The sequence below is a fragment of the Rhipicephalus sanguineus genome, chromosome 6 (assembly GCF_013339695.2).
Source record: "Rhipicephalus sanguineus isolate Rsan-2018 chromosome 6, BIME_Rsan_1.4, whole genome shotgun sequence".
Classification (NCBI taxonomy): Eukaryota; Metazoa; Arthropoda; class Arachnida; order Ixodida; family Ixodidae; genus Rhipicephalus; species Rhipicephalus sanguineus.
In genome coordinates, this window is record NC_051181.1 from 25,414,563 (window position 1) to 25,702,920 (window position 288,358).

General features: G+C 47.6%; 1 protein-coding gene across 1 annotated transcript; it reads left to right on the forward strand.

Annotated features, from left to right (window-relative positions):
- The first annotated feature begins 53,183 nt into the window (after positions 1-53,183).
- On the forward strand, positions 53,184-147,851 carry LOC119397137 (UPF0462 protein C4orf33 homolog). The gene is made up of 6 exons (XM_037664576.2): positions 53,184-53,358; positions 64,356-64,413; positions 99,431-99,482; positions 116,604-116,800; positions 120,878-120,975; positions 147,740-147,851. The coding sequence occupies exons 1-6, from the start codon at positions 53,247-53,249 to the stop codon at positions 147,829-147,831; spliced, it is 609 nt and encodes a 202-aa protein (XP_037520504.2). The 5' UTR covers positions 53,184-53,246; the 3' UTR covers positions 147,832-147,851.
- The last annotated feature ends 140,507 nt before the right edge of the window (positions 147,852-288,358 follow it).

A 288,358-nucleotide genomic window follows, 5' to 3' on the forward strand; every position in this document is an offset into this window, starting at 1 on the left:
TGCTTACCAGTGAAAGAGAGAGAAAATGTATTATAAGGCAGAGAGGGTGGCCTCAGCTAGTACGCCCCTGCCTGCTACTCTGCACCGGGGAAAACGCAACGGGGCAAAAAGAGTGATGAAGTACGATCATGGGGAGATGATAAGGTAATCCGTATATGTATAATAAGATACGTTTGCTAGCGTAAAGAGGACAACGATGCTAGTAGCCATCTTTTATTATGCTGTATACCAACTAGCCCAACTGTCCGTCTTATAGGGTATATATACCATTTTCATAATTGTTGAGCTAACTTTCCTACGATGCAGTTAGCCCAATTAACGGCAGCTAGTGACTTCTTCAAACAGAGTGTTCAAGCGCGGTTTGCTTGCGCTGGGACGCGGAAAATGTAGACTCGGCTATCTTGACACGAACACGCAGAATAGGCAAACGGTAGCACGTGCAACTACGACCTCGTCTTCTCTTGAAACACGAACGTTGCTTCCATTAGTTGAGAGAAAGTGTAGTGCAGGAATGCGCACTCGCGAATTGTGAAAAGGCCCTTATAGACCATTTATTTAATTTATGTAACTTTACGCGTCGGTTTACCGAACGTCTAGCATCCAGTGCATTACTATTGAAGAAGTGACCTTGTAGCATTTAGCAATACTGTATGGGCGCATATTTAGGGAGAAATACAGCTTTCAGCTAGAGGCCCCGGTCTTCTGCTGTGACAAGAATGACAGTCGCGAAATTTATGTTGTAATGTCCGGTACACTAGATAGCGCTCACAGTTCAGGATGTACGCACGATTTAAAAGGTGTGAGTGGCGCCGTGTTACGGCAAAGATAAGGTGAAACCTGCGGAGTATACGGCGCACCTGCTCTTTGTCTAGCCGGGAGGCAGAAACTTGTGTCACTCTATTTCGCGCAATATTAATTAGAACTAAGAGACAACAATGCCAAGGAAAGTATAGGGGATGTTATTTGTAATAATTAGGATATCAATGTGAAGAAAGTAAAGTGGACGAAAAGATAAATTGCCGCCGGCAGGGACCGAACTTGCGACCTTCGAATAACGCGTCCGATGCTCTACCACTGAGCTACAGCGGCGGTCATCCCTCCGTCCACTTCATAGGGTACACATGTGCATTTAAACCCATGAGTGTTAGCGCCGATCACAGCCATGCCGGCGAGTGTGGAACACTCTTTTTCTGCCTTTTGGCGTCACGTAGCGAGTGACCTTTTTTTACGAGCTGGCAGCTGACCAACAATCCCTCGCATACTACCGAAGGCACCAAGTCTGCCAGAACTAGACCCTCGCTATGAATGAAGGAAAGAAGTGGAAATTTTAAGGGCTAGTTTTTCTTTGTCATACACCCTTAACATCCCCTATACTTTTCTTGGCATTACTGTCTGTTGGGTCTAATTATTATTGTGTCTGACAAAGAAAAACGAGCCCCTAAATGTCATCTTCTTTCCTGTACGGATGGTCTGTTTGAGGCCAGTATATTTCTGTGTAATCTCTGCATAGGTGACCTCAAGAAAAAGATCGCGTCAGTCCGCAATTATAGTATTATGTACGGCTTCCACAATATCTAACCGACAAACCGACAAAAGATGACTTGCTTACTAGAGCGCGCGTCTTATTTAATTTCTCCTCGTCTCTGTTTTACCTTTCTCGGGATTTCCTCACCCTACACCACTCTGCATGTTTCAGCTGCGACTTTGCATCCAGTGTGGTCCCCGAACGCGCCTCGGGTTTCGATGAGCTCGAGCAGGCAGGCTTCGAGAAAGTGCGACCTGCTGCCGAATAGTCCAGGGATGATAGCCACAGATGCTTGAATCCGCGACATCAACCAACGACGACGGGCCCCTTGTGTCGAGTGTGCGAAAGTGTGAATTTTCGCACACTGGACACAAGGGGCCCGTCATCGACACTTTCAAAAGTGGGAATTTGGGATCGTCAGCGCGTCTAATGAAAAGATTTGGGCCCATATTAAACACGAACGATGCCTCTCAAACAAAGAGATATCGGCTTTTAAGCACCCATTAAAAATGTCGATTAATCGATTAATCGTATAAAGGCTAAATCGATTAACGATTAATCGATTAAAAATTTTAATCGACCATCCCTAAGTGAACCTTTACACAAGAAAGGCACACGAAGACATGGCACTACTGTATGTGTGTTCGTGTGCCTTTCTTGCGCCCTCGTTTATTTGCGCTACCATGTAATTGAGAAATTCCATATCAGCAAGCCCGCGTTGCAACTTTATTACTTAACGGAAAGGAGCGTGCTGTCGTGACATTGCTAAACATTTCTGTACCTACTGCAACACGATATAATGCGCTCTGTACGGTCGTGCTTTTATTGACACGGAGTGTATTGACACGACGCCGTGAATGTCGTTAATACTCTTTTAATTGACCGCCTTTCGTAAGCTTCATCACGTCGCCCTCTTTCCCTCTCCCCCTCTCATCAGACCCTTCGTCTCCACGCTGGTCACGTGAATTGTCTTAGAGTGGCCATGCCAACATTGCCAACGGCAAAAAGTCCGCATAAACAGCTGCACTGTAAAAAAAAAAAAAACAGCAGTCGTATCAAGCCCCCCACTCAAGAAGCATCGTCCCGATGCTGTCATCAGAAAACTAAAACGAATAACTAATTGTGCTGAGTGCACATGGGGAAAACGCCGAAAGGAAGTAAAGTTTAAGAGTGTGCGAATACTCGAAACTTGGAAGATTGTATTCGAAGAGTGTGGTCATTCGCTTCGATTCGAAAGACACTTTTACAGTCCCAATATTTAAACAGCCCAGAAATTCAGAACATATTCAAGAAGTTTAGTGAATTCGGCCCCACAAGTGACGCGCATCGGCCTCCATAGGCACCTTGGCCGGCGTGATAAAGGAGGTCGATGCGGACATCGGGTACCTGCGGCTCATGATTTCGCATGTCGGCACGTCAGTCTGCACGACGAAGGACGTCGTAAGTGGTCTGTTCGGAACCGCAGCTAGGAACTTCGCGCATCGTCTCTAACTGTACGGCCAATCGCATCGCACGCCGGCATCTCGAACCCCGCCACCAAGAATCCACGTGGCTACTCCTCAAGCACGTAACTAAGCATCCCGCGAAGAGATGAAGCGCCGTGAAGTCCTGGTGGTACAATTCTGGCGCACATGTAACCATGCTCGGTAACGCTGAGAGGTAATAGTGCAACAGAATTTTGAAATGATATCAACGTCAAAATTGATTGAGCCTCCGCTGAGGAATGACTCCTGGTGATCTGAATTTTCAGCATTGCCAGCAATTTTACCGAATTTTACTGAATTTAGCTAAGCAGCCCGTTTTCTGAGCTTGTGTTCTCGTGCAGATTCAGTCATTCCTCCCCCCCTTACCCGAAATAAATAATGATGGAAGGGTTCTGTTTGTTGAATGTAAAGTACTTGACTTCAAAAAAAAAAATGGCACTTGTGCGCTATTCAGGAGTGCAACGAAGATATTAATGTTTTGGTTTCCTGCTTGAATTATTTAACAATTAGGAATGTTTGTAAAATGGCTTGCAATTTAATCTCATGCAAAGCTCTCTCCACATTTTTTTTTCCTGCGCAGTGTGGCGTACGAAAGAATTACGCAGTAGACTTACAGCACAGGAGAGATATTTGGAACATATATATTAACTGAAAATCAAGTGAAATATGACAGCATGTTCTAAATGCGGTCCCTCAAAACAATACCATACAGTGTTTTTTTTTTACATAATGAAAGAATTTTTATAAACGTCCCATGATATTCAGGCTCCTGTCGTTTTCACACAGGAAATCTACGTCGAGACGGAAATAATTTGCTGCAGCTGAAATCCCAATGTCGCGGGTAAATAACAAAAGCTTTTTAATTGACTTTATGATGATTGAATTAAGGGTAGTTGTTCATATTAGAATGTTGTAGTGCATGCCAATTCATGGTTTACCCATATTTTTGAAGTCACGAAAGTTGCACCTAATTCGACATAGTCAAAATAGAATCTTAGAAATGATATCTGGGAGATTAAAGGCGATTCTGGGTGAGCTGGTGCTTAGATTGCTTAGGTATGCTTGACTGTGGAACAAACTACATTTCTTGAAAATGTGTATAGAAGAGAGAACAAAAGGAAGCGTCAAACGTGCTTGGAATGTCGCTCTCACGATGTTCCGCGACACATGCTGCCTTATTTTTTATGTACATTTTTAAATATTTTACTCCTACTTCGCCACTGTTTGCTGACCGATGAACTGATCCACTGCTTACTGTTTGTTAGAAGTCCCCCCTGACAATCCTTACTTGTCAGGGGGGACTAAAAATGTATACATCACCAGACATATCCATAAACTTCACTTCACCTTGTTCGCACCTGGAAGACTTGAGAAAGACGAAGAATTACCGGGACAAATAGACTAGGAGCCCACTGTACAAGATAGATATTCCAATCCAAAAGAACTTCATTCTGGGTGAGTTGGTGCTTAGATTGCTCAGGTATGCTTGGCTGAGGCGCAACAAGAGAACAAAGCAAAGCGCCACTTTCTCGTCACTTCCTTTTGTTGTCTATGCACCCTTTTTACGAAATGTATTCAGCGCCAGGATTAAGCGTACCTAAGCAGTCCGTCAAAGGTCACTTGGGTGAACGTTCGAAGGATATCGATGTCCAGACTTATCTCATGTGTGCTTCTTGGAAGCATTGTGAGTTCTGTCGCACTCTTGATCACTCAACCGCACTTCCACGGTACAAACACGAATGAGACACAGCGACTTGCCACCTACGCCACAGAATGTCGCCGCCTTCTTCCACGAAAACATTATTTTGCGTCCCACACCATGCTTAAATGTAACACTAATTATCGAAACAGTAGCAACAGTGTGCACCAATGCCATTGTGTCCACACCATCAACGAATACTTACACTTTGCAAACATCAACACCCACGGAGGCACCTCTTTTTGGATGTGTCCGGCGACCTCACCCTCGGGGATTTAGCCCACCTTAGCGCTTAAGGCCTCATGGAAATGTTTCGTGTTTTCATGCGCCACCGACCAACACAACCACATGCACCAGATATCACCCTGGATTTTTTTTTCAGAATTCCTTTTCATACTCGAAAAGACAGTTTGGCGCGAACGTGGATGACTCGGGCTGGCTGTAGTCGCCCCGCACATGCAGCCGTAGCCATTAAACCTACATAGCCACATCAGACTAAGCACATTTGCATAGCGCTTCTATGGCGAGCGCGCACGTCGCAGCTGCTCGTGGCGGCTCTGTATGTGGCTGTACAGCGCATGATGGTCAAAAGAACATCGACGAGGCTGCTAACAAGGACACTATAAGTGCACTAACCATGCGAATTTGCCAAGATTGCTTCCGCCTACCAATGGCGATGCCAGGCTTCGGAAGGATCCCCCACGTGACTTGCCAAGGCGCCACCACGCATTTGGGCATGGAACTAAAATCCGCTTTCTGCTTCGCAGCTCCCTCTCCTCCCCAGCCGGCGCCGCCAGCGTTGAAGTGTGTTACGGTTCGTATAGACCAGAACACAGCGAATTCCACGCGCATCGCCATATTTGCATCGCGCGTCGCGCCATCTATCGCACACGCGACGAAACAACACGCGCGGGCTGCCACGCCAGCAGACGCTACACAGAGCAAACGTGAAACTTCCGAAACTCAGCCCATCGGAGAGAGTGTTTCGCGTCTTTTCTAGGCTGGACATTTTCGCTGATTCTATTGAAACACCAAGAACACCTTCCTCATGCAAGTCCACAATGTATACAGTACGTGCTGAGTGGGCTGCGGAAGCAACCTCGTCAGCTACGTACGCTGTTACATTTGTAAAAAAAAAACGTTCTTGCTGTAGTACGCGTGAATCGTAATTGCAGTGCAGCTCGCGAAAGAGTGAAACGATGTTTTGTTGCCCCATATTACAAGTTGTGCACAAAGTTTTGTGAAAGCTCATCATTTCAGCATGCATCGCGTAATAATTAGAGCACGCTTTACGGGTAGTTTCGCGGAACGTAATTTTTGTTTCACGGGCGCTCTTACAATAATGCGCCTTGCTCACAAAAGCGTGCTATCAGAGAGTATAACCTGAAGTATCGTTCAGCGATCCCTTTTGGAAGCTACCTGCGCTATTCTATTCTGGTAACGATGGTGTTTTACAAGCGAAACTGTGCTACTCTTAGTTAAGCCGGTTAGCTACGCCTGTGACGTAAAGGACACTGGCGCGAGTACTGTTTACTTACGTGCCAATATATGTATTATGTGCAGCTGGATGCCTCGTGTCCAAATAAATTTGGGGACATCAAACACTGAAATGAAAGCACGAAATTCTGGCCAGCTGTTGGGGAGCACCTTGCCATTTATTACCTTTTGCAGACGAAATCTCGAAGGCGTGGATGTCATCAAAAGCACTAAAGCTTAAAACTACGTTGAAAGTGGCAAAGCATGCTGATTGCTTGTGCTTGAAAGCACTACCTTGCACTAGATTTTCGTCAAAGGAAACGCTCAAAGGTATGAAGTGCACCCCCACACAAAGCTCACGCCTGCCTTCAACCCAGCTGCGTGTCACGCAAATTAGGTTCGCAAAATGAAATAGGTGGGCATCACACTGCAGAATACACGCTGTTAGTGTACTTACTTGCGCATTTTCACTCGGCTCCTAGTTTATTTGCTTGAATCACAGTTATCCACTCGCGACGAAGCTGAAAACACCGCACCGGCACTATTTCCGTGGCGCGTCGTAATCGTCGCAGACAACGCTAATATCCTCTTGTTGCACAGCTTGTTTTGGCATCCAAAGACGACGCAGTAGTGCCCAGACGAGCTCTTATACGCTGAAGCGGCGTGAACGGGCACTTGCTAGCACTTTAAAGCCTCAGAACTGCAGCTTGCCCTGTTTACTTGGTGCAGCCCGCGCGCGCCTTGGCAGCCCCGGTCAGACCGGCGTCTGGGTGCGAGAGTATCCGCTCTGCTCGCCAGCAGCCTGGGTGCGAGACAGGCGTGCTCTGGTGTATAGTCTGCCATTGTGGGAAGAGAGTCGTTGGCCGGCATCGACTGTTTCGTGTGCTGTCTTACCATGTGCTTGTGCGCCCCAACGATTCACGACTCGCGCCGTTCGCGCATCGTGCTAAGGCGCACGCGTGCTTGCGCAATTAACAACCTTGGATGTGCCCGTATACAAGATGGGACGCCACCTTGTATACCAGATGGCGTCCTCATGCGCTCTGTTTTCGTCCCAAAACATTGCTTGTACCCTTTTCGAGTGCGAATCCCGGTGCTAACTCTCTCGTCGTTCTTATTTTCTTGCCTGCCCTGCGTGTGCTCGAAGCGCACTCTCGTCTCTCACCCTGTTCTTTGACTCCGCCCCTTGTCGCGTTCAACCGATTTGTGGGAGTGTGTGCATCTGTCTATGTATTACGAGAATACTACGAAGACGAAAACACTTTATTATAACACACACTACAATCCACACTATCTACGTTAGCGCCTTTATAAAATGTTTGAGTTATGGAACCTGGTTTATTGCCTATGTATATGATTGCTTCTAGAGACGCAAAGATGCACAGTTGTATCACAGCAAATAGTTGTCTCCGTACAGAACAGAACGCGCTCCGCAGTGACTTCAAAAAAAAAAAAATATGTAAGATAAGCGCAAATTTTCACATTAGATTGTGAACGCTACTGCGCACAGTGTTCACTGACAGCGTGACAAATTAGGGCTACGTAATGCACGTACTTTCGTTGCTACCGTCTTCAGTTCATGTCATGTCGACTTGATGTTGACTCAAACACTTACATCAGAGGTTACATTGCCCTACTCGAATAGATTAGTAGTGACATGACGCGGTTATGTAGAGCAATTACGCACACGAGTTGTTATACAAAATGTTCCATGTGGCGTTTCATTCGGTGAGCGTGGTAAATTTGCAAAGGAGACATCGACAATTGATCAGCTGGAAATTTGCCTTGCCTTGCGTGGACGTCGTTTGTGTGAAGTATGACCAGACTGAAGTTCCCTTCTCCAGAGACGACGCTGCAGAGGAAGCAGCCATATACATACAATAGAACGGCGAACTTCATTAGGTGGATGATTGATTTCCTCCTGAAAGTTGTAATAAAAGATGTCACACAATAGCTTGTAGCAATAACTTTGCTCAATGTGACTTTTTACAAAGTGAGTAGCATCTACTAACTCTGAACTGGCTGGATGCTGTGGTGAGTGCCAACAGTAGTGACAATGTAACTCCGAGCCACATTGCAGTAGAACGATTGATTAAAAAAAACTTGGAGGACGCTTCAGCGAAGCTTCGCATTCAAGAGTGGCCTGGTCGGGTCCTGTTCGCATTGCCTCATAAATCGCTTTTCCCTGCACTGCCCGATTTCCCTGCATAACTGTGAAGTCAGATACTTGCCAAAAACGTGACAGCCTGTTTTGCCGATGCATCTGTTATGATATCGTCTTGTCTCTGTCTGCGCAAATGCTGTGTTTTTTTTAACACGAAAGTGTTTTATGCCGGGGTCCACCAAGTACATCCGTCACGGATATGACGTTGATAAAATGGACACCAACGGGTGAGAAGAAAAAAAAACCAAGAAAAAGATACCCCGCTGGGAATCGAACCCACGACGTTGCGGCCGCGACGGCAAGCGCCCGACGCGCTACCCACTAAGCCATCTCGGGAGATGCTAGACACGGCGCGAACGCGCGTTATATCTTTCACACATTCTCTTTCGCGGCGGGCGGAGCGGGGCAGTGCCGCCGTCTGTGAGAGGTGAAAAGAAGTAATACTTCACGATCGACACTTACTAGCGCTTGCTCCGAGATTGCACGCGATATCTGAGGTCATGGTTAAAGCGTCTCGATACCAGAGAGGTAGAGTCGTAGAGTGGCCGCGCTGGCGTCGCCGAGGCACCCTTGACGCAGTTACGTTCTTTGCCTTTGGCTTCGTGTTAGCGTGCGTCGGCTCATCGGAGTAGTGTATCTTCCACGTGCACCAACGGGATTTCTCAGCCGCCGACTGCTTCATTTGCGAGAGCACCGACTAACAAAACTGCTGCAATATGCGTTGCAGAAAGGACGCGATTTCGACGGGCGAATGTCGTGCCTTGGTGGAGCGGGAGCAGCGCCAGCGAGACAGAGGCCAGCGGGACGCACGCGTTTGCGGCTCAGGCTACGAACCTCTACCTCCCGTGTTGCTAAAGCGCAGTGCGTGTTATGTATGCATGAGCACAGGCGTCGGCTACCCATTACTAGAAAGCGCACACCGTGCCGTTTCTCTCCTTAATTGACGACGCTTTGAAGAAGTGCATACCGGGTACCAGTGTTGATTATGAGCTTGTTGATATCATCCTTACGCGGGATTCACGATTCGCTGTGTCCAAATATATGTTCACACCGTCAGCTACCACAACAGTTTAATCATGATCATGGGCGTTAGTCGTCGCGATAGAGACATGCTGTCAACATGGGTGCATCCACGTCAAACGGTGCTATAGCTGCCAAACACGAATAGACGTTGTACAAGCTCCGATATATCATTACACAATAAGCACTACTTCTGTGAAGACACGTTTCACTTTCGTGTTATACCGATTCCTATGACGGAGGGATCAGCCATGTTTTTTTGTTCTTCCGCGCAAAACTTCTGTACATATTGCAACTCCCAGCAATAAACTAGTGATGGTTCAGTGCCCTTGTCTGTCGTTCCTTCACCGTCCCGTGTCGAGCGCTGTTTGTTCCCGTCTTAATGATAATTAAGTATGGCTGGGTGCTGCGTAATAGGTGCGTGCTCAAATCACCTACTCGTTGCGCAATTCACAAAGTGTTTTGACGGCTGGCGCGATTCTGCGCCTCTGCCCCGAAATATTACATGCATTAACGCGACTCCACGCTCTACATGAGCCTGTATGGGGTGTTTTTCCGAAACCGTTTCGAGCACTGGCATGCCTCTGCGGAAGAACGCCTGACTGCCGCGCAGAACGGCTGAGTTAGATTCCGATTACAATACCTAATTTTTATGAATTACAACCAACGTAACTTTTAGTTTAGGGCGACGCCGAAACCTGTGGTCATGCGACATGTGCTATCTAAGGCTATCGTGCAAATGTAATGGTGCTGGACGAGCCGACCCGATATGGGGCGTTTCAATGGCGTTTCCTCGTGGTTTATCTGCCAGCATCACTGGTCGCCGGTAAGTATGCTGGCGTATGCCGAAAGCAGAAGCGTGATGACATGCTAGATTTCGGCACCGCTCGACATCGAAGATCACGCGGAAAGACTCAGCGGCAGGAGATGCCGGTAGAAACGCTGAATGTTCTGCGGCCGTAATAAGAAGACTAGATTAAAATCTCATTATAAACAAACTGGGACCGCAACTGCAGCATGAACACGATATGCAGTAACTGAAGGCGTTCATACTATGACATACCTCGAAATGCATTACATTGATGATACGTGAAGGGTTCCAACAAGTTTCAAACGCGAGCACAAGAGGGAAGGCAAAGCACATGACAAGGCTGGTCAGCTGCCTTGTCCTGTGCGTTTCCTTTATTCTTGTGCTCGCGTTTGAAACTTGCTGGAACCGTTCACTTGTCATCATGCACCAACTGGCCCAGGAAACAATACTGCTAAATTGCATTACATTGTAATGACTGTCATTCGTGTTATGTCATACATGATTATTATCAGAGCGTGCCATTTATTTTCACCTATGCATGTAGTTACGTATCGTTGCATAACATGACGACACTAACCGAGACGACCACACTGCTTTACAAAAAGACCTCGACAGTATTTCTACTTGGTGCGATCAATGGCAAATGAAAATTAACACTTCTAAAACAAAAGTTATAAAGTTTACGAATACTACCAACCCCCCGCTGAATTCCTATCTAATTAACGCAATGCCAATAGAACACGTTTCATCAATAAAGTACTTAGGCGTTCACCTTTCCACCGACCTGACATGGAATGCTCACATTGACGCAATAACATCTAAAGCATCTAAAACACTTGGATTCATTAGACGCCACTTACATCAAGCTAATGGGACGACAAAACTTACAGCATACACCTCACTGGTTCGATCTAAAATAGAATATGTCTCATTCATTTGGAATCCACACCAGATATACTTAATTAACAAACTTGAATCTCTCCAAAATAAAGCTGCCCGATTCATAACGAGAAACTACTTACGTCATTCGAGCATCACTAATATCAAAGCATCACTGAACCTCCCATTACTAGAGAAAAGAAGACTTCTAGCACTGCTATCTCATTTTCACAAGCTTTATCATAATCATTCGTCATTTGCTACCACTTACATATTGCCTGCCCATCGCTATTTTCCGCGCCTAGATCACCCTATCAAAGTTTTAGCACCATATGCGCGCACTAACATATTATATAACTCGCCCCTGTTGTGTGACATCCGTTATTGGAATGATCTACCACACTATGTTGTGTCCATAAACAACCACGACGCGTTTGTAGAAATGTTAAAAAAATCGATTAATATTGTATAAAAAAGCAAGAAAAAAATGTTTTTTATCATTTATTATTTTTAAAGACCTGTATGTCGACCTTGTAAATTATTTTGTGTGCGATAGTGTTCATTATTTTTTGCCTCGCTTATGCTGGTGTTAACATGTGTATTTCTATTCAAATGTAACCTCACCCCCACCCCGTTTACTGTAACCCCCCCTATGTAATGCCCGGCAATGGCCTTTAGGGTATGTGAATAAAAAAAAAAAACATGCCATAACATTTTTGCTACGTAAAGAATGTGTATGATCAAACTGATATCCGAAAAAGGAAGAACCACTCAGATGCCCGCGTGTGTAAAGAACGCCAGGTGGTGGAAATTTGCGCAGAGCCCCCCTATATGTTATTCATAAACATATTGCAGGTTCGGCACGCGGAAGCCTGTAATTTAGCATAACAACATGCCGTGGCGTATCATTTACCTCTTGCAATGCACGTAAGTACGCTATCGTGTTGCGTAGTGCCTTTAACACGGCTAGCATTTGTGTCATTCATATCATGGGACACAATATTACTTAGAACTAACAGACAAGAAAGCCAAGGAAGGTATAGGGGATGCTCTTTGCAGTAATTAACTATCATGTAAGTGTGGAGAAAGTAAAGTGGACGAAAAGATAGCTTGCCACCGGCAGGGACCTAGCCGGTCTCAAGTTATCTGTTCGTCCACTTTACTTTATTCACACTTACACAATAACTGCTACAAATAACATCCCTTATGCTTTCCTTGGCTTTATCGTCTGTCAGTTCTAATATTGTTGTGTCTAGCAAACAAAAACGTGCCCTTCAAATTCCCCGTCATTCGTTCATTCATAATATTGGACGTCATTTATATTGGCCTCGAGGAGTTACGGAGTCGCACTCTATCGGACGCGCCGTGATTGCGTGCTAGGCAGGATACCGCCGGCGCGCTCCCCATAGGTTTTGCTGTCGGCGCTCTACAAAAACACCTCGCGGAAGCCCTCCAGGGCATTTCTGTAAGTACTTTCGAAATGAACTATGTTCTTTACTGTCAAAATAATCATTTTCGACGAACTGAAAGCACAAGATAGCCTATAGTCGCTGTCTCTTTGCAGAAAACCGAGCACCCGCTTCACGCTCTCACCGCGTTGGAGACCCCTGAACCGGCTTCTTGCGTGAAAGGTAGTAACTCGCTGAGTGCAAACTATATGAAATATCTCGTTAGAGTAGACTGCCTGTATAACCAAACGGAGCATAACAGAAAGAAGCCTCAAGCCACCGATCGCACGGGTTCGCGACGACTGACGGTGCCTCTGCATGTATGTTCGTACTGATGGTTTCGCTTTTGCTACGAGCGCGTTTTGGCACCACGCTGCGAACTTTAGGCAGCAAAATATGAGAGTTTGTGAGTAAACAAACAACTACTGTTGCGCGGACGCTATCAGAGCAGTTTAAAAACAATTTCCTTACAACTGCGGCTTCGGTGCGCATGGCAACTTTGTGATCTGCCGTCCCGACGATTCAATGCTTTTTTTAAATGCGAAGCATTTCTTAGCGAACTTCTGCGACTTTGAGCGTATCTATCTATCTATCTATCTATCTATCTATCTATCTATCTATCTATCTATCTAGCCGCCTACGACTTTGTGCTCTCCTGGTCGCTTGGTTCATCGAATGTGCACCAAAATTGGTATGGCGTAACATGACTGTATGACAAACATAAATGACAAGTCATAACATGAAAGTCATGACATGCATGTCATGTACAGCATGATTTACATCCTACGCTCATGGTGCGCTGGCAGCCGTTTCGCTAGTTTGATATACACCAAAAGTGGTATCTTGCGACGTGACTGTGTGACGAACATAAATAACACGAGTTAACATGAAAATCATGACACGCATGTCATGTACAGCATGACTTCCGTGCCACGCTCATGGAGCGCTGGCGGCCGTTTCGCTAGCTTGATCTACCACGAAATTGGTATTGCGCGACGTGACTGTGTGGCGAACATAAAAACACGAGTTAACATGACAATCATGACACGCATGTCATGTACAGCATGACTTACGTGCCACGCTTATGGGGCGCTGGTGGCGGTTTCGCTAGATTTATATACACCAAAATTGGTATTTGTGACGTGACTGTGTGACGAACATAAAAACACGAGTTAACATGACAATCATGACTCGCATGTCATGCACAGCATGACTTACGTGCCACGCTCATGGGGCGCTGGCGACGGCTTCGCTAGCTTGATCTACCCCGAAATTGGTATTGCGCGACGTGACTGTGTAAAGAACATAAATAACACGAGTTAACATGAAAATCATGACACGCATGTCATGTACAGCATGACTTACGTGCCACGCTCATGGAGCGCTGGCGGCCATTTCTCTAGCTTACTCTACCCCGAAATTGGTATTGCGCGACGTGACTATGTGACGAACATAATAACACGAGTTAACATGAAAATAATGACACGCATGTCATGTACAGCATGACTTACGTGCCACGCTCATGGGGCGCTGGCGGCCGTTTCGCTAGCTTGATCGACCCCGAAGTTGGTATTGAGCGACGTTACTGTGTGACGAACATAAATAATAGGAGTTAACATGAAAATAATGACACGCATGTCATGTACAGCATGACTTACGTGCCACGATCATGGCGCGCTGGCGGCCGTTTCGCTAGCTTGATCTACCCCGAAATTGGTATTGCGCGACGTGACTATGTGACGAACATAATAACACGAGTTAACATGAAAATAATGACACGCATGTCATGTACAGCATGACTTACGTGCCACGATCATGGCGCGCTGGCGGCCGTTTCGCTAGCTTGATCTACCCGGGAATTGGTTTTGCGCGACGTGACTGTGTTACGAACATAAATAACACGAGTTAACATCAAAGTCATGACACGTATGTCATGTACAGCATGACTTGCGTGCCACGCTCATGGGGCGCTGGCGGCCGTTTCGCTAGCTTGATCTACCCCGAAATTGGTATTGCGCGACGTGACCATGTGACGAACATAATAACACGAGTTAACATGAAAATCATGACACGCGTGTCACGTACAGCATGACTTACGTGCCACGCTCATGGGGCGCTGGCGGCCGTTTCGCTAGCTTGATCTACCCCGAAATTGGTATTGCGCGACGTGACTATGTGACGAACATAATAACACGAGTTAACATGAAAATAATGACACGCATGTCATGTACAGCATGACTTACGTGCCACGATCATGGCGCGCTGGCGGCCGTTTCGCTAGCTTGATCTACACGGGAATTGGTTTTGCGCGACGTGACTGTGTTACGAACATAAATAACACGAGTTAACATGAAAGTCATGACACGTATGTCATGTACAGCATGACTTGCGTGCCACGCTCATGGGGCGCTGGCGGCCGTTTCTCTAGCTTGATCGACCCCGAAGTTGTTATTGCGCGACGTTACTGGGTGACGAACATAAATAATAGGAGTTAACATGAAAACCATGACACAGATTTTCCTCAATGACATACAAGACGATGTATGCAGCTCTTTGCTGGCTGCTTCGCATTACATCGATTCCCACAATGCGTGGGATCTGCCGACTTTTTTTTTTCTTTTTCGGTCTAAATTCGGGTACGTTTCAATGTCATTTGACAAGTTGTCTCGCACTGCGTATTGATCGGTCTTCTCAGCGGGCAAATGCCGCTGCTTCTGTTTCTTTATCAGCGCATTCGTTTCGTTTGGTGCTCACACAAAACGTGAGCAAATGCGACGCTTTTTTTTAATGCTCCTTAATTATCGTTCCGTTTGCATTCCAGTGAACTTGCCGCTCTCTGTCATCAACATATTCATAGACCAAAGCTTCACCACTTCGAGGTTGCTGGTGGAAGGAGAACCAGTCTACGAGACCGAGCATGTAGTAGCATGCGACGCCTAGGAAAAGAAAGAAAATACAGTAACGTTTGCCGGACTTGTTCTGCAAACGTCGGCTGTGAACTAGGACCCGCATGAACTTGAAATAGCGGTGAATAAAATAGAAGGTATTGCAGCGACCAGCAGCCGCAAAACAGGATAGTAATTATTTGGCGTGTACCCCAGCAATTTTGGCAGCAGTCGTGTCTAACGCCAACAGGGTGGCATCTTTCCCACGTAAATAAACGAGGCTCAAAGAAAACACATGGGGTTGGCCGGTGGGCCGATCACGGAGGCAATGCAAAATTTATGTAGCTTATGAAGCAATGCATGCCTCATCAAATGGGAAGGTTGCCCGTCGGCATCCCGCGTCGGCGGCGTCAACACGAGTGATGCAAAAAATAATCGTCACGTGATGGTGTCACCATATGACGTCATCATGACGTCACAGATCGCCAAAATATGTAGCGCCATTATGACGTCACATGATGACGTAATCACACGTCATCGTCGCTTTGCTCCGTGATCGGTCACGGAGGCCGTGCAAAACCGCGTTAGGTGCAGAACGCTTTCGGAGGGGGGCGCGGGAGAATCAGTACATCAACTGACAAGAAGATGGCTTTCGCCTTCTAGTCATCTTTAAGGAATGCATAAGGGACCCTGTGTGTTTTTTAATTCAGCGTATCTAAACAATGACTTGCACATCTGCAGCCGATTTTGTGGACGCTGAGCACGGGGCCGACGATCAAGAGGTCGCATTGGAGGGTTCCGAGATGGCATCGCACGTGGTAAAAGGTAGCGCTTTTACCATTCTGTGGCAGATAAGCATGATTTGCCGGCGGGAAGCGCGCGCGAGCCATCGTCTCCGTGCGCACTGTCTGCTACTCACCGAACATCGCAGGCCCGACACAGTAACAAAAGTCTTCGTCGCGGAAGTGCTTGTTGCACACAAGACTCGTACCATATTGCTACTTGATGGTTCTTAGCTTTAAGACCCATGCTTCACGCTGTTTCTTGTCCCGCGGTAACCAGTGCAGGCTGACAGTGGGCTCCTTTGCCTAAGCGCGGCACTGCGGCACCGAGCGGTAGAGCCCCATGTTCGTCGCCTTCGGAGGCAGCCACTCTATTACAATGGTTTCACTTGAGTAGAAAATGAGATAAAAGTTCCGAATTTGAACAGACCGCAGCGCATGTAGGACTTGAAACTCGTTTTCAAAGCACGCGGAAGTGCGCCACAAGCAGCCGACGCGGCCGCTGAGACCACGTGATCCTGCCAACCACGTCACGCCGACGGTGGCGCCGGCGTTTCCAGTGGTGGGCCTCGATGCCAATAGCTTTATGCATGCACATTATCAATATTCTTCCCATGTCGCGTTTGTCGGGAGCACTTGCAAGTTTGATGTAATTGAGAAAGACGGGAGACCGTGGTCATACAACAAACGCCCTTTATATTGAACAACACGGTAAAATAAACAAACACTCAACATTCACACGAAAGAGAAACTTGCATACAAAATTCCGCTAGAAAGTGAAACCAGAACCAATTGAAATCCAAGGTAGGTTCGACTCATCAGCCCTTAGCCAATCTCGCCACTTTAATTGCTCTGCGGCTATTCTCATGCGGTCGCGCTCTAATCGAACGTCTTACTGTTCGTGGCGTCGCCTCGTTGTCGAGGACTCAGTGTCCCGTCGTTGTAGTTCTTGAAGCGCTCATCCGGTCGTCGTCGCTCAGCATCCGTTAGACGAGCCGCTTTGTTCCTCCGTCACCCGTATCCCGGTCGTCGCTGGTCTTGACAAGTTAGGCCTAACTGAGTCTTCGGCACCTGCTAAGTGCTGCCCGGCCGAATCAATGACGTGGCGCTCCGGAGACTGTCGGGTGGGTCACCGCCGTACTGTCAAGAAGGTGAAGTGCCGCCGGTGCTCCGGGAACTGCTGTGACGAGGTGCTGCAGGTCCGGAGAGCCTCGCTCGGTGTTGTTAGATACGAACTGCGCACCATTTCAGCCTCCAGCTTTTCAGCGCATAAGTGCGGCATTCCCTCAGAGGCATGGGAGTATGAGTCATCCTGTGAGCGACGCCTTCGCGCTGGAGCCGAGGTGGTTCATGTTACACGTTCATCGACCAGGGGACGATGGCCTCACCGTAATGCAACATGATGCAAGGACGCATTGCATCTCCAGGCGCGCGCTTTCACAACATTGGATCAACGCCGCAAGGAGAGCAGTCTCCCGGCAACACGGCTCTGGGCCTTCCATTGGCCGAAAACGACGCCACCTCTTTGGGACTGACGATTGGACAAACATGACATCACTCGCACCAGTTCTTGATTGGCTGGAAGTGACGTGCTGTAAAGCTTTATAAGAAGCAGAAGCATCGAAGGACGGGTCTTCTTCTCCTGGCCGTGGTCCGCAGCGTACGATATGCTGCTGGCCGAAACTATGTGTATCTGCAGTCTTTTCGCCATATTCTCTTAATGCACCTAATGTAAATAAACCCATGTTTTTCATCGTATGTCAGCATCAATCACAGCCAACTCCCGCACCTCAGCGGCGAGATGCAATAGTGTCTACCAAGGTCGACGGGTCGCGTGCCCTTCACCGAACAACCCATGGAGACGTGGCCGATTTCCTTCAGCGTGCCGAGGAAGCCCGCCAGCTCACCCGAATGCGTATCAAAGAGCAGCAACACACGGACAGCCGACTCTACAACCTACGACGGCGTGACCAGCAGTACGCACCCGGTGACCGCGTTATGGTGTGGACTCTGATTCGCTGCCGGGACCTCAGCGAGAAACTCCGACGCCGCTATTTTGGACCGTACAAGATAACGCGACGACTCGGGCCCCTTGTCTACGAAGTTCTGCCTGATGCAGTGACACAATCACAGTGGTGACGCTCGCGACCTGAAGTAGTCCACGTTGCGCGTCTCAAGAAGTTTTTGAACGATAGCAGACTGAGAGAGATTTTCATCACTGTGTTCTTATTAGGTTCTAACAATTTCCTTTCTTTGTAACTAGTGTGTTCTTTTATCATCGGGGCGATGCTCTGCCTCCCGGAGGAGCAGTGCCACGGGTGTTTAGAAAAAGAAGTGGGCTTGATCTAATCTCTTTCTTTATCCGCGTTTTGTATGTGTTGGAGTGTATCCGCAAGCGAGCTTAATGCCCGGATGTGCTGCAACATAACAGATTGATAAGGGGATCATCACACCCACCGGCGGGCATTCAGTCAGCCGCCGTTCGGGCACGATGGCCTTTTGTAGCGTTAGGTACACTTGCCTAGCCGAAGTCGATTTCGCGTTGTTCCTCATGAGCCGTGCTGCACATGCGCGAGGATCAGTGTGGGGACGGCATCTCACGCGCCCTCCGCCACCGCCGCGCGCGGCTCGCCGCTGCTGGTGGCGGAGAGCGCGAGGAGTGGCGTGGTTAGGGTGGCTAGAATGGGGAGGTGTGAAAAGCGGCCGCGAAAACCGGTCCCCAAATCGCGCCGATGCCGCAAGGGGCGCTGTACGCAGAGGTGCGGGGAGTCGAGCAGACGACGTGCCGCGTAGCGCCGCTTATGTACGGCAAACCTGTCTCGCGCTATTAGCTTGCAACAGTTTGCTGCGTTAATCGTCTTTTTCCTTTTCTCTTTCAGCGGGTGCAGTAAAAAAGGGCACACGGTAACATCTTCCTCTCCTAGTAAAAAAACAGCGCGAAAACTACGAAGACGAGACAGATGAAACAGGACTAGCGCTGTCTTGTCCTTGTAGTTTTCGCGCTGTTTTTTACTATGAATGTGTACCAACAAGCTCAAGTTCGTACGCTTCTCATCTTCCTCTCCTTCTTCACTGATTTTCGTGAAGGAATGCACGCGAGAAAGAATATATCGGAGTGACATGCGGTGCGCACCAACCAGCAAATGTCGATTGGTGTTACTTCCTTGACAGAAAAAAATTCGTTACACACAATATGGATAATTTAAAAAAAAAACACATGAAGCCAAGGGTAACTAGAAAGTTAGAATAAAAAGTAAACATCGAGTAAATGAAGATGATAAATGAGCACGCGGTCATACTATCAGATAGAATTTATGAAAAAGATAACCCTCGCGGTAGTAAATATCTAGATCTGAAGTAATGCAAAATATCGATCTAGACAAAATGGATTTGGAACAAAGAAAAGGGAAAGAAAAATAAACCATCGCGGTAATCTTTTAGTCATATTTATATAACCGAATACAGCATAACAGACATCCCTCTGAATATAAGAACAGTAACTTATTGTTAATCATATCTTCTGAAGTGGAGCTACGAGGTACCTTTTTTTTTATAATTGTAATATCGGCGACAGAATAAAAGGAAGTGGTCCGTTGTTTCAATTGATTGCAAAATTTGTACAACGGCCGGGGACGCCATGAGACCAGCATTATATAAATAAAAATTCACTCGTGGAATTTGACCGCATAATCTGCTGTAAGAAACTTCTATTGCCACGATGCACACCGCTGTTTATTCCAGCAGTACCTTACAATCAGAGCTCCACATAGAGATACTGAGGCTCATGAATCCACCATTTCATTTAGATACAATCCGCGGTGGCCCAGTACCCTCAGCAACCAAATATTTTGTAAGTTTGCAGGTATTAGATAACGAAACATGCTCAGGAGTTTTGAATTCGCTGCCGTATATAGGAAGTGCTGAACATACCGAAGGATAATCTGTAACTATAACTGCTGTTGATTCATTTGACGGGAGCTCGCTAAAACAACAGCCAGTATTTCTGGAATTAATATAGGTGTATATATACGATGATAAGAGGAAGGTAGAAAAAAATTCGGCAGATCCCACGTACCGTGGGAGTCGATGTTATGCGAAGCATGCGGCGGGTAGGTGACTGTGGCGTAACTTTTTTTTACTGAGCGACACGTTACAAAATGACGCTAAAGATTTTTATAAATTTTATACGCACACATATATATGGTCAAGAGCCGCATATGTGTTACATAACCAGCTGTTTACGGTTGGGTAACGCTGGCAATGGCAACGTGGGTATTGCCAACACCAGAAGCGGTAAGTCGATATGTAGTCGTTATACGTGTCCCGAGAACGCATGCACGTTTCACAAACCCGTTTGCATGTGTGCCAGAAGTTCCTGACAGTTCTTGAACAAGGGCACCATCACCGTGATCAGTGAGCACCAGCAGCTGGTCATGACTTCGTATAGGATCCGGTCGTAATCGTGGTGACGAGGGGTCCATGTGTAGTGAAGTATGTCGTAAAGTAGAGCTGTTGGAATTCGTGGATGCCTCGTTCATTTCGTCGACAAATTGTTTGTCGACAGAGCCGGCGAGATGTCGGAATCTGAAGTCACCCTTCGCGTTGGTGAGGTATAGGCCGTCGAGGCTGGTAGACCTGGATAGTGCTACATAGACCAACATCAGTGGATGGTGTTTGTCGTATTCGTAGACTACCTGGGCGTATGTAGCCTACGTAGCCTAGTCTACAAAGCGGCTGTCAATCAATCTGGCATCATTCTCGGTCAGCATGAGGCCATCGCTCAGCCTCGTAAGAAATGAAGAGGACACTGCGTCGTTCCGGTGGACGAAGTGCAGTTTACGGTGCGGTGATGTGGATATCATATGTAACTTAACTTTCGTTAATGTATTCCTCCGGGGTCGAGCAATGCTTCAATATAGCTTGCTGAATCATAGGAATACAAACGAATGTTTATTACACTGCTATAAAAGCGGAGCCAACACTGGAACTACAGACGTTAATCTCATATGACGCCTGTATCGTAGGAGTACACATCGTAGCAGTATCATGTAGTGTTTATTGCTTTCTTGTAAAATTACATAGCCAGCACCACAACCACAATTGACGTTGCACCGATATTACGTCTGCGTAGGCTGTTTTTCCAAACCAGTTTATAGACCTGGCGTGGCTCAGTGGTAGAATACCCGATTGCCACGCAGAATGCTTGGGTTCGATTCCTGCTGCGATCCTAATTTTCATTCTTTCCATCCGTTGAGTCAACGCTGCCGATGTTGGCTTTCCTTAACGCTCAAGCATTTAAGTTACCAATGTCTGTTCTCGCCGTTCCTGGGTAGATATAAACTGTCAATCACCTGTGGCGCATACCCGTACACCGCGGCCCGTGGTAAACGGGTATGTGCCACACGTGTCTAGTGGAAAGGGTTTGATGACGTACGCGACAAGATTTTAAAGTTATTCATGTCACGACCTGGCAATCATATTCGTCAAATCCTCTTACCCCCCCATGCAAATTTTGGTCTACACCAAGTTAAGGAGGCCATCATGAGAGCACCCAGACGTAGGCGGCTATATAGATAGATAGATAGATAGATAGATAGATAGATAGATATGTAGATAGAAACGCTCAAAGTGCCAGAGGTTCGCTAAGAAATGCTTCGCATTTAAAAAAAGCGCTAATTTCTGCAACCCAATAGGGAGCACGGCTAAGCGCCTTAGGTGTATGATTGGGAAGTCGAATTGAAAAAGACCACTGAAAAGAGCGAGAGATGATGCCTAACCCAACGTTACTAGACTAGGTTAGCAACCTAGTCTAGTGACGTTGCCCTAACCTTACCCTCTACCGATGCATAGGTCGCGGTTTTTTTATTGACATAATAAGTTGTATTGCTAATTCTCATGTGAGCAAGGTAATTGTGTACTGGTAACTTAAATACAGAATGGCATTTGTTTAGCATTAGGAGAAAAAAAAATATCACGACATTGTGTGCGAAGAATCGAATTGAGCTTACTTGAAGAGCCAATATGCTATATTTTTACATTGAGTAGTTCTAGCAGCGCTAATGCGAATCTGAGGGGTGTTCACTCACGACCAATGTGCTTCAAAGAATAAACTAGGTTTTTAAATGAAAACATATAATGATTGTCTCAGATGCGAACTGTATATCTTTAAAAATGTACGTTTTAACTGTTGGTGTCTCTGATCTAATTACCGACCATGGTAATCGCGCTTCCATATCTAACACGTTGTTTGCAACGAACATTAGAAGTCCAAGGCACAAGCGCAAATCATTCCTTTCTAATAGTATTTGAGGTTTCATTTTTTAAGCTGCGTTGCCAGAGAAAAAGAACAACAACAATAAAACGGCGCCCCATACCGGGATAGGGCGAACATACATTTTGTTCATCATTATCGTATTTCTTCGCAATTCAGTTCTTTGGTTTCAGAGTTTTCGTAGCAGCCAGGGACGAAGCACCAGCGTTCAGTTCTCTTCGTTTTATATGGCATTTTCACCACAGCTCACTAATGCATGACTCGTGTACAACAAAGAACGCGTAAATGGTGAAAATAAAAAATTACACCATCTCCCGCTAAAGGGGACCATGAGGCGATGCGAAGCCGGAGCACTTGCACGATCGCGTTCCGTTGGCGTTCTTTGGGAATGCTACCGACCTCGCGTCGTGGACCGCGAGGAGGGACGCTACGCGCGTCGTATCTTCCATCTAGCCTGGCCGTTAATTCTCACAGGGCGAGCGGGGAACGCGGTCGACAGGCGGGCGAGAGGGGGGCAGCGTAGGAGAGGAGAGAGAAGGGGAGGGGACGCGCATGCGCTCGAGCTCATCGCGGCGTTGCGCAGGAGAGAATTTCGGCATGTCTAGCCCGCGTTTTAGAGAAAGAGTGGAAAGGGGGAGGGGAGAGGGTATGGGAGAGGGGGAGGGGAGAGGGAAAGTGGAAGGGGGAGAGGGAAAGTGGAGAGAGGGAGGGGAGAGGGAAAGTGGAGAGGGGAAGGTGAGAGGGAATGTGGAGAGGGGAAGGGGGAGGGAAAAGTGGAGAGGGAAAGGGGAGAGGGTGAGTGGAGAGGAGGTGTGTGGAGAGGGTATGCGCATGCGCAGTAAGGGTGGTCACGCCGCACACCACCACCACCACCACCGCCGGATTGAGCTCGACCTTAAGATACTTCGCATCTAAAAAAAAAGTCGGCAGATCCCACGCATTGTGGGAATCGATGTAATGCGAAGCAGCCAGCAAAGAGCTGCATACATCGTCTTGTATGTCATTGAGGAAAATGTGTGTCATGGTTTTCATGTTAACTCCTATTATTTATGTTTCGTCACACAGTAACGTCGCGCAATACCAACTTCGGGTCGATCAAGCTAGAGAAACGGCCGCCAGCGCCCATGAGCGTGGCACGCAAGTCATGCTGTACATGACATACGTGTCATGACTTTCATGTTAACTCGTGTTATTTATGTTCGTAACACAGTCACGTCGCGCAAAACCAATTCCCGTGTAGATCAAGCTAGCGAAACGGCCGCCAGCGCGCCATGATCGTGGCACGTAAGTCATGCTGTACATGACATGCGTGTCATTATTTTCATGTTAACTCGTGTTATTATGTTCGTCACATAGTCACGTCGCGCAATACCAATTTCGGGGTAGATCAAGCTAGCGAAACGGCCGCCAGCGCCCCATGAGCGTGGCACGTAAGTCATGCTGTACGTGACACGCGTGTCATGATTTTCATGTTAACTCGTGTTATTATATTCGTCACATGGTCACGTCGCGCAATACCAATTTCGGGGTAGATCAAGCTAGCGAAACGGCCGCCAGCGCCCCATGAGCGTGGCACGCAAGTCATGCTGTACATGACATACGTGTCATGACTTTGATGTTAACTCGTGTTATTTATGTTCGTAACACAGTCACGTCGCGCAAAACCAATTCCCGGGTAGATCAAGCTAGCGAAACGGCCGCCAGCGCGCCATGATCGTGGCACGTAAGTCATGCTGTACATGACATGCGTGTCATTATTTTCATGTTAACTCGTGTTATTATGTTCGTCACATAGTCACGTCGCGCAATACCAATTTCGGGGTAGATCAAGCTAGCGAAACGGCCGCCAGCGCGCCATGATCGTGGCACGTAAGTCATGCTGTACATGACATGCGTGTCATTATTTTCATGTTAACTCCTATTATTTATGTTCGTCACACAGTAACGTCGCCTCAATACCAACTTCGGGGTCGATCAAGCTAGCGAAACGGCCGCCAGCGCCCCATGAGCGTGGCACGTAGGTCATGCTGTACATGACATGCGTGTCATTATTTTCATGTTAACTCGTGTTATTATGTTCGTCACATAGTCACGTCGCGCAATACCAATTTCGGGGTAGAGTAAGCTAGAGAAATGGCCGCCAGCGCTCCATGAGCGTGGCACGTAAGTCATGCTGTACATGACATGCGTGTCATGATTTTCATGTTAACTCGTGTTATTTATGTTCTTTACCACAGTCACGTCGCGCAATACCAATTTCGGGGTAGATCAAGCTAGCGAAGCCGTCGCCAGCGCCCCATGAGCGTGGCACGTAAGTCATGCTGTGCATGACATGCGAGTCATGATTGTCATGTTAACTCGTGTTTTTATGTTCGTCACACAGTCACGTCACAAATGCCAATTTTGGTGTATATAAATCTAGCGAAACCGCCACCAGCGCCCCATAAGCGTGGCACGTAAGTCATGCTGTACATGACATGCGTGTCATGATTGTCATGTTAACTCGTGTTTTTATGTTCGCCACACAGTACGTCGCGCAATACCAATTTCGTGGTAGATCAAGCTAGTGAAACGGCCGCCAGCGCTCCATGAGCGTGGCACGGAAGTCATGCTGTACATGACATGCGTGTCATGATTTTCATGTTAACTCGTGTTATTTATGTTCGTCACACAGTCACGTCGCAAGATACCACTTTTGGTGTATATCAAACTAGCGAAACGGCTGCCAGCGCACCATGAGCGTAGGATGTAAATCATGCTGTACATGACATGCATGTCATGATTTTCATGTTATGACTTGTCATTTATGTTTGTCATACAGTCATGTTACGCCATACCAATTTTGGTGCACATTCGATGAACCAAGCGACCAGGAGAGCACAAAGTCGTAGGCGGCTAGATAGATAGATAGATAGATAGATACGCTCAAAGTCGCAGAAGTTCGCTAAGAAATGCTTCGCATTTAAAAAATCACGCCGCGTTTCCTTGTGGTAGCCTTCCAACGGGCAATCTGCGACAGCGGCGGCTGTACCCGCGCCCCCTGCAGCAGCGCCCTGGCGGCATCGGCGCGCGGAGGGACCCTCTCTGGCAAAGGAAACGCGTGGCGCTCAGCACACCTCCCCATTCTAGGCACCTTTGCGTGGTAGCCGGGCGGCCGGGCCGCCGGGCAGACAGACTGACGCCAGCGTGCGCGACTCGTCGCTGCTGCTCTGCGCATTCGAGAGGGGTGACATCGTAGACATGGCGCGCGCAGCTATTCGCCTTCGATGTGCAGTCGCCGTCTGACAATGCACTGGTGCCACTTGATAGCGCCTATGACTGGCGTTTGCAGGTGGGTGACGCCATGGAGAAGGAGAGCGCAAATGCTGCTCAACGGCGCAGAAGAGCCGAGAAGCTTAGGTCATCGGATCCCGAAGTAGTTGCCTGGCAATTAGCGGTTCAGCGTACGAAGAATGAAGAAGCAACCTGACGTTGAGCAAAAATAAATATGCATGTGCCACATAATACGTATACCGTGTGTGTGTCATTGGAGCAGCAGTAAGCATGACAATTAAGCTAATGCTAGACAATCTCGAAAGCTCAGAATAATCAGCTGAACCTTTGCTAACGCTACGTATATCCTGGAATAACCGAGCTAAGCCACTGCAATTTTTTTTCTTTTCGCTGTCGCCGAGCGGTGTGTTTTAGCTTGCTTCCGGGCGCTAGTCAGCCCCAATAAATTATCCTTAGTTTTATTGCCATCGGGGTCTGCCTTTCTGCTCGTCTGTGCACTGGCCAGCTCAATGTCACCTACGTGACAATATTGTTCCTAGTGCACTGGAGTTGCCACTGCTTATTTTCCCGTTAATGAGGTTTAATTAATTAGTCATAATTATATTTGTAACTCAACAAATACTCACCTAATTGTTAAAATGTCAATGACGCGTATCTAGGCATGTTCAAATGGCATCTAACTACGCTATTTTCAACGACATGCTAATTGCACGCTCATTCTTTCGGGTTGATCAAGAAAGCCCGCGAAATATGAAAAGTGACGCATGACTAGGTCGCTGCGCGCATCGGAAACCAGCGCCCTCAAACAAGCTCGCTATGAGGTAGCCGGTATCAAGGAAAAAAATGCAGAAAGAAAAAATATTTGGCTTGCCTTATCTAACACTCCTTGGCCGAAGAAACGCATCGCATTGTTTTACAGAGTCAGGCCGTAATCAGAACAGCGCTCCTACCGCGTTATCAATGAGATCAGTCGGCCGTAAGGTATGGATAATTATAGTGGCGTACTATCAAACGGAATGAATCCCAGCGAAACTACGACGCATATTGTTGGCACCCGACGTGTACCCTTGCCAAAATGCGGAACGCTGTCTCTGGCAACGGACAACAGGCAAATCGGTTGTTTGCAGTAAGGTTATTTTAGGGCGCTGGTTTCCTTCGCAAGTGAGAGCGTTGTCACGTGCTAGTTTTCATATTTCGAGGGCTTTCTTTATCAGCTGGAAAAAATGAGCACGTAATTAATGCGTTGTTGAAAATAGCGCAGTTAGATGCTCTTTGAGCATGCCTAGATACAACTCATTGGCATTTTGGCAATTAGGTGAGTACTTGTCAAGTTACAAATATAAATATGGATAGTTAATTAAACCTCGTCAACGAAAAAAATAGCAGTGGCTACTCCAGTGTACTAGGAACAATATGCAGTAGGTGTGCTTCGCGTAACGCCGTTCCTCTTTTTTGAAATCGTGTTGCGTGATAGCTGGGACACCCTCTATATACGACACATGTTTCCCATTCATCTTAAGACTCGTCATTCAGGCTTGCCATCCACGCACATTCTCTCAAATACCAAGTTTGTAAAGCGACCACCAAGGCACAAACACAGTTTCTTGCTCTATGTTCATTTATTTCATGACATGTGACATCGCGCTCGGAATACACTGATCTGACGCCATCCACAATATGTTATATTATTGTTACATCGTAAGGTCTCACCCAGCGCGCGCTCCGATCCCCGAATGAAACGAGTCCAGTGGAAGCATAAGAAAGAAGCGTTTATTGATCGTGGAATCTGGCTTTTATAGCCAGGAGGGGAGAGGGGGAGTGAGCACTGCTTGTGTCCACGTGCGACTAGCTTTGTCGTGATAAGCAGCGATGGCAGCCAGATAGGTTCCGTTGCTACATTTCTCGTCCCTCAAGATTGTAGAGACGCTGTGGTGGTTCCCGCTGACGCTTTGAACGACGTAGCGGTACTTCGCCAGCATCTGTAGGTGGGGTGTTTTGCGTCGGCCCCGGGACAGGTGGTCGTACTGGGGACACTACCTGCTTCTTGGATGGTCCTGTCTCTTCCTTGTTTTCGGGAACAGGTTCACACTGCCCCAGGCTTGACTGGGCCGAGCGCACCTGATCAACGTGCCGCCGTACGGGTCCCTCCGGTGTATCAATGGGGACCATTCGAGCGCCGAATACGGATGCGGTTCTTCCCGGAGTCCACGTATCTCCCTGCCCGTTATTACGAACATGAAGGGCGACGTCCGCTGGCACCGTCCACTCGTCAGTTTTTGTGGATCCTGCATGAATGGGGGGGGGGGGGGGGGATAATGCGTCCAAGCGGGAGCGGATGCGGTAGCCTAAGAGAAGTTCAGAAGGGCATTTTTCAGAACAGAGGGGAGTCCGTCTGTAATTAAAAAGAAGACGATCCAGGTTATCCCCTATGCTACCGTTGCCCATCTTTCTGAGGCCGTCTTTAATGGTGCGAACAGCCCTTCCCTTAACCCGTTTGATTGCGGGTGGTACACAGGCGTGCGCACGTGAGTTATATTATTCCGCTTCGTGAATGTCGCCAACACCTCGCTGGTGAATTGTGTGTCATTATCTGTTACGATGGTACGGGGAATACCGAATCGACAGAATATATTCCTCAAGCAGCTCACAGTAGCAGATGTGCTTGCTCTCTTCATGGGAACAGCCTCTATCCACTTGCTGTGGGCGTCTACAAGCACGAGGATGATTGTACCCGCGACCGGCCCAGCAAAGTCAGCGTGTACTCTTTCCCAGCTCTCATCTGTCTTAGGCCAGTTCCTTGCTGGTGTAGCTGCCGGCATAGGCAGGTTTTGAATGCATCTTTTACAGGAAGCGGATAGCCGTTCGATATCGCTATCGAGACCTGGCCACCAGAAAGAGGACCTGGCGATTGCCTTCATGGCAGAGGAACCCTGATGAGTTTCATGCAAGTCTTCCAACACTCGTGCGCGCAGTTTTTCTGGAATCACAACTCTCCGGCTCTAGTAAAATAAATCATGTGCTATGGACAGCTCCCATCTCCGGTCAGAAAATGCTTTCCTGTCCGCTTCCACAGCCTTACTTGCCGGCCAGCCCTGCAGTACATATCTTACGACTTTTGATAAGATGTGGTCGATTGCCGTTTGTCGTTTTAACTCCGTCAGTAAAATAATCCCATCTGAGAAGGTTTCCAACGCTAGGAGATAATCAGCAGGCTCACCTCCGGCCTCCGACTCGTTAGTCTCTTGGGGCAAGCGGCTCAGGGCATCTGAATTGATGAGCAGTTTGCCAGGACAGTATTGTAGCCTATAGCCGAATCCTCCGAGATACAACTCCCACCGCTGGATACGAGCAGCAGCCAGTGGTGGTGTAGGCCTGTCAGACTTCAGGAGGCCCAGGAGCGGCTGGTGGTCGGTGACCAAGGTGAACTCGTGGCCTGTAAGATAGTTCCGAAATTTAGATACACCAAACACGAGAGCCAGGGCCTCTCGCTCGAGCTGCGAATAATTTCGCTCGGCTTTGGTCAGCGTTCGGGAACGAAACCCGATGGGTCTGTTGACACTCCCATCAGTGTGAAACAATACGGCTCCAATAACATGCGGTGACGCATCACATTCTAGTTTCAGTGTTTCTTAGGATCGAAGTGTACGAGCACTCCTGCCTCCCGCAGACTGCGCTTTGCCGTTAGAAACGCTGCTTTCTGCACGTTTTCCCACTTCCACCGCGAGGGTTTCTCGAGCAACTGGTACAGTGGTGCGAGCAGAGACGACATGTTAGGGAGAAACTTGGAATAGTATGTGAGCATGCCCAAAAACGAACGCAATTCGCCGACATTCCGTGGTTCTGCAGCCTCTAAGATTGCTTCCACATTTTTCTCCATCGGGTGCAGACCTTGATCTATTCTGTGCCCTAGATACGTGACAGACTGTTCACGGAACTTGCATCTGTCAAGCCGCAGTTTTACTCCACACTCTCTGAATCGTTGCAGCACGAGCCTTAAATCCTGGCCACCTTCATCTTTTTCCGATACCAAAACATCATCCAGATAAGCCTGAACACATGATAAGCCCTGCAAAACAGTCTCAATTTTCCGCTGGAAGATAGCTGGTGCCGAAGCAGTACCAAACGGCAATCTGTTGTACGCAAATAGCCCGCGGTGCGCGTTGATAACGCAAAGCTTCCGCGAGTCTTCATCCAAGAGAATTTGATTATACGCATCACGTATGTCGAGCGTGCTGAAATACTTGCCTCCGTTCAGGCTAGCGAACATATAATCGATCAGAGGCAAGGGGTATTGCTCCAACTCGCAGCGTTCAAGAAGGATCCGTTGATGGGCGAGTTGGTACATGTCTTGAAATATACTGAGTATGTGCAGCGCAATGGTACGAAGACAAGAGAAGACACACAAACGACATAGACTGGCGCTGTCTATGCGCCAGTCTATGTCGTTTGTGTGTCTTCTCTTGTCTTCGTACCATTGCGCTGAACATACTCAGTATATTTCGCAGCGTTGGTTTAAAGTGACTTTAAAATCACCGCAAATTCTCACCGTGCCATCCTTTTTCAAAACCGGCACAATGGACGTAGCCCACTCCGATTGTGTGACGGGTGACAGCGCTCCCTGTGACTCAAGCCTGCCCAATTCTTGCGTTACCTTATCGCGTAAAACGAACGGAAGAGAACGAGCCTTACAAAATTTTGGTGTGGCTCCCTCCTTTAGCAGTCGGCGCGCCGGGGGCCCATCAATCACTCCAACTTCTGGCTGGAACACGTCTTGAAACTCGGCAAGGATGTCCTCTACGGCAGACGTGGTCGTTCCCGAATGGGTGTCCGGCTGGGCCCTCATGTTGAAGATTGGAATTCCTTACTTTGAAATCTGGGCGATCAAGTCACGTCCGCGTAGACTAAGACCTGTACAGTCTAGGATGATCAAGGGACAGTCAAAGGATACGCCATTATACGACACCGCGCACGCAATTCCCCCATCACTGGAATTTTTCCGAGGTAGTATGATAGCTTGATGTTTGTGGGCTTCGGAATTGGCCATTGTTGGTGTTTCTCGAAAAGTTGCCTTGGTACGACACACACTGGGGAGCCAGTATCTACGTGCATTAACACGTCCACACCACCCCAAGTGAAAGTGCGTTTGATAGGCGGCTCCAACTGAGCAATACGTGCCGAGCTTAATGTCCATACATGCGTAGCATCATCAAAGTCTTCGTCATTTGAGTCAGCATTTACTGCAAGAGCTCGACCGCGTACGTCCCCAGGGGCTCGCCTGCTTGACCTAGGCGTTAGGCCGTGGGCGTCGCTCAAGCAATTCTTAGCAATATGCCCTAGCTTACCGCAGCGGTAGCACCGTGCCCTCAACCAACCACAAGCATTGCTGCTATGCCTGCTGCTGCCACACCGGCTGCATTCTGACACCACCTGGTTTCCCGTTCTCTGTCGCGCATCAACCTTAAGCACTGAAAGCTCTGAGCTTATTTTCTCCGCCCCTTTTTCCGCCGCTTCGGCTGCGAGCGCCATGATTTCCGCTTCCTGCACTGTTAAATTGTCCTTTGCCAGCAAATGCTTCTGCGACGCGCTGGACCGTACACCGCATACGATACGGTCTCCAAGCATTCGATCGAGCATTGTGCCAAAATTACAATTGTCGGCAATGCGTTGTAGTTCCAGAATAAACTCATGAACAGGCTCACCTTCCTTTTGAGAGCGGTTGAAAAACCGGAAACTTTCCGTAGTTTCTTGGCGCTTTGGGTCGAAGTAATCATCCAGTGTTTTGACTACTTTGTCATAGGTGAGCGCGTTGGGCTTCCTTGGTGCCACCCTTCCTGCGAGCACTTGCATGGTTCCTGTGTTCAGCGCGGCGATAAGCGATGCCCTCTGCTTGGCCTGGTCGCTGATACCCGTCGCTTCGAAGTAAGCCTCTGCTTTGATGATGTATGCTTTCCAGTTGTCCCTTTCGTCATCATAATCCGGTAGCTGTTGATGCGCCATTGGAACAATTCTTTCCGCAGCCGCTGCTTGGTCTCCGTTGTCTGGCTCGTTCTTGATTCCGAGGGTTTTTTCCGCCTTCGTCGCCACTGTTACATCGTAAGGTCTCACCCAGCGCGCGCTCCGATCCCCGAATGAGACGAGTCCAGTGCAAGCATAAGAAAGAAGCGTTTATTGATCGTGGAATCGGGCTTTTATAGCCAGGAGGGGAGAGGGGGAAGTGAGTACTGCTTGTGCCCACGTGCGACTAGCTTTGTCGTGATAAGCGGCGATGGCAGCCAGATATGTTCCGTTACTAAAATTATAGAGAGGGTTTCAAGGAAAGCGCCTGCAAATACTCACAGATACGTGAAATGCGTAATTTGCTCGCTGCCTACATACTTTTTAGATGGTGGCAGACTAGAGACTTCAATTACGGCAAGAAGATGACTTTCAAGGGCTCGTTTTTCTTTGTTATGCACAATATTAATGAGAACTAACAGACAATAATGCCAAGAAGAGCCAACAGTGCCAATAATCCTTGGCATTATTGTCTGTTAGTTCTCATTAATATCGTGTCATTCAATGACGGCAGTAACTTATGAAGGTGAAAGCCTTGGATGCCCCATCAAACGCGAAAATTGATCGTCGGCGTCCCGTGTCGGCGGCTTTAACACGGGTCATGCAAAAAACCGTCATCACGTAACGACGTCGCCATATGACGCCATCATGACGTCACAGGCGCCCAGAAGTGGAGGAGGAGGAAAAGAAAAAACGGAAGGACAGGGAGGTTAGTCAGTTCTAGGACCAGCTGGCTACCCTGCGCTGTGGGAAGGAAGGCGTCTTAGCGACGCCATTAGTCGAATAAATGTAACGTCACATAACATCATCACATGACATCGCCGTTTGGTAAAAATCAGGCCGATCACGGAGGCAGTGCAAAATCAGGTGAGTTGCAGAAAGATTGAAATGTCCCCGATCTTGGAGGCCGCGAGAAACCACGTTAGATGCAGAAAACTTTCGGAGGAGCGCGGGGGGAAGGTAAATACATCGATTCAAAATAATAATAATATCTGGGGTTTAACGTCCCAAAACCACGATATGATTATGAGAGACGCCGTAGTGGAGGGCTCCGGAAATTTCGACCACCTGGGGTTCTTTAACGTGCACCTAAATCTAAGTACACGGCCTCAAACATTTTCGCCTCCATCGAAAATGCAGCCGCCGCGGCCGGGATTTGATCCCGCGGCCTTCGGGTCAGCAGTCGAGCGCCATAACCACTAGACCACCGTGGCGGGGCATCGACTCAGAAGGCAAAGAAGGAGATGGCTTATACCTGCGAGTCGTCTTATGCGAATGTATAAGGGACCCTGTGACTTTTTCAATAGAGGAGGCAGGTGGTCGGGTCAGATGGGAGAATCGGGGTCCTTCCTGCGAGCAGCCCAATGCAGATTTGAGATTTTCAAAAAGCTACCGCTGGTAATTTTAGCACAGCGATAAAATATCTGACAAGTTCTTCCGGCGAAACGGAAACCTAAACTCGGAAGAGTGCAACTGACATATTCTTACGAACATAAGCGAGTGTCCTTATATGGACCATCCATTGACATCGCTTTGTGGGTGTACGGGCTGCGCTTGCCATTTCAACACCCATGACGCAAATACGTCATTCAATGCAGAACTAGCATCATTGCAGTCGTTGTCAGCAGTGACGTCGTTTTGGTCGTTTGCTAATTGCGCTCATCGGCGCGTTCAGTTTTGCTTTCGGCGGTGAATTTAGTTGAATGAAAAGAGAGGCAGCTTTTCCGCAATGTAGAAGCAGCAATGGGCTCTTTTGTATGAAGGACCGAAAATCTCCGATTTGACCCTGCCGCCTGTGTGCACCAATTAAGCAACGTCAATAAACGTTGCTTAGTTAATTACTTCTCTAGTTCGTGTCTGTAGTCAGTTTAAGCTATTTGCCGCTACACGAAATGTCATGATGAAGACAGCGAGCAAACAATCCATCTCCCTTTTATAAGGATTTCCGGACACATTTCTTCAAACACCGGGTATACCGATTTAAGAGGCTAACGCAAGATAGATGCATATTATATATATAAATATATATATATATATATATATATATATATATATATATATATATATATATATATATATATATATATATATATATATATATATATATATATATATATATATACACACAAGTAAACAAGCGGGTACACGTACAAGGAAACAACAATACTTTATGTCCTATTGTATTGACATAATGTATTGCTTTCTCGTACGTGCGCCCGCTTGATGTCTTATACGTACCGGACCCACTGAATATATATATATATATATATATATATATATATATATATATATATATATATATATATATTAGTATACACAGGGTGTCCCAGCTATCTTTAGCCAAGGGTTTAAAAATACGATATTAGAAGCAGGCGAGTGGAATCACTTGCAAATTACAGACAGTCACCTTGCGCACTACAGACAATTTTTTGTTTGGTAATTAACTAATTTGTTAATTAGGATTATTTCATTAAATTGCTAAATATTCACTGTAGGCAAGAAATGCGGCTTGCAATGTTCGAGAGCGTCTTCAGAAGCCCCAATTCCATTATTTGCGATAAAGAAAGTTTCACGTATACCATTTTTTCCAAGCTGCAAAGAAAGCCCGCGCGCGAACGCGCGCGGGCTTTCTTTGCAGCTTGGAAAAAATATATATTTGTTTCAAGCGCGCGAACGCGCTAGTCACGTGGTTCTTTTTGTATTTCGTGGGCTTTCTTTGCAGCTTGGAAAAAATGGTATACGTGAGACTTTCTTCATCGCAAATAATAGAATTGGGGTTTCTGAAGACGCTCTCGAACATTGCAAGCCGCATTTCTTGCCTACAGTCAACATTTAGCAATTTAACTAAATAATTATAATTAACAATTCAGTTAATTACCAAACAAAGAATTGTCTGTAGTGCGCAAGGTGACTGTCAGTAATTTCCAAGTGATTTCACTCACCTGCTTCTAATTTTGTATTTTTAAACCCTTGGCTAAAGATAGCTGGGACACCCGGTATATATATATATATATATATATATATATATATATATATATATATATATATATATATATATATATATATATATATATATATATATATATATATATATATATTTGTTTCAAGCGCTTAGAAGCGGCACCCACTCCCAATAAAAATATGTGGGGTTTTACCTCTCAGAAGCACAGTATGGTTTCGAGGGACGCCGTATTGATGGGCTCCGAAAATTTCGGCCATCTGGTGGTCCTTAATGTGCACTGACATCGCACTGTACACGGCCTTCTACCAATTCGCCTCCACCGAAACGCGACCGCCGCGGCCAGGATCGAAACGGATGATTTTTGTGCATTTTTGGATGTTTTCTTAACATATGTAAATCAACATCAATACACTGTTATATTAGGTGGTGATTTCAATGTTGACATGGGGCATGAAAGCACAAAAAAGTGTGATTTTGAAACTATTATTGCATGCAACGGTTGCGAAAACATTATAAATAGATCCACTAGAATTACTCTGTCTTCGGAGACCACCATAGACTTATTTATCACAAACTGTGATCTGTCGTGTGTGACCTGTGCTGTCCTTACGTATCCTATTAGTGATCACATGGCGATATGTTGTTCTGTAAAAACAGGTGCACCTCCGTTAATTCAGAATGACATTCCGTATAGTTATCAGCATATCTCGCCAGCTGCTTTAGATGCCTTCCGTTCAGAGATTGGCACTATGCATTGGGACACTGTTTTTAACTCAAATGATGCGAATGTAGCCTATGACGCGTTTTTAGAATCCTTTACCTGTATATACAAAAAACACTTCCCTTATAAACAGCGCAAAAAACCTAAAGGTTGTCGGAAACCTTGGATGACACGCGAACTCTTACGTAAATTAGACAAAAAAGACAGATTATTTCGGAAATTCATGCGTACGCGCGACGAGGCGGACCTAATTGCTTTCAAGCAGTTCCGAAATGCCTTAAGTAAAGAAATGAAGAAATCAAAGCAGCTGTATCACATACAAGCATTTACTGTGTGCTCAAAACGAGCAGATGTTTTATGGAATAGAATAAACTCTTTGATGGGCCGCAATCCGAAAACAGAAGAAATTAAGGAGGTACTCCATGATGGAAACTTTGTCAGTGGAGAGGCTATGGCCAATGTTTTTAATGATTACTTCGTTTACAGAGACTTTAACGACAGATCACCCGCTGCTTGCCGAACTATGGGTCCAGAAACTACAAACACGTTTTTTCTTAGCAGGTACTATTGAACCAGAAGTCCGCACAGTATTTCTCGGCTTAAAAAACAGTCGTAGCTGCGACGCCGATGGCATGCAAATAAAACCAGTGAAATATGTTATCGATCTGATCAGTCCAGCACTAACACACATATTCAATCTCTGTATTTCGACAGGGGTTTTTCCTTCGAAAATGCAAACGGCACGCGTAATAGCTCTCTACAAAAGGGGAACAAGCATAACGTTGCAAATTATCGACCGATATCTATTCTCCCCGTATTTTCTAAAGGTTTAGAAAAAATTATTTTTAGTCGCTTATCCTGTTTTTGCACCAAATACGTCCTGACAAAATCGCAATATGGCTTCCAAAAACACAAGTCTACAGAACTCGCCCTACTGGATCAAAAAGAATATATTCTACAACAGTTCGAACAAAAAAATAAGTGGTCGGAATTTTTGTGGATTTCACACAAGCATTTGACTACATTCACCACGGTATTTTATTTGAAAAATTAAACCATTATGGCATTCGCGGGCTCCCACTCATGTTACTTAAAAGCTATCTGGCGCACAGATGTCAATTTGTTTCGATAAACGATTTAGTATCAGATAAGAAAAATATAATTTCAGGGGTACCACAGGGGAGCATTCTTGGCCCTTTATTGTTCACTTTATATATTAATGACATTGTGCATATCTCCCCAGAAGTTAAGTTTATTATCTATGCAGATGACACGAGTATATTTGTCCCGTCAGCATCAGATGCTATCCTTTCTAATAAAGCTAATGACGTCTTACAGAAGTTAGACAACTGGACAAGTAACAATAAGTTAAAAATAAATGCAACTAAAACAAAAGCCGTAGTTTTTCATTCGAAAGGTCAACAAGTTACTTTGGAGAATAACATTGTATTTAGAGGCTTAGATATAGAAATAGTGACGTCAGTGAAAGTACTTGGGGTACATTTCTCCAGTTCTTTGCAATGGGATGACCACGTCAATTATATTCAATTAAAATTAAGCCGGATAACTGGAATATTCAGCCGTATCCGGTACCTCATCCCCAACTCGGTGAAGTTATTGATATACAAATCACTGTTTAGTTCTTATCTTAGTTATTGCTATTTGGTTTGGGGAACAACTACAGAAACAAACTTAACAAAATTACTGAGGATACAGAAGAAAATACTGAGGCTGATAGACAACGCTATAGTTTCAGCACCTAGCGACCCACTGTTTAAAAAATATAAGATAATCAAGTGAATGACCTATATCAATACAGACTACTACGAGAGTACTGTCTTAGCTGCAAACGCTCAAACTCTTTGTTTACAGATATGGCGAATCTTTGCTTAAAGGAAAAGGCTTATGAAACTCGAAATACAGAAATGTGGAACGTTCCTTACTTTCGTACTAATTATGGTTTTCAGATGCTTCGATGTACTCTTCCGCGAATTCTAAATAATTACATTAGCAAAGGTATAGATGTGTCTCATTTAAGTGTCGCTGAATTAACGGCTCTTTTTGCTGTATAAGCAATGTAGCAATTATTTGGGTGCAGAAGATTGCAGCAGGTTTCTTTGTTGTATAAGCTATGTATAAAAAGTGTATGATACTGTGATGTCCTTTCAGCTGCTGCCATTGTTCACAAAGGGGGCGGAGGATCCCTCAAGCCGTCATTACGGCTTTTCCCTCCGCCTCCTGTTACACTGTACTGTGACGAAATAAAGCAATCAATCAAACCGCCACCTTCGGGTCAGCAGCCGAGCACCGTAATCACTGATCCACCGTGATGGATGACACCCAATCGCAAGCACTGGTCACGTGCGAGCCCAATTTTCGTTTCTTTTGTATCATATAATGGCTATATACACTTTCGCCGATTTTATGACCATGTGAAAAGGCTACGCCTATACCTATCTAAGTGAATGCGTGCGTTCGTGTGGGTATTTTCTACATCGTAAGGCGAAAAATCACAAAGGACGCTGAAAAAAGATATTTTAAGTAGTTGCACACTGATTGGACTAGGTATCAGCCAAGTCAAGAAATCTAACTGCAGAATGGTTTTAATGTAGTAGCACGGCAAATTGGGCGGCTAGTTGGTACTGCTTCATGTTTTAACTTGAATCATAATGGTTTTAATGTTTTCAGCATAACGATTTTATGACATCGAATGGCTCCTTGGGGGCATTGCTGGAGATGCGGTACATGAAGTACCGGTGCATTTGCTGGCATGGCCACCAACCTTTTTTGAAAGCGCTGAATGTACGCTGGTGCGCTGCACTGATAGCAAAGGTTTCGTGAAAAATGGCTCAGCAAAAGAGACAAAGATGCTCACACTCACCGCTTCAGCGAAACAATATTCTTCTGGCATCGTCTTCTTCTCCTTCGAAGGTATTCCAACATGGCTTTCGGATAGTATCGAACAAAACCACCAAATTGACATAATATGAAATAAAAGAAAGAGGCGTAAAAATTCTGCGTTAGAAAAGTAGCCTATAAAAGACAAGGAATGCATATTGGACATTGTTCGCAGTTTTTACATGCAGCGCTGTCGTTATGGCATAAAGAGAAATGACTTCAATGGACGAGAAACAACTGGTCGTAGCTAGGGACCGAATGCACAAACTTTGGATAACGCGCCCGATGATGCACCCAATAATCTATGACGGTTGTCGTTACACCGGCCACGTTCTTGGGTTTAGCTGTTGACGTAATCCTGGAAGTATTAGACAGCGCCACTCGCAGCCACGGCGGCGAGTGTGGAAGACTCCTTTTTAAGTGCGGAGCACTTTAGGGGCCCGGGCAGTCGTATGCTATCGTATGCCACACTCTACTCTCACCGCTTGGCGTAATGCATGCAAAGCCATACATGAAAATAGAAAAAAAGCGAAGCAAGCGAGGCGTAGTAAGAGAGACAAGGAAAGGGAAAAAAATAGGATGACAAATAGAAATAGCTAGAAATAAAGAGAGAAAAAAGACACAAAAAACCGGGAAAGACAAAAAGAAAGACAAAACCAAAGAGAAAAAAAAAGAAGGCTGCCCAGCTCCGCACTTCCTTCAGGCTCGGCACCACTAGTGAGAAGCTCATGGGCGTGCGCACAGGAAGGGGGGGGGGTGGCAAGCGGGGGAGGCCGCCTCCCGAATCACCTAAGAGGGGGGCGCAGAATCGTCCCCGTACATTGACCCCCCCTAGTCACCTAAGAGGGGGGGAATCTGCCTCGTACATTGACTTAGTAAGGGGGAGGGGCGCTGCGATCAGCCTTCGCCCCCCCCCCTTATGGGGAACCCTGCGCACGCCTGTGGAGAAACTGCCTTAATTTTTCTCAGCTGGCTTCACGTTGCACGTGACCTCTTTACGAGCTTGGCTTCTTTCGTTCCTACAAATGTCGCCTGACTTTTAAATATGTGCAGGGCTTACAAAAGGTTTTACTTATGCAAGAACAGTTTAGGTAGACCATTTCTGTCCTAGTTCGTAACTTCCAATAACTTACACCGTATAACTTGGAATACACCGGCAACATTTCCATGGCATCCATTGCATTTATGCGTGTCATGAACATTTATGCGTGTTGCTGATCTTGCCCCCTTTATACGATGATTGCTTTTTAGATGTTACTGAATTAACAGATGTTCATGAAAAGATGTTTCTGCCACTGTTTTTTTTGTGTTGTTGTTTCCTTCTGTGCGTGTGCGCGGAAGAGCTTATGCATTGTATAAGTGCTGGCGTTTCCGTTTGATGCACTAGTTCTCGATGGTGAAGTGCTGCGTTATATATATATATATATATATATATATATATATATATATATATATATATATATATATATATATATATATATTTTTTTCTGTTGCATTTAGATATGGTATTTCCATATCGGTTTCCTGTTATGTATTACCCACTCCTGCCTAAGGCCTGACATGAGAGGCCGGCTGTACTTCTGAAGTAAATATATAAATGAATGAATGAATAAATAAATAAATAAATAAACCAACGAATGCTTTGCGCCATTTGTGGCCACAGTGAGATCACAAGTATGGTTAACAGACTACAGCTAATAAAATTGAAATACCAAAACAACAAACAAAACACACACACACACACACACACACACACACACACACACACACACACACACACACACACACACACACACACACACACACACACACACACACACACACACACACACGCCACCATACACCATACACCAGCGTTTCTCATACACCATATACAGCGTTTCTCATATACCACCACCACACACCACCATTCACCATATACACCAGCGTTTCTCATACATATTCTCATACACCAGCGTTTTGAAGAAAACGCTGGTGTAAGAGAATACTACCGCTCCAGGGAGAGATGCTCTCAGCATAGTCACTTCGCGCTGAGAGCGCAGCACGTAGCACGGTATACGAGGTGCCCGCTGTAATGGCTGTCGAGATAGCGCGCGCGCCAGCAATCGCAATCGCGATTCAAAGTTCAAAGTTGCTACTCGTGCGACGACAAAAACATACGCGCGCGCACGTGCACACATTGAGTGTATGAGTTTAAATCGCATTTATTGTCCGGTTACTGTGACAGCAGGCACCGGTAAAGGAAAGCGCAGGCATGGAATATAAATACGAATGCATCTGCGAATTACCAAATTTTTTGCGCACAGAAGCTAGACACGCGAACTATACTTTGAAAGAAAAAACAGACGCAGGCAAGTAGTTGTACTTTCTAATTTCATTCGCATGCGGTGTTTTATAATCGATATTCTAATTTTATCTATAGCAAAATGTAAAGAGCGAAAAAAAAAACAGTCATTGAGATTATCAGAGCTCCTCCGCAATAAAGACAGTGGGGCTCTACGAAAATGTGCGACATAAAATATTGCCTTGAACACGTTTCGACTAGCATACAAAAAGCTGCACCGATCAACAAATGTTTGTGCAGCTATTCAGCAACCCACAGACCGTAGCAAGCGCGCATTAAAACGCGTTTACCGCTGCGCGCTCGCGAGCAGCGTTAAACGGCAACGCCTCAGAGTATACGCTCGCCAGCATATTAACGGCGAGCTATTTATATACACCATTTACCGCTGGCGGTACGCAGATCTTGGGGGCATTTCAGCGTGTTCCCTGGATTGTTAGCGAGATGGCGCGAAGGGCGCACTTTAAAGGTCGTCGCCCCGCTCGTTCCGATGCGCGCGCTCCACTAACAGCTGTACTTTGCCGTATACAGGGCGTAGTCACCCGCGCGCGCACAGTTATCTTGTGATGGGGGCGGTTTGTTCATCTTGTGCTTTTACCGGAAAGGTTGCGTTGAAGTCACAGAGTGTACGCACACCACTTTGCTCGCTGCAGCGACCGCGTTTGCGAAAGGAGCGTGCTGCTCAAACACAAAGAAGTAAATGTGACAGCTGTTTGTTCACACTGGTCTTGTGTATACCTGTGCGTTCGTTTCGTGTGTCCTTGCTTGTGTTTGAGCACCGCGCTTTAAATGTCGAGCTGTGACAGTTGGTAGCTCGCGCTCGTCCTGTGTGTGCTCTTTTCGCGCTCGCGCTCGTCCTGTGTGTGCGCAAAGCTCAGCTCGAAAAGTTTCGAGCTGCGTTTCGCGCGTGGTATTTTGGTGAGCGAGATGGCTTTCGGAAGTGAGTTAAAGTTCAAGTACTTTAGTAAAACTTTTGTTGGGCCTAGTTGCTACATAGCATTTAGGAACAGAACTTCAGCGCAAATGAAGACAAACCACAAAGACTAGAAAGACAAGCACTGCCGCTTACTAACAACTGCTTTATTCTTCTCTAAGCATCGCATATATATGCCACAACCACAATCATTGCATGCGCACGCGTAGCTTCGTATTGCATACGTAATAACATAGATATTTAACCAAGATGTGACGCACCCACAATCTTTGCATGCGCACGCGTAGCGTCGCGTTGCACATGTAAAAACACAAATGTCTAACCAAAATGCGCACGCATAAATTCATATTCTGAAGGGTACAAAGAAATAGACATGTCACTGATACCATCAGTTCCCCTTTTCCTGATGTGATATGCATCCAAAGCAAGCCGCGCATGTTCATTATTGCTTCTGCCGAGAATCACCGTATCGCGAAATCGCGGAGCACAGTTGTGGCAGGAATTAAGATGAGCATAGAGATGTGCTCCTTTGTCAACATTGTTAGTTACTTTTTGTGCATGTTCCCTAAGTCGCTCGTTTATGCAGCGCCCAGTTTGCTCGACGTAGGTCTTGTCACAAACCAGATGTATGGCATATACCACACAGGTGCTGCAAGGGAGATAGCAGACACCGTGTTTGATTTGGCACCCATGTTTGCTACCACCGCAGGTGCGGGAGCACAGCTTAGAGAGCTTGTTGGGCGTACGAGGGGTAACCTCGTGCATCTGTGATCGTTTCATTTCATCGCCATGCTAGAAGACTCGACCACGCATGCTCGGACCGTAGCTCATTCCGCTTTCTTTTCTGAGCGCACGCCAAAGGACTGCAACGCTCTTCCTGGCAGCACCGTGCACCGCCCCAGCTCGATACTTTTCAAAGGAGATGTTGTCAAACATATGCTATGTTAAATTGTTGCCCACCCCACTTGCAAAACGCCTAAACAGGGGCCTTTGAGGTATTACGAATATAGAAAAAAATAAAATAAATAAATTTATGGTAAACTAAGGTGTGGATACGCTGTACGCTGTTTTCTGAAGCAGTTTTCAGAATTGAACTCTTAATACCGGCAGCTTTTACCTCCCTCAGACCTACCACCCACTACGCCGTTCTATTTAAGTTCGAGTGTTCCCCAAAAACGAACACGTGCGTGCCTCATGTGCCTTAAAAAGATGTGTCAGACAAATAATATGCCACACAAAGAGCCCCTCTTTCGTTCCGAATGCTAGTGAAAATCCTGAACCACTGAGACTCCTGCGATGCTGCCAATTTCATTTTTCATGCCATCTGCGAATGAAACTAAAACAGCTGGCGCCAGCTTTCGGCTACACACCACACTTCCGCTTTCAGACACGAGCTCAATTTATAGTCGCCAAAGTTGTTGCACACAAGTGTCGTCTAGTTTTACCCTGTATTTCTCCGCAATGGGTGCTCTGACGCAGCGCAAGGTATGAGTACATTGACCTATCTTCCATGATTGTCTCGAGTGAACATTTAACAATCTATTCAAAGAACGGCTGAAAGAGACACATATCGGCTCATTATCACGACAGGTTGCACGAATGGTTTACTGCGTGATATATTTATTTTTAAAGTCATATTTGCAATTGCTTTTCGCGCAGATTAAGGGGGCAGATGCGGTGTGCGAAGTGCTATGGAAGATTTTAAGATTTTACACGAAGAAAGCAGAAAGTTATTCGCCTTGTTCCAAGAAAGCCTACTTCTGCGCAAGTGACATAGGTGTAACCACGAAGGGGTAAATGCGGCTTACTAGCCTTCAGCCTTCTCCATTCCTCAGATGCTTTCTCGCGCTTTCATACACCGCCGACAAAGGTAAACACATCCGCAGATAAGAATGCTCGGATATTGCCATAATGCTTTTATGCTCGAAAAAACTGAAACTTCAGCGCAGAGATGCCGGAATCCTCTACCAATGTTTCTTTTGCATAACCTCCAAACATAGCTGGCTTTTTGAAAAAAAAAAAAAACATCAATACCTTTATATTATTATTTATCTACGGTGGTTTACCGTAGTTCAAGAGTCCGTCGTATTATGCCGCACTTTTTTATTACTGCTATAATAAATGGTAAGGCCATGCCTGCTAGCTAGCAGAGTGGTACAGCAGAGTTCGTCGATGGTATGTCACTGTCACTAGGAAGGGATCACTGATGTCTGTGCGCCTATACTGTAGCCACTCTCACAGCAACGTAAGTTGGTTCCGCAAAAAGTATGCACTGAATATTTATGTGCTTGGGCGCAAGATGCATGTTTCAGGGTTCGTTCGTCCTCGACCGCAATCACGCTCTGTCTTTCTATAGTACCAGTGCAAAATTATTTACCTATTTATCTGCATGGTCATTCATTGTGCATATAAAAAATGAACCCGTGGGGTGCTATCGCGGAACGATTCTATTTTAACGCGGTAGCGTTAGAGAGCTCGTGTCGCAGAAATTTCGCTGTCGGCGTCGGCACCGTTGGTTGTGAGCGAAAAATCATCCGTGAGCGAAAAATCGAGAAAGTAGCAAATAAAATAAACGATAAAATCTTCGGTCCCAAAGAGGATCGAACCCGGGCCGTTCGCGTGGCAAGCAGGTGTCTCACCGCAAAGCCACGATGTTGCTTGCAGCTGCTTCGGACAAAAACACTACATAAATGTCATGTAGTGAAAGGAGTCTCGACGCATTCTGTTCGGCAGGTGTCACGACGAAAACGAGCCCATACGGTAGGCGCTTTCGCGAGGCCATCAAACTACGTCGAAAAACGCCGGGATAGTGCAGCCATCGCCGCTAAATACACACACGAACTTTCAAACAGCTCTAGAAATGGACAACTATGTCCATCTAGAGGAAAACATATCAAGCCAACGCAGCAAACACTAGATAATGTGCTGCCATCTCTGAGGCATTGTGAGAAATATGTCTCGACTTTTCATGGCATCCGAGAGGGCCGGCGCGCGGCGTATATCTTGGAGGCCATGCGACTCTTGCTTTAGATCGAAAGCCTGTAAAATTCGCGCGCGTGCGTGCGTGTGTGTGTAACAATACACATTAATAAGTATGCACTTAGTGGTTGAAGTGCGCACTAGGGGCCGGATTTCGCTATCGCGTTCAACTCTTAAAGGCGAAGCTTAAGGGTCCCCCAATTTTTTTATTCCAATGCTTTTCGTGCTTTTCGCGCTTGGCCATTGGTCAGAACGACGGTCCGTCCGCGTTATCAACGCGATCAGCCAGCCGAGAGTGGTGGATGATAAGAATACCATAGAATATAGCATTGAAATCAGAAATAGCATCGTTCCGCGATTGCACCCTTGGTTGTTACATTGCGGGTATTTGTGGGTATTTTTTTTTAGCTACTGGGATAGGGGTGGGGTGTTCATGTCCTGAGACTCTCGCTCTCGCTTCACCTATAATACGATAATGTAGACCGGCCAACCATTCTTGGCAAATAAGAATAACCGCTAAGTTGTCTCTTCTCTTCCCATATATCCTTCTTCCTCTCTCTACCTGTCAAATCACCAGCATGTCCTGTCCTATGTATGTATGTATGTATGTATGTATGTATGTATGTATGTATGTATGTATGTATGTATGTATGTATGTATGTATGTATGTATGTATGTATGTATGTATGTATGTATGTGCGTAATCTCCAGTATTGGACAGTAACTGGTTACTAGTAACGCGTTACCGGTAACTAGTTAAATTTTTCAGTAACTTGTAACTGCAACTAGTTACTTTTAGGTCAGAGGAACTTGTAACTGTCACGCCGTTGCTTTTTACTGGTAACGTGCCCGTGACTGGTAATCTCATATAAATATTATGCGTAGCGGTGATTCCGCACACACGGATAATACGGGTCAAGTACTTATAAATTTTAGATAACATGGGTCAAGTGGTGTGCTCATGATAACAACGGGCCAATAAATCATACCTGCATGATATCCCACCTACATTTTTTGGACGCTATCTGACAGACAAATTGCACGTAGATGGTGCTTCCGACAAGCATCCAGCTTTTTTTCTTTCTTTTTTCGCAAAAAAGACACATATACCTGAAGTGATACTGGCGTGGGTTCCAGATGTGTGACGTTGCGATAAATAATGGGCTTTGAATAGACGTTTTTCGCTCACTGGCTGTGCTTTCCGAAACGAAGTTCGGTTACGGGCTAGTTGGTATTCGATTTCAAATGTGACTGCAGCGCACATAAAGACAATAGAGAGAGACCGACGAAGACGAGCGCTGTGCTTTCCAAACGCAGCGAGGCGGAAACAGCGCACATTTCACGAGGACGGAAAGAGGGAACACAGGGCACAGGCGCTGACTAACAAGTGGAGTATTATGGCTCATACGTCACGATAAATATACAGCGCGTATCAACAACAACAAAAAGGCTCAGCAAAATGAGCAAAGCCTGATACATACACACTAAAACCAGTTTAAAGAGAGGGAATATTGATCATTATAAGGCTAACTCTTTATCTAAAAGGGCTACGGAAGGAGTACTGACGCAGCTGTCTTTTAGGTTCACGATTTTCTGAGCCTCTACAATTTCTAGGGTCATTTTTTCACCCGACCTGCGCCGTACGCTCGTGCTGCTGAATCGAGGCGAGCATTCACAATCTCAAGGGTGTTTTTCCGAAGACCCATGATTACGTCATTTACCACGGCCAGTGTCCTCCTGTTACGTGAAATACGACTGGTACCACGAGGCGTTGCGTGGTCGTCGACGTTACTCGCCCGAACCGGGGAGATGTGGCATTCAGAGAAAACGCCGGTGCATCAACATCAAAGGCCGCAATGAAAGCCGAATAGCAATGCACACTGTGCAAATTTCAGCTCTGCGTTCAAGAAAGCTGCAAGTGTTTTTACGAGGAAACCTTTTACTCTCTTGAAATTGCAAAAAAAAAGGATGAAAGGCAGGTGGGGCGTCACTTTCTTTCCTAAGTTTTTTCTAATAGTGCAACTAGAGCAACACAATATTGCACGCTGCTATAGTTTCGTTCCGGGACGTTTTCCTGTCACGCCGATGAACACGCGCATTTCCTCTTACGTGCCGAGCATAGAAGCCCGAATGTCGCTAGTGGAAACGAGCCACCGGAATGCGATCATGCTAATAGAGCTAGAGAGGGGAAAAAGACGCCTGCGATGAGTTAGCGTTTGCTTCTGTTGAGCGTGAGGACAAAAATTATTCGAGACGTAGTGTGAAGCGACGAACGGACAGCGGACGTCCGCGTCGATCAACCCCGATACGCAGCGGCGCCGCGATGGCTTGTCATACAGAGCGACACGGTTCGCTTGTATCATTTAGCGTAGGGAGTAGCGATCCCTGCGCGCATTGGTGTCGCCCGCTGCTGTCGACCTGCGAACGTCTGACTGACATGCAGGCGCCTTCGGCTGGGCCCACGGTGGTGGCCGGCGCCCTCCTGCTCTTCGCGATGTCTCATGAAGTACGTGGAAGCGGAAACGAGCCAGAGTGAGTGTTGTTTAACGAAGCCTTTTAATCGGCGTAGGGGTGAACAGAGATCTTTACGAATACGCAGGGCTAAGTGCACTCCTACATAGCTGTATCGTTAATGGGAAACGCCCATATAAAATATTCGTATGTTTTTGTATAACAACCACAGCATTGTTGTGAAATTGAAGCACCCGGTTGCCTCAATATTGTAAAATATATATGTAGGAATTCCTTGATTGAAAATTTCTCGGTGACTGCTGCATATATATATCCATGTTTTCGGAATCCTATAACCTCCAGCGTACCTGTAATGTCACCGTGTTCTCACTCGAGCTGCCTCTAAATTAAATTATAGTAGCAGTAGCCTCATAACATATATATATATATATATATATATATATATATATATATATATATATATATATATATATATATATATATATATATATATAATTACTGAATAAACTTGCAGACAGTAGCACATTTTGAAAAGGACAAATGCCTTTACTAACGTTTCGGCCGACGGCATTCGTCAGAGTAAGTAGGTCTGTTACAATGCAGCCGCTTCTATGGGCTCACGTGTTGAACTATCGGTACAGCAGTTAGAACAATCGAAATAAAAATAAAAAAGACAATTGGTAATCTGTCAAAATCATTGTGTTAACATGACTGAAATGCGGGGTACATGGATACACAAGTTTCAAGTTTTCCTTGCGCATCAACACGTGGGACACAGTGTGGTCGGCAGTACATGTAAAAAGAGCTCTGAAGTAAAGAAACCACGAATTACTAATATATACATTAAAACATTTTACGAATCTAAGAAGTCGTGTTGTTATAGTGCGGGACAGGTGAGCTTTCCTACGTTTTCATTGACACCTGAACGATTGGTGTTAAATTTATGGATCAAGAAGGCGTCCGTGAACTGCTCACTTTTGACTAAGCTATGATTTCATGTGATGACGGCATCATGTGACGTCACGTCACACCATGATGACGTCATATGGTGACGTCATCACGTGATGTTTTTTTTGCATCACTCGTGTTCCCCGACGCCGCTGGATGCCGACGCCGACGGTCAATTTTCGCGCTCGATGAGGCATCTAAGGCTTTCGCCTTAAAAATTCGGCAGATCTCACGCATCGTGAGATTCGGTTTGATGCGAAGCATTCAAAGAGTCAGTCTGTTTATGCTGCATTCTTTTTTAATTTTATCCAAGCGCTAAGAAGTGGATCGACTTGTTTTTTGTAAATTTCGTAGTTGAGTACACGTCATGGGCTTAACAGGTACGTCAACTGGCGTTCAAGGTGTAACCTATGGTGTGACGTAACGTCAGCGCCGACGTTAGAGCACAGACGTCAGTTTTATCGAAACGAAGTGCACGCTACGGTGCGACGACATGAATATGATACGCAAAATTTTTAGCCTATTCCTTCTGGGTCGCCAAACGTGTCAATATAGATGGCTGGGTCACAGGAGTACATATGTAATGTTTATTTGACTGTTATAAGAGCGGGCCAACCAACACTGGAACCCCTATTGACGTTAACCCGAAATGACGCTTGTATCATACGAGTACGTCTGTAATTTTAAAGGGATACTTGTTAGCGCGAAACACAAGAAAAGAAAAGGCAAGAAAAAAAAGTAGGAGGAAGCAGAAAGGTCGGGCGCTAAACATTAACTGTTTATTCCAAAGGCGAAGCCTAGCGAATACAGCAATTTGCGTATGCGTGCGTCAGTATTGGCAAAATGCAATCGCACAGACATATCAAAAAGCTGCATCTTCTTTTGGAAAAGACAAACAGTCGTATTACAGATACAAGTCGAGGCTATCGTCTTCATGTAATGCTTATTACCTTGTTATAAAGTTCGATAGCCAGCACTGGAACCACAGTGATCGTTGCACCCAGTGGACGCCTGCATGGGGTATTTTTTATAAGCAGATTCAAAACCGGGCGTGACTCTGCGGTAGAATACTTGATTTTCACACAGAATGCCTTACTTCGATTCCTACTGGGGCCGTGATTTTTATTCTTTGCATTCGTCGGGTCAAGGCTGAGATACCGGATTTTTTAACGCTCTCGCGTTCAAACTACAAATGTCTGTTCTCGCCGTCTCTGGAGCGTATCTTTGCACCAGGGGCGCAAGGAGGTTCTCTTCCAAAGAAAAAAAAATGGACTTTGAGGACGCTTGAGCTTCGCCTTCAAGAGTAGAACGCGATAGCGTGATCACGCCTCGTGCGCATCGCCTTCAACCGAGCCGCAAGCAAGGGAACGTTTGCGCGCGTAACACTGGCCGTTTCAAACTATTCTGCAATGTCTACTGAATGTACGGTTGCTAAGTGCCCGCTACGCCATACGTCTTCTTGCAAATTGGAGGAGTACCCACTAAGCATCCGTGAGGCGCCACGTGCACCTGCCAGCTGCACACAATGGGCGGGCAGCTTTAAACCACGAACTCTTTGCTCAATCCACTAGTCTTGACGCCTGGTGCGATTCTACGTTTTCTGCAACGAAATATGCATACGCTCCACGCATTATGTGACATTCCTATGGCGTTTTTTTACGAAGTTTCAAGCACCGGCGTCGCCCCGTGGTAGAACACCTACTTGCCACGCAAAAGGCCCGAGTTCGATTCCCACCCGGACCAAGCACTCTTATTATTCATTTATTTGCATCTATCTCGAATTTTCGCTCACGAGACACGCCGGTTTGTCGCTCACAACCAACGACGCTGAAACCAACGCCGGCACTGACACCGGAATCTCTGTGAAACGAGCTCTTTAACGCTATCGCGTTAATATGCACCTGAGGCGCATACCCACACACCGCGGCCCGTGGTGTACGGGTACGTGCCACACGTGGCTAGGGGGATAGGGCTTCACGACTTCCCTGACAGGATTGTCGTGTTATCATGTCATGACACTCATGTTCGTTATACCCTGATGCCCTGCTATGTCGATTTTGGTCTATACCATGTTAAAGAGATGACCACGAGAGCATGCAGACGTAGGTGGTTCGACAGATAGACAGATAGACTGAAACGCTCAAGATGACTCTGGTTCACTAAGAAATGCTTCGCATGTAGTATAACGTACGGCTAAGCAGTGGTGTACAATTGGTGGTAAAGAGACAGGGCGTTGAAACGCGGACACAAGAGAGTGTAGCACTCTGAAGAACGCTTGAGAAAAAAACAGAGTAGTTCATGGTAATACTGGTGACCCCGACTACGAACGCACGCGACCTTCCATGGAGCCGCGTGAGAATCCAGACGACCTTAGTTCTGGCACTCCTACCATGGCACCCGGCCATGTACCCTGTTCGAGTGTTTTAGAGCTACTACCACCACGACGCTATACCGCAGCTATGGCTTGCCGATCCCTCGTTATGGTTCATTCAAGCCGACAACAAGTTCTGCCTTCATCGCGTCCGGGTCGCCAGTAACTGTAGCACTCTGAAGAACGGTTCAGAAAAACACACAGTGATTTATTTACACTTCTACGCTATTGTTCGAACTACTTCTTCCTCCTCTTCAGCAGACCACCCACTACCGGGTCATGTCCCAAGTGGTAGTGCCAGAAGAAGAAGTAGAGTCTGCCACAAGAGAAATCAAGACAAAACCTACAAAATCAAGACAAAACAAACGCCGACTAACAACTGAAAAAGCGCGCACAGTGGCGGAAAAGAAGGCAGGCACAAAATTTTACCTGCGCATGCCCAGGCAAGAGGTTAACCTATCAATTCTGCTCACGTGATAGCCTATGTGAGAGATAAGTGTTCAGATACTTGATTTTTTCTTTATGAAAAGACACTTGGCTCACGCATACGCTCTCACTACTATCGCTATGCAAGGTCTCAACCATCGGACGCGCTTCTTCATTCCTGTGACTGCAAGTCTACGCAGTCATAGAATTTTGGCGCGTACTTACACTCTCGACAATGTAAAGATAGCGTGGAGAGTTGGGCGAGTTGGTAGAGTTCATTCTGCATTTCTTCGTGTCCCGTCCTATTGCGCAGTTTCGACCAGATTGTAAAGATACATTAGCTGGGGAGCCCCCGTTTAGTGATCTCTTATGTTACATTAGTAGCTGGTTTACACAGAGACCCGTCTACGTAGAAGCACCCGCAGCTAAACGGAATTCTATGCATTACACACGTACGGCGGTCAGTAAATTTGTTCGTATGTTTTGCGAAACAAATGTTGGTCCGCTTCTTGTCTATTACCCGCTCGTTCTTTCTCTGCACGGCGGCACACATCTCGCCTTGTTTATTGGTAGCCGTAAAAACAGCAATAACCCCGAACCACACTCCCACTTTCTAGACAGTTGGAGGTAGATACGGACTGCTTGGATGTATAGAATTGCGTTTGCCTACGAGAATCACGTAACAGCTTTTATAGATGTGTAATAGAGAAAGATAAGTGTACACAGTGCTCTGACGTTCGATTTTCCTGTGTCTTTCAACCATCTAGGAGAAGTCTCGACAGGGTAGAACTGTAAGTACATGATTTTCATGTCACAGGACTTTGCAAAAGATAACCATGCAAATAGTAATATTTGTTTTTAAAATATTGTTGAAACGCAAAAAGGTTCTCTGCCCAGCTATGCCTATTCTATAAACTAGTGGATGGATTGTCGCTTTTGGCACATAATCATTAAAAGTATCGCTTTTTCTCACAAAGTTCATTATCGAACAATAGTTGTTGTCAAGTACTAGAAGAAAACGAGCTTACTGTTTTGTCAAAGAACTCATTAAGAACAGCCACTATTTTTTGCAAACAAATAGAAGGAATTGCGTGACGGTTACAGAAAGCCTACTTACTATAATAAAGTAACACTCGTCATAGCTCGCTGCCACAGTGGCGGTCAGATACGGAATTTAAAGAAGTAAAATTACTACGGCTGTTTCTCTGAGACATTGAAACTCTCTAGCCGAACTATTAGGCATACCTTGCCGTTTTACACGCATGTTGGTGTGATTCTATTACTACTACGATTCCTTATAATAGAAACATTTCCTTAATGAAGCTGCACTTGCTCGTATATTTAAGCAATGTAGTGTGCTTTTATATAACGCTTTCAGGTGAAGCAGTCCACTCGTTAGTTTTTTTTTGTAATTTTTTACGATGACAAGGCTTTTACGTGACATCATAGAGTGCTGCTGCTTGAATGGGTGGTTATGTGCATTGTGAATGCACTTTCTGACCGAAGGCTACAAAAATACACAGTATCGCCGAAAACAAAAGGCGTTACGTTTATATCATTGTGTTGCGGGCAAACGCTACTCATATGCTATATTAACTACATAGAGTACACATTTTCAGCATCAAGGCCGTGTCCCGGTGCTTTATACCAGTGGTACAACGCTTACTGCTCATATATCAGGCGCGTGAGGGCAGCAGCGACCAGTGATTTTTTCTTGGCGATACGGGAGGCTCGAATTTATCGGTAATAGCTCACTAATGGCATGGCAAAACAGCTGCATAGCGTGTACGCCACGCTAAATGACGCAATGCTTTTATTGCAAGGTACGTTAGAACTTCAAAAACCTTTTCGAGTGCTATGATGATAGATTTGGATAAACTGTCTATGATTTTTACCTCATTTTGCTGTAGATTCTGTCTTTCTACGAGACGATTATTTGCTTATAGTCATACATAAATAAGCTCGTTTTTGAAGCTCGCGTGATTCAATATGATGATTCCAGCCGATTGGTCACGGACAGATAAAAATGTTATACATCAGTAATGATGCGCGTCTTGAAAAGAGAATATAAAACGATATTTTCGTTTCCTACTTGCAGGGTGAAACTAATCCTATCCAATATGCACTTAATAACCATGCGAACTCTCGTTGAATAGAAAGCTCGCATAAATCGGGATAAAAAAGCCCGCATAGTATCATGTGCACGAAGGCTGTGTCTGAAGTGGTTGGCTGGAAGCGTATTAAGCCTTAAACTCCGCGCGAAGCTTAAGATTTTCATGCTTAAGACTGAGCGGGCACTCAAAGTGTTTGCTTTCGAGATGGATAAGCGGCTGTCGACTAACTATTGCAGCCTATACTTCAAGATTTCCAAAAGTTGCAACGGCAGCGAAGTTCTTGGCCAGCCCTACCTCTTTCAGCTGGCCATGGCTGAAGGAGACGAGATCCCAATGGAAATGAAGGGCGCCTTCTTCGATGACACCTGCCAACCTCCCGGACCAGCTGGAGGATCATCTGTTTACCTTCGCGAATACGAAGGTAGCACAATTCATTTTTTCTGAAACTAACGCTCAGACATCCTGGAGTGTATCGTATAATTTCTAGTTGTGCTAAAGCTCTGGAATATTTGATAACTTCGAAAAATTTTAGACGCCTAACTTGTACAGCATACGTAATTTAGAACGTGATGTCATTTTTTGTTTTGTTTCAAAAAATACCTTCGTAGGTACTTCATAAAAAACACATCTAAAAGGAACTACCCTCATGAACTGCTGTGAAAAGGCCACTTCGTTACAGATGTATTTTAAAATACGTGAAATAGAATTTACATAATTAACAAAGCGGCATAAAAACCTGCATGGAACTTGCTGTTATATCTCTACTGCCTCACACATCGAGCCACAAGAGCACTGACTAAGAGTTCGGGTAGTGTCTATGCACATCAGCAACAAAATGAAGCACACAATAAATTTAAAAGAAAATATACATATAAATCAATACGAACTTTTCTGTGCAGAACTGTGTTCCACTGTTTTTATTTTGAGCAGGCATCGTCAAGAAAGAGTGCGGTTGATAGAGGAAACTGGCTATTTACAAGAAATATTCATGTGTCAGCATGGCGTTTGTATTTCTAAGAAAAAAAGGAGACCACGTACCTAGAAGGCGCTTCTTAGGCTTGCTATCAGAAAGGTCTTAATCACGACTAAAAAGATGCTTTCATCATCTTTGTTTAGATTTGATTTTGTGGTGTCGGGCATGCGCAGCAGGCTATTTTTGCTTCTATATATCTCCTTGGTGCAATAAAGAAAAACGTTGTTAGTCAGCGCTCGTGTCGTCATTCTCTCTCCGTCCTCTTTGTACGAGCTGTTCTTTCACTTCAAATTATTTTTCAAGTTTGACGCAAAGCCAGTCACAGAGAAAAATTGTTTCAGGTCTGCTTTTTTGATTACGTGTCTCCAGGTGAGAAGAGCCAGAACAGTTCCCGAGAATTTAATGACATCAGTGACGTTTTCTGAGATATTGTAAAGTCCCTGCGCACATAACACGTTTACTTCTTCTATTGGCGCAGGCCACCCGCAGGTTGCGGGATCGAATCCCGGCTGCGGAGGCCTCATTTTCATGGAAGCAAAATGCTAGAGGCCCGTGTGCTTAGATTTAGTTTCTCGGTAAAGAACTAGAGGGGGTCAAAATTTCCAGTGCCCTCCACTACGGCGTCTCTATAATCACATCGTGGGCTTGGCAAGTTAAAACCCTAAAAATTACTATTATTTTTTTATCAGTGCAGGTCATTGTATAAGTACAAAACGAAAATCAAGGCGCGAAATTCGGCGAACACTGTTGCTCACAAATCCGACTTTGAAAAATTCTACGAAAATGCACACAATTGTTCAACTCATTCACACTTTTTACGATCACTTGTAATAACTTCTCTCTTGGATATAAACAAGGCTCAAGAATCTATTACAAAAAAAGAGGCGTTAAAAGGGTAACTTTGATCCAAAGGCTCGAAAATCGAGCATTTATGATAATTTGGCCTTCTTCTAGTCTCACAAAGTGGCATTTTTAATTTTGGTGACAAGTTTTGAAAGAAGATGGAACGTTGACAATTCCTCATATTTTATGCGACGATTGACAATCTCTAAATTATTCCCAAAGTTTGGAACGCTAATTGGCAGCATGTTGCATAGTTTTGTTCTGAATACAAAAGCATGCATTGAATGCTAATGTGTAGGTTGAATTCTTCAGCTCTTGTTGATCTAGGTTTTAGCCCTTTGTGTACGAGTATTTCCTGTAGGCAACAAACGAGACATTTTTTGTTATGAGAGTTACGGTCTCAGGACTTCTTTATTACACAACTGTCTGGCAGCAACTTTGTGTGCTTGATTGGTGCCACCATCCAGCATTATTATAATAAATGGTCAAGAGGGAAATTATTGGCAAGAGGGAAACAATTGGCGAGGAATCCACCGTTTGTTGACCGCGGTTTTCTTCGAGCTCCTCTGTAATCGAGAACAAGCATATTTCGGGATGCTTCTCGTCATAGTTTTTTCTTTTGCTTCTTAATTTGCTTCATATACTTTGGCAAAGCAGTGCGCAAAATGCTGCTGGTCGCACAAATATCAAATAAACGCGCAACTGGTTTTACGGCAATGAATTTTCACTTTGTCATTTACAAGAAACGACGGGCACCAGGCGGTGTTCGCTTGAGTGATTAGTGCGCCGCTCTACTGGCATACTTTAAACCATCTGCGGCACTTACCTAACTACTGTGCTTCTGTGGCTACTTGACTACTCGCATGGCTTTCCGGCGCAGAAAGAACAAAAGATCTGCGCTCTTTTTGGAGGCACGAAATCGCAAAAAGGCAACATGAGTACAGTGGCGAGTGCGACCTGGAGATTAATAACGTTGAACTGGAACACGCATACGCGAGTTAATCAATGCGAGCTCGTTGGCAAAATGTCTTGAGCAAAATATAAGCACAAGATGACACGTACAAAAACATTATTTTGAGGTCTGTTCTCTTTATTTCTATTGCTATTTTTATGTATTTTTGTTGGGAGTCTCATCCGTATTTATGACGAAACCGACGCCGGCTTCAGCAGCCGGAAGGAAACATTTACAGATGGCGTCATGCTAGACGAAGCGCCCACAACGGCGATAAATCCACCGACATTGCTCTGGGCTGTTTACAACCGAAGTGATAAAGGACACCTTTCTCGGGATAATGTACCCTATCCACTTGCTATTGAAGTGACCACTTGCTACTTTCTACGGTTCTTTCGCGGAACGTTTTAACAGCGAAGCTGTTCTAGCTATCGGTAACTTGTGCTCCGTCGTGCAAAACTCCACAGCTGGGTATGCGCCACGGGAGTTGGGCACGCCCCACTACTGCGTACCGCAGGTGCGAGCGTTAAACGAAAAGACTCCTCGGCGAAGTGGAGCACGGGAAACACGTGAGAGAGAGAAAAAGAGAAAAATATAGAGACAAAAAGAAAGCGATAGAAAGAAAGAGAAAACTCGAGAGAAATAAAAGGCATAAAAAGACAGAGAGACAGAGAAAGACATAAAGAGAGAGAGAAAGAGATAAAGAAACAGGCACAAAAAAGAAATAGAAAAAACAGAGAACAAGACCGAAAGAGAAGGAAAGAGGGAAATAGGAAGAAAGAGAGAGAAAGAAAGAATGAGGAAGCTAGAAACAGCGATAAAACGAAAGAAATAGGTAGAGAGGGAAAGAGAGAACTAGAAAGGAAGAAATAGAAAAAGAGATACAAGAAAGAAGGAGAAGAAATGAAAGGAAAAGAGGAAAGCCACCCAGCTCCGCTCTTCCTTCCGGCTTGATACCAATAGTGCGAAGATGACATAATCTTTGTTGCGTTAGCTACACTGGCCCAACCGAGCCAGTTGCGCGTGGATCCTCAAAAGCCGTGTTGCGCATGTTTGAGGATCAGTGATGTCACACACAGGTGCCGGCAACTCCCGCGCACACCGCCGCCGGTCTGCGCTTTCCAGAGGAGTGACGTCGTAGCCTTGGCAGACGTATTGGCGCCGGCGCGCGAGCAGCTATTCGCCTTCGCTGTGCGATCGCCGTCTGACACTGCGCCGGAGCCGCTTTATAGCGCCTCTGACTGGCGTTTGCCAGTGTGGTATAGCCATGGAGAACGAGAGCGCAAATGCTGCTCAACGGCGCAGAAGAGCGGCGAAGCTTAACTCATCGGATCCCGAAGTAGGTGCCTGGCAAAATAAATATACATGTGCCACATAATACGTTACCGTATGTGTGTCATTGGAGCAGCAGTAAGCATGATAATCAAGCTAATCCTAGACAATCAGGAAAGCTAAGAATAATTGGCTGAACCTTTGCTAACGCTACGTTATCCTGGCATAGACGAGCTAAGCCACTGCAACATTTTTTTTTTCAAATTTTGATAACGCTGTTGTTCCTTTGTGAAAGGTAGGTCAATGTCTACGACATCGAATTTTGCACCGAAATGATTTTTCCGCATACCTAATGTGGGTCGAAGTGGCAACATTGTTGTCTGTATGTTTTACCAACCTAAATGTGCTTGTTTGCCAACGACGACTAAATTATGGTCGCCTGTCTCCTGCGGATGACTAATGCAGCACGAAAGCGTTCTAAAGGAAAGGTCGTAGCTCGTATACCGGTAAAGCGATAACTGTCGAGCAAGCCAAACTAAAAGGAACAGGATTACAAGGCTTGAAGGGCACAGATGAATTTATTTCCTATTTTACGCCCTCAAGGTAGAGATTCACTTTGCAAAAGGAGCATTGTGCAATGCGACACTGTTATCAATACTTTTCATAATCGTAGCAATGGCAGTGAACCGCTGCGATAGGAAGAGCAAGACGAGCGTATGTGTGCCTATGGCATTCATTGTATAAGTGTACAATGGGGGACGGGGGGTCATTAGGCCTTTCAGAGATTCTGGTCACTCGTTACCGCTACCGCATGGCTATAAGCACTCAAAAGTGGAAGGGAGATCGTAGTGGTCAACTTCTGGCTTCTCTATATACGTGACGATCAGAGGCCGACTGTGTACCAAGGCGAAACGACGAGGTGGCAATACTCACAAGAGCACCACAATTATCTTCTCTGCTTATATAGAAGAGCCCAATAGTCGGCAACCGGCACGAAAAAAGCGATATCTAGCGCAAAGTACCACAAACACGAGAAGGGAGGGCACAAGAAGAGCGCCAACATTCAACAAAAGGGCTCGTATTGTGCCCTCCCTTCTTGTCCTTGTGGTACTTTGCGCTAAATGTCGCTTCATGTCTTACCAACAAGGCCGAAATTGTCCCCTTGGGCACGAACGAGTGGCAAACTTGTCATGCGATTTTTTACATGATTTGACGCAGTCGGCCAAAGCTTAAGTTTCTCACCTAAGACAGGGTGCTGTAAGTGCCCAGCATGTTCTGGCCTTGCACGTATGATTCGCACAAAGTTAAATGTGAACTTGACATTTACGATTACGCACCACGGTAGCCTAGTGGTTATATGTGCTCGACTGCTGACCCGAATGTTCCGTGACCGAATCCCGGCTTCAGTGGCCGCATTTTTGATGGTGTCGAAAAGGCTTGAGGCTCGTGTACTTAGATTCAGGTGCGCGTTAAGGAACCCAGGCGGTCAAAATTTCCGGAGCCCTCTACTAGGGCGTCTCTCATAATAATATGATGGTTTTGGGATGTTAAACCCCAATTATTATTATTATAGAAAAGAATTGGTGGTTGATGTAGCATATCTGTGAATAACAGAGAGGAGGTCAGTGACAGTTATGCATGGAGGCCTCCTCACGGCGTTTTGCTCAGTGCTCCTTACAGGCTACAAGCCCGTATAATAAAAAAAGCTACTCAGCTGTTCTTTCTTACCTTAGGTGAGATGCACTACGAATACATTTGAAAGTTTATTTCTGTCCTGTCAATAACGCTGTGCAATGTAAAGCATATCTGGCACCCGTTTGTGCCATAAACTAATAAGCAGCCTCAGGAGATGCCCGCCAACCAAAGGCATACATTTCATTGAAACTACAAAGGAGACTTTGGTCATGTGTAGCATTTCAACACAATGTGCGGGCTTCATATTGCGGCCACGGTGATACGTGCTCTATTGTATGAAACAGTCTGATACTAAGCTTGCGTAAGCAGGAAGATAATCGGTGACCGTTAAAGATAGCATCGCCGTCCATTTGAGACAGTAATTAAATTTTTGGTCAATCGAACACAATATCCAACTATTAGTGAAATCAAATCATTCTTATTATAAAATAATGTACTACAATTACTGGATATGTCGGACATCGCAAATGCAACGCTTCACAGTATGCGAAACGTGGGGTGAGACGTTGCGGACATCTTCAGAAATGTTACTTTGCGTCAGGGGCATTGGTGAAGCATGAAAGCTCTGCGTTTTGTGATGGGTGCTATTTAGTGTATTCGCTATGGAACCTGAAGTGTTGCAAAAAGGTAGCAACGCGATTTAAGAATATGTGAATGTAAAGGTAGCGCAAACAGTCTTCAAGCTGTGCCTCGGAGGCATGCGCGCGCTTACTGAGGGCGCTCGCTTTCCCCAATGCGAAAAGTGGAAGGATAAGGCCCTCCCTCTCACGAACCCGCGCGCACACCCTTTTGAGAGCGGTCATTGTCGGCAACACAAACCAGCAACTGTGGCAAAGCTTGCTCTCAACATAAGAATAAAGGTACATTCACACCGAAGGCGGGGCGGCAAAGCGGCCAAGAGGGCTTTTCAAGGCGGCGAGGCGGCGAGCGCGCGTACCTGTTCAGACCGCATGGCTCTCTTGGCTGCCCGCGCGGCCGAGGAGGCGGGGCCTCTCGCGCGTTAGCGCACGTGTCGCTATCACGTGGCACGGCTTCTCCCAAAGAGACACCCGCACCACCACCGCGCCACCGCCGCAACGCGTTCTGATTGGCTGCGGCAAAGCGGCGAGTAGCGGCGAGCGGCAAAAAATTGGTCCGAGAGCGATCGGACCTGCCGCCTCGTTTTCCGCCCCGCTTTCGCCGCCTGGAGAGGAGGTTTTCCCGCTTTCCGCCTCACCGCTTTGCCGCTTTGGCCGCCCCGCCTTCGGTGTGAATGGGCCTTAACGTTTACTTACGCAGGCCTAATTACAAGGTAGGTTTTTATGACCTAGCTCTCCTCTACTTCCACTCTTCAAATTATCCACCGTGCCCGAACACGCCCGGGCAAGAGGACACAATGTCCCCGTTATTCAGGCCAGGTAGACGATCACGTTAAGCTGTGGCAGTCTGCCAATATGTCTAGTGGTTATCGCGCTCGACTGCTGACCCGAAGGTCACGGAATCGAATCCCCGCCGCGGCGGCTGCATTTTAGATGAAGGCGAAAATGTTTGAGGCCCATGAAATTAGATATAGGTGCAGGTTAAAGAACCCCAGGTGGTCGAAATTCCGGAGACCTCCACTACAGCGTCCCTGATAATCATATCGTGGTTTTGGGACGTCAAACCCCAGATATTATTATATTATCAGTTTCCCAATATACCAAGTCGCGGAAAATGAATACAGTGATTGTGTGAGTAGGCCGAGCCTGAAAGTTGCAAAGAATCCATCAGTGCAACCTGTCGCATAATCCATAAAACAACGAAAGGAAGCACAGACTTTCGTAGCATTATCCCGCACCTAAGAGCGCTAGCGATTGCCGAACCCACTGTTCCCTTCATGCATGGGCGCGGCGTTCAGCATCGTGAGAATAACTCACAGGGACGCTAATGCATTTGCCCAAGACGTCTGAAGGCGAAAGCCATCTTCCTCTTCTTTGTCTTAGTCGATATACTAATCCCTCCTGTGGCATCGCAGGCTACCATCATCATCACCAGCAAGCAGCGCGGCTCGCCGGCTGCGTGTTCGGCTCGTGACGCTTGCGCTACGAGTGAACTCGGGTTTGCTTTGTTCCATGCTGATGTGGAATAAAATGCCACAGATGTATCGTTAATTGAGTGGCGTGCTTTATAACAGTGGCTGGACGGTGAGATCGAGCGATTGGTGCGGGAGTGTCCTGCTTGCGTACAGGCTGCAGCGATGCCTCCAGCGCAAACACCTGTACCATGGCCCACGACGGGAGAGAAATGGAGCCGGCTGCACGTTGACTATGCAGGTCCTATTGAAGGACACATGATACTGGTAGTCGTGGATTCCGAAACGAAGTGGATAGAAGCAGTCGCAACGAAATCTGCAACAGCGGAAGTGACAGTGGAGGCTCTCAGGGCGATGTTTGCTAGGTTCGGTCTACCTCGTACTCTTGTGACGGATAACGGACCTCAGTTCACGGGCTTCCACTTCCGCAATTTCCTGGCTCAGAACCAAGTAAAACACTTGACTACAGCGCCCTATCATCCACAATCAAATGGTTTAGCGGTGCGGGCCGTAAGAACGTTGAAGGAAGGCTTGAAGAAAAACTATGAAATTCCGCTACAAACTCGAATATCAAGACTTCTGTTCCGTTATCGCCGCACGCCAGTGAAGGAGGGCAAGTCACCAGCGGAGCTCTTGCTGGGATATCAAATAACAACAAAACTCGACTGCATTATGCCGACCACCGAGGCTGTGAAAGCAAAGCCGTGCAATGAACGTGAACAGCGATGGCAGGCTGGACAGCGTGTTTGGACTCGAACGTTTCAGCCACGGAAAAAGTGGATACCAGGTATCGTGCGTGACCAGCAGGGAAAGCGCATGGTCACAGTGGACACGACTCAGGGAACGGAACGGCGGCACTTTGACCAAGTGCGACGGCGGGACGTTTCGGTCGACGAATCGTGCGACACCGACACGCTATCGCCCCGTCAAGAGCCTTCGGGCGAAAGCGCAAGCGATTCGCTGACTCCGGCAACTCAACCTTTGCGGCGCTCAACGCGACAGCGCCGTCCTCCAGATCGTTTGAACTTTTAAGGGAAGAAGCTGTGGCATCGGAGACTACCATCATCATCACCAGCAAGCAGCGCGGCTCGCCGGCTGCGTGTTCGGCTCGTGACGCTCGCGCTACGAGTGAATTCGGGTTTGCTTTGTTCCATGCTGATGTGGAATAAAGTGCCACAGATGTTTCGTTAATTGAGTGGCGTGCTTTATAACACCTCCCCCCTATCCCCCTCCCCGGCCTCTGAAAGCTTTGGGCACCTCATCTGCTTTTGCACTGGCTCCGGGATGGGCCCACCTTTCACCAAGCGATGATTTCATGTGGTTACGTCATCATTTGAGAGGACTTTATGTGACGTCATGGCGACGTCACGAATTTTGGCTATCTGTGACGCCACGATGACGTCATCGCGTGGGGATAATTTTTTGGATCACTCTTGCTGACGCCGTTGACGCCAACGGTCAATGTTCGCGTTCAGTGAGGCTAGGGCTGTGAGTATGGTTTCCAGACGTTTTAAAGCTATACCGTCAGAGCACGCGCTAGAAGGAAAACCCGTGTTAGTCATAATTGGAAGTACATATCTGCTTATTTACTCGGATACTGCAGGAAAAACTTAATTTAATCGGGTTTGGTGGCCAAGATAGTTCGTTAATTCGGGTTGATGATAACACTGAGCTCTGCGAGTATTTTCTGCGAGTTCGAAATTTCATCGTTAAATCGAGAACTTCGTAAAATTGGGTTTTGATAGATCAAGCTTTAACAGTATTTTATGATCGTCGTTACAAAAATAATTCACTTTCGGCGTTTAACTACGGTGCTTGTATCTAATAAGCAGAAATTATAGAGATCACGTACCATTGATCATGCGGAATTTAGACGAGATAATAAATATGACAGCTCATAATTGAAGTATCGGCGTTGAATATCATGCATATCTTGTTCTTAAGGAGTCCCTGTGAGGCGACCAGCTGTTTACACTCTTTCCACCAGCACTCATTGCTTATTTACTCTGAACAGAATTGTACACACCTCCATAACAGATGTGATCATGATATAATACGTCACTTGGCCTATGGTTGTTGGCACTGTGGGACCGGCGTTTACGCGCCGAGTATCGCCGAGAGCATGTCGGGCTATGGATGTCTATTCGGTACGTGCGATCTTACCTTCAATCAAGCCCTGTTGGTTTACTCAATGTTTCTCGATACATTCAAAAGCTGGGCGATGTTCGGAGTGAATCTCTAAACCACTCGTTCGTGCGTTTCTTGTAGTTGTCTTCTGCGTAACCCGGTGAACATTTAAAACACTGGATGATGGATGACATCGATAGCAAAGACAAAGCAAAGAGGAACGCGTTGGATGAAAGCATGGTGAGGAGATGAGCACCAAGGTGTAATGCCGGGCGATGTATGCTCCACAGAGGCGACTGGCTACGAGATGTTGCCTTAGTAGCGCGTACTGGGACCCATTCACCTATGACCTGACCACTAAGGCATGCGCGAGAGCGTCCACCGGTGCCAAACAAAGCCCTCTAGTCGGCCTTAGACCAACCGCGCCTGCGCCACCTGGACCACGCCACCAACTCTAGAGAATGCTCTCAAAGCGTCAACGTGTTTCCGTGTTCACGCTGTTAGTTTGCACAATGAGCGAAACAGCAATTGTAATTGTCTCGGCTCACGCTGTGCTAAAATTGCTTATTCGGAAGTGGTGTCATTGCCGGTGACAGTTTTTTATTTTTATTAGGATTGTTTAAGCAGGAAAAATACAGGAGCGCCTCTTCATTTCAGTGCATCACAGGAGCGCCATTGTATTCAGGCGATGGTGTTTGTTCTATCTCAGTCATCTACTGTGCTACAATTCCCCGTGAGAGAGCCTGTCTTCTCTGTGCAACAGTGCTGCAGCGTTCCCGAAGATACTAGAATGTAGGAAAAGCGTAGACTTCCTCACACTTCGTCAACTCGTAAAACAATAATTAAACTGCTGAAGCAGGTTGTTGTAATATCACGCGCACGTGCTTTTCTTGCTCTTTTCTCTGAGCTGCTTATTAACACTTCAGGCATGGCGCACGCTGCCTTTTTGGCATGCTATACTATGGGCGTACCAAAAGCGCTCAATGATTGACCCACGTTGTCATCAGACATGTCGAGTGACAGAGAATAATATGCTGTAGGTATATCGACTGATCTTCATTTAATACTAAACGGATACTCGGATTTAATACTAAGACAAATATTCGAAATAAGCGGAGCGTATCAAAACCAAGGTTTGTATCCCTAGCCACAACTGCATACTGATACCGCCATTAGTTCATGACAAAATTCAAGGTGCACAGTAATTACAGCTTGCGTAGAACAGTGCGTCGTTCGCATGCATCCATGATTGTAACGAACGCAGACCTCACTGGCAGCGACTATCTGAAATACGCAAATCGTACCAGTTGCCTCCAAATCTTTACTTTTTCACACAACTTATCTGTTTTTAGCAGCGTATACACGACATGTCTATGCCCTTACATACGGCAGGAAAGTTTTCGGAAAAGCAAGAGGTTTTTCAATTTCTCGTAGTGGGGATGTTGAACTACGTGCAGGTTTCCCATGTGGCAGCTGTTTCCATTCACTGAACCTCAGTATGCACAGTTTTTCAGATTGCTTTCGTGGGGAGTGATGGCTATTACACTCAAGTCGACATCGGACCGTAAGTGGCAGCTCCTTCATATCTTAATATTATTGTTTATTTGCTCTGCAACAGAATGCGTTTTGTTCAGAAAAAATGAAATGTACATATTCATGAAGAGTTTGACGAGGCTTGAGAAAGATTTAGCCAAGCGCATTTGTGATAACCGCGCTATCAGACGCTATCTCCTTTTGTTGCTTTGTTTTCTTTTGCGCTCATGAAGAAAACACTGGGCATTTCGGCAACTATTATATAGCCCGTCTTTAGGAGCACTTTTTGTTTGTTGAAGTTGATGAAGTTGCTTAATGGCCGATTTTCAAAATTTATTCCTTCTCCGGCTACAGTCGATTCCTCCTGCTGACTACAGGGCTGGGCAAAGATACTTTAAAAGAAAAGTGTATCGCGATACGGTACAAGATACTCCCACAGTTACTGCATCCGATTCGACACTTGCCAGTTGCATCTTAAGATACTTCGGTACATTCGCAAATTCGTTATCATAGATTTATAGAATGTTGGAACAAACGCCGATGCACAAACATATTTTTTTGAAAACTTCTTAACTGTGACCAACCTAGCTTCATTGGAATGAAATGTCTGTTTGTATGGTATGGTACGGAAGAACTTTATTTAGGTCCGTCGGGGCGTGAACTAGCACGTATATAAAAGAACTTGTTGTTGGGCTAGTTGGTAGATCATTTTCAAAAGTTAATTAAGAAGTGTGGCTGTGACGCAGGATTCTCTGAGACAAAGATTCTGGGCAGAAGCACAAGAAAAACTGCACGTGAAGTGTTAGAGGCATTTTACATAGAAAAAGACAAGGACCGCTGTGTAAGCACCCCGTCGCTATCTCTGTTTCCCAGTGAATTTCACTTCATCAGTTCTAGACTATAAGATGGAAGGAGCAGGAAGGAAATGTATGTCTTGATTGTGTGTGTGCTGGCCTTATCTGATGTTAATGCGCGCATGTGCCACATGTATATATTCAAGCCCGTGCGATCAATAAATCAGTTGGAAGTGAGCGCTGTGCGTGGTTGATGTCTGGGTTGTGGGTGTGTGGGTGTGTGGGTGTGTGGGTGTGTGAATGTGTCGTGTGGTTGCGCTCTAATTAACTTTTGAAAATAGCACGTATATCTTAAATGTTTTCTATTTCTTGCTCAAAGAATACTAACGGAACAACATATGGGCTTGCTTTAGCTACTTAACATGACAGCTTTTTATACACTGCGCTGTCAGAGGTTTTTAGAGCGAAAGTTCTACTGCTTCATGCCTCGCAAGGTCGTTCATCGCGTCGCAATGACCTTGAGTAGCCGGACCGCAAGAACGCACTGTGCGTCCGACCGCCCTTGATAGAAGAGCCGCATGGCTCGAGGTGCGAAACAGAGGAATGGGAAACTGCGGTTGGCTCTGGCACAGCTCGGGTGCTACAGCCGCAGCTGCTGCTCTTTTGTCCCTCTGTCGCTCTCGCTTGAACTGACGCCACTCAGCAGCGCTCGCTCGAAGCCTCGCCACTGTGGTACCATGTGACCACGCGAAGGTTTAACGGCTGCTTAGCCGCCGCTTGGTCGTTTAGTCTCGCCATGGATGGGGTATCGGCTGGGCGGCCTGTGCGTGCGCTTCGGCTCAAGTGACAGGCTCAATATAATCATCCAGTAGGCTTAGCTCCACGGCAGGCTACGATATATCAAGCAAACGGAAAGTTGCCGACTCAAACACCGGAGCAAATGGAGGCCAGATTAGCGCATTATAGAGAAGCCTACCAAGCGCGGATGCTTCTCAGGATAAAAGCTACGATAGAAGACAATAGAAAATTCAATGACTATAGAAAATATTATGAAACGGCGCATTTCGTACAATAATGTTTCTTGAATCTCCTTGCCAAAATCTCTGAGGTGATTCCACTTATCTCCATTATTGCAATGCAAATTCAGGCAAGCCCAGATTATTACACATTTGTCCTCCACATCACGTTCACATAACAGTAAACTTAAGTGGAATGCAAATAGATAAACAGCAGTAAAAAGGACGCAGCCAATTCAAATAACAGTTAAACAGTGAGCTTACTTTGTCAGCACATTACAAAAGACATATTGCAGTAAATATTGTCACGTGGTGGTAAAGGACACAAAACACAAGTCGGTACAACTGAACAGCTCTTTATTGGGCTAATTTGGGCCGACTAACAGATAAACTCAATGTACCAGCAATACTTGCTGTACGGGGATAGCGTCGGGCACAGACGTCCGGCGTCGACTAATCTGCTCGTCAGTGAAATGTGTCGGCTTTTACTCATGCCTTATTGAGCCTTCCAACATCATCGCTGGTGCTTGCAACCCTGGCTGTAGAATAAACTAGAGTACTCGTGTCCTGCGTGTAATCTTAACAGAATAATCTGAAATAATAGCGAAGCTTCCCAAACATTGCGGCGTGACCTGCACCGAGCGGGACTAACAGTGTTTGTTGCTCAAATCTATCAAATCAAAATAAATAAAAGCGCGTGGCAATGCCCCCCTCTGAAAGAGCATCGTCCCGATGTTGTAATAGAACGCGAAAGCGAAGAAAGAAATGAATACATGCATATAGGGAAAACACAAGTATAGAAGTTCTCAGATTGCGCTAGCAGGCACAGAACAGCTTAAGCCGCACCGCGTGCACGACTTAGGGGCGTGCCCGGCATCGCTGAAATTTCGTGATGTCGCTGGGGACAGTGTCGTAGTCCAGTGCACCGAGACGTCGAAGTACCTTGTATGGTCCGAAGTATGGCGGAAGTATTGCTCTGAGTGCACGTCGGCGTATCGGCATCCAGACCCAGACACGGTCGCCGGCCGGGTATTCTTTGTGGCGTCGTCGAAGGTTGTAACGGCGGCTGTCGGTCATCTGTTGGTTCCAGATGTGCAGACGGACGAGTTGTCCGGCTTCGTCTACGCGCTGAAGGTGGACTGCAACGTCCACATTGTCATCGTCCCTGACGGTCGGCAGCATAGCCTCTGGCATCGTTGTCGGGATCTTTCCGTACACTAGCTTGAACGGTGTCATGTGTGATGTTTCTTACAATGCCATGTTGTAGGCGAATGTAATCTACGGAAGCACACCATCCCAGTTCTTGAGTTTGACGTCTGCGTATATTGTACTATGTGTGCTAGTTTTATACAAAAGTTCGGTAAGGCCCTTCGTCTGAGGGTGGTAGACAGTCGTCCTTCGCTGGCTGAAGATCGCCTGCTTTTGGTATGCCGTACAAACTGTACCCGGGTCGGTGATCTGGACTTCAGGAGTACCGTGTAGTGATGCAGAACTATCGATGGTACTATCGATACTATCGATAGCTGAGTCACTATCGAGCTATCGATGGTGAAAGATACTATCGATAGCGCTATCGATAGTAAAAAATTCGATGGTACTATCGAGAGTATAAAATAAACAGCGCGGACTCACTGCAGAATAAAGTTGGTTCCCCGCGCGCGTGGTACATAGTGGATCCGGAGGAGCAGGCTGAAGGGCAAGAAAGTTGACGTGTTTGTGTTCTTCACCAGAGTGCTTTGCTGACACATGATCTTAAAGACAAACTGTTCAGCTGTAGCGGAAAGGAAGCCTGTACATGTGGCGGGACTGCGAGGGTACAAATTGATATTGCTTTTTATGATTTCAAAATAAAAAAAAAGTTAATTGTAAGGTGTAACCGGTTGCTTTTGGATACGAATTTATTGATGGATATATTGCGCCATATACACTGCAGAAATAGTTTATTTATCAGCCGAAAATTGCTCATAAATTAAGCGAAGCTGGTAGTAAGTTATCGGAAATATTTAGGCAATATGGCCGGCCAGCAACCGCGTCATTATTCACACCACTATCGATAGTATTGTCACGTGGTTGTGTCGGTGAAGAATGCTGCAGCAAGAATGGGAAATATGGAGCTCTTTATTTGGGCGAACTTGTGCCCAGAAAATCAAAACTGCAAATACAAGCGATACATGCTACGCACTGATAGCGGCGGGAGCAGTCGTCAGCCGTTGGATAATTTGATCATCGGTGGAACGCGTCGTCCTTTATTCATCAGCCTTCAAACCTTCCAGCGTTATCGCTGGTGCTCGCGTAAGCTCTCGAATGAACTTGACTATTCGCGTCCGGTGCCTAATCTTAACAGAATGATCTCAAACAATTCTAAAGCTTCTGAAACATTACGGCGCGGGCTGCATGAAACGTTGCTAACAGTCTCTGTGGGTGAAACCGTAATACGTCAGAACAAAGCAATAAACACGCGTGGTAGTAATAGCGCTCCGGTAATATTAATGATAGTACTGCCGATTGCACTTTCGATAGTTTGTTTACACTATCGATAGTTGCAAAAAAACTATCGATACTATCGATAGTCAGTTTACCGATAGTTCTGCATCACTAGTGCCGTGACGTGGCAATATGTTCTCGTCGAAGAACTTTGCAACCTCGGTGGCACTACATTTAGGCAGGGCCCTGGTTTCGGTGTAGCGTGTGAAGTAGTCCGTAGCTACGACATTCCGCTTATTGCCTGATGTTGATGTCAGGAATGGCCCCACCAAGTTCATCCCGATCTGCTGAAACGGTCGACGAGGTAGCTGGACGGGCTGCAGGAATTCCGTTGGCCTTGTCGGAAAGTGTCTTGCGTCACTGACAGTCTCAGCGTTGTTTGACGTAATTGGCGACGTCGGTGTTGAGGCGACGTCACCTATTTGGGATAGATTTCTACGGAATCCAGGAGAATTCCGTAGATATTTCTCCTGAATTCTTGCGAGAGAACGCGTGAAGCCGAGGGTCCAGCGCTCGCGTCGTCATGCAGGTCCGAAAGAATCTGCGGACGCACTGCCGAGGGCACAACGAGGAGGGAGTCGGCGTGGTGTGTTTAGAAGTTATTTACGAGTACGCCGTGTCGCAAGAAGAACAAACACAATTCACACTTCAATGCTGTCGGGACGACATCGTTCTTACCTTCTGGGTTCTACACAAAGCTTCGTATTTGTAGATCAGTCCGCTGTTCGGCGAAGTCGTCTGCGCTTACTGTTCGGGAAAGCCGTCTTCATCCTCATCATCTTGCGGCGGCGCATCAATGGCGGCGCGAGATAAAGAGTCGGTGTTGAGTGTTTCCGTCCGCACTAGCACACGACCATGATGTGGAATCCTTGAGGCCTGAGACTCTACCGTGCGAGGGCGCCGGAAGGTCCTCTAAATTTGCCAGCCAACACAAGACGTGATGGCCGCCCACCACTTTGAAATGTCTGCCGTAAAGTTAGGGGAGACACTTTGGAGTGGCCGAAATTATGGCAAGGCATTCTTTTTCCGTCGTTCAATAGTTGGCTTCGGCTTTTGGTAGCGACCGACTGGCATAGAAAATGACCCTTTCCAGAACGTCGCTTTTGTGTACAAGCACAGCGCCCAGTTTTACGCTGCTTGCGTTGGTGCGAATTTAGGTTTCGGCTTGCTCGTGGAAGTGAGCAAGAACGGGCGGCGACTGAAGGTCTCGTTTGAGCGCCTCAAATGCTTCGATCTGTGGGGTTTCCCACTTCACAAGTCGACGTCATATTTTGTCGCAAGTGCCAATGGTGTCGCTATGCGAGAGAATTTCTTCACGAAGCGTCCATAATAGGCAACAGACTAAGAAAGCGGCGCCCTGCCATCATGTCGACGGGCTGAGCGAAGTTCGCGATTTTCTGCAGTCTACTGAGGGTCTGGGTGAACTCGAGACTGGCTGATGTCGTGTCCCAGGAGCAGTAGATCGTCGTGCGCGAAATGACAAATTTCCGGTTTCAGGGTGAGTCCGGGTGACTTGTTGTCTCGTAACACCGCCTCAAACCGCTTAAGGTGATTCACGAAAGTCTATGAGGAAAAGAGGACAACATCTAAGTAGGCTAGACATGACTGCCACTTTAGGCCTGCCAGTGCTGTGTCCCTTATGCGATGGAAAGTTCCAGGTGCCGACCAAAGACCGAACGGCGTGACCTTAACCTCAAACACGCCATCTCGCGTGATGTCTTCTTTAAATCCATCTAGTCGATTTCAAATTACCAGTAGCCAGTCTCCAATTCCGTCGGCGAGAAACACCTTGCGTTGTACAGCCGGTCCAAGGTGTGTATATCCGTGGGATGGGGTACACGTCATTCTTCGCGATTTTGTTCAAACGCCGATAATGAACGCAGAGCGGCAGCGATCCACGTTTTTTTTTCACTAGTACTACGGGAGGTGCTACGGACCCTTCGACTTCTGTATGATGTCGTCGCGCAGCATTTTGTCGACTTGGTTTATGGCATCACGTTCACGTGCAGAAACTCGTTACGGGCACTGACGGAGCGGACGGGCATATTGTTAGGTCTCAATGCGGTGTTTAGCAACAGCGCTTAGTCGAATTCGCGATGATGACGAGAAGCAGTCCTTGTATTCTCGGAGCAGGCTCTTGAACTGTTCTTGCCTATACGGAGGAAGACTCGGGTTGACTTCAAAAGGGAGTTCAGGAACTTGGATCTTCGGAGTAGGTTCAGTAGGATATGTGAGGGGGAAAGCGTTGGTGGCTTCCACAATTTCTTCTATGTAGGCTACCGAGATACCCTTGTGACAGTGCTTGTATTAGTAGCTGCAATTTTTGAGCATGACCATTGCTTTCCCTCCACGCAGCTCGGCTATTCCTCTTGCGACGCATATCTCCCAGTTGACCAACAGCTGCTGGCGCCCTCAATGACGCCTTCTATGTCTGCGGATTTCTCAGTGTCGACGGAAATGATGACGATGAAGCGAGTGGAAGGTGACTGGGTGTTCGAACATATTGAAGGCGTCGTTCTCTTGCGTCGTCTGCGGCGGTAGCGCTTTTTCTAAGGATAGAGTTACCGACTCAGTCGTGGTGCCTTAGGAAGTCCATACCGAGAATGACATCTCTCGAGCAGCACCGCAGGACTACGAAGCTCGCAGGATAATTGTCCAGTCGTGAACAGAGACTCTTACCGTGCCCGCTCCTGTCGGCGTTAGTAAGTGTCCTACAGCCGTTCGGATTTGGAGGCAATCCCATGCAGTCCTTACTTTCAACTTGGCGGCGGAGGATTCGCTCATTACGGAGTCATCATCTCCGGCAACAACTAAGGTGGTAACGTTGCGGCCGTCGATGAGGACCTCGAGGTCGCTAGTTCGCTGTCTTCCGCTGCGGTTAACTCGCGGTGTCGGATCACGGCTGCGTCCGGCTGTTCTGCTGCTGCTGCATCGCGTCGTCAGGCCTTTCGGCAGCGAAGTTTCGTCTTTAGGGCTCCGCTGGGCTGGCCGCGTGTTCTGAAGAATTCGTCGCAGCGTCGTCTTTGTCGGTGGAGGATCTTCGGCGTTGCGACGAACAGCCGCCGCATCTCCATTGGTTGCTGCATTTAGTTTTCGGAATACGGGCTAAGTGACCGGCCCCGATTTTGGCCAGTGTGTTGACAGGTGGAGACAGGTGATGGGGAACACGATGACCATCGAGGTCTCCACTCAGGTGCTGAGAGATAGTCGAGGGTGTCACGTGGCCGTTCACCTCACTCTGGACGTCGGGCGTTGATGGCGAAGCCACGCAGGTCCATCTCGCGGTACCGTCAGCAGCGGTAGGTGTAGCCAGCTTTTCCGCAATTGTAGCAGAGTGGGCAGTAGTCGGGGCCTTTCAAACATTGGTTTTTCGTGGGGCGCGGCGTTGACTCACAGGCGGGCAGGACCACGTCGGAGAAAGCAGCGGTGTCCGACGACAGAACTGTCGTGGTGCGGCGTATTGACGCTGGCCCGGAAGGAGAGCGGAATGGTGGAGTGCGCCAGCGTACGTCATGATCGTCGGTTGAGGCTGGCTGTGCTACTTCAGGAACCCTCAGTGGCTGCTGGATTTCTTCGCTTACCATGTCGGCTACTGAATCCAGTTGAGGTTGCGATCCTGGGAACATCTTCCGCAGATCCTCACGCACGACCGCTCTGATCGTCTCACGCTGATTGGCGGTGCCTAGAGCTTGAGCACGGCGTAGTTTGTAGCCAAGGAACTCCGTTTGTCGTTCCGTGTCTACATCTCGAGTGTTTTCTCAATTGTAGAAGCCCTCAAAGTAAATTCAGCGACCGTGTTCAGTGGCTTCCTTATCAGTCCAGTGAACAGTTGTTTTACACCACGCATGAGGAAGCGAATCATCTCTCTTATCCGTTCAGCTCGCAATATATTCGTTGGGAAGGTGAGCACATATCACCATCATATCTGCGGTCCTATTCTCGTGGAGAACACTCGTGAAGGTGCTTATGAACGTTGTTGAAAAGACATGCCGTGTTTGAAGTGTGGATTCGCGGTTCTTGAACGACGTCCTCGCGGCGTCTTCTAGGTAGAAGTAGACGTGACGCAGTTTCTCTTCGGAGTCCCTGTTGTTGAAGGTGGCAGCTTGGTCATACGTCTGTAGCCAGCTTTCTGGGCCTTGAAACGATGATCCATGGAAAGTCGGTGGCTCTCTGTGTTGCTGCATTACGACTGTCGAGGCGTAACAGCTTCCGACATCGTGGCCGTTGTATTCGTCACCGTGGTTTTAGGCTTTTCTGGTTGGGGGCCGTATTCGGGCGGTAGGCCTTGCTGCCTTCGGCTAGCCCGACGATCCGGGAGGGCTTTGGCGACTTCGTCACGGCTTCCTTCAGAGGAAATGCCCTCGAGCTTGCCCAGTCTGGCCTTGTTCCTATTTGTAATTGTTTGCGGAAGGAATGAGAGTGCGCACATTATTTCCGGCAAAATAACCAGTTAAAGAAAGCGTGACGAGTGGCCCGGGATGCAAGTGGAGATAAGTATGGTGCTAGGTCGAGCCCAAGCTTCTGATTCAGAAGAAAGATAAACCTTAAACGCTGGTCCTCGTGCCGCTATTACAATGAAATATATATATATATATATATATATATATATATATATATATATATATATAGATATATACATATATATATATAATATATATATATGTTATATACATATATATATATATGTATATATATATATATATATATATATATATATATATATATATATATATATATATATATATATATATATATATATATATATATATATATATATATATGTTATATACATATATATATATATGTGTATATATATATATATATATACCTTCACAATATATATATATATATATATATATATGTGTATATATTGTGACGGTGGTTATTTGACAACACTCAAAGACAATGCGCAATAGCGACAGTCAAGGCAAAGCACGGACTCTCAGTACGAGCGGCATCCTTTTAGGAGAAGCCAAAGAGGGCGACTCATTAGGAGACGCTGGAAAGCGCAACCCATTACTCATTTCCAAGGCTTCGCTACAATATGTAGTCCTTTGCATAGGTCGGCAAGCTCACTCATGAGTCGACTCACTTTAAGATTCAGATCAAGCCGTGAGTCTGAGTGGATCAGGTTGAGTAATATTTTCACGAGTCTGAGTCCGAGTGAGTCCGGTTGAGAAATATTTCAGTGAGTCTGAGTCCCAGTGAGTCGGAAGGAGGAAAATTTTGGTCATTCTTAGTCTGAGTGAGCCCTAAGCGCAAAATATATCTCATGAGTGAGTCTGAGTGAGCTCCACATTTTTTTGCCGAGCTATGGTCCTATCTACTCCACTTCAGCATTACTATCAGCCTTTTAATGACTCAAGTTTATACTCACGTCTACTCACTTCAAAGCACTAGCGTTCATACGCCATCTCAATAGTTATTGATCAGAGCCGTGAGTTACGGAAGGGGGCGAGAGGAAGGGGGTTTGACCTTCTTTTTATGGAAAGGTCTGGATCATGCGGGTCATCTCTTTCGATAAAAATGTCTTACTGCATTGTAACCATTGGTGACTCATATTTGAAGGTACGAGATGAAGACGTGCCATGTAGAACACGAGTTGTAGGAAATATTGATGTTAAAGAGCATTAACACTATGGACGAAAAAGTTAATTATACGCTATTGGACTCATGAGTTCACTCACTCAGACTCAGATCACGCCGTGAGTCTGAGTCAGAGTGAGCCCGAGCGAGCAATATTTTTGTGAGTTTGAGTTCGAGTGGGTCCTGTTGAGAAACGTTTCAGTGAGTCTGAGTCCGAGTGAGCCCGAATGAGGCAAATTTTGGTGAATCTGAGTTCGAGTGAGTCCTAAAGGCAAGATATGTTTCATGAGTGAGTCTGAGTGAGCTCCACATTTTTTGCCGACCTGTGGTCCTTTGTAATATACAATGCATTTTAGGCTTTTAAGGACCCAACAAAAAATGTCAACGATCGCTTACGAAATTATTAAATGAAAAAGACTTAACGGCAACAACAACGGTGGAGCGAGAATGCTTGCGAATTGCTAGTGAAAGTACAAGTACACATAGATAAAAACACGTAATATGGTATGTTGGCAAAGTGACTGCTTTCTAAGTATATAAACATAAATGACGGAATAATTCGATGAAATTTATAAAAAAAGAGTTCATTAGGCATTATATATCTATAGGTTCGGAAGCAGTGAGCAGATGTATAGATATTGGCTGCAAATTATTATGGACGGATTTTAAACAAAAAACCCCGGACAAGAAAGGAGTTTTCTTCAACCAAAAGCTTTCTTTCTGAAAAATCCGTATGGATTTCCTTGTGGCTTCCTGCTTCAAATGGGTGGTTGTCTATTTTCCTTTTGTTAAGTTGTGCCAAGAAAGAGTGAGGAGATGGCACTATCTCGAGTTAGTAGTGAGGCCATTCCAAATTATTGTTCCTCACAAATGCAAAGATGTATAACGATCGTAATTAGTATTTATTTCGGGTAGTAAAAGCCGGTGAATCCACTTTAGCGCACTGATTGTGCGTGGCTGGGAGCATATTGCGCATTACTACGCTGGTGCTTTTTTTATTGATTCTATAATGACGCTACAATCTTCAGTGTTCGTTTTTTCATCAACATTTAGTGGCGACAATTAGAATTTCTTCACCAGGCAGCTCGCGTGTGTTCCATGCCGGGTGGAATATATCGAAGAACGTCGGCGACAAGCTGTCGCTTCACACTTCGCATCGGCTGCTTCGCTTTTATGCGTGGATAGCAGTGCGGTCGAACAAAAACGGAACGAACTCCAGTCGAAAAAAATTTGTCATTCAAACGTAAATTGCGCAATCAAAATATGGAATCGCGTTATCTGTGTTTTACCACAACCACAAATTATTATGAGGTATAATGCTCTCTTTACTGTCCGTTTGCGCTACACATTTAGGTAACGGGACCAAGAAATAATGTTTTTGCATAATCGTATTGAGGAAGAAACTTCTTTGGTTGCATCTCAGGTGTACCATACAATGCACATACATCCGGATTACTCACAAAGTTTCGACTTTTCGAAGTGGAAGCTTTCTACGCTACGTTTAATTGACGTTTGCATCAAACCTGACGCACAATAGTCGCCATACGCACATTAGCAGAGTTAGCTGCAATCCCTCTGCACGTACTTGGATACCTCCTGTTCACCGGCACAGTGTGAAGGCGCGTACGAACTACGGATCACCACGGCTACAGTATTGGCTGCAAGAGCGGCTGAAGTAAGAGCGGCTTGCGATTTCACGTTGTTGTGTATGCCCTTGAGCAATCACTGAAAATAAGTCTGTTTTTTAGATAGGAGCTCTTAAAAGCTCCACACATAAAAACCGAGGTATTTCAGTGATTTCAGAGCTTTTCGTTGGGCCAGGAAGTGCGACCAGAAACTATCATCATCGTGAATCGGCACGTGCTCTCTTCGTCATCGTAGCCCTGGTCTTCATCTTCTGCTTCTCTCCCAAAACACGTGCGCCGATTTCTCCTGCGTGGCCTGCAATAACCCTGATGGGTGAGGGGAGAGAACCAGTACAGAGAGAGAGAAAGGAAGAAATAGACAAAGAAACAGAGCTACAGAAAAGATAAAGATATAAAGAAAGAGAAAATCATGGTGAACAAAATTCCTTACGAAGCGGCGGGATTCGAACCAGCGTACCCACGATCCGAACACGAGCGTCTTAAGTTGGCTATCCAGGCACAATTACAGAACGTAACGTAGCCTTGTATAGTATTGTATGGCAAGAGGATAGAAAAGGGGAGGGACAGTGAGGAGGAGGGGAGACTAAATAATTGCATATATAGGATGAGAAATACAGAAATAGAGAGAAAAAAATGCAGAAGGAGAAAGAAAGACAGATTGAGAGAGAATCGAAGAAATATAAAGAAAGAAATAGAGTATGAGATAGAGAGAAAGAAAGGGATGAATAGGAGAAAAAAGAGAGGAAGAGGAAGCAAGCGAGAAAGAGAGAGAGAGAGTCAGACAGAGATTGAAAGACAGAGAAAGAAAAAAAAGGCAGAAAGAGAAAGACAAAGAAACAGAAAGATAAAGAGAGAGAGAAAGAAAGAAATATAAAAAACAGACAGAAAGAACAGCGAGATGAGAAAAAAATTCGGCAGATCCCACACACTGTGGGAATCGATGTAATGCGAAGCAGCCAGCAAAGAGCTGCATACATCGCTTTGTTTATTTTTGAGCCGAATGAAATCATTCATGCCATGGCATCAAGTCCACCATATATCGCATGTTTGCCATGCACGCATGCATTCGCAATCTAGTATACACCATGCTAATGAAACGCATATTCTGGTATATACAATGCATGACCTGTAGCTTATGTTCATCACGCACTCGTGTCGTGCCATACCAATTTTGGTATATATCCAGTTAACAAAACGGCCGGAAGCACACGATGACAGTGGCATGTAAATCATACCGTACATGACATGCATAACATGATTCGCATGTTAAGACCTCTCATTTATGTTCGTCATACAGTCACATCGGGCAATATCAATTTTGGTGTATATCAAACGAGCGAAATGGCCGCGAGTGCACCACGAGTATACCATGTAAATCATGCCATACATGACATGCATTTCAAGATTTTCATGTTAACACCTTTCATTTACATTCGTCATACAGTTGCTTCGCGCAATAGCAATTTTGGTGTATATCAAGATAGCGAAACTATTGCCCTACATGATAGCGAGGTTAGGTTTCTAGATAGCACGATATCTTAACTTCTCTGATGCTGGAGAGTACACGTGGTCTGCGTGAGGCTCTTTATTGTTCAGGATGTCAGCTGACTTGCCGTTTCATTGGTTTTGTGTGTCACATGGGTGTAGGGTTGAAGAGCCCCCCTTTTTTCGTTCTTGTCTTCTAATAAAATATTCATTTGCGAGTCAGCGCTGTGGTTTGTCTCCTCTTCTCTTGTGTCCTCGTCGTCGTTGCGCTCTGTTAAACATGTTCAAGTATTATCACCGACTGGCCCAGCTATCAGTTCTTCTATAGCGAAACGGCCGCGAATGCACCATGAGCGCGGCATGTAAGTCATGACATACACGACATCATGTCATGGTTTTCATGTTACCACCTGTTATTCATGTTCTTCATACAGTCGCGTCGCGCAATACCAATTTTGGTATATATCAAGCTAGGAAAACGGCCGCGAATGTATGATGAGTGTGGCTTGCAAATCATGTCGTGCATGACCTGCATGTCATGTTTCCATGTTACCACCTCTCATTTACGTTCGTCATACAGTCGCGGCGCGCAATACCAATTTTGGTGTACATCAAGCTAGCGAAGCGCCCGCGAATGCATCATGAGCGTGGCATGTAAATCATGACATACATGACACGCATGTCATGGTTTTCATCTTACCAACTGTTATTCATGTTCTTCATACAGTCACTTCGCGCAATACCAATTTTGGTGTATATCAATCTACTGAAACGGCGGCTAGCGCACCATGAGCGTGGCATGTAAATCAGGTTGTACATGACTTGCACGTAATGATTTTCATGTTACCACCTCTCACTTACGTTCGTCATACGGTCGTGTCACGCAATACCAATTTTGGTGTATTTCATGCAAGCGAAACGGCCGCAATTGCACTATGAGCGTGGCATGTAAATCATGACATACATGTCATGGATGTCATGGTTTTCATGCTACGACCTGTTATTCATGTTCTTCATACAGTCACATAGCACAATACCAATTTTGGTGTATATCAATCTAGCGAAACGACCGCGAGTGCGCTATGAGCGTGGCATGTAAATCGTGTCTCACATGACATGCATGTCATGATTTTCATGTTACCACGTGTCAGTTATGTTCGTCATACAGAAATGCCTCGTCATACCAGTTTTCGTATATATCCCTTCATTTAAACGGCCGCGAGCGCCCAGAGACCATGTGATGTAAATCATGCTGCACATGACATGCGCCTCATGATTTGCACGTTAGGACCAGTCATTATGTTCGTCATGAATTCTTGTCACGCCGTACCAATTTCGGTGTATATGAAATTAACGGAACGGCCGCAAGAGCCTAAGGTCGTGGAATGGAAATCATGCTGTTCATGACATGCGTGTGATGATTTTCATGATATGACCTGTCGTTTATGTTCGTAATAAGGCCATGTTATGACACACCAATTTTGGTATACATCCGATTAACGAAACGGCCAGGAGAGCACAAAGTCGTAGGCGGCTAGATAGATAGATAGATAGATAGATAGATAGATAGATAGATAGATAGATAGATAGATAGATAGATAGATTTTCTCTTTTTTTATATCTTTCTTTCTCTCGCTCTGTACTCGTTCTCTCAACCATCGGGATTATTACAGGCCACGCTGGAGAAGTCAGCGCACGTGTTTGGGAGCGAAGATGAAGAAGTGGACGATAGTTTGCGATAGCATAACTGGCTACAATAACGAGCAGGCACACAGGAATGCCCTGGCCAAGGTGGCCGAGATTAACGAAAGCGACTTGGCTGCCAGCCTCAATGTGCCTGATTGTCGCCAAGCCTGCATAATCGCGGCCAACACCGATGTAAGCGACGGCCTCGTTAATGGAACCATGAGCACCTTGTGGTGCATTGAGCGTTACGAACACGGCAACCCCGTGCGACTGTGGCTTGTATTTCCGACGTCCACAGTAGGCACTGTCGACCCAGCCAGGACGAAACACATCACTACCGCACACCCCTCAGTACAATTGCAGTGGGTGCCAGTAGGACTGCGACGCACCACAACCACGATATACGACAGAAAAAAATCGCACCGGCAAACACTAGAGATATACAGATGAAAAAAATCACAGCATATCCACGGAGTGAATGATGATGAGTGGGCGAAGCTGCGGAGGCTCATCGGTAAACCGTGAATCTTCCGTGAATTCTGCCCAGTACATCATCACCGACGTGAGATCGGGCGCGTTTATACTAAAGGTTCGATGAGTTATGACGACTTGCAGCGCACTTTAATTTTACATGTACGCTGTGAATTTTCATTGTTTAGGAAACCATTGCTTACAAAACATCTGGCGTCTTTCGTTAAGCAGCTGGCGTCTTTTCGTTTTGCTTTAGAAACATCTGGCGTTCTTTCGTTTTGCTTTTACAAAACATCTGGCGTCTTTTGTTGGTTTATTTCATCAATCAACGGCGTTTTGAACAAAATTTTTATTGTTTAATCACGCACAGGAGAAATCTCACCAGGCACTACCTTGGAGGTAAAGAATCGCTGCTAATGGGAATGAGAGACAGAAGAAGTCGGCTTTTAGCGAACGCTGCGAATTTTTTATTGTTCAACAACGCACAGGAAAAATCTCCCACCGGCACCACCTTGCAGGTCAAAGCGTAAGACTGGTTACATACTACGCTACGAGGGACGAACGGGTGCCGCTATAAGGAGCTTCGCCCCTAAAAATCCGCAAAACAGGGGGTGGATGCTCGAGCCAACGTTTCGACAAGTGGACTTGTCTTCTTCAAGGCTGGAACTGATTTCCTTAGCTATCGTGTGTATATGCTTCGTGCGCTCTCCAAAAGAGGGGAGAAGGGGTGGGGAGGGGGGGGGAGAGGCCACCGCGACGACTGGGTGAGTCATAAGAAACGAGAAAAAAAAAGGCGGGGGGGGGGGGGGACGGGAGGGTGTACGTTTCACTGAATGTTTGTCAATGGAAGCACGTGGCATTTTAACAATAGTAGGTTCGAAATGCCTAGAAGAAGGGATTAACTCTCATTCGTTTTCGTTGTGTATGTACCATATCGAATAGATTCGAGAGCCCCCTTAGAAACGTTAACGCCTGCTGGCTGGAGTGTATTGAACTTGTGAATAAGGTATGACTCTGTATATTTTCTGTCTCTTGGGGACCGGAAGTTTGACTGAAGTATGTAAAGTTTGAGATCTTCGAAGTTGTGACCTGCTACATTAAAATGCTGTGCCACTGCTTTGGGTAACTTTTCCGCTGTGTCCGCGCGATGCCCGTTTAATCTAACATTAACAGGTTGTCCCGTTTCGCCAATGTACCGTTTTTGACAATATGAACATTCGATCATGTAGATAACGTTTGAACTAGTGCAGGTGAAACTAGATTTTATATGATGGACGTAATCACTTCCGGTGCTTTTAACTATAACGTCATCTTGAAGGTGCTTACAAGTCTTACATCTTGGACGAGAACACGGTGTTATGTGGGCAGTAGAATGAGGGTTTACTTTTGCGTGCACTAACATGTCCTTAAAATTTTTATTGCGGCGATACACGACCTTTGGAACTCCGGGAAACGCTTTTCTAAGGCGCTCGTTGCTTGCCAGTATTGGGTAATACTTACGGAGGATATTATTTATGTTTGGTAGCGCATTTGAGTATTTGGTTATAAATGCTGGCGGCTGGTTAGGCTGTGCTACGGGGGCCCTTTGAGCTAGTGATGATTTCCTATCTAGTTGACATGCTTCGTTGAAGACCTTGTTTAGAGCATCATGCGGGTAATTTCTTTTAACTAATGTTTCCTTTAGGTTGCTTAAGTGGTGAACGTAGTCGTTGTCATCGCTACAGATCCTTATACGCCTCGCCTGTCCTACAAATATCCCTTGTTTGCAGTGTCGCGGGTGATGACTAGTGTAATCTAGGTATTGCTGGCTGTCTGTTGGTTTTCTGTAAAGTGTCGTCTTTAATTTTCCTCCTTCAATAGATACCGTCGTGTCTAGGAAGTTAATTTCACTGGAAGAATGGTGCATGGTGAATTTGATACGAGAGTGAAACTTGTTACAGTGGTCAATGAATGCGTTTAGTGTACTTACGCCATGTTCCCATATGATAAATATGTCGTCTATGTAACGGAGATAGATGGAAGGCTTCACTGGACATGACTCCAACAGCTCCGATTCTAAGTGTCCCATAAAAATGTTGGCGTATGTTGGCGCAAAAGGGGTTCCCATGCTAGTGCCGAAAGTTTGCAGGTAGTAGGACGAATGAAATTCAAAATAATTTAGCGTCAGGACTAGTTTAAGTAACGATAGGTAAACTTCAGCATTATGTGCTTGCTTGCTTTCTATGAGTGATTTTGAGACCGCTTCAATCCCTTCAGCGATAGGTATATTCGTATACAAGGAGCAGACATCTAATGTTACCAGAATGCACTGATCCGAGAGTCTTTGTGTTTCGTTAATAGACTCTATTATTCGAAGGAAATGAGGTGTATCTTGAACAAAAGACGGTAGGTTAGATGGTATTTTAGATAAATGATGATTTAGAAATGTTGATAGCGACTCAGTAGGTGTATTGTTGTTAGATAATATAGGCCTGCCCGGGATTTGCCCGATAAGCAGTTCATCTATGGATACCTTATGGATCTTCGGAAGAAGGTAGAAGCGGCCTGCTTGCTTGTTTTTAGGCATCAGGAAGCGGTGCTCAGAGTGCGTGATTAATTCCCTAGCTAGAAAATCCGTGATCGTATGTTGTATGCTATTACTATATTCTTGAGTCGGGTGCGTGGCTAATTTTCGATAGTGCGTGTTGTTGCTGAGTTGTCTGATAGCTTCGTTTTTATATTTTTCTATAGGCCAGATTACTATACTACCTCCTTTATCCGCTGGTTTTATGACAATGTCTTTTCTGTTTGAAAGTAGTTTGAAGACCTCGTGTTCTGCGTAAGTTAAGTTCTTCGGCTTTCGACTCCGTTTAGTGTTTCAGCAAAAAAGCACCAAGTAGTAAAAAAAATAAACATAGTTGCTACGCATCTCCAATTAGTGCAGTATTGTTCTGAGCCATATAGAGCACGTCAGTATAATTTTTCTAATCCTCCAAGCTCGGTAATTAACAAAGAATGTTTGATGAACTTTTTAAATAGGAACTCTAGAGAAAAGTTTTCACTACAAAAGATGTAGCGCTTGTTCAGAAACATCGAATTTTTTATTCGATGCTAAGATAACTCCCCTGCTTAATCTTTTACGGCCTTTCTTTAAAGCGCACGAATTTTAAAAATTAGCACGTGACTGCCGCCTAACGCGCGGCGCTTTTAGTGCCCTCAAGTGTAAGTTGAACGAATTATCAAAGGCTGCTCCGCGCACGAAGGTCGATTGAGCAGGCTGCCGGTGACTGCGATGGGCGCTAAATGATGATAGAGGTCGAGTGTACTGGAACAGGGGAGTGCCCGGAACGAGCTTCGAAAAGTGAAGCCCAAACAGGGTCAATCCACTTGTAGCGCTGCGATCGGTAGTCTGCAATGTGTCGACGTTTAAGAGATGCGCGCGGCTCCGCCGAAATAGTGCAGGGGTAGAATGCCCGCTTCCCACTCAAAAGGCCTGGCAGTTGCAGATGGTCGGTTTTTATTCTTAGTGTCACCTTCTGTAGCTGTATTGGTTTTCCTTTGTTTCTTAAAACTAGCTTAAGTTGCTACGTGTTGGTTCAAAAAGTAACGCAAAATGTGACGTAATACAGAATAAATTTGAGAGCGAGCGCAGTTATTTGCAGCGCCACCGCCCGGGATTGAACAAAAACGTAAAGTATGGCGTCCGAGGTTTTCGCGAAGACGAGGCTCGAAACAAGATTTCACATTTTGCGTTACTTTTTGTAGCAATACGGAGTAACAGAAGCTAGTTTAAGAAAGAAAGTAAAAAACCAACACAGCTATAAAAGGTGACACTAAGAATAAAAACCCTCCATCTACAGCTGCGATTCCAACCCGGGCTTTTTGAGTGGGAAGCGGGCATTCTACCTCTGCACTACTTTGCCGGAGCCGCGCGCCATTCTTAAACGACGACACATTGCAGACTACCCATCGCAGCGCTGCAGGTGGATTGACCCTGTTTGGGCTTCACTTTTTGTACATTGGTGCTACGGCCGTTCCGAGCACTCGCCTGTTCTGGTACACTCTAATAGAGTGTACTATCCAAAAAAAAAAAAAAAAGATATGCGAAAGAGCGGCCGTCACGTGTGAGCGCATCTTTTATCTCGGTCCTGCACCACGCTGTCACCCTCGCCCCTTCCTATGTGTTTCTTTATTGGTGCGAAGTAAGAGAGAAAATGCCTACCCTACATCAAATGCTACCTACGGTCTCATGAGCATTTGCTCCGTAGCTGCCGCTTTTTTGTTGAAGAATTGTTATTGATTGTTGTTAAAACGGTATGCTCATTCTGTCGCTTAACGTCCATCGCAGTCACCGATAACCTGTTACACCGATCTTCGTGCACGAAGCAGCCTTTGATAATTCGTTGAACTTACATTTGAGGGCACTGAAAGCGCCGCGCATTTGGCGGCAGTCACGTGCTATTTTTATAAAATTCGCGCGCTTTAAAGAAAGGCCGGGAAAAAATTAAGCAGGGGAGTTATCTTAATACAGATTGAAGAATTCGATGTTTCTGAACGAGCGCTACAACTTTTGTATTGAAAACTGCTCACTAGAGTTATTTAAAAAGTTCATTAAGTAATCTTTGGTAATTGGCGAGCTTGGCGGATTGAAAAAAAAAAATATTCTGACGTGCTCTATATGGCTCAGAACAATACTGCGCTAATTGCAGACGCGTAGCACCTATGCTTGATTTTTATTACTTGGTGCTTTTTAGGTGAAATACCCTGTACATCAGTCACAAAGGGCCACATACACCCAGGTAGTCTTCGAATATGATCAGCGATATTGCGCCGCAGTCACGTTCCCGCCGTATGCTTCGCGTAACATTGATTCCCACGGTACGTGGGATCTGCAGCATTTTTTGTGCTTGGAAATGTCTTTTTGTGCGTTAGTGTGCTTTCGGTAGGTTGTACGATCCCATTGGTCTGTGCATGATAGGCGGTGGCATGGAGGAATTGACAGGCAGGCAGACAGAGGGTCTCTTCAACGACGTCGGCAATGAACTGACGTCCCGGCCCTTGTCGCTAATGACGACGCGTGGAGGACCATGGTGCAGGATTATACGGCGAAACGATTCTTAAATAATACCACTGGCTAGCAAGCATCTAGCTAACTTGCTCTGAAATAACTCTGCGCTCCGACGCGTGAACTCGATACGGTTTTTGTCGGAGACGATGCGCGTATCCAGTGTCGATCTTTTGACGAGTGCGCACGCTCGGTACCTGAGCTCTATGCACCTTCTGTGCAAAATCAAATACTTAAGCATGGCTCGCCGGCAGTACAACTAGAGCGTTGCGCTTCTGCGAGGGAATGGACTTGCTAACTACCAAGAATTCAGATTCCGTACTGCAGATATCGTCGGGGTCCGCCTTTGCGAGATCTTTTAGGGCTCCAATGGAGATACCATTCTGCTTTTCAAGCAGGACAAGGCTCATACCCGCCGGGAGTACAATCGACTCGGGTGAGCAGTTCAGCACCTGAGTTTTGTGTACCACCCGAATTGACCACCTGTGAGATACAAGGCAGCATGGTATAAAGACGTTTTTCTTGACATAAGGCATGAGCAATCGCTCAATCACAATATCGCGTGAATATGAACTCGAGTTGCCTTCCGAAGCCTTACCTACTCAACTGGTCGAGGACCGCGCCGGAGGAAGGGTATCTTTAGCTACAATGACGTTGTCTTTCCTACAGCAAGACTGCTGAGCGAGAGCGGACAAACCTCGCCTGCTCCGCAGTCCATGGTCGCACCGCACTCTTGCAAACAGTCAATGCCAGGATTACGTAGTACGTATAACGAGCAAAAGCTGTGAATTCCGCCTTGAACGTCTTACCGGCAACACGTTCAGACATGGTGCAGACGCCGACTGGAAACAAGGATGCACCGCTCACTGGCCAAAAGGTAGAAGGTTTGTCCTAAAGAAACATAACCTTGCGGTCAAGTCTTTCCTTAAAAACTAAGCTGATCACAGAAACACTTGCACCAGTATCTACCAAAGCCATCTTTGGAACGTGATCAACAAGTAGATGAACCTTATTTTGAAGCATAAAAGTGGTGGAGGGATAATTTTGTGAAAACCGGTACGTCCAGCGATTTCGCCTCCGTCGGCTGCGCCGGATAGTTTCCCGGTGGTGGAGATGAAAGACGGGTTCGGAGCCGTGGGTATGGTGACCGTCGCTAACGCGTAGTAGGCGGCGTCAAATTCCGCACAGACACGTGCGAGTCACTCCGGATATTCGGCCGGTGGGCGTGCCGCTCGGCAGTTGGGTTCTTAGGCCAGTAAGTGTATTCGGTCCATTGACTTCGCCGTGCAAACGTGGCGGATCACTCAGGAAATGGCAGATAGGGCGACATCGCATAGGGCGAAACCGGATGATGTGTCCGCGAACACCGCACTGGTAGCACCCGGGGCGTTCACGAGGCATAATGAACGTCGCGGCATGTTGAGGGTACTCGGCACGCTGCTCCTGCGCAGAAACAAAAGGTCGGCTGTTGTAGCTGTCGCTGCCGCGGGAGGCATAAGGTGACTCGACATAAGAAGCCATTGGTGGTGGAGTCCTAAGCTGTGGAGCACGGTTGTAATAGCTGCGCTCGTCGAAACTCGCTGCATTACTACTTGTTGATGGTGTATTTCACTGTGGGTGTCGGGCGTTCACGGGTACAGAAACATGGCGAAGAAGTTCCTCGCGTACAATAAGACGAATGGTTGAAGAAAAGTAGGCAGGTCTTCGCAAACATCGATAGTGGCGACCACGATGGTGGCATTGGCCAGGCTTCCACACTTCGGAAGTGATGCGACGACTTTTTAGAGTCTCATAGTTTCGACACTGTTTATCCACGTCGGCCACGGAATCCAGACTCTCCTTGCCGATAAGGAAGTGATAGTGGTCTTCCGCTATTCCTTTGAGAATGTGGCCTACCTTGTTTTCTTCCGTCATGTGGGCATGAACAGACTTGCATAATTTTAGTACCTTATCAATGTATGTTCTGCAACTCTCACCAGAGACTTGGGCTCTCTGCAACAACATTAGCTCTGCGCGTGTCTTTTTTGTCGCTGGGCCTCCAAAGCATTTCCTTATTTCCTCCCCGAATTGTTCCCAGGTTGTGAAAATGTCCTCATGATTCTCGAACCGTACCAACGCCGCCAAATCAAGAAATAACTCCACGTGAGACAGCTGGCTAGCGGAAATCCAAACATTGGCTCGGCTCACCCGTTGATAGTGGGTGAGTCAATCATCCCCGCCATTGCCGGGTTTTCCTGTGAGGGTGCGCGGCTCCCTGTTGACGTAAGGCGACGCCCTCGCGGACGGCTGCTGAATTTCTCCGTCCGACCTCAATTCATGAGGTAGTGGTGTCAAGCCCTCTAGTCCATGACTGCGGAGAAGCTCGTACTGTTGCGGTTCTCCTGTTAGAGGACGGTTGCCCTCCGGTAACAGTTGACAGTAGCTGGCTTACCTCGCACCTAGAATTTAGGAACAGAACTTCAGCGCAAATGAAGACAGACCTTGTCTTTCTTGTCTTCGTGGTCTGTCTTCATTTGCGCTGAAGTTCTATTCCTAAATGCTATGTACCAACTAGGCCCAACAAAAGTTTTACTGCGCACCTTCCACTAAAATTGTGATGATGCGATGCGTTTACTTACAGGATGGGCGAATGTATGCAGAGGTACAGCTTAAAGCGAAAAGCAGTTCCCCGCGCCGCTGGCGAGCCAGTCTAGCCTCGTTCTCCTCCTCTTACTCTACTTTCCGACAGCATGTTTCAAGGTGGTCTTCCTGGCTAAACAAGAATTGTTTGCACACCCAGAATCTCATCAAAACGAGTTCGGCTGGGCTCAGTCTGTTTACAGCAAAAGAGAAGGATTTGAAAGTTTTTTGTTGGTGCAGATAAACAACGTGACGTTGACATGAAAAGTTAAACCTAGTATTTGTATAACAGTCACGTCTTTGATTTCCCTTACAAGAAAGCAGTTTACCTTAACAAGGACTTCCGCTAGGGGGCCAAGCAGGGATGCTGTGCCTCGCATGGGCTCCGCGTTCAACGAAGTTTATCTTGAAATAAGACTGCTTTTTTGGTGCCAACAGCGGTCTTTACTGAACTTCAGCAAGTTGCCGACACTGCTGGTGAGTGCCACGAACCTCTTCGTTCTTGCGGAACTTTACAAACTTCGACTCCTGCTGAGCGGGGGAACGCTGCCTCGTTAACCCTAACGCCGCAGGCACCGGCGTCGGGCTCGCGCTTCGTCGCGCGTGCACAAGTCTATTCGGCAGCGCAATAGCGTACAAGGTGAGCGGCATGGATCTACCTGCCACAGAATTCAACCCAGAAGAATGGAGTGCAGTCCTGAATGCCCGGACACGCTCGCCTCGACAGCAGTCGAACGAAACCGAAAGAACGCAGTCAAGTAAGCGGCGTCAGCTGATGGAACGCAAGCAAGCAAAACGGAGTCAGCACTAAGCATTCCCTCAACGCTCGGTGACACAGCTGTGGCGCGTCTTCGCTTAAAACGCCTGCGACGGTTGCCAGTCGATGATTTCAAGATCGTCCTTCGCCCGAGTCCTGGCGTCAATCTGGCCCAATACAACCATGGAGAGTTACGGGCGGCTGTAGTCGCCAACAGCGGACTACACTGTGCGGTTGCCGAGGAGGATATTGTGTGCACGAACCTGCCCAAGAATATTTTCACAGTGTCCATTCTTGCGCAGACCGAGTTGCCAACTATGCCAAAATACGAGAACTCATGCTGCGCGGCAAAAAACTGGCATTTCATGCATACATACCACCCCGGACGGGGCACGCCCAGGAATCATCTACCGCGCTTGGAATGGTTAATCGCCTGAGGACATGCTCCGAGAATTACGTCGGGCGAATCCCCTCCTGCCAATAGTCCAAGCAAGGGACATGGGGCGTACCTCACGCTCAGTACTCATTCATTTCATGGCCAAGGAGCTTCCTCCCTCAATGAAAATGTTTGGCATCTTTGACGCCGTCTTCAACTCCCTCCCGAAGGTGGAAGCGTGCCTCAATTGCAGACAAGTCGGCCACAGACGAGATGTATGTCCTTTGCCGTATCGCCTCACTTGCTCAAGCTGTGGTTAGAAGCACCCGGAAGACCACCCCTGCACTCCGCAGTGCGTCATCTGTGGGGACGCTCACATGACGGGCGACGGGACATGCAAGCAATGCTTCCAACGTGGCTACTGCCGTCCCTCTTGATCACGACAGAGGCCACAACAGGAGCAACAGCAACAGCAGGACGAGTTCGGGCTCGAGAAGGCGTCTTTCCCAAGCATCCAAGACGGAATTCAGGGAAGCAGAAGAAAAAGTCCTGGACGAAACATTGGCAGCAAAAGCAAAAGCCCTGGACAAAGTTCGTCACAAAGCCGCGACCTCGACACCAAATCCGGAAAGGTGAGCTGGGTAGAGCAAACCTCCTGCTCCTGTGGCACAAGCCTCGATTCTAAAGAAAGGTCTAAAACTCAGGAGACTATCAAATGTATAATTCGAGAATCAAGGGTTGAAGCAACAGTTGGTTCTGGTGCTGGCTCTGGTGGTACACTTGCAACGGTCCCGCCTGCGTCCTCTCCGCCCCTATAGATCTCCCCCTCTATCACGGAGCCTGATATGGCAGCCCAATCAGGGACCGATTTGAGAGATTCCCCCCACCACCCCGCAAAAAAGAAAAGGACGGAACAGCCCGAATCATCGGAAGATGATCTTAAGTGCACAAGTAAAAAAATTTGGAAAGAACACCGGGTACTCAGTCACAAGGTTGCATTAGGCTTCACCCAAATCGCAGAACGCTTCACTTGGCAGAACGCTTCGATATTCTAGACATGTTAGTTGCTCGGCTCCCCTCTTTGGAAGCTCTAGCACAATCCCTCCCCTCTCAAGTGCCTTCGCAACCATATTCCCCTCCTGCACCCTTGCCTCATCCCCGCCCTCTTGACTGCATATAGCAACGAAACTGCAGTGGATTAAAAAAAAAGAGAGGCAATCTCGCACTTTACACACACCAGTCTGTACCCGCCCCTGATGTCATCTCCGTACAGGAGCCTTTAAAATCCTGCAAACTTGTAGGCTGTTAGGCTGTAAACTTGCATCCTATTTCCCGTGGGCCACCAAATACATACACAGGAATATCTCGTTTATAGCACACGATCTCTCCGATCTTTACTCTGACTGCATTCTTCTTGAACTTCTCCCGCGTGCGTCGTACAGGACAAGATACATATTTTATCTTACATATTTATTCTCATCCTAGAGGTGGCCTCACTTCGGTATTCCAAGCAATCGACAGGGCCATCCAAATAGCAAGCTCCGCTCCCATCCTTGTAACGTGTGATTGTAATGCCCCGCACGTAGATTGGGTTTACAGGAGAAACACTCGGAAAAGCACCAGCCTACTTCAGTACATTTAGCGAAACAGGTGCACCCTAGTCATTGATTACATGCTCTCCACAAGCATTGGTAACAGTGTGAGCAGAAATACAACCCCGGACCTTACTTTCACTAAAAACGTGCGACAAGCTAACTGGACACAAACTGGAGTCAAAAAAAAAAAAACTTCGGGCAGTGATCATTACATCTTAACAAATACACTTCCCAGTGCCAATTTCCGTCCGCAGTTTCATTTCAAACCTATTGTCGACTGGGATAAATTCCGCGAAATCCGAGACCGAAACGCGGCAAAAAAAAAAAACAAAAAAACTCAGGACTACAAAGAATGGGCGTCTAAGGCCAACCGGGACGTAGCTCTTAGCGAAAAAGTAGCCCGACAGAACATATCCGCGATCGAGTAGACAGCAGGCTGCTCCACCTATGGGAGGCCTATCAAAATTTGGAGAAGCGATGGCTCAGGCGAAAATATAATATGATATTAAAACGGAAAATGGCACAGACGCTCCAGCTGGTAACTGAACACGCGGCCAAGCTTTAATCACAGCAGTGGAACGAGATATGCAACCGACATGACGGCAATCTACATATTAAGAACTCGTGGTCCCTGCTTCGTGATATATGTTAGATCCATGCTCCTCGCGCTGTGAAAGTTCTAGGCAAATTACGAATCTCTTGTTCGAGGTAGAGAAATAAGGGCAAGACCTTGAAGCTGCTCTTAAAACCACGTATTTTCCTGACCTAAAGCGAGAATCTTTACCTACTTATACAAGGGCTCCCAATCCTGACTCGGATGCAGGGACGGAAGTGTGGGCCGCGCTAAGCAAACGTCGCACCACATCCGCTCCAGGACTAGATGGAGTTACAAACAAAACAATCCGAAATTTAGACTCCCAATCACTGGGTGCTCTTATCAGTTACATGAATCAACAATGGGAGCAGGGCACGCTGCCGCAAGAATGGAAATCGGCTAAGGCGACTTCCGTTCCCAAAAATAATAAGCCGTTAGACCTTAAGAATATGAGACCGATCTCTCTTACCTCATGTACAGGAAAGGTGATGGAGCATGTAATCCTAAATCGCCTTAACCGCTACATGGAGAAGAAAAACCGTCGGCACGAGTGTTTCGAGGTTTTTGGACTTAGTTTCCCTGTACCTCAGCTCGACCGTCATCAAACAAGATGACCACTTGTTTGTGCAGAACGAAGGCGTCTGCATCGGGTCGTGTATCGCCCCGATTCTGGGCGACCTGCTTATGGCCCGTTATGACAGACAACTGCAAAATTCAGTCGGCGCGACGACTTGGGCGAAAGTCTATCGGTATGTCGACGACTTCTTGATTTTTTATCGTGAGAACTCGGCAGAGAGCCGTAGCAAGGTTGACGAGATCTTCGAGTGCTTTGGTGCTAACTTTCCTGGACTTTCGTTTACGAGGGAGCTTCCCGAGGACGGTCAACTACGCTTCTTGGACCTCAAGATGAAGTTTAGTGCAGAGCACACGTGTTGGGAGTATTCACCTCGTTCAAAAAAAGACTCCCTTCCATTTTCATCTCATCATTCTATGTTGTCAAAAGGGCTATCGCGCTCTCCGCTATGAAGAATGCCCTTGTTAGGTCATGTCAGCATCAAATCGCCTCAAGCTTCACCAATCAAGTGTGCAGGTTGAAGAAGGTTGGCTTCTCTGACCAATTCCTGTCGAGGTTGGCCGAAGTCATCCTGAAGGAGCACCGTAAGCCGGCGAAGCCTCGGGCTGTAGATAACTGGGCAAGAGTGGCGGTCATACCCTATCTGCACGGTGTTTCGCAAAAAATCAAGAAGGCTGTCGCACGTGCCAGCATAAGGGTGGTGTTCTCGGCGCCAATCAAACTAGGATCACTGTGCAACAAAGTTAACGCCCCTCGGCCAAATCCTTCCACTTGCAAGAAGCAACATGGGACGCGGTTTGTGCCCTGCAAGGCTCAGGTCGTCTATGAGATACCAACGTCCTTCGGTGGCCGCTACGTTGGGCAAACAGGGCGTTGCGTTAATGATCGGCTGCGAGAGCACAAGAACAATCTCAAGGACCAGACTGCAAGCAATCTGGCAATCCACTGTGCTGAGCGCGGTTGCACTCCGAGTTTCGAACAGACGCGTATCTTACGCAGATATCGTGACTGCCACGCCCGGGAAATATATGAAGCGTTCACGATTCATTCCATTGGGCCATCATGTGTAAGTGCTCCGTCCATCGCACTAACCAACAAGGAGATTAATTACCTCCGTGATTGATCTTTGCTTTTTCATGCACTAGTCACGGCGCAGGCATAGGGCTTCCCCTTTCCCTAATTCTTTCTTTTTTATCTATTTCCAAGGAAGCGTATATATGTGTTCGCACGAAATAAACGCTCATCTTGTTAGCCAGCGCAAAGTCCTGTCTCTCTTTCTAGTTCCGTGTGCTCGCGCTGTTTCCGACGAGGAAACTTCTCCTTATTGCAACTTGTGTCCTAGCACAGAGCCGGCTTCGATCGCGTCTTGGTGAATTGGCCAAACAAATCCAAGCCCCCGTGGCAAGGGTCAGAACACCAGGAGCGATGGGAGGCTGCTCTGCGCATCTCGCAACCGGAGTTACAGCTCCGGACAGTGGGCTGGGCCAGAGGAGTCGCCGAAGCACAGAAGTGTCCGGCCACGTATAGCGGCCCGGAGTGCCCATCGTCGTCCTGTTTCCACTTCCGCACACACACCCCCCTCACATGATTCTTTCAGGAATCAATAAAATTGTTTACCTACCTACCTACCTGCCTTAACAAGCTATCAAAACGGTTGGGAGGTGCATCCTTAATAATATTTGAACATAAAGCTTGTGATATACTTGCTACTTATTGGCATTGAACGGATGCTTACGAGGTACTCTGTGTTCATTCAGCGGAATGTATCTTCGCCGTATGTTAGCGGTAAAGGACCCTTTGGTAAATGCTTTTAATGGTTGCTTCGTACACAAAAATGTTAGCCTCGATATCACAGTATGTCGGATAACATATGTATTAAAAGGACACTAAAAGGAAAAAAAAAACGGCGAAGCTTGCACTAAGTGGCGCAAGGCTTTAAGCATCGATACTGGACGATTCTCAAGTCAAATCTGGTTGCTTCTAGGTTTTCGCTAGCCTTTAGCAAGGTTAGTAGCGACAAGGATGTCCAAACTCCAGGACCGAGCATTCGCACCTCTCATATATCTAAGGGCACGTCATCGTTGGCGTCGGCCTTCCATCGCTTCTAGCTCTTCTCGCAGCCGCCTTTCCCGTTCCCTAACATGGCAGCTTCGCGCTAGTCGTGCCACCTTTCCATCTTTACATGTCTTTATTCCCGTTATTTATCTCTATTTTTTCTCTCTCGTTCTTTCTGTTGCTTTCTCTCGCCCTCTTAGTCAACCAGTGGTGAGTAGTGGGATTTCCTCCTCTTCACCATCACATCTCTCCTCCTCACGCTCACTTCCCTTTCCCACCCTTTTGCTACACTATACTATACAAGGCTATGCTCTCATAGCTTGCCTGTATAGCCACTGCGACAGAACGGTTCAGGATAAAGTGTCGCAATGTCATTACTAAGGATATGGTCATAGGTTTCAGTTATGGCACATCATCCGTAAAGGTCCTTGCTTATGCCCATGACGTTGCATTCATACTGTCACGTGGTCATGACGTCGATGAAGACAGCAGTCGGCGTGTCGAGATGAAACTGTTTATTTGGCCGAACTTGCGGCCGGGAAACGAAAACTCAAACTACAGCAATGCACGCTGTACACTGATAGCGGCGAACTGGGCGTCGGCCGTAGATCAACTGCTCATGGCTGGGACGCGCCGTCTTTTATACATCACGCATCGAACTTTCCAGTCTTATCACTGGTGGTCGCGCAAGCTCCGGAATATTCTAGACTGTTCGCGTCCTGCGCGCAACCTTAACAAAATGATCTATTACGATCGCGAAGCTTCTCGAACACTGCGGCACGGCCAGCGCCGAGCGTTGCTCACCGTCCATGCTGGTTAAACCCGAATACATCAAAACATGAAGCGGGCGTGGCAATATGTTCAGGTAAGAAAAGTGTCAAGTAAGTAATGTGTCTAACGCAATCATTTTGTGCAGTTACTGGTGCATCCGTTAATTGTGATAAGTCCCGAGGATTTTGGTTTGGTTATTGGGCAGTCACTCCATCGCAGTATGCCGGTATTAGTTGGGCCGCGGGTACGTTACGTTATCTTGGTGTTCCCCTTGATCAATTCCGCAACAGTAACGCACATTGGTCTGATTGTGGCATGAAACTTCGGAATGCATCTGAGGCTTGGGTTGGAACAGAACTGTCCATCTTTGCAAGGGCCAAGGTCTGCAATGTATTTTTTAGCTCACAAACTAATTCATATGCTTCAAGTCCTTCATTGTGCCAGAAAAAGTATACAGCAATTACACAAGTTATTCGCCCGCTTCGTCTGGCGCTATGCTTGGGAGCCGATAAGGAGAGATAACTTGTTCCTTCCGCTTGAAAGGGGTGGTGTTGCCTTGCGCATTCGTTTATATGGCAATTAGTAGCACGCTTTATTTACTTTCGCTATGTGACACATCCGCTACTACGAGAGGTGATCCAACGTCGTCTCTCGCTTCTTTTACCATCTCTTATTGTGTCATCATTTGTAGACAATTCTTCGCTCTATGGATGTCAAAAAGAAATTGTGGATGCCGTACTATTTCTGCAAAGAAGATTTTCAACAACATATTTATTTAGTTCAAGCCGAAAGGAGTTGGTGAAGAGTGTTACTAATGTATGCTTTCCGGTCCCACTATATTGGGCTACATTTGGAAATCGTCAGTTTTCTAATGTACTAACTCGAGTTAACAAAATGTGCGTGTCTCCGGGAACAAAGAGTTTCTTTTTTAAAATGCACACAGGTACTCTTCCTGTGAAGACATGGCAAAGCACTGAAGGACTCTTTGTTCCCCGGGACATAAATTGCGGACTGTGCAAAAAGCGGGAGACTATTGATCATTGTTTTATTTATTGTTGTGATGCAGTGTTCTTTTGGGATGTTCTGCAGCGAACACTGAAAAAAGACTTTAAAAGGAACCCTGTTAACATTAGGTACCTTGGTGAGACAAAGGACAGGAATATACCCTATGACCTAAACTTTCGTATTCGTCTACATAGTTTCTGGAGAGCAAGACTAATTGGCAGATATGATGAGCCTTCGTGATCAAGATAAACATATTCCAGGAACATGTGATTAAATACGCGGTATATATGAACGTTCTAGTGACGCTCTAGACTGGTTTTCTGTGTTTGATTTGCGTTTAAATATGCTTCATTATTAATTTACATATATCACTCTAAGTGCAACGGGTTCTTTCCCTGTAATAAAGAAAAAAAAGTGCCTGGATAGCCGAGTGGTTAGGACGCTCGCCTTCGGATCGAGGATACGCGGGTTCGAATTCCGCCTCGTGAAGACTTTTTTTCGCAACATTTTAGCTTTCTCTCCACACACCGCCTCAGTACATGTGATTGTGACTTGAATAAGTGCAAACCCTACGAAACTGTGAATATTAGTACAGTTTGAAAGTCCCGCTTATCCCCTCAGAGGCCATGCGCCTCCCTCTTTTGCAATAGAGGACTTTCCATCCATCAATCTTGCTTTATATCTTTCTTTGCTTCTCTCTCTTTCTTTCTCTTTCTCTCCCTCTGTACTCGTTCTCAGGGTTAATACTGGCCGCGCCGTTACGGTAAGTAGTGGGAACTTCCCAAATTTTGTGGCACATGCCCGTTGGTGATGGTGACAGCCTTCTGATCAACCGCACATTCCGGCTAGCTTACAGCTTCGTTGTGAAAAACAATTTTTCTCGTATTAGTCAATTGTTCTTTCAGAATTCCAACATCATTTAACAAATTGAACAAATTATTATTCCAACATTGGAGATTTCGGCACGAAATTTAAAGAATACTTTGACGTTGATGTTCTCCTCTGTTAATGAACTTATATTGGTGAAATTTATGACATTAGAGTTGCCAGAGCCGAATTTGTCAATCTAAACCAATTCATTGTTTTGTTTTAGTGTCCCTTTAACCGAAATGAGAGTACAATGTTCTTTCCGTCGGTCACTCCTATGCGCCGAAGTTCCATGCATTTAGGAATAAAAAAATCACAACATATTCACGAAGTAAATGATGATGACGGAGCTTGCTCCAGAGGTTAAATCCGGTAAACCGTGAATCCTCTGTACATCTGCTCAATCATCATCATATAAAGAAGTGACACGAGAATTGTTGTAGTGTGATTGTATATAAACATTATATACACAATGTTTAGAATTTACACATCGATGCACTCTATACACAAATTTGCATATTGATGCAGGATATAGCCTACATTTTGTTCAAGAGCTCATTTACGAATCACATAAGCTCGGGGGAACGTTTTCCTTTTAGCATAATGGCTTTGTGTAATGGCGGCGACAGCAGCGAGCCCTCGCTGCTGCCGCTGCCTTGGCGCTGGTAGTGGCTTGTGCTTGTTGTCGGCGCTGGCGTCTCCCTTCGGCCTCACGAGCTCTCACCGCCGGGTCTTGGCGGCGAGCCCGCGATGCTGCTGCATTGCGAGCCCTCCCCGCTGCTGCCTTGGCTTCTTCGGTGTTCATGTTGGGTAGTGGTAGCGAAGTGCACTGAATGATGTCCGGCGAAAGAGAAAGGAAGCGCGCCAAGAGCGAGCGCTATCTAAGGCGCGACCCTCTGGCGGTCTTTTCTCACACTAGAGCACGCGCCGAGAGTGGAGCGCTGCCTAAGCGGCGGCGCGCCATCTAGTGAGCGCTCTCGAATCAACGGAGAGCACAGCAGCGCCTCTAGACGGAGCGATGAAAACTAGCGCGCAAGCAGGAGGGACGAGAGACTACCCCCCAGCAAAAGGAGCGTGCTCCTAAAACGATCTTTTTGCCTGCAGAAATCGAATCACAGCTCGCACTTTAGAAATGGCGGGAGCAACGATTTTTGCAGACATTGTCGTTTGCATTCCCTTACTTTCTGACTATCGCTTGTATTTCAGGGACACCTTTGTTATATCGTGTTTGGTGCCAAGTTAATTTTGTTATTTCAAGTAGATTACAACCCTATGGATATGTGCCGGGAAGCGGAGATTTTTTCATTAGATCAGCAGCTTCATAAATTAGGGTGTCCTTAGATCGAGTCCTAGCTACATAACACTCCTACACTTTATGTACGGAGGGTTCCGCATATTAGAACTAACCATGTTGCTCAAATGCTAAGTCATAACGTACGAAGACAACAAAACACATACGAGATAATAGCTTGTTCTCTACATGATCTATCACTGTCAGAAATAAATCTTTGTTGATTTCGGTTGTTCAGAAGTTACGCATAATATACATGCTTATAATGCTACATGTGAATTTATATATATTATGAACTTTTATGTACTTTTTCTTATTGTCGCATCGTCTATAACTTTGTTAAGCAAAACCACTTCTCGTTTCACTTTTCATTAACTGTAATGTTTCCATGGCGACCGTGTCAGTATACTGGCACGCGGCTTTATTGCTGCATTTTGAGGTATTCGGGTTTCACCCACGAAAACTGTTAGCAACGCGCGGCACAGACCGCGTCGCAATGTTTGGGAAGCTTCGCGATTGTTTGAGATCATTCAGTTAAAATTACATGCAAGACGCGAATAGTCAAGTTTATTCGAGAACTTACGCGAGCACCACTGATAACGCTGCGATGTTGGAATACTTATGCATAAAAGACCGCGCGTTTAATTATTTATTTACTTATTTACCTATTTATTTATTTTATTTTATTTTTTGTGTATGCGTAGTACCCCCAGGGTATAAATACATTGCAGAGGGGGGTATACATATAAAAAAAAGCATAAACATTAACAACAGTAAAATGGAAGCACTGTACATAATAAATACGAACATCACGTAAATTACAGAGCAGAAAAAATGTGTAATGCTACAGCAGGTTTGATAGAACATTTTTAAATGCAGTTGGTTGAGTTATATCAGTTATGAAAGCAGGTAAGTGATTTAAATCTCCTACTTTCCTGGGAAAAAATGTAACGTTTTACCGATGATCAGATTCCTCGACGGCTGACGACCATTCTCGCCGCTATCACTGTACAGCGAGAAGTGCTTGTGCCTTGACTTATCATATTCTGGACACAAGTTCACCCACTAAAGAGTGCCGTATTTCCCAGTCTTGCTGCAGCCTTCTTCGCTGTCACAACCACGTGACAATATTGTACAGTGTGTTTTGCATTCAAAACCAGGTAACCGTGTTTACAAAAAGCGTCAGGGTCCCTCAAGCCGCTTTACTGCGGCTTCTTATTTTAACCTCCTCCATTTACTAATCGCTGAGTATACGTGTTTGTACATGTGCACCTCTCCAAGCAGACACCAGTAAATCAAATCAAGTGAAATTCAAACTAGCGCATGACAGTTTACGTGCAATGTCGAAAAATTTATTTTAATTATGATGTCAATGAATGTTGAGCTTTTTTTAATGTAAATGTGCTACGTTGTGTGTTTTACAGTAAAGCTGTCGAGCTTTTCGTTATGCCGTGTAGCATCAATCGAAAATGAACGACCACGCACTAACTTCGTCTTCCTCCTTATCTTCGCCCTCTTCGTCTTCTGCTTCGCTCGTAAAACGCGTGCTGCCCTTTGTTCGGCATGGAATGCAAAAACTTTGATGGCTGAGATAACGAATAAGAGAGAGAGAAGGATACAAAAAGAGAAAGAGCGAAATTCTTGGCGGAAAAAAATTCTTGAGAAGGCGGCATTCGAACCCGTGTTGCCACGATCCGAAGGCGAGCATCGTAACCACTCGGCTTTCCAAGCACGCTAGCAGGGCGTAACATAGCCTTGCAAGTGTAGTAGAGCAACGTGGTGGGAAAGGGAAGTGAGGGTCAGGAGGAAAGACGTGAGGGTGAGGAGTAAATCATGGCATAGAAAGAAATAGAAAGAGAGAAATGAGAGAAGGAAAGGAAAGCAAAACAGAAAGACAAAGACAGAAAGAGGGTGAATCAAGGAAAGCGGGAAATTGTAGACAGAAATAGAGAAGAGAGAAATAAGAAAGAGATGAAGAAAGAAAGAGAAAAATAAAGAGCAACAAAAATAGCCACCCTGCTCCGCACTTCCTTCAGGTTTGGCACCACTTATGCGAAGGTGCCTTAATTTGTTTGTGTACGATATTTTAGTTGTCATATCAAAATGTGCGTTGGGCTCATTTTAGGCATGGTATGCTTACTGCCTTTGTAACAAAGAAGTAGTGAGGTTAGTCAACCTATCCCACCATAAAATTATGTTCTGTTGTGCCGTAATGCACTGATGTGATGAAAATACGCTGCATCTGAAAAATAAAACATTGCCCTTATCGCACCTTCAAGCATAAATGAATCTGTTGTATTCAAAGTGCACTGATGACAGTGTTTCACTCAGGTATGGCCATTACTTGGTGACTCTTGGAAACATCGCTGGAAGTACATTGAAGGTAATGAGCACTCTGCTATGAAATATTTGAACACCTAAAAAACTTCAAAAGTTTCACGATTCCTTGCACATTTTGTGAAAATTTTCCGTGTCACAAAAAGCAGTGCCTACACAAAAAACTTTAATTCGTTGTCGTGTTTTTTCATTGCTTATCATTCGGTTTCATGGCCGGCCCGCGATGAAGCTAATACAACATAAAATTATGCTTTATTTGCATACAATGTCCCGTTCCCAAGGGCAGTATCGGCTTCTAGAACTGTGTATCGAAGTAAAAGTGTAGAAATTTGTTGCTCGACTTTTAAGTTCCGAAAGAATAAAAGAACGGCATGAGACATGAAGATGCGTCCAATGGAAGCTGCGCAAAATTTTATTCTAGTTTAGGAAAAAACAGTCGCTATATTTTGTTTTTGTTTATAACAGACATAGCTCCTTAGTTCTTGAGCATTCTGTATCTGTTAGTCGAAAGTATTACAAGTGCGGTGTACAGGCGCCCATATCTTAAGCCTGTGCACGCGACCGTCGACCGCTGAGTGGGTGAGCGCCGTATAACGGAACACAGCGGTGAAATGATGAAGAATACGCACATGCGCGCAATGGGCAGTCCTGTGCAGCAGTCTTCTGATAGGCTGTTCCGGGAACCGGACACAACCTCCGTTTTTTGAGCACCGTTATCGTCATCCTTTCTTCTTTTCTGAACGCTGCCACCAAGTTGTAAAGAAAAGATGAAATCATCGTGCGTGAGTTCAGTGCGATGTGATACACACCAGAGGGCTGATTATAGACGGTTTGGCTGTTTACAAACAGAGACCCCGGATGGCTTCCGGCTTCGTACACTGACGTAGCATTGGAGAGGAACAAAAGCCTTGGCGGGTAGCCCGCAGATTTTCGACACCTCTCACCCTGTGTCTAGCCAAATATTCCAAATAAATATGCTTCTAATCTATACCCAAAGTTATAAGAGTTAGTCCTTAACTTATGCGTCTTCCTTTTATCTGAAGGCGGAAAAGAGGTCTTTCCTTACTCTGACATGGCTTAAAAACACGCTTTCCGCTTCGGTGTTAGAGAGTGATAAATGAAGAACCGGAAGTTTTTTGGTGCAGAACACGTGCTGCTACTATCGCAGTCTTGAAACCCTCTATACAAGTTGCGTATCAGCATCTTTTACCCCTGTGGTGCAGGCATAACTTTCCAGAAGCAAAAAAGATGTGTCGCGGAAAAAAAAAACAGGACAATAAGTAGGTGGGGTTGGGTACGTTTCGATAAGAGCCTGGCATACGAAAGCTTCAACCGGAATGTTCACTGCACGCACGCACGTATTCTCGTTCATTTCGCCGTTGCCCTCTGTCATACGGCGCTTAACGACTCGGCGATCGATGCTCGCGCATTCAGATAAAATAAAATGGGCGGCTGTACCATGGTGTAAGTTAATTAGTAAACATTTTTTCCTGTACTTTTTTGCATTCTTGGGTATCTTAAGCGGTCATTATCTTGCTTGTATCGCGGTGAGATATAACAGAGTGCATATGAAGGGTCTGATGTAACGCTCGTCCACGATTTTCCTGATGATTCCCTATTGAATACTGCGCAAGCCCCAGACTATTGTTCAATGAGGCATGAATAAAGAGCCGGAAATATTTAATTTATTTTTATGCTGAAGATAGAAGCAATTCTATCCTGCTGCTATGTGACCCATTTATTTCATGGTATGGTATTATTGACGTTAGTAGAGTCACTAATAGAAAACTTAGCTCCAGGTCGTCAGTGGTTTTTCCTTTCGAATACATCAAATAGGCCGAAATTGTGTCATTAGGTAAGTGCTTGTAACAGAAATAAACGAAGTTTGTAGCATTTCACGGAGGATGTTACGCTCTTGGAGCTGCAGCAAGCTGTACTGTTCACCGACAACTACGTAATATGAAGGAAGGTAAAGACACTTGAGTTAAGAAATTCGAGTATTAGATCTGCACAATATTAGATCTGCATTAAGAGATATCGCAACGCGTAATAACAATGTGTACTTATATATTCGGATTTCAGCTCCTGTTAAGTAGATTTTGCTGTCCTTGCTAGTTTCCCTGAAGCGCTACCGAAAATTGCTTTGTTGAAACATCGTCCGTAGTAGCGGCGACGGGCCCCTGCTTCGCTCTGCCAAGGTTTGTGCGACTTAGTGCAAACTTCCCGCATTTTTTTTTTGTTTGCAAGCATTTGTCAATTATCTTGGTTGCAATATACACTTTCAAGTTGTGATTTTCGCTTCCTCTAAGGCATCTGTTGCAGTCACCAATGCAATAGTCGTGCATTAAAAATTATGTCAACCTTAAAAATTATGGTGATATTCATTCCACGCAGAAGCCAAAATGTATTTACATGCCTCAAATGTGCTATAAGAACTTTTGATGTTGGCTATGAAGAAAGTCAAACAGCTTGCATTAAAGTCATAAACCAAGAAAATAAGCACCGATTACTTACATACAGCTTACATCAAGATTTGAAGGTAAAGTTATCGACCTCGCACCATGTTTCAACGAAGCAATAATTTTTCAGTGGTCTTTCAGGGAAACTGGCAAGCACAGTAAAAATCCTATATAACAGGAGTTGAAATCGGAACTGCAAAGTACGCATTGGTATTTTGTGTTCCGATATCTCTTCATGCAGACCTTATACTGTGTAAACGTCGTACTCGAACTTCTTAACTCAACTGTGATGAAAAAATCCGTAAACAGTAGGTGGGTGCTCGAACTGACGTTTCGACAAATGGACTTGTCTTCTTCAAGGCTGGAACTGAAGAGTTCCAGCCTTGAAGTTCCAGCCTTGAAGAAGACAAGTCCACTTGTCGAAACGTCGGCTCGAGCACCCACCCCCTGTTTATGGATTTTTTTCATCGCAAGCATCCATCTTCCACTTATTGCCGTTTTTTTAGATTAACTCAACTGTGTTGTGCGTCCTTGAATATTGTTGTCGGTGAACCGCAGAACCAGCTGCAGCTTCTGCAGATTCTTTCTGAAGTGCTACAAACTTCGTTTATTTTTGCCACTACGCTTATCTAATGACATAATTTTGCTTCTCTATAGAGCGGGGTGGCCTTATTTGTTTCTCTTTAGTTTTCCTTCTTTCTCTCTTCTCGCTGTTTCTTTCTGTCTTTTTTGTCTCTGTTTATTTCTACTTGTTTCTTTTTCTCTTTCTTTAACAGCGAAAGCTGTTATGAGATCACAAGGGCCGTTTTATGGCGCCCTAGTGGTCCGCCGCCGCCGGTGTCCGTAATCACTATTGCTCGAAATAAGAAAAAAAAATGAAGTTAGAAAAAATTTCCAGGATGGAACGAGGTTCGAACCTGGGACCTCTGCGTGGGAGCTCAGTATTCTACCTCAGAGACATTCCGGCTTTTTTTTCTTTATTACCGGTTTCATAACACGGCACAAGAATCAACAGCAGACACTTAATACAATAACAGACACATCTGCAGCAATGTCAAAGCAGTACACACCTATGAGTATTTACATTCCTAAAATTTCTTTAGGCAAGCCAGGAGCTCAACCCAGGAAAGTCAGTCACGAACAAAGTCTTATTTTTTTAGTACATCAACGTACTGACCTATGCTTTCGCGAAAAAACACGCGTGCCGCACTCCTGTCAGGGTCGCAGTGCAAACCGGCCATTCTAGCCCGCCATAGACAATGGAGGCCAATAAGCATTATTAGATCGAAAGGCAGTCCATCCTCATTTTCTATTGGTGAAAAGATTATTCAAAGTGAGTGCAAGAGAACTGTCGTCAGTCTAACAAGCTGTCTTCAAGGAAGCTTACACAGCCAAAGCTTCACCTTCGTCATTCGCTGAGACGCACACTATTCTAATACCAAAGACCGACGAAAAAGGAAAATTAAAATTAGTTACTTCATATAGGCCCATATCGCTAACCAACACTGACTATAAAATACTAATGAAAGTATTGGCAGGCAGATTACAGTCAGTCATTACAGAATTAGTTGGTGATCACCGAACATGTGATGAACATGGCATCAAGGGGCGCTCAATATTAATTAACACACACACGATGCGCGGTGTCCTTGATTGTTGTGATGCTTTTCGTTCTGCTGTTGCGATCCTCCAGCTTGATTTAGAGAAGGCTTTTGACTGTGTATACCGCACGATTAAGAAGTTGAAATACCTCCAGCCACAAATTCTTGGAGGAAACCCGACGTTTCGAAACCGGCTTGGTCTCTTCTTCAGGGGTGACTGTGCTGATCAGGGGGGCTTCGTCGCAGCTTGTTTTTGGCTCCGCCTTACTCTTTCCCTCACATTCCGGAGGCCGTGCACGTAGATCGGAGGCATTGTTCCGAGGGACCGGTTCACATTCGCAGGTGTGTTCTGGATGTGCCACGACTCGAGGAAGAGCCTCCTTCCCAGATTCCTTTCCGTTTCTATGATGGAAGCGCCCTCGAAGTCAATTTTGTGGTCGTGCTTCTCGCAATGCTCTGCAAGGGCACTGCGTTGTATTTCCTTCTTTCTGACGTCGTTTTTGTGTTGGCGCATTCTTTCCGGGAAGCACTTACTCTCGCCTATGTAGCTCGCTGGACAGTCAGCACATGACACTTTGTATACCACGCCCTGGTGTTGCTCCCGGGATGGTCGATCTTTCGGCCGCGGTAGTAAGCGAGCGAGCGTTGAGGCCGGCTTGTGAACCACGGTGACCCCAGGTTTTCCGAGAACGCTGGCGAGCTGTTCGCTAGTTCCCGGAACATACGGGATGACGACTCGTTGGGCTGGTTTCTTCGATACCATTGTATCCGGTGGGGTGGCCAGCGTGGGAGGAGGGTCACGTGTGTCGTTCGCAGATGCGTCTCCGCGGTGGGGAAGCTGATCTCTCGGCATGCGGCGTGCCACACGGCGGATGAAAGCTGTCGTGTATCCGTTCTTTCTTAACTCGGCCACGACCCTCTCTTCTTCTCTCTTTCTCTCTCCTTCTGATGTGCAAATGGCTCTTGCTCGTGAAAAGAGTGCCGACACCACGGAAGCTTTGTGGGCAGTGGGGTGACTCGAGGTGAAATGCAAATACCTGCCGGTGTGCGTTGGTTTTCTGTACACCGAGAAGGTCATGCGTTCGCCTTGTCGTCGTACTAAAACATCGAGGAACGGTAGCGCTCCGTCTTGTTCTCTTTCCACCGTAAACTGGATTGCTTGGTCGACGGAGTTAAGATGTTCGAGGAAGCTGTCTACCGCTGTTCTCTACCGCACGATGTGCTATTCGCCTTAATAGCACATCTACCGCACGATGTGCTATTCGCCTTACTCGAACATACTTTGTTGGATCGGTGATTAAAGAAGGAGTAGTCCTGGCGTATAAGAACTGTAATACGCGGGTAATTATTATCAAGATCCCGGGGTCTCCGATTAAGCTGGAACGTTCTGTACACCAGGGCTGCCCAGCAAGCCCACTCTTGTTTACACTGTACATTCAGCGCTAATGCTTGGCCATAATACATAACAATACCATTCGCGGTTTTAGACTGCTTGATACAGAAGTAAAAGTTCTGGCATATGCTGACGATGTAACAGTGTGTTGTACTACCAGAGAAAGTGTACAAGATACAGTTGCCGTTGTTAAAAACTTTGGAGAAATTACAGGAAGCCGGGTGAATTGGGGAAAAAGTCTCGGACTATGGCACGGAGAATGGTCATCAAACCCATATACTTATGCTAATGTTCGGTGGTTTAAATATCCGGTAAAGTACCTAGGTGTGCTTTTCGAACACTACAAGGACACCAATGAATACTGGACTGAACAAATAAAACAAACGCGTGAAAAAACAGCGCAATGGAACGGCACCTGTCTCTCAATGTTTGCTAGAGCCACTGTGAGCAATATATTTTTCATGAGCAAATTATGGTATGTGATGCAGATGTTGTGTTGTACACGAGTGAATGTGGAAAAGCTTCATAGGATATTCGCTGTGTTTGTGGGGCTCTACTTGGGAAAGATGTAGTGGGACGAATGTGTTCAGAAAAGTAAAAGAGGGGGGACTCAGCCTGTCGCATCTATTTGTGCGGCAACTTGTTAATCGCTTTATTTTCTTTCGGGATCTTCGAGACCCCTTCTTGAGAACAGTATGCCAGTTGCGCCTTTGTCGTGTGTTGCCTAACTTTGTTGTTAGCACCGCAAGCGTGCCTGGAGTCACGCGAGGTGTCTTTAAAGAAATTGTGGACACTGCCCGCTTTTTGCCAGTTACGTTTCAAAATGAATACCTGTTTTCAGTCGGTCGAAAGAAACTGCATAAAGACACATGAGACATAATTTTTCCGGTACCTATGTGTAAGGTAATAAATAGTGGGGGCGAAGGCAACGATGTTCTCAAACGTGTTAAGAAAATGCAAATTCAGCCAAGCGCAAAAACCTTTTTCTTCAAGATACATTCGGCCACCCTACCGGTTCGGATCTTTTTAGAAGACCGAGGTGTTTATATGCCGTGGGGTTCTCATTGTTTTATCTGCAGAAAGCCAGGGACAATAGACCATGTATTTTTGCATTGTTGGAAAGGGGTTTATTTCTGGGACGTTTTACAGAGAACCCTCAGAGCCATTCTGGTGCTAGAAACTGCTTTGCAAAAGGGCCCTATACAGGCTTCATGTCGGGAAAGAACGACATTAACATATTTAATGTAGCGTGGTAGAAGAGTAAAACAAGAACCAAGCGTCACACAACGCGAATTCTGTAACCAGGTGTCACACAATGCTAATTGCGCAACGAGTGGGTTGTTGAATGCTCCCAACCCATTACAGAGGCCTCTGCTATAATTCTTCATCGCCACCAGCCACAGCATCAACAAAGTGCACATACAATCACATTAGCATGTGTAATGTAGCGTGGTAGAAGAGTAAAGTAACAACCAAGCGTCACATAACGCGAATTCTGTAAGCAGGCGTCACACAATGCTAATTGCGAACTGAGTGGGTTGTTGAATGCTTCAAACCCATTACAAAGGGCTCTGCCATAATTCTTCATCGTCATCAGTCACAGCATCAAGAAAGTGCACATAACGCCTTACAGGTGCTTGGCGGGTACCAAGGTTCTCCGCAGAATTATGTAAAATCGCATAGTGGCTGCTTCCCTACTTCACAAAAGTTGTGATGATTCATAGCGTAGTGTGTTCCTCGCAAGTGCACTTCTATTGGTTGCCAAGGAAGCCCATACGGCCCCTATGATCCATTTTCTTAGGTTCAAGTTATTTCCTTCTCTCTCTTTCTCGCGTTAACGTATGAAATATAGAGTGGTAGGAGAGTGAAATAACGACCGGGCGTCACACAATTGGAATTACTTAACTAGTGGGTCCATTAAAGCTTCCAACCCATTACTAAAGGCTGAGCCTTATTTCTCCATCATCATCAACCGTCGGATCAACAAAGTGCACATAATGCCTTAGAGATGGTACCTCGCTTCTCCGCAGAATGACGAATAATGCCGTGGTGGGTGATTACCAACTTCACAAAAATGCCCCCACCTCCCCGGAGGGAATCGTGAGGAAATGCGAATGCATTTCTTGCGCCGAGAGTACACGGCGTAGTAATTTCAATTGCGTAAAGCTGGCCACATCGACGCGCTCTAGTGTCTCCCTTTTGGGCGCCTCTTTCAACGAACGCTTCCTACGTGCGTTCGTAATCACCTTAGGGATGTTGCCACCGCCTTCAATGCAGCACAACGCGTTTAGAACGCGCTGTTTTCAGGCTGTGCCAAGGCAGCACAAACGCTACAAACGCGTTTCAAACGCACTGCATTGAGGCGGTGGCGCAGGCAGGAGAGAAAGCGAACGGCGAGAGAAGGAGCGGCGAAGCACTGCACCTACCCTCTCCTACACTCTCTTCACACACGCGAGAGCTCCGCCGAGCTCCCGCGTGTGTGAAGAGAGTGTAGAGAGCGTGTGTGAAGAGAGTGTGTGTGTGTGTGTGTGTGTGTGATGCGAGCGCCCTCACACGCCAGAGCACGCTCCTCCTCTCCACTCACTCTCCGCTACTCCGCCCGCACCACCTGCTCCGATTGCTAGGGGTGAGGATAAGCGCGCGCGCCCGCAGCTGTTGCTATGCGAGAGGGAGTGAGAGCGGAGGGGCGCGCGGACAACGCCGGATGCCTTACATAGCCCGACTAAGAAATGCATTCGCATTTAATATTATTTGTGGCGTAGTGTGTACGTTGCTAGTGTACTTGTTTTAGTAGCCACGAGAGTGTTTATAACGGACTCTAGAAATGCCACTCTTCTTGCTTTCGCTGTTACTGTGCTGTGCGGAAAGCGCAGCACACTCACATAAAGAGCAGATAGATAAAGAATTATGGCACAGACCTTTGTAATGGGTTTGAACCATTCAACAACCCACTCGGTCCGCAATTCGGATTGTGTGATGCCTGGTTACAGAATTCGCGTTGTGTTACGCTTGGTTGTTATTATACTCTTCTACCACTCTACATTACATATGTTAATGTGGTTCTATGTGCACTTTCTTGATGCTATGGCTGTTGACGATGTAGAATTATGGCAGAGGCCTTTGTAACAGGTTGGAAGCATGCAACAACCCACTCGTTGCGCAATTCGCATTTTGTGACACCTGGTTAGAGAATTCGCGTTGTGTGACGCTTGGTTGTTACTTTACTCTTCTACCACGCTACATTACATATGTTAATGTCCTTCCTTCCCGACATGAAGCCTGTGTAGGGTCTTTTTGCAAAGCAGTTTCGCGCACCGGAATGGCCCTGAGGTAGAATACTGGGCTCCCACGCAGAGGGCCATGCTTCGAACCTCGTTCCATCCTGGAAATATTTTCTTACTTCATCCTTTTTATTATTTCGAGCGATAGTGGTTACGGACACCGGCAGCGGCGGCGGCGGACAACCAAGGCGCCAAAAACGGCCCTTGTTGTGATCTCATAACAAATTTCGCTGTGAAAACCTTCAGTTATGTTTTTCTTTTGTTCGTTTTCTCCTTGATGTGGATTGAAGTCCCGTCAAGGAGATGATCGACGTCGATGAAGCAGGAGGCAGGTTGGAGGTAATGAAAACTTGAAGGTATATTGCAGCGAAATATTTACAGTCATATGTACATCTTGCCGAAGCACACTGATGATAACATAGACATCAACAGCATCTTACTCTTCTACTTAACTTTTCTTAAGTTAGAGCCTAGACCACTGTTACTACATACGAAGAACCGCGTCTCACTGTTCGACCACCAAGTGGTTACGGCCCAGACAGAAGTTGCATCGTACGGAGTCTTACTGATCTATCAGTTAAGTGATTACAGCCTAGACTGAAGGGAAACGAATTCCGTCCAGTCTTAAGTACCTTGCGGTAACAAAGAAAAGGGGAGGTGGCCACTGGTGGTCCGCCTCGACATTCCCTTATCCAATCCGTTCATTCTCAGATTAAGCCACTCCCTACCGGGCTGTCCTTAATCTCGACAGCAGTGTCTTTACAGCGCAGACAGGCGTTTTGGCACTCTTTCCCATCATGGCTCTCCCTCTCCTTCCCACGCTCTCAGGGATTCTCACGGTCGAAATACATCTGTATTTTAGCCCTGGTGCATTCACGCCATTTTCCCATACACATCGAGTTGAACTCGCGGAGCCAGTCGTTAAACCGTTCCGGGAAAGAAAAGGCGTCTGCGTGACCCTGCCTCCCACGCATTCGACCTTGCATTGTTGCAAAAGCACATCTTGGTCCGTGTTGGGGTCACGCATACTGTCGCCTCCAGCGACTGCTTAGAGCGGGGGATGTCCTCCTCATTTTCCCACACATTCAGGCCGCCGACCTCTGAGAACGGTCGCCTGACCGCAACCCATGCTGGCCATCGGGGCAGACAAGCTTGCTCAAAGGAAGCCGTTTGCTTTCTCTTGATAATTGCCCAGCGAAAAGACCAGGCAGGGGGAGAGCCGAGAAAGAAGCTTTGTACGACGTACCGTGCCGCGCCGTCCTGTCTGCAGGATCGACTTATGAGCGGCAAACATAACACCTTCTTTAATGATGGTGGTCACACAGGAACGCGCATCACTGTACTCTACATGGGTGCCTGTAGTGGGCCGCTTACTTGGAGTCAATATAATGCGCACTGGAACTGAAATAAAACTAACTGCTAGTGTACGAGAAAGAGAACTGTTAAAATCGACACTAAGGTAAAAACTTAGGCAGATTAGGCGCCTTGCGGGAATCGGTTTTATGCGAAGCTCTCAGTGAATATCTGTCCATACTGCATTTTTTGGCTTTGAGCAAAATGTTACGAGGTAGATCCACGCATTTTTGTAAGCGAAGTAGTTGTGTGCACATCGTGCGTTTACCAGCCACGTCGAGAACACGGGCGTTTAAAGCGCAACTTATGGTTTGACGTAACGTCAGCGCTCACGTTAGGGTAGAGACGTCAGTTTTATCGCAACAAAGTGCACTTTGCGTTGCGATGATGTCAATATCGTATATGACTTTCATTAGCGTGTTCCTCCGGGTTCGAGTAACGCTTGAATAAAGCTTGCTGAATCATAAGAACACATATGCAGTTTTAGACTGTTCTAAAAGAGGAGCCAGCATTGGAACCACAATTGACATTAACCCGACATGACGCCCGTACCATAGGAGTACATAAGTAATGTTTATTAACGTGTTCAGAAAATAGATAGCGAGCACTGCAACCACAATTCACGTTGCAGTGACATTACGCCTGCATAGGGTCTTTTTACGAAGCAGTTTCAAGACCTGGGGTGCTATGCAGGATGGCCCGAGTTTGGTGAAACTCGGGATCTTTCCGAGCTCTGGCGACACCCCCTTTTGAACGAGCTAAGAGTACGAGAAGGTGAAATCCATCCCTCAGCGCGCGCTCCATTTTATTGGCTACGATGGAACGCGGCGTCACGTCAAGGACAGTCGAGAAGGTTGGGTGGTGTCGTCAAACTAGAGGCACCTTCTTTCATTTGTTTGCCGTTCCACTGAGTGCAGAAGTGCACCCATGCAGGAAAAGTGGCAGAAAGCTCTACTAACTATATTTTTTATGTGTGCGCGGGCCGTTTGAGTTCATTTCCAAGCGTTTAATGTCTGCAGCAAGTATCCTTTAGAATAATCAGCACCGTGGACTCTGAGATGAGTTCCGACCGAGCGCCTTACAACACCGCGGCTAGAGCTAATCGCCGAGGCCACGTGTATTATAACCATGGTCGGCCTGTACGGTCTAGCGCGTTGCTCGGCCGGTGCGCGCCCTCTTCGTTCTCTTCTTCATCGTCTGCTCGCTCCCAGAGCACGTCCGCCCGGCTGATTAGCTAATTCGCTGGGCGATATACCTAGCTAAGTCAGGACGTGCATTGACGAAGCTGACTAGGCCAAATCATGTTAAGGCCGAGCTAACTAAGCCACGTCTTACTAAGACCATGCGAATGAAGTCGTGTAAAGCCAAGAACAAGGTAATTGAGATCATGCTAAATAACACGACGCTAATTAGGAGCATGTAATTAAAACCAAGATAACCAAGACCTCACTCACCGATATCGCGTTAATTAGGACCGTGTTAATTAGGATCGTGTTAATTAGATATGTACTATTCAGCACCTCGCGATTTAAAGCTGAGTAATTAATGCCGTGGTAATTAAGACATCAACTAATGTTAATTAGCACGACGCTAATTAGGAGCATGCGCATTAGGAACGTGCTCATTAGTACTATGCTAATTACCTCTGTACTGTTCAGGACCTTGCGAATTAAGCCTGTGTAATAATGTCGTCGTAATTAAAACATTAACAATTAAGAAAGGACTATTCAATATCATGTTAGCTAAGGCATTCCTAATCAATAGCATCAATATTGAGACCGAACTGGCACGGTCATTACTCTGAAGCAGGCCAAGCATACTGAGTAGACGAGCCACGTAAAAAGCTGGAAGAAGCTAGGTGATCACAAGCTCCTCCGATGGCCCCAGCCTTGCAGAAGTAGTGCAAGCTGGCGAAATTATTTTATATGCAAGGAAGCTGCTGAGTAGCGTCCACCGCATGAAACACTTGACAGGCACATCGGCACTATGACAGTCACGAGTTGAACTGGGGCCTTTTCATAATCAACGAGTTTGTGCCCGAGTTAGCGCGTCGATCAATGTGATTGACAGACGGCCGCGGCGAAGAGCGGGTCCGCCCACCGCGTTTCCCCTTGCCGAGGAGCAGCGCTGACGCCGCAACGCCAGCGAGCGGCGCGATTCATCTATGAGCTTAATCGCACAGACTATGCACACACGCACGAAGAACTAAAGGTTATATCATCACGTGGCTACGATTGTCTTGCATTGAATTTCACTGCTCTCACGACGTACCACTCACAGATATGAAGCAAGCGCCCCTAGTGGGATTTGCGGCGAGAAATGTTACTATTTACTTGTTTGTGGAGACGTTGTTTCTACCGATTCGCTACTTCAGAAAAATATTCAGACGCGTAATGTATGTATAGCAGTAACCTATCCATTTATTTATGTGTACTATTCCAGAGAAACAGAACGAGCTGCACCAAAGTGCTGCATGTGCGCCCTCGTTGCCTTCGAGAGTAGAAATTTCCTTGCTGCAGGTGGAATGAAAGAATTTTCCGAAAAAGGACAAACGCCCTCGAACACGCCCGTGGGAGGCGCGATGATCAGTTGGCAAAAAGATAGCGTGACAATTACGCTGACGTCGCTGCACTGTCAAAATGTTGAGTGAGTGGCGGCGCTGATGCGTTCACACGCGGTGTTCCTTTGAAAACCGCCACAAATCCCGCGCATGCGTTTGTGACGCCATTCTTGTTCTTGTAGCCGTTTTTATCAACGCTGCTATCGCGTGCTCCGCACTGTCTTCCTGTCATGACCACCGTAATGCTCGGAGCAAACTCGTGTGCCCGAGAAGCTCGGGCCATCCTGCATAGCAACCTTGGCATGGCTTTGTGGTAGAGCACCTGACTGCTACACAGAGTGTTGGGGCTCGCTTCCTGCTGGGATCCTGATTTTTATTTTAAATCCACGAAGTGCTTCAGTTACCGGATATAACGTTCATAAAATGGACGCCAACGGGTGAGAAAGAAAAACCAAGACAAGGATCAGCAGCTGGGAATCGAACCCACAACGCTGTAGCAACAACGGTAAGCGCCCGATGCTAACCCAACTAAGCTAGCTTGGCAGACGCTGGACACCTCACGAACGCGCCTGACACTGGCCGCGCTGGCGTCGCCGAGGCACCCTAGACGCAGTTACGTTCTTTGCCTTTCGCTTCGTGTTAGCGTGCGCCGGCTCATCGGAGTAGTGCAGCTTCCACATGCACCAACGGGATTTCTCCGCCACCGACTACTTCCATTGCGAGAGCACCGACTAACAAAACTGCTGCACTGCGTGTTGCAGAAAGGAGACGATTTCGACGGGGGAATGTCGTGCCTTGGTGGAGCGAGACAGAGGGACACAGGCCAGCGGGGCGCACGCGTTTGCGGCTCAAGCTAAAACCTCAACGAACTAGGCGTCAACAAGGGTGCATCCACGCCAATCGGAGCTATAGCTGCCAAGCACGAATAGACATTGTACCAGCTCTCATATATCACCACAGAATAAGCACTACTTCTGTGCAGACACGTTTCACTTTCGTGTTTTACCGATTCCTATGACGGAGGGATCAGCCATGTTTTTTTTTTGCATTCTTCTGGTCAACGCTGCCAATGTCGATCTTTCTTTACGCTCTCGCATTTCTATTTGCCAACGTCTGTTTTCATCCTTCCTGGGTAGACATAAACTGTCAATAACCTTTGGCGCAAGCCATTCCACGGCTTGTGGTATACAGGCATCTGCCACACGCGTCTGACGCAGAGGGTTTGATGAATTACGCGACATCATTTTCACGATGATATTCATATTTTAGACAATGACCAATAACAATATGTATGTGCGGTTTTCCTGTCTAGGAGGGTGACAGAAGGCAGGAATGCCTGACTGAGTGTCACACCCCTTTCTAGACACACATTACTCAAACAACAGAGGCCGTTACATGAGTGAGAATATTACATACACAAGATTACATGTTCTATACACATGTGGTAATATGCATACACGATTCATACGATTATACAAGTGTAGTACAGACATATAATAGCACAACAGAAATGCAAAAAACTGTAGGATATTGGAGCGAAGAAAAAAACGCACAATACAGACTACAGCAGGAAAAGTAAAAAAAAGAATTATTCCCGTATTGACAGAAGGTATGCAGCTAACTTTTTTTTGAAGCATTTCATGTGAGTAGTTTCTTGTACAATATTGCCACGTGCGTTTATGTTGGCGGCCGCTTCTTTGCGCAGCGCCGTTTTCAGCTTACCTACAGCGTGATGTCGTTAGCGCATCGCTCCGTCGCTCGCACGCTGGGCATGCCATTGATCAAAGTTGATAAAGAGTGGGGGCACATATTGATTGACGCGCGCTGAGGGGCGTTCGTGTCTGAGTGAGTTTGGCGTCGCGGTTATGAAAAAGACTGCATCTGCGAGAGCACGGGCATTCTTTCCGCCGACGCTTGACCGCACATGTCGCCGAACAGTTTTTTTACAGTTCTCTTATGGGCACAAGTTCGCCGAAATAAAGTTTTTTTGAGAATGTGATGTATTGTTTATATATTGTTCACTTTGAAAAGTGGCGCGGAAAGAGTTATATAAGGCGGATTTTCAATAACTTGCCAAATACGTTTTTGCGAGATATCCAGCTTATTAATATTTGTTTTTGTTGTTGTTCCCCGTACAAGAAGGCATTATTGTACGTGGGAGTGAAATAGTGCGTAGTATAGCTGGCTTTTCAACAACCGCGGCAAAAGCTGTTTTATTCTGCTTATAAATTATAACATCTATTGAATGTGAAATGCGTTTTGTAAGGTTATCAATATGAGGGGACTAGGTGAGATTTTCTTCGAAAAGAACACCGAGAAAGTTATGTATTCTTACACGCCCGATAATCTCACCATGGAATTTCAAGTGTACGTCATTCCTGATAGACTTATTTCGGGAGCGAAAAATTAGATACTTAATATTTAATATTTGGTATTTAGTTGTACTTAATTTACAATATGCCACTCAGACAAATATTGAGCTATTTATTAGCCTGCAACTGAAGAATATCTAATTTCTCACCTGAAAAAATATACATTCGTGTCACCGGCATAAAGAAGTATATCTGGCGTGAACGGAATATTTCCTATATCGCTTATACACAATAAGAAAAAGAAGTGGTCAAGAATGAAACTCTGAGGAACACCACATTTAATTTCCCCCAAATCTGATTTTGAATGATGGGTGTCTGTGTACTGGTAGCGATTTGTGAAATAACTGTATTTGGTCAAGAGAAGGTCCCCTAATGCCAAATTCGCTGAACTTTTTTAAAAAGAGGTCATGCTTAATACAGTCAAATGACTTTTAAATCAAGAAGTATCCCTAGAGAGTTTTCAAAATTCTCAATGTTTTTTTTTCTGATAGTTATAAGCGCCATTTCACTTGACTTCTTTATCTGAAAGCCATATTTGTTATCTTTAAGTATATCATTGTCAGTGCAGAATTTCATAAATCTTACATTAATCATTCGTCCACAAACTTTTGAAAATGTCGTAATACCGAGATTGGTCTGTAGTTCATGTCATTTCTATCGCCTCCTTTAAATATAACTGTTACTCTAGGGATTTTTGTTTATCAGAGAACACACCTGAAGACAAAATGAGGTTACATATGTGTGATATTGACTCTACGGTCGGCATTCTAACTCATGAATCGCAGCCGGTGATGTTGACAGTCTTATACTAGTATAAATCCCGACCATAAAACCTGGTCTCAAATATACTCTTTTAAATATTGAATTAAGTGTTGTAGCGAGATTTGATATTGAAAGGATAAATGTGACTTTTCAAGGTAAGCGGAACACTTGTGCAATTTCGTTCATGTTTGGCGGCACCTATTTAGAGAATAATGCTGCTTCCGAATTTGGTCTCTGATGGATGTGCCTTGTGAAATGAGAGGTTTCCATTTCATGGTCATCCTAGTATTTGCCAAGTCGCTGAAACTGCTGCACAGAAATGGCTATTTGACCACATTCGGCTAACTTCAAGTGGTAAACGAACTATTAGTGTTCCTCATATCTGGGTTGGGAGAGCGAAGGCTTGAAAGGAAGGACAGGACGACACAGAAGAACAGACGCTGTGTCGTCCTGTCCTTCCTTCCAAGCCTTCTCTCTTTCAACCCAGATATGTTGAACCAACTAGCCCAACAATTAATTATTTTGAAGTATTATTGTTCGCCTCTGCCGTTCCGAATTTGACCAATATCGCCAGACTCTCCAGTGTGCCTTGAGCACACTTAATGGTCGGCCTTTTTGTAAAGGAAAGAACATGGGAGCGTGGGCTCAAAGCAACTAAGCCCAAAAAGCCACGCGGGCCTTCTGAAGTCAAGAGCAGATGCCAAGTCATCACCTTAAGCTGCGCTGCACTCCGCCTACTTATTGTGAATTTTCTGCACTAACGCTTTCACCCTCTCTTTTTACTACCCCATCCGTTGCGGTGTAACAAACAAAATAAGTGTAATTGAAATCCATATATTTCCTGCAGGCTCTCCTCTCACTCTCTCGCTCTCGCCATGTATGGTAAAGAGAGGTAGGTGTACACCTTATTGTTGTACTCCTACCTCTCTTTACCACAGATGGCTTACTTACGTTTAGCGTAGAATGGAGCAAGAAACTCTTAGGTAAGCAGCGGTGCCATACCTTCGATTTGTATTTGCATAGTTCGTCCTCTTGCTTCTGTTCGTACTTGTGGGATCAGGGTGAGTGGTCAGCCGCCGCCCTCAGAGATGACGCCGAGACAAGAACACGAGGGAGAGACTTTACTGTTGCCCGATCCTGGCTCTACTGCTAGCTTTTCTGCCGGAACTGTGCGACCCCCCAGCGTAAGCGCGCACCAATCACTCGTCTGCTTTGTCCATGCGGACTGGCGCCCCCCCCCCCCCCCCCCCATGCTTTAGCGATGGACGCAGCTTACCACATTTGATTTTACTGACTTTTGCAGTGCGTCAATAGTATCGAGCCATAGCAAAAGATATAGTAGGAGGCGCAGAAATATACTGACTATTCCTGGGTGTTGTTTGGCAGATGGACCTGACGCTTTCGTACGCGACGAACGTGGACCGTTACCGGAGCGTATGGCGTGCGTCGGTGCGCATCCCGGTCTCTTTCCTGCCGCCCGGTGTGACCTCCATGAATGCCTGGGCGCGCCATGGTCGACCCAACGCACGCCATGAACTCGCCTTGTACCCACCCCCGCCTGGGTCGCCGTGCAAGATGGACTCGTGTTGGTTGCATCCATTCTGCTAGAAATACTGAGATTGCCATAGCATTGCTTTATATATAAAACTTTAATAGTATGGCAATTCAAAAACTAGAACTTGTAACCTTTGATGTTGCAAAGCTTTGAAAAAGCATGCGCGTGCACACCTGCTTTCCGGCAGCTGAAAATGCAACGACGACAGCCAATTATTTACTACGTTGAATAGGGCTGTTTGAAATAATGTAAGATGTTCAAAAGCTGCATTTAAAGCGGACAGGTTTTTGCCTTATAAGGATTAACATATTGTAGTATAACATGCTTCAGAAATGATTTAAAGAGTACCACCTTATTCGCGAATCATCAAAGTCAGGATGAATACGGATATGAACGAAAGGAAGGCGGATGCGCAATGCTACAGTCTAGTTTGGTTAACCGAAATAACATGTTTTCATCTTTGTGGCGCCAGAGCTATCGTTGTAATGTCAGAGTTTGCGTCTACCTGTTGATATATGAAGGTGAAGGGAAGAAAGAGTGAATGAGTGTTCCTTGTCACAAGTCCCGGTAACTTCGGAGTGGATCAGTAGGTGACTGGTTCTACGACACTGCTTAACCTCCGACATTCTCCAACCATTCAAATTACCCGAAGTAATTAAAGAAAGCTGTCGCTATTAAAGTTGGCCGTGAGAGCTAAACTCACATACAGCGCGTGACACTTGACAAGATTCTACGCACAATACTGACTCGCTTAGGTTTTACTGAAGGGCGTAGTGCATAAACAACGTTCGAGGTTCACTATCCTCGATCTGTAGTGTTAATTAAGCGACTAACGTGTTCTGCTGTTAAGCCCGGGGTTCCTAAACATCATATAGATGTATCGGCCCGTAAGAGCTCAGTATTTAAAATATTAAAAAAAAAACCGCCACGATAAGGGGACTGGCAAACAATTCTAAGGTTATACATTTAACGATGCTTCTAAAAAATGCAGATATTTATAAAAATCCTATGAGATTAAGGCACATGCCATATTCGCACGCGAACTATACAAGAAGGCCAAAATACCTTGCCGCTTCTAAAGCGGCGTTGAAAAGACCACTTAACAAAATATTGCTAGCTGTTTTTTTAATATCGAATCGAAGGTAGTCCTTTATAGGAGGAAATTGGAGTGCGTCACTGTTTATGGAAGTGCTATATTTGAAGAAATGAAAGCATCCCGCATAGCATGAGATATTCATCATGGTATTTTAAGACAACGCTGTCGCAAGGCGTGCAGAAACGGCGGCCGCTTGCTGCTCCGTTACTTGCAAACCTGAACTGAGAATAAAGTGACGAATTTGAATTGCGGATCACATCAGAGTTTGGTAGAGAAAAATGCGAACTTGCGAAAGATACGCAAGTGGTCCTCCAATTACTTGCGTGTGACGTGTAATGCTTCCTATTCCTTCCTTTAACCATTTGTAGCTTTGCCTACATTTTTGAGACGGTGGTATAAAAATCAGCTGTGGTATATTGATATAAACTACAAAGAAATAGTATAAAACAAATTTCATCAAAACGAAGTTAGTAGTTTACCGATAAAAAGTGGGAGATATATGTTCCACTGATTCATGAGAGTGTTTTCCAAAAGTGGGAATACATTGTCCCACTGTCTCATGAACAGGCCATCACGCGTTTGCATCAACGGGTATTTGGGATGAAACAGCCGAAGCAAGCAGCACATTCTATCACTTCTCAAGTTGTGCTGAGGAAAGTTGTGCGGACCTGATTTCCAGCAGTAGAACACCACCTACACCTGTACCTCTTGTGAGCCTTCATAGCGCTGTGGTCTGTTCCTGTAAAGCTTACTTCACCACATGCACCAACAGTTTTTCTCCATTTGCCTGTCCTGACTTTGGCTGTCGAAATCGTCGAGTACGGCTGTTGCCCCTGAATATGCGCCTCCTTTTCAGGAGGTATATATCAAGAAATATATTTCCACGCAACAACATCCGCAATTACGCTGAGGGATGAGCGTGGCAATTTCGCTGGGCATTGCGTTTTGATGGACTTCTCAGCTAAGTGATGTCGCAAACTTACAAAAACACGTGTTGACTGGCAGGAAAAATGGCCTCTCTGAAAAACCAGAAAAATAGGAAATCATTCGGCATTTTAATTGGTAGGTTCCTTCTCTCCGAAGAAGAGGAAAATTCAGAAGCTATTAAAAACATTTATCGAAATTCAACGCCACCGTAACACTGATTCCGCCCATCGAAAGCGTGGTAAAAGTATTTTACTCGAGATTACGAAGCCTTGGGTGAGATAGAAGTGACTTAGCATTGCGCTCATTGCAACGGGTGATGTGTGAGAAAAATTTTTCTCCAGACGGAAAAGTGGGACGTATGTGTCCCGCTGTCGCACGAAGGGTTTTAACTTGATAAGGCGCGGATCATTCTTTCTCCTCTCCGACTGTCCGCAGAAACAGCGTTGTGGCTGCTTCCGTGTTTTACATCGTACGCAATTAAAAAAACTGTGTGAATTGCGGTTTTCTTGCGCTCAAAGCAAAAAAAAAGAAAGAAACTTGTAAGCACCGAACATCCCAAGCAAACGTAAGGCAATCAGGAGGTGAAATTCAGATGGCTTGCCGCTTTCCGCGACAAGCTACTGCCGCGACGAGCCTACATGGAAGTTCGTCACTTCTTCGCCACAGGATGTTGCAGTCTGACGCAAAGCAGCAACCGTTCTTCCTTCGAGTCTGGCGCGCTCAATTTTCATGTCAAGGCCTGGAATCGATGAAGAACATTCACTTTAATTGCTTTTTTGTCCCGGCTGGAATAGTGTAATGCAAAAGGACACATGCGTCACTATGGTATGTTTGTCTTAATTTCAGATTGCCTTTGTGCGGTTTTCACTAACCCCTACAAAATGATTATATAAAAATGCGGGAAATCATATCTAAGCTTCTCACCGAGGGTGTAAGTCCGTAAGACATTCTCATTAAAATTGTAGTGTCACTCTTCACGTGATTGTTTTATGGGTCACGCGTTATTTAGGCCTTCGAATTTTTTTCTGCGGGAGTGATTCTTCCGCCTAATTAGGTTCTAAGCGCTCAATTTGACTTCTATCAAAAATTTTTTCTTCCAATTCACATTATTTTAGCAGAATATTGGTGTTAGCGAGTTGATAAACGGTCGAACATTCGGGAGAGCCGCGCTAAAATACGCTGAGAATGACGCAAGGGCATAGAAAACACTATGCCCGTTTCCTTTGTCAACTTTTGTCTTGCTTGGCCCCATTTTTGTATTTTGGACCCATTTTTGGACCCATTTTGACTGAGTGCCTGAATGTTGTTTTATGTGCCTTTGTATATAGCCTTATTATTTGGAACTAACAGAGCAGAAGCCCAAGGAATGTATAGGGTGTGCTATTTCGCAGCAATTATAATGTTAATGGGAAGAAAGTAAAGTAGACGAAAAGATAACTTGCTGATTGTAGGGACCAAGCCTGCGACCTTCTAATAACGCATCCGAACTACAAAATAACATCCTCTATTCTTTCCTTCGGTTTCTTGTCTATTAGTTCCAATTAATGTTGTGTCTAGAAAAGAAAAGCGAGCCCTTAAAATTGTCCTTCCTTCGTTCACTGCATAGTCTTGTGCTTTATTCTTTGTGACAATTATTGTTTAAGAGAAAAGGAGTAGCCGGCGCCACGTATTGGCTCTTATGTACTTTAAATAAAAAAACACCTTGTGTTTCCTATGTGTCTCTCTTGGTTTATGCTGTTTTCCCAAACGTTACTTCATCACCGGTACCTGTTGCGGCCTATATCTCACAAAAGCTCATCTTCAAACATTTTCAGGTAGATGATGTTGTAGGAAGTGATATTTTGTTTTTATTATTGGCGTCTGTGCCCAAAGAACGTTAACATATTTTGTTGAAGGTAAACGTCGCAGTCCGAGCGTGAGAAACTTTTGTCTTCATTTCAATGCCCTGAAAATTGTCCAGTTCAGTGAATTGAAATCTCGAAAGGTGGCGAGCGCCAGTTTTTCTATGCTACCTGTCTTGAATTTATTTTTGTCTTTTCTGAAATTAACATTGCTGGCGTTTTGTCATTTTTTCCTTAACAGCAATTCTGTGAAGACGTTCGGCGAGCTCGAGATCAAGCGTATATGCACAAAGTATGAACCCAAGAGGCTTTCTCACACATGGAAAAGGGCCTTTGAAGGTGAGTAGCTGAAATTCACGCGGCTCCTTTATACTATTGCCTAAGTAGCCGTAATGGCGGAAGCTATAAGCAGCTTATGCATCGTTATTCCAATTAACGTTATCCAGTACTCAGGTGCTACCATATGGCTTGTAACGGCGTGCCATCTCGCTGAGACGAAGTGAATTGCGAAAGCTACGCCAAAGATGGATGCATGGATGGATGGATGCCATGAGCGTCCCCTTTATAACGGGGCGGTGACATGTCTGCCACCATGCTCGAAGAAAAAAGGAAAAAAACTTCCTTGTTTCATGCTGGCCTAATACCTTACCTACATTCAGTGCTGGGCAGTATCGAAGATGCATGTATCTTAGATACTATCTTAGATACTCTATGTGTATCTTGTATCTGTATCGCGATACTTCTCGAAGAACGAGTATCTGTGTCTGTATTTGCGATACATTTGATAATGTATCGTGTATCTTAAGATACAAGATACTTCTTCGCTACACAACCGTGCGAAACAATGATCGCTGGCCAAGCTCCGCTTCTCAAGCTGGTACTGGTGCCACTAAGCCATCTCAGAGCCGTATATTCCCTTTGGGAGAGTTCGGCGCTCTTTTGATCTCGCCGCCAGTCTGGCAACAGCGCGCTTCCGCGCCGCCGACGCCATTTCGTGCCGAGGTTTCTCGTGATGCTGTACCCGTGACGTCGCTGTCGGCATTTATGCTTCCTCTGTGACCGACCTGGTGTGTCTTTGCTGCTGATCGTGCACGTGTCGGCTGCGTGGAACATCGTGGACCTGCACGGACGTCGCAATGGGGGCTTGCAGCGCGGTCGCTGAAGAAAGGGTTCGCCAGAGACGGAGCGTTGCGGGCGCACGCCAACGCGAGATTACAGTGCCGCGGCACAAAATGGCGGACAGCGCCGCGCCGCCGCTAAATTTGGATGGTTGTTGGCTCCGCCCCTCCGCCGAACTCTCCGAAGGAATATACGGCTCTGAGCCATCTGAATGAGTCATAGGGCAGTGACGCAATTTTATTTTTCCGCCAGAGTACCCCAGTGAGGGCAGAAGATGAGGAAGACAAGCGCGCGGACGTCTACGCCCAGCCCACGTACCTTTTGTTTGCTCGATTTCTTTTCTTTTTAGTTGCGCCAATGCCGCGACACTTACTCTTAGCCACTGTCCTGCGCCGCGTCTATCGCGCAAATTCTGATGTTGCTACAGTGTCGTTATTGAAGATTCTCTCGCGTCTTGCGTCTTGCTCCGTAACTAAATGTGATGCGTGCAAAAATGGGGTTCCTCTGCGTCGCGTGTGTTTTACATATTGTTACGGGGATTATTTATTCGGCAAGCACTGGTCGAGCTAACACTGCACACAGTGCACAGGAACGCAGGTCAAAAGCAGCTCCAGACTCTGCCCCACAGCAGCAACGTTGTCGTCGTCGTCTTCATCCATCCGGTATCAATGCGGCGCCCGTGCCAGAGTGACCTTTCCATACCCGTTACATTACCCCGGTCGGCAAAGCACCGTCCCGGTGCCTGTTATGGTTAGAAGGGCGTGTCACCATTGTAGGGCTTCAGGCGAGAAACATGCACGATGTCAGTTCTGGGTGTAGCAGTCGATGAGTTAGTGGCCGGGGAAATCTCATAGGTGACAGGTGTCACCTGGCGCAAGACTCGGTAGGGCCCAACGTATCGCGACAGAAGCTTCTCGCAAAGGCCAACACGACGAGATGGGAGCCAGAGTAGAACGAGAGAGCCCGGAGGAAAATCGGCATCCCTATGTCGACTGTCATAGAGGGACTTCTGTGCAGTCTGGGATGACGAGAACCGAGCGCGGGCTACTGTACGTGCGATGAGAGCACGGGTGATGGCATCTTGAGCGTATGAAGTGGCGGATGGAGGGTCAGGCGCAAGCAGGGTGTCGAAAGGTAGTAAGGGATCACGACCAAAGAGAAGATAAAAGGGTGAGTAGCCGGCAGTTTCATGACGCGACGAGTTGTAGGCGAAGGTGACGAACGGGAGGGCAGTGTCCCAATCGCTGTGGTCGTCAGAAACGTACATGGAAAGCATGTCCGTCAGTGTGCGGTTGAGGCGTTTGGTCAGCCCGTTAGTCTGAGGATGGTAAGAAGTCGCAAAGTTGTGTCGAGTAGCACAAGATCGAAGTAAGTGGTCAACCACACGAGACAGGAAGCAGCGACCACGATCTGTGAGTAAGTGACGAGGAGCGCCATGCTGGAGAATGATGTCGTAAAGAAGGAAATCTGCAACGTCCGTCGCGCAGCTGGTCGGTAGCGCTCGAGTGATAGCATACCGAGTAGCATAATCCGTAGCTACTGCGATCCACTTATTACCTGTTGTTGAAGTTGGGAAGGGACCTAGCAAGTCCAACCCCACTCGATAAAACGGCTCGGCTGGGACTTCAATAGGTTGAAGGCGTCCGGCAGGGAGAGTTGTAGGCTTTTTTCGGCGCTGGCACAGGTCACACGCAGCGACGTAGCGGCGGACTGAACGATAAAGACCCTTCCAAAATACCCGTCGTCGAACGCGGTCATAGGTTCTGGATACGCCTAAATGTCGAGAAGTTGGCGCGTCGTGAAGTTCTTGCAGGATGTCCTTGCGCAGATGACGCGGGACGACGAGTAAAAGTTCCGCGCCATCGGGGTGTAAGTTGCGGCGGTACAAAACGTTGTCTTGAAGCAAGAACGTGCTCAGTGAAGGGTCGGTATCGCCGGACTGAAGGCGGTCAGTGATGGAGCGCAGCGATGGGTCGCGGCGTTGTTCATCCGCCACCTGCAGAAAGTCAGTGATGGCTAAGATGCAGTCATCAGCTTCCACCTCAGTGGAGTTGGGTGGGTCAACAGGGTGTCGTGATAAGCAGTCGGCATCGCTGTGCAACTTGCCAGATTTGTACACTACCGAGAACGTGTACTCCTGCAATCGTAATGCCCATCGGCCTAGTCTTCCTGTGGGATCCTTAAGTGTTGACAGCCAGCAGAGGGCATGATGGTCTGTGATAACTTAGAATGGGCGTCCGTATAGGTACGGACGGAATTTCGCGATAGCCCAGACGAGAGCTAGGCACTCCCGCTCGGTAATGGAATAATTCCGTTCCGAATGTGACAGAAGGCGGCTAGCGTACGCTATTACACGGTTTGTGCCATTCTGTATCTGAGCGAGTATAGCACCAATGCCATGGCCACTTGCGTCGGTGCGAAGCTCTGTTCGAGCGGTTGGATCAAAATGAGCCAACACAGGTGGTGATGTGAGCGCGGAAATCAGCGACGCAAAGGAATGTTCTTGGTCGTCACCCCAGGAGAAAGCCACGTTCTTTCTGAGGAGATCCGTGAGTGGCCGAGCGATTTCCGCGAAGTTGATGACGAAACGGCGGAAGTACGAGCAGAGCCCCAGAAAGCTGCGGACTTCTTGTGTGGAACGTGGAACCGGGAATTCGCGGACAGCGCGGACTTTGTCGGCGTCGGGTTGGACACCAGCAGCGTCAACAAGGTGGCCAAGTAGTTTAATTTGACGGCGTCCAAAGGTGCACTTCGACGCATTAAGCTGGAGGCCAGCACAGCGAAAAACATCAAGAATGGCCGACAGACGTGGAAGGTGGCTTTCAAAGGTGGGCGAGAAAATAATGACATCGTCCAGATAGTAAAGGCAGGTCGACCATTTAAAACCGCGTAGGAGAGAGTCCATCATGCGTTCAAAAGTTGCAGGAGCATTGCACAACCCAAAAGGCATAACCTTAAATTGGTAAAGGCCGTCGGGTGTGATGAACGCTGTCTTCTCGCGGTCGCGGTCATCGACAGAAATCTGCCAGTATCCAGATCGAAGGTCAATTGATGAGAAATACCTGGCACCATGGAGGCAGTCGAGCGCATCATCAATTCTAGGTAGAGGATAGACGTCCTTCTTAGTGATTCGATTGAGATGGCGATAGTCGACGCAGAACCGCCAGCTGTTGTCCTTCTTTTTGACAAGCACCACAGGTGATGCCCAGGGACTTGAGGAAGGCTCTATGACGTCTTTGTCGAGCATTTTCTCTACCTCCTTCTGTATAATTTGGCGCTCAGGGTGAGACACACGGTAAGGGCGTTTGTGAAGGGGACTGGCGTCGCCGGTATCTATACGGTGGGCTACGACGCGTGTGCGGCCCAGGGGACGGTCGTCGAGGTAAAAAATGTCGAGGTAAGAAAAGAGAACACTGCGGAGTGCTTCAACTTGGGAAGGTAACAGGTCACAGGCTATCATTTTGTCCAGGAATGCCTTATTGTGCGCGGTTATGACAGGCTCGGCGACGGTCTTGGTGTCAGGAGTGAAAGCTGAAACCGTACATTGCTCCAGAGTTGAGAGTTCTGCTAAGGCAATGCCTTCAGGCAGGACCTGGGTCGACGTAGAGAAGTTTAGAATATGTACAAGCGTCCTGTTGTTGGCAACACTCACTATAGTATGCGGAAGGGCGATGTTGCGGGAGAGGGTCAGGTCAATGACGGGAGCTACCAGATAGTCGCCATCAGGAACTGGTGGGAACGGCGACATGTGAACGTACATAGCAGCCTGAGGCGGTATCCGTAGACACTCCACGGACCGTAGCCGTGTGCGATTTGCAGAAGCAACATCGGAGCACAAAGGCAACTCGAGCCGTAAAGTGCCGGCGGAACAATCGATGAGGGCCGAGTGCGCGGTCAAGAAGTCAATGCCAAGAATGACATCGTGTGGGCAAGCGTCGAGAACTGCGAAGAGAACTGAAGTATGGTGGCCGGCAACAGTGACGCGGGCGGTGCACATACCAAGAACTGATGTTCGGCTGCCGTCGGCCACTCGCACTGTAGGAGACACAGCGGGTGTGAGAACTTTTTTCAGGCGGGATCGAAGATGAGAACTCATAACGGATATGTGGGCACCAGTGTCGATTAGAGCAGTAACGGTCAGGCCATCGATGAGAACAGTAAGTAAATTTCGTCTGGAATTAGCGGTCGGTAGAGGTTTTTCGGTCCGAGTTGTCAATGCAGCGCCACCTCCAAGAGCTGCATGCGCTAGTTTCCCGAGACCTGTCCAGAATAAGCCGGCGACGGAGAGCGGCGGCGTTGAGGGGAGCGTGCCTGGCGACTCTGAGGCGACGGCGAGCGGCTGGACCAGTGTCTCTGAGCGACGACGTCAGCGTAGGATGGTTCGGCGCGTAGAGATGAACGGCGAGGTGGGGCGTCCTGAAGGTGTTCATCGGCAAAACGTGGCGGTGAATACTGTCCGCGATCTTGAGGACGGTCGTTTGGAAAACTTGGTCGGGAATACCATTTGTTGCGGCAGTGGCGGGAAATGTGACCAACACGAGAGCAAGAAAAGCAGATTGGCCGATCATCTGGTGTGCGCCACTCTGATGGATTTCGGTAGCGTGGTGGGAAGCGTGGAACCGAAGTGGCAGCAGCAACAAGTGGGGCGGCCTGGAGTGGACAGGGGCCGGGGTGTGTGGCTGGTGGTTGGGGGAACTAGGACGCCCATGTTGGCAAACTCTTGTCGCACGACGGCTTGAATAAGCGATATGGTTGCCAAGTTGTCTTGCGCAGGGAGCTGATAAGTTGCGGGGGCCATGGCTTCCAGCTCCTGGCGAACAATCATTGTGATGTTGGTAGGATTCGCGAATGAACGCGGTGTCACAGGATCTTCGCAGGAAGAAGTCGCAGCGGTATTCGGGAGTCGGTTGAAGCGTTGAGTAATCCTCCTGCTTTTAGCTTGCTCAAACCGCCGACATTCAGTGATGATTGAGTCAACGGTGGAACAGTTCTTACAAATTAGTATGTTGAAGGCATCGTCAGCTATGCCCTTCAACACGTTGCTGACCTTGTCAACCTCTGTCATGTCTTTGTCAGTTTTACGGCAGAGGGCTAGGACGTCTTGGATGTACGCGACGTAAGACTCCGTGTTTGATTGAACGCGCGACGCGAGTTCCTGCCTGGCTGCCATCTGACGAGCAACTGAGCGGCCGAACAAGTCACGGAGCTTCTGCTTACACACGTCCCAACTTGTGAGGTCTTCCTCATGCGTCTCGTACCATGCACGCGCTGTGCCTCGTAGGTAAAAAATGATGTTGGCCAGCATAAGCGTTTCATCCCACCTGTAGTGCTTGCTGACGCGCTCGTATAAGATGAGCCACTCGTCGACATCAGTTGTGTCCGTGCCGCAAAATGTGCCAGGGTCAAGGAGGTGGGAAGGGATCACGGGTGCCGGAGCTGGCGTGGACGGCGAGGACTGCGCGCCGTCTTCAGGCATCGTGGCTGGATTAAGGCGGCGACCGCTACGGAGATCCAGAGCAGGGTTGTTGGAAGACCCGCAACCTCCACCAAAAAGATGTTACGGGGATTATTTGTTCGGCAAGAACTGGTCGAGCTAACACTGCACACTGTGCACAGGAACGCAGGTCAAAAGCAGCTCCAGACTCTGCCCCACAGCAGCAACGTCGTCGTCGTCGTCTTCATCCATCCGGTATCAATGCGGCGCCCGTGCCAGAGTGACCTTTCCATACCCGTGACAATATCAACGATTTGAAGGATCTCGTGGATGTAAGTTTGACTTAAATGTAAACATTTCGACAGAAGTCTGTCTGGCTGGGTGGAAGAATTAAGAAGTTGAAATACCTCCAGCCACAAATTCTTGGAGGAAACCCGACGTTTCGAGACCGGCTTGGTCTCTTCTTCAGGGGTGACTGTGCTGGTCAGGGAGGCTTCGTAGCAGCTTGTTTTTGGCTCCGCCTTTCTCTTTCCCCCACGTTCCGGAGGCCGTGCACGTAGATCGGAGGCATTGTTCCGAGGGACCGGTTCACATTCGCAAGTGTGTTCTGGATGTGCCACGACTCGAGTAAGAGCCTCCTTCCCAGATTCCTTTCCGTTTCTATGATGGAAGCGCCCTCGAAGTCAATTTTGTGGTCGTGCTTCTCGCAATGCTCTGCAAGGGCACTGCGTTGTATTTCCATCTTTCTGACGTCGTTTTTGTGTTGGCGCATTCTTTCCTGGAAGCACTTACTCTCGCCTATGTAGCTCGCTGGACAGTCGGCACATGACACTTTGTAGACCACGCCCTGGTGTTGCTCCCGGGATGGTCGATCTTTCGGCCGCGGTAGTAAGCGAGCGAGCGTTGAGGCCGGCTTGTGAACCACCGTGACCCCAGCTTTTCCGAGAACCCTGGCGAGCTGTTCGCTAGTTCCCGGAACATACGGGATGAAGACTCGTTGGGCTGGTTTCTTCGATACCATTGTATCCGGTGGAGTGGCCAGCGTGGGAGGAGGGTCGCGTGTGTCGTTCGCAGATGCGTCTCCGCGGTGGGGAAGCTGATCTCTCGACATGCGGCGTGCCACACGGCGGATGAAAGCTGTCGTGTATCCGTTCTTTCTTAACTCGGCCACGATCCTCTCTTCTTCTCTCTTTCTCTCTCCTTCTGATGTGCAGATGGCTCTTGCTCGTGAAAAGAGTGCCGACACCACGGAAGCTTTGTGGGCAGTGGGGTGACTCGAGGTGAAATGCAAATACCTGCCGGTGTGCGTTGGTTTTCTGTACACCGAGAAGGTCATGCGTTCGCCTTGTCGTCGTACTAAAACATCGAGGAACGGTAGCGCTCCGTCTTGTTCTCTTTCCACCGTAAACTGGAAGAGACCAAGCCGGACTCGAAACGTCGGGTTTCCTCCAAGAATTTGTGGCTGGAGGTATTTCAACTTCTTAAGTTTGACTTGCATGCCATGAATTAACTTATATGCAAATAAGAATCTAACAACGTTAGCACCACTGGTACTGATGCTAGATCTAAAAGAGCAAGCGTTTATCTAACAGAAAATATCTTCGCGTACCATGTTTTCACTTCTTGCTACATTTATTCAAAGAATTTATGAAATCATAATTTGATTGTTAGCGCAAGTGCTTTCTTAGCTGTAAATTTGCATCCCTTACATTACCTAAGTCTGTGCAGTGTTTTTCCGGCCTGGTCACTGCAGTATGTCTTTTGTAACGCGCTCCCAAAATAAGATCTCTGCTTTATTCTTCTATCTGTCCACTTTATTTCCACTACTGTTTCCACAGTTACACGTTGCCAAGGCGATGCTGAAAACAAGTATATAATTATGTGGGCGTACCTTGAGTAAACAGTACAAAACATTCTGCTTACCGATTAGGAAAATAGCGAAATTCAGTTTGCAATATAATATTGGAAATCATTAGGAGCCATCTTAAAGATGTTAGGAAGGGGATTCGAAAAACGTTGTTTTACTGAATGCTCTGTTTTGCTCATGAGCGTCCCAACGAGCTGTTTCAGGCAATTTTCCATAAGCACTCAATTTTCTAGTGTGTCAACAGGTAAGTTGACAATACTTCATGCTAATAGCTATTAAGGGCGCCGTCTGTATTGTGTTTCTGTACTCATTCAATGTGAATGTTTGATACACAACCACCTCTCTATTTTACTTATATTTGTTTTCCTGTTTTAGGCTTTCTTAAATATTTTTCGCATTACTAATCGCCACGTAATGGGAGCTACAAGTGGCAATAGCGCGAATAGCGGCGGTGTCCTGCGACGCTTTGTGGAACTATACAATACGTCTGAGACGTTTCTGTGTGTCACGTGTTCTCTCGTTGAAGAAAAATTGCTAAAAGATTGCACGTTAGTGAGTATATCAACAAAGAATCCTTTACGCCGGCAGATAAGTAGAATATGAAGATTCATTGCAGTTTTATGTCATCTCCGTATACACCAGGGGTCTCAATCTGAGCTTATAGCCAGCGGGCCGCAGTCGCGAAATTTAGTTGCAAGGGCCGGGACAGTGAAGATGGTGGGAGAGAGTTTGAACAAAATGACGTTTGAAAGGAAGCCTTCTCCATATCTTATATATAGGTCATTTCTGAAGGGGATTTGGAGTCAGGATTCGAGAAACATCGATACCGATGTACAGAATGACTGATATCTGGACGCTATTCTGCAATATAGAGTTTTTGTTCCACGGTTATGTTTCAGCACATGGTGACCACATGTTCCTCACGAAAGGATTGCTTGAGACCAGTCATGCCTGTGCAGCTCACAAACATACTTATTTAGAAAATAAGAACAAATGAGACGAAGACGGTCATGTGTGCGGGCCGGGCCACTAGCGAAAGGTCTCAAACCCCTAGTATATAAAAAAGAAAGAAAAATGTCGCTACCAGCGTCGTTGCTGCTGTACACCTGTCCGGATATACGGTATTGTGCAAGCTGTCTTTTACAGATAAGGGAAAAGTCCACACCGGTATTTGCGCCGTCGTGCGAAGGCTTCTTATTCAAGTTATTGTGTTTATATGGCAACCTGCTAGATGGTCGGCAAGCTGTGCAAAGCAAGTACCGCTGTCAGCGAAGTGTACAAAGAGTTATCCTTTGAAGAAGCTAAAACAAACCCCAATAAGTTGTTTTGGAAGGAAACTAATGTACTTTGAGCAAGAAGGGCAAAACTTTTGAGATACTAACATACATTTCATTCAAGTGAAACAAAATAGGACACAGTGAAATTTTCAAGCAGACATTTTCGTGCATAGGCGTTTGCTGCTACATTATATGGATCTATAATAACAAATTTGAGAATGTATCGAAGTATCTTAAGATACAATTGCCAAGTATCGTGTCGGATACAATTTTTGCGGCAGTATCTTGTATCTGTATCTCCAATACTTCTTGCCTGAGTATCTTGTATCGTATCGCGATACAATTTCAAAGTATCTTTGCCCAGCCCTGCCTACATTGATTAACTCTATGGTATTATACCAAAAAATTATAAATTCACGGTCTATCTCTCTGCCTCTTAAGGCAGAATGACCTTATTTTTTTCCCCTTTGTTTATTTTTGTACTTTATCTCTACTTTTCTGCCACCAATACTCTAACCGTCTCTTACTTATTTCTATCGCGGACGTGTTCAGCTTTCCATTGTTGTCCCTAAAACCCAAGCTTCCTGTAGACTCGTGCCCACAAGTATACCTGGGTGAATATCGCCACATTCAATCAGTACATGTTCCATCGTTTCTATAGTTACCCCGCAGGATGTACATTGTTCTTCTTCGTTACTGAATCTCGCTTTATAACTACGCGTTCTAAGGCAGCCCCACCTTGCTTCAAACAGTAAAGCGCTTCGCCTTGAATTATCATAAAACCTTTCCCTCCTTATTTCGTTTTTTCTCTTTCGGTAGTTACTCAGAGCCGGCTTCTTTTCCATCGCTGTCATCCAATAAGTCCTCTCCGCCTCTGTGACCTTCCGCTTAATGCTCCTTGTTGCCATATCGCCCGCACTGCTAGCCGTATATTTACTGGCAGGGCTGGGCAAACATACTTTGAAATTGTATCGCGATACGATACAAGATACTCAGGCAAGCATTATTTCAGATACAGATACAAGATACCACAACGCCGATTGTATCCGATGCGATACATTCCAATTGTATCTTAAGATACTTCGATACATTCGGAAATTAGTTATAATATATCTGTCTATACGGTAATGTAGCACTAAACGCCGATGCACAAAAATGTTCGCTTGAAAGTTTATTAACTGCGACCAGTTTTGAAGGTATCTTACTTTCGTTCTGAAACAAGTTACTGGGGTTGCTTTAGCTGCATATCACGACAGCTCTTTATACACTTCGCAGATAACGGTTTTTGCTTGTCGCTTTTGTAATTTGGTGGAGTCGATGCTCTGCTTGCCGACCAGCTAGCGGGATTCGATCTAATCACAAAAACTTCAATAAGAAGCCTCCGCACAATGTTGCGAATACCGTTATCAAGTTCTACCTTGCCCGTAAACGTAGCACGGTTTTCGCAATACCCGATCACCGGCCAGGTGTACATCAGCGAGAAGCTGGTAGCGACGTTCTTTGCGACGTATCTTGTTTACGTAGAGGACATAAAACTGCAATTATTTTTATATTTTACATATCTGCTGGCGTAAAGCGTTCCTTAGCGACGTGCTCAGTAATTCGCGATCATTTAACAATCTTTCTTTCATCAGAGAACATCTGCAGCCCAGGAAACGTGTCAGACGTGTTCTATAGTTGCACGAAGTGCCGCAGGACACCGCCGCTATTCACACTATATTGCCACTTAAGCTCCGATTACCTGGTGATTAGTAACAGTAAAAATATTTAGACTAAAAAAAACGAATATACCTAAGTATAATAGGAAAGCGGTTCTGCATCAAACACAGCGAATAAGTATACGAACACGATACAGGCGGCACTCCCATGAGCTAATAATAATTGTTGCGTTTAACGTCCCACAGAACCACGGTATGATAATGATAGATGCCGTAGTGGAGGGCTCCAGACATTTCAACGACGTGCTGTTATAAAACTTAAATATAAGCACACGGACATCGAACTGCGGCCGCAGCCACCCACGGGTTAGCAGTCAAGTACCATAACCACTAAACTACCGCTGCGGGTAACCCCTAATAGCTATGAGAATGAGGCATTTAAGGTAAGACCACAAAAAATTCAGTGTCTTTGTAAAATAGCGTAAACCGACTCGATGAGACGCTCATTAGAAAAACGGAGCCAGGGGTGTAGCCAAGGGGGGGGGGGTTGGGGGGGTTCAAACCCCCCCGATATTTTTCAATTTGGCTTGCGTATATAGGCACGCACACATACAAACGCACGCACGAACATACATAAAGTATGGTTGAACCCCCCCCCCCCCCCCGAAAAAAATTTCTGGCTACGCCCCTGAACGGAGCATTTTGTATAACAATGTTTCTCCAATCGCTTTGCTAACGTCTTTGAGATGGCTGCTAATAATTTAAGTTATTACAACGAAAACTCAATTTTCCTATTTTTCTAAGCAGTAAGCAGAATTTTCGTTACTGTATACTCTAAGCACACGCAGATTATTATATATTTGTTCTCAACGTCGCCTTGACATAACAGTAAACTTAAGTAGAATATGAGTCTGTAAACAGTAGCAGAAATGATGCAGACAGCTAAAAGTAAGAATAAAGCAGAGATCTCGAACTTACCTTGCCAGCACGTTAAAGACATGTTGCCGTAAGCAGACCCGAAAAAAGCAATACAAAGACAATGGTAATGTATGGGATGGAAAAGGACAGCTTAGAGAGAACTTGTACTCCCAGAAAACTCATTCAATAAAAGAAAAAGAGACGTGCGCCAAAATAGCTTCTATTAAACGAATGCTTGTTCTAATAAATCCAGCATCGGTAACAGTGGTGCTATACCTGTATATAATTTAATCTCATTGCATATAAGCTAAACTTGCATCGACGAGGTCCTTCAAATCGCCGATGTGTGAAAGTCACGAGACGCAAAGCGGCCCCTTTTCTTGCTTTCTTGAGACTTCGTAACGAAGCACAACGCAAGAGAATCTTCGATAACGACACTACAACGGCATCAGAATTTGTGCAAAAGACACCGCACGCATTGGAATACATGGCATAGAACAGTGGCTAAGAGCCAAGTGCCATAGCACTGACACAACTAAAAAGAAAAAAAAAAGAATCTGTGAAAACAAAATGTCATCTGGCCGTAGACGTTCGCGCGTTTGTCTGTCGAGACGACGCGAGCGCCACCACGTGCCTCTGCTCCCTCAATAAGGACGCTCAGACCTCTTCCCTGCCCTCGCTGGAAAACTCTGGCGAAAAGATAAACTAATGTCACAGTTTTTAGTTTTAATTTGGTGGCTTAGTGGAAGCAGTAGCGGCTGGAAGAGCGGAGTTCAACCAACGTTTATTGTTTCGCATCGTGGTGTTGCGATCGCAGTATCTTGTATCTTAAGATACACTATACATTCTTCAATGTATCAGAAATACAGATACTGATACACGTCTCGCGAGACGTATCGCGATACAGATACACGATACCCATAGAGTATCTAAGATAGTATCGAAGATACATGTATCTTCGATACTGCCCAGCACTGTTTACTGGTGAGCCTCCTAGTTCTTTTTCTCCACTGCGTGTCAACGCTTTTTCTATTCAAATACCTGAAAACCTTCTCTGCCCATCTACTCTTCTTCATTTTCCTCAGCCTCTCTTCGAATCTCATTTTGCTCTGAGCTTCCCTCACTTCAAAGCCTGTCCATACCATATCACCCTTTACAGCCTCATTTGTCGTCTTCCCGTGAGCGCCCAACGCGAGGCGGCCCAGCGTCCTTTGATTTACATCCATTCCTGATTGTACCTCTGACTTCATGCACACCACTGAGTTCCCAAATGTAAGCCCCGGGACCATCACACCTTTCGACAGCCCTCGAAGCACCTCGTACCTGTTGTATCCCCATAAAGCTCTGTGCTTCATAATTGCAGCATTCCTATTTCCCTATGCTACCGATGCTTTCTCTTGTACCTCCATATATCTATCCCCCTCATTTACTCATACTCCGAGGTACTTGTACTCGCTTACCCTCGGTATTTTTTGGCCCTGTATGAAGACCGCATGGTCGTCGTGATCATTGAATACCATCAATCCACATTTTGTTGCACTAAATCCTAGTCCTAGAGCCTCACATTCCCTTCCGCATATATCTGCCAGTCGCTGTATATCATCTTGACTGTCCGCAAATAAGACAATATCATCAGCATAAAATAGACCTGGAAGCTTCTGCTCAACCATCGTGCCGACCTGTTTGTGCGACAAATTAAATTCAATTTTGCTACCTTCTAGCGCTTTTTCCATCCCTACCATGTACAGCATGAATAACAGCGGGGACAAAGGACATCCCTGTCTTAGGCCCTTGCTAATTTCAACGCTGTCCTTGCTACTTATTCCTTCCCATTCTATACAAACTGTATTTTCTCGGTATATTTCCCTCAAAAGCTGTATACAGTCGTCCCCTATGCCCACTTCTTTCAATATTGCTACGTAGCTAACCCATCAAGAGCCAGACATTCGGCGTACAGAAGACGACAAAGAGGACTGGCCTGGCTGTCTGCTGTGGGTGCTGTCCTCCATCTTGCTCGATGCTGTGCACATCAGTGTAAATACACTTGTAAATAGTCACGCCTCGTGTCATTTTACGTAACATCTTTGTGGTGGAGGTGCTGGGTAGACCTACGTAGTCCTACCTCCTGCTCGTGATCCTGGCGTATTTTCCGGCCAGGATAGCGTTGACATTGACAAATGGATCAACCTGTATGAACGGATCAGCGCCAGCTATAGGTGGGACCCGACCCTTATGCTCGTCAACGTACTTTTCTACCTTGATGGCCCACCGCGGGTGTGGTTCGAGACGCACGAAGCAGACATTACGAGCTGGGAATCTTTCAAAGAGAAGATCCGCGACCTTTTTGGCAACACTGCTAGACGGCAGATGGCTGCGCGGAATCAACTGGCAACTCGAGCACAGACCTCTACCGAATCGTACGTCGCGTACATTCACGACGTCATCGCCCTTTGTCGCCAGGTTGATGAGCACATGCCTGAGTCGGAGAAGGTATCGCATGTGCTAAAAGGAATCGCAGACGATGCCTTCAACCTGCTTGTTTACACCAACGTTGCCACGGTCGACTCAATCATCAAAGAGTGCCGACGGTTTGAACAAGCCAAGAGCCGCCGTATAACTCAGAGATTTACGCGGCTTCCCAACACGGCCGCAACCTCATCTTGTGAAGCCGCTCGCCAGCCGCCCACCTATGACAACGTCACACGCATTGTTCGTCGGGAGATTGAAGCTGCCTGTCCTGCTCCCATCCAACCACCAGTTTTCACAACACACACCACTGACCCTTCACAGCCATCGGTGGCCTTCATTCAAGCTGTGGTCAGGCAGGAGTTTGCAAACCTCGGTCTTCCATCCGCATGTCCCCTGACTCGCCCTGCAGTAAGGCCTTACTCCCCAGGCAACGCTCGCCGATCCTCTCCTACATTGCCCCTCCGGAACCCTACAGAATGGCGAACACCCGATGACCAGCCTATCTGCTTTTACTGTCACCAGCCAGGGCACGTTTCTCGCTATTGCCGTCGCCGTTGGTCAAATCCACCACGCCCGACCTACCCTACCTACATGCGCCCTACCACCTCTACACGTTCAGCCGCTGCACCCTCCAATGTCTACTCGTCCTCTCACGAACCTCTCACCAATGACGGCACTTCGCCCGTTCGCCGCTACTCCCGCTCGCCGTCACCGCAACGCCGCCAATCCCGCTCTCCGCAGCCTCGACGCTTTTCCTCGCCGACCTTCCCTGGACGCTCGCAGCAGGAAAACTAGATATTGCAGCTTATGGAGGTGAAGCTGCAATACCATCGACGCCTGCAAATCCTCTGCTGACGCTCCCCACACACCACAGCCTGCTTGAAGTAAAAGTCGACAATGTTCCTGTGACCGCCCTCGTTGACACAGGCGCGCACCTGTCTATTATGAGCGCTCCTCTACGCCGCCGTTTGCAGAAGATTATGACGCCGTCCACGACACAGGCAATACGTGTTGCCGATGGCGGTACTGTGGAAGTCATCGGAATGTGCACTGCTCGTGTCAGCATTGCCGGTCGTCACACCGTCGTCCTTTTCGCCGTTCTGGCTCGTTGCCCTGGTGACCTCATACTTGGCCTTGATTTCCTTTCGGCACACTCGGCCTTAATTGACTGTTCTTCCGGCACACTCAGCCTCGATCTTCCTCTTCTCGCCGATACCTGTGAAAAGCCCGTCAGCCGCTTGAGCCCAACCTCTTTTGTTCGCCTGCCACCTCGAGCAGTGACGCACGTCTGTTTGTCATCGACCCCTCCAGTTCCCGACGGCGACTACATCGTTACACCTATAACTGACGCGCGACTGACGCGCAATATTACTGTGCCGCATACCATCGCCACTATAGTGGACAACTCCGTCTTCCTTCCGCTCCTCAATTTTGGCCTCATTCCCCAAGTGTTGCCCTACCAGATGTCGCTAGCCCAACTCACTGCTATAACCGACGACGATGACATCAACGTTGTCGCCGTAACTGCTCCGGACCACGCTGAATTGTCACGGTTACCCGGTTCTGACGACGCCATTTTTCGAAACATGATTGGATCAGACCTTTCGCCTGATCAGGCCGACGCCCTCTCCCAGCTTTTGACCTCCTATAGTGACATTTTCGATATTCATGATCGTCCCTTGGGCCAGACTAAGATCGTCACTCACCGAATTAACACAGGTGACTCTGCGCCCATCCACCGTCGGCCTTACCGCGTGTCTGCATCAGAGCGAGCAGTGATTCAAAAAGAAGTGGCCAAAATGCTAGCGAAAGACATAATAGAACCATCGTCTAGCCCTTGGGCCTCCCCCGTGGTATTAGTAAAGAAGAAAGACGGTTCCTGGCGTTTCTGCATTGATTATCGGCACCTCAACAAAATTACCAAGAAAGACGTGTATCCTCTTCCACGTATTGACGACGCACTCGACTGTCTCCATGGCGCCACCTTGTTTTCATCTCTCGACCTCCGATCTGGCTACTGGCAAATTGCTGTAGACGACATGGATCGTGAGAAGACCGCCTTCGTTACCCCTGACGGCCTTTACCAATTCAAGGTCATGCCCTTCGGTCTTTGCAACGCTCCAGCAACCTTCGAGAGAATGATGGACACGCTGCTTCAAGGATTTAAATGGTCGACGTGCTTGTGTTACTTGCACGACGTGATCATCTTCTCACCCACTTTCGCCACACACCTTGAACGCCTTTCGACCATTCTATCAATATTCCGACAAGCTGGCCTCCAGCTCAATTCCTCGAAGTGCCACTTCGGTCTTCGTCAAATCACTGTGTTGGGCCACCTCGTTGACGCTTCCGGTGTACGACCAGACCCGGCCAAAGTCCGCGCTGTAACGAACTTCCCCGTTCCTCGCTCTGTCCATGATGTTCGCAGTTTTCTGGGCCTGTGCTCGTACTTCCGCCGTTTCGTTAAAAACTTTGCGGCACTCGCACGCCCACTCACTGACCTTCTCAAACAAGACGTACCGTTTTGTTGGGGTCCTCTCCAAGCTGACGCCTTTTCTCAGCTAATCACCGCACTAACAACACCACCTATTCTTGCACATTTTGACCCAGATGCTCCTACAGAAGTGCGCACAGACGCTAGTGGTCACGGCATCGGTGCAGTATTGGCCCAAACTCAGCGGGGCACTGATCGTGTTATTGCGTACGCAAGTCGGCTCCTCTCGAAGTCTGAACGCAACTACTCTATAACAGAACGGGAATGCCTTGCCCTAGTCTGGGCGGTTTCAAAATTCCGCCCTTACTTGTATGGCCGCCCATTCCGTGTCGTAACAGATCATTACGCGCTCTGTTGGCTTTCTTCACTGAAGGACCCTACTGGACGACTTGGCCGGTGGGCGCTGCGTCTTCAGGAGTACTCCTACTCAGTTGCCTACAAGTCTGGACGCCTCCATCTGGACGCCGATTGCTTGTCTCGTTACCCTGTCGAAAAGCCAGACGGCTCGGTCGTCCAGCCTAGCCCAAGCGTCATGTCCATGTCTCAGTTTCTTCAGATTGGTGAAGAACAACGTCGCGATGCTTCATTGCGATCACTTATTAGCCGTCTCGAATCTGCCCCTAACGACGCGTCACTCCGCATGTTCGTCCTGCTGAATGGCACGCTGTACCGTCGTAGCGTTCTGCCCGATGGCCCCGAGTTCCTTCTCGTCGTGCTTAAACATTTGCGTTCAACGGTCCTGCATGAGCTTCACGACGAGCCCACTGCAGGCCACCTGGGCATATCTCGCACGTACGACCGTGTCCGGCGCCGCTTCTTTTGGCGCGGTCTCGCCCGGTCCGTTCGACGTTACGTGGCCTCCTGCGATAAATGCCAACGTCGGAAGCGTCCTGCCGCACCCCCTGCTGGACTCCTTCACCCGATCTCCATCCCTACCGAACCTTTCTTCCGTGTTGGTGTAGACCTTCTCGGCCCTTTTCCTGAGTCCAACTCTGGCAACAAGTGGGTCGCCGTTGCTATAGACCATGCGACCAGGTACGCCATCACTCGAGCGCTCCCCACCAGCACTGCTACTGACGTTGCCGACTTTCTGCTCCACGACGTCATTATACACCACGGAGCTCCGCGTCAACTGCTCACCGATCGTGGCCGCGCATTTTTGTCACGAGTCATTGACGATCTTTTACGCTCTTCCTCAACGCAGCACAAGTTGACCACTTCCTACCATCCCCAAACAAATGGCCTCACCGAGCGCTTAAATCGCACTCTCACGGACATGCTCTCCATGTACGTCTCATCTGACCACCATGACTGGGACCTGGTGCTACCTCACGTGACCTTCGCTTACAATTCATCGCGTCATGATACCGCCGGTTACTCACCTTTTTATATGCTCTATGGCCGTGATCCGACGTTACCACTGGACACCCTACTTCCGGCTACTACATCTCTGCCGAGCGAATACGCACGGGATGCTATCGCTCGTGCCGACCACGCGCGTCAGATAGCCCGCTCTAGGCTGTCGGCTTCACAAGCAGCCCAGAAGACCCTCTACGACAGCAGGCATGTCGACGTTCGTTTCTCGCCTGGTTCCCTAGTTCTCCTGTGGTGCCCGGTTCGTCGTGTTGGCCTATCCGAGAAGTTGTTATCCCGCTACATGGGTCCGTACCGTATCGTCCGCCAGGTAACGGACGTCACCTACGAGATCGTTCCCGTTTCCGAGACTACCCCGCCTGCAAACACGCCCAGTGACGTAGTGCACGTCAGTCGGCTAACGCAATACCGCCCTCCTTCTGAAGAACATGGTTAAAGCGCGCCGAGACGGCGCTTTTACCGCCGGGGGTAATGCTACGTAGCTAACCCATCAAGAGCCAGACATTCGGCGTACAGAAGACGACAAAGAGGACTGGCCTGGCTGTCTGCTGTGGGTGCTGTCCTCCATCTTGCTCGATGCTGTGCACATCAGTGTAAATACACTTGTAAATAGTCACGCCTCGTGTCATTTTACGTAACAATATATCCCACAAAATTTCCTGATTAACGTTGTCATACGCCCCGGTGATATCTAGATAAGCTACGTATAAAGGCCTGTTTTCTATTTTCGATACTTCTATACACTGGGTGAGAACAAACAATCGTCTAGAGAAGCAAGGTGGGAGCGCCCCCTGGTTGTCCTTCGGAGGGTACAAAGTGAGCGCGCATAGCGCTTCTTAAGCTTCATTGTAGCTCGGCAACGGCCATGGACACAAGAAAAAGAACGTTAAGCAAGGGAAAATAGACAACCACCCATTTGTAGCACGAAGCCTTTCTTGAAGATTTTCAATATCTGTCCAATTGCTTCGAGTTGTCGATGAATTCGCCTTCGCGCTGTCAATTGCTAGCTTCCTCGTTAGCTCAATTGGTAGAGCGACCGCCCCGGAAAGGCGTTGGTCCCGGGATCGAACTCCGGACGAAGACGAATTTTTCGGCGACTAAGAGGCTTTATTTATGAGAAATCCGAATGGATTTCCTTGTGGCTTCGTGCTCCAAATGGGTGGTTGCCTATTTTTCCTTTTTTAACCCTTCCGCCACCTTGCGGGATTCCGCAGAACTGATTTTCAAGAAAAAAAAAACATTGATCCCTGTGTCATACGAATCGGTATAACACGAAAGTGAAACGTGTCTTCACAGACGTAGTTGCGCGTTGGTTGTGCATTCTTTCGCCCCAAGCGTGAAGGAATGAATGCTGCAACATCAAATTGTAGTGTTACGCGAAGAACAGCAAGCCGCTCGAAACTTGCCATGCGCTGCTCAAGCAGAAAGGACGCGCGGAACGAACATACCCAGGATGAGCGCGAACTGTCACAGTTGTAACTTATTTCTGTGTGAGCAGCGCGCTCCTTTCGCAAAACCGGCCGCTGCATTGAGCGAGGTTACATTCGTGCTATCAACGGAAACTTGCAGGCAGAGCGCAAGACGTACAAACCACCGAGATCACGAGATAAGCGCACGCACGAGCGACCACGCACTGTCGAGGCGCGCGCTAATCCGCGCGGGGGACGACTTTTAAAGCGCGCTCTTCTTACGCTCTTCCAGCCCTTCGCGCCATCTCGTTAGTCATAACGAAAGCACGCTGTACCGCCGATCTCTGAGTACCGCCACCGGCAAATGGTGTACATCATAGATATTCATACAATAACCCAGAGAGGAAACTGGCGCTGCGAACGTTCAACCACCATGGGAATGATGGGAAGTACAGGCTACGGATTGGATTGCGTAAGCTAGCGAACTATCTACGGATATTTTCCTACAGTTTCAGTTTCGTTCTTCACGAGGCGTGGGTAATGTGGTGCGTTGCAAAGCACTCAACCAGTGTCTTTGTTGTTAAAAGAGGCTGAAGAACGCTAGATCTCTTGGTTTGCTGCGACGTTGCAGCTTTACAGGTTGTGTTTGACAGTTTTAGCAAAGCGTCGTGCGCTCACCGCTGTGCATAGATGTAGCGTCCCATGCCAGTGCAGGAAAGTGCACGGAGTTCACTTTTAACACGAAAGTGTTTTATGCCGGGGTCCACCAAGACTTCACTGACGTATTTCCGTCACGGATATGACGTTCTTAAAATGTACACGAACATAATACAAAGAAAAAACCAGAAGAAAAAGTTCCACAAACATGGAAAATTTGGGAATTGAACCCACGACCTCTCGGGTCCGCGACGATGGATCGCCGGGCGTTTAACCCATTGCGCCACAAACGCATTTGCGGAGAGCTCCACAGACGCGCCTTACATATCTAACACTCCTCCGTGTACCTGCGCTCTTGCTCGGGGCGGTGCCGCCGCCTACGAGCAGAAAAGAGAAGTACTGCATTATGACACTAACGCGCACCGACAGTCAACGCTTCGGTGGTCTCAGCACTACGACGCCTCGATGCCAGCATTCGAAGGGACGCTGGCATTAAGAAGTACTACCAACGCCACCTAGGTGGCGTTCGGCCTACTCACCACAGCGGAGCGTGGCCTCCTCAATTAGCTCTGAAAATGTTTCTGAAGTTGATCGCGGAGGCTGCAACTGCGACGCGCTATACGCGCTGATTTGACTCGGTGACGATTCAGTTACGTGCTTCGTCTTTCGCGTTGTGCTAGCGTGTGCAGCATAGTGCAGTTTCCATATGCACCAACGGTGTTTCTCCGCTCTCTACTGATACGAGTGTGATGGCACCGACTACGAGAACTGCGGCATTAAGCGCCGTCGAAAGACAACGACGTCGGCGAGTTAACGTCACGCAAGTGAGTTTGGTGCAGCGATGGACACGCCAGGGGGGAGTGGGAGGCCTTCGCACGTTCACGGCTCAAGCTGAGAACTCTGCCTCTCGCTTTCCAGAAGTTGACCGCATCGCGACCCAACAGGCTGCCATACACACACCGAACCAAGACCGAAATGATCGTACCTTCGCCGGAACGACCCGCCAGCGGGACGCCGCTCGACAATACGACGCAGGATGCCCAGCGCACCCACAGGATGGTCCACGACCCACAAATCATGCACCCTTCGCTGCAGCGGACCGCGAGTTCACCAAACGATTCAGTGACAACCCGTTCGGTTTCGCCTGCACGGTTTGCGAACGCCTGTTGTTCACGTGTGATTTGCGCGATGCTCCGGCGCGTGCAATGCAGTGTCTCCGGACAATGTATCCCGGTCGCCAGTCTTTCCAAGACTTCCGCTTATGTGCCAAGTGTGTCACTTTCGTGTTCTATACCGATTCCTATATCAGAGGGATCAACCACATTTTTTTTGAGGAGCGCTACTTGTCAAAACTCTTTCAAATCGACTGCAAAACGACGGCGACGCTAAGTAGACGCACCGTCACGTTCCTCTGACTCGACTTCACAACAAACCGAGAGATGCGTTGGGGGCAGGCCACTTAGACAGACGCATCTGCGATCGCAGCAGATGATACGTTAAGTGTTTCTCACTCAATACGGTACTGTTATTTCCATAAATAGATAATGCGGACTTTCGAGGGAAAGACAAGCGCATTTTCTTCAAGTGTTGTAAAGAAAATAATTCATTATATTGTGATGCCAAATCCGGAACACAATTGCGGAGCAATGCATACCCTGGTGGTTGAATTTGTCCAGGTTTCAGTTCTATCCTATGGTCACGCAAACTTTTTGCAATATGTTGTACGTACAAAAGAATAAAGCAAGTTCGATTTGGAAATAACTTCATATCACTTTGTTTTACACTCGGCAAATGAGCATCGCGAATCTCAAGAACCTAATTCATCCGAAGCAAATCCGAAGCCTGTACTTCCCATCATTCCCATGGTGGTTGAAGCGCCGCTCAAGAAACCCGCGTAGACACTAGCGCCAGATTCCCCTCTAGGTATTATTGTAAGAAACTCTATGGTGTACATAAATAGCTCGCCGTTGGCATTGCAGAGAACATGCCGTCTGTGGCGGAGTCGTTTCGCGCTGCGCGCTGGCGATCGAGAGGTCGTAAGTTCGACTCCCGGTGACGGAACGTTTTCTTATAGTTTTTTTCTTTGCCATATGTTAGTCTTTATATTTTACAGCGTCATATCCGTGACGGAAATGCGTCAGTGGAGCCGTGGTGGACCCCGGCATGAAACACTTTCGTGTTAAAAAACGTGCGACGACACGCAGCGATACCTTGTATGAAACGTTTATTTCCGTTTTCCAGCGGTATCTCTATACTCACCATCATGTGACACGTGTACATTCCAGTGAAACCTAAAAAACAAAAATCCGCAAATGACGAGGCACTTTTGAGATTGACCTTATTACATAAACAAGGATTTCACACTGTACAAAGACATCACAACTCTTTTTCAGATAGGGAAATCGATCGGTTGTTGACACCTACGTGAGCAAGTACGGCTATGTTACCTGCTTCTATAATAAGTCGCGTCACCTTGAACCTATTCCTGTTCAAGATAACCGCTTCAGGAATATTTGAATAGGAAATAAGAAGTTTCAGAAAATTTCAATGGGAATAGGTGACCACGGCTGCACGACTATAGAAGCACGCAAGATAGCCGTATTTGGTGAAGCCTGAAACCCATCGATTTCCCTTCCAAAATACAGTTGAGATATCTGTGTACAATCCGAAATCCTTGTTTAAGTCAATCTCAAAAGCGCCTCGTGGTTTTCAGGTTTTGTTAGGTGTCAATGAAATGCGCACGTGACATGAAGTTGAGTGGTACAAATGCCGCTTGAAAACGAGCATAAACGTTTGTTGGAAGTTAGTGCTGTGTGTCGTCGTGCGTTTCATTCTGGTGCCCATGTCGCTTGCCACGCTACAACGGAGCTTAAGAAATGACCCACTACCAACAAGGCCACGTATCTACCCTTTTTTGGGGCATATCGCGCAATCCGACTCATGCGATATTTAGGTATCATATACGCTGCCGCCGACGGCGTCCAACGCCGGGCAGTCACCACCAGACAGTCACATTCCGCTTCTAATCAACCACTTAAATCTTTCACCCCAGTAAACATATTTGGCACTGAGAAAGTCGAAGCCGATCTCTTTGCAGATGAACGCTTGTAGGATTTAGCGAAATTGTTTGCACACTTCATGTTCATACAAGCTTGAAACGGGTTTATTCTGAGGGGCTTATTGCAGGGCGTTTCTTTATACAATACTAAATCTTGAAAAAGTGATCTCATTAAGCATAAAGGTAGACTTTCTGCTAAAATAATTTAAGTTGATGCCATTATTTGCACGAAGAATCTAAATACGTGTAGCATCGACCAACTCCGCACGTTTGCTAAAGAACCTCCAAATTGTAGCCGCTGCGCTTGTCAGACGTATGCACATGAATTCATCTCTGACAGCACACCGCGAAATTCGATGTATTGGCCACCAAACACGCGGAAAGTACGCACTGTTGTTCTAGGTGATTGCTTAAGACACTCGTTTGTGCATTCGGGCAAAAAGTGAGAGCACCTCACGCTTTGCGAATGTGCATCCTGAAACTGATATCACAGAAATTCTGAAAACTCCCTCCCAGTGGTATGACTTGCGAATGGAGGGGCGACAATTCCTCTGTGGAAACATTTGTTCCAGCCCGGCTATTGGGAACGTATTCGGCAATGTTTAATTAACTTGCGGTTTTGAGTTTTCTGCTTGCATGTCCGCCTGATATTAAAGGCGAAGACACTTGACTAACGAAGGCCACTTTGACCGTAAATATGTATGTATGTATGTATGTATGTATGTATGTATGTATGTATGTATGTATGTATGTATGTATGTATGTATGTATGTATGTATGTATGTATGTATGTATGTATGTATGTATGTATGTATGTATGTATGTATGTACCTGCCATTCTGTCTGTCTAGCCGCCGAAGTTTCGGCTTGATGCTCTCGCGCTCGTTTCACAAACGTAATTCGCCGTTCATACACGAGCTTAGCAGCGCAACACTTCGGTTTCTACAGGCAACAAGGACAGCCATACCCTAATATCCAGCTAACAATGAAACGTGGCAACATGAAATGAAAAGTCACGTCGATAAAAGATGAGATGGCCTTATGAGAAACGGCTGGTCGCAGAGAAGCCCACGCTAGATAGAGCATGAATTATTGAAAAAAAAAAAGGCGCATAAAAATACGCGTGAGACTGGCGTAGCCTTTTCTATGGAGCGGTCGTGCTCGCACGTACATAATGAGGCTAAAGCACCTGAATAAACTAAAAGTAACGCCAACTGCTCTCTCCTCCTCCTGCGCCGGTGTTCGCTCACCCTTTTGTCGGCCGTTGCTCCCCCTACGCTGGGTCGAGCTAGCAGACACTGTCCGCATTAACCGCTGTTGCCGCAAATCGCTCGTGTTCATCACCTGTTATTTTCATGTTACGTTATGGCTGGCTGCCGAATCATTGCAAGAGGACATCGAAATGTTGTTGCGCATGGTGGCTTTGTTAGTGGTGGTGAGCCACTGAAATATGCCGCGCGCGCCCTCAGTGTTGGTGGATTGACCGAAGCTCATCGCTTCTTTTCTTGAGGAGAACTACTTCTTGGCCTGGTTGGTATTGCTTACTGTAATGAATTTTGCAGCTAGTATAGACAATACACACAAAAAAGACACCGCCCATGTTGCCGCCCATCTCGTCATGCTCGTGTCTTTGTCGTGTGTGTTGTCTTTACTAGCCGCAAAATGTCATACAGGAAGCATTGCCAACTAGGCCGAGAAGTTCTCCTCAAGGCTAATGACGGGCAGCCAGTGTATATGTGGTGTCGCAGGTTTCACTGATTAGTGTGCTACTGATCAATCAGGGAAAGCAATCCATCGACGAGGTGACTACCGTGGTTTTGCTCACAGGAACGTCACGCGAACCCACACACTGTATTTGTGTGAACTTTTTCAGCAACTTTTCTCGCAGGTGTACCTTCTTGAGGTATAGTCCTAATTCGTAAGACGATTACAATGTTCGAAGGCCTGAGCTCGATTGTTGGCCAGGGTGGCCGCAATTCGACAAGAAGGGAATGAAAGAAAGCTTGTGTACTTACATTTCGATGCACGTGCAAAAACAATCCGTGGTCAAAATTAATTTGACTAGTCCCTCACAAAGGCATACCAGTAATCATATCGGCTTCTTGACACCTCACACCTCCCAAAGGATTTTTAGGACGCCTTTCCGATGGATGCTAAACTGATATCTCATCGTGTCTTTATTGAGTGTTTCGTGGTTTGGGGGAATTTCCTTATTTCTTGCCTTATTCCTGTAAATCCAGCTTTAATTGCTGCTTCAGATGTCCGTCTGGTTATATTGTCGTTCATTCTCCTTATCTGCATTTTCTTGTTCTTTTAAAGGCGCCATGAATCGCTTTTCGATGTAATCTCGCAAGACCTCAGTGTTGGAGACTGTTGCCTCACGAATAAAATGCCGCAAAAATTTAATTTCTCTAATCCGCCAAGAAAGAGCGGGGTTTGTAGCTCGCGTTAAGCGCTTTCTCTCTACTTTCGAGACGACAAGCTCGCTGGAAGCTGTGCAGGCGGGTATGGCACGGGGAAAGAAGTTACGTCAGCGCGTGCCATAAACTTGAGTGCGCGTGACGAAACGCAATCGCTCTCTTCAGTTGTGATGCCTGCGCGCGAGTGTGGATCACTGTGTTATGTTAAGAGACTATGGAGCACAGCGCCGGCATGTTGCGGCACCCCGTGGCACGGAACGCATTTGATACAAGCGCCGCTCTTGATGTACGCCGGCTATTGGTAAATGCATGCTACCTGCTGTTCGACGTCAAGCAGCAGGCGCCGGCAGCTCCGAACAGAGTCAGCGCAGACCACTGTATAGGAAGAGGGCACCTGATAAAATGGCAACTCCACGTTCCCCTTGGACACTCTCCTTGCCGCGCACGAATACAAAGTATGGCCGAGATATTCTTAGCAGTGTCTGCTATCCGCAGGATACGTTTTCTCACCAAGCCCGATGGATGGTTCATTACTGCTTTAAAGAGTCGTATTTTTTTTCGGGGGAAAAATTGAATCTCACCTCTTTTTAGTCTAACTAATTCGATGTTTTCCTGTTATTAGTGGTTAATTTGCCTCTTCTTCGGCGCAGGTTCAAGGCTAGTTTTTGACGCTCTGACCTATGATCACAACATTTTACAGTGCCTATCACGTATGTCCTTTAGTGCATGTGCCTCGATCTCTGCATATAATGAAAGCCATATCGTTTATGGTTTCTCCGTTAGAGGCATTGAAATGTCTACTTTGTATTCTTGCTCATTTGGAATACGTAGCTGATTACGCGAAGTTGGCATTGTTGGCGACTGACACTAGCACCTCTCATCTATTCCTACTAGAGTCGATACCGTGGTTACCACTGACATCATTCTTTTTTCCCTTTGTTCATTACAGACTACTACTGGGCATCTTCCTGTACGGCTCGGCCTGCAACTACTCTACTTGTAATTTCCTTACTGTGTCATGCAATGCGACGACTCAAGTAACTCGGCAGACAAGCTCCATTCAAGTGACATACTCTAACTACCACGCTGACCGCTTCAAACCTCCGTAGCGCTGCAGTGGACAGCGTAGAAAAAAGAAGGGATGAAGACAAGTGCTGACTCTCAGCTGAGGGTTTATTGTAAATAAAATACGCTTTCTTAGAACTCCTTATTCTCTCGACGTTCCGGACAGTGCCCGGTTTTTCTCAATAGAGAAAAATATCTTACACTAAGCTCCATGGGAAGAGGGGAGAGGACGGAAAAGAAGGGAGGAGAGAGATAGTAAAAGAAAATGGGGCATCTATGCATTAGTGGTACGTGAGTACCGCAAAGGTAGGCTGCACGCGGGCAACATTGGGCGGCGGCGGCCATGTCCCTTCCAGACCTTACGGCGCGTTGCTAGCGTGTGTTGAGAAGTGACCGATCTTTTAGCCTCAGTGCCGTGTTACGCTCGGCAGAACGGCATTATGTGTGTGTGTTTCTTCAAGAGGATATTAGAAGTGATTTCCAGTCATCGACAGGTATGGATCGACTACGCGGTTAGCGGTGTATCTAATGAAACGTACGGCGAATGTTGCCATGTGCTCGCGAACTCTCTTCATGGCTTCATCGGTATCTTTTCGTGTCACGCCCGGGCGTGTTCGCTAGGTCCGGAGCTGTAAACATAGTTGCATTAGCGCAGTGACATCGTGCGAGATGCCAATTACTTCGAAATTTGGTGAATCTGGACTCTTTGCGCTAGCGTTGCAGTCGGTGTTCCAGGATTACTGCACTCGAGAACGTTATCGAACAACATAGAGAACATTCAACATTGCGTCCTTCGACTGATCGCTGACGCATAGCTTGCTTGCGCACCGTGCTTGCTGTTCAACTGGTTGATATGTGTAATAGAAGTTGTGTGTGTACGGTAATTGGAAGTTGTGCGCGACGTCTTGATTCGGAACGCCAGCAGCCGAACGCACGGGCGAATCGGCGTGCGGTAGGTAAGGTGCATCTTATCTTGCGATACGTAGAAAATAGGCCATCAAAAATGATTGACATCACTACTTGTTTGATTTCCTATTTCTTGTCTCCTTAATATTCCCAACGTTGCAATGAATTTGCAAATATTTTGCTGTGTTCCGACAAACAGTTCTTTTTTTGGCGTTGCCAGCGCGTAAACAGCTGGGGTTCGGTTTCTGCACTGCTGCACTTTTGTTTCATAATGCACTCTTATCAAAACTTCCTCGGCGTAGAGCTTTATGTTCTTTTGATCAGAAATAGCACATCCCGGAATTTTTAAAGCGCATGCTACTGCAACACAGTATGTATATAGACCTAGGGCTCGCATAAAATCGACTCCCTCAATGCGTGGGATCTGCTTTTTCTTTTTTTTTTGCTGTGACCATTTCTCACCAACTATACAGTATTTTAAGGGTACGCTCGGCGCAATACAACATTAGCAGCATTTTTTGTCAACAAATTTAAAAATACGCTTGATAACATGGCCTTATACCAAGTTTATCAACAGAGTTCCACGCTTCTGTTTCGTGCAATGCCAAATGATCATGCCAAAATTGCCTTCAATGTATACCAGTAAACAGTTATTATTTTAATAAATCTTCGATTTCGCTCTCGTGCGTGACACGCTTATAACTCGGATAGCATGCGTAAACTGTTCAACGGATCGAGATATGAAAGCCGAGCAAATAGAAAGATATGTAGTTTTCAATATCGCTGACGATAGCGAACCGAAAAGGTGAAGTATCCTGTCGCATAAGATCTTTTCCAGCAAAGTTAGTGTAGTTCACTGCAGGAAGGAGTGTTATTCGAGGGGGGGGGGGCGAATTCGTTCAGGCGAAATATGCAGCCACGTAAACGGCGCTCTTTGACATTAATTTTTCCCACACGGCAAACGAGATTCCCAGAGTAGCTCACCAGTAACGTTCGATTGATGGTGAGCTAGTCTCTTCTGGCATTTGCATGCAGTGGCGTAGCCAGGGGGTGGCACACCGGACCCGGGCCCGTTCCCCCCTCCCCCCCCCCCCCGAAAAAAAATGTCTGCTTACGTCCCTGACTGCATGACGCGTTTAAAAATGCGACGAAGTACTTCTGGGGACCGTGGTACTGCTAAATGTCCGGCCACGCTCTGCATTGAACGCGCCTGCACCTAAAGCGCTTGGAAGGGATATGGCTGCGAAAGGTCACGTGATGCGAGTAAGCCAATCGCGTCGGCGGCGGCGCGCGGAAAACAGATGCGATACTCTGAAATTTTTCCAGTGACTCTAGTAGTACGAAGGAAAGAGCGGCGCTGGTGGCCTTCCCTAGCATGTCTGCAATCGCCTGCCTCCTCCACTCGTCTATGCTGAACTATGAAATACCCTTCCTTTTCCTCCTCCTCACCCTCAATTCTCTGTCCTGTCTTCCTGCTATACTATTAGCACGGGGTCGTGACGTGGAAGAAGGCAGCAGTCGGCGTGTCCAAGATGAAACTCTATTTGGTCGAACTTGTGGCCGGGAAACGGAAGTCAATCTACAGCAATACATACTGTACTACACTGATAGCGGCGAACAGAGCGTCGGCCGTCGATAAACTGCTCTGCGGTAAGGCGCGTCGGAATATATACATGCGACATCGAACATTCCAGCCTTATCGCTGGCGGCCGCGTTATTTCTCGAATACACTCAGCTGTTCGCGGTTCTACGCTCAATCTTAACAGATGATCGTACAATAATCTGGAACATTCCCAGACATTCTTTCGCGGCTTGCGCAAGGCAGTAGTAACAAGTATAACGGGGCGGTAACATAAAACATAGAAAGAAAGGAGCGCGTGTGCATTGCCCCCCTCTGAAAAGACATCATCCCGAAGCTTATACAGAAGATGGAAGTGGATACAGAAATAAAGTGCAATAATAAAGCGAAAAGTACAGTTCTCAGGTTCACTATAACGTGCAAAAAACGGCTTAAGGCGCACGACATGGACGACTTCAGGTCGTGCGCGGCGCCGTTCAGAGTTCGTAATACCATCCCGGATAACCTTGTAGTCTAGGGCGCCGAGACGTCGCAGCACCTTGTATGGCCGGAAGTATCGTCGAAGAAGCTTGTCGCTAAGTCTCCGTCGGCGTATCGGCATCCAGATCCACACACGGTCACCGGGTTGCTATTTCATGTGGCGTCGTCTAAATGTGTTACGGCGGCTGTCGGTCATCTGCTGATCCTTGATGCGCTGGCGGGTAAGCTGTCGGGCTTCTTCGGCGCGCTGAAGGTAAACAGTGACGTCGAAGTTTTCTTCATCGGGGACGTTGGGTAACATGGTGTCGAGCGTCGTTGCCGGGTTCCTTCCGAAGGCCAACTTATACGGCATCATTTGCGTCGTTTTTTGCATGACCGTGTTGTAAGTGAAGGTCCCGTACGGAAGGATGGCATGCCACGTCTTGTGCTCGACGTCGACATACATGGCCAGCATGTCGGTGATGGTCTTCTTTAGCCGCTCGGGAGAACTTGGCTACCTCAGCACACTGCCTTTGGCCAGGGCCCTTGTCATGGCGTAGCGGGTGAGGTAGTCGGTAGCAACGACGATTCACTTATTTCCGGAATTGGACGTCGGGAACGGCCCCAGTAAGTCCATCGCGATTTGCTGGAACGTTCGTCAAGGTGACTCGATAGACTGTAGAAATCCGACTGTCCTAGTCGGCGGCGTCTTACGTCGCTGACAGTCTCAGAAAGTCTTAACCTAGCTAGCGATGTCTGCAGCAAGGTGCGACCAGTAGTACTTTTCCTGTATTAAGAACGTGCGGTAAACACCGAGGTGTCCAGCCGTCGGGTCGTCGTGAAGGGCCTGAAGGACCTCTGGTCGCAATGGCGAGGGCACCACGAGAAGGCAGTCGGCGCAAAGCGGAGAGAAGTTCTCGATAAGAAGGCCCGTTCCGCAAGAAAAACGTCCCCATTCCCCGCGTGAATACCTTGGAAACAACGGCGGTCACAAGGCCCCTGACTTCCGGGTCGGCTCGCTGTCGTTCTGTGAAGTCGTCGGCACTTATGGTTCCCAAGAAGCAGTCGTCATCCTGGTCGTCCTGCGGCGGTGGGTCGACGGGGCCACGAGAGAGGCAGTCGGCGTCAGAATGCTTTCTTCCGAACTTGTAAACGACGGTAACGACGAATTCTTGTAGTCGTAGGCTCCACCGTGCGAGGCAACCTGAAGGGTCCTTCAAACTAGCTAGCCAACACAAGGCGTGGCGCTCGCTCACTGCGTTGAAGGGCCGGCCGTAGAAGGAGGGGTGAAACTTCGATGTAGCCCAGATGATGGCCAGGCACTTTTCTGTTGTTGAGTAGTTGCTGCCCGCGACGCCACCTTTAATGTCGAAACGTCTGTACTCGTGTTTTGTGCAACTATTCGTACTTGCGTGACAGTTTTCTTTCATCTTGTGAACTTATATAGGGTGCGTGGGCACAGGGAGCGATGGACAAGAAGTGTTTCGCCCCACGTTGCACGACATGGTACAAGTCGTGTACTGAGAAACGTTCATTGTTTTCCGAGCCGAAAGAAGAAAAGCGCCTTCGCTCATGGAGCAATGCCATACTTCGGAAAGATCGCATGTTGAAGTCTAGGGACCACCTCTGCGAAAGGCTCTTCGAGCCATATCTGGTGACCAAAACCTGGGAGGCTCTGCACAGCGATAATATCTTGGTTCGCACGACCCGGAAAGCGTTCCGCTCGAGAGATGCAGTACTTACTATATTTCCAGATTGCCCAAGCTTTCTGTCGAGCGAGAGCAACATACGAAAGAGGCCAGCTGAGAGGCACGGACACGCCGCGCCTTTCAAGAAGCAGCGCAAGAACAGCCCGGAATGCATTGGCGCGGTTTTAGGTACATATTCTCCAGGTGCACTTAGTGCTATGAGCGTCCACTTTATGACATGGCGGTGAAATGTTCGTTCAGAAGGCACGGTTGTGGCTATTTCGCGCAAAGAAACAACAAGGGAAGGATTAAGGCACTTCCCTTAACCCTTCCTTTGTTGTTTCTTTGCGCGAAATAGCCACAACCGTGGCTTCTGAATGAACATGAACCGACTAGCCCAACAACGTGTGCTTCGGTGACAAGTGCGCCACCAGGCTCGACAAAAAAAAGGCTCGACCCCATTCTCCTAGCGCCACCTACGAGCTAGTGCGTGAAACCGAACAAAATTTCGCCAAGCTCGCTCGCCGCGTTGAGTCACCTCTTCTTCCTTCACCGTGCCATGAACTTTCAACATTTCTTTTAACATTTCATCCGATTCTTCAACACTTCGACTCCATGGCTTCCACAGAAGGGCACAGAGATGCCAGTGGTGTTGGCGTCGGCGCTGTTCTGATTCAACGCTTCGACACCAATGAACACGTCGTAGCGTATGGTAGTCACTCCCTAAGCAAGTCGGAGGCGATCGACATTGGTACCGCACAGCTTCAGGAAATCAAGACCCAGGACTACGTCATTCTTAGAATCAGGCAGAACTGCGAACTCCGCGTTGTATCTTTGACAACCCAAGTTAACGCCCAGACTGCACGCATTAGCAGGATATATCTACCCCCTCATTCCTCCAAAAGTATCAACACAGTCCCATAAAAAAAATCACGCCATATCCACGGAATGAATGATGATAAGTGGGCGAAGCTCGAGAGGGGGAGATCATCGGTAAAACCGTAACCCTCCCGTGAAAGTTCGCCCATTACATCATTAAGAAAGACGTGAGACTGTGTGCGCGTATACAAATCAACTTTTATTTTGTTCTTTTATTTTGTTCGTTTGTTCTTTCGTTCGTTTGTTATTTCATTTCTTCATTGTTTGATGGATTGCGAGGTCCCTTCAATATGACGGTTTTATTGTCGTGAAATGAAGTGAGAGCGGTTCTTGTACGGGTTGCGCGTGCTGCCGCCGCCTTCCGTGCCCTCCTTTCCGCAGCCTTGTATTCCATCTGGCGACTCCGAGCTAAAGAGAAAGCGTGCCAAGAAGGAGCCTCATGGCGCGTTACTTCTGAAACGTCATCTTCTTCTTCTACTGCATACCAGAACGCGCGCAGTAAAGAAGAAAGAATGCCACACAGGAGAACACGCACGAGAGTCTCACTCGTCAACGTCGTCTTCTTCTTCTACTTCCACGGCTTTAGGAGCTTCGCCCCTAAAACATCACTTTTCGTCCAAGGGGGCATTTGAAGGCTAGACTCATCACTGAAATTATTGCCTCTCAGTCCACTAGGGCCAGCATTCTTGGAACGCCGTCTGCACGCACGAACACTTTATTTTAGGAGCGGAGCTCCTTATAGCATCACCTGGTCGGTCGTCGCTACATCTGGCGTGTCCCCGCCGTCGCGCCTCTCGTATCATTCAATAGATGGCGCTGTCCCATGCATGCAAACTGCAGTTGGGTGACGGTATACTAGACGGCGCTGTCCCATATAGATAGAAAAAAATTTGAAAAAATAAAATAAAAATAAAATAAATAAAAATAAAAATAAGAAATAAAAAATAAAAGAATAAAAAATAAAAAAACACTAAAGAAGAAAAATAATAAAAAGAAGAAAAAAAGGAAAATGGAAAAATAATCAAAGCGGCGTATGGGTTTATTTACTGCTGGGAGAAACCACTGTACATTTCACGGTGTAACCATTATTGCTTCAGGAGCTTCGCCCAAGCTCTTCATCATTCACCCGTGGATATGCTGTAATTTTTTCACACGTAAATTGATGGAGGTACTTTTGTCGAAACCGGAGAGAGTCCAGCGGCCCGACCTCCAACGGCCGCGTCGACTACTTTTCCGCACGAGGCGACGGGTTGCAGCGCCATGGAGACTGCGAACAGCTTACGCAAGGAGCAGGTGGTGGTGTCAAGCTGCGATCGGAGACCTTAGGGAATGGTTTCTAATCGTCCGAGGCACTTGGTTAGACGAGATTCCCGTGAATGTGTAGCCACGTGTAGCACGAGACCGATAAGTTGTCGCCGATAGGTCGTACCTCAGCGTCTGGAGGCGGTTGCAGTACGGGGAAATGTGGCCCTCGACGCCGCAGTTGTATCACACAGGTGGTGGACGCCCGAAAAAAGGTTGCTGGGAGCTCTCAGCAGAGGAAGGTCGTCTAAACGAATGCAGGGGCTCAGGACGGTGAACAGGAGCTGTCCGCCTCTGTGACGCACGAAAGCGTTTCCCAATCGCTGTTCAAAGGCGAAGGTTTCCCGATATGGCCAAGAAGCTTCTGTTTCGCTGGTCTACGCGACACATACCGATGGTGGTAAACTTGCGCACGGTGGTGGAGATGTCAAATACTGTGGGGAATAGGTAGCTGGATGCTGAGTCGTGTCGCACACCAGTACACCGTGTCGCTGCAGTCCTTCGCGCACGATTCGCAGGATAGCAGAAGGAAGGTGGGCAGGCGGGTTCACACCGACGCTGACGACAGATGTCACATTTGTCAGTCGTCCAAATCACGGCGCATGCACGACGTCTTCCACGTCTCAAATGTCCGGCAGTCACCTAAAAGATCCGAGACAGAGGGAAGTTGTCTACGTATTAAGGAGATTACAGATGTCGTCTACGCTGCCTTTGAGAAGATGCCTGACCTTGTCTTCTACAGATATGCACGGGTTTATTATCTTGCTAAATTGAGCACTTCCTCTATGTAGGCGGTGCGAGTTTCTGCCGTAGTTTAGGCTCTATGTGCAAGTGTCCTCTTCGCGCGTTTCTTTTAGGGGCGAAGCTCCTTAGGGTGTGGGTCGTTCCCTCCTCTGTAGTAGTAGTACTAGTATGTATGTAGCCAGCTCTAGTTTAATGAATTGCTCATTAGATGGCGTTACATGTATTTCTTAGAGCTCTAGTTTAATGATTTGCTCACTAGATGGCGTTTCATGTATTTCTTAAAGTTGCTGTTTAAAGATGACAAATCGCGCTTGTATAATGCGAATGGCGCATGTCATTGGATGCCTGCAATCGTAGAAGGCGCTCGCTCTTGGCGCGCTTTCTCTTTCGCTCGGGGTCGCCGGATGGAGGCAGACAAGGCGCTCGCTCTTGGCGCGCTTTCTCTTTCGCTCGGAGTCACCGGATGGAGGCAGACAAGGCGCTCGCTCTTGGCGCGCTTTCTCTTTCGCTCGGATTCACCGGATGGAGGCAGACAAGGCGCTCGCTCTTGGCGCGCTTCCTCTTTCGCTCGGAGTCACCGGATGGAGGCAGACATGGCGCTCGCTCTTGGCGCGCTTTCTCTTTCGCTCGGAGTCACCGGATGGAGGCAGACAAGGCGCTCGCTCTTGGCGCGCTTTCTCTTTCGCTCGGAGTCACCGGATGGAGGCAGACAAGGCGCTCGCTCTTGGCGCGCTTTCTCTTTCGCTCGGGGTCGCCGGATGGAGGCAGACAAGGCGCTCGCTCTTGGCGCGCTTTCTCTTTCGCTCGGGGTCGCCGGATGGAGGCAGACAAGGCGCTCGCTCTTGGCGCGCTTTCTCTTTCGCTCGGGGTCGCCGGATGGAGGCAGACAAGGCGCTCGCTCTTGGCGCGCTTTCTCTTTCGCTCGGATTCACCGGATGGAGGCAGACAAGGCGCTCGCTCTTGGCGCGCTTTCTCTTTCGCTCGGAGTCACCGGATGGAGGCAGACAAGGCGCTCGCTCTTGGCGCGCTTTCTCTTTCGCTCGGGGTCGCCGGATGGAGGCAGACAAGGCGCTCGCTCTTGGCGCGCTTTCTCTTTCGCTCGGAGTCACCGGATGGAGGCAGACAAGGCGCTCGCTCTTGGCGCGCTTTCTCTTTCGCTCGGGGTCGCCGGATGGAGGCAGACAAGGCGCTCGCTCTTGGCGCGCTTTCTCTTTCGCTCGGGGTCGCCGGATGGAGGCAGACAAGGCGCTCGCTCTTGGCGCGCTTTCTCTTTCGCTCGGAGTCACCGGATGGAGGCAGACAAGGCGCTCGCTCTTGGCGCGCTTTCTCTTTCGCTCGGAGTCACCGGATGGAGGCAGACAAGGCGCTCGCTCTTGGCGCGCTTTCTCTTTCGCTCGGAGTCACCGGATGGAGGCAGACAAGGCGCTCGCTCTTGGCGCGCTTTCTCTTTCGCTCGGGGTCGCCGGATGGAGGCAGACAAGGCGCTCGCTCTTGGCGCGCTTTCTCTTTCGCTCGGAGTCACCGGATGGAGGCAGACAAGGCGCTCGCTCTTGGCGCGCTTTCTCTTTCGCTCGGGGTCGCCGGATGGAGGCAGACAAGGCGCTCGCTCTTGGCGCGCTTTCTCTTTCGCTCGGAGTCACCGGATTGAGGCAGACAAGGCGCTCGCTCTCGGCGCGCTTTCTCTTTCGCTCGGAGTCACCGGATGGAGGCAGACAAGGCGCTCGCTCTTGGCGCGCTTTCTCTTTCGCTCGGGGTCGCCGGATGGAGGCAGCCGAGGCGCTCGCTCTTGGCGCGCTTTCTCTTTCGCTCGGAGTCACCGGATGGAGGCAGACAAGGCGCTCGCTCTTGGCGCGCTTTCTCTTTCGCTCGGGGTCGCCGGATGGAGGCAGACAAGGCGCTCGCTCTTGGCGTGCTTTCTCTTTCGCTCGGGGTCGCCGGATGGAGGCAGACAAGGCGCTCGCTCTTGGCGCGCTTTCTCTTTCGCTCGGATTCACCGGATGGAGGCAGACAAGGCGCTCGCTCTTGGCGCGCTTTCTCTTTCGCTCGGAGTCACCGGATGGAGGCAGACAAGGCGCTCGCTCTTGGCGCGCTTTCCTCTTTCGCTCGGAGTCACCGGATGGAGGCAGACAAGGCGCTCGCTCTTGGCGCGCTTTCTCTTTCGCTCGGGGTCGCCGGATGGAGGCAGACAAGGCGCTCGCTCTTGGCGCTCTTTCTCTTTCGCTCGGAGTCACCGGATGGAGGCAGACAAGGCGCTCGCTCTTGGCGCGCTTTCTCTTTCGCTCGGGGTCGCCGGATGGAGGCAGACAAGGCGCTCGCTCTTGGCGCGCTTTCTCTTTCGCTCGGAGTCACCGGATTGAGGCAGACAAGGCGCTCGCTCTCGGCGCGCTTTCTCTTTCGCTCGGAGTCACCGGATGGAGGCAGACAAGGCGCTCGCTCTTGGCGCGCTTTCTCTTTCGCTCGGAGTCACCGGATGGAGGCAGACAAGGCGCTCGCTCTTGGCGCGCTTTCTCTTTCGCTCGGGGTCGCCGGATGGAGGCAGACAAGGCGCTCGCTCTTGGCGCGCTTTCTCTTTCGCTCGGGAGCGGACACTTTCCCTGCATTTCACCGATCACAAAGCGGTGATAATGAAGGGGCCACGTAAACCAACAGTACAATGAAAGTTTGATGTTTAATATATACACGGTGTTTCACACTCTTTATATGATGTACTGGGCGAATTTCACGGAAGAGTTTCACGGTTTACCGATGATTCCCTCCGGTGCTTCGCCCCACTCATCATCATTCACTCCGTGGATATGCTGTGATTTTTTCTCGTCAGAGTCGCGAAAACATTTTTTTTTATTTTTTCAACAAAGAGCTCCAAGTTTGTTAACGACTCCTAGTGATTCTCGCACCACATTACGACAGTTTGCATCAAAACAAGGCGACATTTTCAACTATAGAGATGGGATTTCATAGGTTGTGTTGGCTTGCCTTTGTGAATGCTTAAGCCACATATGCCCATCTTCTCGGGCTCTTCCTGCGAACGGGCGTGGTTCTTTGACCCGCAGGGTGGCGGCTCCGGCGAAGTCCGAATGATTGTGGCTTCGCGGTACGTCGACGTCGTATACTCAACACCTCCATCACGCAAGCTTTCTGGCCTTTGCGCCCGTATATCAGGTGGTGAACGCGTGCAAAACTAGCCGCCGAACTGTTTTCACGAAATGCAGCGTGAACGTAGTGTATTTTATCTCCACGACTTGTGGGAACGTCTATATCGGCCAAACTAGGCCGTCTTTGAGTGAACGCCTCAAAGATGATGCCTACAGCGTACGATCGGGCGCAGGCAGCAACTAAGCGTTGCACGTGAAAGAATGTTGTGGTTGCGAGGTATTGTTTCGCCAAATCAGCATTCTAGGCAGGGGAAAATCAAAGATTGAACGGGAACTGCTTGAGGCGTACCACATCAAATTGAATGGGCACGTTTGTATTAGTGAACCTTCTGTTCATATCAAGGAAAAATAGTGGCTGTTTCTTTCGGGGTGTGGCTGATTATCAGGCGGATAATAGGCTTCAGCTTGTAGCGTGTGCGCGTGCGCGGGATAAGTGGTTTAAGTTTACGGGGATGCGTTAATAAAGTGGTTGTATGTAAGTCCAGCGATAGTGTGTGCTTGAATGCGCCTCTTCGTCCTTGTCGAATTTTCGCTGGTTTTTCTCACACCTAATATTGAAAGAACCCGTCCAGCTTTTCACTCTGCTCTGTTAAGTCCACGTAAGGTCGTTTATTGAGATGCGATATCGCCACAGTCTCAGTGGTCCTGAGCGCACACCGAGGTGATGATGATGATGTCCTCTTCCTGATGGCGCTCACCCACATAGGGAGAGAGGCTATGAACTGGGCGGCAGGGTGTTTCAAGTTAAAACCTATGATGATGAAAAACACTGCAAATTTAGACTCTAGGTAAAACATCGAGTAAATAAAATGCTTAACGAGCGAGAGGTCAGTGGCAGAACTGTCTGTTTGCTTAACTGTTCAAATGAATACTTAGGGTCTTCTAAACTAATGATGGGCGACAATATCCTTAACATGAGAAACTCTTACAGAGCAAGGATTTGCATTCGGCTGTTTGAAGAAGTTTCCAGCAACTTTGAGACATTTTCAAACTTCACTCGAGACACAGGATACAGTTTACGCCACACATCAATAGTAATGAAGAAGCCCAGGACTAACTATGATATGCAAATCATTGAGTATGAAACTATATATTTCTATAACATACATTCTAACGTTGTTCAGGTAGCCAGAAATTGTAAAACAATTCATCAATTTAAACATATATTATTGAACATGTTTCTTACTTCGGAATTGGATGTGTTCTATACATTTTAATATGTTTGGTTACTGCATTAGTAATGGTAATAAGTGTTACAATTACTAAGCATTACTAGTCACTGCATTACTGATTATGTTCTTACCCTTACTATGTCATTACTGTCATTGTGTTGCTACTGCAATTAGTGATTGTGTTCTTACTGTACTAGTGATTATGTCCTTGTTGATTGATTATGCTCTAGCTAAATTGTAACTTTCGAGTACGCCTTTTCAGGGGGTTCAGGCCTTCCTTTTGCCTTACCTCGCGGGCATACCCTGCATGTGTTATGCCCCAAAATACAGTTTATATATATATTTACTTACATATATGGTGCAGAATTTGTAACCAAGAATATGAAGCAATAAAAAGAGAGTAACAAGGTAATCGTTATGTTTTATTTATGTTATCGAATACAGTAAAACAAACATCCCTGTGGCTATAACCTAATGTGGTGCCACCTAATCATAAAATTAGTGCAACATTAATCGCTAATCCTATCTTCTGAAGTGGAGCTACAAGGTACCTTTTCCTCTGATTAGAACATCGGCGACAGAATAAAAAATCGTCCATATTTTTGATTTCGTTGCAAAACGTGCACAACAGTGACGCCTTGAGCGCAGCTTTATGTAAGTAATAATTGCGGAATTCTACAGCGTAATCGGGTTTAAGAAACTTCTAACTGCCGAGATACACACCACTGTTTATTGCAGCAATATCTTAGATATCCGAAGTCTTACAATTTATCTAATAATAATTTGCCTATTTCACTTTGCAAACAAGCATTTCTAAGCCTTACCACTGTCGCGTAAACCGTATCTGGTAAAATTAGTGTAGCAGCCCCTGATCCAGATCGAGCCTAATCCCGATCGGCCCTGATCGCGGCCAAAAGTGCCCGCGCGACACCGATATTATTTACGGCAGTTGTCTGCTATATGACGATTCACGTGGTGAATGCCTATGCTTAACGTAAAGGCGCTGTAGTTGCCCCAATTAAGCTGCATACATTGAACAGACCTTCGAAACGGCGCTTGTTTGCGCCACGGGGCACCAGGTCTACCAATGCTTACTGCATGTAGACTTATTTTCTAAGTGCTTTTTGCGCTGTATCCGACTGTAGAGCTCATAAAAGTAGTGCCTTGACTGTGAATGCGTAGCCAATCTTAATTGCAGGAATATCCGCATGGAACAGTCTTTGCAAAAAGTGGATAAGCTCAAAAGAAGACGTCCTAACTCTCCTGCAGCGTCATCTCCGAGGAAATAGAGCCGCTGTTTGTAAAGGTTTCGTAATAAATATAGCCTACAAATATAAATATATTGGTTTCGTAATAAACATAGCCTACAATTATTACAGTATAATCTGCCACACATTTTAAATAAATATCAAGGTGTAAAATGTAGCTCACCGAAGGAACTTCGAATACTTTTTGTTAACATGCGACGATTGATTGTTATCTTATTGTTCTTTAATCAGAGCCACCTACGTATGGTTTTTTGTAACCCTAGCGTATATCTTTCTTCTTATGTATTATGCTTTCATTATTTCTGTATATTAGTTATATCTTGTTTTGTGCATTTGTGTAAATATTTATTTACTTTGAGTTTCTAACAATGTTATTATTTTTTCGTACAACCGCCACGTATGCCTTGTAACGGACCATCGGCCCAGTCAAGCCGTTATTAAACAGCTTTTAGCCAATCGTATCCCCCAGAATGTATGTATTTCTGGAAATAAAGATGTATCATCTTCCGCCCACCTTTTGTCTCAGTGAAACTTCTGTGTCATGTGCAAAACGCTGTATATTTGTGCAGTGATATACTGTACTACTTTTCTGTTTTCTTGACATTGTCCTGTTTAAAACATTACCAATTCGTAACATACTTTTGCACTAGCAATGATTCTGGTGCTCAATATGATAAGATACTCTTTTATTGCGATAGCAATTATATGGACAGTCTCGAAAGGTTTTTGCGCTGTATCGGACTGTAGAGCTCATAAAATTAGTGACTGTGTTTGACTGTGATCAAACGAGCCGGCCCATTTCCGTCGCTCGGAGGATACATGCGATAACATAACCCCGCTCGGGAGGCCTACCGTCAAAGCAGACAGGGAACGCCCCGCCCGTCTTTAAGGAGCTTGAAAAGACGCATGCACCTTCCGTCGCTCGGGAAGGTGCATTCGCTCAGAGGGAGGGTGTTGTCGGGGTGTTGTCGCGCGAGAAGCAGCTTTGAACTATGAAGAGGAGGGGTGTTGTCGCGCGCGAAGCAGCTTTGAACTATGAATCTAAGGGCGCGGTCGTGATCGCTGGTGCGCGCGCTATCTCGACAGCCATCACAGCGGGCCTCTCGTATACCCTTCTACGTGCTGCGCTCTCAACGCAAAGTGACTATGCGGAGAGCACCTCTTCCTGGAGCGGCCGCATTTTCTTACACCAGCGTTTTGTAGTTAAGCGAGATGAGATACAAAACAGTTAGCTGCCAGCCTGACTTCGCAGAACACTACAATTTGTTGCGATCGCATTCATTGCTTCGCCCTTGCTGTGAAACTGTGACTTTTTTTGGTTACCTATCAACCAATGATTGAGTTGCGCGTGCATGAAAATAAAATATCGTGCAGATATTGCACTTTCATTTTGGCGCTGATAATTTTTTTTTGCCTAATAAACATCACGGTTGCAACTCGGCTACTGCATATTGTAACGGCATTTTCGTGTGAAGTGTCGTATTACGGTACTATACTCCATCTCACAAATACCTTGCAGCACTGCCGAAACTACGAGGAGAACAGAGGCAGTACTCTGGCACAACATTTTTTATATCCGGGCATAACGCTTTCATTATTAATCATACACAAGAGCTTTAGCTGTGCTTTTTGCATGACGCGTTACAGCGATACGAAGCACGTTAGGCATGTACTTCGCAAACTCTGAATTATTGTAGCAATTACGAGATGGTAATCGTAATAATCGCCCTAACCGCGATGACGTACAGCAACATGGCAGCTCCCATACAGCTCAGACCATCCGCTTCCTTCCGAATTTGTGCTTTTTACTGGCTCTCTACCCAGGCAGCAAAAGATAAGAGGGATAACCTGTCATCGCGTAGTCTCACCTAATGCTGAGGGCCAGGTACCAGGTATATTTTGTTGCTATTATTTAGATCGCTCCTTTGTTTACATTCTGCTAGGACTACCAAGGTGGTGCCGAACCGTAAAATTGGTTTGATGTCAACATAGCAGATGGCGCCACAACATTAGCGCTGGTGATGTGTCCACAATGAGAGACGCCCCGAATGCCTAAAATTGTTTGCTGCGACGATAATTTGCTCTGCCGCTCACGACCAGTGCGCGATGGCCGCTGAAGTGGCGTCAAATGAATCTGCAAAGCGCTACAGGAGAAAGATAAACTATTTTTCAAAAGAAGCAAGGTTAGTGGTGCTTAATGTGTTTGGTGCGGTGAAAAAGAACTCGGTGAATGCGCAAGTATGAACGCTGTCATAAAAAGAGCCGCGTTCCTCACAAATGCCAGCGAAGGCTCCGTCTACAAATGGGTTTCTGAACATCGAAGAAACGGTGAGGTGGCGTCCCTGAACAGGTTCTTGCATGGCGGCAGAGGACGCGAACGGAGAAACAAACTCGGCGATTCTGACTTGAGCGTTCTGCGACAAGTAGTGCATGATCACTTCATGAGGAATGAAATCCCCACGGTGCTTTCCTCTCACTTCAACGAGGATGAAACTCTGCCTTCACTTTCACCCACAACAATGCATCGCATGCTGATGAAGATAGGTTTTAGGTTTCAGAAACGGTCCCACAACGCCCTCCTTATTGAGGCAACTCGTATAGTTCAGTGCCGACGCAAGTACGTACGGCAAATAGCAGAATTGCGGCGGCAAGCACGGCCCATTTTCTACACTGATGAAACATGGATTACCGTAGGGCACACGACAGATAAGGTGTGGGTCGACGAGAGTGTCAAAACTGCGGAACAAGCAAAAGAGGCCCGACTTTCAGTTGGCCTGCAGAACCCCAGCGGCAAGGGAGCCCGATTGATCGTGACGCACAGCGCAAACGAAAATGGCTTTGTGCAAAGTGCCGGAGAAATATTTCAAGCGAAAAAGGGCACAGGAGACTATCACGAAGAGATGGACTGCCCCCACTATTCAAAATGGTTCGAAAAAACTCTACTACCGCGCCTTCCTCCGAACAGCGTGATTATCCTCGACAACGCGCCGTATCAATCCGTGAGGCTAGAAAAAGTCCCCGCACTAGTAACGTCAAAAGGAAAATGCAGACGTGGCTTTTATAAAAGGGGGTTCCGTGGAGTCACGATATGGTAAAGGTAGAGCTGATGAAGCTTATTCAGACTGTGAAAGTAGATGGCAACTCATATCGTATCGACAGTATCAGGAGAGCTCCTTTGAAGGTTACCGCCGTACCACTGCCAGCTCAATCCCATAGAGTTGGTGTGGAGCGACATGAAGCGTTTGGTGGCTTCTGCGAAGCGGGAATTTAAAATGGAAGAGCTGAAGAAGCATGTTGCAGAGGCCATGGCACAAGTAAGTCCACAGAAGTGGACGAACTATGTTAAGCATGTGCTTGAGAAAGAAGAGAAGATGAAGCAAATGGACCACATCATTGACGATGTTGTAGAGAACCAGCAAGCAGTCGTAGTTTGTTTAGGGGAGAACACAACTTCTGACGAGAAAGACAGTATGGTCGATGGACACTTTGAATGTTAGTGACTTTTAAAAGTTTCCCATAAGGCTAGAAAAGTAGTTTCCCATAACATTTTCTTAACCAGTTACGCAATAAATATTGCAGCACGATTTTACATTGAAAAGCATGTCTTGTTTATTCACTTATTGCTCAACTGAGGGCACGCACAGTACGTTACACATTGATGCACCCACAAACTGTAACGGGAACTGAATATTGAGCTGTCGGGTCGTCAGTATCAAGCTACTTTCGGCAGTATCATAACTGCGCCTAAGTAACTTTAGTTGGAAGATATAATGATACACGCTTCGCGAATGCTGTAATACACGTAACGTTAGAATAGCCACACTACGTGTAGATGGGGGCGGGGCGGTGCGGGGTGAGTTATTAACCTTATGTATTTATTTACATTTTCAGGCGTGAAAATAATCTCTGTCAACTGCGGAGAGCAAGTACCGAAAAAGCAGGCGATCCGACGCCAAAGAGAAGCCCAGCAGACGAGGAGCAGACGACGCCACGCGGATGAATACATCATGAGGGGCTTTCGCATTTCCCATTAGCTAAGAAGCCCTGCATCTTCCACAGTGCTGCAAGGTACGTGTGAGATTGAGTATAGAGGCGTTTACATATCCTCAAGGTACGGAATGTCGATCTCTCACAGGTAAACCAAGTGCTAGTTTCTTTGACGCCAATGTCAAAATACTATTCCGAAAAATCTTTTTCCTGCGGTTCTGTTATTGCGGTAGATTAGCTACTGTTGGCGCCAATTGATCGTATTGACACTGCACAAGTGTCTTGTTCAGTTTGGAGACCACCGCGAAAATCTACTTTCACGTCAAGATAACGCATGGATGGACAATGTATTATCCACGAAGTCATTACAAGATGCAATGTTGTAAATACTTGTGTTGCACATGCGCGCACAGGAAAGAGACAAAAATCGGCAGATCCCACGCCCTATGAGAATCGGTGTCATGCAAAGTAGCCGGCCAGTGATTGCCTAGGCTGCAATTTTGGCTTTGAGCCAAGCGTTATGAGGTGAATCGACGTGTTTTTGTAAGTGTAGTAGTTGTGCGCACATCGTGGGCTTACTAGGAACGTCGACTACACTGGGAATTGAAGGGTAACTTATCGCCTGACGTCACGTCAGAACTCACGTTATAGCACAGATGCCAGTATTATCGAAACGAAGTCCACTTTACGGTCCCATGGTGTGAATATCATGCGCAACGTTCGTTAGCGTATTCCTTAGAGGTCGAGCAACGCTTGAATATAGCTTGCTGAATCATAGGAATAAAAATTCGCTGTTTATTAGACTCTTATAAAAGCAAACTCAACACTAGAACCACAATAGACGTTAAACCGACATGACGCCTGTATGATAGGTGTAAATATGTAATGTTTATTGCTTTGTTATAAGATGACATAGCCAGCACTCCAACCACAATTGACGTTGCAGCGACATTACGCCTGCATAAGGTCTTTTTTCCAAAGCAGCTTCAAGGCCTGGCGTGGCTCTGCCTTGACTGCCGCTCAAAATGCTTGTACTTGATTCCTGCTCGGACGCTGATTTTTATTCTTTACATTCGTCGGGTCAACGCTGCTGATGTCGGTTCTTCTTAACGTTCTCGCATTTAAATTACCAATGTCTGTACTCGTCGTTCCTGGGTAGATATAAATGTCACTAACCAGTGGCACGTACCCGTATACCGTGGCCCGTGGTATACGCGTATGTGCCACACGTGTCTGGAGACTTACACGACAGGATTTTCTCGTAATTCATGTCATGACCAGGCAGTCATATTCGTCAAACTCTCTCACCCTCCTGTACGAATTTCGGTCTACACAATGTTAAGGAGGAAATCACATGGACATCCAGACGTAGGCGGCTAGACAGATAGATAGATAGACACGTAGATAGAAACGCTCGAAGTTCCTTAGGTTCGCTAAGAAATGCTTCGCATTTAAAACTCCAGACACAGGCGGACATGACGCAAGCTAAACTATATCAGATGCAAGTGTAAAGCACGTTGTCATGTAGCGAAAAAAAAAAACGTCTGCATCAGAGAACGCTTCCATAAAGCTCCTTTTAAATTAGTATGCCCCATTTACATGACTTTCGGAAGAAAATAATGTTTTAGTAAACGTTCATTTTGGTGTTCTCGATCTTGTTATTAACGTTTATCAAATTGTTCTACACCACTGGGGCACGGAAAGTAGCTTCGAAGAAAGGGTGGATGCAAGGTAGAGGGAAACAAGTCGAGATATTTTGTGCGTGAACAGAACCCAAGCTTGATATGACTATGAGCATGAATTACCTGTGCGGCGCAAAGTGAACGATTTTTTTTCTTCGAATAAGTATGATTGATGCGTATTCTATACGGTATTTGCCTCATTCGTGGTGACGACGCCGACGGTAAAACTCGGGTCTAGTTTCACGTTCGAGGAGGTATCCATAAGCTCTGACGGTGGTGGCACCTTTCGAGAACGACAAAATCTGAAATGCGCACCGGGGCTCTGCTTTGCTATGCAAGTGAACGTCTTGCTCCTGTACAGCTCTGTTATCCCTGTCCCACGTGCCGAAACTACGCACAACTGTAACAATAATGTACTATACATGGCTATGCTTTACCGTATCCCATCTTTCTTTCACTTCTCCTCGCCCTAGCATCACTTCTCCTCGACATCATAAAATGGCATCTGCCCCATACTGAGAGATACTTCAAAGCGTGAGTACATAAACCACTTGGTAGACCACAACTAAAGCAACTATCGTATAAAATACAGATCAAGCCCACTCTCCGAAGGAAAAGAATCCATTCATATTGCGCCGTACAGTTTATTCATCCTCATGTTCATAGAAAGCTTTTTCCTGCACAAAATGTCTCGATTTGTTTGCGTCTACCTTGCATCCAGCCTTTCTCTTTATATCTGCTTCGGAAGTACATACTTCACTTCGAACTACCTGCTCATGAATGCATGGATGGCTACTCGACAGCCCACGTGCCAGGGCAATTGCATTTCAAACCGCGTTCTCTGCTGCCGCAGAAAAAGCCTCGCCCTCTAATTCGCGGCGGTAGTCATGTGATCCAATTTCAAAATATGTTGCCAATATTGTTTAAACACCTTTGACACCAGATTTACGTTTCCAATAATCTACCGTTATGTGAAGCCTCTCAACTGTGTCTTTAAAGTAAAATCACAATTTCACCGCAAGGGCGAAGCAATGAATGCGATAGCAAGAAATTGCAATCTTATACAAAGGGACGCTGGTAGCTAACTCTTTCAGATCCAGTCTCACGTAGCTCTTCAAAACGCTGGTGTAAGAGAATACGGCCGCTCCTATGGAGAGGAGCAGATTCCGCACAGTCTCTTCGCGTTGAGAGCGCAGCCCCTAGTTGAGAGCGCAGTACATGAGCCGTCTCGGGACCTAGGAAACTCAAGTTCCAGGGATCACCTCAGATTGCGAAAAAATCAGCCGGGTTCCAACGAGATGCGCCCATAGTGGCAGCTACCAACTCCTCTATGAGCGGTCGTCTAAGTTAGTTCGCATTTTCGCTTGAGCGGCGCTCAACGTGGCCAAAACATTTATTTCAGGACGTAATGAAACAATCTTAGAAGCTTAGTTAGCGCGTCATTTTTCATAAACAAGTAAGAAGCGTTGTTTTTGCTGCTTCTAGTATTAATGCAAGAGCTAGATTGTTTCAGGCCTAGTATTCAGATTACACTGACGCTCGAAAATGCAATAACGTCCAAAAGACGGGTGGGTTCATGATTCTAAAATATTTACTCAAACTTAACGCAACAAAAATATAACAAAATTACATATTCTCGCACCCTGTGCGGGTTGTATCCTGAGTAATCACTGGCACCAACTGAGCGGAGGTCGCCCAGTCCACTGTTAGTCACGTGTGACTAACAGTGAAATGGGTGACCTCCGCTTCTTTTTTTATGTTTCTCGTTCCGGCAACAATAAACCCAAGACGCATTGGTTCTGCGGTCTCTCTGGTCCTTCTGAAATACCATATATTGAATTTTTCAGCTTGCCTCTGACCACCTCTTCTTCTTCGCCTCCGGCTCCATGTTTAGTCTGTTTTCTACACCTTCCAGCCTTCGAGCGAATACAACAGTAGAATCGGTCTCTTGATCAGTTTTACTTCAGATGTCCGAAGCAAGCATGTCCTCACTAGTCATTCCTTGCCTGTCAACCTTGCAGAGTTTCCACTGCGTTCTTTTACAAACTTCTCCAAGCAGAAGCACATCTTTTTCTATAGTTGTGCGACCAGCCGTTTTTTGCTAACACATTTTAACTCCCTTAAACTCCCTTAAATACTCTTGTTTCCATCTTATCCACCATGTTATCATTGCCTCTTTTCTTTTCCTCCAGTAATTCAGATAACTGTATTCTCCAGGTATGCTGTCTTCTTGCTCGTTAATTACTTGCTTGCCTCCTATAACATCCGCCGGTGCAATGGGATGTGGCTCGTTGGGTTCGTCATACACGTAAGTAAGAGGCCGGTTGTTAATCACTCCTTATGTTTGAATAACCGCAGGCCATAGTTCTTCATCCAAGGTCGAGCTCCTATAGCAGTGGTTCTCAACCATGGTGTTTCGCGGACCCTTTGTGGACTGGTGGAAGTGACGAGGGACGCCTTGCAGTGAGAGAAATGGCGCGGGGGGAAGGGGTGGCGGCCATAAATTACCATAAAATGCAGCGTGAAATGGGTGCCTTTTATTGCGATAGCAATTATATGGACAATCTCAGCTGGTTTTTGCCGTCCGCGTCACCGCCGTTCATGCACCGTATATGTATAAGTGTATATATATAAAAGTCCCGAAGAAAAATAATTCAGAAAAATGTTTTCGAAGCGCGGCATCCAACCAGCAACCTCTCGCTCCGCCGCACGTGGCGCCAGCCATTACGCCACAAAGAGCAGATCATTCAGATAGTTAACGGCGAGCGTTATATACACACCATTTACCGCTGGTAGGACTCAGAGACGGCAGGTGCTTCTAAGCGTTTCTTCATTACCAGCGAGATGGCGCTAGGGGAGCAACGGGCGTAGGGAGCCTTCGTGTGCACGCCTCCGTGCCTCCGATGGAGGCACGGAGGCGCGCCCCTAAACGGGTGCATTTAAAAGTCGTCGGCCAGCTCGCTCGCTTCTTGTAACATTTGCGCAGGGAGAACCTTGCCGTTTCGCTGCCTGCTCGCGCGGTATACTGGCCGACAACTTTTCTTGGCAATGAAGGGAAAGCTACGGGGCGGAGCGTCTGCACATGTACTGCTACGCGTAGTAGTCCGGTTTGGCGCGCGTCTCGTAACGCCGTGTAAAGTGGTGGCTAGCGCTGCATTTCGAAGCAAATGCTGCTTCGCGTCTAAGGTACGGGTAAAAGGCGCAACTTTTTTACGCACGCAAAAACGCAAAGTGACAACGTATAAAGTAAAAGAAATACAAATATCTCGCTTTTGTGCGCTGCGTTCCGCCTCAGAAGGCTACATGTAGAAAAAGAAGGATTATTTTATATATCTCACGCAGGAAATACGGACGCAATTGTGGGACTACATTCATTAGCGGTAGGATACGTGCATTGTGGCTCTGTAGCCTTCGCTTCATTGCCAAGAAAAGTTGTCCGCGAGTAGAGTTGCTGCCGGGGGGCAGATGTTTATGCAGCGTAGCAGCGCGTCCATCATGGGCCGCTTTTATTGCTATCGCATTAATTGTTTCGCCCTTGCGGCGAAACTGTGACTTTTTATTTCTCCCTGGCAAAGAATAGTCAAACTATAGTGCCACGCCAATTCGATCTCAATAGCTTCTCAATAAGTTTTGTGGTCTGCAGCAAGATTCAACCTGTTCCTAGCTATGTTTGCTCTTGATATATGCAAGCCAAGAAAAAGTATGTTCGCATGCAGATGTCGCGGAAAACAACCAAATCTAACACCCACTTAATGGAGGAGGAGAAACAAGTCAGTTCGTGCACAACGCAAAAGTGTATTGCTGTGAAGCATGCCAAAAATCAGAAGGGGCCGCTGTCACGGCACATAGTGTGCCACCAAAACGAGCTTTTTTGTTTTATCGAGGATGGGTTTCGCGGACCCGGAAAAATGGCTTCGCGGAACTACATGAGAGAACCAGTGTCCTAAAGCTCTTGTCACTGACGTCTTAGAGCCTGTGATGAGTCTTTCATAAGATCTTTCGTCTCCCCATCATGAAGCTAACTCTTCAATGAACTTCCATTTTATTGCAGGTTGCTGGTATACTTGGTACCCTTTCGTCTTCCATCTTTAATTTTTTAACACGAAAGTGTTTTATGCCGGGGTCCACCAAGACTGCAGTGACGTATTTCCGTCACTGAAATGAGGTCGAAAAAAGGTACACGATCAGATGGCAAAGAAAAAAGTTCCGCCAACGGGCATCGAACCCACGGCCGCTCGGTCCGCAACAACAGATGCCGCGCGCGCTATCCATTGCGCCACGGTCTTTTTTTTTTTTTTTCTTTATTGCCTGCTTTTGACAAGAAACAAACAAAAGCAAGAAGAAACGCTATTTACATTACAAACACTGGTTGCGTAAAAAGGGAGAGGGATCGACAGGAAAAAAAAGGAAAGGCCATACTGGGACTAATGAGGACGCTCTAAACCTCCTTCATTTGCAAAAGAAGCTCTACACGATCTAACCAATCAGGAACATCTTCAAGAAGTTTTTGTTCTTCAACAAAACGGGTTACGCTTTCTTTGAAGTATTGACGCGCCGGACGGGCATCCGCATCAGCGTGCCGTATGGCCATCCTGCACTTCCATATGCTGTGGAGTGCAATCAACATTATCAGATCAAAAGGTGTCCCGTCATCACTTTCAACAGAGAGATATCGAATTCCAGGGGGGTCTAAGGGGAAATCTTTTTTGATGGTACGCTGCAGTACGTCCCATAAAAACACAGCGTCCCAGCAGTCGAGGAACATGTGGTCTATTGTTTCTACTTTTCTGCATATTAAGCAATCGGTTCCCCATGGCACAAACATGCCTTTTTCCTCCAGCCAAGGTTTGACAGGAAGTGTACCTGAATGTAGTTGAAAGAAGAATGTTTTCATTCCTGCAGGTACCATCATTCTTTTGACCCTTTTTAGTACATTTCTCCATCGACCCGCAGGGTACATGGTTCTATACAGCGGTACAGGTAGTACAACGTCACAAAGGTCTTTGTACAATTTCTTCCGTGTCACAGTGGAAAGATAATCGAGAGAAAAGCGAGCGGACAAAAAATCACTAGCTAAAACTACTTCTTTTAAAAATCCATGTAAGCTTCCAGGCAAATACTTCGTGGATACAACAATGTTCGGCAACCGTTTGCACAGGCGAAGCTGGCACACAGTGCGCAGAAAAGGGTCCCGTACATTGCGTAAGAACAGAAAGCGATTGACAACCTGGCGCAAAAAGAGGTGTGTCAATCCCAGCCCCCCATTTCTGACTCGCAAGAACAAATTAGTCCGACTTGTCCTTTCCCATGTTGACCCCCACACGAACACTGCAAGAACACGGTGAAATTTTTGGATGTTAATTCTCGAGCAGTGAATTGCGCCACGGTCACAGACTCTGGAGGATTTACAAACGCGCCTTTTATATCTACCACTCTCCCGGTCGGCGCGGTGGTGTTGCCCTCTGGGAGCAGCAAAGCAAAGTAATTTATCATTACTGTGGCCTCCGCGATTAGTACCTGCAACGTGTTACACGTTCGTCCCATTCGGCGCGTTTACAACAGAAGTGCAATTTTGTCAATGCCTTAACACACCGCGAGGTGGCGACCTTAACCCAAGCGTCGTAAAAACGTCGGGCTCGCTCATAGCAGCTGGCTCATAGCATCTCGCTAATCAAACCAAAAATAGCTCTGCGACGCGCGCGTGCTTCACCTGGCTGTAACCGCGTTCCCCGCCAACGCGCTCGCCCCGAGAGAAATTGCGGCCGGGCTACCGGGGCGGCACGACGCGCTTTGCGTTTCCCTCTAGTGGGCCGTGGCGTTCAATCACATTTCAACATGCCGCAGGATGGCGACCAAGTTCTGCGTCCAATATGCGACGCTCTTCTGGCTATCACAACTCGTTCTCTGATTACGCTTTCACCGTTAACTACTACAGCTACCACAAGTGTTTGTTTAATCGTTGAACATGGACGTTAGTCGTCGGCATGGAGATGTACCACCAAGCATCAAAGCGGGTGCATCCGCGTTAAACGGTGCTGTAGCTGCCAGACATCAATATACATTGTGCAAACTCTCTTATATCAATGTACAGTAAACATTCACTTACTTCTATAGGCCACGTTTTACTTTCGTGTTATTCCGATTCCTATGACGGAGGGATCAACCATGTTTTTTTTTCTCTTCCTCGGATTTCTTGAACGCTCTTGTATTGTCACTATAAATTGCAATTTAGTGCCACTCGTGCGTAGTTGAACGATAAAGATTCGCAGCATGCACGTTAACCAAAAGCGGACTGCGGGTCTCTGTGTCTAATCTTTCTTTTATCTCTCATTGTCCATTAGCAGTGATTTTGCTGTGGGAAACACTGGCACACACTACATGCTTTGCCCCTCCATAGGGTTCACGTTAGTGGAGCTGAAACACCCTTCCCTACATGCTTCGTCCCTCCCCAAATTCTTTTTATTGGAGCGAATCTACTTTTTGCGATGAGTAAAGTGCCTTCATTTCTTTCACCTGAGTATTATGTACAAAGTATGCTGTTGGTCCGTACGCCATTGAACTTGCATCTGAGAAAAAGTGTGCAGTTGGTGTTTTCACCTCATCTTGCCTGTTGTAGTCATAGTATCTGTTAATTGTGAAGTTATCCACGTGCTGATGCTCCTCTGCCGAATATTTCCGCGCTGATCAAGGCTGGCTCGGTAAGGCGTCATGCAAATTTAGTTTAAGATGCGAAGCATCTTATGGCGGGGCTCAAACGGTGTGCGGCGTGACCACCCTTACTGCGCATGCGCAAACCCTCTCCACACACCTACTCTACACACCACCTCTCTCCCTCTCCCATTTCCCCCTTTCCACTATCCCTATCCCCTTTCCTCTCCCCTGTCTCCCTCTCTCCTTTCCTCTCCTCCACTCCCTCTCCTCATTTAGATAAAAGGCTCGCGTTAGGCCGTACACACGCTCAGTCACTGCGCCGGTGTCATGAGTTCCAGAGTCGACGTCGGCGCCAGTTGCAGTAATAACGCCTGCCGAGATCACGGAGCAGCGGAAGGCTCGACGCGCCGTAGCGCAACGGAAACGTCGGCAAGCGGACCCCGAGCTCCGGGCTAGGGAAGCCAAGCGCAAACGACAACGTAGGCGGGAAACTGCTACGAATGAAACGCGAGCTCGACAGGCCGAAACGCAATGGCAGCGTCGGCAAGCAAACCCTGCCATACGCAACGCCGACGTCGAAGCCAAGAGCCAACGCGTCGGCTGCGGACAGACGATGCGAGTCCAACGCCCGTGCAGAACACCTCACTAGACAACTTCAACGCCCGGGCTTTGACGGTGCCAACTGCCGGTTCCAGCGCGAATTCCTCGACCGGAGCTTCGGGCACAGCTGCAACGTGCGCGACCGACTTTGGTTCGCTAACAGTCTGACCGAGGTCGGTAGCATGCGCAGCGTACGCCAACGGAACGCAAGTGCTCCAGCTTCGCATCGCCTCATGGTCCCCTTTAGCGGGAGATGGTGTAATTTCTATTTCTATCCAAATCTTCTGCAGCAACATCCTTGCTCTAACAAAATATGGTGTCAAAATACCTGAAGGGTGGTATAGCCTTGCCGCAGCTCACAAAACGTGACGTTTTGAAAGTTCTCTCGTATCTACGTCATTTTGCCACGTATTGTCTGGAAACCTCAGCACGTTGTCGAAGAAATTCCGTTTCAATACCAAAACCTTGATTTGTCTCTCGTTTCTAACTCTTTGGTCCAAATCTTCTCGTTCTTCTTCAAACAGATTTCATAGTTTGGCGTCATGAAGTTCGATTTCCTTAAATTGATTCCCCCATTACGAAAAATGTCTCTTGCTTCTTTTTACAGTTGAGAATTTGTCGAGTATTGGTCCGCTTCTAGTAAGACGTTATTGACGTTAATTCCTTTCCGGAGCTGCGCCACAACTGTTCGATAATAAAGACGATAGTCTTTCTTCGGGAACTTAAACGCAGAAATTTTGGTCTGTCTGTCTGTCTGTCCCCCGATTCAGCCACCCGGCCAAAGTTGAACCACTTGCTTACCGCCCACCCAGCTTGAACTGGTACAGCTATTGATACGTCTGAACGCTGTCTATCAAAAAGTAAATATTACGCATATCTCAGGCGCAACATCACTAAGTAAGTATTAGATGGTGTGTTCCTTTATTAGAAAATACATAGATACGTAATTCTAAATACCCTAGTTTCTTAAGCTGCGCTGAGAATGCGGCTGCGCTTAAAATGCGATGCGCCGACGAAAGCCCTCTACCACAGAGGAAGGATAAAACTTTCTTCCTCCGTATCCTCTGCACAAGCTCGTTTCACGACGTATTGCCAGATAGCGCCCATATCTCATGCAGCGTAGTTACTGCATATGCTACCTTTAGGTAGCAGAGTTGCGCATCTGTCTTCCAAACGCCGCTAGAAACCATGCGTTGCGGAGAGGCTGACGCTGGGGCCAAGTTTTGTATTTCTCGATGGCGCCGCTGCCGCAAACTGGATTGACACTAGTCACTCACATTAAAGTAAATCACCGGTATTCGACACGCCAAACATGCCGACCGGTGGCCCGGTAGGCATGCCGCCTGCAAAAACGGAGTGAGTCTTCGCGGCATAGCCATGGTTGCTAGCCAGACCTATGCGCAACTCTGCTACCCATAGGTAGCATATACAGTAACTCTAACGCAGCGCTCCTCTATCGTCTTTCGACGACATTTGCAGCGAAGCACGCAGATACGCGGCCAATTTTTTTTTCTTCGAAGTCATCGAAATGTCGATGAATTGTGGCCTCTAGAAGAAACTAACTTGGTGCAGTGCCCAAGGTTACACTCGGCATCCTCGATTTTTTCATCTCCATGTTACTTCTTCTTCGCAAAATGAACCTACAATACGTATACGCATTTGTACATTTTCGTAATTTTACAGTAACACACATTACACTTACATACACCATATAGTATATTAGTTGGGCAATTAATTACCTTGGTATCCTCTAATTGAGGTTTAGCCAGACAATGTCCAATCAAGGACACCGCTAAAACAAATTCCGAAACAAAGCAATGTAATCTGCATGGTATTTTTGTATGGCATTCCTGCCACGGTTGTCTAGTGGTAATTGCGCTCGAATGCTGACCCGAAGGTCGCGGGATCGAATCCCGGCCACGGCGGCTGCATTTTCGATGGAAGCGAGAATGTTTGAGACCCGTGTACTTTGATTTAGGTGCACGTTAAAGAATCCCAGGTGGTCGAAATTTCTGGAGCCCTCCACTATGGCGTCTCTCATAGTCATATCGTGGTTTTCGGACGTTAAACCTCAGATATTATTATTTCATATGGCAGTGTTCTCGTATAAACTCTTCTTAGACGTTCATCAGAAATTCATTCACTATTCTGCCATCGTAATCATGACTGTTGTTTTCTCTTCCAAAGAAACCACAGCCTCCAGAAAACTGCTCATATCAGCGCATCCTTTGATGTTTGACCTTTGGACGTACCTTAAGTTAGCAGGAAATGTGTCATCACTGAAAGTAAAGTCACGGGCCAAAATCCTCGCAAGGTACGCTTATGGACACTTTATTTATTGAACCAATTTTGTTTCACCATTTTTTCTTACTCTTTTTCATGACTTGATCTTTTTCTTTTGAGAAAACTGGACAAAAGTGGTAATTGGTTTGCACGCTAATTACACCATATTATAGGAAGCTCGAGAGTCTCCATGGTGACAACCCCATGCGCCATCAAAGTTTACCAGGCGGACAAATGCAAGCCTTGTACTGAAAAGCAGCGACAGTGTACGGTATCTTAAGCAGTACAAGATTGGATGAAAATATTGTTTCTGGCTTGAAGAGTCACTCACTTTAGAGGAAATATGTGCTGGTTTCAAGTTTCTTGGATAGTGCATGAGATGGGGTACGAATACCCTACTTTATTCTACGTGCAAAACTTCGCATCTAATCTATAGATTATCACATATAAGTTGGTAGCAAATGAGCCAGTAGCGCATATTTAGCAGCACTTCTTTTAGATGCGAAGCATCTTAGGCGGAGTTCAAATCGGTGGTGTGCGTCGTGACCATCCTTACTGCAAATGCGCAAACCCTCTCCACACACCTCCACTCCCCTCCCCCTCTCCGCTTTGCTTTTGCAGACGCCCATCGTTTGAGCAGCGTGTTTGACCACTTTGCACCATTCGCATCAGAAAAGGTGGCTAATTTATTTATATTTTCACTTATTAGGGGCGTAGCTCCTCTTAGTCTAACCTTGTCACGTCTCCGTTGTCCGGCGTCAACGGCAGTATCTCTGTACAGCGTAAACGGCAGATGGCGCTGTCTTATAGAAGTACATACAAACTGCAGTTCAGGGACGATATTCTAGATGGCGCTGTACACAATCCGTGTCGTCATCACCATTTCTCGTCTCATTTTCTAGATGGCGTTGGTCCAATAAAATTGTATGCAATATGGCGCTTGTGTGAATCAACACTAGATGGCGCTAGAAGTGCCGCTGCTCTCCGATTGGCTGCTGCGCGGGCTGCGCGGGGATGCGCTGGGAGCGAGCGCCTCTCTCATTCTCCTGGATCGTCGCCGTACGTGTCGGATCGTTGGTGGAGCATGAACGATGCGCAGCAGCGGGCGCTCGCTTGGCGGCAGCCAGGCGCATCCCGGGGCGGTGCGCGCCAAGGACGCCCTCGCGAAACTAGCTCAACGAGAAGCCGATCCCGACACCATGATTGCTTCAGGAGCTTCGCCCAAGCTCTTCATCATTCACCCGTGGATATGCTGTAATTTTTTTTATTTTATCCTTCATTAAAAAAGCATATTACACAGATTTGATAAAAATGATTAGGCGCACTCGGCTGCACGAGGTTTGACTGACCGTGTACCGGGTAACGCGTCATCTCCTGGGCGACCCGAGCCTCTCTGCTCGTACAACGAGATATGCAAGCACCACTATCTCTCAAGAAGAGTGTTGCCTCTACCACACTCCTCGCTATGCAGGGCCCAAGCTGTTACTCTCAGACTGCTACAAACAAGCACTTACCCGAGCCCTGCAGCACTGCACTCAATGTACCCTGAACGGTTCCCAAGCCCGGACTGCCCCCTGTGTGGTGGTTATGCGGACTTCGAGCATGTCCTGTGGGGATGCGCCTCTGCCGGTCCCCCTTTCACCCAAGCGGAAATGAAGAGGCTCATTAAGGCCCAGGACCAGACCTCTCAAATCCTGGCCGTCCAGAGGGCCCGCGCGAGGGCCGTCAGGTTTAACCTGATGGTCCCCGAGTGGGCCTAGCCAGGTGACGTTGAGTTTACTCGCGTCTATTGTGGACCGAATAAAGTTGTTTCACTCACTCACTTCCTAGTTTTCGAACATTGCTACAATGATGTCCAGAAGTAAAGTGCGTTGGGGAGCCCCACCATGGTGTTCTAGTGGTTATGGCGCTCGACTGCTGTCGCCAAGGTCGCGGGATCGAATCCCGGCCGCGACAGCTGCATTTTCGATGGAGGCGAAAATGTTTGAGGCCCGTGTACTTAGATTTAGGTGCACGTTAAGGAACCCCAGATGTTCGAAATTTCCGGAGCCCTCCACTACGGCGTCTCTCATAATCATATCGTGGTTTTCGGACGTTAAACCCCAGATATTATTAAAGCGCGTTGGGGGGCTAGTTGGTACGACATTAGAACGGTAAGGAACTGCGCGATTGACGGAACACAAGTAGTAGTACCTAGGACGAGCGCAGACCAACAACTCAATTTATTGAAACATGAATCCTCCACCTCAGAAGACATACATGCGCACAAGCTCTCGCGAAAGTATCACACACCTAAGCAAAAGCCCTTTATCTACGCTAAAAAAATCACAGCATATCCACGGAGTGAATGATGATGAGTGGGCGAAGCTGCGGAGGTTCATCGGTAAACCGTGAATCTTCCGTGAATTCTGCCCAGTACATCATCACCGACGTCAGATCGGGCGCGTTTATACTAAAGGATCGATGAGTTATGACGACTTGCAGCGCACTTTAATTTTACATGTACGCTGTGAATTTTCATTGTTTAGAAAACCATTGCTTAGAAAACATCTGGCGTCTTTCGTTAAGCAGCTGGCGTCTTTTCGTTTTGCTTTAGAAACATCTGGCGTTCTTCCGTTTTGCTTTTACAAAACATCTGGCGTCTTTCGTTGGTTTATTTCATCAATCAACGGCGTTTTGAACAAAATTTTTATTGTTTAATCACGCACAGGAGATATCTCACCAGGCACTACCTTGGAGGTAAAGAATGGCTGCTAATGGGAATGAGAGACAGAAGAAGTCGGCTTTTAGCTAACGCTGCGAATTTTTTATTGTTCAACAACGCACAGGAGAAATCTCCCACCGGCACCACCTTGCAGGTCAAAGCGTAAGACTGGTTACATACTGCGCTACGAGGGACGAACGGGTGCCGCTATAAGGAGCTTCGCCCCTAAAACACCAACTCTTACTTATGCCGATACACGGAGCGTTCACTAATGCATGTATCAGGAGCAAGCCTCGAGATCAATGACGCTTCCAGGAGTTCGCGTGCTGTTTTTTCTCTGGCACGCCCCAGCACTTTCGTTTCTTCAAAAATTGAGACGCAGTTAGCGCAGGATCTGCAATGAACCGCAAAAATGTTGCCCACTGGCTGAAGCTACAGCATACAAATGCTCCGAAAGGCGTTTATTTAAACACCTTCCAGTTTGGCCTACATAGATCTTGCCGCAGCTTAACGGGAGCTCATAGAAAACTTCCGATCTGCATCCTACAAAGTCGCGTTTTTGATTCGTGCCGCCGCTTCCACTCCTCTGCACATTCGTAAGGGTGCACACTCATGACAATATACATGGCGCTGAACAAAAAACATCTACGCCAAATTTCCTGGCCACCTTCTTAATACCATTCGAAAATTTGGGGACATAGGCAAAACCACAAAACCTCGCTTTCTGTTCCTAATGTATCGTCCGTCCGTGGAGGTGCAGTATATCTACCAATGGTTTCCAACAGTTTCTGAGCTATGGCCTTTAGCAGAGCATCCGGAAAACCCACTTGGGAGGTGAAACTATCTTGGACCGCGTGGTGGCATGACTTACTTAAAGATTACTTCAAACACGACTTTGCGATTCCTCTCTTAACAAGATTTGAATGGGAAGAATCGTACGGTAAAAGCGCCTTCTTAGATCGTGGCTGGTATGCCCAGCACATGTGACCACGATCCTTGAAAAATAGTCTGATATCTAAAAACTGCAAACTTGAATTCACTGGCAGCTCAAAAGTAAAATTCAGTTTCTTGGCAGCGGAATTAAAAACATGAAGAATGTTATCTGCTACCTCCGCTAGGTTGTCTGAATTCACACTTAGCAAGATAAAAAATCGTCGAAGTGTCTGAAGATGCGAACAATGATTTCGTCAACAAGCGCCCGCGAAAGTGGACAATCTTAATCGCCCAGATAGATTTCAGTTAACCTTCATGGGCGAACATACATTAGGAACAGAAAGGCACGCTTTGTCCACAAACTTTCGCATGGTATCAAGAATGCGGTCAGGAAATTTGGCGTAGATGTTTTTTGTTTAGCGCCATGTAAATTGTTACGGATGTGCGCCCTTAGGAGTGTGCAGAGGACTGGAAACTGCGGCACGAATCACAAACGCAAGTTTGTAGGATGCAGATCGGAAGTTGTTTATGAGGTCCCGTAAAGTGCGGCAAGGTCTATGCAGGCGAAACTGGAAGGTGTTTAAATAAACGCCTTTCGGAGCATTCGTATGATGTAGCTTCAGCGAGTGGGCAACATTTTGTGGTTCATTGCAGATCGTGCGCTAACTGCGTCTCAATTTTTGAAGAAACGAAAGTGCTGGGGCGTGCCAGAGAAAAAAAGAGCACGCGAACTCCTGGAAGCGCCATTGATCTAGAGGCTTGGTCCTGATACATGCATTAGTGAACGCTCTGTGTATCGGCATAAATAAGAGTTGGTATTTTTAGCGTAGATAAGGGCCTTTGCTTAGGTGTGTGACACTTTCGCGAGAGCTTGTGCGCATGTACGTTTTCTGAAGTGGAAGATTCATGTTTCAATAAATTGAGTTGTTAGTCTGCGCTCGTCCTAGGTACTACTTCTTGTGTTCGGTCAATCGGGGAGTTGCTTACCGTTATGATGTCCAGAACTGACTAGCTGTCAAGTGTACTGCTTTTCCAAATGTGCCATTTGTATGTGCACACGCCATGCGCAGTGAATTTATTGTCAGTCCTGTTCACTGGTAGATCACTTCTTTTGACAACTGCGTGGATTTAAGGACATGCGCAGGCATCCTCTATGACATGTGTCAGCTGATCAACAGTGAGGGAGCAAGCCTAGCTCAATCCTCGTAACCTGTCATTTTTAACAGCATTCACAGAATGTACACTTGCTGAAATGTTGGCTTCAGGCAGGCTAAGGCTTTTCTTATGCACCAACTGTTACTCAACTGAAGTGTGTATGTTACTGCAACCTCTTCATCTCCTTTGAAAAACTAACCAAGTTTGCTTTGTAGTTTGATAGCGTAAACTGTATTTTCACAGGATACACGAGCTTAGCACAACTGAAAGTTGAGCTAGCAGGCACGAATTATTCGTTAAAGAATCGGCGTGCGGACACGAAGACCAAAGAAGGGTATTGAGTGCAATTTCGGGAATCGATTATGTACAGGCTGCTTCACACTTAGGGGAGAGCTCGTTGCACATTGCAATGTGCTTCGGGTTTTCCCTGAAGTGTGAAAGAACCTGTGCACGAAAATCTAGCATAACAGTGGCGTTTCACAGTCTTTTTTCACGCCATGCGCTTCTCACCCATGTGTTGCACAAATAGTCCATTTCGGCTGAGATCAATCTTACCGACATTCCATATTTTGCGAGCAATTCTGATGCTGTTTATTAAAGCTCAAATCGTCAATCGCGCACGTGTAGTGAGAAAGACGGCGGGCAGTACTGTACGCATCTACTGTGCGAGGGTCGCCCATCATAATTATCGATGTCTCACGCTTCGTTCTCCATACTGTAAGGGGTATGCTGAACCAGCACAAGAGATAAATTTCCTCAATTTCACATAGCAATTTTATTAAAGAGATGGCTGTTTCCTTTTCTTGTACGCGTTGTTCAACTCTGTGACTGACAGCGCTGCTTACTTACGTGTATACCGCTACATTCACGATCGCCAGTAAACAGTGTAAGCTTAGTTCCTCGGTGTGTTTTTTTGCCAGTTGAGGCCTGTCGGTCACCTGCTAACATAAGAGAGATATTTGGGTAATGTTGGACTGCCGTGCGCGCGAACTCCACCCCGGGACAGCAGTGAATAAACGCCCAAAACCAGCGGATGACCACCCGGACCCACCAGCACAGAGGGAAAAAAACTAGGAGGGAGCGTCACGTGACAATCTCCAAGCCTAGCCATAAGAAATGAAACAGGAGGATGCTGGGATGTTTGACCGAAGCATGAAACACAAGGGGGGAGCGGCGTCGGAGGAGGTTGGCTTCTGGGCGCTAGGCGCACACGATCGCGAATTTTTGGTTTTTTCGCCACGAGTCCACCAAAAAAAGGAATCGATACAGGGTCATGATGGGAACTCTGACAGGAACACGAAGAGGTGGCGGCTTCACATAAGGTTGGTTTGTAGACACTAGGCGCGCTCCGTCATAATTTTCTTCTCCTCCGTGGCCGCCGGCAATGCAGCAGCCATTTTGCCTCCCTACGTATGATGATGACAGTTTTAGCAGCGCCATCTCTCGGTCGTATACTTCAGTTCACAACGCCAGCGCGGCCCTTAGTTCCGTTGCATCATTAAAGCTAGAGTTTTCCTTTTCTAGACATTGTGTAGATGTTCTGTGGCCGTCCGCTGATGCCTGCCGGGATAGCACGCGCTCCAGCGATCGTCATGGCGCTCTTAGAATCAATGTTCACAGTTGCTGCTCGAGCGACTCTCCTCGGCGTCCTTTCATGCTCTTTCAAGACAGGCGGGTCGTTTCCTCTCTGCTTGAGCAACATTTGACGGCAGGCCTCGCACGCGGGCTGATGTTATTGCATGCGCCCTCCGAGCTACGGAGATGGTCCGGCTCGTTTGATCACTGCTACAGCCACGTTCATCCCCACGCTCACGCCTTTTTACTCGCGGGTAGAACATACGATGCGCGGGGGGATTTTATCGATTTGGGCATCGCACGGAACATGACGTTGACACCGACGGCAAAAACCCGTTGAGAGTGCCCATATAATTCCTCTCGCAATAATAAAGTGAAGTGACATTATAAACATGCACAGCAATCATTGATTACATATATCAAGTCCAAAACCAATGACCTAATCACTTAAACAACCTCATTTTCAGTCAATTGTCAGAAGATTATTGCACAAAATTCTTGCCCAGAAAGTGTATAAAAACATATCTTGTGGCGTGTGATGGGCCTTTAGAACGCTATTTGCAAAGGCATAGCCTTTGCTAATAACGGGGGGTTAAGGACATCATAGCTGAAATCGAGAAGAAGAAATGGATATGGGCCGGGCACGTAGCACGTCGGCAGGATAACCGGTGCTCATGATGGGTAACTGACTGAATTCCAAGAGATGGCAAACGCGTGAGGGGGAGACAGAAAATTAGGTGGGTAGATGAGATTAAAAAGTTTGTAGGTATAACGTGGCAGCAGAAAGCACAGGACCGGGTTGATTGGCGGAACATGAGAGAGGCCTTTGCCCTGCAGTGGGCGTAGACAGGCTGATGATGATGATGATGATGATGATGAGCCTGATGACTTCCGAATAGCTGGAGAGATATAAAAAAAGCCGCCTCCTAGGCGCACTCATGCATCCGAATCTGCGAAAGGGAAGTTCAAGAGGGATTTTATTGCTTCCGGATGTTAGTGACATCCCGGATTTTTTTAAGTCGTTTGTAGGCGTCCCGCGAGCCCCCGCAGTCGTCTTTGTCCTGCTCCACGAAGAACACGCCAAAGCCCAGATGCTGACCGGTGGATTGGGCAGAGAACGGGGTCACCTGCGCAGATGTAGTATTCACTTATTTATTTAGACTGCAACATCTTCGCATCGTGGTGCACTTGTAGGTGCATACAACATATAAAATCACAAGGGGAAGAAAGGTTAATGAGTTTCTTAGTACACGCCCTTGGAAGAAGAAAATAAAAGGGAAAGCAACGTCATCTCAACAATCTTGAAATCAAAAATACGATCAGTTCGGACAAAGAAAGAAAAACACACGAATGGCATCAGCCATAGGCGAAAACGATTTTTACTGAAGGTTTGATTCAGACTGTGATAGTGAACCCCACGTCACAGTTTTTGCAGGAAGTTCCTTTTAATCCGCTATCGTCAATGGAAGAAAGAATCCTTGAAGCAGTTGACAAGTGTAGTGTAGTGAATGTCAGTGTCAGTGAGTGCCTGTGCCTGGTAGAGCCTGCTGCATACGTCAGACGGTCGATCTTCAAGTTGTTTTTACTAGTCGAAAAAATGATTTAAGGCGACCCACATGATGTCGATCAATTGTGGTAGATAAGCCGCTTTGAGATATGAGGTTAGTGACTCAAGTGCCGCCATAAACATTGTTGAAGAATGTAACATCTTCGGCTGGAAGCTTGAGCAGAACATTTCTAAATCATACTCACGCAACCAGAAGAGCTAAATGAAACGAAATTCCACGAGATTGCGTACATAACCGGTGCGCACGAGAGGCCGTTAACGAGCAAACAAGCATGTAAATTAAAAAAAGCACTGTGGTTCTATTCCTGTTCAACTTCAAAAGAAAGTGCAAAAGTGTTGGCAATTTTTTTCATTTTCCGACTACGAGAGTAGTGGCGGCGTGTACTGAACAGAGCAGAATACCATCAAGCGCAGACCAAGAAAGATAGGTCCATTGTGGATTGAACACACTCCCGGGTGTCTTTTCGGTGTGACTGAGAATAGCATAGGAGGAGCAGATAGCCAGATTGCTAAAATACCAGAAGGGAGGGATGCCTCCCATTGGCCGGCTCGAATAGCGGAGAGCCCATTTCTCCCCTGGCAGTGAACCTCTGGCGTGTCCAGGCGGGGTGGCAGGGAGCGGGGAGTGCCCAACTCCCCTCACCCGAAACCTTTCAGTTTTGCATGTGTATACATACGCACACACATACAAACGCACGCTCAAACACAAGTACAGTATGATTGAACGGCCCCCCACCCCCCGAAACCGCCGCCCTTGGCTATGCTACTGCTGTAAACACCTTAAAAAGTAACTTACAAAACAGAAGCCGCGTGCACATCACATTTTTGTTTCTTTTCTTGCTCTTCACTCTCCTTTCCGCTGACGCCTCTTCGCGGTTTCGCATTCGCCAACCTCTCGCGTCAGATGTCAGCCCGGCGGTGAATGCTCGCCGACGTGTCGAACTTCACTGTTGCTAGCGGTTGTTTTCCGGAAGTTGGCTGAACTAGAGGACTAGGTTGAACGCCTTAGAGTTCTGAACAGTCAATTTTGCGCGGTAACGTGAATAACGGTATCAAGCTGCACAAGGGAGCGAAACTTGAGAATAATAGTGTTCATATAAGCTCTAATTTTGAAAAAAAGGCATTTATAGGCATTTGTAAGCCTTTGCGCACAAACGCCAAAAATCGGCATTCATAGGCACTTTAATACACTATAAAAGCCCTTCTTAAGGCCTGCTTCACGCTGATATATCAAAGCGGCGCGATAAGAGCTCAAGTTTTCCATCTTCACAAGCGGCGCAAGAACGGACAAGGGACAAGAAAGGGAAAATAGACGAGCGCTGTCTTCCATCTGAGGGTTTATTGAAAAAAACGCGCATGTATATATGTCAAGTGGTTTCCGCTTAACCTGTTCACGATAGTTACGCGATTTTTTGTGAGCGCTCACGTGACGTGGTATGATGGCATATATACATGCGCGTTTTTTCAATAAACCCTCAGTTGGAAGACAGCGCTCGTCTATGTTCCCTTTCTTGTCCCTTGTCCGTTCTTGCGCTGATTGTGAAGATGGATTACCAACTAGCCCGATCTCAAACTTTGCTTCAGGAGCGCAAGGATCAAAATAGGCATTTGCCTATAATCTGGTCTCTAGAGATATCAACACAAACACTTGTTTTATTCAAGTTGCGTAATACGAACGCTTTCCCTCATGACTTCCCAAAAGAGAAATGGCGGCATCAGGTAACATGCTCGGAAACTGTTTCATCAAATGACCAAAATAAAAGAAAGAAAGGTGGCTGAAGCACGAATGACGCGTCTTTCTGATCAAATAAGCTTGAATGACCTATCTGAAATCTTTGCCCATATTTTAACGCGAAAGTGTTTTATGCCGGGGTCCACCAAGACTTCAGTGACGTATTTCCGTCACGCAAATGACGACTAAAAAATTTACACGATCAGACGAAAAAATTTACACGCCACGGTCACAGACTCTAGAGGTCTTGTAACCGCGCCTTTTATATCTACCGCTTTCCCGGTCGGCGGGGTAGTATTACCCGCTGGGAGTGGTAAGGTAAAGTAATTCTTCATTACTGCGGCCTCCGCGATTAGCGCCTGCAACGCGTTACACGTCCGTCCCATTCGGCGCGTTTTCAAAAGAAGTTCAATTTTGTCAATGCCTTAACACACCGCGAGGCGGCGATCTTCGCCCAAGCGTCGTAAAAGCGTCGGTGTTCAATCACATTTTAAAATGCTGCGGGATGGCGACCAAGTTCTGCGTCCAATATGAGACGCTCTTCTGGATATCACACCTCGTTCTCTGATTACGCTTTCACCGTTAACTACTACAGCTACCACAAGGGTTTGTTTATTGATTTAACATGAACGTTAGTCGTAGGGATGGAGATGTACCACCAATCATCAAAGTGGGTGCATACACGTTAAACGGTGCCATTAGCTGCCAGACATCAATATACATTGTGCAAACTCTCCTAAATCAATATTGCTTTTTTAGCGCAACGAACGGCCCCGCCACGGTGGTCTAGTGGTTATGGCGCTCGACAGCTGACCCGAAGGTCGCGGGATCGAATCCCGGCCGCGGCGGCTGCATTTTCGATGAAGGCGAAAATGTCTGAGGCCCGTGTACTTAGATTTAGGTGCACGTTAAAGAACCCCAGGTGGTCAAAATTTCCGGAGCCCTCCACTACGGCATCTTTCATAATCATATCGTGGTTTTGGGACGTTAAACCCCAGATATTATTATTAACGCAACAAACGACACCACAAGAAAGAAGACAGAACACAGCGCTAGTCTCAACTGACATGGTTTATTGCGTCACTCCACTTTTTACAGCAACCAGATACCGGTAGTACATGCGCCGTGCACCCTATGCGCACAACCACCAGACCTTGGACAGCTGAGCGCAATCAAGAAAGCGTATCCAAAAAGCGAAATTCAGAAGAAAACAAGGTAATGGAAGGCACACTAATGCACTGTGACCCCAATGATTGAATGAAAAAAGCTTCTGATAATTCTCGGGCGGTGGCATCACGACTCTTCTTTAAGATAGTGGTTAGTCTAAACAAGGCTTCACAATTGCATTTTTTGCAGTGTTGAGTTAAATGTGAGCCTGTACCAGTCGGCAGGGATCGCTCATGTTCTTTAAGGCGCTCATTCACACAGCGGCATGACTGACCTACATACACTTTGCCACAAGACAGTGGAATCTTGTAGACCACACCCACGCTGCATTCAACAAACTTCTGGTGTCTCTTTTCACATGGCGGCTTTTTGTTTTCTTTACAAACACGCCTGCACAGCATAGACACCTTCCGGGGGGCAGAAAATAGAACCAAGATTTGGTACCTAGTGGCCACATTCTTAAGATTGTGAGCGACTTTGTGGCAATGCGGCACTATACAGGCTTTTTCTCTGTGTCATTTCTACACCTCTGGCGCTTGCCTTTCAGCTTCAGAAGCAAAACTTCAGAGACCGACGTCACTACCACACTTGGGTAACGCGCATCCTGCAACCTTTTTAACTGCCCGTTAAAGATCTCATTAGCTGTTTGATGGCACGATTTCATTAATGATTATTCAAGACACATCATGGCAATGGCACGTTTCACAACCTTAGAGCGCGCAGACTCGTATGGCAGAAGACCCATACGTGCACGCGGCGAGTACATCCAGCAGGCATGACCTGCTTGTAAGGAAAGTTGTAGATCCAGAAACTGCAGATTGCCGTCCTTGGTGAGTTCATGTGTGAAGGGTAAACCCTTGCCGCTGTCCGTGAACAGAGATAAAATATCACCTACTGCGCCAGAGCCTTCGTGGTTAGTTTGTTTTATGACAACAAGGAAATCATCAATATATCTAAAAATCTGGATCAGGTCATTTTCTAAAACACTCTTCAGAGCACGGTAGACAAAGGACAAAAAGATATTACAAAGAGCAGGTGCGACACACGAACCAATACACACACCCTTTTTTGAATAAATAGCTGCTTTTCGAACGAGATAAAAGTTGCGCTTGGATAAAACTCAAGAACGGACAAGAAGTTTTCTTAGGACATTCCAGTAGCATTGCGAAAGTCTAACTCGCCATTTTCTTCGATGCAGGCCATCACACAGCAAAAAAGCTCATCGTGCGGTATCGAATAATATAAATCTTCGAAGTCCACAGAAAAAAAGTTGACAACCGAGTGGTTGTCTCTCAGAAAGGAAACAACATCGGAGGAGTTTTTTATGCCGAAAGGATCTTCAATGGTTAGCAGATTCAACTGTTTCTGCAAAAAACCGCTAACTAATATCTGCCAACAATTGCTTTCACTGACTATTGTACGGAATAGCACGGCCAATTTGTGCGTCTTAGCAGTGAGAAAAACTTCAAGAGCGAGCACCTTGCATTGTTTGACACCTTTTGTAAGTTTGGTGAGGACTACGTTATCCAACAAGGAAACTGCTTTGCTTTTTACCTTGTGAGGTTTCGCTGTGGACGGAATAAAGTTCTTGTTCACAGCCTGGATGGCTTTGTCGTTGAAGACTGCAGCCGGGGCTACTACAAAGTTACCCTCCTTCTCACTCAATAACAACCGAAGTTCATTGTCTTTGAAAAACGATACGGCTTTCTTGATCAGAGCCGACGAAGGTGGGGAGTCCTTGTTGACAGTCCTACGCAAGGTATCCACTCCCTCTACGAGGCACCGTTCCTGGTCTTCTAGTTCAGCTTTCCTTGAGATGCGCCTATTCACTGCCAGCAGCTCATGTGCAGGAATACTTGGTTCTGTGCTAAACTTCGGACCTTTCCTTAACAAATGCGCAACTTCGTCAGGAAGCGTGACATTACCGAGAACGTCGTAACCACCAGCGTCGGCTTGCGTTGCGTGCTTCCTCGGCGAATACCTCGACCGAAGTTCTAGAAGAAGCTGCACCCACAAGAATTCAGTAGTCTGAGCTGCTAGACGTTTGTAGCAGCCACATTTCTTCTCAGCTACGGTAGAAGTGTCCCGCGAGTAGCATGTAGCCTTCATCCAGTCATACACAAGACGTACCTGCCGCCAAATTTCAGAACGGAGAATCCGAGAAAGGCGCCGTACGTGACCAACGGAAGTCCTCACACTACCGAAAGAGGAGAGCCACTTCTTGTGGAACTAGTCCTTTCTTCATGCAGAAAGAAAGCATCCTGGCGCGGCACACAGCAAACGCAATGTGACTGACCAGAACGGTAGGTTCTGTAGTTGACGCAGACACACAAAAAACAGGGCCCACAGAAGAAGAAGTATAGTTCAACAGACTGCGTTGGCGGGCTAATTGGTGAGAATGCATATTGCTTTTTTAGCGCAAAAAGGACACCACAAGAAAGAAGACGGAACAGAGCGCTACTCTCAACTGACATGGTTTATTGCGTCACTCCACTCTTTATAGCAACCAGATACCGGTAGGACATGCGCCGTGCACCCTATGCGCACAACCACCACACCTTGGACACCTGAGACACCTTGGACACCTTGGACACCTTTTTTGCGCTAAAAAGCAATATGGATTCTTACCAACTAGCCGGCCAACGCATTCTGTTGATCTCTTATATCAATGTACAGTAAACATTCAGTTACTTCTGTAAGGGCACGCATTACTTTCGTGGTATTCCGATTTCTATGACGGAGGGAATCCATGTTTTGATATAACCATGTTTTATTTTTTGGCTACTTGCTTGTACAAACTGAACAACGCTTACAAGGCTTCTTGTTCGCCATCACACATTCATGCAATGTACGGAAATGTTCCGGTCGCAGTAGTTCCCCACGTCCTTCGTGTACTAGAAGTCTTTCGTTCAGACCAGTCTGACCGATATAGTTGAAACCACACGACTAGGAAACCTCCTATACCACTACAGATACACAGGTGACGAACGGGTCTCCATGCTTCATAGTGCATGGCTTCATCGATCATGGCTTCATGCGATCATGGCTTCATGACGCGTTCACTATCACAGTCCTGTGATTGTAGTGGATAAGCCATTTGGCAATGTTTTATAGCTTTTCTGGGGCGGAAAACACAAAACTGATATTGGTACGATTTCCTACGTTCTTTAGGCTGTGCGACATATTGTGTATCTCCTACGTGAGAGCGAGTTTAATTTCTTGGTTCGTTTTTCAGCTTCCCCCAGCCATACGCACCAAAACACTGTTAGGACAGCTGGCTGACTTAAGCCCTGCAAGTTGCCTTTCAAAACTATTTGCTGAGTAGTATGCCAAGCGTTGTCTAAGCCCTGTGCAGATATTGTTCCTTTTTATCGAGTTTCGAATGACATGGATTATAGAGTGGCAGTAGTTCACATGCGCTCAGGCGATCTTCCCTGCAAACTTGATTCTCAAGTACCTTAAGCATCAAATGAAGAAAACTTTGAACACCACCTCCTGGAACCTCATGCGTCAGTTTTAAGAGATTGCAGTTTTCCAAAATGGTTGAGAAGATCGTTTGCAGTAGTTGGCAAAGTATTCTCATTTCCTTACATAAACAAAATTCATCCACGTATGTGAACACGTTTGCATTTTAAAAATCTTTGAGGCGCTGAAAAGACAGAGTGTCACAATGGACTAAAAATATGTGTCCTTGTTTGTGGGGGTTTAGCGGTGTTTTGCTATGCATTGCCAACTCGCCCAAAACTCGGTGCTACTGAACAGAGGCTGTGGAAGACAAACGCTGGTGGAAAAATGAGAAACAAAGCCATGTATGTACGACCACACAAGGACACCCCAACGTAGAGTTGTGCAAAAACTCACAGGGTCCCTTATGCACGTACACCTAAGACAACTGGAATGCAAAAGCTATATCCACTTCCTTCTCAGTCGATTTGTTGTTCCTGCGCCGCCACCCTCCGAAAGCTTCCTGCACCTAATGTGGTATTGCATTGCCTCCAGGATCGGAGGCACCTCGCCTAGTTTTGCACTGATTCCGTGATCTGCTCACCATTGACCAAGGTAAGATGCATGTCATGACGTCATCATGTGACTTGACGCCACATGACGTCAATGTGACATCGTAGGGACCTCACACAGTTTCGCGATTTGTGACGTCATGATGACGTCATAATATGACGTCATCGCGTGATGACTTTTTTCATTCGTGTAGCCGCCGACGAGAGACGTCGACGCGGTACGCCAGTCAATTTTCGCGTTTGATGAGGCATCTAAGGCTTTCTCCTTAATATATTACGTCCACAGTGGGCGTTTGGGGTTTACTGGCAGAAGGCTAGGACGGCGAGGCCGCAGAGGACCAAGCTGCTTAGAGATCTTCTTTCACTCTCCTAGCTTCTTGTTCCTCTTCCTAGTCCGACACATACGCCACGTAATATTTCTCCCCTCGCAGATGAAACTCGCCGCGCATTTCATGCAGCGTCTCGCCGACTAAAAGGTTTCAGGCGAGCCACATGCGTAACCTCTGTCTTGGTAGAGCGTTTCCCACTAGCTGTGAGGCGTACTATTGGCCTCGAGGCCTACCACTGTAAACGCCGGCGCCACCGTCGGCGTGACGTGCTTGGCAGGATCACGTGGTCTCAGAGGCCGAGTCGGCTGCTTGTGGCGCACTGCCGCGTGCTTTGAAAACGAGTTTCAAGTCCCACATGCGCTGCGGTCTGTTGAAATTCGGAAGTTTTCTCTCATTTTCTACCCAATTGAAACCATTGTAATAGAGTGGCTGCCTCCGAAGGCGGCGAACATGGGGCTCTAGCGCTCGGTGCCGCAGTGCCGAGCTTACGCAAAGGAGCCCAGTGTCAGCCTGCACTGGTAACCGCGGGACAAGAAACAGCGTGAAGCATGGGTTGTAAAGCTAAGAACCGGCACGTAGCCATCAGCTACCAGTCTTGTGTGCAACAAGCACTTCCGCGACGAGGACTTTTCTTACTGCGTCGGGCCTGCGATGTTCGGTGAGTAGCAGACAGCACTCACTGAGACTATGGCTCGCGTGCGTTTCCCGCCCGCAAATGATGCTTATCTGCCACAGGATGGTAAAAGCGCTACCTTTTACCACGTGCGATGCCATCTCAGAACCCTCCAATGCGACCTCTTGATCGTCGGCCCCGTGCTCAGCGTCCACAAAATGGGCTGCAGATGCGCAAGTCATTGTTTACATACGTTGAATTAAAAAACGCACAGGGTCCCTTATGCATTCGTTAAAGATGACTAGAAGGCGAAAGCCATCTTCTTCTTGTCAGTCGATGTACTGATTCTCCCGCGCCCCCCTCCAAAAGCGTTCTGCACCTAACGCGGTTTTGCACGGCCTCCGTGACCGATCACGGAGCAAAGCGACCATGACGTGTGAATACGTCATCATGTGACGTCACATTATGTGACGTCATAATGACGCTACATATTTGGCGATCTGTGACGTCATAATGACGTCATATGGTGACACCATCACGTGACGATTATTTTTTGCATCACCCGTGTTGGCGCCGCCGACGCGGCACGCCGACGGGCAACCTTCCCATTTGATGAGGCATGCATTGCTTCATAAGCTACACAAATTTTGCATTGCCTCCGTGTTCGGCCCACCGATGATCGGCCCACCGGCCAACCCCATGTATTTTCGTGGAGCCTCATTTATTTACGTGGGAAAGATGCCACCCTTTTGGCGTTATACACGACACTGCTGCCAAAATTGCCGGGGTACACGCCAAATAATTACTATCCTGTTTTACGGCTGCTGGTTGCTGCAATACCTTCTATTTTTTATTCACCGCTATTTCAAGTTAATGTGGGTCCTAGTTCACATCCGACGTTTGCAGAACAAGTCCGGGAAACGTTACTGTATTTTCTTTCTTTTCCTAGGCGTCGCATGCTACTACATGCTCGGTCTCGTAGACTGGTTCTCCTTCCACCAGCAATCTCAAAGTGGTGAAGTTTTTGTCTATGAATTTGTTGATGACAGAGAGCGGCAAATTCACTGAAATGCAAACGGAACGATAATTAGGAGCATGAAAAAAAAGCGTCGCATTTGCTCACGTTTTGTGTGAGCACCAAACGAAACGAATGCGCTGAGTAAAGAAACAGAAGCAGCGGCATTTGCCCGGTGAGAAGACCGATCAATACGCAGTGCGAGACAAGTTGTCAAATGACACTGAAACGTACCCGAATTTAGACCGAAAAAAAAAGAAACACTGAATCGTCGGGACGGCAGATCACAAAGTTGTCATGCGCACCGAAGCCGCAGTTGTAAGGAAATTGTTTTTGAACTGCTCTGATAGCGTCCGCGCAACAGTAGTTTGTTTACTCACAAATTCTCATATTTTGCGGCCTCAAGTTCACAGCGCGGTGCCAAAACGTGCTTGTAGCAAAAGCGAAACCAGCAGTACGAACATACATGCAGAGGCACCGTCAGTCGTCGCGAACCCGTGCGATCGCTGGCTTGAGGCTTCTTTCTGTTATGCTCCGTTTGGTTGTACGGGCAGTCTACTCTAACGAGATATTTCACATAGTTTGTACTCAGCGAGTGACTACCTTTCACGCAAGAAGCCGATTCAGGGGTCTCCAACGCGGTGACAGCGTGAAGCGGGTGCTCGGTTTTCTGCAAAGAGACAGCGACTGTAGGCTATCTTGTGCTTACAATTCGTCGAAAATGATTATTTCGACAGTTAAGAACACTGTTCATTTCGAAAGTACTTACGGAAATGCCCTGGAGGGCTTCCGTGAGGTGTTTTTGTAGAGCGCCGACAGCAAAGCCTATGGGGAGCGTGCCGGCGGTATCCTGCCTAGCACGCAATCGAGGCGCGTCCGATAGAGGGCGACTCCGTAACTCCTCGAGGCCAATACGATAGTCCACTGCACTAAGGCGGTCAAGGTCAACAAATGGTTCGGTCTAGTGGGTGAGCTGTTTTTAGCACAAGCCACGCTTGCGCAAAGGCTTCCACACCAGCACGAGGTCTCCCGGATCATAGGTGACGTGCCGGTGCTTGCTGTCGTAACGGAGTTTTGATCTGTCTTGCGAATCTATAGTGCGCAAACGGGCAAGGCGGCGAGCTCATTCGACGAGACAGATAGTTTCTGCTAAAGAAGGATTGTCACGATCAGAAAAGAAAATATCGTATCCAGTGTATAACGTGAGAGTCGAACATAGAGGAGAGAGAACGGGCTGTGGCCGGTGGTGTCAATGTTGGGTAGTATTAAAGGCGTAAGTGACGAACGGTGAGACGTCGTCCCAGTTCTTATGAGTGTATGCAACGTACATGGAAAGTATGCTCACCAGTGTCTGATTTGTTCGCTCGGTGAGGCCATTCGTCTGCGGATGATAAGGCGTCGAGTGTCTGAGTTCCGAGCCACGCATATGGAGGGGTTCCTCGACAACGTCTGCCGTAAGCTGATGTCCGCGGACACTTATGATGACGCGAGGAGGTCCATGACGCAGTATCATGGAATGTAGGAGGAAAGAGGACACTCGACCAGCAGTCGCAGATGGCAGGGCGGCCGTCTCGCTGTACCGAGTAAGATGGTCAGCACTCACCGCAATCCATCGGTTGCCTTTCGACGAGTGCGGAAAAGGGCCCGTGAGGTCGATGCCAACTTGTTCAATTGGATAACTGGGAGGCGTCACCGGCTATAGTTGTCCGACCGAAGCTGCTGTGACAGATTTGTGCGCCTGGCTTTGGCTACAACTGGCCACGTAGAACTCAAGCGACTCGCGCATGCGTGGCCAGTAAGAGCCTTCATGTGTACGATGAAGAGCACGTGTCATTCCCAGGTGGCCCGAAGTGGCGTCGTCGTATATGGCGCGCAAAACAGATGAACGCAGCGCCTCCGCAACCATCAGCAGGAAGCGGGCACCCGTGCCAGAGGTGGTCTTCTTGAGAAGCGTGCGAACTTGAGCTTGTTGGCACACATTCATGGTAAAAAACAGCGCGAAAACACAAGGACGAGACAGATGAAACGGGACCAGCGCTGGTCCCGTTTCATCTGTCTCGTCCTTATGTTTTCGCGCTCTTTTTTACTATGAGTGGTCTTCTTCTACAGCAATCTCTCACGAACGCAAAAGCGGCCTTCCGCAGTGGATGTTCGTGTGACGGCCAATAACGGATAGTTAACGGAATAATGACGACAAATAACAGATTCAAGCTCACACGCTTCCGCTGCTCAGTTTCGAAGGTGGTCTTTTCCGGGAACGTTGGTGCCACTGACGCAATGAGATCATCGACATTGTCAGAGTCACAAACTGTCGCATCAAGCGGCATCCTCAAAAGGCAATCTGCCTCAGCGTGTGGTCTGCCGCTCGTGTACAATACCGTGAAGTCGTACTCTTGAAGCGGAGGGCCCAGCGTGCAAGATGGCCGGAAGGATCCCTAAGTTTTTACAAGCGAGCACAAGGAATGATGATCTGTAACTACTTGGAAATGCTGACCGTACAAGTACGAGCGGAATCGCTGCACAGTGAAGACGAGTGCAAGACATTCTTGTTCAGTCACAGTAATTGCGTTCGGGCTTGCGTAAAGTACGACTCGCATATGCCATCACGTGTTCCCTTTGATCACAGCGCTGTACTAGAACTGCACCTATGCCAATGCCGCTTGCGTCAGTGTGAACTTAATAATAATAATATCTGGGGCTTAACGTCCCAAAACCACGATATGATTATGAGAGACGCCGTAGTGGAGGGCTCCAGAAATTTCGACCACCTGGGGTTCTTTAACATGCACCTCAATCTAAGTACACGGGCCTCAAACATTTTCGCCTCCATCGAAAATGCAGCCGCCGCCGCCGGGATTAGTTCCCTCGACCTTCGGGTCAGCAGTCGAGCGTCATAACCACTAGACCACCGTGGCGCGGCAGTGTGAACTTCAGTCGCCGCAGAAGAATCGAAGTGCCGGAGCATAGGCTGCGACAAGAGCAAGAAGTTCAGTTGGTTGAAAGAATTCTCGCAGTCATGAGTCCATTCAAAGCTAGCACCTTGGCGGAGAAGACAGGTCAGGGGAAAGGTAACGTGAGCAAATGCGGGAATAAATCGGCGAAAATAACAGCAGTGGCCTAGAATTCTTCGATGCTCCTTCGTTGAGCGAGGTGGTTTAAAAGCTTTAAATGGCCGCTGTCTTAATTGGGTCGGGCCTGATGTCAACTTTGTTGACGAGGTGTCCCAGCACCAATGTTTGTCGCTCACCGAAACGACACTTCTTTGCATTAAGAACCATGCCAGCATTTCTAATACAATCCAGAACAATGTCTACTCGTTTGTTATGCTTGCTTAATATGCGCCCGAAGATTACAACGTCGTGAAGATAACAAATACATATGTTCCACTTTAGGTCATGCAGAATGGTGTCCATGAACCTTTGAAATGTAGCGGACGCATTACATCAGGTTGAATTCGTGTAGTCCGTCCAGAGTGACGAAAGCCGTCTTTTCCTTGTGCATCGGATACATAGGTATTTGCCAGTAGCCTGAGCGTAAGTCCATAGGCGAAAAATGGCATGCCGAATGGACGCAGCGTCGTCCCTTCGTGGGAGAAAGTAGACATCTTTCTTTTTGACAGAGTTTAGACGGTGATAGTCGACACAATATCTCCAGGTACCATCTTTCTTTTTGACAAGAATCACTGGAGCTGCCCAAGGACGCCATGATTCTTGGATGATACACTTCTGTAGCATATCACGTACTTGATCGCCAATGATGTTGCGCTCAGACGGCGATACTCGGTAGGATTTTTGACGGATAGACTGTGCTGCTCCTGTGTTTATCCTGTGGCGCGTACGAGACGCGGGAATCGAGGGCACATGGTCACTCTGAAAAAATCGGTGAGCAGAAGTTGACGATGGGCGCAAATTTTGCACGAAGATCCGCAGACGCTGGACGAAAGACGGTGGATCCGAAACTCTGCGTAGATACTGGGTTGACGAGGTCAGCCGGCAGACGGAGTGTGCAGCCATGAACCACCTTGGCTACAGAGCAGGCATGTTCAGGTCGGTGTTTTGACCGAAATCTGAGAAGCACGATGGGGCAAGAGGGGGGGGGGTTGCGATACCCAATCTTCGGCGTCAAGCTGAGAGGCGAGTGCTGCTTCTCACCAGCCAGTTCTGCGGGCTCCGACAGAGACTCATGCTGAGCTGTGACGAGAACCTTTTGCATGTTAGTTGAAAGACGGTGTAGAAACAGCTCACGTAATACGGCTGTGTCCAAGAAGCCCGGCTGGTCCCGAATAAGGTACTGCAGGTGACGTAGGAACTGGTTGGGACGTCAATTCCCGAGTCCTTCATTCAGGAGTGGCTGAATGTGCTGATGTGCAGGCGGAACTAGTCGGCGAAGAAGGCTCTGTTTGACCCCGTATATGGACTTTCACCAAGGGGTTGCACAAGGATGTTGCGTATCTTGGCCATTGCCTGTAGCGTTAACACGTCAAAGAGTAGCTCATACTTGCGAAATGCTCAAACTTATGTCGTGACGCGGTGAAAGACAAACTTGTTCTCAGCTTGAATTAACCATAACGCGGGATTGCCGAGCCATAGATGCGGTAGCGTTATGATCGCAGAAGCCCCAACACTCGCAGAGGCGAGCTGGCCGATATCAATTGTAGTTGGACATTGATTGAGGCCGTCTGAATTGTCACACTGAGGCTTTGCATGACGTGACACCAGCTACGCTCTTTGCGTCCCATGGCTTTAAACTGCTTCGAACGCTATGCGCGGCGGTCTCCATCGCAGAGCGCGTGCTGTGCTCGGCAGCTGCGGGGCAACGGCATGGCGGGTTTTTTGCAACGCCACTGCCGTCTTTATGGTTTGACGAACAGCTTCTCTGTTAGGAACTAAAGTACCGGTATGATCTAGAGTAATCGAGAGACAAGCGCTGCGACACCCCATTGTGCCCGAGGTAATTATGCAGCACTCAAGCATTCCTGGCGCCACCGCGCCACGATTGTTTTATAGAGTGTGGGCAGGCTTTGGGAGTACCTTGTACTACCCGGTGTTGTACTGCGTCAGGTTGACTGACGGGTAGTAACGAGAGCCAGACAGTGCATTTTGAAGCAGTTTCAATTAGATAAGCACAAAGCGATGTGATGTAAAAGAGAAAGCCTGCACTGGCCAGGGCTCCGATGCATTTGGAACTGACGATATGAATCGGTATGTACTGGGGTAGTGTGTTCCGCGCAAGGCAAGCGACCCACTGAGGTCCGGTTAGTAAGAAATAGCACAGGCTGTAGTAAGCGGCGTGCCGCCTGATACGAACATGGGAAGCGAGCCAATAAGAGCATGACCATTGATCAAGACGGAGAGTACTAAGAGGGCTTGCTTCGGTGTTTCCGAAGTGAGGTAAATTTATATTTGTTGTTTGTTGGACTAAAACTACCAATATAAACTTTACCGAGGATACGTTCGTGATCATTCAGTCAGCCATTTGCCCTGTCCGTTTCGGTTTGCTGCGAGGAGAGCGAGCCATTTTCGGCTGTCCGTGAAATGAAAGTGCAAATTCCATGCGCTGGGCAGTTCTACAGTGGTCTTACATGTTCACAAGAGCCGCGACCTCTGATCTGCAATGAATTATGAGTGTGCTTAAAAAGCCTTGAAGGGCCCTTTTAAAGTGACCATTTGCAATAAGGACAGTCTTGTTGACCGATCACAGGCACCGCCCGAAAGAATAGTTTTTTTCACCCCCCCCCCTCCACTTCACGGCGAATCTCCCGATTTGAGAATTCCTTATGTTGACAGGTATGCACACTGCTTCGTTGTAAAAAGCCATGAAAGCAGATGTTGCCACTTATTCCAAGACGACGCATGAGTGCCAGGTGGTCACGTCGAATTGAACACTTGGCGGACATAGTTCATGCCACAATGTTCAGCTATCCCATTTTAATTGGTTCATATTGGTTTCCGCTGGAGTAAAAAAAAGATAGGACGTTGACAGATCTCAAGCCTTCCTGGTCACCGCGGGCGAGTTAAAGGTCTTGAAGCCGGCAAAGCTGGGAAAGAAGACGCAAGCTGTGCCATATATTTCTTAGCGAGGTAAATCTTCAAGTACACCAAGGTACTTGTGGTCGAAATCGCACCATCGTTCTGAAGGGAGAAGGTGCATAATTAGGCTGGTGGAATAAATACTATGCTTAAATGCCTTGCGCCATACCACCCAGAACCTAAGTCTCTCGCCGAACGTACTATTAGAGACCTCCAAGTGAGCCTGCAGTTATACTTCGGATTCGAAGAAGGCCGGAAGAACGTTTCGGCGGCAGGATCGCACCGCAAGAGGTGCTGCAAAGCTGGAATTGGGTGCAGCACATATTTTACTTCGTGACATACTGTTTTTAGGTTTGCAGCTGCATTTAAATAAAAAAAGCTCTTTCAGTCAAGCATTCCACAAGTTTCTCAACAGAGCGCACAAACTCCAGATGACCAGCGGGAGGCATTGCTAACGTTGATAAGCCATAAGGACTCACTCCGACTCATGGACAGGGTCCGGGCATTGGCCGCGACAGTACTGACAACTGGACGGGTTGGCTGCGAGTTATGGCTACTTGGAATAAGGAAGTCGGCCCCCTCTGGGCGAAGAGAATGCGCGCCTGGTTCGAAAATAAAGTGTCAATCCCTCTCTTAGTAAGTGGTAGTCTTCGTTCTCTTTGTTTCCCTTATTTGCATGGAAGCCAAGCTGTTGAGCTTTTTGTAACGTGTCCGTAAGAACTGGCCAAAAGATTGCACTCATGAATCAAATGAACAGCCCCTTGGCTAGCCTTCGCAGCTGCAGCTCATCACGCGATCACCAACACACGACTACATCGCCATTTGTTAGCTTGTGTGCAAATACGCTGGAAGAAGAGGACGAACAAGAGGGCTTAAGTATATGATATGCAGTGATTACTGATGTCACAATGGTTCGCTAGGCGAACATATCGATCTCTGCGTTGAAATAGTTCGCATAAATGTTCTTGCCCCTGTTTTCTTTGAAGGTTAAAGGCAGCCACATATACATCGAAAAGTGTTAAAGCCCGCGTTTCACAGGCGTTGCAAAGGCGGCTATTGACCATTGTCTCCGCGCTAACAAACACAGCGTGGCCCGCGCATTGCGCACACGCCCTACGTACCTTGTATTGAATGCTTTGCTCGCTTTCATACGCAACTACGCTTGTCTTCTCTTTGTTCGCCAAAGCTGCCATGGCCCCATCTGGATCCAAGACTAGAGTCGTCGGCCACGCATCGGGATCGCATATCTGAAAGAAAAGAGGCAAATAGCTCAAGCGTCCTTAAAGAGGACTGGTGTCATCCTTAGCTCATGTCTTTATTAACATATGCTTTTGGATCAGCCTGTACTAAACACAACTATATTCATTTAAAAAATGGAAATTTCTTTCTGCTAACACAAAAAGGAATTGTGACCGCTTTTGCGCACATACTGGTAAAACATCAAGGGTCAGACATTCCCACAAGTACGCTTTGTTTGACAAGCAGAAATCTCATTGGAATCGCAACACATGCCTCTACTCAGCAATTCAAATGACAGGTTGCGAACACACGAACCATCGGTTCTAAATTCGCTTAAATTATATAAACGAGCTTCTCTCGCAATTACGTTGAGAATGCTACTAGAATTGGATTGTTACATTTGTAAGACTATCTCCTAAGATTACGAATTATGTTCCGCTGCCTCTCAACGGACATCGCAAGAAAATTTGAATTGAAGATTGTTCCTTTCTGTAATTCCACTTAGTCTTCATTACGAATTTAATACTATTTTTTCTATCAAGCATACGTAACCATTCCTTTCAATGTGATCTTCGCTCGATCACCCCAACGCTCATGCGCATTCATGGATGACAAAAATTGCTATATATACAAAAGTCTTGCCTCACACTTGCTGATGGATCATGACGTTATGAACAAAAAAGGTGCCATCTTTACAAGAAACTTTCACAAATTCCCTAAAGGCATAGTCGGTAACGTTTTTGTTTGCGTTGCGCGTCAGCCCTACAGAAAGCAAGAAAGGCCATGTAGCGCCAAAATAAGAGAAGTGAATTGGGTGAAAATGAGTAAAAATAAGGAGCATTCTGAAACCGCACCACTCGTTCCCTATGAAGATAATTCTGAACAGCATGCCGAATGAATGAGTTTTCGAGATTGACAAGCGCGTTCAAACTAAGAAAAACTATTCGCACAGGAAGAACTGAAAGTGAATATTTTAACGAAATTACTAAATTAGAAACCAAAGTGCCATGCTCGGCTTCTCAGTTCACTGAGTCAGCGAGCGGCAGTGTTAGGAATTTAGACGCCCACTGCGACAAAGTGAGTTTGTGAGGACAAAGTGAGTTTGTGACGACAAAGTGAGTTTTCGGCGGACCAAGGGTTGTCCAGGCCCGTCGTGTTGCTTCAAGAGTGGTTGGCAAGGGGCAGTATTTTATAGGGACAGAATGGAATTTTTACACTTTTATTCAGAATGACAAGATACAATACCACAATAGTAATTCGGCTCTAATACAGAGGTTTCCACGAAAAACCGTAATGACGGGGAAGTTTTATGTTGGGAAAGAGCAAGTCGACCAATCGTCAAGGTAAAATAAAGATGTCTTGGCCAACCTACGGGGGCGTGGACCAGACATTGTGAACAAAGCCTACCTAGTGTGGCCGAAACATCTTTTAATGATTGCTAGTTGCCCGTCATTTTCCGCCATTACGCTGGTATGCGCCACCTGTCTATGTTTTTAACGCGAGAGTGGTTTGATGCAGGGGTCCAACAAGATGGCACTGACGTATTTCCGTGACGGACGTACGTAAGGGAAATACAGATGACAAAGAAAAACAGAGCAAAAAACTTCTCGGAGTCGAACCCACAATCTCCGTCCACGTCTATAGGTGCTGGGCGCTCTAAGGCTCACAAACACGCCTTATACTCTCACAACTTCTGCCTTTCGTGGCGCTCTTGGTTTGCAAAGGCGGTGTCGCCGTTTAGGAGCAGTGAAATGAAGTGCTGCATCATCATACTAACGAGTACCGACAGAGATCGCTTCGGTAGTGTCAGTGCAGCGGAGGCTGTCTCCCCAAATTCCACTCTCATTTCGTTTGTATAAAGTTTGAAACACAAACAAAAAACGTACACAAACAGATGCTACGTCATCCGGAACAACGTATAGAACACGTGTAGCAGAGTTTGTTTATTTCTAAGGCACATAGCACCTTCATTCATTATGGAGACCAAAAACGAAAACATGTCCCATTACGGGTAGTAAAATGATTCAACTATTTCTTGGTGCGAACGCATCAACTGCAATTTCTCACTAGCCTCCAAAGCACTGCACATTATGTATGTGTAGTTTCTGACAGACACTAACTCGAAGCTTGGCTGGACTCTTCAAGGACGTCACAGTATGCTACAGCGAGAATGATGGTGTGCGCCTTGAAAAGTCCAGTAGTTGAGTCGGAGGAGTTTCTATGGACATTTTGGTAATTTGGGCACCTTGGCATATCTGGTTGAGGTGACAGACCTAATGGAATCAGCAAGGTGACGCAACATTTTGGAATGACCGCCGCATATGGCAAAGAAATATTAAGTGGCACTGACTTGTCAGGACGGATTTGGGCTTTCCGACAACAAGCAAGCTGCTGTCACAAATCTCTTATTTACATATATGCCATGAAGGCCGTGCTAAGAGTAGGGCTTCCCCGTTTTTCTCCTGTGGTGCTTGCTGACGCTTCCGCCTCTTTAGGTCCGCTGGCGCTTGCGATGGAGACAAAACCTTGTCGAAAGTTTGTCCATCACCGATTACCATATTATTCTATAATTATGCAATGTTTACGACAATAAAGGTTGACATTCCAGTGGACATAGGGACAAAGTGGGTGGTGTAGTGTGTCTCACTGAATGCACGATTATTCCGGCTTTGGCTGTCCCCCCTCGCCCTGAACAGATGGAAAACCTGTGTATTTGTGTGCACATGACTGACCTTAACTGGGATAGAAAGACAGCAGCTTTTCGCCACAACTGTTGAACACAGACCACGGAGCAGGTAGGCGACGGAAAATACGCGGAAGTGGACGAAGTGAGCGTTGGTTACGCGGACGCTGACTGCCACGACGGCAAAGAAGAGGTGGAGGAGTTGCGGGATGTAGATGCGGCGGCCGTTGACGGAGAGAGGAGAATGCAGGCGGTGACGACGGCACTGATGCCTGGGAAGGAGCAGCTCACGGCGCTGACAGTGAAGTCGAAGAGGGCGCGGACGAAGTCGCGTACTACGAGGAGGGCGAAGGCACGACCCGAGACGGCGAATGGGACGAGATGTAGTGCGTGGACGCCGACGATGCATGGTCGTGGATGATGTGGACGGTGCCGCGAGTGCTGAGGATGAGAGAGCTGTTGTAGAAGCTTCGAACAAGGCTGAGAAGTCCGTAAAAGCCGAGAAGAGTGAGGGGGTAAAATCTGAAAAGCCCGATGAGCAATCCGCAAAGCCAGTGTTAGGACCGGGCACAGAACCGTCCCCGTCGGAGACGACGCCTGGTACCAACCTCAGCGAGGGCCGCGGAGTGGGCGCCGGAGACACGGGCAATGAGACCTACATGGACGTCGTGCCCCCATGGCTGCTGAGGTCGCCAACGTTCGGTGACTAAGACGTGAAGGAGTGGCCGCCACCCATACGTGAATGGTCCGGACGGCTACAACGGTGAAACATGAAGCAGCGAGACGTCCTCTATGAAAACGGTGATATGCAACAGGGGCACCGCCAGGAAGCCTCTTTCGACTGGGTCTGCTAGATTGGTGGGACAAGATCTGGACCAGGAGCATGGGCGTTCCATCATGCTCCCGCCGACGACAGCGCTCATCAACCTGAAGGAGTCCGGTGCGCCCATGTCACCTGATGGCGCTGGGGGGCAGTTGTGCGTGCCACGTGCGGTTCGCCGTGGCCAAGAGTGATGGCTACTGCTTCCTCCGCCCCTATTTCACCGGAGGGGAGGGGGCAGTGTGGGAGCGCTCGTAGAAGAGTACAATGACAACGGGGTGCGCCTACAGCACGTGCTTAGCGGCCGCTGGCAGCGGGCAGTTGCGGCCGAGGCTCAGCGGAGTAAAGATGGTCTCTAGTAAAGATTGTAGTCTGTCTTGGTCTCGTCCCTGAGGGGATACTGGGCCAGTCGCAGCCACGAAACCCCACAACTCATACGAATCCCTCTCGCCAGCTCCTATAAGTAGCTGCTGCCAATGTGATCGGCGGGAAGCCTTCTTGATTTACGTTCAGAATGAGACATTGTCTAGCTATTCTAAAAAGTTTAGGTATTGTTCAGCACAGCAATGCCCCGTTTAGTATGCACACGCCATTTTAATGCCGCGAGATTTCACAGATTTGTGACGTTGCGTGACAAGCACGAGATTTTATCGCACACCGAAAAGTTTTGATGAATGACGAAGAACGAAAGGCTAGCCATATGCCGTTTGAAAATAGTTTATTCTCTTACTTTTTACGTAGTCGTGCACAAGAGCCGCGGTGCATCATTTTCGCGTCACTTATGCACGACCATGTTACGATGAGTATACAGAATGTACTACGCTATTAAAGCCACAAATTCTTGATTTCGTAACAAAAGCTTGTGGTTATGCACAATTAACAAATAGAATAAGCGAAATAAATAATAATAAAAACACGGTGGAAACAACATTTCGTCAAGAAGAAAACTAGGCAAACTATGGCTAATACACGCGAACCTGAGCGTTTGCAAAAATGTTTAGTACTCATTACGGAAAAGAAAAGGTGCAGTCACCTACTGTAAATAACAATATAGTGAGCAGTTTTAGACATTAGCACAATTTTATTGAATCATGTTTTTTCATTGAATGATAAATTTCATTGATTGAAATCTATACTACTGGGCAGACCACCATATACATAATTGTATTAATCTACAAAGTTGTGTGGTTAGTGTACAAAAGTGTTTATGCGCCACTGACGTTTGTACTCTTTGGGCGCTGAGCCGTGTCCCCACGACGGGAGGCAGAAAATAGCGCCCCTTTTCATTTCTTCTTTCACGAACCACTCTCTCTCTCACTCTTTCATAGCGCAAAAAGCGTGATTGCTTTCTCTCTTACTGTATTGTAGAATAATTATGTCGTATTTGCATCTGATAACGTTAAATTTCTGGGTGTCTCTTGATAAACATCTTAAATTCGATAGTCATGCCATCTCGCCGATACAAGGTTTCATCTCGTATACGCATCATCATTAAAACACGTGCATTTTTTCAACCTCATGTTCTTATCTCACTTTATTATGCTTACATTGTTAACGGGAGACGGGGAGATTAATAGTCGTTTATCATACTGATTGTCATCATGGCGTAATCCATAGGCCTGTAATCTCAAACCGTTCAACGTCTTTACAACCAGGCGATAAAATTATTGACGTTTAGCTGATTCCGTTGCCATGCCCTACCAGTCTATCAAAATCTTCACATCCTATCCATTAAACAGTTGTGTTTTCATGGACTGTCGCTCATCAACTTCCGTCTCATTCATCGGGAGATATAATTAGATAGTATTCTTTCCCATATCTTCATCAACAACAATAATGCCAGGTTTTCGGAGCATAATACCTTTCTTTTACCTAAATTCAGATCAAACTATGGCAGATTTACAGCTCGCTTCTGTGGTGTTCATCTTTATCACATCCCTTATCATGTTTAGTCATCTCTCTCACTGCAGCCTTGAAACATCTCATGAAAAACATACCGTTAAACAAGCCTTTTTTTCATTTGTAATAACTTTTCATCATTACTTCATTGTTTTTTATTCCTACTTATGTGCATTTTGCAGTATTGTATATTCATTGGCGAATCAACTAGTTCGCGAGTGGGGGGCAAGCCTCTCTCACTCCGTCGGCCGTGGAATATATATATATATCTTTTTAAGTAAGCACTTGATATAAGGGGCCCCTGACATGTGATATATGACTATGTCACAGTATTCACTGCAGTAAGGCGAGTCATGCACGGTAACAACAGCAGGTCACTGCAAAGGCGTGTAAACGCATCTGACAGAACTGGCAATTCCATGAAACAGATCGCGTGACTAGCAATTCAAAAACCGCGACAAGATCTAAAAACAAAAAGGACAATTCTGTAAACGCATATAGGAAAAAAAATCGCTTGAATAATACAAGATGCGTTACTAAACAAGGAGATCAATTTCAAGGGGATCGAACATCGACAACAAAAAGCAAAGAAACGTGATCCACCGGAAGCATGCAGCAAAAATCTGCGTATACAGATTATGATTCGATTGTGATGATGCTAGAACTTAGCTCAGCACCGAAAGAAACGTAATCTTGCCTGGATTTTCATTTATGGCAGATGAGACAGCGTTGAACTTGTATGAGGAGTGGCTCGCGAATTCCTCTATCATGGTGCGAAGCGAAACCTCATTCCAGTAGTTCCTGTGAGTTTATTGAAAGAGTAGCCAGGAATATTAACGTGCCTGGACAGAGGTAGATTAGGTAGGCTTATCCGATGTGACTTATGGTTATTAAAACGCAGTCTAAAAGTGGTTTCAGTTTTCCCGATATATTGAAGTTTGCACACAGAGCATTCAGGCATGTACACAACATTGCTTGCGCCACAGTTAAAATTCCCTTTTATTTTGAGATGAAAGTTTGAAGCTGTGCTCTTAACATAACTTGTGTTGGTCATGTCGTTGCATACCTTGCAACGCGGTGTGATGCAAGGATGACAACCAGAATAAGTTGCAGGGGTATTTTTTGACGATGTTAGTAAGTCGCGTATGTTCATTGATCTACGATTTACACCGCGTGGGCGATCAGGAAAGATACCTTTAAGGTGATTGCCCTTCAATAATAACATGTGATGTTTCTGAAGAATGCTGTTTCTGTTTGGTGCCGATACGGAGTGTGTTAAAACCAGTTTAGTGTTTGACTGCGCAGTGTTCTTCTTTAAAATAAAAAGTTCTTTGCGGTCAACACCGACTACCCGTTTATTAGCATCTCCAATTACTTCGGGTGGATATTTTTTGTTTCTTTAGGGACTCCCGAAGTTTGGTGTAGTTTTCGGTGAAGTCGGAATCTGCGGAAATATCTTTTTAAAATTTAGCGCTTGACCGTATGGGATCACCGTTTTGCCGTGCTTTGGATTACAACTATCGAAATGCAGGTACGATTGCCCATCCCTGGATGTCCTAATCGTGACTTTATTAGCACGTATCGTAAGCGTGACGTCAAGAAAACTGATTGCTGCGCTTGAGCGTGATTCTGATAAAGAGATGGCTGGATCAGCATTGTTGAAATCTGCAATGAATGACGGAGCTATTAGCGACTCATTCCTCATACACAAGTTCAACGGTGTGTCATCTGGCATAAATAAAAATCGTGGCAAGCTAACGTTTCTTTCGGCGCGTAACACAGTTCTAGTATAACAATTCAATCATAAGCACTGTATACGCAAATTTTTGCTGCACGCTTTCGTTGGATCGCTTTTATTTGCTTTTCGTTGTCGATGTTCGCATCCCTTGAAATTCTTTAGTAACGCATCTTGACTTGTTCAAGCGATTTTGTCCTATAAGCGTTTGCATAATTGTCTTTTTTGTTTTAGATCTTGTCACGGATTTCGAATTGCTAGCCACGCGATCTGTTTCGTGGAAGCGCCAGTTCTGTCAGATTCGTTTACACGCCTTTGCAGTTGTCACCGTGCATGACTGCAGTGAGTACTGTGTACTAGTGATATTCGCAATGCCCACGAACTATAGGTGGCGCGCCGTGCTTTTCAACATGGCGCCAGGAGGAGGATCAACCCGTTTGTTAGCATAGGAACAGATAGGACGTGCGGACGTACGGACCATGCCACTTTCACCGGATGAAGTCATGAGCTGCGCTGAAATGGATATGAGACTAAAATACTTTCCCAAACCATGGAAAGTGCTAAGTACTCGCCACCTAATTATTTGCTGCGCAGTGAAAGGTTATGTTTCAGCTCCGTTACCGTGCATAACGATGCTTTGCGAAATCCTGTGCGTGCTACATAAACCCGTATGAACTAGAATTGACGTATGAGCTGAACGGCACTCCGAGGTAGTACGTACCGAGCATGCCTGACGGATTTGCCGCAGTAGTAGGCCGCCAGCGAGTAGCGCCATCGCTGCTGCGCGTGATGATGGCTTGCAAACATAAAAGTGTTCTGTGATAATACCCCTTCGTCATTACTTGCGCAGTCGGAAACGAGGAGTTACGTCTTCAACGGAACACAAGCATTTAACATGCCATTCAGTAGCGCATGTGTCACAGCCATGCTGACTGTAGCCGTGTGCAATTGACTTCACTCGCATGTTGCAGGCTCGATCAGCACAATCGAAAGATGAATATTGAAAAGAATGCACACGTGTCCTTTTCGCAACGTCGAAGAAGTTAGCCAAGAGGCGTGGATTGTGGCCGTGACTGCACGATCCATCGCTCTAACCATTTCGCTTCGCTGGTCGAGCTCGAGCGTGTTGGCGGCATGCGGCGCTCCATAATATCCACAATAATTATGATACATGCAATGCACAAGAGGAACTATGCTTTTATTTCGATCTCGCTCAAGGATATTATACAATAAATACAATCAAAGTGACTTACGAGTTACGAGCGTGAAAGAACATTAACGCACGAGGGGACGTGGAGTGCAACTCGCTCGTCGTGAGTTAGCAACTGGTGGTTCATCGTCGCTATCACTCTCGGTGCTTTCACAGTCTTCTACGTCCAGTGAAAAATCCTCGTCGTCAAGATGGTTTCTTTCAACATCACTGCTGAAAGCAATCTGAAGAACTTCCTCCGCCGAACGACTTCGACCACTCCGCGTCACCACGTTTACAATTAGAGAGACGTCTGGGCGCGGAGAACGTTTTGCTCTCAGACCGGTCAACAAGCAAATCGCTTGCAGTGTGCTGCCGCCTATCAACAAACGTACAAAAACAAGCGGCGCAGCGGTGGCTATGAAACCCAACACACCGGCGAAGGACGGCGTGGATGGAAAGCGTTCGCTGCACGAAAGGCGTCGAGCAGACGCGTCCTCGAATGATTGAAACGTCGCTCGCACGATTCGTAACAGCGCTTTGCTGACAAAGGATAGAGGCCCTATTTTAATGTATCGCCAACTTGAGATCGCTCAGTTATACATGAGCACATCGCGAGCCCGCGCGACCTCCCTCCCGCGTACAGTGTTATGCGACTCATGCAGTACAAGAAACATTGACCAATTATATATGCAAGTAAAACAGGGTGAGCTTCAACTGAATATGTCGGACGATAACATTTAACTTACCTACGTGGCTACAGAAAGCCTCGTGAAGCTGATAGTATGTGTACACTGTGGGCTAGCATTGAAAGCGCGAGTTGCGACGTATTTTCACGAAAACTTCGCGTCTCGCAAGAACGAATCAGATTTCTCGTGTCACGGAGGGCCCGGTTTGTTCACTGATGCAGGCTACATGCAAAGTCGTAGTGTTCCTTTGTTGCCAACGCGTTAACACTGAGGCTAGCACAGCCGAACAAGGGAGCGACTGCATAGTGCCGCCATTTTGTCGTCTACTAACCCTCCTCGAGAGGACGCTCCTGAATTCCGCTCGGTGGCGCGACAGTCTATGGGCATTGCGAATATCACAGGTTAGGGGCCCCTTATGAGACGTGCCTATTTAAAAAGAGCGCATTTCTGTTCTGTATCGTGCGTTCCCTGATGAATGCCCCTCCCCGACATCATATATATATATATATATATATATATATATATATATATATATATATATATATATATATATATATATATATATATATATATATATATATATATATATATATGTCATGTGTAAATAGCGCGAAAACGTCGGCGCGGTCCACCGAGCACGGAGGGAGAAAAAAGAAGAGCGCGGTGGCACGGTGGCACGAGGCGCGCTCGTAGTGTTCGGGCCAGGGCGTGCAATTCTGAGCTCGGACGAGCGGGACGTTCTCCCGGCCGAGACGCGTGGGCACGGAGGACCACGGAGCCGGGCGAGGTCCAGGGTGGCCAAGGATCCAGGTGCCAGGGGTGGAGTTGCTGACTGCATCGAGGGTCGCCGAGCGGTGCCGAGCCGTACCGAGCGACGCGCCAGACTCAAACGTGGGCCGCGAGCCCATGAGCTGTTCGCCCGAGCTGTACCTGGCGGTGCCCTGGCCAAGGCGTGGATCGCCGGTGAATGAGCTGTCGCACCGCTGCTGTGGCGAGCAGCATTCCAGCACGGCGCAGATGGTGCTGTGCTGGCCAGAACCCGCCCGTGGAACCGCTGCGCTCGGGTGATCAGGACGTCGGAAACAAGGTCCGAGGTCGCACTGGTCCCGGCATCTTCTAGACGACGCCACCGCGGCTCGCAAGCCGTGAAACCATGGCTAGCTCGAGCTGTTCTACAATGATGATGATATATACAGATGAGGAAGTTGCACAAACGATGATGATATGTCGCGATGGCAAAGAAGAGTCACTGATTTTCTGCGCTCACACTAATTCCCCCTCGCGCTGGAAGCGGCCGCCTGGCCGCGTGACAGTATTACGTAAGGCGTCGGGTATACGGCTTTAAACGATAAACATGCACTATTACTGTTCCCCGGCAACGGTGATCGGAAGGAGTTGTAAGAGGTGAGATACGGTAATTAACTGGGGAGGTTTGCTCAACGACCGTTTAAGGTCCAAGAAAGCGCCTCATGAATTTTTCGGACAAGCCAGTAACGCGCAGCGGAGTCCATAGAAGAACTTCGTCTCCAGGGGAAAAAGTCACAGTACGGTGAGTGGAGTCGTAGCGAGACTTGCGAGCTTCCTGGGAGATGCAGGTGTTAATTCGGGCCAGATGACGGCAGTGTGCGAGGCGAGATAAAAAGACTTCGGATAAAGGACCTGCGGAGGGTGCGGGAGCCGAAAGGAACGAGACGTCCAAAGCGAAATTCGGCGAGCGGCCGTGGACTAGAAAAAAGTGAGAAAAGGCAGTGGTGCGTTGCGTAGCCGTGTTATTAGCGAACGTGACGAACGGCAGGATTGCGTCCCAGTTCGAGTGGTCGGGGTCGATGTACATTGCAATCATATCAGAGAGAGGGTGCGATGAAAGCGTTCTCTCAAGCCGTTGGTCTGCGGATGGTAAGCAGAAGTTGTCGTGTGAATGGTGTTGGCGGCGCGCAGAACCTCGTCAAGAATAGAAGAAAGGAAGACTTTGCCGCGGTCACTGAGCAGAACGCGTGGAGTTCCGTGGCGTAAATATATGCTGCGCAGAAAAAAATCGGCGACTTCAGTGGCAGCCCCAGATTGTAGCGAGGCTGTTTCCGCGTAGCGGGTTACATGGTCAACAGCCGTCACAATCCAACGATTCCCATTCGATGTCACTGGTAGGGGGCCGTACAAGTCTATCCCGACGACTTCGAAAGGCAAAGCGGGACAAGGAAGAGGTTGCAGGAGGCCAGAAGGAGCAGTCGTAGGTCGTTTGCGGCTTTGACAATGGACGCAGGAAGCAACATATTTGGCAACGGCAGAAGAGAGGCCAGGCCAGGTGCAGCGACTTCATATTTTGTCATAGGTTGTATGATAGCCTAGATGACCGGCTGTGGGATCATCGTGAAATGCTTGAAGAACCTCACGTTGTAGAGAACGTGGTATGATTGGTACCCATTTGTTGCCGTCGACGTGGTAAACATAGCGGTGGAGAACACCGCCGTGAAGCTTGAACTGGTTAAGCTGTCGACGAAGTCGAGCGTTTGGAGGAGCAGAAGAACCTTCGATGCGCTCCAAAATAGTGCGGCAGTATGGGTCGGTGCGTTGGTGCGACACAAGTACGGATGGGCTGCCAGATCTTAGCCAAGTGAGTGCTGCGATGGGTAAAGCCCTTGCAGTGGCAGGAGGCGATGTAGAAATATCATTGCTGGGCAGTGGGTAGCGAGATAGAGCATCAATATTATATTATATTATATTATATATATATATATATATATTGTTACGCGTAGAGTTGCAGTATTTACAGTATATTTACAATACGTAAGAGGTGTAGCGTTGCCGCACTATGACCAGTACACCAGCATCGATCTAAGCCCGAGACACTTCAACTTTGTCTTCGGCTAGTAGCGTCCTCTAGTCCACAGTGGCACAAACACTTATGTGACATTAACTCCCGGCGGCAGAAGCACCGTCTCGGTGCGTCGGGTCGGTGTACGTGATGTAGGGTTTTAGTCGGGAAACATGCACAGTCTCAGTAGCTGGCGAAGGGGACGAAGGCTTGGGGGTGAGTGGCGAGATCTCGTAGGTGACTTCGGTTACTTGGCGAAGAACTCGGTAAGGTCCAGCGTAGCGCGGCAGCAGTTTTTCACTCAGGCCAACGCGACGCGAAGGCAGCCAGAGCAAGACCAGGGAGCCAGGGCTGAAACGCACGTCCCGGTGGTGACTGTCGTACAGGCGCTTTTGGTCGGCCTGAGACGCCAGGAGTCGATCACGGGCAACGCGACGTGCCGTCGCGGCTCGAGCGATGGCGTCGTGAGCGTAGAATGTGGTTGAGTTTGCCTCTGAAGGAAGTAGCGAGTCGAGAGGCAAGAGCGGGTCGCGGCCATACAGCAGATAGAACGGAGAATAGCCAGTAACGTCGTGACGCGACGAATTATAGGCAAACGTCACGAACGGTAAGGTGCAGTCCCAATCTCGATGATCCTCAGACACGTACATGGATAACGTGTCCGTGAGTGTACGGTTCAAGCGTTCAGTAAGTCCGTTTGTCTGAGGATGGTAAGCGGTGCTGAACTTGTGTGACGTTGCACAAGAGCGGAGAAGGTCGTCGACAACTTTCGAAAGGAAACAGCGACCTCGATCAGTCAGCAGCTGACGAGGAGCACCATGGTGTAAGATGACTTGATGGAGGAGAAAGTCAGCGACATCGGTTGCACAGCTGGTAGGGAGGGCTCGCGTGATGGCATAACGTGTGGCATACTCAGTCGCTACGGCCACCCACTTGTTACCCGCGGACGACGTCGGGAAAGGGCCAAGGAGGTCCAGGCCGACACGAAAGAATGGTTCGCTGGGGACAGCTATAGGCTGAAGGTACCCAGCGGGTGGAAGAGGAGGCTTTTGCGGCGTTGGCAGAGCTCGCAGGAAGCGACGTAGCGCCGAACAGAGCGGTATAGGCCAGGCCAGAAGAAACGTCTGCGCACGCGATCGTAAGTTCTGTAAACGCCCAAATGTCCAGCGGTGGGAGCATCATGCAATTGCGAGAGGATAGATGGTCGCAGGTGCTGAGGAACAAAGAGAGGCAGTTCACCACCGGGTGGTGTCATATTGCGTCGATATAAGGTGCCGTCGTGCAGGACAAACATACGGAAGATGCCGTCCCGTTGTTCTGAGGTGAGGCGTTGTATAAGAGATCGCAAGTGTGGGTCACGACGCTGCTCGTCGGTGACGTGTAGGAAGTCGCTGAGCGACAAAACACAGGCATCCGAATCAGTTTCGATGGTGTCAGGTGGGTCGATGGGGTATCGGGAGAGGCAGTCGGCGTCCTTGTGTAGCCGTCCAGATTTGTATGACACAGAAAATGTGTATTCTTGGAGGCGTAAAGCCCAGCGACCGAGGCGTCCCGTAGGGTCTTTGAGTGAGGACAGCCAATATAAGGCATGATGGTCTGTTACCACGGTGAAATGTCGTCCGAACAAGTATGGTCGAAACTTGGCAATGGCCCAAACAAGGGCGAGACACTCACGTTCTGTGATCGAGTAATTGCGCTCTGAGGGCGATAGAAGGCAGCTAGCATAAGCGATGACACGATTCACCTCCCGCTGTCGTTGGGACAAAATAGCACCAATGCCATGGCCACTTGCATTCGTACGAACTTCAGTGTAAGCGGACGGATCAAAATGACCCAGGACGGGCGGATTTACAAGGCGACTCGTAAGCGTTGAAAATGCCTGAGCTTGCTCTGGTCCCCAATTGAATGGGCTGTCCTTTTTGAGAATATTGGTGAGAGGACGAGCGATTTCGGCGAAGTTCTCAATAAATCGTCTGAAGTAGGAACACAGCCCCAGGAAACTTCGGACATCAGCAGAGGTACGAGGAGGTGGAAATTCGCGGACTGCGCGCACTTTGTCAGGATCGGGCTGTATGCCAGTAGCGTCCACCAGGTGACCGAGGACTCGTAATTGACGACGGCCGAAATGACATTTCGCAGAATTGAGCTGCAGGCCTGCTCGTCGGAAGACGTCAAGGATGGCCGAGAGCCGGTGGAGATGGCTGTGAAACGTCGGTGAAAATACAATAACGTCATCAAGGTAACAGAGGCACGTGGACCATTTAAAACCACGTAGAAGAGAGTCCATCATGCGTTCGAAGGTGGCTGGGGCATTACATAGTCCAAAAGGCATCACTTTGAATTGGTAGAGACCATCTGGGGTGACGAAAGCCGTCTTCTCGCGATCTCTGTCATCGACTGCGATTTGCCAGTAACCAGAACGTAAATCGATGGAAGAGAAATAACTGGCACCATGTAAGCAGTCCAGGGCGTCATCAATACGCGGAAGCGGGTAAACGTCCTTTCTCGTGATATTGTTCAGATGACGATAATCTATGCAGAACCTCCAAGTATTGTCCTTCTTTTTTACTAAGACGACAGGGGATGCCCACGGACTGGAGGAGGGCTCGATAATGTCCTTCGAGAGCATTTTCTCGACCTCTGTTTGTATGACATGACGTTCTGGCTCCGACACACGATAGGGACGCCTATGGATGGGCGGAGCGTCACCAGTGTGGATCGGATGGGTTACGATGTCGGTTCGACCCAGCGGGCGATTGTCGAAATCAAATATGTCTTCGTAGGACATCAAAACGCGGCGGAGGGCGTCAGCGTAAGAAGGTCGTAGGTCAGGAGCTATCATTTTGGCGAATTTGTCGTTAGATAGCATCGTCGGAGCCGAAGGTTGAGCCAACTGAGATGGTTGTTCATAGCTGAGAGCAGACACTCCGGACTCTTCCAAAGGGGACAACACAGCGAGAGACACACCCTCAGGAAGAGCTTGTGGAGACGAGCCAAAGTTCAGGATAGGAAGCCACGCACGGTTGTTGGTGACTGTAACGATGGAGCTAGGGAGAACGATTTGGCGCTCTAGCAGGACGTCGAAAAGTGGGGACACAGCATAATTACCATCCCGAAGTGGTGGGCAAGATGACATGAGCACATAAGTCGCAGCGTCAGGTTGCAGCCGAACAAATTCAGTGCAGCGAAGTCGGGACTGGATATCTGCGGTGGTGTCGGCACAGCACTGGGGTAGCTCAAGCCTCAGAATACCGCTTGAGCAGTCAATAAGGGCAGAGTGAACAGTCAAAAAGTCCATTCCGAGAATCACCTAGTGAGGGCACTCCGCAAGTACAGTGAACAGAACTAACGTTGAGCGGTCGGCGATGGTGATACGGGCTGTACACATTCCCATTACGGCTGTTGTGCTGCCGTTGGCTACGCGTAGGACAGGCGACTCGGCGGGCGTTAGCACTTTTCGAAGACGGCTACGAAGGTCGGAGCGCATGACCGACACCTGAGCACCAGTGTCGATGAGGGCTTTAACGGGCACATGATCAACAAAAACTTCGATTAGGCTTCGTTTAGGAGCAAGGGTCAACAGAGGTTTTGCAGTCAGGGTCGTCAACGCAGCCTCACCTCCAGGGGCTGCATTGGTTAGTTTCCCGAGAAGCGGCCTGAGTAGGATGGGGACGGGGGACGCTGAGATGTAGGCGAAGGGGACTGACGGCGCTGCGGTGAGGGCGAACGGCTATTGGTGAATGGAGGAGCAGCAGGGCCAGCATTGGACGGGTCGGCTTGGGGTGACAGAGGACGAGAGGCGCGTTCGTAGGGGCGGTCAACATATGGTCGAGGCGATGAATTCCAGCGGTCACGGCAGTGGCGAGAGATATGGCCGATCCGGGAGCACACGAAGCAGATTGGTCTGTCGTCCGGTGTTCGCCACTCAGATGGGTTTCGGTACCGATTCGCGAAATACTGTCGAGGTGCAGCAGAAGCAATGATCGGAGCGGTAGAGGTGGGACGGGGGCTAACGGCGGACGGGATGTCCATATTCGCAATTTCCTGGCGAACAACAGCTTGAATTACTGAGATTGTCAGATTGTCATGCGTATGGGGAGGACCACGAGCGCTCGGAGCCATAGCCTCAAGTTCGCGACGTATGGCTTGCGTCAAAGTTGGTGATGCTGGTTGAAGCAATGGCGCAGGTTCGTTGCAGGATGAGGTCGGAGCCGTATTAGGAAGCCGGTCGAAGCGTTGGGCGATGCGCTTGCCTTTTGCTTGTTCGAAGTGGCGGCACTCTTTAATGAGGGAATCAACTGTTGTGCAGCTCCTACAAAGCAAGAAGTTGAATGCATCGTCGGCGATGCCCTTCATAATGTGTCCGACCTTATCTGCCTCCGGCATGTTGCTGTCCGTTTTTCGGCAAAGTGCCAGAACGTCCTGAATGTAGGAGATGTACGATTCGGTGGACGTCTGGGCACGGGAGGCTAGCTCCTTCTGGGCTTCCGCTTGGCGTCCGATTGGTCTCCCGAAGAGATCACGTAGCCTCTCTTTGCAAATGTCCCAACTTGTGAGCTCGGTTTCGTGCGTCTCAAACCATGCCTTTGCGGTTTCCCCCAGGTAGAATATCACGTTCGCCAGCATAAGGGTTGGATCCCACCTGTAACTGTTGGCGACGCGCTGGTACATCACCAGCCACTCTTCGACGTCTACCTTGCCAGTACCGGTGAAGATTCCCGGATCACGTAGCGGGTTCATGACTTATTGCACTGGTGTCGGAGTGGCCGGGACACTTTCGGTAGCCATAGCAGCGGAACCGATGTGACGTCCGCTGCGGAGATCCAGGTCCGACTTTCGTAGAGACTACCCCGCAGCTCCACCAAAATGTTACGCGTAGAGTTGCAGTATTTACAGTATATTTACAATACGTAAGAGGTGTAGCGTTGACGCACTATGACCAGTACACCAGCATCGATCTAAGCCCGAGACACTTCAACTTCGTCTTCGGCTAGTAGCGTCCTCTAGTCCACAGTGGCACCAACACTTATGTGACAATATATATATATATATATATATATATATATATATATATATATATATATATATATATATATATATATTGTCACATAAGTGTTTGTGCCACTGTGGACTAGAGGATGCTTATGTATATATATATATATATATATAATGTATATATATATATATATATATATATATATATATATATATATATATATATATATATATATATATATATATATATATATATAAGCGTGTAATGGGTCGCCCTATCGAGCGCTTACTAGTGGGTCGTCCTCTTCCGCTCTTCTCGGACAGCACGCTCCTCGCGCTCAGAGTCCGCGCCCTGTCTTGATTGTCGCCGTTGTGCTTCGTCGACTAGTGCCGTCAATAAAGGCCTTTATAATTTGGTGGAGAGTGCTGCGCCGTCCAACCAACTTCGGTCTCCGTTCGATGCCCCTGGCGCTTCGATCCCGTACCGTGCCCTCTACCAAGCCTCAAGACGCCGCCCAGCAAACGCTTCCCCCTGTGCCGACACCATGCCCCGGTGTCCCCCGCATCCGTGACCCTCCTGTGTTCACCGGCGCGGATGGCACTGACGTGGAGGACTGGCTCGCGATGTACGAGCTCGTGAGCGTAACCAACAAATGGGACGAGGCCGGCAAACTGAGCAACCTGGTTTTCTACCTCGCGTGTGTGGCAAGCCTCTGGTACAATACCCACTCAACTGATTTCCTCACGTGGTCTGATTTCATGACCGCCATCATCAACGTGTTTGGCCGCCCCGCCGTTTGTAAACTGCAAGCCGAACAGCGTTTACGTGAACGCGCTCAGCAGACCGGTGAGTCTCTTACGAGCTACATCAAAGACGTCTTCGACTTGTGCAAGAAGGCCGACGAAACCATGTCTGAGTCTCACAAGATCCGCAGCGTTCTGAAAGGCATCAACGACGATGCCTTCACCATGCTGCTTGCCAAGAACTCTCCTACTGTGACAGAGGTGATCCCGCTCTGCCAAAGCTACGACGAGTTGCGCCGGCAGGGGTCGCTGACCCGTCGACTTCCATCACGCGACGCCGATCTCGCTGGCATGTCGGCCATTTCTGATCACTCGGCCTTGCTCGCCGAGATCAAGTCATTTGTGCGCGAGGAAATTGCCCGCCAGTTTTCTCTCTTGGCCTTCCCTCAGTCGCAGCATGTTGAACAGCCGTCGACCACACGGCTGCCTCCTTTACGCCGCGCTATTCAACAGGAAATCGCGGAGGTCATGTCGGAATACCACCAGCCACCTCCGGCGCCTGCGCCGCTCAGTTACGCGGAAGTTGTAACCAGGCCACCCCAAGCGATCTCTGTATCTCCCCCACATACTTACGCCGAAGTCGTCGCCAGACCACAGGCCTTCGAGGCAAGTGTGCCGGCTGCGTACGCCGACGTCATTCCTAGGCCACGACTATAGCCCACCATGCAGTCCCATCAGCCGCCGCCCCGTCCACGGCATCTTGCGCCGTGGATGGGACCTACCCCGGCGAACCGATGGCGCACTTCCGACAACCGCCCCATCTGCTTTGCGTGCGGCTGCGCCGGTCACGTCGCCCGCTACTGCAATCGCGTGCAGTCGCCTCCAGTCGCCTCAACCATCCCAAGACAGTCAAGCCGCCCGTATTACGATTAACCACCGCCTATGTAACCGCCGTGTCGCCCAGCCCCCTCTACCCGCTGTTCACCGTCACCACGACGCCGCTCAGTGTCCCCGATGCGGCCACGTCTGGTCCCAGGTGACCAGGAAAACTAGTCGTCGCAGTCCACGAGGCAAGGGCTGCGATGCTATCGAACTGCGAAAGCCCTCAGCGAAGCCCATCGAACGTGATAGACGTGTTTGCGGACGGCTTCCTGGTGCCTTTCGCGACCGTTCAAGTCACTCAGGGCAGCACCTCTATTTTTCTAATCAACCCCTCCCCGTACAGTGTTACGTTGGCGCGAGGGGAATGTCTCGGCAGCGTGGAACCCCTCGAAGACGCAGAAGCGATGGACGAGCCCGATGACTCGCACGGCCGAAGTTCCAGTACGCTCAGTGCTGTTTCGACGTCTGGTTCATCACTTGCTGACATCACTTGCTGACCTCCCACAGAACACCGTGTAATCACCGAGCAAGTCGACGACATGCTTCGACGCGATGCCATTCGACCCTCTAACAGCCCCTGGGCGTCTCCTGTCGTTCCTGTTGCGAAGAAGGATGGTTCTGTGCGGTTCTGTGTGGACTATAGACGACTCAAGAAGATCACCCGTAAGAACGTGTATCCATTGCCGCGAATAGACGACGCGATTGACAGCCTGCAAGGCGCCGAAATCTTTTCATCTCTCGATTAGCGCTCGGGGAACTGGCACGTACCTATGGCTGATGACGCTCGACCGAAGACAGCCTTTGTCACGCCCGACGGCTTGTACGAATTCAACGTCATGCGTTTGGGCTGTATAATGCGCCCGACACGTTGTTAGCGCATGATGGATACCGTTCTGCGCAACCTGAAATGGCACACGTGCTTGTGCTACCTCGACGAAGTCGTCGTGTTTGCTCCGGACTTCTCCACGCATCTTCAAAGCCTACGGCATGTTTTGACGCGTTTGAGCGACGACGGTCTGCAACTGAATCTAAAGAAGTGCCGATTTGCAGCACGGCAGCTGACAATGCTCGGCTACGTCGTGTCCAAGGACGGAATTCTTCCCGATCCAGCCAAGCTTCGGGCCGTGACCGAGTTCCCCAAGCCTACGTCCGTCAAAGAACTGCGCAGTTTCGTAGGACTGTGTTCATACTTTCGACACTTCATACGAAACTTTGCCACCATAATATCGCCGCTGACGAAGCTCCTTGGAACTAACGGACCCCTAAATTCGTGGTCGTCATTGTGACGACGCGTTCGCAAAGCTCCGTCGTTCGTTGACGTCTCCTCCCATACTACGCTACTACGACCCTATGGCCCCAACGGAGGTACACACGGACGCCAGCGGTGTAGGCCTCAGCGCTGTCCTTGCGCAGCGCAAACCAGCGTTCCCCGAATATGCCGTGGCATACGCAAGCCGTACGCTTACTAGAGCCGAGACCAATTACACCGTCACGGAAAACGAGTGCCTGGCGATCATCTGGGCCCTTACAATGTTCCCACCTTATTTGTATGTCCGCCCATTTGATGTCGTCACCGACCATCATGCACTATGCTGGCTGTCGTCATTGAAGGATCCCTCAGGCCGTCTCGCCCGCTGGGCACTTCGCCTGCAAGACTACGACATCCGCGTGCTGTACCGCACGGACGCCAGCATGCTGACGCCGGCGCCCTATCGCGCTCCCCCTTGCCTGACGACAATGCCCCCTGCTCACTATCTTACATTGCTGTTTCCGCCATCGACGTTTACACCATCGCTACCGAACAGCGCAAGCATAAATGGATCGCCTCGCTGATCGACCTGCTCACTGATCCGTCGGCAACACCATCCACTCGCGCGTTGCGTCGTCAAGCCCACCATTTTGACATTACAACGCCGACGGCCGCCAGTGGCTACTAGTGATACCCCGCAGTCTGCGTTGTGAAATATGCGAGTCCTTCCGCTCTGATCCGCAATGCGCGCACTCTGGGTTATCCAAAACGTACCACCGCATTCGAGAGTGATACTTCTGGCGAGGGATGTATCGCTACGCGCAGACGTTCGTTCGCTCCTGCCTCGATGCCAACGCCGAAAACTTTCAACCCACGTGTCGCCAGCCGGTCTACAACCATTACCTTGCCCTAACCGTCCGTTATGGCGCGCGAGCATCGATTTGTATGGACCACTATCTCTGACGTCGGCTGGTAACCGCTGGGCCATCGGCGCTATTGACCATCTAACGCGATACGCCGAAACCGCTGCCCTCCCAGCGGTTACAGCGCGCGATGTAGCCTCCTTCCTGCTACACTGTGTCATGCTGCATCATGGTCCACCACAGGAGCTTCTCAGCGATCGAGGCCGTGCCTTCCTGTCGGAAGTCGTCGAAGCCATTCTCAAAGAGTGCCACGCTGTTCACCGCAAAACTACTGCTTGCCATCCGCAGACGAATGGCCTAACCGAACAATTTAACCGCACGCTCGGCGACATGCTCTCAATGTACGTCGCCGCCGATCACACAAATTGGGATGCCATTCTACCCGTCGTCACCTACGCGTATAACACCGCCCCTTAGAGCGCTACTGGTTTTTCACCTTTCTTCTTACTGTACGGAAGGCACCCGTCGCACACCGTCGACACGATACTTCCATACAAGCCGGATACATTGGAGTGTGCGCCTATTTCTGACACAGCCTGGCTCTCCGTCCCTACCACTGCAAGTGGGCTCTCGTCAAATCTGCTGCCAAAATACGAAGGCCCCTACCGTGTCGTCGAGCCCACATCTCCGGTCAACTACCTGATCGAACCCATCGAACCATCTACAGACATGCGCCGTCGAGGGCGCGACATTTTCAATGTGGAGCGCTCAAGGTCTACTATGACTCGCTCATAGTGACCAGCTGTTAGGTCGCCGGGCGGCTCCCTTTTCATACCCGGAGTAATTGTAGCGAAGCCTTGGAACACGGTAATGGGTTGGTCTCTCCAGCGCCTTCTAGTGGGCCGTCCTCTTTGGCGTCTTCTAAAAGGACGCCGCTCGTCAGAGAGTTGGTGCCTTGCCATGACTGTCGCCATTACGCATTGTCGTTGAGTGCCGTCTATTAAACACCTTAACAATATATATATATACATCCGGAAGAGTAACTTCGGTTGCCGCAAGGTTATAAGTTTAAAAGTATATGCGCCTTCATAAAAACAACTGATTATTTCGTCTACGTTTCTACGGGAGCCCCGTCTTCTTCAGGACATAGCAATATTTACAGCGTGTGTGTGTCCTCTTATAGCATGTTGAGAGTGGAGGGGAAAAGACAGAAAGGAAGGGAAATAGGAACGTAACAAGTAACGGAGAAAAAAGGGGGGTGGGGACCCCGACAACAACAACAATAACAACAACAATAACAGCAATACAAAAAAAGAAAAAAGAAAAGAAAAGACAGGAAGGTCAGTAAGAAGGGTTTTGCTTGATGCGGACATTGTGTTCGTTTAGGTAGCGACAACAATAGAGCCTCTGTGCACCCACCTTCCCCCAAACGGGCAATGTAATGACCCCGCGCATCTAGTATGGCCCCTTCCGGTGTGGGGCCACGGGTGGCGTTTTTGACATCCTTTTTCGTCGTTTACCGCGTTAAAGTAATTGGTGGGGTGGAGAGTGAGGGCTTTCAGCGTATGCTTTTCCGTGTCGGCCTGGGTGTAAGACCCGAAGTGGCCGGTAGTGTTGCCGCGTCGTCCATATTTATTAAGCGCATCGGCTTTTTTTGGAAGAGGAAAAGATGTAGAAAACGGTAAGGGTTGTAAAGGAAAAAGACGGACTAAAAGCTTGTTCGTGTAATGACAGTTTAAGTGCAGTGCTGTACGATGTACACTACACTGTACGACGTCCGGGACCACTTATCTGTGCATGCCGGCTGTGATTGAAGTGGCAGATGAATCCTGGTTAGTGAGATGCATAAGCTCAAGGCTGCACCGAGGAGCGCTATCATTCAAAACATTCTCTAATCAGTCCCCGGCCCCTTGCCGCCCAGTACGAGCATAACAATGTTTAGCAGCACTGCACCTAAACTGTAATTACACGAACAAGCTTTTAGTCCGTCTTTTTCCTTTACAACCCTTACCGTTTTCTACATCTTTTCCTCTTCCAAAAAAAGCCGATGCGCTTAATAAATATGGACGACGCGGCAACACTACCGGCCACTTCGGGTCTTACACCCAGGCCGACACGGAAAAGCATACGCTGAAAGCCCTCACTCTCCACCCCACCAATTACTTTAACGCGGTAAACGACGAAAAAGGATGTCAAAAACGCCACCCGTGGCCCCACACCGGAAGGGGCCATACTAGATGCGCGGGGTCATTACATTGCCCGTTTGGGGGGAGGTGGGTGCGCAGAGGCTCTATTGTTGTCGCTACCTAAACGAACACAATGTCCGCGTCAAGCAAAACCCTTCTTACTGACCTTCCTGTCTTTTCTTTTCTTTTTTCTTTTTTTTTGTATTGCTGTTATTGTTGTTGTAGTTATTGTTGTCGTAGTCGCCCCCCCCCTTTTTCTCCGTTATTTGTTACGTGCCTATTTCCGTTCCTTTCTGTCCTTTCCCCTCCACTCTCAACATGCTATAAGAGGACACACACACGCTGTAAATATTGTTATGTCCTGAAGAAGACGGGGCTCCCGTCGAAACGTAGACAAAATAAACAGTTGTTTTTATGAAGGCGCATATACTTTTATACTTTATATATATATATATATATATATATATATATATATATATATATATATATATATATATATATATATATATATATATGACGCAGGAAGCCAGTCAGGTAGAAGCTGACGAGAATGAAGTGAGCGCGTGCAATAGAATAAAAGTATGGCGTCTGTGCCGCTGGACGTATCTCATTCATGGCGTCACACAAGTCGACAGGATGAAGACCTGGCAGCTCCTTCATCAGCCACGCATCATCAACGTTCTCAATAAGACGCCCTGACCACATACGGACCATCAGAGCAGATCATCGCTGCATAAAGTGACCAGCTTCATGGCAGCATCATCGGGAGACCTTCCCATCCCACAGTACGCCGGATCAGCGGACGATGGAGCTGTAGAGTACGGGTTCAACCTCTTCGAAAACCACGCTACCGCTGCATCATGGACAGAACGGGACATGGTCGCCGCCTTCAACAATTACGTCACCGGTGAGGCTTTCAAGTTTTACCTCACGCACATATTTCAGAACGACGAATCATGGAACAAAATCAAAGAGGAAATGATCATCCGATTTAAAAAATACGGTGAAGACTTGTCTATAATCCACCACATAGAAAACTTTCAACTCAGCCATCGCAGTCCACGTGCTTTTCCAACGAAAAGATATAGCCGTCCATCAGGCTTCCCTTCTGCACAAGAATTGGCATCTTCTACCTCTTCACTGCACCATAGGCCACCGGACTGCTGCACTCTCCCCTGAAGTTCTTGCGAGGTTACGGAACTCCCCTGGATTATGAAACTATTTGCCTGTTTTCTCGTATAAGACTCCCCTCTTTCATTTTTATTGCGATAGCAATTATATGGACAGTCTCGGCTGGATTTTGCCGTCGCCGTCGCCGCCGTCATGCACCGTATATGTATAAGTATGTATATATATATAAAGGCCCCAAAGAAAAATAACTCAGAAAAATGCTTCCGAAGCGCGGAATCGAACCAGGGACCTCTTGATCCGCAGCGAGCGGCGCTATCCACTACGCCACGAAACGCATATCCTCCACGTAGCTAACGGCGAGCGTTATATACACACCATTTAGCGCTGGACGGACTCGGAGACAGCAGGCGATAATAAGCGTTTCTTCATTACCAGCGAGGTGGCGCTAGGATCCCGACGGGCGCATTTAAAAGTCGTCGGCGAGCTCGCTCGCTTCTTCTTATATTTGTGCATGGGAGAAGCTTGCCCTTCCGCTGTCTGCTCGCGCGGTTTTCTCGTGGCGAGGGGTAGAGGAATGTTTCACGCTTTCACCGTGATGTCCGCGCTCATGTTACGGCGCGTACGAATGTCACTCGAGCTCATTTTGTTGTAACTCACGCCTTCTTTCGGGGGTAGGGGGAATCATGTGACGTATGAAGCCATGGTAGGAGAAGCCGAGGATGAAGAAGTGCGCGTGAATGGAAAAAAAGTATGGCGTATGAGCCACGGCCCGTCTCTCATTCATAGCGTTACATATATATATATATATATATATATATATATATATATATAGTGATGAAGAAAGACACCGGGCTTCGGGCGCCCGGGGAGCTGATCGAAGTAGAGGAAGAAGAGGCAGACAATAGAACAGCTGGCCCAAGATCGGGCGTTGTCTCTGTCTCGTTCACTACAATGGCGCAGCCACAAATCGTACAGGTTCCCTAACTTTGAGGTTGGTCGCTACAGGACGTCGTTGGTCTCAGCTACTCGGGTGCCTCCGGCTAAGGATCGCCGTCCGCGCGTTCTTGCGGTGGAGTCATCAACCCGAGCGCCACTTCAGCTGCCCAATCCATCACCTGTGGACGGCGTTCATGCCTCCTCTGTGGTTCGAGGGCACGACCTAGCGGACACCATGCTACCACCTCACGGCAAGAATGAGGACGGGCTCTAGTCCATTGAGAATGCCGTTCACGCTTCCCATGGCCTACATCCCGCCCCCAGTTCTATGCCAACATCAACATCTGAGCTGCCAAGGACGCCGTCCAGGCTTCCTTGCTCGTGGATCTCGCTGCCATGCGTGTGGCGACCGCTACATACTCCTCGGACGTGAACCCCGACTCTTCGGGCTTCTCACCCGACCGCGTCTAGGAGCTTACGCTGGCCATCTCGCAACTATGGCACCAGCTCGACTGCTTGGCATCGTTGAGCTCCCGGTTCCGTCCCGCCACCTTGCAATCGCCGGCTGTTTGAAAACTGCCGGAGTCCAGCGGATTGCAAGAAAATGCCGACGTCTGGATAGACACGGTCTATGCGCTTGGCTCTCGTTGTGCCTGGCCTGACGATCATAAAAGGCCCGTTGCCATATATCATCTCCGAGATGCAGCCAAGTCATGACACAACTACGACGGCATCAAGCGACAATCATGGCCGGATTGGTGTGCAGCTCTGATTGCTGTTTCGGCAGGATTCGCTATGCCGCCACCAGCGAATGTGACACGTCTTTTATCGAGGACGAAGCTCCAGAAGGCGATCTGCTCGAGGCTGCAACTGCACCCTGCTGTTCACCAACAGACAGCTTCGCAGCTTACCTCAGTATAAGCACCGGACTGAGGTTGTGCTGACAACTTCGAGTCTCGACCTCTGCATACGCGTCGGACACGACACCGTTGCCACCAGAGGCCGAGACCTCCTTGCATCTACAAGAGCCTGGGACGCTGCCCTCGATGACATCTTCACTTGGAGATATGAAGCAACCTGATCCTCTCCCACCGTCGTTCCAGGTAGCAGATCAGCCAACAAATTCCTATAACCGGATGAACGCTACACCACTGTCAGCTGCTGACAACACTTTTTATCCGTCGAGCTGGCCACTCACAAGTTCTGCATTATTTCAGCACGCAGAGGCCACAGCTTTAATTGTACTTGATGTGCCATACCGGGACGCTGGCTTATCTGCGGATATCCGGAAAGAGATGCTTTGTGAGCCGTTGGTGCAACATCGACGGTTTTCAGCGCAAGCATGGACGACCCAAGGTGGTGGCCATACCCTGCTGAGCGACGTCTCGGTCAACGAGCCGCAGATAGTAGAAAGCGCTTGTGACACAAACGGCATTCCCATACCAGCTGCGCCTTCTCCCGAAGACATGGCTTTGGACTTCATAAGGGTGCTGAGTGAAGTCAATGAAGCCATGCCGACGAGCAAGGCTGAAGTCACTGACAGCCGACAACTGCCCATGCAGCCCGAGTATCCGTCTAACGACACGGGTTATGACCCCTGTCCGCATGACCTCCCCGGCCCGGATTCACGCGGCATTTACTCAAGGCCTGCTGCCTTCCAAAACTCGAGGTGCACTGGTCCGATGTCAGCGGATCGGCTAAAGCACGAGTCGTGTGAAGCGCCGGCGCGGAGTATCGCCCCGGCGCTTCACACGACTGGCATACGTGGCATACCACCGCACCAGCGCATTGTGATGAATCGTGATCCGGTCGACCAACTACTTTTTGTACGTCGTCCAGGGTCTCCTCTGCATTCCTCCTACGTGCAGCAAGACAGTCGTCAAAGAGACGAACGACACCGACGGCACAGCCAGTGGCGCCCGCCAGATAAGAACATAAGACCAGCCGACCCGCTCAAAGGGTGCTGCCTCTGTTCTCTTCTTCCTTACAATATATATATCGTAGTGAACGAGACAGAGACAACGCCCGATAGCGGGTTGCCATGGGCAGCTTTCCATGCCAGTGGCCAGCGCTCATCGAGCACCGCGATGCACCCAGTGTCGCCCACCAGAGACATTTGTGGCAGACCACCAACCCATGTTGCAGTGTGTTCGAGGCCGACCGCCACGATGCAGCTGGCACCGTCCATCCGAAACAGTGTCGGAAGCTCCTCGCGCTCGCAGTCATGACCGAGTGTGATGATGAAGAAAGACACTGGGCTTCGGGCGCACGGGGAGCTGATTGAAGTAGAGGAAGAAGAGGCAGACAATAGAACAGCTACAGCTGGCCCGGGATCGGGCGTTGTCTCTGTCTCATATATATATATATATATATATATATATATATATAGGCAGGCATCGTGGTGGAGTGGCCGTAGCGTTGCAAGTAGTCAAGTAGATCCTCCGTGAGAAGTCACAACGTTGTTTATTTCGACGTTTCAGCCAGAGTCTGGCCTTCATCAGGATGAAGGCCATACTCTGGCTGAAACGTCGAAATAAACAACGTTGTGACTTCTCACGGAGGATCTACTTGACTATATATATATATATATATATATATATATATATATATCCTAAGGAAGAAGAGAACAGAGACAGCACCCTTGCTGCGGGCCGGCTGGTCTTCTCCTTCGTATTTCTCCTTTTTCCCTAGCCGAGCATGCGCCCGTGCCCGAGCGTCGCTCTGCCTTCACTACACTCGGCCACGCTGCGAGCATAGAGTCCTGCCAAAAATCGCCCCTCTATGGCGGTGGTCGTCGCCTCGCAGGTGGAAACATTCAGATGTCCTGGGCCACCATCCGTAGTATATTGATGCCTCTGGCGGGCGGCAGTGGCTGCCTCGCGGAGGCCGGTCACGGCCACGCTGCGATTTGCTTTGGAAGTCAGGCGATGATGGTTCTGGTGGTCGCCATTGGCTGTGTCGTGACGGTTGTCTCACGCTTACCATGCGACTACGCCTTCGCTGTTCCGTGCTTCGCTCTAACCCATGTTTGTCCATGTCAGCGGGCTGAGCAGGTTCCCAACGAAGCATGCTTGCGAATTCGGTCAGGCTGCGAGACCTGGCCTTCATGCTTTGGCGCAGCAGCTTCTGCGCGGCCGTCACCGCACTCCCTTGTTCTGTATCTGCAAGGAAGAAAGATCCTCTCTAGAGGTTCCGTACCACGGCCATCTGACGGACGAACGTCGGGTCCCCCGTAGACGCAGACCGCCTTCTGGTGATCCGTACGACATTCAGTTTGTACATTGGAGGTCAGAGTGAACTGCCCGTCGTCGTCAGCAGAATCGCACGCCATGCGGCCGGAAGGGCAAATGCTGGCTTCATCTTCCGGCGGCGCATCGATAACCTCGGCCATGGCGCTGCTTGCGGATCCCGAAAAAACAGACAAATCCTCGATAAATGTGCCCTCCGCAGCCATGGATTTCTTGAGCGAAGCACTCGCGACACACTCGGCCAATGACTGCGTTTAAGTCGGCAGATGTGCCTGCGGCTGGTCACTGAGGATGCTATCGCTGCTGGACATCTGTGGCTGCGGTCCTTTAACTTGGGAACTTGGGGCCGAGAAAGTGCTCAGAGTGAAGCAGCGGAGCTTTACTCGGCGCCATCTATAATGAGCTGAACTTCAGCAGAGAAGGGGCAGTCCGCTCCCAAAACAATGCCAGCGTGCAAGTCCTCGAAGACTGGAACGGCGGCAAGGAACTTGCTCCCGGCTTCCGTGTGCACCTGCAAATCCAGCGCACCGACTGGCAATGCGCTCCCGCCGAGGCCGCGCAGGGGTGCCTTGGACCAAGGCTGGAGGGCGACTGAGGCGTGGCGTCGACGCAGCCCAGTACGTGGAGCTCCCGTTTGCACAACAGCTGTAAGCTCACCGATTCCGTCGACGCGGACCTGTACTGTTGGAAGCGGTCGTGTTCGGTATTGGGTGGCGCGACGTAGTGCATGTGGTGGTGGTGCCAGATCGTCGCAGTTTTCATAGGAAATCCGTCCGAAAACAGCGATGAGCCTTGCACTCCATTGCCGCCAGGAGTGCTGCTTGACGCCTTCATATTTATGCCATGCCTCGGCACCACCACGAAGGTGGTCTATAGCGACCAGCGATTTTTGATTGTCGTGCCAGGCATGGCGAGAGCAGAAAGAATTGATGGCTTCAATCCACAGGGCAGCGTCGTCCTGAAAGCTTCGGAACTCCGGCACTGCCCAAACAGCCGATGATGAAGCGGCAGATGAGAACACGGAGTTGGTCGACGCTAGGACGTCGAGCTGCTTCGACAGTTGCGTGAAGGCATGCAAGACCTCCGCGACTCTTTTGGGTGAGGCGCCCGATGAGCAGGAAATCGCGTCCGCGGAGTATGCGGCGGTCGCAGTACTGACGCCGGCGAGATCCACGGCCAAGGGAACGTGGACGGCGTCTCTTGGCGGCTCAGATGTTGGTAGAGTAGTGATGCAGAACTATCGATGGTACTATCGATACTATCAATAGCTGAGTCACTATCGAACTATCGATAGTGAAAAATACTATCGATAGCGCTATCGATAGTAAAAAAAATGATGGTACTATCGATAGTATAAAATCAACAGCGCGGACTCCCTGCAGAATAAACTTGGTTTTCCGCGCGCGTGGTATATAGTGCAGCCGGAGGAGCAGGCTGAAGGGCAAAAAAGTGGATACGATTGTATTCTTCACCAGAGTGCTTTGCTGACAAATGATCATAAAGTCAAACTGTTCAGCTGTAGCGGAAAGGAAGATTTCACATGTGGTAGGACTGCGCGGCTTCAAAGTGATATTGCATTTTTTGATTTCAAAATAAAAAAAAATTCATGAAGTTAATTGTGAAGTGCAACTGCTTGCTTTTGGATACGAATTTATTGATGGACATATTCCGCCATTTTGACTGCGGAAATAAATAATTTCTCTGCCAAAACGTGCTCATAAATTAAGCGAAGCTGGTAGTAGGCTATCACAAATATTTTGGCAATATGGCCGGCGAGCAACCGCATCATTATTGACACCACTCTCGATAGTATTGTCATTTGGTTGTGACGGTGAAGAATGCTGCAGCAAGACTGGGAAATACGGAGCTCTTTATTTGGGCGAACGTGTGTCCAGAACATCAGAACTCAAAATGCAAGCGATACATGCTGCGCACTGATAGCGGCGGGAGCAGTCGTCAGCCGTTGAGTAATCTGATCATCGGTGGGACGCGTCGTCCTTTATACATCAGTCATCAAACCTTCCAGCGTTATCGCTGGTGCTCGCGTAAGCTCTCGAATAAGCTTGACTATTCGCGTCCGGCGCGTAACCTTAACAGAATGATCTCAAACAATTGTGAAGCTTCTCACACATTACGACGCGGTCTGTGTCAAACGTTGCTAACAGTCTTTGTGGGCGAAACCCGAATACGTCAAAAGAAAGCAATAAAAACGCGTGGCAGTAATATACTAATATTGCTAAAGTAATATTAACGATGGTACTACCGAGTGCACTATCGATAGTTTGTCGATAGTAGCGCTATCGATAGTTTGTTTACACTATCGATAGTTTCAAAAAAACTATCGATACTATCGATAGTCAATTTATCGATAGTTCTGCATCACTATGGTAGAGTCGTTGCTACTCGATCCACGCCTTTGGGAGCGTGAAATGCGTTTCCAGAAAAGAGCCCGTGCACGTGAGGTCGTGAACCGGTAGCGCGGCGTTTGTAAACTTAAGTAAAGCCGCCGAAGAGGCCTGCACGCCGTCCCCAGACGGTGCAATCAGCGCCGACATGTCCCTGCCTATGCTGCTGCATAAAACGGGCTGCTTGCTCTTCTGCTAAACGTCTTGGTTGTCTGTTTATGGTGCACCGCGACACTGGTGGATGTGCTGGACCGCAACCCTGCCTGATGCTCCACACTCCATCTGAGAGCTGTTCATCGAGTCCTGGCGCGGTCACCTGTTACAACCCCCGTGCACCTTTTCAGTCGGCGGTTGCTAGGCTGCGCTCCTGAGCTGACCGGCTTCGGGGAATTGACTACCAGGCATTTCGTGCCTCTGCCAATGGCCAACACCAGCCCGCCACAGGTTGTACATAGCACCTCTTCTCCCAAATCCGCCACAGTTAACTCTACTTCAGCCACTTGTACCTGATCGCTTCAGTGGTGCCCCACATGAAGGTGTTGAAGATTGGTTTGACCACTATGAACGCGTTGCCGACATCAATCAGTGGAATGCTCAATAAAAGCTTGCCCGCGCATATTTCACTCTCGATGACAGCGCTCACACGTGGCTTGAGAATGGAGAAGCCCGTATCTTGACGTGGAATAATTTTCGACAGCAGCTCATTGACACCTTTGCTAGCGTCGATCGTCGAGAGCGTGCTCAGCAGTTACTAGATTTAAGAATTCAGAAACCTAACGAAACTGTGGCAATGTTTGCCGAGGACATGGCACGCCTGTGTCGTAGGGCTGATTCCAACTTGTCCGAGGATAAGAAGTTACGCTACCTTATGCGCGGCGTGAAAGAACAACTGTTCACCGGACTTGTGCGCAATGCCCCAAGTACTGTGGCTGATATTATAAGGGATGCCACTGCTATTGAGCGAGCTCTGCACCTAAGATCCAGGCAGTACGATCGCCCATGCACTAGCACCCCAATCAATGCCGCCTCTATGACTCTGGACAATCAGAGCTCCCTGCGTGACCTCATCAGGGAGATTGTTCGAGAAGAACTCGAGATGCTTTGAACTCCAACAACGAATACAGCCGCGGCGGCCGTTGCCGAAGTCGTTCGTGACGAACTTAGGCATGCTTTCTCCGCAGCTGATCCTAGTTACGACCAGTGTCAGATGACTTACGCCGATGCTGTCCGACGTCCACCACCCGTCACAGCTATCGCGTCGTACTACCAGCCGCCTACAGCCGCACCTTCGTCACACCCTCAGCAAGAGGCCTTGAAACGTCCGCCCATGACTCCGATGCCATCATGCCGCCAGCCATCACTTGTCGCGCCTCGGCCTGTGATTAGTAAAGGAGGGGCACGAGGCGCGTGCCGAACGTGGAAGCGCGGCGACGGTGCGCGAGAAGCAAAAAGTCACCCGATGGCACGCGCAGTAGCCACGTCGACGCAGAGGATTGGCCAAATAGGGGCTCGTGGCATGCGACCCGAGCCGTGATGGTGAACGACGAAGTATGATCGAGGCACTGTGCTGTGGGGCGCCGGACGGAGAAGATCGAGGAAGGAGCAAGCGTCGCACGCGCGGCGAAAGCGGCTGGTACTCGGTTCTGGAGGTGGCGGCACGCAAGGCCCGCGGAGTGGCCGTCGACCTTGGAAGGCTCAAGCGAGGCTTCCCGGACCCGTCGCACCTCAATACGGCAGTTCCGGGATCGCCAGCAGCCCTTCTCTTCTCGGCAGGACGGCTGCAGACCACAGTGCAGTCAAGGAGGTGCCCGTCACCTGTGGAGTCCTGAAGCAAGGGACCAAGGCCCAGTTAGGCGTAACCTCGACGGACCGAGGACGGAGAAGACTACTGGAGACACACGCGACGAGAGCAAGCCGTAGGCTGGACGAAGGCGACCAACGATGGACTTGGAAGCCTACTGAGGACGTCGGCGACGGTCTCGACGAGAGATTGACGCGACAGGAACATCGAGTCGCCGCGACGAGCTGTAAGAGCATTCTATTACCGCAAGGCCCATAGTGGCCAGACTGAGTTGCAGAGACGTGTCTAAGCCTAGCTAAAACGCATTCTTTAGCTAGTTTCAGTTCTGGATATGAATTGAGATTTTGAAAATTGTAAATAGGTTTTGGCTTGAATTGTTCAGGGTCTTTAACGCTTTTTTATGTTGTCTATTTGCTCGTTATAAACTTTGTTTTTTGCCGTCCTACCACGGTCTACTGTGCCCGTCTCACTCTCTCCCGATCCAATATTACAAGCACCGCCGAGATAATCGTGACAAATAATTGGCGAGCCTGCCAGGATTCAATCCTGCGCAGTCACTGATTCTCGTGTGGTGCGAAGATGGATTGGGAGTAGTTGGCGGCCGTGGCGAAAGACTTGGGCATGAGCAAGGAGGAGACGCTGAAGTTTTTCGAGAATGCGGAGCGAGTTGAACATTAGAGAGCACGCGAAGCACAGAAGAGAGCGCGCGAGGACCATGAACGAGTGCGCGAGCAGCATGAACGTACGCTCGCAGAACAAAAGATAGAAAAAGAAATTTTAGAACTTAAGGTGCGTTTGGCACTAGCCAATGAAGCTTCGCGAGACGATGCAAGTGTAGGTAGTGGCCCATCGACAGCGTCGGCAAATTCGCCATCTCCCAGAGGAAAGCCTGTCTGCCCTCGTAAACTAATGGCACCCTTCGATGAGCGAAGGGACGACCTGGATGCGTATTTGCATCGCTTTGAGAGGATCGCGATAGGGCAGGGATGGTAGAGGGGTGAGTGGGCCGATGCCCTGAGCCTCTGTCTCGCGGGAGAAGCACTAAGCGTGTATGGCCGCATGCCAGCAACAGAGTCATTAGACTACGATTTGGTAAAGAAAACTTTATTGGAAAGATTCCGGCTGACCGCCGAAGGTTTTCGCGAAAAATTCCGGTCGTGTAAGCCTGAGAACTCCGATACTGGCAAACAGTTTGTCTCTCGACTTTCCAACTACTTTGATTGATGGATGGAATTTTCAGACACAGCAAAAACTTACGAAGGCGTCCGCGACAAGGTAGTTGGAGAGCATTTCCTCAACCGTTGCAGTGGCAAGTTGGCCGTATTCTTGAAAGAAAGAAAGGTGGGCACGGTGGAGGACATGGCAAGACAGGCCAACCAGTTCATGGAGGCGCAAGGACTGAGAAATCTTGGAAAGGGTGTCGGTGAAAATACTATGGCAGCGGAGAGAGAGGCTAGAGAACAGGTCCCAACGACCAACTTCAGGGAACAACAGCGATGTTTCTTTTGCAACCCGCTGGGACATATTGCCATCAATTGTCATACAAAGGATGACCACAACGAAAAGACCGTGACGTCCTCAAAATGCCAAAAAAGAGGACACAAAGCAGTTGATTGTAAGATGAAGTCAGCTGAAAAGATTGCCTGTGTAATGACTGCCAGGGAAGGACAGATCGAAAAAGACATGCCGGTAGCTGAAGGAGAAGTACAAGGGCGTAAGGCGACGGTGTTGAGGGATACGGGTGCTAATACGATATTAGCCCTTTAATGGCTGAATTATGAAAGCGCCGAAGAAAAAAATTTGTTTTTCATTTTTCAGCTTTAAATAGCAACCTTAACATAAATCAGCAGTCGTATTATCCAAAATGCAACTTTAATGCCTACCTTTAGGTATGTCACGAATTCGCGACAACCGGCACTTAAGCCAATAGTAGCTCAATATGTTCAATGCAACGCAAGTACGGCATCGCCGCATCAATGAAGCGGATCTCTTCAGGGCGACGTAACTTGGCGTCGTCATTGTTATTAAATGCAAGTTTGACTTTATTGCCTCCTACCAATCATGTGACATCGTGTCGGCCACCGTGTTTGCCCTAGACTCCGCCCCCCAATATAGCCGACTTCTTGGAAGCCGACAGAATGACATAAAGGCGACGGCACCAAGAAATAGATCTAGCTCACCACGAGACAGAGCCAGTCTTTTGTTCGGATTTTTCTGCGTCGCAAACAGATTGCTCTGCTGAACGATGTGTTCCGTGAAGGTGTCAAAAAATTTCTTGAAATATTCTATAGGAGCTTGGACAGTGTGTCACATTGAGGATGAGCGGTTTTCCAGTGTGGCATTTCCCGCTGTTTTTGACAGTGTTTTTTTTCCACCGCACTGCATGTTTTAGAGAGGCACTAGCTTGGCTGGTCTACCACATCTTCGTCTTCATCCTCACTGCTCGATGAAGACACTCGTGCTTGTGCATGAGGATCGGGATCGACATTGTCGTCTTCGCTGTCATTGAGACAGCTGTCGTCACTTTTATCTTCAGGTGGCAAGCGCGTGCGAAACCTTTTTTTTCCAAAAAATGAGTGGCATTCCATCATGAACTTGTCATACCGGCAGTCATCACTGACTGACTCAAATGCCGGATGTCGCGAATTCGCGACATACCACAGAAGCGAGGATCGCGCAGGAAATAACGTACTTCAAAACAACGTGACATGTCGTGCGCAACCTCTTGTATTCGTGCACACCGAAAAATTTTATAGGAGATGGAACTTACGTCCCTCGAGCAAAAAACAAAGAAGAAGTGAGAGCTGTTGAACGTGCTTCGCGCTCTCCGGCATCTGATACACAACACTGGGTTCCAGCTTGCAATACCTTACACGCATGGGCGCTAGATGTCTCGTGCTGAAAGCTACGTTCGCCGCAAATACGTGACAGCCACCGGTGAAGGCATCAACGCGTTTCGTGTGTTACTTAATCGGCGTCTTTCGGTATGTCGCGAATTCGCGACAACCGGCAGTAAAGGGTTAGTAGGAAGTAGTTTAGTGGCACCCGAGAACATGACAGCACAGGTGAAGCCGGTGATTTTTGTAGATAGGACCATCAGATATATGCCTGAAGCAAGGATACGAATATCTACACCCTTTTGTACAGGGCTAGTGACAGCGAAGTGCGTTGAGGATCCCCTATACGACTTGGTAGTGGGAAATGTACCTGGTGTGAGAAGGGCGGATGACCCTGATCCATTGTGGAGAAGGGCTGAGAAACGCTTAGATGAGAGAAAGGACTCTGTGCTTGCAGAAAGGGAGGAAGAATGTGCCGAAAGAGCAGCAGTGGTAGAAACCAGGGCAGCCAATAAGAGGGATAAGACTCTGAAACTACTGCATGTCACAGCCATTAACCGGTTGGATGTATCAGCGGAGAAGTTCAAGGAATTGCAGGAGAAGGATCCACCTATTCGAGCGTGCGAGGGGAAATTAGGAGAGATTATGAAAAGGAAGAAGAGTAGAACGGTAGCACAATTCGTGAAGCAGAATGGGCTGGTGTATCGCAAGTGTGTATTTAGCTCGGGTAGAGAAGTCCTGCAGCTGATGGTGCCGGAGGAGTTAAATGATGCGGTGTTAAAACTGGGGCATGATAGTATAAGGGCCAGTCACCAGGGAATGAAAAACACTTTCGACAAGATCACTGAAGAATTCTTCTGGGTAGGAATGTGGAGCGATGTGAGAAGATATGCCAAATCATGCGACCTATGCCAAAAACAGTGGTTAAAGAGCAAGATAGGAAGGAGGCTGCAAAGGCAGAAAACAAGGAGAGGGCTACGGTGTGCATTGTAATTGCTGAGGCGAATGAGGAGGAGGTACCGACTTATAGGGTGAAGAAACAGAGATTAAGCACGTTGTATTGGATTGGTGACTGCTCTAGGAGAAAATAGATTCTGCGCGGTGGAATCGGCCTTGAACAGATTGACTGAGGAATATTTTGAGTAGAGATTGATTGTAATTGAATTTGTGAATACGTTCGATGGGTGAGTGTGGTGTATTGTGGGTAGTTGTATCTGTGTGTGTAGATATATAGTTTTTCGCACGATGAACTGCTGGACATTGTAATGAGTTCAGTGTAGTGTTTTGTGGCGTGTTCGCGAAAGTGCTTGGTGAGGACAAGCGTGCAGTGGCTGTAGACGCGAACAGGAGAGAAGAGGATGGAAGTCGTAAGGTCAAGACATCATCAGAAGAGCAGAGTACCGTGAGTGCTTGGTGAGGACAAGCGTGCAGTGGAAGTAGACGCGAACAGGAGAGAAGAGGATGGAAGTCGTAAGGTTAAGACAACATCAGAAGAGCAGAGTACCGTAACCCAGAGGAGGACAGAAGCAGTTTTTTGAGAAAAAACTCTTGAAAGAGTGGCCTAATGGGATGAGTAAAGCAGGGGCACGTGCCGCGTGCCGAACGTGGAAGCGCGGCGACGGTGCGCGAGAAGCGGAAAGTCACCCGATGGCACGCGCACCAGCTACGTCGACGCAGAGGATTGGCCAGATAGGGGCTCGTGGCATGCGACCCGAGCCGTGATGGTGAACGACGAAGGATGATCGAGGCACTGTGCTGTGGGGCGCCGGACGGAGAAGATCGAGGAAGGAGCAAGCGTCGCACCCGCGGCGAAAGTGGCTGGTACTCGGTTCTGGTGGTGGCGGCATGCAAGGCCCGGGGAGTGGCCGTCGACCTTGGAAGGCTCCAAGCGAGGCTGCCCGGACCCGTCACCCCTCAATACGGCAGTTCCGGGATCGCCAGCAGCCCTTCTCTTCTCGGCAGGACGGCTGCAGACCACAGTGCAGTCAAGGAGGTGCCCGTCACCTGTGGAGTCCTAAACAAGGGACCAAGGCCCAGTTAGGCCCAACGTCGACGGACCAAGGACGGAGAAGACTACTGGGGAAACACGCGATAGGCTGGACGAAGGCGACCGACGATGAACTTGGAGGCCTACTGAGGACGTCGGCGACGGTCTCGACGAGAGATGGACGCGACGGGAACATCGAGTCGTCGCGACGAGCTGTAAGAACATTCTATTACCGCAAGGCCCATAGTGGCCAGACTGAGTTGAAGAGACGCGTCTAAGCCTAGCTAAAACGCATTGCTTAGATAGTTTCAGTTCTGGATATGAACTGAGATTTTGAAAAATGTAAATAGGTTTTGGTTTGAATTGTTCAGTGTCTTTGTTCGTTATAAACTTTGTTTTTCGCCGTCCTACCATGGTCTCCTGTGCCCGGCTCACTCTCTCCCGATCCAATATTGCAAGCACCCCCGAGATAATCGTGACACGGTCGCCACCACCAGAGGACACCATGCGACGCCCGGAATTTCAAAAAACGGACGCTTGGCGCACTGTCGATCGCCGCCCCCTCTGCTTCAACTGCGGTGGTGCTGGCCATATAGCTCGCTATTGCTGGCACCGTGACACAGCGTTTCGCCCTCCTCGGCCGTGGTATGACGGTCGCCGCGGCAACGCCGACTACATGGCTCGCCGTGAGGACGCTAATTTCCAAGTCCCTCCAATGACGCGGTCTCCCTATAACGAGTCGATGCCCAATCACCACACGACTTCGGCCACCGGTCACGCTCTCCATCCCCTGCACAGTCGTCACCACCGAATCGACGTACCTTTGCTGACCTTCGCGGGAGGAGGTCGCCCAGCCCACACCGGGGAAACTAAAGGCGGCGACCTCACGGGGTAAGGTCGCAGCCCGACAACAAGAGGATAAAAAGCCCCCAGTACTGCCGCTACAGAACGACGTCATGCCGACGAACTTTAATAGCGACGAAATTGTGAGCGCGGACCTCGATGTGTTTGTTGATGGACAGCAAGTGGCGGCCTTAGTCGATACAGGTGCCGACTTTTCCATAATAATCATTCCAAGCATCATTCACTTCGTGGATATGGAGGTGAATTGTTTCCCCTGGAGAGGACGTTCTGCTATTACTCCTCCGCACGTTCATGGCTGATGCAAAAAATTCATGAGGCGCTTTCTTGGACCTTGCATGGTCGTTGAGGAAAACCTCCCCAGTTAAATAACGTGTCCCACCTCTTACAACTCATTCCGACCACAGTTGCCGGGGGACAGAAATAGTTCATGTTTCCCGTTTAAAGGCGTATATCCGACGCATTACCTAATACTTCACGCAGCCAGGCGGCCGCTTTCAGCGCGACGGGGAATTAGTGTGAGCGCAGCAGATCAGTGGCTCTTCTTTGTCATCTCGACATATCATCGTCCCTTGTGCAACTGCCTCGTCTGTATATATCATCATCATTTTAGAACACCTCGAGCTAGACTCGAATAAAGCGGTTACTCATAATATGTACATGGCAGGGAGCGTTTGAAGGACACACAGGAGCTTGCGCAGCTGTCGTTGTTCTAGATTTTTTGGCAGCTGTAGCTGCAAAGAAAATCACCTCCTTAAGTTCATACATTCCTTACGGTAAACAAGCACTCGCCACATAGAACAAAAAACGCCGCTTCGTGAGCCTAACAGTTGCCTTTCTCACATAAAGGAATTAAAAGCTTTATGTGCGTCATACAATCATTAAATGGGTCCTAGCGAGGGACATTTTAGGAAACATCACTATGTAAAAATCTAAGCACGCCTTTGTTGAGCAAGTAGCGCAATTAAACGACAAGCAGGAGCGAGGAAACCAGAGGAGCGCTAACTTCCCATTCACTTGTGCGCGTTCCTTGTTCTGGATAAAACTAGCCGAAATAGCCGGATCTCAAGCGAGGACATGATGCCCTTGTGCAGACAAGCATAGCCAGTGAAACAAAAAGGTGGGTTGCACGGTCACGAACATAAATATAGTTGGTTTCATTACGCCTTCACGAACACTTAGCAGGAAGGCAAAGACAAGCCTTACAGCACGTCATGTGTATAACGAAATACTTTATTTTAGAAGTTTTTTATCATGTGCTTCACAAACGGAAGGGGCGTTGTTTAAACTCAGAAATCCATCCAGCAATCGCTCCTTTAAAATCAATTTGTCTTTATTTCTGCTCCTTCTTCAGCTGTAAAGAGATTGTCTCCGGCAGCGAATATGACATGGCCGGGCGTCTTAACGCAATAGGGCAGAATAAAACATCAGGGACGTCAAGTCTGTCTGCATATTCCCAAGCCGTCATGACCACGTCTTAAGGTGGTATTATTTTCTAGAAATTAGCTTTTTTTATATTGCGAAAACGGCGGAAACGAAAGGACGTCTTTACGTTCTTCAACAAACCCACGGGGGCCGACGACAATACAATGGGAGGAAATATACTGAAAATGGTGGCCGGAAGGGCAGCACGCCATTTCAAGATTGAGTGTTTTTCAAGCGCAACCAAACGACTTGTATACACAAATTCTTTGCAAAAAAACTGCTGCTTCACAATCGGGTGCTTCACAATCGGGCAGCCAGCCGACCGTTTGTTGTATGCGTTGCGTTTATCAGTCGGCGACTGCGGCTCGCTCACGGTGGCGATAGTCGATATCCTGCTGTTTTCTTTTATAACGCACGAGCGTTTTGTCTGCCGCCAGGCACGCGTCATCGCGCCAATCTTGAAAGTTGAAGGTCTGTACGCCACGTGGTGCGAAAAGCGGCGAACTAAAAGCGATGTCCGAAATTCCTGGGTATGTTTGAGTTGCTAGCGGAAGCCTTCATACTGCCACGTTTGTTTATTTCTCTTTTGGAACGCTCGCTTTGACTGCACCGCTATACTGTGATAAGACGTGCTGTCGCTTTGCTCGCACGTGTATTGAGTCATGTCGTTCGAAGTAAGCTGTAGATTGTTCTTGCTGGTTAGCGCTTCATTGAGAAAGTTCCGTGACGCAAGCACAAGACGTATTTGTGAGTTACTCGTTCTTTCGCCACCGCAGAGCTCTTTTTCGTTCATTTGTTAATGTGCAGAGCTCATTTTCCGAGAATGCCCTGCTACCTGCCTTCCTCCAAGCCTACTCGTTGGTATGGTCACCTATATGCACCATTGTATTATTGAGACACTGTCGTTAGCACTAGGGTTGGCTGAATAAAAAGATTAATCTTTCAAAGGAAAGCAAGTGCCACAGAACGCGGGGTGTTGTTTTATTTGTACATACGTTATTATAAAACGTGTCTAGCTTTGCATTTGAAAGGTGTATTCTCACAACAGGCGTCACTCCCGTATTTTCTTGAGGCTCGTTAAGCATTTCGTCATTTTCATACGATACCGTAGGCTTCGAGTACTTCGGTAAGACAAGGGAACGTCAGCTGGGGTGCCGACATGCATTTACGTGCGTAGTCAATTTCTCGCAGCTGCTTCGGCGGCTTTTCTTGATGAATGTACTGCTAGACTTCAGCCGCATTTACATGTAGATGCGTGTAGGGACCTGAAATATTTCCTTGTTTTGTAATTTAGTAAATTAGAGGGATGTGGAGCAGACAGCCTCTAATATACCATTTATTTATTTATTTATTTTTATTGGTTCGCAGGTGTGGGTGTCACAAGATATCTTTGGACGAAGGAAGAATTTCATGTCCGTAGCAATGGCCATCACCCTGACACTTCTCTGACAAAACCACTTGTGGCTACCGCAAACATTTTCCTGAAGCACTACGTTTCCATGAAAACAAATGTATTGAAAAGCACAAAAACACACACTCAGCGAAGGAAATTGCAGAAGTTTACCAAATGAACTAGAACAGATTACATGCAGTCAATGGACACGGTGTGTAGTATGTGGGAGGTTTGTCTGTGTGTAAATAAACTATAATAGAAATTAACTTTATTTCGTCACTTTGGCTGAACTGAAGCAAAACTGCAATTCGGCCTACTTGGAACAAGTTCATCCACCACTTACTCGCGCAAAACACAGAGGGACAAGAAGAGACTTACGAGGACAGGCACGATCTAACAACCGACTTATTTTTCGCAATACATACATATTTAACAGCCCACTGTTCTGCGCGATCAGGTTATACATTCGTTACTTTGTTGGCCCGCCAAAATTTACTTTTACACGTTGCCGCGCGTTCGATGGAGCACATGCGTTACGAAACTAAAAAGGCAAGATAAAGCTATTACGCATGTAAAACTCGCCGCGATCATTTCTTTTTTCACGGGAGATGATGGTACGTGATTCACAGCCTTCATACGGTCAAGACGCGTGACATCAGGGCGGCCGTGAGCAGGCCTGAATCAAGGTGGCGTTGGCACAGGTTCGCCCAAATAAAGTTTTAGTCTCGAACACTCCGAATGCTGCCTTCATGAACGTGACGACCACGTGACATTATGCCCAACCATGTAAGCTATAATGTCACGGTGTCGTAACGTCGACGACGGCAGCAGTCGGAATGTCCAAGATGAAACTCTTAATTTGGGCCGAACTTGTGACCGGGAAACGGAGAGTCAAACTACTGCAATACAAACTGTACAGTGATAGCGGCGAACAGAGCGTCGGTCGTCGATAGAACTGAACCGCGGCAAGGAGTGTCGGCATTTATACATGCAGCATCGAATATTCGAGCCTTATCGCTGGCGCTGCGTTAGTTCGAGGATCAACTCATCTATTCGTGGTTGCGGGCTCAAGCATAAGAGACGATCCTAAAATATTCTAGAATGTTCTCAGACAATCTGGCACGGTGTGCGCAAGAGAACAGCTACACATGTAATGGACCGGTAACATAAACATAAAAAGCAATGAGCGTGTGTGGCAATATTTACGCTCATCCTGCGGGCACAGAAGGATGTTCTGTGGGAGTGCTCTAAAGGACAAGCTAAAAACTCCCACTGGGCGTTTTGCTGTTTAGAGTTCACGTGTTTTCTGCGGCAGCGAATATGACCAAAGTGATCGAGCTCTGGAGCAAAAGCACCAGCACATGGGATTATGACGTTTGAAGTACATTTTAAAATATAGCAGCATGCACATATTCAATAGAAATGACACCATAGTCCGCATAGCGTGGCATTTCCCGGGCCGGTAGGACATCTCGTACATAAGCGACCGTAGATGCGATATACTCACTTGTGTGTTGTCGCGGGTGCCAGGAACAACTTCAAGGGTTTTTTTTAGATCGGTTAACTTGGTGCTGTCCGTGATGGCGCCGGTGATCTGATCGTATCGCAACGTCCCCAACGTAAACGAAGCGGCGATCATGGAACCGTGCTTGAAAGTAAGGTCTTTGGTAATTGTTAAGTAGTCAGCCTGTAAAAAAAGGTAACTATCATGGACGCCGTGTGAACAAAAGATGGAACAAGGAGTATTAGCAGGATCGCGGAAGAAAGATGCGCTCTCAGTTCTCCCATAAGGCAGTCCAAATTTACAGCTGCACTTTGTTACGAGAACGCAATATATTTCTGATGCACGCGGCATACAGAACGAACGATGCTTAATGAACATTCAAGTGTTTTATTACATTAATGACAAAACGTTTTTTGGCCTTTGAGAATGCATAATTAGTTCGGATAGCCAACCTTTCGCTGTAGTATATCAACGATACGCTCTGCGGTGATTATAATTCAGTAACTCAGCACAAAGCCCAAGAATGCGCACTGTTACTTTTTATTGAGCTACTAAAAATCGTCGCATGCCTGCGAACTAGACATCGAGATAGTTCTACACGAACTGATTTCCTGTTTAACAATAACTTCGCAACATTGCCGGGGCAACTTTCGCGAGACAGTGTTTTGATGATGCTAATTTATCAGTTGTCCAAACCGAATCGAATATAAGCGTCAAGTGTCTACCTACAAGCATCACACGTTTGAGAAATCTGGTAACATGGTTAGCTAAAGGATGCGCGAACGGCAAGGCATTTTCAGCGTTTTCCCCATCACATACAGCTAAAGGCAGCAATACATGATTTTGTATATAACCATTGTCAGTAGAGAAACAGAGAAGGCCGTTCATTAGGCCGCCGCCTCTATTCTGCTCCTTTCCTCTGTGCATTCTCGCGCTGGCGGAGTGCGAAAGCCCGCACTCGCGTGCCACTTTTCCTCATTACACTCGGACGCACAGCGAGCAAGGGGACTTGCAGAAACTGTGAGCTGGTCCGATCATGGTGGTCAGTTTTGGCCGCGCTGCAAATGGTATTGAAAATTTGATGATGATGGCTTGGGTAGACCACACCGACTGTATCGTGCTGACCGCTGGTCGCGGCTACGCTTTGTACTGTCATGGAATGTTCCCGATGGCGTCTCTAGTCAGCGGCACTGTCTCTTGCGCGACGAACGTAGATATCAGCTATTACCACTGTAATTGGTAAGATAAAACGACATTTCTTACCATATCAGAATTTACCTTGGAACTGTACAGTTCACAGATAAGTGCCATATTCTAAATTGTGAATAAATGTAAAACGAGACACAATTGCTCCAAATGTAACGTCGAAAAGCGTTAGCAATTTCATACAAGGTACGCCCTTGCGAAGACGTGGCCGAGAAAGATGGCTCATTGTCCATTTATTCAAAGAAGGACGGCATATTCCAACACAGAGGCTTTCAACAGACTCCCCTCAATCTTTCAAAGCTTAAAGCCTGCGAGTGAGCTAGAAACAATATTAACATTATGTCAATACACAACAAGAGAGTTACTAAAGAAGTGAAGACTACACCCAGGCAGCACACGACGTCGGGCCGATATTGGTTTTACGGCGGCTGTGCGCGGCCCCACCTCGGGCCAGCATCGCCAGCCTGGCGCCGATACCGGCGGAGCCACTGACTTTTGCCGGCAAAATTGGCCCGATTTTGCCGCCTTTCAGCCGATGTTGGTCTTTCACCGGCAACATTGGGCCGAGTTATCCGGCCTTCTGCCGTCTTCCCGCCGATATCGGCTTAGCCGATTTCTTTCACCGGCAACACTGGGCCGTGTTTGCCGGAGTTTTGCTGTTCTTCCGCCGATATCGGCTTAGCCGATGGCTTTCACCGGCAACATAGGGCCGAGTTAGCCGCCGTTTTGCCGTACTTTCGCCGACATCGGCCGAGCCGATGGTTTTCACCGGCAACATTGGGCCGAGCATGCCGTCATTCTGCCGTGCTTCAACTGACATCGGCGGGGCCGATGGCTTATCGACGATGTTGGAACTTTCTTGTCTCCCTGCAGACAGTTATACATGCCCTGTTGAGAACGTCCTCCTGCGTCGCGGCGCTTCAAAAGTCCTCGTCACCGACAGAGGTACGGCTTTTACGGCAGAGCTAACGCAAACCATCTTGAAATATAGCCACACAAGTCACCGACGTACATCACCTGCAGGCGAATGGCCTCACCGAGCGGCTAAATGAAACCTTCGCCGACATGCTGGCAATGTACTGTTCGTCGATCACATGACATGGGACGCCATAATATCTTCCGCACATAACCTGAAGTTAACGCGGCAGTGTAAGAAACGGCGCACATATGACGCCGTTCAAACTAGTTCACGGAAGCCCCCCAACGACGCTGGACGCCGTGTTGCCGGTCGTCAGTGACGAGAATAACCTCGACGTTGCGCTCTACCTTTAGCCCGCTGAAGAAGCCCGGCAGCTCGCCCGCCTAGGATACAATCGTAATGAGCCTTAGGCGCTTGAATATTTGTAGCTCAAGCTGTAGAATACCGCTACTAGCACAAATAACAAAGTTCAAATATTGTACCGTGCTAATGCCGCACGTACGACTCGGTGCGCGAAGTATCGCCGACTGAATAGCTTGCATTCTCTTATGAGTTTCTGCTATGACAATGACTAACAACTATCACTAGCACAGTCACTTTTCTACCAAAAAAAGGTGGCCTTTAGAAGAATAACTGACTGAAATTAGATGGCCACTTCGTTGACCAGTTGTTCAACGCTATCAAAAATGTTGAAACGTTCTAAAACATACCAATAACTTCATGCGCCAAATTCGAAGTACTTCTGTTTCGTAAATGTTTTTGCCACTGGTCGGCCGACTTCACTAATGTATCCAGCATCAAAATTCACCCAAACATTCCCGCACGAATGCTTTTAGCGGAAGAAGTTTTATGTGAATAATAATTCTGTGCATAAATCGAGCACGTCATCATATTTATAGCGCTATATCCTTTCAGCCGCTGAATGTGTGGCGCCAGCGCTCATATACTACACGGACAGTTTCCGATCTCTGTGTTTACACATATTTACTCACGCGCGTGTTTGGGTGAAGCGTAACAAGCGCATTTGCTTCAGTGATGTCACATATTTATGAAAAAAGTAAAAAGCTCAGCAAGGCGTCTTCCTGAGCTAGTTGGTTCATTACTTGAGAAAAATAGGTATGGTGCAAAAAAAGACCGGGCGAAGTGAAGACACGTTTTGTCGTTTGAATGTTTCAAAATCAACTAGCCCGCTGAGCATCTTTAACGAACTGACAAACACGTGTTTGCCACGTGTTTGTCAGTTCGTATTTGCACTTCGTTGCCGTCCATTTTGTGACATACATATCTTTTTCAAGTAAAAATCTCGGTCAACGATTGCTTCCCACGTGCTTTCAGAACAGTCGCATAAAATTATTATTATGGCACGTGAAATACGATGAAAAATGCGGCTACAACGTGGTGTACGCAAAGTTTTCATGTAGCGACACGTGGCAACAAGTGATGCATTGAAAATTCGACGAACGCCTTTCTCAAACGGCATGCCCATAGACATGCTGGGGGATCGCACACCATTGTGGTAGGCTGAGCCGTGCTTTCAAGGGAGAATTCGCATTTTTGTTTCGTCTTCTTCAACCTCTAGCCCCCCCCCCCTCCCTCCCTTCCCCTCGTTCAGCGCCATTGTCGAGAAACCAGTGGCCCCCTGCTTCCATGTTGAACTCGCTCACCTCATATAAGGCCGCGTGTTCACTACTGTTACGTGTCATCAGATTTTTGTTCTCTTCTTATCGCGTATTCTCTATTGACCATCGTGTTTTGTGTATTCTGATATGGTGCGCTTGCATTTTTTATTCGCTCGTGTTTTTAGCGATCTAACGGGCACACGTGAGTGGTTTTTATGCACGATTCCTTTCTGTTACAATCTTACCTTTAGATTAGAAATGCGTGCGTGTCTATCTTGTTTAGGTGTAGAGTTCATGGGATCTTGTGGTACCGCTCGCAATATTTTTCGTGTCGCGTGCAGCAGTTTATCCATCTTTTTGGCCTTAAGATATCACTGAAAAATTGCAATTCCCGCTTAAAGGATAACGCTAATTTAATTGCCAGTCATGTGTTGCAAATGCCTACCGTTCCTTGGTGAACTTAATAAACGTGGGGGGGGGGGGTGCTCCTCTGCTCGTAATTAGCTCACGCGTATACACAATCTTCTATTCTAGTTGCCACTCTTAATCTCGCTTTTTCGGCAAGCCGCCTAACATTATCTTTCTTTTCTTCGGGTCCGTCTTTAATCCTACTTTAATGCTGCCTTCGTTTACATCTGCAGAATTTTTTTCGTGATTGTGCACCGTCGTTACTGAAAAGCGCGATATCGTCCACAAAACGCAAGTAGCTAAGATATTCTTCGCTAATCCTTATTCCTATTTTTGCCCGTCCTAGTTCTTTCAATATTTATAGTGAATGTGCCGCGCATAACGTTGAAGAGATTGTAACTCTTCGCATAGGCGTGCGCACAGTGGGGCAGGGGGGTGGCCGGCCCCCGTAGTAACCTAGGAAGAGGTAGGCGCAAGGTCTGCCAAACACATTGACTTAATAGGGAGGGGGGGGGGGGCCGCCGCGATGAACCTTCCCCCCCCCCCTCTGAAGGGGAACCCTGCTCACGCCTAAGATTTTGCGCCTGATCTCATTCTCAATTATGATTGTCCTGCTTTTTTTGGGAATACGGTGGCTGTGGGGTTGTTTTAGATGTTGGCTACGGTATCTATAGATGTTTAGATATTCCTTTATCGCATAATTATTCCGGAACTGCTGGCGTGTGTTCATATCTGTGAATAAATTTGTGTTTATCATCTTGCAAATGTGTTGCTCCTTAATTTCTCAGACGCATGCGTAGTTGGTGCAGCAGGCCTTTCATCACTTTAGTTGTGTTAGAGACAATATTGACTTTCGTTCTCGGCCTTGCACGGTTCGACAGAATTCTGGGTCTTAATCGCACACTAAGACATCAGTGGAGCAGTCGTTCTAATTAGGAAGTATTTTTCGAATATGGCACCAACGGCAGTCGATGAATGCCGTTGGGCCGCGAATAGCCTATTTTAGCGCTGCTGCCTTACAGTACAGTAACCACAGTAATACCGAACTGCCGTGGTCGGCACGCAGCCATTTTACTTTAAAACACATGTATCAGCCTGCCTGATCAAGTTACTTTACGCATCGAGCAACTACCGCCGGTGTCTCCATATAATCTAGCTACGTGCCGACCACGACGGTACAGTACTACCGTACTTAACGCACGGTAAGCCACCACTGCTTAAACATAATAACGGGTGTAAACGGTCACACCGGCGGCTACCCGACGTCGGCGGGGCCGACACCGCGCCAGCATCGGCTAGCATACATAGGCCCAATGACGGCTTGCCATCATCGGCTGAATAATGGCAGGCCCGTCTCGGACCGACGCTGGCTAGCCCACGTCGGCCCGAAGCCGGCAAGCCCGTATCGGCCCAAAGGCGGCTAGCCGACGTCGGGCCGATGCGGGTGAAAGTAGCGCGAGCGTGATTTGCCGACGTGGGGCCAATATTGCTGCCGTCATTTGCCGACGTTGGGCCGAGATCGGTCCAATGGCGGCGTGCTGCCTGGGCAGATGCAGCATCTTGCCTTTCCTATTATACAAAATATTTAGAAGCCAATTGAAAAAGGATACGAAAAACAATACACTCTAGTCAACGTAGAGAACAGGCTGGCATCAGGAAGCAATTCCTTAGAATATATCATAGCGACATGATCATTCAGGGAATCGAGAAATCTAATACAACAAACCTATCAATAGCTTCCATAGCCAACGAAAGGTATTCGACTCAGTAAGGATATCAGCACTTTTGAAAGCACTGCGCCACCAAGGAGTACTTCAAACATTTCTGCTTCACATTATCCACTGAGGATCGTCCCACTGAGCCGACGTTTTCTGTGAGGCTTTGAGTAGCCACAGCATTAGTCGTGCTGAAACATTTTTGCTCCGATCATTTGTAAACTAGCAGGTTGAGAAGTGACAAAGAAAGCCGTGAAATCGCAACATTGGCGCTTTCTAACACTGTTTATGTGTAACATGTAGGTGACGTGATGTATGCTTTACTGACTCGTATTTAGGTCGGGCAACGCTGCTTTCTCAAGGCATACCATTCACACGTCCGCACGTCGGAGCGCCGAAGCAGTTATTTGTCGACTAATACGATCCCCTCAGTAGAGAGCTTCACTTTTTCTGTAGACTTCCTAATATTTTCGGATACCTGTTTACTGCAGCTGGTGACGGCTCTAGCTAGCAGCAGCTGCGGAGCCGGCGACATCTTGTGGCGTTTTGTCTAACTACAATATATATATCTTTTGCTCTCTGAGTTTCCTTGGTGTTCTTCTGGAAAAAAAAAAGCTTCGAGACTACTGTGAGTTGCTAATTATCTCACTGTCAATGCTTTAGACAGAGTCAGCAAGAGCGTAAGTCGCTGCAATGTTATGTTTGTAGGTCTGTGGCGAGGCTGTGTATCAGCAGGTGTTGCTACCAGCGTTGTCGGTCTGGTACACGCCTCCGTTAACCCGGCCAGATCTCGTGGCGTACGTTGTTTAGAAAACGGCCCCGCTCGATGACATCATCACTTTTAACACGAAAGTGCTTTATGCCGAGGTCCACCAAGACTTTCATGACGTAATTCCTTGATGGAAATACGTCAGCAAAACGAACGCCATCAAATGGCTAAGAAAAATTACACCATCTCCCTCTAAAGGGGACCATGAGGCGATGTGAAGCAGCTTTTCGGCATGTCGAGCCCGCGTTTCATCCGTAGAAGTTTCCCGCCGACGTTGCCGTTTGCGCTGGGCTTCCCTAGCCCGGAGCTCGGGGTCCGCTTGCCGACGTTTACGTTGCGCTTCGGCGCGTCGAGCCTTCCGCTGCTCCGCCCGCTGCTCCGCGATCTCGGCAGGCGTTAAGGTATTACTGCAACTGGCGCCGACATTGACGATGGAACTCATGACACCAGCGCAGCCGGCGTAGTGGCTGAGCGTGTGTACGACCTAACGCGAGCCTTATATCTAAGCGAGGTGGGGGAATGCGGGGAGAGCGATGTTGGCTACGGCGCAGGCATAGCCAACCTCCCTTTCCCGGGGAGAGGGGGAGTGGAAAAGGTGTGTGTGGAGATGGTTTGGGCACGCGCAATAAGGGTGGCCACGCCGCACACCACCGCCGGATTAAACTCCGCCATAAGCTGACTCGCATCTAAAAGACTATAAGAAAAGCTTCCGTTGCCAGGAGTCGACCCCATGACCTCTCGGGCCGCGATGATGGCTGGCGGGCATTTAGCCCACTCAGCTACCGCCAACACATCGCGGAGGCTACATGAACGCGCCACATTTTCCTCTCAGTGGTGCTGTTGGATGGATGGATGCTATGAGCGTCCCCTTTATAACGGGGTGGTTACTTGTGTGCCACCAGGCTCGAAAAAAAAATCACACCATATCCACGGAGTGAAAGATGAAGAGTGGGCGAAGCTGCGGAGGTTCATCGGTAAACCGTGAATCTTCCGTGGATTCTGTCCAGTACATCATCACCGACGTGAGATCGGGCCCGTTTATACTAAAGGTTCGATGAGAGTTATGACGACTTGCAGCTCACTTTAATTTTACATGTACGCTGTGAACTTTCATTGTTTAGAAAACCATTGCTTTACAAAACATCTGGCGTCTTTCGTTAAGCAGCTGGCGTCTTTTCGTTTTGCTTTAGAAACAACTGGCGTTCTTTCGTTTTGCTTTTAGAAAACATCTGGCATCTTTCGTTGGTTTATTTCATCAATCAACGGCGTTTTGAACAAAATTTTTATTGTTTAATTACGCACAGGAGAAATCTCACCAGGCACTACCTTGGAGGTAAACAATGGCTGCTAATGGGAATGAGAGACAGAAGAAGTCGGCTTTTAGCTAACACTTACACTTCTACTTCTACTAACGTTTCCTACTGGAACATGCCAATGGCTGCTAATGGGGAATGAGAGACAGAAGAATTCGGCTTTTAGTTAACGCGCACGCTGCGAATTTTTTATTGTTCAACAACGCACAGGAGAAATCTCCCACCGGCACCACCTTGGAGGTCAAGATCTGGTACTAGGGTTACGACTGGTTACGCACAACGAGGGACGAACGGGTGCCGCTTTAAGGAGCTTCACCCCTAAAAAACACGTCATTGCTACGACCGTCGCATTCGGCGCGTTTCTAATAGAAGTGTAATTTCTTCAACGCTTTACACACCGCGAGGTGGTTAGCCCAAGCCTCACTCATAGCATCCATCCGTAACAAAAAATAGCTCTCCGACACTCGTTTGGCTGTCGCACCGTGTTCCCCGCTCGCCCTGTGAGAGTTAACGGCCAGGTTAGAGTAGAGTCACTAGAAAAATTTCAGAGTATCGCATCTGTTTTCCGCGCGCCGCCGCCTACGCGATTGGCTTATTCGCATCACGTGACCTCTCGCCGCCATATCCCTTCCAAGCGCTTTGGGTGCAGGCGCGTTGAATGCAGAGCGCGGCCGGATATTTAGCAGTACCACGGTCCCTAGAAGTACTTCGTCGCTTTTTTAAACGCGTCATGCAGATGCCAGAGAGTAGCTCACCAGTAACCGAACGTTGCTGGTGAGCTACTCCGGGAATTTCGTACATTTTTGCATTCCGTGTGGGAAACATTAACGTCAAAGAGCGTCGTTGTACGTGGCTGCATAGTTGGCCGCGGAATGAATTCTCCCCCCTCGATGAACACTCCTTTCTGCAGTGAACTACACAAACTTTGCTGGAAAAGCTCTCATGCAGCAGGATACTTCACCTTTTCGGTTCGCTATGTTCAGCGATATTGAAAACTACATACTACATACCTTTCTATTTGCTCGGCTGTTTATATCTCGATCTGTTGAACAGATTGTGCATGCATTTCGAGTTATAAGCGTGTCACGCACGAGAGCGAAATCGAAGATTGTCGCATGATCATTTGCCACTGCGCAAAACTGAAGCGTGGAACTTTGCTGATAATTTGGTATAAGGCAATGTTATTAAGCGTATTTTATTTTTTTTTTCAAAAAAGAATGTTGCTAATGCTGCATTGCGCCGAGCGTACTCTTACAATACTGTTTAGTAGGTGAGAAATGGTCGCAGCAAAAAAAAAAAAAAAAGGCTTATCCTCTCAAGCATTGAGGGAATTGATTTCATGCGAGCCCTAGATCTATATACAAAGTGTGTTGCAGTAGCATGCGCGTTACAGATTTTCGGGATGTGCTATTTCTGATCAAAATAACATAAAGCACTGCGCCGAGGAAGTTTTAAGCATTACGAAAACAAAAGCTGAAATTAAAAGCAGTGCAGAAACCGAACCCCAGCCGTTTACGCGCTGGCAACGCCAAAAAAAAAAAAAAACTTTGTCGGAACACAGCAAAATATTTGCAAATGCACTGCAACGTTGGGAATATTAAGGAGACAGAAAATAGGAAATGAAACAACTGAGTAGTGACGTCAATCATTTTCGATGGCCTATTTTCTACGTATCTGTTAGAAATGACAACGTATTCGCAAAATAAGATGCACCTTACCTACCGCACGCCGATTCACCCATGCGTTCGGCTGCTGGCGTTACGAACCGAGAGAAATACTTCACGCACAACTTCCACTTACCGTACACACACCACTGTTATTACAGATAACACCCAGCTGAACAGCAAGCATGGTGCGCAAGTAAGGTATGCGTCAGCGATCAGTCGAAGGACGCAATGCTGAATGTTCTCGTTCGATAATATTCTCGAATGCGCTATGAAGTGAACCTGAACACCGACTGCAAAGCTAGCGCAAACAGTCAACATTCACCAAGTGTCGAAGTAAATGGCATCTCGCACGGTCATTACGCTAATGCAACCATGTCTACAGCTCCGGACCTTGCGAACAGACCCGGCCGTGAAACGAAAAGAGACCGATGAAGCCACGAAGAGAGTTCGCGAGCTCATGACAACATTCGCCGCAGGTTTCATTGGCTACACCGCTTACCGCGCAGTTGATTCATGACTGTCGATGACTCGAAATCACTTCTGATATCCTTTTGAAGAAATACACACACACATATTGCAGTTACGCCGAGCGTAACACGGCATCGAGGCGAAAAGATCGGTCACTTCTCAACACACGCTACCAACGGGCCGGACGGTCCGGAAGGGATATGGCCGCCGCCGCTCAATGTTGCCCGCGTGCAGCCTACCTTTGCGGTACTCTGAAATTTTCCAGTGACTCTAGGTTAGAGGGCAGACACGACGCGCGTAGCGTTTCTCTTCGCGTTTCGCGACGCTTTGATGGAGTGCATATCGATTATCAGTGTTTGTTATGTGCTTGTTGACGCCATTTTTTGCGCGCGATTCACCATTTGCAGTGTCCACGTATATGTAAAGAACTTCAGCTACCGCAAGGGTTAAATTATCATCATGGGCGTTAGTTGCCGGTACCGAGATGTGCCACTAGGCGTCAACGTGAGTGCATCCAAATAAAGCGGTGCTAATTGGCCAAACAACAGTTGACATCGTACAAGCTCTCATACATCAATGCACTATAAACAATCAACCACTTCTGTGACGACACGTTTAATTCAAGTTCGTGTTATATCGATTGCTATGACAGAGGGATCATCCATCTTTTTTTGCCTCTATTTCCGATTCGGGCCTTTCGCGAACTTCAAAACTCAATCAAAAGCTTTTTAGGCTGTATTTGTGGCTGATATTGCACAGATGGCACCTATATACACCCATTAGTGTGATGCAACAGCCATGGCAGCCTCCATCGAACATGCGGCTGCCACGGCAGGGACTCGATCCCGCGGCCTCCGGGTCAGCAGTCGAGCACACCCATTATTGTGATGCAATAGCCAAATTTCTCCCGAATTTTCGTGTCACCAATCTTTTAGTAGAAGTTTATTTACATGTTTGAAGACGACAGAATCGTCTGACGACAAGGTCGTGTGGAGTGGGAGCTCGGAGGCTCGTTATATACAGTTTATATCCTTAGGGAAATGCCTTAATTATAATTGTCCAATCACTGTACGAGCGACCCTTTGAAGGGCACGTCCACTTCACCCTCTCTCCATAACTGCCACGAGTGAAGAAAAAGGGGGAGAGGAGTTTGTCCCTTCTTGAAGCTGTCAAGTTTTGAACAGCGACATTAGTACACACGTGTTGAACACTCTTCGGAAACAGAGGTGTCACGAAAGCCACCCCGGAGGAATCACTCGATGATCATTCGCTCGCGCAAAACCGCATTCCTCACACACTTGAAAGACGACGCATCACTGTGTCGCTGCCGTACCAGCAGGTAGAAGTGCCAGGTACACAGGTGGACGGCAGGTGTGGGCGACAAATGCTTTCATTGAAGCCATAGCGCTAAGACAGGGACCACCGAAAGAGGATGGGACGTGCGCTACTCACAACTGAGTCTTTATTTCGGAAAACATGTGCTTATACACCAATAAAGAAACATCAATCATCACCACAAAACAACAAAGCGCGCTATTGCTAACCTCTGTTTCGTTAATGCATTGCGCAAGTCCTGCCTCCACCGAATGCAGGTCAGCTTCTGCAGACAAAAAAGCGGCTGCTGGATGCAGGCTATCCTGCTCACCTGCTCCTGCCAGTAGCAGAGAAGGTGTTAAGGAAGTTAAAAGAACCGGCAAGCTCGAGCAGGCACAATCAAGAAAGGCGGAAGTTAGTCTCTGTGCCATATATGCATAGGTTATCCCACAACCTTAAGAAAGTGGCCAGAAAAGCGGAAGTAGATGTGGTGTTTTCAGCTCCACAAAAAAAATGAGCCTTTGTAAGGTTGCTGACTCCTTCCACAAGAAGCGCCGAAGATGCGCGAAGAAGCACCAGTGCCCTTTCGTGGCCTGTGCCCAAAATGTTGTTTATAAATTTCCATTTTCAGTGCGGCCATAGGCGTATCTACCGGGGGGGCAAGGGGGCGCTAGCCCCCCCACTAAGAAATGTCGGGGGGGGCGGAGCCCCCCCACTTTCGACAGTCAGGCAAAGTTTTACCTGAACGCAGTAATAACGTAATTTTGTAGTAAAATTTGTCCTACGATTCTGCTGTGATGACTGTCCTCCGTGTCGCATGACGACGCACTGTAGGCTACCTGCGGTGCGGGCTGCCTATTCCACACTTGTGCGTCTTGCGCTCGAGCATTGCAGAGGAGGCTATCGCTCAGCAATGGCTCTATAACATTACAGCAATCTGTCATGATTTTATTTTGTCCTGCCTGGCCTGAAATTTAAGTAATCCGCGACGCAAATATGGGCGGGAACCAGTAAACGTTTTATAGCCCGATCAAATGCTCTCCCTTTCCAGGAAATTCAGTTTCTTTGAAAACAAATAGCATCGCCACTGCTCATTTCAAGCTGCTGTGAGTTGATGAGTGTGCAGAAGCGTCAAGGAATTTATTTGTGCCTAGCCAGGACAGCTAAAATAGATTCCCACTTTAGTATCCGATTAGCCTGCTTTACTTGGCTTATCATATGCCCAGGCAGCACGCCGCCATTGGACCGATCTTGGCCCAACATCGGCAAATGACGGCAGCAATATTGGCCCCACGTCGGCAAATAGGGCTCGCGCTACTTTCACCCGCATCGGCTCGACGTTGGATAGGCGCCGTTGGGCCGATGCGGGCTTCCGGCTTCGGGCCGACGTGGGCTAGCCAGCGTCGGTCCGAGACGGGCCTGCCGTTATTCAGCCGATGATGGCAAGCCGTCATTGGGCCTATGTATGCTAGCCGATGCTGGCGTGGTGTCGGCCCTGCCGACGTCGGGTAGCCGCCGGCGTGACTGTTTACACCCGTTATTATGTTTTAGCAGTGGTGGCTTACCGTGCGTTAAGTAGGGTAGTACTGTACCGTCATGGTCTGCACGTAGCTAATTTATATCGGGACACCGGCGGTAGTTGCTCGATGCGTCAAGTAACTTGATCAGGCAGGCTGTTACACGTGTTAAAAAGTAAAATGGCTGCGTGCCGACCACGGCAGTTGGGTATTACTGTGGTTACTGTACTGTAAGTCAGCAGCGCTAAAATAGACTATTCGCGGCCCAACGGCATTCATAGCCTACCATTGGTGCCATATTCGAAAAATGCTTCCTAATTAGAACGACTGCTCCACTGATGTCTTAGTGTGCGATTGAGACCTACAATTCTGACGAACCGTGCAAGGCCGAGAACGAAAGTCAATATTGTCTCTAACACAACTAAAGTGATGAAAGGCCTGCTGCACCAACTACGCATGCGTCTGAGAAATTAAGGAGCAACACATTTGCAAGGTGATAAACACAAATTTATTCACAGATATGAACACACGCCAGCAGTTCCGGAATAATTATGCCATAAAGGAATATCTAAACCGTAGCCAACATCGAAAACAACCCCACAGCCACCGTATTCCTCAAAAAAAGCAGGACAATCCTAATCGAGAATGGGGTCAGGCGCAAAATCATAGGCGTGAGCTGGGTTCCCCTTCAGAGGGGGGGGGGGGCGAAGGTTCATCGCGGCGCCTCCCCTCCCTATTAAGTCAATGTGTTTGGCAGACCTTTCGCCCACCTCTTCTTAGGTGACTACGGGGGCCGGCCGTCCCCCTGCCCCACTGTGCGCATGCCTATGCGAATAGTTACAATCTCTTCAACGTTATGCGCGGCACATTCACTATAAATATTAAAAGAACTAGAACAGGCAAAAATAGGAATAAGGATGAACGAAGAATATCTTGGCTACTTGCGTTTTGCGGACGATATCGCGCTTTTCAGTAACGACGATGCCGAATCACGAAAAAATTCTGGAGATGTAAACGAAGGCAGCATTAAAGTAGGATTAAAAACGGACCCGAAGAAAAGAAAGATAATGTTAGGCGGCTTGCCGAAAAAACGAGATTAAGAGTGGCAACTAGACTAGAAGATTGTGTATACGCGTGAGCTAATTACGAGCAGAGGAGCACCCCCCCCCCCCCCGGCGTTTATTAAATTCACCAAGGAACGGTAGCCATTCGCAACATATGACTGGCAATTAAATTAGCGTTATCCTTTTAGCGGAAATTGCACTTTTTTCAGTGATAACTTAAAGGTCAAAAAGATGGATAAACTGCTGCACGCGACGCGAAAAACATTGCGAGCGGTACCACAAGATCTCATGAACTCTACATCTAAACAAGATAGACACGCACGCATTCCTAATCTAAAGGTAAGATTGTAACAGAAAGGAATCGTGCATAAAAACCACTCACGTGTGCCCGTTGGATCGCTAAAAACACGAGCGAATAACAATGCAAGCGCACCATATAAGAATACACAAAACACGATGGCCAATAGAAAATACGCGATAAGAAGAGAACAAAAATCTGATGACACGTAACAGTAGTGAACACGTGGGCTTATATGAGGTGAGCGAGTTCAACATCGAAGCAGGGGGCCACTGGTTTCTGGCTGCGGTGATCTCTGCCGAAAACAATGCCGGAATCCTGCCGCGTATCCGTCTCGTGCACGGTTTTGACTTTCCACCAGACATGTCCACACACCGCACTTCTTGAAGAATTCTGCTGGTCGGAGTGAAAAGAACCTGCTCCCGCAGCTACGATTGTCCCTCGGTCGGGACGGCTACCCTACCCTGCCTGGTCAAGCGAGTTTCGCGACAATGACGCTGAACGAGGGGAAGGCAGGGAGGGGGGGGGGGGTAGACGTTGAAGAAGACGAAAAAAAAATCGAGTTCTCCGTTCTTGAAAGCACGGCTCAGCCTACCACAATGGTGTGCGATCCCCCCCAGCATGTCTATGGGCATGCCGTTTGAGAAAGGTGTTCGTCGAATTTTCAATGCATCACTTGTTGCCACGTGTCGCTACATGAAAACTTTGCGTACACCACGTTGCAGCCGCATTTTTCATCGCATTTCACGTGCCATAATAATAATTTTATGCGACTGTTTCTGAAAGCACGAGGGAAGCAATCGTTGAGGGAGATTTTACTTGAAAAAGATATGCATGTCACAAAATGGACTGCAACGAAGTGCAAATACGAACTGACAAACACGTGGCAAACACGTGTTTCTCAGTTCGTTAAAGATGGTCAGCGGGCTAGTTGATTTGGAAACATTCTAACGACAAAACGTGTCTTCACTTCGCCCGGTCTTTTTTGCACCATACCTATTTTTCTCAAGTAATGAACCAACTAGCTCGGCAACACGCCTTGCTGAGCTTTTTACTAATTTCATAAAGTAAAATTATATGACATCACTGAAGCAAATGCGCTTGTTACGCATGACGCAAACACGCGCGTGAGTAAATATGTGTAAACACAGAGATCGGAAACTGACCGTGTAGTATATGAGCGCTCCCGCCGCACATTCAGCTGCTGAAAGGATATAGCGCTATAAATATGATGGCATGCTTGATTTATGCACAGAATTAGTATTCACATAAACTTCTTCCGCTAAAAGCATTCGTGCGGGAATGTTTGGGTGAATTTTGATGCTGGATACATTAGTGAAGTCGGCTGACCAGTGGCAAAAACATTTACAAAACAGAAGTACTTCGAATTTGGCCCATGAAGTTAATGGTATGTGTTATAACGTTTCAACATTTTTGATAGCGTTGAACAACTGGTCAACGAAGTGGCCATCTAATTTGAGTCAGTTATTCTTCTAAAGACCACCTTTTTTGGTAGAAAAGTGACTGTGCTAGTGATAGTTCTTAGTCACTGTCATAGCAGAAACTAATAAGAGAATGCAAGCTATACAGTCGGCGATACTTCGCGCCCCGTGTCGTACGTGCGGCATTAGCCCGGTACAATATTTGAACTTTGTTATTTGTGCCAGTACAGCAATCCATGTAGCGGCATTCTGCAGCTTAAGCTACAAATATTCAAGCGCCTAGTGCTCTATTGCATTACGATTGTCCAGCGTCGTTGAGGGGCTTCCGTGAACTAGTTTGAACGGCGTCATATGTGCGCCGTTTCTTACACTGCCATGTTAACTTCAGGTTATGTGCGGAAGATATTATGGCGTCCCATGTCATGTGTTCGACGTACAGTACATTGCCAGCATGTCGGCGAGGGTTTCATTTAGCCGCTCGGTCAAGCCATTCGCCTGCGGGTGATGTCCGTCGGCGACTTGTGTGGCTCTATTTCAAGATCTTTTGCGTTAGCTCTGCCGTAAAAGCCGTACCTCTGTCGGTGACGAGGACTTTTGGAGCGCCGCGACGCAGGAGGACGTTCTCAACAGGGCATGTATAACTGTCTGAAGGGAGACAAGAAAGTTCCAACATCGTCGATAAGCCATCGGCTCCGCCGATGTCAGCTGAAGCACGGCAGAATGACGGCATGCTCGGCCCAATGTTGCCGGTGAAAACCATCGGCTCGGCCGATGTCGGCGATAGTACGGCAATACGGCGGCTAACTCGGCCCAATGTTGCCGGTGAAAGCCGCCGGCTAAGCCGATATCGGCGGAAGAACAGCAAAACGACGGCGAACTCGGCCCAACGTTGCCGGTGAAAGAAATCGGCTAAGCCGATATCGGCGTAAAGACGGCAGAACGCCGGAAAACTCAGCCCAATGTTGCCGGTGAAAACCCGACATCGGCTGAAAGACGGCACAATCGGCCCAATCTTGCCGGCGAAAGTCAACGGCCTCGCCGATATCGGCGCCAGGCTGGCAATGCTGGCCCGAGGTGGGGCCGCGCACAGCCGCCGTAAAACCAATATCGGCCCGACGTTGTGTGCTGCCTGGGTGGTAGCTTGCAGCGATCGTGACGGCTTGTAGCAAGCAGTGTTGGCGGTAAAGCGTTACAAGAAACGGCATTACTGGTAACGCGTTACTTTTTTCGGTAACTTAGTAACGTACTCGTTATCATTTCAGAACTGTAACGCGTAACGTACTTACATCAACATTTTTCGGTAACGCGAGGTGTTCCGTTACTCGTTACTTTTTTTTCCAGTTATCCCGGGAGTTTTACAGAAAACATCGTCTCGCCACTTTCGTAGCGCTCGGCAAAATTGTTCTTTTGTCGCATCGGCGCACTCCTGCCGGCCCTAAAGGCTTAAGAGTTCCATTTAGTGCGTCCGTCGAGCGCCTATTTAGCGCAGGTGCGGATGCATTCAAAAAGTAGCGAGGCAAGCTCTCCGCGATGACAGCTTTTTAATGCAGTTGTTGCTTAACTCCTAGAAGAAGTTGTAGTTCTTACAAAGTTCCACCTGCGATACGCTAGCACTGGTTATGAACATTGTTTTCGGAATTAAATTTGCTTTTATAGGACACTGAGAATATGCGCCTCTATAGTTACCCATTTTTTGAGCGAACGAGGTTGACCATGAATACCTTCACATAAACACTCGCAATTTTTTTGCAGTTATACAGGTTAAAGGGAAAAATTGTGTATGTGTTCAAATATTTTTCCCGGAATTAAGAATGTATTTATGACTACAATATTTGAGCATGCATCTTGTCGGTAAAAGCAGACCGTCAGAATTACTGTAAATTTGTCGAGAGTTGGGTGACGCTTTTTTTCTTGCGGAGAGCGCTGATGATGAAATATCATTTTGTGCTTAATGCCACACTGAGCAAAACGTCTTTCCCATGTGCCATAGAGTTAGACGCCATCACGTGTAACTTTACAGGCAATCTCTTAGGCGACTGTAGTATTGCTGGGGTACAGCATATTTGTGCAAAGTATTCTGTCGTTAAATCAGTATTTCAGGTAAGATCATTGTTTGGGTAGAACTTTTATGTGCAATATAAATATGAGCTTTACAACGATGCTACTTTGGGTTCCTGCAGCGTAGATGCAGTGGTTCAAATTTCTGACTACTGAGTAACGGGACAAATAACGTGCGTTACTTTTTTTCTGCAACGGTAACGGTAACGCGTTACCTTTTTTTGGAGGTAACGTAGGGTGGTAACGCGTTCCTTTTTAGTTAGCGTAACGAGTAACGTATCTAGTTACTTTTTTTCGGTAACGCCTACAACACTGGTAACAAGGCAGTGGACTCGAGCCCAGCTTTCAAGTTTGTCCCGTAACTTGATCTAACTCACCATGGAGATGATCAGCGTCCACGGTTTTTTGGAATAAGAAGGCTGCCCACCTGCAAAGGATTGTGTCTGTTCCTAATAATGTTTATTTCTCTCTCTACCTCTTTGTCGCAGCGATGAGTTTCGTTATAGTACAACTGAGAGTATCTATTATACAAATATGAATTCATCTCGCTCGCTGCTATAAGCAGCCGCTGCCAATGTGATTGGCGGGCAGCCTTCTTAAATTACGTTCAGAAAGAGATACTGTCTGCCTATTCCGAAAAAATGAATTATTGTTCAGCACAGTAATGTGCTGCTTATTGTGCACACTTCACTTTAACGCCGCGAGTTTTCGCAGACTTGTGACGTCGCGTAACATTTGGAGGCGATTTTATGGCACATTGAATATTTTTGCTGAATAGCGAAGAACCAATGACAAGCAATACGCCGTATTGAAGATAGTTCATTATTATTATTTTTTACGCAGGCATGCGTACGTGGTAATTACGCGGTGCGATCACTTACGCGTCACTTGTAGCGTCGTTTTACGAGCAGAGGCTATGAGCATGACCCAGAAAATTTCAACCAATCATTAACAGCTAACGACCTATACAGAAGGAAACAATGCGGGGTACATTAACGCTATAATCGCCCACATTTTTTCAAGGAAAATTTGAGCATACACACTTTACGTAGGCTATATATATTTACTTGGGGGAACCGGAGGGGAGGAGTAAAGGGCCACTTCACCGCTTTTCCGTCCACCCCTCACCCAAGCAGGGAAAAGTAGGAGGGCAAGGAACGACACCTAGTATATAAATTCGTAGTCATTTATAATCTTATAACTACAGTGAATCATCGGTGATACGATCACGGCTCTGACGAATTTCGGGGTGAAACGAATTTTTCTTTGGTCCCGGCCAAGGCCCATTGGCCTGCAATGTAATGGAGCACGGTTGTTGCGAACCGATTTTCACCCCGCGACGTTTGATACGAACTTACGCCACCGCGCAGGTACGAAGACGCTGGTACGAAGTACCTGCGCGGTGGCGTAAGTACCTACGCCACCGCGCAGGTACTTACGCCACCGCGCAGGTACGACAGCGCTGTCCGCGCTGTCGCGGAAGGCGCGCCAAGCACGTACGGGCGCGGGAACGCAAGCGCTGGCACGCGCGCCGCGCCGCGAGTTCGTCAGAATCACGGTCTAAGAAAAATGCCTTTCTTACACAGTAGTTAGAATAAACCTTCAGTGACGCGTCATAGCCTCCGAGATTGTGAGCGTGCATCTTGGAGGCCTTAATATGTCTCCGTGTGCTTTCGCGTTTAGATTACAGATGCAGTTGGCGTCATGCTCTTTTTTTAACGCGTGGACGCGTGCTGCTGTCGTACTGTGTGCAACGTGCCTGCCACATCGATGCAAGCAATGTCCTCGTGTATCAGACATCCTAAGGACCGAAAGAAGACGAGGATGGTCTTGGCGGAGCTAGGCCTCAGAAACGTTGGGCCTCTCTACGTCAACATGCACGACTGATTAGGACGCACGTTCACGGGCACGGCCGTAAATCTCTCGAAAAGATCCCCAACACCACCGCGACAAGACAATAATAACATAGAACCGCGGTTCTGAAATTTTTTAGCCTTATCTATCGCGTCAAAGCGCTCCTTAAGTTACTTTTGCCGCAGTACTATGGTGTCGTGCTGAAAAGCGTACCAAGATTTGGAAGGGGCTACTAGCTGTCTCGGATCACAACACACCCGGTTCATTAATTACACACGCGCGTACGGGCCGTATATTTACGAGTGCAGGTGTGATCGTTGACGTCTAAACACTTTACTGGTAGTCATTCAGATCTTTTCGTGACTTTGCTGCGATCCTGAAAAACAATAAATGAAAATGTACGCCAGCTTTCTTTTGTTGCATGCTAATTTTCCATACTTTCTGGCGATACGAATTTCGGATGATACAAACATTTTTTATGATCCCGCAAGATTCCTATCACCGAAGTTTTACTTATACACAACCAGCTCAATGTGGTTTGCTTAAGTATTAATCCACTGAAGTTGGTCTTCTTCTCAAGAAATACTTTATATTAGAGGGCGCTAACAGTAAAGGGATTGGCACTGGGCTTATCCTGAAGACTTCTACGATGTACCTTGCTTTGTCAGCCACATGATTTGTTTAATAAGTGAGAATTTAAGGTACCAGAGTCATAGCAGATTGTTCATACTTATCGTATCTACAACGCCAAACTAAGTCTAGGAAGTTTGCTTATGGAATGCTCAGATGATAAGGTTAAATTTTGACTTTTTAAACGTCACGGTAATATTTCCAAAATGTTACTAAACACTGCTGTGTTGTCGCGAATCTATTTGTGCAGGTTCTTCCTTGATTTAAAACAAAGAGTTTTAAAAAGCAACGCATCTGATCATCTCTATGGATATAAAAAATCGCCTCAAATATATATATATATATATATATATATATGTGTGTGTGTGTGTGTGTGTGTGTGTGTGTGTGTGTTTGTGTGTGTGTGTGTTTGTGTGTGTGTGTGTGTGTGAGGAACCACACGAGAACGGTGTGGTGCGGTAGGGGTGATAGAGGAAGAGGAAGTGTTTAATAAACATGGATCTTCGTACAGCCATCATGTCTCCTGCGTTACACTAGTCGACAGGATCTACCGTGCCCTTCATCATGGCCACATTCAAGAAAGTCATCAACATCCCGAAGTTCTCTGGAGCACCCGAGGACGTCCCCTTTGACAAGTGGCTCCGGCTCTTCGATGTGAAGACTGCGGCCGCTGCATGGACGGAGCCAGACAAGCTGTGCCACTTCTCCGATTACCTTGAAGGTGAGGCTTTCCGCTGGTTCCTCACCGAGGTGTTCGACACTGACGCATCTTGGGACAGCTTGTCCGAATGCATGAACAACGCTTTACAAGCACCGTAGCGGATCCTTTCCGTCATTTCATTTCATTCATTGTCGGCTGAGGCCAGGCCAGAGCCTGAAGGACTACTATAACGAAAAAATGCGCCTTGCTGACCTAAAGGACGCACACCTTATTTCCGGGCTCAATGAGAGCCTTCCCGCCGATATGAAAATGGCTCTTGCTGGGATTAACCCGTCTACACCAGCGACGTGGCTTTCAGCTGCGCTGCGCGTAGAGTAAACTTTGCAGAGAGTTAAAATACAGCGCGTTCTTCTCAGTCGAAACACGCAGATCAATGCAGCAAGCGGCAGCGCCCGTCAGCGTCCACCTAATACGCCGTTACGAACACCCGCTTCTGAATGCAGACACTGCGCAATGGATGGCTTACCCCGAGAGATGCACTGGTACAATGAATGCCCACGACGCGCAAGCATTTCCGCCCTCTCTACCGACCAGCGAAACGAGGAGGGCGACCCAAAGCTCATGTAATTCAGTTTGATGCACTCATTAACGGGTACCCTGTCAACGCTACTCTTGATACTGGAGCTACGATCACCTGTATCAACGAAGCAGTGCTGGAGGCTCTTCACCTACAAATAATTAGGCATTCATGCATCTCAGTTCAACAAGTCACATCATCTACCAAAACTTTGGGTCGCGTCAATCTAATGATATAGATAGGAAAAGTCACAAGGGAAATTCAGGCACATGTTCTACAAGGCATGAAGAGCAACTTACTTCTTGGCTTGGACAGTGCCTGTCTCTTTAACTTGTCCCTGGACCTTGACACCCTGACTCTACGCCAAGAGAATGACATCCTGCATCCTCGTGCACCAAACCATGCCACGGCTAATATGGACGCTTCTTTGCAGGGAGTTGAAGTTTGCGATTTAGTGCATCTAAATGAAACTCAACAGTTCGCATTGAAGCAGCTTGTTCATAAGTACGACGACATTTTTTCCAAGTACTGCAGAATGGACTTCAGAATGGTGTACTACAGAATAGTGCTACAGAATGGTGTACTACAGAATGGTGTACTACAATGAAGAATGAAGTACTACAGAATGGTGTTTCCTTCTTCGCTGAAGCCTCTTTTCTTGATGCTCAAATGAGCTGCGCTATACCAATACGTTGTCATTATTTTTTCCAAGTCACAGACAGATATCGGGTGCATCATCAGCGAAACGCATCGTATTCTTCTCTCCAACAATGTTCCCATCCGCAGGGCTCCCTGTCGATGCTCAGAAGCCGATAGCGTTGAAATGGACAGACAGATCAACGACCTTCTTGCGCAAGGCGTCATACGACTGTCTACGTCACCATACGCTGCACTGGCACTTCTGGCAGAGAAAAAAGGGGAAGGACGCACGCGTCTCTGCATCGATTACCGCAAGCTAAACGCAGTGACGGTACCTGACTATCAACCCATCCCTCGCATCGACGACGTTCTCGATTCTCTCGGGAAATCTACGTATTTCTCGACATTAGACATAACGTCTGGTTACTGGCACGTGAACATGCATCCCGAAGACATTCCAAAAACGGCATTTGTCACACGTACCGGTCACTACGAGTGGCTTGTCATGCCGTTTGGCCTACGGAACGCCCCAGCCACTTTCGAACGGGCTGTCAAGTCCATATTGACAAAACAGCGCTTGACGCACGTCACGCATTACTTTGATGACATTGTTGTCTATTCCGACATGTCCCCAGACCACCTGAAGCATCTAGAGGCCGTTTTAAAAGCTTTCAAAAGCGAATTCGTCAAGCTGAAATTGAAGAAATGTCAATTCGCCCGAACCTCCGTTGAGTACCTGCGACACAGGGTATCGAATGGCACGGTCACTCCGAAACAAAGCAACGTGGATGCAATTCTACGGTTTCCGACGCCATCACGCCCTAAAGAGTTACAGCGTCTTCTCGGCATTGTGAATGTTTACCGTCGCTACATCGCCCACTTCAGTGAAATTGCTCACCCACTGACACACCTGCTCAGCAAAGACGCCACCTGGAACTGGGATTCGGACTGTGATCTGGCTTTCACTCAGCTCAAGAAATGCGCAACAGAAGAGCCCAACCTTAAAATTTACGACGCGTCCAAACCTGGTGTGCTATACTGCGATGCGTCCAACAAAGGTATCGGCGCCGTCTTGAAGCAGGCTGATGATGAAGGTCGAGAGCATCCAATTGCATACCATTCACGCAAGCTACTAAAACACGAAATCAATTACGCCATCACAGAACTTGAATGCTTAGCAATTATTGACGCCATTCATAAATGGCACTGTTAACTACACGGGAAACCTTTCACTGTTATCACGGACCACGCGGCGTTGCAGTGGCTTAAAAACATCAAAAATCCCCAAGGGCGTCTCTTCCGATGGTCCTTGAAGCTCTCCATGTACGACGTGAAATCAAGCACCAAAAGGGCATTGACAACATCGAAGCCGACGCACTGTCTCGAAACCCGATTATTCAACTCCTATTTGCTGAACAACTGCGAGAGCATCCCCACGACAAACCGCCCGGCAAGCATACCATTGAGAACGGAATGACCATAGTCACGCGCAGAGGGATACGAAAAGTCTACGTCCCCTTTGCCCTCCAATCTTCTCTTCTCGAGAAAGCTCATGGCACTTTCGGTCACGTCGGTGTAAAGAAGACATTGCGGCTTCTCTCTCCACAACACTATTGGCCTGACATCGTCACCGACGTTTCCGAATACATTCGACACTGCGATACTTGCCAGCGCTGCAAGAAGCCGAAGACCAAACGATTTGGTTCCTTGGAGTCTTTACCACCAGCGGAACAACCATTTGATCTTCTGGCCATGGACACTATCGGAGGTTTTGCCAACTACGGTTCTTCCAAAAGAGTTATCCACTTAGCCGTTGATCATGCCACCCGTTATGTGTGGGCTTTTGCACACAAGAATGAGACCTGCGACGCCTACATCTCTTGCCTGAAGAGTATCTTCGCTGCTGGAAAGCCTCGGAAGTTCCTTTCCGACCGCGGCACAGGATTCACCGCCGGCAAATTCAAGCAGTTCCTCAAGCACAACAACATTCATCAGCTTTTTACAAGCTCACAACGCCCGCATTGTAATGTCCTAAATGAGCGCACCAATCAGTCCATCGTAACTCGACTTCGCTGCAAGATTAATGACGAACCCCGAAAACCATGGACGCGTCTCCTCTCTGACGTTATCGACGAGTACAACAGAACACCTCACGAGGTCACGGGCTACCCACCCTGTTTGCTTATGTATGGCACACCATCGTACCCTTGTCTCCTCTCCGACGTTGCCGAAAACCTGCAGGACGCTCGTGCAAACACGGTCCACAATTCACTAACATATCACGAGAAAAACGAGCTTATATACGACAAGAAATTCATTCCATCGGAGCTTCAAGTGGGAGACTTCGTTTTATACGAAACACCCTGGCACCCAAACCGCGGTAAACTTAGTGCAATAATGGAAGGACCGTGTACGATCATACGCAAGATATCCACTGTTAACTACGAGATCGACCGCAGCGTTGATCTACTCGGTCACCAGACTGACATCGTTCATGTGGGCAGATTAAGACGATATCATCCGCCCCTGCATCTACGACTCCCTCGGGGGGAGGGGGAAGCGTGTGACGAACCACACGAGAACGGTGTGGTGCGGTAGTGGTGAGAGAGGAAGACGAAGTGTTTAAAAAAATTGGATGTTCGTACAGCCATCATGTCTCCTGCGTTACACACACACATATACATATATATATATATATACGCACACAGAAACATCAAACAGACACGCGTGCGAAGCAATTTTTTATTTACGTTTCGCTCGGGGTCCGAGCTTGATCAGAATGAAATGAAGCTCTATATGAAATGAATGAAATGAAGCTATATATATATATATATATATATATATATATATATATATATATATATATATATATATATATCTGTGTGAAAAGAAAGACTCGCGTACGAAATGTAGTTTTATTAACGTTTCGGCTGGTGGGCCAGCCTTCGTCAGAATGAATGTACTGCCCGTGACAGACACTATTTATAAGCGTGTGGCTACACATCGTGGTGCAGAATAACAATGCAACAGGTGAATAACATGTACAACACAGTGAAACGTGCTACGCTTCGAGAGCAACAGACAGGTCATGGGCGCACGACACTGCGAATAACAATAGGAACACGTGCAACCTTGCCGCACATCGAGCGCAAAACAGGTGCAACATAATCAAACGTGCCACTTCTATATATAGATATATATAGATATATATATATATATATAATATATATGTACCCGGCGGACAGAGTGAGCGACGCCAGCCCCCCCACTCGCGAACGAGTTGGTACGCCACTGGGTGCGGCAAGGTATATATCGGGCAGACGGGCAGATGCCTGAATGATAAGCTCAGAGAGCAAAAACAGAAGCTTAACTGTTACTGCAATGGCCATATATCAGTGCATTGTAATGACTGCGGCTGTCGACCTGTGTTCAACGAGTGTGTAGTTCTGTATAGGAACTTTGATAAGCATACGCGGGAGATTGTCGAGGTATGGTTGATTGCTAGAGAAAATACCAATTGTGTGAGTGCGCCCTCAATTGCTCTTAGTGCTAAGGAAATCGCGTATCTGGATTATGCAGGCTTTCGCTTGTGATACGGTTTTGTGGTGATGATTGCTGTTTTTTCATTGCTGTATAAGTACACCATGTTTTCCGAAATAAAGATTCAGCTGTCAGTTGCGCACACCCCGTCCTCTTTCTGTGGTCCCTGTGTTATCGGCGCTATGACTTCAATGAACGTAACAAACCAACTAGCCCAAAAGTCGGTCCTCTTATACAAGTAGTGAAGAGGGGGGGGGGGTACGCCCAGTGTCCAAGAAGCATGGAAGACGTTTCTACGGACAGCTAGCAGAGAGCCTTGCCATGGCATTTTTAACATCGCATACCAACTAAACGACAGTCACGAAATTACACTCCGAACAAGTGTGCCGCTATAGAAGTGCATCGCTCGAACACTTCGTTTCTCTTGTAGCACAGAGAAACGAACGCTAATCTGGGTAACCCTCCTCACCCTCTACAGTGACATCTAGTGGGTCTGCATCTACCGCGCATTGCTCATGAACGCCGCTCACTTTCGGGCTCCATTTGTCGTTGATGAAGCTACCAGTCGACATTTACGCCAGCTTTCAACAAACGCCTTTACAATTCGTGGACAGTGCTGTGCCTTGAAACAGCTTCGGTCCCCTTTCGATGCCCCTGGAACTTCGTTCCCGTACACTGCCATCTACCATGCCTCAGAACGGCACCAAGCAAACACCTCCTCTGGCACCTATCACAGGTCCCGGCATCGTTCGTGTGCGCGATCCACCTGTCTTCACTGGCGCAGTGGGCAAGACGAGGAGGAATGGCTGGCGATTTACGTGCGCGCGAGCGCACCTAATAATTCAGACGAGGCAGGAGAGCTGAGCAACTCGGTCTTCAACCTCGCGACTGTGGCAAGCCTGTGGTACAAAAAAAGGATCGATATGTGGGCTAGTTGGTAATGCGCCCTCCTAACGTGTAAACAAACGAGTTCTTAGTGAGCGCTCGTGTTGCGTGGTTCTCTTCGTCTGTGGTCCGTTCCCGCGCTCCCAATTCGCTAAACGAATGTATTACGACAACCACGCAGATGATTTTCCTAAGTGGTCCCATTTCAAGACCTCCATTATCAACGTGCTTGGCCGCCCAGCTGTTCAGCGTTTATTGAACGCTGAACGCGTTCACGTACCCAGCAGGCCGGTTAATCTTTCACGAGTTACACAGGAGGCATCCTGATCTTGTGCAAGAAAGACAGCGTGACCATGACGGAGTATGGCAAGGCTAGAAGTGTTATGAAAGGCGTCGACGACGATGCCTTCACCATACAGCTTGCCAAAAACGCTGTGCCAAAGCTACGAGGAGTTGCCCGGGCAGTGGTCGATGAAGCGTCACACTCCATCACGCAACGCAGATATCACTGGTTTGTCGGCCATTTCGAACACACCGCGTTGCTCGGAGACGCCAACACATCCTTGCGCGAGGAAATCGCCCGCCAGTTATCTCTGCTGCCCTTTGCTCACCCACAGTATGTTCCGCAGCCGCGCACCACACTTCTGCTGTCCTTCTCACCGAGCGATTGAGCAGAAAATTCCGGAGGTCATGCCTGAGTACAACCAGCACACCCTTCAGCGCCTGCACAACATAGTTGCGCTCAAGTTGCAGCCAGGCCGCCCCAAGCAATACCTGTAGCTGTCCCACTTACTTACGCCGAGGCCATCGCTAGAGCTCAGTCCTTCGAAGCGGGTGTGCCGCCTATGTACGCCGACGTCACCTCTACGCCCCGACTGAAGCCAACCATGCGCACTTTCGTCAGCAGCCGTCGCGTCCTGCAAGATGGGTGGCGCCTGCCCCCCAGAACCGATGGCACACTTCCGAGGGCACTGGGGCATTTGACGCCGGTATTGAAGCTTTGCATGCGATTGCACCGGTCACGACGCACGTTATTTCAATCGCGTGCAGCCGCCTAGAGTCCCATCACTCGTCATCATCCAGTCCAGCTGCCCGTATTACGACCCACATCCACCTGGGTCACCGAGGCCATGCCCAGATCCGTCTAACCGCCGCCTACCGTCTTCACGACGCCACTCACTATCGCCGATGCGGCCACGTCCAGTCGCACCTGACCGAGAAAACTACTCGTTCCAGTCCACTAGGCAAGGGCTGCGACGCTATCGAACTGGAAAAGGCTCTAGCGAAGCCCATTGAACGTAACAGACGTTTTTGTGCATGGTGCTCGCTCATCTGCCCTTGTAGACACTCCAGCCGCCGTATCGGTTATGGACGTATCTGTTTAATGCAAAAAGTGATGATGCCACTTTACAGGCTGTTCCTCCAGACAGATAGCGCCCAATGCATTCAACCTACCGCAGACAGATAGCGCCCAATGTAATCAACCCACATCGCCGCTGAGGATATTCTGTACGCCGTCGAATTCATCAAAATTTCTGCATGCTCTCACCACGTCATCCTGGTAAGGAATTCCTGCCCCGCCACGAGGCCGTCATTTATTGCGCACCCGCCGAACCAGAACCCTCGCCTTCCTCAAATTTGACGCCGGCAGACAGACCATCGGCTTCGAACAAGCTACTCGTGAAAGACGATACCAATGTTCCTCCAAACCCGTCAACGGCTGTGTCAGTACACTGCACCTGTCTCTGCGACAACTTTGTACTCTTTTCGTCATCTGACCGCGTTTCCACTAGGAATGGCTTGCTGGCGCCTTTTGCGACCGTGGAACTTACTTAGGCCAGAACCGCTATTTTCGTTTGCAAATTATCCCCATAAATGTTACGTTGCTGCGAGGGGAATGTCTCGACAGAGCGGAACCCCTCAAAGACGCACAATTTATGAACGCACCCGATGACACACACTGTCTCAGTTCCTGCACGCTCAGCGCTATTTACACCTCTGCTTCGTCACCTTTGATGTATTGGGTTCCTTCATTGCTGGCAACCTTACGCCGGTATAGCGCCCCCAGCTGCTCTGCCTGTTAAAAGAATTTCGTTGGTTTTTCGGTGTAGCGCTAGCTTCTCTCGGCCGCAAGTCCACTGATACGCATGGTATACACACTATTGCCAAGCCGCCACTGCGGCATTGTTGATATGGAGCATCTTCCGCAGAACGATGTGTAATTAGTGAGCAAGTCTATGGCATGCTTCGACGCGATGTTGGTTGACCATATAGCAGCCCCTGGGCGTCTCCTGTTGTCCTTGTTGTGAAGAAGGACGGTTCTGTATTGTTGTGTGTGGACTACCTATGACTCAGAAAGATCGCTCGTAAGGACGTTCATCCAGGACGCGATTGACAGCCTGCGAGGGGCAGAATTCTTTTCATCTATTCATTTTAGCTCAGGGTACTAGCAAGCAGACATGACCGATGACGCTCGACCAAACACAGCCTTTGTCACGCCCGACGGCTTCTCCGAATGCAACGTGATGCCTTTTGCTCTGTATAATCTTTGATCTCATGATGAATAGGGTACTGCACAGCTTGAAATGAAACCTGGACGAAGTGGTCGTTTTGGCTCCGGACATCACACAGCTGGAACGCCTGCGGCATGTTGTGATGCGTTACAATAACGCCGACCTACAACTGACTTTAAAGAAGTGCAGATTTGCAGCACGGCAGCTGGCAACACTCTAGTGTACCTTTAAATTGTAGACTGCTGGAAAAAACTTTGCGCAGATACATAAAACTTCGATTGATGTATTATTTGTACCGAGTGGCTATCGTGTTATTTTTCGCCGAAAGGACGCAGAAATAACGTCTTGGCGCATGATTGGCACAAATATGAGATTTGCGCGAAATGTAGCTCGATGTAGCAGATATTACCTCTTGGCGCACTTTGGCGCAGTTGGGCGCAATAAGCACAGCAACCACATCACTGCGCTTTTTGGCTTTATCATTCCTTTACCTTTCCTTATATCATTCTTCATAACGTGTAACAGCTCAACATACCCCCAGTGCTTGCCTGGTATTTTGCCTACTTGTTCGCCTCTTGCGGCAATAATTGTTATTTGTTTGCCATTTAAACACGAGCTGCGAAACTTTGATTCTATGCTCTCTTTTTCAGTTTTTCGTTCCGTTTGCGATGTTATGCGCTTATGAAGACTACCCGTTCTTTTAATCCCTTCCTCGTCTATTTATCTTTCTCTCAGTTTGTCAGAATTTCCTTCTGTCATGAGACGATAATCAGGGTTCTCTTGCTTGTTTTAGACTTCTGACGTTATGTGCCCGTGACACTTAGCGCACGTGTTAAGACTATGTGCTCGCAGAGCTCTAGCAATAACTTCTTATTGGCGTTTGTATAACCGTCAAATCATGTATGCGGCCATTCATGGCCCCAAACCTAATTCTTTAATATCCTGGCTTATGCAATTTATTATCTTGTGATTCGTTTCTCTTGAAAGGCGTCGGCTAGCAGGCAGAAACGGCGTTGAACGGCAGATATGGCATTGAACGGCATCGGTTAGCAGGCAAAAAGCCGGCACAGCGAAAGAGAGTCTAACAGGCTCGGCGCCAACAGCTCGCGATCAGCGCTGGCGCTTCGCACCGAGAGAGCGTCCGACTGGCGAATGACTTGCTTCGCACCACTACAATACCCCGAAGTTGAAGAGGAGCATCCTGGCAACTCAAGTTGACGAGAGATAGTAGGGTGGTAATAGGGATTGAGGCGGCTAACGTGGACCGTCTCACGACCAAGGCTGCGCTTGTCCGTGGATGGCTCGACCTGCTCGATCACATAGGTGACGGCATAAGGACACTTATCACGCGTTAAGGGCCGGTATACTTTGGCGGAAACTTGGGAGTAAAGGTCGGATTCATACGAGGGAGCCGACGGCAAAAGTTCCGTGGACCAGATTGCGGTCATGACCATCTTCTTGGAGAGCTTCGTTTTTCGCGGTGGGGAGTGCCAGGTGAGCAACCCGAGGCGTGGTGAGGAACGGCAGGTGAAGAAATTGGCATTGTTTGGTGGAACGCTGTAGGAGGAAGGTTGAAGAAGTCAGCGTCGCACTTGCGGTGAGGCGCCTGGTTCTAGAGGCAGCTGCATAAGAGGCCCGGAAAGCAGCCGACGACCTTGGTAGACACCGAGCGAGGCTCCCCGGACTTGCAGCGGTCTCATCGCAGCAGTTCCCCGTGCGCCGGCAGCACATAACCTTCCTAGCAGGACGGCGGCAACCCACCCGACAGTCCCCGGAGCGCCACGTCATCGGTTCGGCCGGTCGGCACTTAGCAGAGGCCAAAGACACAGTTAGGCCTAACCTTTCAAGTTCGACGGCGACCTTAGCGGTGACCGAAGTACGAGCACGGGAGGCAATTAGGGAGGATGCGGATTACTGACGGCGGCCGTGAGACGTCTCCAAGCACTTTAATGGCGGGAAGCTGAGCCTTTGTTCCGAGCGGAGAATACAAACAGTGAGACGTTCGATTATGGTGCGAGACAAGTTTAGAATAGCCCTAGACAAGCCATAGTAGCCAGACCGGATGAGATTTATAATCGAATATAACTTCAATTGCGACTAGTTCTAGTTTCGCTTTCTGCCGGATTTCTTTTTTGTTTGACTTTTTTGTTTGAGTATGCATATTGTCACGGGTATGGAAATGTCACTCTGGCACGGGCGCCGCATTCACACCGAATGGATGAAGAAGACGACGTTGATGTTTTGGGGCAGAGTCTTGAGCTCCCTTTTGACCACCATTTCTGTGCACTGTGTGCAGTGTTAGCTCTAGCAGTGCTAACGAATAAATACTCCCCGTAACATCTTTTTGGTGGAAGTTCTGGGTCTTACAACAACCCGACTCTGGATCTCCGTAGCGGGCGCCACCTTAATCCAGGCACGATGCCTGAAGATGGAGCGCTGTACTCGCAGTCCACGCCAGCTCCGACACCCGTGATCCGACGGCAGCTCCGACACCAGCCTAGTGCTGTAAGACTGAAAAAATGATGACAGAGGTGGACAAGGTCAGCAACGTGTTGAGGGCATAGCTGACGATGCCTTCAACATACTAATCTGTAAGAACTGTTCCACCGCTGACTCAATCATCACTTAATGTCGGTGGTTTGATCAAGCTAAAAGCTGGAGGATTATTCAGCGCTTCAACCGACTCCCGAACACTACTGCGACTTCTTCCTGCGAAGATCCTGTGACGCTGCCTGCATTCGCAAATCCTACCAACATCACAAGGACTGTTCGCCAAGAGCTGGAAGCCATGGCCCCTGCAGCTTATCAGCCCACTGCGCAAGACAACTGGGCAACAATATCGCTAATTCAAGCCGTCGTGCGACAAGAGTTTTAGGGGCGAAACTCCTTAGGGTGTGGGTCGTTCCCTCTTCTGTAGTAGTAGGAGTAGTATGTAGCCACCTCTAGTTTATGAATCGCTCAATAGATGGCGCTGTGAGTATACTAGTTTATACAGACAGGCAAAAAAGGAGAAGCGGCCACAGCATGAAGTCAACCAAATATGGGAAATATATTTAGAGCAAAAATTGATTGTGCAGGAATTAGTCGAGGCAAAAATTAAAGGTGAAAGTGAACGCTGGATGACAGAGATTCGCGAAAAGAAGAAGGCCGCGCCTACAATATTTTGGAGCCACCCAAAAGCACTGGGTAGGAAGTCTGTCACAATGCAACAACGTTTGGTAGATGGAGGAAATCAATTGGAGGGTATGAAGCGCTAGGTTACATCCGAAAGGTAACAGCCGATTCGCTTAAAAAGGTCGCCCATGGGATTCCCCCGGTGAGTAAAAGTACGCAAAGGAGTGCAACCGACGAAGATGTAGTACTAGAGAATTTCAATTGGAAGAAGGCCGAAGCAAACATTCCTAAGCGCACTACTCCGGGCTTAGATGGAGTTCCCGTTCAATGTCCGAGTTCATTAACGAACTCGGACATAAAACTAAAGAACTAAAGAAGCACTGCTGAAAGCCGTAGAAAAGTGCTTACAGGAGAGGGAAATACCAAAAAGTTGGCGAAAAAGTTGAATAAACTTAATCTATAAAGGCAGGGGAGAAAAAGATAACATTCGCTCGTATAGACCGCTAACCATTACATCGGTGCTATACAAGTTGGTGATGCAGGCAGTAAAATTAAAACTAGAAGCGTGGGTAGAACAAAATGATATTTTGGGAGAACTTCAGAATGGATTTCGAATCGACAGGCGGTTAGACGATAATCTGTTTGTTCTCACCCAGTGTATAGAAATATCGAAAATAGAAAACAGGCCCTTATACGTAGCTTATCTAGATATCACCGGGGCGTATGACAACGTAAATCAGGAAATCTTGTCGTATATATTAAAAGAAGTGGGCATAGGTGACGACTGTATACAGATTTTGAGGGAAATATACCGAGAAAATACAGTTTGTATAGAATGGGAAGGAATAAGTAGTAAGGACAGCGTTGAAATTAGCAAGGGGCTGAGACAGGGATGTCCATTGTCCACGCTGGTATTCATACTGTACATGGTGAGGATGGAAAAAGCGCTAGAAGGTAGCATTATTGCATTTAATTTGTCACACAAACAGGTCGGCACGATGGTTGAGCAGAAGCTTCCAGGTCTATGTTATGCTCATGATAAATCTTATTTGCGGACAGTCAAGATGATATACAGCGACCGGCAGATATATGCGGAAGGGAATGTGAGGCTCTAGGACTAGGATTTAGTGCAACAAAATGTGGATTGATGGTATTCAATGATCACAAAGACCACGCGGTCCTAATACAGGGCCAAAAATACCGAGGGTAAGCGAGTACAAGTACCTCGGAGTATGGGTAAATGAGGGGGATAGATATATGGAGGTACAAGAGAAAGCATCGGTAGCAAAGGGAAAGAAGAATGCTGCAATTATGAAGCACAGAGCTTTATGGGGATACAATAGGTACGAGGTGCTTCGAGGGCTGTGGAAGGGTGTGATGGTCCCGGGGCTTACATTTGGGAACTCAGTAGTGTGCATGAAGTCAGAGGTACAATCCGGAATGGATGTAAATCAAAGGACGGTGGGCCGCCTCGCGTTGGGCGCTCACGGGAAGACGACAATTGAGGCTGTAAAGGATGATATGGGATGGACAGGCTTTGAAGTGAGGGAAGCTCAGAGCAAAATGAGATTCGAAGAGAGGCTGAGGAAAATGAAGAACAGTAGATGGGCAGAGAAGGTTTTCAGGTATTTGTATAGAAAAAGCGTTGACACGCAGTGGAGAAAAAGAACTAGGAGGCTCACCAGTAAATATACGGCTAGCAGTGCGGGCGATACGGCAACAAGGAGCATTAAGCGGAAGGTCAGAGAGGCGGAGAGGACTTATTGGATGACAGCGATGGAAAAGAAGCCGGCTCTGAGTAACTACCGAAAGGGAAAAAACGAAATAAGGAGGGAAAGGTTTTATGATAATTCAAGGGGAAGCGCTTTTCTGTTTAAAGCAAGGTCGGGCTGCCTTAGAACGTGTAGTTATCAAGCGAGATTCAGTAACGAAGAAGAACAATGTACATGCTGCGGGGGAACTATGGAAACGATGGAACATGTATTGATTGAATGTGGCGATATTCACCCAGGTATATGTGTGGGCACTAGTCTACAGAAATCCTTGGGTTTTAGGGACAACAATGGAAAGCTGAACACGTCCGCGATAGAAATAAGTAAGAGACGGTTAAAGTATTGGTGGCAGACAAGTAGAGATAAGGTACAAAAATAAATTATGGGGAAAAATAAGGTCATTCTGCCTTAAGAGGCAGAGACGGACCGTGCATTTATATATTTGGTACAGTAACAGATTTAATCAATGGAGATAAGGTATTAGGCCAACATGAAACAAGGAAGGTTTTTTTTTTCGAGCCTGGTGGCAGACATGTCACCGCTCCGTTATAAAGGGGACGCTCATAGCATTCATCCATCCATCCATCCATTATGAATGTTACAATAGATGGCGTTGTGAGTATACGAGTAAGCCGAGGAGGGGTTAGCAAAGGTAGTCATAGGGAACAAAGAACCAAGCGACAGCGGGAACAGCGGGGCATCGACCCCCACAGTGGTAGACTCGAAGGGGGAAACAGGTTTGGAAAAGACAGGTGCAAGGGTCACAGGACCCAGCTTCCGCGAAGTAGTTTTGGGAAGGGGAGGGGACAAAGCAGCAGTGGCACGCGCTAGTAACCGAGGCAGTGGCCAGGTGCGGGACGGTCCAGCAGAAGAGTCGGAGCACGTGATAATCGCCGGGGACTCGAATTTAGTTAGATGCGAAGAAGCAGTCAAGGAAAGGGTGAGAGGCGACAAACGAGTTTTAATAAAGAAGTTCCCGGGACATAGGCTGGGATCAGTGATGAGACGAGCTAGCGCAAAACTCGCAACTAAGGCTAATGGACGTAACCTCGTTATAATTGCGGGAGGTCTAAACGACGTCTTGAATGAAGAATCAGCCGAACTAGCGACCACATTGGCGAAAGGGGTCGAGGACATGCGCGCCATTTCCTCTCAGGTGCAGATAGTGGTATGCACAATACCGGAAGTACCAGTGAGAGATATCAACTTGCAAAGAGCTGTTGTCGACGCAAACAGAGAGATATGGCGAATTAGTCGAGAGAAGGGCTTCGAGGTAGTGGATATAAACAGGGAGGTGCACAGGTGGGGCGGTTTCCAAAGAGACAGAATTCACTTCGATAAGAGGCTTGGTCATGAGGTGGGCTGGCGACTGGCAGGACGCGCAGTAGCTTTTTTGCGGGGCACGCGGGCCCTTCGGTGCCCACGGTAGCTTGTAATGAGGAAAACAAGCAGGGGGACTCTTTGACAGGCAGTATAGCGAAAAACCTGAGAAAAGGTAAAAGAAGGGAGAAGGCGCGTGTTGCAAATAGTTGCATAAACATGCAGGGTGGCAGAAAAAAGGCAAAATGGTTAGAGATTGAGGAGCAGTTAAGCAAGGAAGAGATAGGTGTTTATGCGGTTACAGAAACACACCTTAGAGACTGGGAAGAGCCACCACATATCGACAATTATATTTGGGAAGGATGTAACAGGATCACCTCAGAAAGGAGAGGTGGGGGTGTTGGAATGCTAATTCATAGCAGAACAAAATTGGATAGAGCGAAACAAACGTGTTCAGAGCACATGTGGGTTTCGGGCACAGTAGGTGGAAAGAAAACGTGGCTAGGTGTAGCTTACTTGTGGACAGGCAATAACTGCAGAGAAAGAATCTGGAGATAGTGAAATGCATAAGCACCGATATTAAAGAATTTGGTCATGATGCCGAAATAATCCTTCTAGGGGACATGAGCGCTCACATTCATGACCTTGACGGATATTCAGACACCAATGGCAAGTTATTGCTATATCTCTGCGAGCAACGTAGTCTTGAGATAGTTAACGTGGGGCCTAAGTGTGAGGGGCAGATCACGTGGGAAGTCGGCAACCGGCAATCGAGCATTGATTATTGTCTCATGACAGAAGGAATATATGACAAACTTAGAGAGATGAGAATAGACGAGGAAGGCATTAACAGCTTGGGTAGTGATCATAAACGCATAATATTACGAATGGGATATAAAACTAAAATAAGAACATAGAATCAAAGTTTGGCAGCTTGTATCTAAATGACAAGCAAATAACAAATATAGCCGCAAGAGTCGAGGAAAAAGTAGACGAACTACCAGGTAAAGACTGGAAGTATAGTGAGCTGCTACATGTAATCTCCGAAAGAAATGGAAAAAGAGAAGAAAACTATTTGTTGGAAAGGAAAGAGAAAGCCAAAAAGTTGGTGGAACAAAGAAATCCGGGAGGCGATCGAGCAGCGACCTGAGGCACCACGGGAGCACAGACAAGCAAAAAGGGAGAAGCGGCCACAGGACGAAGTCAACCAAATATGGGAAATATATTTAGAGCAAAAATCCATTGTGCAGAGATTAGTCGAGGCAAAAATTAAAGGTGAAAGTGAACGCTGGATGACAGAGATTCGCGAAAAGAAGAAGGCCGCGCCTAGGATATTTTGGAGCCACCTAAAAGCGCTGGGTAGGAAGTCTGGCACAATGCAACAACATATGGTAGATGAAGGAGGAAATCAATTGGAAGGGTATGAAGCGCTAGGTTACATCCGAAAGATAACAGCTGATTCGTTTAAAAAGGTCGCCCCGGGGATTCCCCCAGTGAGTAAAAGTACGCAAAGGAGTTCAACCGACGAAGATGTAGTACTAGAGAATTTCAATTGGAAGAAGGCCGAAGGAAAAATTCCTAAGCGCACTACTCTGGGCTTAGATGGGGTTCCCGTCAGCCTCATTAACGAACTCGGACATAAAACTAAAGAAGCACTGCTGAAAGCCGTAGAAAAGTGCTTACAGGAGAGGGAAATAGCAGACAGTTGGCGAAAAAGTAGAATGAACTTAATCTATAAAGGCAAGGGAGAAAAGGATAACATTCGCTCGTATAGACCGCTAACCATTACATCGGTGCTATACAGGCTGGCGATGCAGGCAGTAAAATTAAAAATAGAAGCGTGGGTAGAACAAAATGATATTTTGGGAGAACTTCAGAATGGATTTCGAATTGACAGGCGGTTAGACGATAATCTGTTTGTTCTTACCCAGTGTATAGAAATATCGAAAATAGAAAACAGGCCCTTATACGTAGCTTATCTAGATATTACCGGGGCGTATGACAACGTTAAGCAGGAAATTTTGTGGGATATACTGAAAGAAGTGGGCATAGGTGACGACTGTATAGAGCTTTTGAGGGAAATATACCGAGAAAATACAGTTTGTATAGAATGGGAAGGAATAAGTAGCAAGGACAGCGTTGAAATTAGCAAGGGGCTGAGACAGGGATGTCCTTTGTCCCCGCTGTTATTCATGCTGTACATGGTGAGGATGGAAAAAGCGCTAGAAGGTAGCAACATTGGATTTAATTTGTCACACAAGCAGGTCGGCACGATGGTTGAGCAGAAGCTTCCAGGTCTATTTTATGCTGATGATATTGTCTTATTTGCGGACAGTCAAGATGATATACAGCGACTGGCAGATATATGCGGAAGGGAATGTGAGGCTCTAGGACTAGGATTTAATGCAACAAAATGTGGATTGATGGTATTCAATGATCACGAAGACCATGTTGTCTTTATACAGGGCCAAAAATACCGAGGGTAAGCGAGTACAAGTACCTCGGAGTATGGGTAAATGAGAGGGATAGATATATGGAGGTACAAGAGAAAGCATCGGTAGCAAAGGGAAAGAGGAATGCTGCAATTATGAAGCACAGAGCTTTATGGGGATACAATAGGTACGAGGTGCTTCGAGGGCTGTGGAAGGGTGTGATGGTCCCGGGGCTTACATTTGGGAACTCAGTAGTGTGCATGAAGTCAGAGGTACAATCCGGAATGGATGTAAATCAAAGGACGGTGGGCCGCCTCGCGTTGGGCGCTCACGGGAAGACGACAATTGAGGCTGTGAAGGGTGATATGGGAGGGACAGGCTTTGAAGTGAGGGAAGCTCAGAGCAAAATGAGATTCGAAGAGAGGCTGAGGAAAATGAAGAACAGTAGATGGGCAGAGAAGGTTTTCAGGTATTTGTATAGAAAAAGCGTTGACACGCAGTGGAGAAGAAGAACTAGGAGGCTCACCAGTAAATATACGGCTAGCAGTGCGGGCGATATGGCAACAAGGAGCATTAAGCGGAAGGTCAGAGAGGCGGAGAGGACTTATTGGATGGCAGCGATGGAAAAGAAGCCGGCTCTGAGTAACTACCGAAAGGGATAAAACGAAATAAGGAGGGAAAGGTTTTATGATAATTCAAGGGGAAGCGCTTTACTGTTTGAAGCAAGGTCGGGCTGCCTTAGAACGCGTAGTTATAAAGCGAGATTCAGTAACGAAGAAGAAGATACATGCTGCGGGGGAACTAAGGAAACGATGGAACATGTACTGATTGAATGTGGCGATATTCACCCAGGTATACTTGTGGGCACGAGTCTACAGGAAGCCTTGGGTTTTAGGGACAACAATGGAAAGCTGAACACGTCCGCGATAGAATTAAGTAAGAGACGGTTAGAGTATTGGTGGCAGAAAAGTAGAGATAAAGAACAAAAATAAATAATGGGGGAAAAATAAGGTCATTCTGCCTTAAGAGGCAGAGAGATGGACCGTGAATTTATATTGTTTTGGTATAATAACATAGATTTAATCAATGTAGATAAGGTATTAGGCCAACATGAAACAAGGAAGCTTTTTTTTTTTCTTCGAGCCTGGTGGCAGACATGTCACCGCCCCGTTTTAAAGGGGACGCTCATAGCATCCATCCATCCATCCAAAATCGCATATAACGACACTAGATGGCGGTATGGTTTTTGCAGTTGATGATGAAAGATGCGAGATGGGGCTGTCAGAAGCGCGTAGTGAAGCTGCGCGACGCCGCCGCCAAGTTCCTGCCGTACGAGAGCGGGAGGCCGAAGCGGCACTGCAGCGGCGCGAGGATGCTGCCGAACGAGAGCGGGAAGCCGAAGCGTGTCGTCTGGCTGCGCGACGACACCGCCAAGATCCCAGCGTTCGAGAACGAGAGGCGCAAGCGGCACGGCAACGGCGCGAGGACCCTGCCGTACGAGAGCGCGAGGCGGAGGTGGCACGAGCACGGCGGCAAGAGGAATATGTACACGCTTTATGTGCAGTAAACGCCGTGCATTGTTCGCGAAGCCGAAGCACTTGCACGATCGATCGCGTTCCGTTGGCTTTCGTTGGGCATGCTACCGACCTCGCGTCATGGAACGCGAAGAGGAACGCTACGCGCGTCGTATCTTCCCTCTAGCCTTGCCGTTAATTCTCACAGGGCGAGCGGGGAACGCGGTCGCTCTTGGCGCGCTTTCTCTTTCGCGGGAGCGGACAGTTTCCCTGCATTTCACCGATCCCAAAGCGGTGATAATGAAGGGACCACGTAAAGCAACAATACAATAAAAGTTTGATGTTTATTATATACACGGTGTTTCAAACTCCTTATATGATGTACTGGGCGAATTTCACGGAAGTGTTTCACGGTTTACCGATGATTTCCTCCGGAGCTTCGCCCCACTCATGATCCTTCACCCCGTAGATGTGGTGTGATTTTTTCAACATGGGCGTCCTAGTTCCCCAAACCACCAGCCACAGACCCCAGCCCCTGTGCACTCCCGCCCATAACGCTGACCACCATACCACCCCACTTGTTGCTGTTGCCACTTTGGTTCCATGGTTCCCACCACGCTACTGAAATCCATCTGATTGGTGCACACCAGATGATCTTTCAATCTGCTTTTCTTGCTCTCGTGTTCGCCACATTTCCCGCCACTTCCGCAACAAATAGTATTCCCGTCCAAGTTTTCCAAACGACTGCCATCAAGATCGCGGGCAGCATTCACCAGCACGTTTTGCCGATGACCACCTTCAGGACCCCTCACCTCGCCGTTCATCTGTACGCTCCGAACCATCCTACGCGGACGTCATCGCCCAGAGGAGTGTGACCACCACACTCCAGCCGCTGGCCGTCGCCTCAGGGTGACCAGTCACACCCGCCCCAACGCCGTTCTCCATCGCCAGCAGGTCTCGGGAAATAAGCACATGTAGCTCGTATAGGTGGCGCTGCATTGACAACTAGAGCCGAAAAACCTCTTCCGACCGCTAATTGCAGGTGAAATTTACTCGATCAATGGCCTGACCGTTACTGCTCTAATCGGTCATGGTTTCCTTGTTGTGCTGCAGATGACGAGACGAGGACGGTAGGTCGATACAGGGGCACAGGACAGGTGGTGCAGAAACTTACAACTGGTTTATTCACATCTTGCGAAGTGTCAAATATAGGTTAACAATCAGATGGGATAGGGTGAAGGAAGGGAAAGTGCGAATAAGGTAGGCAAAAAGTAAATATAGATAATGCAAGCATATGACGTGTGCCACCTTGAGCTCAGACAAAGTTTTCGCAGACAAGTTTTTCAGACAAATTTTTCTGCGAAAAATTTGTCTGAGCTCAAGATGGTACACGTCATATGCTTGCATTATCTATATTTACTTTTTGCCTACCTTATTCGCACTTTCCCTTCCTTCACCCTATCCCATCTGATTGTTAACCTATATTTGACACTTCGCAAGATGTGAATAAACCAGTTGTAAGTTTGTGCACCACCTGTCCTGTGTCCCTGTATCGACCTACCGTCCTCGTCTCGTCATCTGCAGCACAACAAGGAAACCATGAACGACCACCAACTAGCCCAATTCATCGCTCTTCTAAATGCTCTAATCGGCACTGGCGCCCACATATCCGTTATGAGTTCTAATCTTCGATCTCGCCTAAAAAAGTTCACACCCGTTGTGTCCTACAGTGCGTCTGGCCGACGGCAGCCGAACATCAGTTCTTGGTATGTGAACTGCCCGCGTCACTAATGCCGGCCGCCACACTTCAGTTCTCTTCGCAGTTCTCGACGCTTGCCCACACGATGTCATTCTTGGCATTGATTGCTTGACAGCGCACTGGGCTCTCATCGATTGTGCCGCCGGCACTTTACGGCTCAAGCTGCCTATGTGCTCTGATGTCGCTTCTGCAATGGGCACATGGCTACGGTCCGTGAAATGTCTACGCCTACCGCCTCAGGCTGCTATGTACGTCCCTATGTCGCGGTTCCCGCCACTTCCTGATGGCGACTATCTGGTAGCTCCCTTCATCGACCTGACCCTTTCCCGCAAAATCGCACTTCCTCATACTATAGTGGGTGTTGCCAACAACAGGACGCTTCTCCCTATTATCAGCTTCTCTACGCCGCCTCAGGTCCTTCCTCAAGGCATTGCCTTAGCAGAACTCTCAACTCTGGAGCAATGTACGGTTTCTTCTTTCACCCCTGACACCAAGACCGTAGTCGAGCCTGTCATAACCGCGCACATTAAGGCATTCCTGGACAAAATGATATCCAGTGACCTGTTACTCCCACATCCAGTCGTCCAGACAAGGGTCATTTAGTAGGCCGCGCAGGTCGCCGTCGTCCTTGGGTTGATTGCCATCTTACACGGTACCGTCCACACTTGGTTTCTCACGAAATAAGGCTTTCTTTGCATCTATGCATATCATGTGTCCCTACGCCAAATAGTCCGTTTGCGAACAATTTCAGTTTTGGTTTCGCCAGCGCACACAGCACGTGCGTTTTTGCGCGAACATCCACGGGTTAGGATGTTATATGTAAAACATTGCTAAGAAAAAGAGGTTATATGTAGCTTGAATAGAAAGCTACAAAAAGTTTTGATATACTTGTGGAAGGAGCACTCAGGAAACAAATTCCTGGAATCGTTGGTGAGTTCTGCAAATCCATAATGTAACGCTCATTTGCCACCATTTCAAGTCCGCCAGCAAAGGGAGCAGTTTTTTCGAGGGGGAGGGGCGTACAGTACTGTTTATGACCAAGAAACGGAGGAGTAGTTTCATTGAAGAGGTCGGTTTTATTTTTGAAAGGTAAAATGGCATGGTCAAGCAGTAGCTGCGCAATTGAAAATTCTGAAGGAAAAAAAAAACTAATATCATGTGACAGTTTTGAATGCTGGCCATAAAAATGAAACAGGAGCATGCTCGAAATTGTGACCAGCGCTTGGAGAACGAGAGGAGAGCGGCGTCCAAGGAGGCTGGCTTGTGGACGCTTGGTGCACGCACTCACCAGATTCGTTTCTTCCCATGAGCGTAGCAAAAAATGAAATGAAACTGGAGCATCATGGGAAATGTCACACGAGCATGAGAAGCTAGCGGCTTCAGAGGAGGTTGCTTGTGGACGCTAGGCGGGCTCCCTCCTATTTCTCCATGTTGGAAATCCTACCTAAAGGCGCAGCAAACCATTTCCTAACTTTCAGAGCATACATAGTACGCATCGGTTTACTGCTTTTGGAGACGCAATAACTTTCTGGGGACGCTCACGTTATTTTGTCGGAGAACGCGGTGGCATCGACAAGCAGCAGAAATCTTGGCCACAGCCGGTCGCGAGCGGGCGTCTCACGTTTCTAATTCCTAGTGGGTGAAACGTTCTCCTTACCTGCCGGGGTGAAGAACACTGTTTTTTAGGAGCGAAGCTCCTTAGGCCCGCACCCCGCCGTCGCCGTCGAAGCTCCCCGCCGCACCACCGCCGCCCACCCCAGCGTTTCTAGAACCAGGTCAGTTTCGCAGCTCCCCACAGACGCTTGCTCTCCGAAGTGGATGCGACGGCCGATGCAAGAAGTAGCGCGCTGCAGTTCCGTCTTGCATCATGCCTCACGCGATCGCAAATCACGCACAGAGTACGGAGAAAGCGAGCACGGCGAAACGCGTCGCAAGCGGCTACTCCTCACGCGTCTCAGCTCGCTGCGGCATGTGCGTCGCCTCCGCGATTAGCTTCGGCAACGCGCCATTGATAGCAACAGTGCACTGCCTTATCCGACCCTCCGGGACACAGCAAGTGAAGCAAAATGTAACAGCATCCCCGTAATTTCACACGTCAGCCGTGCGTGCCGGCTCGCGAGCGGAGCTGCGAAACTGAACTGGTTCTAAAAACGTTGCCCCATCCTACCGCCTTCATAAAAGCCAGCAGCGAGATCAGGCGCATAGTCGTTAACATATAAAAAAAAATAAGATGTCGACCGGATATGCATATTCGTTCTCTAGTGGAATCACCCACAAGCGTAATTAAAAAGTGTGTTGTTCGATTCCGTAGCTTTAGCTTTGCTGCCACGGAAACTTGCCGCCTGCTATAATTATTCGCTGGACCCGAGAATCAACACCAACGGCCTCCCATGGTTTACTTGGACAGGGCCATTCCGGCCCTGTCCAAGTAAACTGTTAAAGCAATTGTTAAAGGAAGACAGCTGTAGTACATGAGACATGTCTTACACGAACACACCATGGGCTAGATGTCGGCGTAGATGTCAGGCCACCAATAGAGACTACCAGCAAAGCGTTTTACCACAGTCATTCCTGGGTGCTTAGAACAAATGAAAGTCAAAGATTCCCTTATAGCATTCGTGGCAATCAGCCGGTGTGTACAAAATCACAGTGCGTTGAATGTTCTTGTAACCAGCTCATGCCCACTTCACTCGGTTGTCGAGACGCTGATATAGACGATTTTCCGCAGTGGCGCACGGGCACGGCCACGCATTATCACGTGGTCACAACTGGCCTTCGGCCACCTCGCTGGCCGAACCAGCGTACCACACAAGCTGGTTGCAGCATGGTGTAAGCAATTCACAAGTTCGCTATTTAGTTCACCAGGTTGAGAAATTTGCGTTTTCTTTGGCACGTGCTGAACCCCAGTGATAAGTGATATGTTTATTTTATTCCGCGCTTACGGTGTATGCCTTTAATTTTTGTATCAGCAACCGCCAGTAGCTGTGCTTAGAAGCCAACATCGCAGAACCCACGCAGGCGCGACCGCCTGCTTTTATCCGAACTCATGCTTGCTGCTTGCCCACTGTCCTGATACCAACGAATAAATTCAGAATTCAGCTATTGCTTTGTGCCGTCTCACGCAGGGGACCAAGGATACGGTATGTTTTGCCTTTATTATTGATATGAGCGGTGTTATCTAGGCACGGTTGCTAAGCCTTGTCTCCGAGAATTTGAGAGATGTTGAAAAAAATGCAAATACCGACGCATACATTGCTCTCGGAGATTGTGGAAGCCAATATAAAGCAGATAAAAGCTTTGGGTTCAGGGCCAGTGGTCAGCTGACGTCCTCAGTGATGACGCAGAATCTGGAACTGTTCCCCGATCCTGGGTCAAATGCCAGCTGTGCTACCGGAACTGTGCGAGCCCCCAAGAGTGGGCGCGCCCCAGCCACTCGTCATATTTGTCCATGCGGACTAGCACCTTCACTAAGCGTAGGTTTCGAACTTACGGGCCAAATTGCGAACGACGACGACATGATATATTTGAGGTACAAGGAAACAGCATCCACAGGTGCCGCCATGTTGACCTTCTGCTCCGTCTGCTCGCTTCCGTCTGTTCGCTTTTACTTGCCCAACGCGTGTGCGCAGAGGCTATGGGGCGCCGAGCAGACGACGCGGCACGGACGGAGACATATTGAGCAGCGCTGCCGAAGGTCACGTTCTGGGACTGAAAGGCCAGGTGCTGGAGGCGCCCTCCTATTTTAATTCTGTAAATCAGCTGCGGGAAATCGTGTATTTAATAAAAAGGGTATAATTTGGCATAAACTTCTGAGCAATCCGCCTATCATAATTACAAATCATTAAGCTCCTCTTTCACAAGCGGCGTACAAGCTACTGAGTGAACCAAAGATAACTTAAAATGCTTGCACGATAGTAGTACTTGCTGTTGGGCTAGTTGGTGCATGTCTGAATTCAATAGTCAATTTCGCGCCAAAACCACAACCACACTGACATACGACGAAACGCGTTGACAGGACGGGTGCTTATATGCAGCTGTTTATTCTTTGATGAATCCAGGCTACTCTAAATCCCCTTCTCTCCAACGCATGCGCAATGTCCTCGATCCATCATCTGCCTAATCACAATATAGGACACATTCTAGATACCGCACTTCCGACTCGTACAGGTTGATTGAGGTTTGGCTTACACAATTGGTACCCCGCTTCTGCATGAAAAACGCTTGCAAAATTTCCCGTGCCACCCGGCTTTTGCTTTATCCCAAGGCCTGAATCTCCGTGAAACGCGGGATGAATCCACATGATGTCACATGCGCGCTTGAATACGCACCGTCCTTAGTTCTTACAGTGAGAGCGTGTTCCCTTGATCGAACACTGACGCAGCGCCCCGTCTGGCCAACAGACCTCTTTCACTCTTTCCGCACGTTATGGGTATTTCACAAAACACTTCAGAGGACACATTTGGTGAACGACTGAGCGTGCTTCTTTTTGCAGCCTTTCGGCTGTTGAGCACGGCTTTCTGTAATGCGAGGGCAAAACTTCGCCAGTTAGTTTAGGGCTGCGGATAGCAGCAGTACGTCATGCCGACTCGCAACCTTTTTGCGTTTTGTGTAACGTTATGTATATAAGGAACCACCTCCGGCCATTCTTTTTCCTTTTGTGCTTCAGCCGAGCCATTATTGACCGTCTTCAGAAGGCATTCCGCAACCGCAAGCAACATAGAGCAAGGGAAGCACGGGGCCTTCAAACGGTGTACTTTTACATTAAAACTAGACTGCATGATATGCGGACACGACTTCCGAAGTGCAGACCCTAGGC

Coding starts and splice junctions, on each gene's coding strand:
- LOC119397137 (XM_037664576.2), top strand. CDS start 53,247: ATGGCTGAAGGAGACGAGATCCCAATGGAAATGAAGGGCGCCTTCTTC. Junction 53,359..64,355: donor TTACCTTCGCGAATACGAAG/GTAGCACAATTC, acceptor CAGTATGCACAG/TTTTTCAGATTGCTTTCGTG. Junction 120,976..147,739: donor ATGGAAAAGGGCCTTTGAAG/GTGAGTAGCTGA, acceptor TGTTCATTACAG/ACTACTACTGGGCATCTTCC.